Source organism: Leuciscus leuciscus (assembly GCF_965113295.1).
Source record: "Leuciscus leuciscus genome assembly, chromosome: 4".
NCBI classification, from domain to species: domain Eukaryota; kingdom Metazoa; phylum Chordata; class Actinopteri; order Cypriniformes; family Leuciscidae; genus Leuciscus; species Leuciscus leuciscus.
Window position 1 is genome coordinate 33,261,899 of NC_138728.1, and position 215,827 is coordinate 33,477,725.

Sequence of the window (215,827 nt, forward strand, 5' to 3'; positions counted from 1 at the left end):
TCACAGACATGGCTTAGCATAAGCCAGGAGTAGGCCTTAATGTGTACTAGTTAAACTGGGGCATTTAAGTACCTTTCATGAACGTGGCTTAAAATAAGCTTAGTTAGTCTGAGACTACAGAGTCCTGGGCCCGGTTTTTCAAAAGTAATCCTCTAGGATTTTGGATAACGGATTGGATCAAATCTTGAAAATGGGTTTTTCAAAACAAAAAACGGATTACATAATCGGATTAGATCACGTAATCCAATCTTGGTTTTGATCTGGATCAAACCTTTAGTTTGGGTTTTTCAGAACTTTTTTGTAGGATTTGGATCACTTTGATCCAAAAAATCTGGATTAAACTGATCCCATCAGAAGGGGGGATTCAGCGTGGATTTCATGCCCAAAATGTAATGAAAACTTTAAAAATGTATCAAATAATACTATATTTGGATCATGCAGTATCTTACAAGATATCCTATTTATTCATAAGGTTTTAATTTTATTTGTTCATCCGTCAGGCTACAGTGATTAGGTAGGCTTTAACGTATTCAGCCTTTCAGTATAGGCCTACAGCAAAGTAGAAAGAGTTTGGCCTCATAAAATAATCCCCCAAACAGCTGTCAAAATTTATCAAAAACAATACATTTTATTCTGACACTAATTGATATATATATTCATCACAATCGAAAATATTTTTGTTTTTAGAATATTTATTAGTGATGCATGCAATGATTACAGAATAACCCAAAAAATGCAAAGAATGGCAATCACTGATTTTTGAAATCCAAAACAAATCCAAATCAGAAATAGTGTCTAACTATTGCGTCCCTTGTTGCACGTCCTGTTTGCTCGTTCTGGCAGAATGCAGGAGGTTGGTTAGGGTCTCCAAGGGGCTCAGGTGCATCATTGTCAGCACAGAGAGGGACATTGCGCTTAGTAGCGATGTTGTGCAGGACAATACAGGCAAGGGTTATGTTGCATGCTTTCTGTGGTTCCGCTCTCAGGTAGTTAAGGCATGCAAAGCGCCTCTTAAGAACTCCATTTAAACGCTCAATTGCACATCTTGCTCTGCAATGAGCAGTGTTGAAGCGTGCCTGCGCCGGTGTATTTGCTGTTAGAAAAGGAGTCATCAGCCATGGTAGGAGTGGGTAGGCACTGTCTCCTAATATTATGCCATCCGGTCGGTTGGTTTGGAGGTCTCTATATAGAGCGCTCTCCCTCAGGATGCGTGCATCATGGACAGACCCAGGCCATTTGACAACACAGTTGGTGATGATGAGGTCAGCATCACACACAAGTTGGACATTGATGCTGTGCCTCCCCTTTCTGTTTATAAACTCCCATTCATTCTCACGAGGTGCTTGTATATGCACATGTGTGCAGTCGATTGCGCCAATAGTATTGGGCATATTCCCCAAAAGAAAAAAGCTGCGCTTGGCCTGGGCAATCTGGTTGTCCTTTGGAAAAGAAACAAATTCATTGACCAGGCTGGCCAGTACGATTGACACATCTCTCACCACATCACACACAGCTGATTTCACCACTCCCATATAGTCACCAACAACTTGATAGAAAGTCCCACATGCATCAAATCGGAGAGCAATGAGGATCTGGTCTTCCACAGACAGACCGTGACTCCTTTGGGTTCTGTGTTGAAGTTTTGGCCTGAGATGGTTCACAAGGTACTCTATATCAGCCTTCCCAAAGCGAAACCGGACATACAGCTCCTCAGTGGTGTATTGCTCCAGTGGCTTGGTACGTTCAACATACACCCTTTGACGGTATCCTCTCCTGGCAAAGTGGTGGTGGCGGTGGACAACACCTGCCATTTCACTGTCTCTCTGTGAATCCTCTGAGAAAGGCTGATTTATATGGCTGTGTAGTTGGTCTTTTCAAACACACCTATTACAACTGATTAGTTTTGGCTTGTGTTCAATTGAGGCAATTGGACCCAAGGCCTATAATTGATGAACAATGTTCACTATTCGGTTGTTAAGTCGTGACGTAACCACTCTCCGATAATACTCTTTCCGGGTCCAAAGTCCAGGTCCTCTCTACCTACCTACCGCTTTCGCTAGTGTTTTGGTTATTATTGAGTGTTTTTACAATGCCGCAGTGCTGTGTCCCGTGTCCCGAGCTAACTCACTTCAACCTCGTAAATCTTCTTTTTCATTGATGCCTGGACTCTACCCTTAATTATGCCACCTGAGTGATGAGCTACACTAACCACTCTGTTGGTGTTAAAGGAATTTAAACCCTTTTTGACCGCCAAGGGTGCCTCACTAAGAAGGACGTGATCGTAAATAAATGTACAGGTTCCACCATTGTTATTTCTGGACGAGAGGAGCGCTTGGACCCGGAAAAGGCTAAACGGGTCTTTTCTGTGGAAGTCTGTGACGTCAGACTTAACAATCGGATAGTAAAGCAACGGAACCATGGACTCAAGAAGCTGTAACTTCACTGCTGCTGAAACCAATGCACTACTAGAGGGTGTTCGGTGCCATTATGGAACAATAGTGGGAAGTTTTAATTCTGCTAAGGATACCAACAAAAAGAAAAATGATGTTTGGATTTTAATCACAGAAAATGTGAATGCCATAGGGTCTGGCCAGAGGAGGACCACAGACCAAATCAAATTGCGGTGGAAGAAACTTAAGGCCAGGGCAACAAAGAACCATGCTGAAGCCAAAAACCCACAAACAGGCAACAAGCCATTTAAGAGGGGAGATTACACAGATGTGGTCCTCGACATCATTGGAGGTGAGAAGTCGCAAGCTCTCCATGGTATTCAAGGTGTTGTAGGGGATGGCGAGCCTTGGATTGAGGAGGAGGAGGAGGAGAATCTGCCAGTTCCTCCTGAGGCTGATCCAGAGAGTGTATTTATATTGAATCTCAGCTCTGTTCCTGAGGAAGAAGCTGGATTCTCATTGGTTGAGCCAGTGGTAGTTGCCACAGGATCTCAGAGGAAAGGCTTGAAGCGCCCTTCATCAAACAAAGATGATGATTACAAGGCACTTCTGCAAAAAGAGACTGAAAGGGCAGAAGCACAGCTTCGTCTGGCAGAGGAACAACTGACTCTGACCAAACTGCAGCAAACCAAGACTTGAGATCCACCTCCTCAAGGCTACGCTCAGACAAGCTGGTCTCTCCACATCAGATGAGGAAGTCTGAAATTATTGTGGAGTATTTGACATTAGTCTTTTTTTTTAAAATTTTTTTTATATATCTATATTTGAAACTTGTTATAAATATCCTCAATGTACAGTGTTTGTGTTGTAGGTCTCAGATAAGCGGACTGCTGGAAGAGGATGGGGTGGGGTTTTTCTTGTTTTTAGTTTTTTTTAAATGTGTGTGTTTTCATTTCAAATAAAAATAAACTTATATTGACCCCACACTGGCTATTCTACTTGTTGCTCTTTACATATCTATAGTTCTACATTGTGATTTCCTATCCTGTTTGAGCACTGGTTATCCAGATTTGGTGATCCTGAAAAGTTCCTATCCAGATCAGATTGATCCAATCCGATGTTGCTTTGAAAAACTGGCTCAAAAGTAAGCTGGATTACGTGATCACGGATCGCAAAAAAAAGGATTACTAAATCCGGATCAATTTTATCCGGATTAAACCTTTTGAAAAACCGGGCCCTGGAGTAAATTAAGTAAGCTTAAATGAAAACACCTGGGATAGGCCTGATTAAGTTGAGTTTAAGCACATGCCGTTGGGCTGATGGTGCTCATAAAAACCTGGAATGGACCAGAAAACATTATTATCGGTTGTAACGGGGTTCAGATGTTATGGGAAGAAGGAGGCGGGAACCGGCGGACATTCAAACATATTTAATAAATAAATACACAAATACAAAAATGAAAGTAAAAGCCAGCAGCCCCTCACGGACGACTGCTGGCAACACAAACAGAAACAAAACATGAACTAAAAATCAGGCCTGTCCTCTCTCGCTCTTCACTGTCGTCGCTCCTCCTTTATGCTTCCGCTCCTCCGTGAGAGATGCGAGACCGGTGCGTCGCGCAGGTGTCACTCATTTGCAATCACGCCACCGGCCTCGTGCCGTTCTCCCACGGCCCTCGACCTCGTCCTGCTCGCCACATACCCCCATCGCCCCTCGCAGGCCGGGGGGTACCACCGAGGCTGCGCCTACTCCCCCCCCCCTCCCCGGGAGGACCGATCACGGCGGCTGCGGTACCTGGGGGTATGGACAGACGAGGCGAGAGTAAAGGAGACGGAAGCATGAGGAGCGACAGAGACGAGAGAGGGGAGAGAGAAAAAAAATAAATAAATCTTTGATCCGGTTCCCGGACACACTGCCACTCGGCCCTCAACCAGCTGAGAGACTCACTCGCGGTGCCATGCGATGGTACTGGACATCCGTTGGGGGACGGCTCGACGCTCCTCCGCCTCCTGGCGGACGGCGATGGCTCCTCCTGTCGAGGGCAGCCGGCAGCGAGCCTCCCGTCCCCTGCTCCGCCCCCATCATGGCCGACGGCAACAGGCTCCGGCCCACGGCGAACGGGAGCGACTCCTCCGCTCCCTCGCGGATGGCAGCCATCCCTCCTCGACCCAGGAGGACGGCAGCGAGCTCTCCGTCCCACCAGATCTTCTTTCGATCCAGCACCATCGCCTCGGGCAGCAATCGGCGGCCGACGCTCCCTCGTGCTGCCCGACCTCCTCAGCACCGCGATTCCTCCCAGCAGCGAGGGCTCTCCGACAGCGTGTCCCTCCTTCTTCCCGGGTTTCGGCACCAATGTAACGGGGTTCAGATGTTATGGGAAGAAGGAGGCGGGAACCGGCGGACATTCAAACATATTTAATAAATAAATACACAAATACAAAAATGAAAGTAAAAGCCAGCAGCCCCTCACGGACGACTGCTGGCAACACAAACAGAAACAAAACATGAACTAAAAATCAGGCCTGTCCTCTCTCGCTCTTCACTGTCGTCGCTCCTCCTTTATGCTTCCGCTCCTCCGTGAGAGATGCGAGACCGGTGCGTCGCGCAGGTGTCACTCATTTGCAATCACGCCACCGGCCTCGTGCCGTTCTCCCACGGCCCTCGACCTCGTCCTGCTCGCCACATACCCCCATCGCCCCTCGCAGGCCGGGGGGTACCACCGAGGCTGCGCCTACTCCCCCCCCCCTCCCCGGGAGGACCGATCACGGCGGCTGCGGTACCTGGGGGTATGGACAGACGAGGCGAGAGTAAAGGAGACGGAAGCATGAGGAGCGACAGAGACGAGAGAGGGGAGAGAGAAAAAAAATAAATAAATCTTTGATCCGGTTCCCGGACACACTGCCACTCGGCCCTCAACCAGCTGAGAGACTCACTCGCGGTGCCATGCGATGGTACTGGACATCCGTTGGGGGACGGCTCGACGCTCCTCCGCCTCCTGGCGGACGGCGATGGCTCCTCCTGTCGAGGGCAGCCGGCAGCGAGCCTCCCGTCCCCTGCTCCGCCCCCATCATGGCCGACGGCAACAGGCTCCGGCCCACGGCGAACGGGAGCGACTCCTCCGCTCCCTCGCGGATGGCAGCCATCCCTCCTCGACCCAGGAGGACGGCAGCGAGCTCTCCGTCCCACCAGATCTTCTTTCGATCCAGCACCATCGCCTCGGGCAGCAATCGGCGGCCGACGCTCCCTCGTGCTGCCCGACCTCCTCAGCACCGCGATTCCTCCCAGCAGCGAGGGCTCTCCGACAGCGTGTCCCTCCTTCTTCCCGGGTTTCGGCACCAATGTAACGGGGTTCAGATGTTATGGGAAGAAGGAGGCGGGAACCGGCGGACATTCAAACATATTTAATAAATAAATACACAAATACAAAAATGAAAGTAAAAGCCAGCAGCCCCTCACGGACGACTGCTGGCAACACAAACAGAAACAAAACATGAACTAAAAATCAGGCCTGTCCTCTCTCGCTCTTCACTGTCGTCGCTCCTCCTTTATGCTTCCGCTCCTCCGTGAGAGATGCGAGACCGGTGCGTCGCGCAGGTGTCACTCATTTGCAATCACGCCACCGGCCTCGTGCCGTTCTCCCACGGCCCTCGACCTCGTCCTGCTCGCCACATCGGTGTACATTTTGACACAAAGCAATGGCAGATGCAAAAAGAATTCGTTCCAAAAACTTCAGTGAGTATGAAAAAACACTACTGAAACAAATTTTGACCAACCATCCAGTTATTGAAAGTAAAATCCACACTACTGCTAGTGAGCAAAAGAAAAGGAGTGCTTGGAATGCAATTTGCAATAATAATAATAATAATAATAATAATTCATTACATTTATATAGCGCTTTTCTCGGCACTCAAAGCGCTTTTACATAGAAGGGGGGAATCTCCTCAACCACCACCAATGTGCAGCATCCACTTGGATGATGCGACGGCAGCCATATTGCGCCAGAACGCCCACCACACACCAGCTTACTGGTGGAGAGGAGACAGTGATGAAGCCAATCAGAATATGAGGATGATTAGGAGGCCATGATAGACAGAGGCCAATGGGTAAATTTGGCCAGGATGCCGGGGTTACACCCCTACTCTTTCGAAATACATCCTGGGATTTTTAATGACCACAGAGAGTCAGGACCTCGGTTTAACGCCTCATCCGAAGGACGGTGCTCTTTGACAGTATAGTGTCCCCGTCACTATACTGGGGCGTTAGGACCCACACAGACCACAGGGTGAGCACCCCCTACTGGCCTCACTAACACCTCTTCCAGCAGCAACCTGGTTTTCTCAGGAGGTCTCCCATCCAGGTACTGACCAGACTCAGCCCTGCTTAGCTTCAGTGGGCAACCGGTCTTGGGCTACAGGGTGACATGGCTGCTGACAATGAATTTAATGCAAATGAAAATGCAACCACAAGAACAATACAACAACTTCAGGTGAGATTTCTTCATTATTATCATTGCTCATTTCTCATATTCATATTTTTGGGACAATTTATAATGAATGATTTTTGCCTGTATAGACTCTGTGGAAGAACCTTAAACTGGCTTTAAAACGACAGAATGCAGAGATCAGAAGACAGCGATTTACTACTGGTGGTGGACCACCAAATAAAGACAAAACTGATGAATTGAGTGACTTGCTGTCTGGAATAATACAGCACCAGCAACCTCTGGATGGTATACCAGATGATGATCACTTGAACAGTTCAGATGAAGATCTGAGCACAAATGGTATGTTAGAAAGAAATTGATTTCTTCCTTTGGTACATATATTCCACTCTGTCAATTTTTATTCTTCTTTCATTGTAAGGATCATGTGAATTTATTTGTGCCTCTGTTTTTCCCCACAGAAGAAAGGAATCTGAACGGGTTGGAAAAGCCAGAGCACAGTGAGTGTGTGCCTTCCACATCTGCTCCTGCATCCCTGAGAAAAGATGCTGCCACCACCTTTCAGCAGAGAACAAGCAAGATGACCATCCATGAAAAGTTAGCCAGAGAATTTCATGAGGAAAAAATGAAATATCTGAAGGAAGAACATGAAATGAAAATGAGAATTCTACAGGTTGAATTGGATATGAAGTTGGAAGAAAGAGGTATGATCCAAAAACGATACAGTAAGGAGGCAATTGTGATTACCAGCCATGGTGAACAATATGATGTATAAACAATAAAAACAAAAATAAACCTTTTGTCATTTAGATATTCATGACTGAGTGTATTTAAACAACCACAAACTACATTTTCAACCAGTATTGGTTTAGTAATTTTTTTTAATTTTGCTGCACACTATTTTAATTTTGTACAGAACAAAAATTATCAAGGCAAAATAAGGCATAATGAATACATTCCATATTGAAATACATCTCATCTAGCTGAAGTGCTGCAATGTGAAAGCAACTCTGTGTGCAAGTCCTCGTTGGTCACTGGCTGCCTCAGTCATGGGCACATCTGCTTCATCGTCATCTTCCATTGGAGGATCAGGACAGCAGCGCTGCTTCAGGTAGTTGTGCAGCACCGCTGTAGCAATGATGACCTTGCAGCATCTCCTTGGCCTGAAGCGAAGTGTATTACGTAAACACTGGAATCGATTTTTCCATATTCCAAACATGCGTTCAACCATGCCTCTTGTTCGGATATGAGCTCTGTTGTATCTTTGCTGCTCAGCTGTTGTGGGATTTATGTATGGAGTGAATAAAAAGTTACTCTGACCATATCCACTGTCACCAAGTAGAAGTCCACTCTGAAACTGAGCACATAATGAAGAGTTGACAAAAATCCTTGAATCGTGAGTTGAACCTTTCCAGCGCGCAACAATGTTTGAAAACTCTAAATTAGGTGTGCATACACCCTGAACGTTGATAGAAAACCAGTTCTTACGGTTCCTGTACTCCTCAGCATCAGGGGTTGATGGACACTTGACAGGAACATGACATCCATCTATACAGCCAATGACACCTGGGAAGTGCCCATATTCATAGAATTGCACTTTATATTTGGCTTGGTCAGCAGCATCAGGAAACTTTATGTAAAGACTCCTCAGTTCACAAATGGCTCTGCTGACTTTGTGAACTATTCTACACACAGTTGCTTCACTGGCACCACACAAATCACCAGTTTCACGGTGAAAGGTCCCGGGCGCAAAAAACCTCAGTGTGAGCAGAACTTGGAGAGAAATGGGTAAAGGCCTTCCTCTCAGAGACAGACAGGAAAGTCTAGGCTCAAGCAAAGATATTATCTCCACTGCATTTTCCTTGGACATACGAAAGCGGTCTTGAAAAGCTGTGTCATCAAAGTAATGTAATGGATCACTCCTATCCACAAGTACTCTGGCTGGCCTCTGTTGTGCATGTTGGTTTTCATTTAGATATTCCAAATATTCCATGCTCCCTCACAAACAGTACTAAGCAGGAGTTAAACCTGCCTCTTTGAAGGATTAATTTAAGATTCAATTTAGTCATAGACTAGCTATAATCCTTCCTCTTGCAATCGGCTTTGTTTAATCCAGAACAGGCTAAATCTTTGACTATTTTAATATATATCTGTGCAAGTCGCTTTGAGTTAAGACAGCTCAAGTGGGCAGTTTAGTCTGGGACTAGGCTTAAGCCATGTCTGTGAAACCGGGCCTTAAAGTCTTGATTACCACATGACAAAATCGTAGACACCCCAATATGACATGGTCATAACAAAAGGCACCTCAGAAATATATCAACATTTTGGTAATGTCCTATGGGAAAATCTGTGGGTCTGTGTGTGGTGTGTTTGGGACGTGACTGCTGGGAATGTCTGCTTTCCTGGGTCGTAAAGTTTTATGGTCTGAGGTAGGGTTACAAAACCACTATTGAGGAACCTTCTTTAAAAATACCTTTCAAAGCCAAACACTCGAAGATCATAACTATATGATCAAAACAACATTAATCCCACATGCATACAGGAAGTTCAGATACAAGTCTGAGTTACATACATTAAAGGATGTTGGTGTGTGTGTGTGTGTGTGTGTGTGTGTGTGTGTGTGTGTGTGTGTGTGTGTGTGTGTGTGTGTGTGTGTGTGTATCTGGAATGTCACGAGTCTATAAAAGTCACAGGGAGTCCATGCTGAAGTGGGGGTTTTAGAGGGGATTCTCCAAAACAGGGTTTCCTTATGTGACTCAAATGTCCCTCGGGGGAGCCACAAAGATGCAATTTTGACCGTTCAAGCAGACTTAGAGGCGCCATGAACAAAACTCGTTGTCTAAGGAGACAACGAAGGATGTGTTTGGAGATCAGGATTTACCAATTTGAACAGCATGTGACCGCATGTCATAGTCATTGTCGTTACACACTCAAACACCATTTCATATATGTTCTGGACTGAATGAAAACGTAATTTATCCAAAATATTACAGTTTTTAATCATTTTTTAATTAGATAAAATTTGCAGTTAGATTAATGTGCACAACACTTTACTTAAAATGTATCTATAGTTATTTTTTATACATATTAGTACCTATACCCCCTGGTTTCACAAACAATTTTAAAGCCTAGTCCTAGACTAAAATGTAAGTCTGAGCTGTTCCAACTGAAATAAACTTGCACTGACTGATCTTAAAATATATCAGTGCCTTTGTTTTGTCTCAAGATGAACACCAGTAATGTTTTTTTTCTAAGCATGTTTATAAAATTATTTAAATGTCCTAATTGAACTATGGACTAATCCTGGTTTAGGCTGAACCCTGTTTGTGAAACCGGGCCATAATGTCCTGGGGACATAAATGGCACCTATTCGGTGGAATAGCCCATTAACATTCGTATACAACTATTGTTTTCTAGTCTGACAAGCTAACTATTTTTTTTTATATTAGAATACGCCGACAGGAAAAAATTAAGCAAACTACCACTTATCAACACTAATGTAACAAACTTATGCACCAAAAAGTTAGCGAATGTTTGCTAATAATGGTTAGCGATAGATTGTAAGTGGCAGACCTCTTGGAGCTTTTTCTGTCTAATCATGTTGCAAGCAAATTTACACAAACTAATTAAAACGTTAACTTAGACAAAATGAGAATTTACAAAAATCCACTTACATCCATATGCAGGACAGGTGATCTCTCTCCTCATTTCACCTCTTTCTCGCTTTATCACTCATATCTGATGGGAAAAGCGTATTCAAGTATTAGGAATCGCCCACTCAAGTTTTAGCAAACCAGGCACAGAGGTTGTAAAACGCCTACCCAGTTGGAAAACGCCCCAAAATTGAGGCACGCCTTTTGTTGCTCTGCAGAGACCTCATTCTCAGCAGATCGCGCGCGTGGTTATGATGAATTTTTAAAAGTGAAAGTAGCCTAGGTAACGTTATAGATCCTGGGAGGGCATGGTGCGTGGGCACAAATAAACTGATGTGGATTTTAAATTATTTTATCAACTTGAAATACAGGCATATTTGTGTAGATGTGTTCCTAAAAATATGCATATATTTTTATGTTTGCATGTGATTGTTTTAAACCCGTGTTTAGACCCGTGTTTTCCCCGTGTCCGACCCGACCCGCACCTGTATCCGACACAGTTGGATATTTTTCACCCCTTTGAGCCAAAGGACTCTGCTCGCAGGCCCTCTTTCTCTCTCTCGCCCTCACCCTCATGCTCTCTGCGCATAACGGGTTAAATGAACAACAACAATAAACAAATGTTGAGTGCTGATTAAAAGTTTTGTGCAAGCAATTTAAGGTCGCGACTCTTGTCCCAAATATAGCAGGCTTCATTCAGTGATTGAAACAAATAGTATTAACATTAATCGAAGTTTTACAGTATATAGAACCGACATTGAACGCTCGCAAAGCAGACACCCAGATAGCAAAATTGTTCCGGGCCTTTTATGGCCCAAACACTTTTCTTAGTTTTGGCAATCATACCGCCAGGAATGCAGGGCCAAAACCGGCCCAAACAGTTTTGCCAAAAGCACGCCAGAAAGCTGCCAGAAAAATGCCAATGCCTTACCTGGCGAGAGCCAGAAGACCCTAAATTGGCCCATATTCATGCCATAATATCGCCATTGAAAAGCCAGATGTCTCCCGAGCACAGGCCACAATTCTGCCAGATTATATTAAAACAACTAATTTGGCCCATATTCAACATCTGCGCCCAACAGCAACCATGCAATTCAATGAGAAATCAAACCAGGAAACCATAACTGCTGAAAATTAGTGTTTATTTTCGATCAACATAAACATATGACCTAAATAGGTAAACATTTACAATTATATATTTTTTTTATACAAATAAAATGTAAGAAAATAAAATGTTAAAACATTTATGATACAAAGCTTGGTTTTAGAAATCACACAGTTGTGTAAACCATGAAAGACCACAAACTTATGAACGGTAGTGGAATGTATATGTGTGTGTGTGCCTGACTTTGTGTTGGTGGGTGGCTGACTTTATGTGTTGGTGTGTGCCTGACGTTATGTGTTGATGTATGCCTGACTTTATGTGTTGGTGGGTGGCTGGTGCTGGTGGTGGAGGACTGTGCTTCTCCTCCTCCTACCCCCCTCTCGATCGCCAGCCAAATACAACCATCGCCTCAACCATTGCTCCACCTCCTGGTTTGTGGATTCTCTGCATCCAGGATTTCTCTGAATGGCTTCTAGAAACATAAACAATTAAAGATATCATGGCAGGTTTCAGAGTTTAAATATAAGACTTTTTAAAGACAAAGTAAAGACAGGCAATGCCATTTAAACTTAAATTTCATTTAGGCCTTTTAAGTTAAGTCCCATTCTTCTGTTGACTTTGTGTGACAGACTTAAGGGAAAGGGACAGCATAATTTGTTCATACAGTTTCTTTACCACTATGGAGTTAAACAGGCACAGACCTTACAAAAGAGATGTATACATAGCCTGACAAGCCAGACTATATCATAATGTGTAGTCTGACCATGAACGATAGACTAACACCCCTTTCACACGTACATGGTTATTTTGAAATGACTAACACCCCTTTCACACGTACATGGTTATGTTGAAAAACAAAGACATTTCTCTGCGTTTATGCCCTTTGTCTACATACAAACAAAGAATTTGCCTCTAAAAACGGTGGCCACTACACTGGAGGCGGCCAAGAGCCTTTATTCACCCTGTATTGAGGGGTGGCAGCTCATCGAAGTGACTACGAAGCTGGTAAATGAACCTAAAAATTTTGCCTGGTACATCTAATCAACACTTTTACCTGTAACAACATTCTTGACTTCTAGGCCCTGGAATGATGTTTTGCCATGGAGGCCTGTCCAATTCATTTTGCAGGCCAAGTCGTTCTGAAGAAGCATCTTCATGACCCTCCACACAGTGTCCTTGAGGGTCACGCCCCCAGCAAGGCCCAGTGTCAGCACCTGGAAAAATAAACAAATAAAAGTTTTGAAAATATGAATGTTCATTGCGGAGACACAAATGCAAAGAAAAAAACAGTTCAGAAAAAAATCTGGTCCAAATACTAATGATAAAAGTAATTATTACCAAGTCCTTTCTCTTCTCTGGCTTTGTCTTAATGTCGCGGTTCAGCGCCAAAAGAGCCTCAGCATCCCTCAACGGCAGGAAACTTCCGTCCATGTGGTGTCCATGTGGTGTAGGTGTAGAAGAGAGATCCTGAACAATCCGCAGCAGATTTCTTTGCATATCACACATCACCTCCTGCTTGGCAATGATCTCTCGTAGTAATGCTGAAACCAGAACATTTTAAAAACTGTTCAGTTCAACTTTACATTACAAAAAACAAATAAATACACTTAATGACACCAGTCATAAACATAAAAGTGTCATTAATGTTCATGATGTGCGTCATGCTAATAAGGCTCACTCTTATGTAGACACCTTCAAATAAAGTGTTACCGTTACATTTCAATTTTAAGAAATACATAAAAAAGGTGGCTTGATTTAGTCTTGAACCATGAACAATGGATTAAAGTGAACACTCACTTGCTTTGTAAAGAACCCTGATGTCATAACTTGTCCAGGTCTCCTTAGGCATCTCACAGTTCTTGATGGCCTTCAACATGGCATCGAGTTTGTAGTTAGGCCATTTACAAACCTCTCCTTCTACCCACACACCTGGCACCACCTCCACTTCATTTGTCTTAATGAAGCTCACTATGAAATACACTGACGGTTGGGGTTGGGGTTGGGGTTGGGGTTGGGGTTGGGGGGGGGAATTTAAAGTTATTTTAGATGTAAAAGGGGAAAGAAAACAAAACTGCCCTGTTCCCCAAATGGCATCCTGAAATATTTTAATACGTCATTCAGCCTTGTACATTTTAAATCTGAAGACAAATTTGACACTACAAAAACTCCTACTTCTTGAGAATCAACTGGGTAATGAAAGAATGTCTCCATCTTTGCAAATTCATGGTAGATGATGTACTCCTGGTCTTTATAGACAATAATATTTTCCACCAAAGCAACAATCTGATTGATTCTAACACAATTGTCTCCTTCTGTAATTCTGACGTGCACATCATTCACTACCAGTTCTCTGAATTGTAGAACATCCCCTTCAAACAAGTCTGGTACAGGCCCGTTTCTATGCTTTATATTTACTTGCATTTTTGGCCACTTAACTTCAACGCTATGTTTTTGGTTGTGAACTTCAGACACTCTACGGATCACCTGAGTTAGAGGGCTGTGTGGTTTCCTGATCATTTTTTTTAATGTACACAGGTAATTTTCAAATGGAAACCCAGAGATCACATCTAAATGACCATGAATCTTTACATCATCACTAAGATGAATCAACCCATGTATATTGTAGACAATAAACTCAGGACCATACAATTTACTTAAGTGCTCCACAAATGACACAAGTAACCTTTTCGCAAAACCATTCAGAGCTGAACAAAGGCGGGGATTGGCTAAAATCGAGATGGCAACTGACAGCAGCATGAAGTTGTTATATATTTCCTCAGGTAACACACCCCTAAGAACAAGAGGACCGGTGTACAGAAGGAACTGCCTGAGTTCAGTTGCCTTCCACCTTAGTCTTTCTGCCAGACTCCTTGGCTTCCTAGCAAATTCAACTGGGACGAATGCCTTCAAACTTACCGGCTTTTCTGAGATCTCCTGCATGTCACGACCCGAACGACGACACCGAAGAGGGCCAGAACTGCCAAACCACAAATCTAAGAGCCTCCTTATTACTCCCAAACAAACCAAATGCATATAATCGTGAGGAAACTGACTGACCATACCGATACCTGTTTCAAGTAGAGGGGAAACTGCTATGTGATGTTCCTCATCTGTGCCCCTCGCAAATGACTCATCAGTCCTATCAGCAGCACTTACCTCTGGGAATGTCATGCTGTGACGAGGAGAAACACCTGGCTGTAAACACTTATCACATCCTGCATAACCTGAATGGCCTTTCACCTGTTTGATAAAGGCTCTAGCAGGAGCATCACAAATGACCGAACTTACCTTCAGAAACAAGGTTTTTGAGCCTATGACAAATCCCTCTCTCAGCATTGTCAATTCTTGAACAAGGGCACCAAGATACTCTTGCAATGAAGTTGCAAGAGTATCTTGCATACTCTTGGGTTTAGTCTCACCACAGAACAAAGCAATTAACAGTGGCCTGCTGGAAACATAATCTTTGTGACGCAACATGCCTAACACTGGCCAGAACTGAGTCGACGAGCTCTTAAACAGCGGCAATCCATCAAAATTAAGCTGCAACAAACACATTTCTATCTGGAAATTTGGACGACAAATACTCAAATGTTTTGTGAAACATGTTCAAAATACCAAAATAGAAAAACACCCCACCAGCCAACCTTTCCAGTGTACTTGGTTGCTGTTTTTAAAAGGGTTCTCCCATCCTTTGGAAGAAAGGGGCGATGCAGTCTAAGGATGCACAGAAGAGCAGACAATGCCACTAATGATACACCATACTGTAAGATTAATAAGGGAATTAAGGATCAATATAACTCAAAGGGGATTGAATTACAGTGAATAAGAGCCGAATTAATATGCAAATTATTCAGAATTAATATTTAACACTTTATCAACTATTCGTCCACCGATAAGTTGAGATTAGGGTATTTTATAAATTCTGGACAGAATATTATCCCGTGGCCTACGGTAATAATATCATAAAATTATGATCACTGATTATGAGCAAGGTAACAAAATCTACAGTTTAAGGCAGTAACTTGTAAGCACACAGCACAAGACGCTTGTATGTAAAATCAACCAAGACTTTATTGAACTACTCTAAAGGCCCTTTCACACCGGATGCGTAACGAAAAAGCGAAACGAAAAAGCGAATAGTTCGTGTGCGAATAGTTCGCATCAAAACCATTCACATCAGCCGCGACGCGAATTTGCGACGTCTGTGACGTTCAGAGAGCTTCAACATTCCCAAACTTTCGCGCGAATCGCGCCGACAGCTGAGAAAACATGGACACTTCATCATCATCATCATCATCATCCAGTCATAGTCATAGCATCCAGTGAAGACGAGCTTTTCATTTTATTTAAAAGACAGAAAAGAAGGTTTTGGGTGCACCCAATCTTACAGAACAGAGAGTCTGAAGGGGGAGTATGCTTATGTGCAGTTTTTTTTTTTTTTTTTGCGTCTTCAACTAAACACAGTGCGTTTTGTAATGTAACTACACATTACATGTAACACACGAAGTAAGTAAGTTAAAAATCATTCGACTAGAAACTGTAGATATCACACAAAGAATGTATAGTATACTAAAAGCAGCCCTAAATAGTCTCACTACATTTTGTTACGTGTTCAAAGTAAACACGGTCTCTGTCTCTATCTTTGACGATAATAGTGTTAGTTTTCTATCCCAAATGTAGTTTGGCCTGCTAGCCTACACAGCACAGGACTATATGACTAAAACTATCACACAACAAAATCACAGTCAAGATAACCGAGTTGGTTGGCAATGCTACGCCACACATTGTCTTTCAAATCGTTGTCCTTGTAGTATGTGATTGGCTGAAGCCTATTATGTCGCCGCAAAAGTAAAAAAAAAATCGACATCGAAGCGAATAAAATAAAAGTCGTTTTTTCGCCGCTGCGCATTCGCGTTCAGTGTGGAAGCACTCATTACACAAACAGCTGATCGAAAAATAAAACCATCGCGCGAATGATTCGTGCGTCAAAATCGCGTCCAGTGTGAAAGGGCCTTAATACACACAAACTAAACTAACGAAAACACACAAACATGTATTCAAACAGTGACAGAGAAAAGTTATGTTATTAACGGAGGGTGAGTGGAGTCCCAAATGTCTAGCGTTAGACACTATTTATTGACCGCAACCTGAGAGAATCAATCTACTAGCACTTTAATCTTAGTTCGTTTTCTTAATAAGATTTGCACCAGTTCAGCCAGAATTAGGAGTGCAACGGAGTTTCCTCTGAGTCTGGAGCGACTCTGAGAGGGTTTTCTTTGACGAAGTTCAACGAAGGATCTTACGGAAGAGTTGATGAGTTTTGAGTGAGCTCTTGGTGGTTTGAAGAGTATGCAAGCATACACGCTGGATGATGGAAAGGTCAGCACAAACATAAGCAAGAGCAAAAGTCACTGCAAAAGCAAGGCAAAAAGCAACGCATAGCTGCTTGTCATTGGGTTATAAGCGTGTCCATCTGACCCGTCCTTCCGAGTGCGACAGCCAATCAGATATTGTCTTGGGCGGGACCTACGCCCCGTTCTCCGGTTCTTGCATGTAATTAGCGTAATGTCCACGTGATCGCATGTGCCCAAACTCCTGAGAGTTTAGTTAAACGCTTTAATAAGCAAACTTAATAGTTTAAATATGGTGCATCCTACACACATCTACTTTATATCAAAATTCTAGAAATCATTTACCCATCAAGTAGGTACCAAAATACATATACTTCCCATAGTTGAGGTGGAAGTAAATAAGGATTTAGCTGTGATAAGTGTTTAACACAAAATTAACTTGAGTATACAGCATACATAATACAGAGAATACACATGTATGAGGCAACTTCTGGTGATTAGTTCCTATAACTGAGGTAGAAAACCCTACAAATAGGCTGTAATGAAAGTTAAACACACAGAAAGAACTCCACAGGTTATATAAGGTCTGGTACAACTATTCAAAAACAGGACAGTTTAATGCTTCTCATATCATATAATGCCAGTTTACACGGAACTTACCACCTACAATATACAACAGAAAATATAATTAGGTAACTGGCTATTTGCACGATAGTTAATGGAATTACTAAAAATAAAGCATAGTTCAGCTTATGCAACACACTTTACCTCAGCGCGGTTCAGGTACTGAGGATGAGAATTGTCCGACTTCGTTTAAAATGGCGTGGCAGCAAGGTCAAAGGGTAAATCACAAATGTTTTAATAAGTTAGTTTTTTCATACTTAAATATCATGTATCAGTTTTTATTTTATTATGTCAAGTTAATTATGGTCAGACCCTACCTTTACATACATTTTAAATACGATTTCAGTAAAATTAATTTATTATTAAATTAAATTGTGTAACTTCGTGTAATTTCATAAAGTTATGACAAAGACAACCTTGTCCATTAGAGGCTATATATATATATCTTATGATAAAACTGGAGAGGAAATACTTGTTTAAGTCATTTCACAATCACTCCCACAACAGCAACTGAAAAATACCTTAAATATGGCATGTTTCATATTTGCCAGAAGAGAGCCATAAAATAATGCCCCTCCCTCCACCACCTCCAGCTGCGCCACCACCGATTCCGGAACTCTTCAGGGTTGCCATCCATTTGCCAACATCGTACACAAACCAAACAAATGCCAGAAGAATCCAGAAAAGGCCCGGAAGATTTTGCTATCTGGTTCTGCTACCGCGGGCGTGTTTTTCCACATTCGAAATTCACATTCGAATATTAATTTTCACCTTGGAAATTCTGTTTTTTAAAACTATTCGAATATATATTCGAATTTAGAATATTCGTTGACAGCCCTACCTCACTCCCCTATTGCTTGATTATATAGGTTTAAAAAACAGCACTAGAAATTTTGAAATTAACTAAATTAATCAGGAAATACAGAAATAAATGTCTATGGGCGATAAAGGCAAAAATAAAACATGTAAGAGAAACATGACTATGACATTTTTTCATTTAAGTTATGTTTAACGTTTCATAAATAAAACCACCAGTGTTGTCGGCAGGGTTCTTCCAGTTTTTTCTGCTCAAATGGCACTGCAGATAAGTAGCGGTAGCTGTCTATTGACTGTTCAGTACAAGATCTCACACAGTTGAGTTTGGCAGAATGTCCCGTCGTGATCTCACAAATGGTTCAGTGTGTTGTGTAGTAGGGACTGACTCAGTCATTAGGTTTGTGCTCCTCTCTGACTGTCAAAGACTAAAATCAGCTCCAGTCGACGGAAACAGTCTTTAAGTTAGTGATGTCCGGTTCGTGAACGAATCGTTCTTTTGAACCGGTTCTTTTTAGTGAACTGGTCGAACCAGTACACTAAATCGGACTGAATCGTTCGAAACAGTTTGCGTCTTGCGTCAGCACTGATCCACAACAAGTTAGTAAAGTTACTCACTTCGGACATGCCTGAGTCCTGACAGTCACCTCTACTCAAAATAATCCAATATCCCGGAGTAGGCATATATGTTACTCCAGTAAATCCAACAGTTCACTGAACTGAGACGTGCTGAGAGAAGTGATGAGCACGAGCAGTTGATACTGAGCATGCGCACACTACCGAACGTACAGGTACAGCCAGGGCCGGCGCGTGCACTTCTGCCGCTCTAGGCGAAAAACATTTGTGCCGCCCCTAGGGCTGGTCCGAATACCATTTTTTGAGCATCGAAGCTGCGGTAGTAGTAATGAACATCGAATATTCAAAGCTTCGAGAGGGTGCTGAACGTATTCTTCTCTCTAATAAAGGCAGAATCTCTATGTGTCTATATGTCCGTTTGCATTTTGATTATTTCGAGAACCGTTCATCCAATCGACTTCACAAGGGAGTGCAGTGTAGCATTTGGTGGTGCAATATAGATGGACACGCGAGACACGACACGTTCAGAATTAATAAACTTTTAGTAAACTACAGAACACCGCGAGCGGGAAGCAGCGCACCTCAAGCGGGCAGGGCTTATATACTTGACGCACGCTGCACTAGCAATATAAAACGCACACACACATGTCTGTTAAATTAAGAAATACTTTAAGGTAGTCTATATTTTTCTGACTAACAAATTACTGACACAGTAAAGGGTAGATTTAAATTAAGAAAAACAAAATTTCAATAAAGAAAAACAAATTTTAAATAAAGAAAAAAACTAAATGTAAAATTTAAATAAAGAAAAAAACGAAATTTAAATAAAGAAAAAACAAAATTTAAAATTTAAATAAAGAAAAAACAAAATTTAAATAAAGTAAAACGAAATTTAAATAAAGAAAAAACGAAATTTAAATAAAGAAAAAAACATTTAAATAAAGAAAAAACAAAATTTAAAATTTCAATAAAGAAAAAACAAAATTTCAATAAAGAAAAACAAAATTTCAATAAAGAAAAAAACTAAATGTAAAATTTAAATAAAGAAAAAAACGAAATTTAAATAAAGAAAAAACATTTAAATAAAGAAAAAACAAAATTTAAAATTTAAATAAAGAAAAAACGAAATTTAAATAAAGTAAAACGAAATTTAAATAAAGAAAAACGAAATTTACATAAAGAAAAACGAAATTAAGTTAAATTAAAATCGAGATTAATTTAGATTGATAACAATGGGTAAAAAGGCTAATAGCCTATATTTTGTTTCTATTGTTATATTTTCCACAATGTCAAAGCAACGCAGCTTAACCCAAAACACAAGCTCAGGCATGCACTTCTGTCCATACAAACTCCGCTGTTCTGCGCTCTAGCCAGAGAACACTCCCGTTGCAGGAACACTTTAGGCCAAGAGGAAGCAAATATATACATATACTATATGCGTAGGTGGATGTGATCGGGGATTTTGGCTGTGTAACATTTAAAGCCACTTAAATTAACGAAATGACTCAAATAAAGATTCGTTCATTTTTATGAACGAGATCGAACAAGAGAGTCAGTAAAATTATCCGAACTTCCCATCACTCAGTCATGAGTCATGACTCGTGAGAGCAGGGGGCGGGGCGGGGCGGCGCAGGGCGGCGCAGCGGCAGCTCAGCAAATCATATAGCCTATTTTGTGAATTGTTCATTCCCGATTGGCACACATTTTGCCGCCCTTACAAAAGTGCCGCTCTAGGCAATTGCCTAGTTCGCCTATATGGACGCGCCGGCCCTGGGTACAGCGGTTCTCGGACCACCAGTACAGAACCGAGAACTGTTTCTTTCGGACACGTTCGATACGGAGAACCGATGAGCTGATGAGCTGAGCATGCGTGCAATTTTTTCAGAGGGACGAAATGCATGCAAATCTGAAGTATTTTACTGAACATCAATAAGTCTAACAAAATAAAACATGTTAGAAACATTTTTATCACATAGGCTACTGCCTTTTCACTGTATTATTTTAAAGATTGGAAACACAATGAATGGATTGTAAAACTAAACATTTATTATTATACTAAAACATTATTTTCTGGAACAGATCATTTAATTTCTAAGTAAGTTGATATACATTTTTGACGTAAACTCTTGCCAAGGTTCTAAAGGGTGCAAAGTAAATGTTTATAATGTATTAATCAAAACATAACGTATTAAACATAGATATGCATCAAGTTTTTTGTTTTGTCGACTGAATAAGGCTATAGCCTAGTAAGGTTTCAGTAGTTCTCAGCTCACACACAGGCGGTTCTCGAGTCAAGAACTGGTTGTTGCAGCAGTTCTCGGATCACCAGCACAGAACCGAGAACTGTTTCTTTCGGACACGTTCGATACGGAGAACCGACGAGCTGGAGAGACTGCGCATGCGTGATAACAACACCGTCTCTGAACCGAACTTTCTTTTGGCCAACTGATGCTGTGTTACTGTCTATGCGCTGTGCTGATACATGAGCACGGGTGAACCAAGGACTTGAATGAGGGGCCGAATTCGGCGAAATGTAAGTTTATTTAATTACAAATAAAATAAAAATGATGAAGTTTATTCACTTTAAGACATGTAAAACATCCGCGTTTGCGCATCGCCTTAGGCCTACTACAGGGTTAATTTTCAAAACGTAAATGTAAGAAACCTATCCAAGATGATTATGACGATGAGCACTATTATTTAACTGAAGTTATGATTACAAATGCCTTTATTTGAATGTATATTTATCCGCCGGGATGATAGAATTGATGTCATTACGTGATGACGTAAAAGAACTGGTGAACGGTTTTTTTGAACCGGTTCATTGAAACGAACTGTCCGAAAGAACCGGTTTGCGGAAAAGAACCGGACTTCCCATCACTACTTTAAGTGTGTTGCTTATTTTTACTTTCACGTTTACCTACAATTGGGAAGTTGTAATTTTGTAACTGTACAAAAGAAATTGTACAACAGCTGCAAATAGTGAAACTTTGAGTACATTAAAAAGAATTTAAGTACATACTCTTTGGAAAAACTTTTTCAATCTTCAGGACATTGCACAGTGGAAGTATTTGGTCAGTAATGCTCTTGGTGGCATTGTAGGTGTAGTCGAGCTCATCGACAGGTCATTTTAGACTTGAGTTGAAAAGGAGTTCTTGCGATTCCTCAGTTGGTGACTGTTGTACAAATACGTCAAGTAAGTTCACTGCGTTCTGTTTTAGAAGGGGGGAGGAAGATAAAGTTAAGTGCATTTCAACAAGAATTTTAGTAAAAATTAGCCTTTGTGTATTTACAGATTGGAATTGAGATTGTATCTCTGGTTTGAATACTACTACTATTTTTTTCTGCCTAAAAATATTATTAATAATACATTATTATACATTTTTTGGTCATCCATATCTGTAAAGGAACAAAAATATATGTTAAAAAGGATCAATTCTGTCAAGTTTTAAATTTAATTGTAAGTATTGGAACCATGAAGACACTGCCTTTCATATACTGGTGATGGTTTAAGCTGTGGTTACTGTGTTTTACCTTTTGAAGTGAAGTCTAGCTGCTTGGCTCATTGAGATCTAGAATTTCTCTGTGAGGATTAGTTATTCAGAACAGTGCAACGAGACAAATAGCATAGTTTTGCACTCATAACAACATGTGAACATCTTTGATCTTAGTGTGTTAGTGATTATTCTTATTACTTGTTAATTTTTTATATATTATTATTCTTTTAACACTGTTGATTTGGTACGAGAGCCAGAAATTAATTGTTTATGTGTGGTGATGTGCTTGTTATGTGTTGAAGCTGCCATGTAATTTCCTGTAAAGGATCAATAAAGTATCTACAGCAACAATAACAACAGGAAGATGTTTAAAGGGGTGGTTGAATATGACTTAACTTTAACTTTAGCTAGTGTAATGTTGCCGTTTGAGCATAAACAACATCTGCAAAGTTACGACGCTCAAAGTTCAATATTTACTTTTAAATACTGTGAGAAAGGTAGATTTGAGATTTGGCTTGTATACATCGAGATTGATATCACTTATATGTGGAGTGCCACAAGGCTCTATCCTGGCCCCAACACTCTTTTCGCTTTATATGCTCCCGTTGGGAGACATTTTCAAGAAGTATGACATCACATTTCATTGCTATGCAGATGGCTTGCAAATATTACCGTTAATAAACGGAAATAACTTGGAACCTCTACTGTCTGATCTTAAATCATGGCTGGGTTCTAACTTTTTATATCTCAATGAAAATAAGACAGGTTGTAGTGTTCGGCCCCAGAGGAACCAGGGGCGCAGCAGAGTTACATTTCGGCCCACTGTCATTATATGTTGAAGAATGTGTTAAAAACTCGAGTGTTTATATTGATAGCTCCCTGAAGTTGAATGCACAGTTAAATCATGTGGTAAAGTCAAGGTCAAGTTTTTTTCATCTGAGAAATCTGGCTAAGATGAAATCATGTCTGACATATAAGAGCCTTGAAATTGCAATTCGTGCTCTTCTATCATCAAAACTTGATTATTGTAATTATTTATATAAGGGTATTAGTCAAGCATCTATTCTACGGCTTCAAAACGCTGCAGCGAGATTATTAACGAATATTAAAAAATGTGAACACATCACTCCGTCCTTGGTCTCTTTACATTGGCCCCCTGCACAATATAGGATTGATTTTAAACTTCTTTTATTGGTGTACAAAATCTTCATGGCCTTGCACCGACTTATTTATCAGATCTGTTAATGTAGTATCAGACAGGAAGAACTTTGAGATCATAAAATCGTGCATTTGGGGTAGTAGCGCCAAGACTTTGGAATAGCTTACCATTACATGTTAGGGACACTGACTCTGTACATGTCTTTAAAGTACAACTTAAGACACATTTGTTTGCCATGACCTATTCATCCTTTTGATGATAATTTTTATTCTTTTTATTCTATTACTATTGTTCTATTTTGTCTATCTTACTGAGATGATGTAAAGCACATTGGTCAACTTGTGTTGTTTTAATAGTGCTATACAAATAAAAGTGACATTGACCAGTGTGAAGAGAGGGGAAGTGTGTGTGTCTGTTAGCTGTTAAGATGTTTAAACCAAGCCTTCTGAGGAGACACTACCTCTTTACATTATGACCAGATTTTAATATAGGATTTTATTCAATATAAACACTGATCAATACAGAACAGTAGCGTATACATGGACCTTTATAATCCGATTGTAATCAGACTACTAGCACAAACGGTATAAAAAAAGTCATATGTAACCACATCGATCTGAATGAACTGGCCAAATCTGATTAAAATTTAATCCTGATTTTAAGGGGTGCACTGTTAATTATTTCCCGTTAAATAACAGGAATTTACTGGTAGCAGGGTTACCATTATTTTCCTGTTATTTTACCAGTTAACACCTGTGCACTGTTAATTATTTCCTGTTAAATAACAGGAAACAACTGGCAGCAGTGTTACCATTATTCCGACATGGATCTCCGTGTTCGTTGCAGGTTCAAATGCCGCCTTCTACGCTCCTTCCCAGAATGCAAAAAAAATACTGTATGAACATGTTATTTCAGATAGTGGCGCCTGCCAGCGTGCTGCGTGTCATACGGATATTTACACCGTGTTCAAAAAGAACAGGGGAGACACACACACACATTGGGAGAGCAGTTCCTCAACTAAATGTATAGGCCGTCTCGTGTAAAATCCGGAGTGTAGGGTATTAATAGGGTAATAAAAGGCTATTACACCCACGATAACAAACACATTTGCGCATGCACAGAAAACACCGCAAACTTTCTTATTTCTGTCTGTGGAATAGGCTATGCAAGATTATTCTTGATAACATTTGCAGTAGAGAAAAATTGTCTAATCTTCATTCAGTAAATGCATACTATATTTAGTTTGTTAGTAATGGATTGCACCGTCGACTATTGATTGAATCAGTCATTGTTTAGCAACCTAGAAAAAACGAAATGAAATTGCTAACTTCTCCACTGATAAATAATAACTTAAGCATAAAATTGCATATCGGCATTTATCTCCAAACATACCAGACCATCTTAAGCCTGGTTCACACGGCAGGATAATTAGGCCGATTTTAGCCCCGATTCACCCCTTCCAACAATCTTAAGGATGCTCCGATTATCGTAAAATAATCTGATCAGATATACCTGCCGTGTGTGGTGTGTTAAGGCTGCTCTCGTCTGCTCGGAAGGACGTCGGGACCGCTCCGATCTCAAATCGGGGATATCCAACATGTTGGATTTATTTGGCCCGATTTCTTCTCGTGTGTGGTGTCCCCCGAGCACGCAGCCTGTGGACTGTGGAGTGTAGCCAATCAGAAAGCGAGGTGACGAAACGGCGAGGAAGCACCGGGATACATAATCAAAACAGCCGGCGGCATGGCGCACCAGAAAGTCCGGTGGACGTCAGAGATCATCGCCTTTCTTTTGATAACGGTTTTTTTCCGGTTAAAAACAAACTACAAACTATCGCCACTGCATCCTCTTCGTCCGCCATGATTGTTTACTCTGAAGTCACGTTTGATCTCGAGGGATTTTGCGAGATTTCCCGTCTGACCTGGGAATGCTCGGGAGTCAAATCGGTTCGTGTGTGATGTGTTGATTTTGCCGTGTGGCTGCGCACCACACACTGTACGACTAAAACTGTTAGACCCGTGATTTTTTATCCCCGTGTGTGAGGTCTCTCAGGTTTGGAAAATCGGCCGACAATTTTAAAATCGTCCCGTGTGAACCAGGCTTTACTCTATCCGACATCTTTGCTTGAATTTTCGATTTTGCGGTTAAATAACAAAAATGAGGTGTTATTTAACATATATTTCCAAAAATTAACAATAAGGCGCAGTTATTAAAAATAACAGGTTAATCATGTTGAAATTTGGGTGTAAATTAACAGAAACATTTAACAGTGTGGTTTAAACCTTTTGTGATTCGTTCGGCAGGATGTAAACACTTGATTGGATTGAAAACCAAAACTGGAAACTGCTGCGCATGTGCAATGACGTTGAAATGGCATAATGAAGTATGACACATGAAACGAGCTGTTGTTGAATAAAGTGTCATGTCATTCTAAAATGTTCCTTTCACTCATTGTCTGTGAATTGGAGCAGGATTTTGGTTGAATTAATTTTCTTTCAGCAATTGTAGTAGATGCTCAGCGCCTCGTTATGCTCCTGGTGTTTTAAAAAATGCGGAACTCCCATTGAAAACTATTGGGAAAAAAATGCTTTGGTGGACACAGCCTAAATGATTAATTGATGGAATTCAATAAATCATGGTCTAGTTTCACAGACAGGGTTTAGATTAAGCCATTAGGAATTATGCCATAGTTCAATAAGGACATACAAATAGCTTTTATAAATGAGTCTTAGAAAAAACTGGTGTGCATCTTAAAACAAAACAATGGCACTGGCATATTTTAATATATTACAGTGAAAGACCTGTAGAGGGAGCACAACACACGGCAAAAGAGTAACAAAGAGTAGCGTCCGTGACAGAACACACATGGAAATGAAAAACTTGGCAGGAATGAGGCTCTCATCAGAAGAGAGGCTCTCTTCAGGATCAGGAATGAGGAAGCTGCTTTACAGACACGCCTGTTTTGCACACGTCACTCAAACACAGAACCAGGAAACAGGAATCACATGAGTTCAGGGAAAGTGAAACTGAAGTGTAGTTGAGCTGTTGTGTGTTTGTGTCTCTGTATTCATGCAGTAAAATGGCAGAAGCCAGATTTTCTCAGGATGAGTTCATGTGTTCAGTGTGTCTGGATCTCCTGAAGGATCCAGTGGCCATTCCCTGTGGACACAGTTACTGTAAGATCTGTATTACAGACTGCTGGGATCAGGAGGATGAGAAGAGAGTCTACAGCTGTCCTCAGTGCAGACAGACCTTCAGGCCAAGACCTGCTTTAGCTAAAAACACCATTCTGGCTGAAATGGTGGAGAAACTGAAGAAGACTAAACTTGCTGCTGACTGTTACGCTGGAGCTGGAGATGTGCAGTGTGACGTCTGTACTGGAAGAAAACACAAAGCTGTCAAGTCCTGTCTGGTGTGTCTGAACTCTTACTGTCAGAATCACCTTGAACAACATGAGAGTTGGTTTAAAGGAAAGAGACACAATCTGACTGATGCCACTGGACGACTGCAGGAGATGATCTGCCAGAAACACGACAAGCTCCTCGAGGTTTTCTGCCGCACTGATCAGAAGTGTATATGTTTGCTGTGTGTGATGGATGAACATAAAAACCACGACACTGTATCAGCGGCAGCACAGAGGACAGAGAAACAGGTATGAACTTACAGAGATCCCATTATGATCATTTACAGGCTCATAGTTTTGTTTATGGGGTCTACTAGAACACATTTACATAATTTTATGTCTGTTTTCACCTTCTGTCTGAACACTGTTTTAGGGTACGTTTACATGACAACGATATGCTTAAAACTGAGAAGTTTTACAACACACAACTAACACGACTCAACCAGGCCTTGGCCCCTTTATTTAGCGTATGTCTTGGGCTGGAATCAATTAATTGAGGGATATTGTGCCGTGTTCATTCTGGAAGAAAAACTCAAGGCTACGATTTCAGGGAGTTCAGAAACTGTAACACTGATATAGAGCAGTGGTTCCCAACCTTTTTCCTTGGGGCCCCCCCTATGTACATATTTAACAATCCGTGACCCCTCTACTATTGGGAAAAACATTTTTTTTTATTCTTTTTTATATTAAAACTAACATCATAAAGTATGATTTATTTTTTTTTTACTTTGAGCAATTCTATAGCTATAATTCACTCTTCTTATGAGCATATAAAACAAAACAGCTCCTTGGAAAAAATGAAATGTAATATTGTAGTAGTTATAATCAAAGGTTTATTTTATTTCAGATTAACATTTGAGGGCAGCAATTGTATTCATAATGTCGAAATAAAACCGACGTAATGTTACTTGAAGGCATTATGCCTACTATTCCTGCAAAACTTCCATTGCAGTTAGTGTTACTACAGTAAATCCATGGTGAATGTTGCTGATCTGTGGACACATGGCACAATGTTTCTTCCTGGTTTCCACGTCAGCGCTGTTTGATCCGTTAATAACGGAGAAATGTGAATGTTTCTCACCAGATCTCGCAGCGATGTTATTACTTATGTGGCGAATTCAAATGCTTTCTTTACTGGATCTCTTATTAGCGCTGTGTAGTAACAGTGTCGCATGATCACGATCGGCTCGCGCTGCACTGGTCCAAACTGATAAACGGTCCTTCAACCACACAATAACGAGCAGTTTCGTTCCGCTTGCATTACGTTTGTCAGTTGATGTTGGGCAATGTTGTGGTCGCGCCGGCGTCTCTTACATTATGAGCGCGCTTGCCACGCGCCTACATTTGAAATAACGAAATTGTAATTGAAATCGGCATTGTAAGCATATGATTTTTTTTTTAACTTTGAAAAAATATTTTTATATAAAATTATTAGTGGAAAATTTTATGCATCTTTATTCACCTCAAAGCATGGGAACCAATGATATAGAGAATAACTCTCTCTGGAGGCACTTTTTCATGCTCAAACAGCAACGTTATTTCACCCAAAAAATGAACATTCATAATTTACTCATGTTATTCCAAACTGGTAAGACTCTCTTTTTCTGAGTAAATCAAAATAAGGAATTTTAAGGAATTTCTCATTTGTCTGTATTTTGAAAGTAGAATCAAATAAATCCATACAACTCCAATGGGGGTGATCTAAGGCCTCGTTTACACTGTCAGTGAAATGTGACCCAATTCCAATTTGAATCTCATCTGTGATCTGAGTGAAAATATTAGAAAATGTGTAACTGCAGTTAAGTTACAGATCAAAAGTACAGGTCTGCATCATGAGTATTTACAATTCAGGTCAATGTTTTTAGTATATCGAAGCACATTAGCAACAAAATTCTATTATGATATCTATTGCATATGAATATCATGATTCTAAATCCTAATAGCAGAAATGTGAAATGTCATATAAAAATCCTAATAATACTCACATTGGTCAAGAGTTTCTGCCTTGTCATAAATGTCAGAGTTCCGAGGGCTCTGGAGTCATGTACACTTCCAGGCCATCCAACATTGATGTTTGTGAAACTATTGAGATAAAGTCTGTATCATTTCGAGCCTTTTAGTAACTCTTAATGTAATAACTACACATAATGTAAAAACTGCACATATAATGTATGTTTAAACTGGATTTAGATTTTTAAAAATGTACTGTAAGAAAATTCTAATATTTCTAATACTTTTCAAAGCTATTACAATGATGAAAATATGAAATGTTTTTTTTTGTGAGTTTATAATGTAATGAATTTATCATAATGTAAAAAAATATATATTATGAGCTCAATATTTTATTAAATTATTACTACTGTAACGGCTGTGGGCGGTTGTTGAATGCACAAGACCATGTTGAAAGTAATAATAAGATTTATTTAACAGATACATGTAGAACAAACACAACCACATAAACGCATACGAGAACCGACAAAGGACTGAACAGAACAGGGAGTATAAATACACAGAAGGAATTAGACAGGTGAAGAAGGTAAACTAATTAGGGACAAACGAGCACAGGTGCAGACAATCCATGATTGGTGATGACGTCGTGGTGGTGACTACATTATTAACAGTTTATTAAAATAATAATGTAATACTTATTATATTATGTACAGTTATTGCATTATGACTTGCTACTAGCCTTTTAAAGCACAGATTATATACCTGGACAGGCTATGCTAAGGATGCAATGGAATTTAGGATGCTTAACAAATAACAATATATTTCAATATATATGACAATATATTGAGCAATTATTTTTTAATTGCTGTCCTTACCAAAATCTGTGGTCCACAACAGCTTGCAAATTCATTGAATGCCATCCCTTTCAATAAAAGTAGTCAGTGTGGTCCTCAGATGGAGCGATGACCGGTATGTGGCTCCCATCGATTGAGGGAACCCCCAGCGAGTTTTGAAACCTCTTATGACGTTCTGCAGCTCTCCCAACTGTGGAAGCTGGATGTACTCACGCCACAGCTCGTCTCGGATGGCTTGACAAAATTCGTTGACTATCAGGCACACCGATGCCCTGCTTATCCCAAACAGGTGTGCCAATGTGCGATAGCCCGCTCCTGTTGCAAGCCACCAGAGAGCAACCCTGACACGCATCTGCAAAGCGCTGTGTCGTCGTAGGAGAGGAATGTGGACAAACGTTGACACAGCATATCAAAAGTTGGCTTGCTCATCCTAAAATTTCGGATCCACTGCTCCTCATTAAAGCCCGCCACAATATGCCCCCACCAATCCTGAGACCTCTCTCGCACCCAGACATTCCTCTGAATGGTCATGGAAACAATAGCTGAAACATATGCGCAAGCTGCAATTATGGCCCTTTTCCTTTTCCTCCTCCTCTGCCTCAAAATCATGGGGATGTTAGGCGAACTTCGCATATATCCTAGAGCTACCATCAAAACTGCGCGTTCGTCCATCTCGGATAGTGTATGGTGCAAGAATACATGCGCAATGTTTCAGATAGTATGGCTAGTGTAAACACATGAATAGGATATGGGTCACAATTGATAGAACGTGTAAACGGACGGTCAAAAAAATCGGATATAGGCAACAAATCAGAATTAGGCATCAAGACCTGCAGTGTAAATGAGGCCAAAGTTTTCTGAAAATATATGACATATGGTGGCATGATTAGTAATGTGACATGCATTAGCCAGTGAGGTTTGATGTTATTGACGTGTCACCATATTTAATTTGGGCTTTAGAAACAGAGACATTCTCCAGAAGATCATCTTTTCTGCAAGAGAAATCATAAAAGTTTGGAAAGACATGAGGATGAGTAAACAATGAAGAATTTACTTTTCTAGGTGAACTATCTATATAAAGCTAGGTTATAAAGCTTGATTAAATAATGCTGCCACTTATGATTGAACCTATAATCTTGATGATTGAACCTGCAACTTGATGATTTCTGTGATGTTTCTCCTGTCATTGGTTTGTCCTTTAGCACCAGCTGAAGGAGACGCAGAGGTCGTTCCAGCAGAGGATCCAGCAGAGAGAGAAAGATCTTCAGCAGCTGAGAGAGGCTGTGGCGTCTCATAAGGTGAGTCTGGAGAAGAAGAGAAGTTTGAGACGTCTCAGTCAGGACTCACTGAAGCCACTGTGTGATTGTGATGTGTGTCCTAACAGCGCTCTGCACAGACAGCAGTGGAGGACAGTGAGAGGATCTTCACTGAGCTCATCCGCTCCATTGAGAGAAGCCGCTCTGAGGCGACACAGCGGATCAGAGATCAGGAAAAGACTGCAGTGAGTCGAGCTGAAGGACGACTGGAGCGACTGGAGCAGGAGATCAATGATCTGAGGAGGAGAGACGCTGAGCTGGAGCAGCTTTCACACACACAGGATCACATCCATTTCCTGCAGGTAACAGAGATCTAGAAGAACAGGGTCATAGTGGACTTGAGCAAGAGACTCACAGAGAAACATTTCATCATCAGTCAGACTCTCATCTGATCTTCTTCTTTTGAAAGAGATGCACTTATAAATGCAGTTCAGCTCAAAACTTCACAAATATTTAAACACTTTTTTTTTATAACAATGTGAAATCCATGAACCTGATGGCACCAGTTTCACTACTAAAGATCAACAAGAGCCACTGAAATCTGATAGTAGTGCAGGTTATTGATGAAGTGTGGAGGTGATGAGCTTTGATTTCTGTTTTCTGTAGAGTTTCCAGTCTCTCTCAGATCCTCCTGAATCTACAGACGTAAATGACAATCCCTTCAGTTCTCTCTCCTCTTTTGATGGCGTGAGAGAATCTGTCCTTCAGCTGAGAGACAAACTGGAGGATTTCTGCAAAGAGGAGCTGAAGAAGATCTCTGACAGAGGTAAAGTCCTGGAGATTCATCAGCTCTCAGAAATGATCCTCCATCATCTCATATCATGTAGAAGATCATATTAGAAATGTCTTAGGAACGGATGCAGGGATCATTTTCTCTTGACATGATAATCACACTCTTCATGTCTGTTGATTTCCACAGTCACTTTCACCGACATTGATCCCAGAACCAGGAACGACTTCCTACAATGTAAGTCACTAAGAATTAAGCAGAGAAACTCACTGAGTGTCTTCATGTTCTTCCTGTAGGAGGTGAAAGAAAACATGATAGAAGAGTTTCATAGTTGATCATGTAAATTAGTGTTTCTCAACAGGGGTGTTTGGAGAACATCAGGGGGCGCTGGAAGCAATATCTTCAAAAGTGGGTGTTCAGGTGTTCTTTGGTGCGTAAATGCCAAAGATTTACTAAATGAAATTTGCAACGTTCTAACGTATTCTACACAATGCAAACATTGCAAATGCATTAATCTTGTTGTCAGCGCGAACGCGGAGCTGGTATCTGTGTATCGATAGTGCAGAAAATGAGTATTGGAACAGTGTCAGATATTTCAGCATCGATATGTTTTGAAATATCTATATTTTTGACAACACTGCCATGTAGTTTGTTTCTCCAAGCCTTCAGTCCATAAATCACTCTGAGCTCCTTTACTTTGAGGTTATGATCTGCTCTCCTGAATCTGCTGCAGCGGCCGCTTTTTATCAGAGTTTTTATTGGTCCATTTATGATCAGGCATCTTTATTGGCTTCTGAAATGCCTTTCAAAGGTTTGAATATTAATTTTAGGCGTACTCAGTATCGGATTGTGATTTTGCAAGTAGCAAAGTAAATTAATTAGCTTAATTTGTGCTTAAGTACAAGTAAAATTTCAGACTTAAAAATATAGACTCAGACTTAAAAGTACAAGTACCCAAAAACGACTTAATTACAGTAATGTGAGTAGTTGTAATTCGTTACTTCCATCCCTGTAAATAAAAATATATAATATACACCACAGATCAAAAGTTTGGGGTAGGTACGATTTTTTAATGTTTTTGAAAGAAGTCTCTCCTAATATTTTATTCCAAAATACAGGAAAAAACAGTAATATTGTAAAATATCACTACGATTTTAAAGAAACATTTTCTATTTGAATATACTGCATTTTAAAATGTAAAATAAAAATGTGGAACTTGTGGAGGTGTCTTTATCTGGAATTTTTTGATAAACAGAAAGATTGAAATAGAATATGAAATAAATATAGAAGTTTTAGTTATGTTTAATTATTTAAAATAGAACTGTGTATTAACATTTTAAATGTCTACACTGTCTATTTAAATGTTAACACACTACCATCCTACCAAGATTTCATCACATCCAAAAAAAAGCAAGATTTGAAATGGAATTGTCTCGTGACTTTAACAAAGATGTAAATCAGGACAGAAATAAACTGGGGATTTAACATATTCTTCAAAAACAGGATATATTTTAGAACTAATGAATAAATATGATTATTTTTCACTGAAAGCCAATTAAAAACATTCATCCAAGATTTAGAGGTAAAATCACAGTAGTAAAAAAGCTTCAGGAAAGTAAGAGAAACTGAAATCTCTTCTTCTTTTGAGGAAACAGAGAAATTTAAAGAAAGCTCAAGATCCATAAAGGCTACAGCACTGAAAATCACCAACAATAGGCCTAGAATACTTAAACTTGATTCAACGATGAGAGTGTAATAATAAAAATACAATTTAATCGATTTTTGCTGAATTAATTAATGCATCCTTCTTTTAAAAAAAAAGAATAGTATAGATCCCAAACATTTGAATGGTGTAAATATAATAAGTCTAATTATACACTGAATAATAACCAACATTAACATTAATATTCAGTAAATGAAACACTGATGTAAATTATGATTTTCATAGGATATCTGTTTAACAAGTTGTAACACAGACTCAGGCTGAGTAGGATACATGTGAAGTTTATTTAAATAGCGCAAGCTCAGTGTACAAACAGGCGTGGGTTGAAATACCAGGGCGAACAACAATATCAGAGAAAGGACATCAAACATGGTCAAAACAGGCAGTTGTACAGGGCAGGCAGCTAATGACAGAAGTGAGAGTCCAGGTAAACAGAGATCAAGGGCAGGTAGAGATGAGTCGTAAACAGTGCAGGGTCAAAACACAGGCAGAAAATACAATGATATAATAATGCTCAGAAATGCAGCCGGGGCAAACAAGCGAGTTAAGAAGACATGGGGAAGACTAATCAACATGAAAAACTACAAAGAACTACAAAACACAGCACAAGACAGGAAATTAAAAAAGGTCCACACAAGACAAGGGGAACACAAGACAGGAATCATGACACTAGTAAACCATATTATTGCTCTTCCTGCATTGACACCATTATATGAGAATTGAACTGAGCTGGACGATGACATCATTGCTTTCTCCAGAGCGGCTGTATAGAAAAATGATTTAGAAAAACTAAATTAACAACTTTTTTACAACAGAAATTAACCATCACTGCACCTACTTAAGCTGGACAATGACACTATTTTCTTCTAGATCTGCTGTACAGACGAAACAAACTTTGTTGCATTATTTTCCTGTTATCACTGTAAAACTGCTTTGAAACAATCTGTATTGATCTTAATAAATAAAGGTGACTTGACTACTGAGACACTGCTGATACTGTATATTGAACATGAAGAGTTCAGTTATAATAAAAGATCAGACAGATTCATAATTCCTGATTCTGATGTGTTTTCTCTCCATCAGATTCTCATCAGTTCACTCTGGATCTGAACACAGTGAATAAACGCCTCCGTCTGTCTGAGAGGAACAGAGTGATTACACACACTGACACAGATCAGCCGTATCCTGATCATCCAGACAGATTTGATGTGTGTTATCAGGTGTTGTGTAGAGAGAGTGTGTGTGGACGCTGTTACTGGGAGATTGAGTGGAGTGGAGAATATGTGCGTATATCAGTGTCATATAAGAGCATCAGCAGGAAGGGATGGGGGATTGAGTGTGGGTTTGGATATAATGATCAGTCCTGGAATTTGTTCTGCTCTTCCTCCAGTTACTCATTCTATCACAATAACATAGAGACTGAACTCCCTGTAGAGTCCATCAACAGGAGAATAGGAGTGTATGTGGATCACAGTGCAGGAACTCTGTCCTTCTACAGCGTCTCTGACACAATGAGCCTCATCCATACAGTCCAGACCACATTCACTCAACCGCTCTATCCTGGGTTTTGGGTTTATAATGGATCATCAGTGAAACTGTGTTGATGAATCAGAACAGACTGTAGAGATTCTGTCACAGTGTCTGGTGATTCCCTGGGTTAAACACTAGAGGTCCTCAGTTTTCACGGTGTCTATGCATTCTCACTACAATTCCCATGATCCTGTCTGTCACTGATTGTTCATTGCCTTACAGCTGTTTCTCGTCACCTTGTTAGCACTTGTGTATATATACCCTGTCTGTTTCAGTGTTTGTCACGGAGTCCTTGTATATTGTCCCCCCACACTTCTGTTGTTATTTCGAGCCTGTTTCTAGTGTTTATCTTTTATGTTTTGGGATTGCCTTTTGGATTATGACCTTTGCCTGGACTGGTTGTGAGTATGGATTACCCTTTAATAAAACACTGCTTTTGGATCTCTAATTCCCTGTGTGTGCGTGTCGTGACAGATTCTACCCATAATGCTTTGAGCTGCATGATAAATCAGTAACAGTGAGATGTTATAGTCTCTTATTTTCTCTTCATTACATTAATACTACAGCTGAACTTCTGTCAGTGAAATAACATGTCAGAATAAATGTGTGTAATGAATCCTCCTATAGACAGTCAGATCAGTGTGTATTTGTGAGTCATCATGAGTGACTGTGTATCTGTGCTTTTCTCAAACTCTATTTGTGTTGATGGAAATCATTCATTCAGTTCTTACTGTAATGTCACATAAATCATTTCAATATTACTGTTAAAATTACCTTTCAACTGAAATGATCACACACAGGATTCATTCAAATGTATCAAATATTATTTGTTGTAAAATTGTTAAATATCAATTTATTATGTAAAATATATAAACCCAAATCATCCAATCATACTGTAAACCTTTGTTTAGTGAAAGTATGAGCACAATTATTCTAATATTTTTAAATAAACTTTAAATAACCTCCTCCTGGTTTACTTTAAATAAACCTCCTCCTGAACAGGACTGAATTTACAGACCTGGGCACAGTTGTTTAAAAAGTTTAATTTGGATCCTAATGATCTGGATTTGGAAATCCCATGTTTTGTTATCTAGGATCAGGTAATCCATTTTACATTTGTGTTGATTTTCCAAAGCAAAATGGGATTGTATCACTGTGCTCCAGATTAACATTTTTACAGGGCCCAGTTGTCCCAAACTAATCTAAATAGATTTCGGCTTTCGGATTGGATCAAATCTTGAAAAACTTTTGTTCAAAAGATAAAAAGGATTCTGAAATTGGATTAGATCATGTAATAAAAACACATTGTAACAAGTTTCTCTCTTCTCCTTCGTAGTTAAAAGTTAGTGATTTTGATAAAAACAATAAAATTGGAGGATTACTTTGACTTGATGCTTAGAGTGTACTTGAACATTTTCTTAAAACCATCACCAAGATTTCACATCACTGACAATATAGTTCAAATGATTTGACTGACTTTGTTTGAGATCCCTGTAAACAAACCATTGTAGTGAATATGTTTCTGATGTCTTGCTGGAAACAGCTTGTAACATCTGAAGTAAACACCAGGATTTAGCAGCTTATTAGCAGCTTTGAGCCAAGAATTTTTTTTACTCTGAAGTCAATTCTTAACAGTGTTCTTGTGAGTAATTCTCAGAGGCTTGATAAATACGGGCCCTGGACCCAGTTGTTGAAAAGTTTTATCTGGATCCAAATTTTTGTTTTGCCATCCAGGATCCAGTAATCCATTTTACATTTGTGCCAATTTTTCAAAGCAAAATTGTATCACTGTGATCCAGATTCATTTTTTTCTTCTTTTCAGGGCCAGTTGTTCAAAACTAATCTAATCAGATTCAATAATTGATTCAAATAATTTGACTGACTTTTTTTGGAGATTCCAGCTGTAAACAAACCATTGTAGTAAATATATTCCTGATGTCTTGCTGGAAACAGCTGGTAACATCTATCATGAGTAACATCTGCTGTAAAAACCAGGATTTATTTTGATTGTCACCAAGCATGGCATTAAACATTTTGCATCAATGTTTCCAAAAGCTTACTTGCATTTCATCAAAACTTTATTTACATTTACATTGTAAATGTTCTGACAGGTAAATTTAGCTCAAAAGGAATTATTAATTAATTTATAGGGAATTCTAAAGAATTTTGGTTACTCCGTCATGGCTTCTCCATGATCGTTTTTGAATCTACTCTTTTCTTCCCCCAAAGCTTTGTTCGGGTCTAGTATTTTAAACTCAAATGTTTGTCCAGCCTCCTGGATGAGTTCTGACCAATTAGGCACTGTCTTTATTTGAGAGGTGGCATTTTCTTCACTTCTCATCGTAAATCATGCGTTATCTGTGATCTCCTTACTCTCCAAGCACTAGCAGAGAGTACAGAGGCCACAGTTTAGACATCATTACTATTATAAGAATACGAAACATTTTACACAGATTTCAATCAAGCCATCTTTTGAATTAAGAACATATGATCATACTGATAGGAAACAAGACACACTTTCATTCAAACATCTAATAGTTATAACAATTACATAACTTATATGTGATCTAAGCAGATTAGACACACATATAGGTTGTAGACACAATATAGAATTATGGAGTTGAACGATGTTTGATTATAAGTCCATCAAGAATTGTTTTGGGATGATTTTATGTATTTTTATAGGTAAAGTCTCAGTCTCTGTGGTTTTAAGAGATTTCAAACCCTGGGGTCATTCAGAGTTCCTTGAGAAGAAAGATGTCTGTTTTGTATATCTGTCGTGGGATCAAGCAACCTCTGCCGTTATCTTGGTCGGGCCCTGAGCTTTGCCATCTCTGAACCAATCATTCTTTTCCAAACTATCTAACATTGACAATGTTCTTCCTTTAGTTGGACTCATCTCTTTGAAGCTTGCATGGCTATAAAGTTCTTAGCTGGGGGTTTTCGTTGGTTAGCGTAGACTGGCTGGAGCCTGGATTTTATGGTTCTGGATTGGTGATTTGGGGTCTGAAGTGTTGAGTTCTGTGTGGAATTATGTTTGAACGAATCAACTGGAAGATTCATTTGTGTTTGGTTCGCCCTCAAACCCTACAACATTTACATTCATTCATTTAGCAGACGCTTTTATCCAAAGTGACTTAAAGGTGCATTAAGCAACTTTTCATGTTAAAAATACCCGTTTTCTAACCCATACATGCTTAAACAATTGCCTGATGGGCTGAATGAGCCCTTCTCTGATCACTGAGATTGTCTCTATAATCCTGTAAAGTAAAATAAATAAGAGGGATTCGGGCCGGAATTTTAGACTGGGCGTGACGTCATGCGCGTTCACGGCACGCTCACATAGCTATGTCTGGCAGGTTTGTGTATTCGCCGGCATTCTCCGTAGAAGATGGATTGTAAGAGACCTGGGACCTGTTTCAGAAAGGAGGTTCAACCAACTCTGAGTTAAAACTTGAACTCTGAGTTGACTTACCCTGAGATGGGAAACTCTGAGTTTTCGGTTTCAGAACAGCTGAAATGAGTTAGTTCATTCAACTCTGAGTTGACCTACTCTGAGTTAAGCGCGTGCACCACAACTATAAAAAGCCATTATCAATGGAGCACAGATATTATGAGTCACCATGGCAACAGCGCCAGACAAAAAGAGGTCTTCATATTTCTCACCAGTACGAACATTATTACTGTAATTTTACAGTATTAGAACATTAATACTGTAATTTAATTAAAGGGATTACTCTTAATTCTTCAGTAATTTAAAGTAAAATCTGATGTAATTATATTAGACTATAGAGCAATTCTGTATATTTAACATACATTTTTAAAAGGTATATTTTTAATGTAACATTCTCCCTCTACACACTTTGGTCAATTCAAGAATAATTCATGCAATTGTATATTGTTTATTTGAAAGCATTAAAAGTGCAGTTTCTTGTCTCTCCTTGTATTGTTCAAATGGTTGAGGTTGATATGGGATTTAGTAATAAGTAGACCAATACTTTCTAAAGATAGTCATTATTACATTAATCTAATTACACTGTTGAAGATGTCATTTGTAGTTAGTAATACAAGTAACTTACCCAACTGTTATAATATCAGAGGTGAAACTGGAAGAACAGTATGTTATTCAACCTAATTTTAATGTTCATGTAGGGGCAATCCTGCAGGTATTAAAAGAACATGACAGCAGCTGAAAATTAAATATAAAAACATAATTCAATCAAGTAAGGCTTGAGTGTACATGGGTGTAGGCTACCTGACTTTACAAACATTTGAGATATTGAATAACTAAAGCATCCAGTGTCTAGCAGTGCAGCAGCATTTTTGGCTGAGGGACTTCAGAGCCAGTCACTCCCCAAGATCCAAGGGCCTCATAAAATGTAGAGGTTTACATACGTGTTATTTTTGATATTTCCATTTATTTTACTTTGGGTTGGGTTTTTCGTTGGTCCCAACAGATTCTGATGGTAATATCTGTCTTTTGGAGCCTCCTGTCCCAACAGAACCCCAGGCAGTTGTAAGTAGCCTACTCAATACACCAGAAATTATGACAAATAGGCTAGTGTTATAAAGTGCACTCAACCAAATGCTCATCTTCACAGGACGATGGGGATAAAGAGTTTCTGCTGCCACAGAGAGGCCTACAGAGGTAATGTTAATATTATGTGTCTACACATCAAACAATCTACACATTCTGATTATTTCACATTTTTATGTGGAGTAGCCTATAGAATCTAGGTTTAAATCTAAGTATAAACGGGTATTCTTATCTCTCCCCCCGCCCCCAGAGTGTGGAAGAACAGCAGGAGGACGGTCCATCAACTTCTGGTGCACAGATGAACACAGTTCAGTGATTTCCAGTAAATGCCACAGTTTAATTCTGTAGAATTTGTTTAGAACTACATTATGTAACTCTAATCTACTACTGTATTTTCAGTTGCCAGTTAAGGAGTTATATAGACTTCATCTTATTATTATTTTTTTTAAACTGCAGTAAAAATAGCAACATTTTATTTATTAATAAAATATTAATTTTATTAATAAAAATGTACTGAAAGAATGAATGAGGTGTTTAAACACCACTTCCTCTTTAAAAAAGGGGAGGAGACCGATAGAAACTCTGGGTTTACTGAAGAAAACCTGCTCCTGACCAGGTTAGGTTCACAGAGTAAGTTACCATGGTAACTGACTCTGAGTATAAGTTACCTCTCTTTCAGAAACGGGCTTGACTTACTCTGCTTTCTCAGGTTTAACATACCTCCCATTCTGAAACAGAAAACCCAGAGTTTCCCTCATTTCAGGGTTAACATACTCAGAGTTTTCACTTAACCTCCTTTCTGAAACAGGCCCCTGCTTGTAGTTCATTTCAAACACCAACGCAAACTCCACGCAAGATAAAAAAAAGAAAACTTGTCTCTAGTGCAACCAAAAGGGCAAAATTGGACTCAGACAGGCGTCGGAATAAGACGAGAGTAAACATAGGGAAGGCTTTCAATAAATGGAGAGATCTCCGGTCTGCTCTAGGGCTCAAACGGGATGCTCAGTTGGCTTTTTTCAAAATATCTACTAAATAAATCTGCACTACTTGTAGTTTAATGATTTGCTATTCGATTAAAACAGTTCAAATATCTTGAGTGTGATATAAAATGCTGATATATAAGTTAGATAATTAGACACAAATTTTCAGAATCAGAATCAGAATCAGAAAGAGCTTTATTGCCAAGTGTGCTTGCACCCACAAGGAATTTTTCTTGGTACTGAAGCTTCCAGTGCACATATACAAATACAAATACAACAAGAAACATAGTAATACAAATTCTAAGAATAAAATATATAAAAAAAATAATAAAAAAAAATAGTATAAAAAGTAAAAAAAGGGGTCACAGTTGGGTTTAGTCTGAATAAACATTTACAGATTATGAACATATTTACAGTATGTTGAGTAGTATGAATTATAATATAAATATAAATATCACCTGAGTTAGAGAATATTACACTAGACAGTGGGAGTCTAGTGCATGTTACAGATTATGAACATATTTACAGTATTTTGAGTAGTATGAATAATATAAATATAAATATCACCTGACTTAGAGAATATTGCACTAGACAGTGGGAGTATTGCACTTACAGGCATATGCCTTAGGGGGCATGTTAAGTGTTCAGAAGGGAAATGGCCTGTGGAAAGAAACTGTTCCTGTGCCTGGATGTTCTTGTGGCCAGTGATCTGTGTCGCCGTCCTGACGGTAACAGTTCAAACAGGGGGTGTCCAGGGTGAGTGGAGTCTGTGATGATTTTACCTGCTCTCTTCCTCACTCTGGAAGAGTACAGGTCCTGGAGGGCTGGCAAGGGGGCACCAATAATCCTCTCTGCAGTCCGGACTGTCCGTTGTAGTCTCCTGATGTCCGATTTGGTAGCTGAACCAAACCAGACAGTGATGGAAGTGCTTAAAACAGACTCAATGACGGCTGAGTAGAACTGGATCAGCAGCTCCTGTGGCAGATTGAACTTCTTCAGCTGGCGAAGGAAGTACAGTCTCTGCTGGGCCTTTTTCACAATGGAGTCAATGTGATTTGCCCACTTCAGGTCCTGAGAGATGGTAGAGCCCAGGAACCTGAATGACTCCACTGCTTCCACAGTGCTGTTCATGATGGTGAGAGGGGGGAGTGCTGGGGATTTTCTCCTGAAGTCCACAATCATCTCCACTGTTTTGAGCGTGTTCAGCTCAAGGTTGTTATAGCTGCACCAGACAGCCAGCTGTTCAACCCCCAGTCTGTAAGCAGACTCGTCACCATTTTGGATGAGACCGATGACGGTGGTGTCGTCTGCAAATTTCAGGAGCTTGACAGAGGGGTCTTTAGAAGTGCAGTCATTAGTGTACAGGGAGAAGAGCAGTGGGGAGAGAACGCACCCTTGGGGGGCGCCAGTGCTGATGGTGAGGGTCCTGGATGAGAGCTTCCCCAGTCTCACTCGCTGCTGCCGGTCCGTCAGGAAGCTGGAGATCCACTGACAGATTGAGGATGGCATGGAGAGCTGAGTCAGTTTGGCTGTGAGAAGATCAGGGATGATGGTATTGAAGGCCGAACTGAAGTCCACAAATAAGATCCGTGCATAAGTCCCAGGTCTGTCAAGATGTTGCAGGATATAGTGCAGTCCCATGTTGACTGCATCATCCACAGACCTGTTTGCTCTGTAAGCAAACTGAAAGGGATCCAGCAGGGGTCCAGTGATGTCCTTCAGATAGGCCAACACCAGTCTTTCAAACGACTTCATGACCACAGACGTGAGAGCGACAGGTCTGTAGTCATTAAGTCCAGTGATTTTAGGTTTTTTGGGAACCGGAATGATAGTGGAGCGTTTGAAGCAGCAGGGAACTTCACACTGCTCCAATGATCTGTTGAAGATCTGCGTGAAGACTGGGGCCAGTTGGTCAGCGCAGGCTTTTAGACAAGCAGATGAGATGCCGTCTGGGCCTGAAGCTTTCCTAGTCTTCTGTTTTTTGAAGACTCTGCTCACGTCCTCCACACAGACCTTAAGCTCAGGTTGGATGGCAGAAGGGGGGAGGAGAGGGGTTGCAGGAGGTGATGGTGGATGTGTGAAGTGCACATCAGAGCGGGTGTGAGGTGTGAGTCTGGGCTTCTCAAACCTGCAATAGAATGCATTGAGAGTGTCAGCCAGTTGTTGATTCTCCACAGATGGGGGGGATGGTGATTTGTAGTTGGTGATGTTCCTCAGGCCTCTCCAGACTGATGCCGGGTCGTTGGCTGAAAACTGGGTTTTCAGCTTTTCAGAGTAGCTTCTTTTAGCAACTCTGATCTCCTTTGTCAGTCTGTTTCTGGCCTGGTTATACAAGATTTTATCCCCACTTCTGTAAGCATCCTCTTTGGCATGACGAAGCTGTTTGAGTTTCCCAGTAAACCATGGTTTATCATTAGTGAATGATAAGAATGTCCTGGTAGGAATGCATGTATCCTCACAGAAACTGATATATGATGTTACAGTATCTGTGAGCTCATCCAGATCGGTGGCTGCAGCTTCAAAAACAGTCCAATCAGTGCAATCGAAGCAGGCCTGTAGATCCTGCTCTGCTTCGTTGGTCCATCTTTTTACAGTCCTTATTACAGGTTTAGCTGATTTCAGTTTCTGCCTGTAGGTCGGTATAAGATGAACCAAACAGTGATCAGAGAGCCCCAAAGCTGCCCGTGGGACGGAGTGATACGCATTCTTTATCGTGGTGTAACAGTGGTCCAATATATTACTGTCTCTGGTAGGACATGTAACATGCTGTCTGTATTTTGGCAGTTCACGGGAGAGATTTGCTTTGTTAAAATCCCCAAGAATGATTAAAAGAGAGTCTGGGTACCTTTGTTCCATTTCAGCTATATGTTCAGCCAGCTGTTGTATCGCCGCGCTCACACACGCGTCTGGAGGAATGTAAACATTCGCGAGAATGAATGAGGAAAACTCCCGTGGCGAGTAGAAAGGTTTACAGTTTATGAAATGCACCTCTAAGTTAGGAGAGCACATCTTCTTCAGTGTTGTTACATCTGAACACCAACTTTCGTTAATGTAGAAACACAATCCACCACCTCTCGTTTTCCCCGTTAGTTCCGCGATGCGATCCGCTCGGAACAGCTGAAAGCCCGGCAGATGTAGTGCGTTGTCCGGTATGGCTTCACTCAGCCAGGTTTCAGTGAAGCACAGAGCAGCGGAGTTTAAAAAATCCTTGTTAGTGCGGGTGAGGAGAAGAAGTTCGTCCATTTTGTTAGGAAGAGATCGGAGATTTGCAAGATGAATACTGGGGAGTGCAGTGCGGAGGCCGCGCTCGCGGAGTTTCACCAGCGCGCCAGCGCGTTTCCCGCGTTTGCGTCTGACCGCGCGTTTGAACAACACCGCTGCCCCTCCGACGAGAATGTCCAGTAAAACGTCTGAGTAATCAAAATCTGTAAAAAAGTTGTCTGGTGTGTGTTTCCTAATGTCCAGTAGTTCGTCTTTGGTGAAACTGATAGGAAAAGAATGACTAAACGCAGAACAAACCAACAAAAACAAAACAATAACTGGAGAGCTCCACACCGAGGCAGCCATCCGCGGCGCCATCTTGTGATAGAGCAAATTCTTGTGATTTGAGCAAATTACTGCTTAATTAGGATGTATTGCTATTGGAATATGCTACTTAGCCGATCAATAACACAGGCTAAACCCCCGCAAATCTTCGGCGGATTAGCCTGTTTGGCTTTTATGGTAACGTCATAGTGCCATTTAATTGTTTATTACCTTGAGACAATTGAGTGTACTTTTTTGACCGACTGTGCTTTGAGCTTTTACAAAGTAACAACTTATATTGTTCATGAACGTGTTTCCATAATAATACAATCATAAGTGGATACAGTAAACACATAACACAGTTCAACATGGAGATAGATGGAAATAAAAAACGAAGTTTTCTACTACCCCCGTTTTTCCCTCACACATAAGTGTGCAATTTACTCAATTGCCTTTCCTTTCACATATTTAAAATGACTTGCAGATTTATAACTTTATTACCTCTGAAGACATTATGATTGTAAACAAAAGATTTGCGGCTGATGCTCCTTTGGTTATGAACAGCTCGTGCTCGTGCAAGCGTGCGTGTGCGTGTGGTCCATGAGCGTGCACATCTCTGGCTGCAGTTTCACTTGCCGCCAGAGGTGGCATAGTTCTGCAAAAACTCAGAATCTTGCTTAATGCACCTTTAAAATTATGATAGGAACTGAAAAAAAAATTCATTAAATCCAATCATTTTCACCCATGGATCATTTTGATGCTCTCACATGTTTGAAACGAACAATGATGGATTGTGATGAAATTTGTTTTGAATTGGGACTGGCGAATCCCCGTCCATACTGTCAATGACCATTCGCAAAGACCCGCCCACTTTAGTTACTGTTGCTATGTCTGACAAGCGACTCCACTCTCACACCACACCAAGTTCTCATGCAGTGAAAAATACATTGCGGATCAGAGAGGAGACTGCGCGCTACAAGTACTTTTGATATGAAACAAATGGTGCTTTTCCACTACACAGTGTAACACAGTGTAGAGTTCTCAACGGGCCTGAAAATTACAACCCGACCCAACCCGGCCCGTGGCTTTTAAAGCCCGGACCCGATGTAACCCGACACATCAACATGAATTATCTGCCCGAACCCGGCCCGCGGCCCGACGGAATTTTTTTTTTCTCATACACGTATTATCATGACCAGCAGACGCGAATTCAAATCAACCTTTAATGTTCACACCTTTTAACAATACAAACAACTGAAACAATAAACTTTAAATATATAAATAGGCTGTAGTAGCGACGGTGAATTCACCTGCGGCAAGTTTACTTTTCACCAACTCCATCTTCTTCTCCAGGCGAAAGGCGTGCACGCAGCGGCGTCTGCCCCTGCCCCTCTCCATGATGCACGTTGCACCAGGCAGCCAGACTTTCTTTACGGTGAACAGCAGCGATGATTAATAAATGGGTTTTTTTTGGTTTTTTTACTGAGCGGAAAAGATTAAGCCCGAGGTCCGACCCGACCCGAGTCATTTGCTTATATTTTCGACCCAAACCCGTTGAGAACTCTAACACAGTGTACTTTTTCCACTGTGTAAAAGTTGTACCTGTACCTGCTTCCAGGTACTTTTTTTCGTACCACCTCCGGCGAGGTTCTAAGCAAGCTGAGGCTATACTAAAATGTGACGTGAAAACACGGCAGACTGCTGACTGGTCAGAGAGAATCGTCACTATTCACTGCGTCATCATTGCATGCACCAGACGGAGTATCCTGAATAAAAAACAGCAAAAACAAAAACATCCAAAAACAGCATACACTCGATTTCCTCCATTGTCCTGTGTGTGTGGCAGCGGATGTATCTCGCGTAAAAGATTAAGTCACAGCAGTTTCCTACGGCGTCGCTATGACGACCAGGTACTATTGTGGAGGTACTATCTGCAATGGAAAACGGAGCGAAAAGCGAGCCGAGTCGAGTCGAGTTGAGCTGGTACTGGTAATGGAAAAGCGCCAAAAGTCTCACCTTTCAAATGTAGTCATTTTTTAGAGACATTTAAACAATAAATACTGTTTTGTGACTTTTTAATGTGTCTGACAGATCGCTGTAGACTCGAGGCTCAGTTAAAGCTGCTCGTGAACCAATCATCTCTTCCTTCTAGTTAATTTATAGCATTAAAATAAACATGAATGAACATAAAAGGAATGTTGTTTTGAAGTGCTATGATGTCAGTACACTTTGTTTTTCAAATTTAAATCCTCCAATGTTAATCTACTAACTCTCCTGACTGCTTTGTGGGACAAAATAATAATAATAATAATAATAATTCATTACATTTATATAGCGCTTTTCTCGGCACTCAAAGCGCTTTACATAGAAGGGGGGAATCTCCTCAACCACCACCAATGTGCAGCATCCACTTGGATGATGCGACGGCAGCCATATTGCGCCAGAACGCCCACCACACACCAGCTTACTGGTGGAGAGGAGACAGTGATGAAGCCAATCAGTATATGGGGATGTTTAGGAGGCCATGATGGACAGAGGCCACTGGGCAAATTTGGCCAGGATGCCGGGGTTACACCCCTACTCTTTCGAAAGACATCCTGGGATTTTTAATGACCACAGAGAGTCAGGACCTCGGTTTTACGTCTCATCCGAAGGACGGTGCTCTTTGACAGTATAGTGTCCCCATCACTATACTGGGGCGTTAGGACCCACACAGACCACAGGGTGAGCACCCCCTGCTGGCCTCACTAACACCTCTTCCAGCAGCAACCTGGTTTTCTCAGGAGGTCTCCCATCCAGGTACTAACCAGGCTCAGCCCTGCTTAGCTTCAGTGGGCAACCGGTCTTGGGCTACAGGGTGACATGGCTGCTGAGGAATGGCGGATTAGGATTAGTCAGATCGCCTGTCAATCAAACTCCCTGCAAAGGGTCAATTGAGAATGCCCGTACGCACACTCCTGATCTAATCGACAACTTTGCAGTTGCACATAGGAAAGCCCGGAAAATCCCGCTATAATGTAAGAGAGCATCTTTTTTATGTATTTGGACCTTGGCCTAACAATGTGTTATGGTGCGCTGTCACCAGTGTTTTTTTGTTTTGTTTTTTTTTGGTGAGCGTAGGCTCCTCCTGATTTTGTTAGTCATCTCATTTCTTTATATGCTGTGTATGATCATATCCTGCCCTATTCATGGTAGCCTACTCGCGGACATTGCGTCATCAATGTCATCAATTGCGTCATCAAGGGGCCCGCCTTGATAATCCTACTTAAGGGCCCGGTGTTGGCTCGTTACGCCACTGAATATAATTGTCTAAACTCCTTATCAAAATTACATATTTACAACAAATTTGACACATATATATGGGCACACTTTGAGTACAACTAATAAAAGTGGTGGAGATCAGGCAAGACTGTAAGAAGACTCGTCTTTTCCATCATATATGTCAGTGGTTAAATGCTTGCTAAATAAAACTTAATAACTTTTGATGCTTTTGTTCTTAAAAGCCTTAACTGCTTGAACCCCGATAAATGCTGCTTGCAGCTTTAATTCAAATTGTATTCTAATATAAAACTATATACACGTTTACAGATTGTGAGCCCTACAACCTACTGCCACCTGAATGCTGCTGTGCCAATTCTTCGGCTGTATTTTGAAGATGGAGCTGACCTCTGCCTCAACCTCCGACTTTCACGGCAGTCCATCCAGTCCTTGATTGCTGCAGTGAAGCCTGAATGCGACCATGGGTGGGAAAAGGACGTTGAGGTGCTGGTTTTCCTCTACTGGCTGGCCCATGCAGCATCATACCGGGTAGTGTCACTCGCCTTTGACATCCCGAAGTCTACTGTGCATGACATTGTGCACAGAATGAGCAAGGCAGTCATCGGCATTTTGAGGCAGCTCATCGCTTTGCCCAGCGCAGATGACCTGGAGGTGGTGGGAGCAGGTTTTGCTCAGCTGGCAGGGTCTCCAGCTTTCAGGGTAGTAGCTGGGGCAATAGATGGCTGTCACATCCGCATCAAACCACCAGCAAGTGACGTGCAGTGCTACTTCAACCGGAAGCTGTTTAATTCTGTACAGCTGCAGGCCATCACTGACCACCAGGGGAAGTTCCTTGACATTTTTGTCGGGTATCCTGGGTCGGTGCACGATGCCAGGGTGCTGAAGAACAGCCCTGTGTACACTGGCCGCCTGTTTCCACCTAAAGGAAAATGCATCCTTGGAGATGGTGGGTATCCTTGCCTGAGTGCGCCCATCTGCCTCATGACGCCATACAGAGAGCCTGTACAGAATGCTGTACAGGCTCGCTACAATAGGAAGCATTCTCGTGCACCGAACATCGTCGAGAGGGCCTTCGGGATGCTGAAAACGCGCTGGCGTTCCATTTTTTTCAAGGCACTGGAAGTCAGCCCTGCTTTTGTGCCAGATGTTGTTGCATGCTGCACGGTGCTCCACAACCTGTCTTCTAAATGGGGACATAGTTGATCCAGAAGGTGCGGAGGATGACGATGGCCCACCTGAACCCCGCAACACAGAAGCCAGCGCAGGAGAGCACGTGCGGGACAATTTAGCTGCAGCGGTGTCTGCACCAGGCAACTGTGTGCCTGCTCTTCATGAGCATGATTACCTGTAGGACACTTAACACAGGTTAAAATCCGTTCTTAGATTGACAGTGTTCCAGCTTGTCTGTTAGTTATTATGTAAATAGTTAGGTGTGTGTGTGTGGGCACAGCCCACAGGGTGCTGTGATGCGTACAGTGCAGTAGTAGTAGTTAGAGAGGTGCATGGCTATCTGTGTGCATCCCTCTGTCTTACAGCTCACTGCCGCTGGACAAAGCCTCTCCATCACCAAGACTCCTGTCGGGCCTCCTCGCGGCTGCACATGGTAACTGGGGATATTGCAGACCCAGGCTAATCGACAGGAGATCTCGGAGCTACAGTGGTCCCTAGAGGTGACACCCACCAACCACTGGCACACTGCCTTAGGCTGTGTGAATTTGTATACCAAATCTTTAAAATTCTAACTACATATCACATATTTGAGCTTAATTACAAATTATTTACTTCAAGAGGAAATCCAAATCCAAAATTACCCAAGACATGAAGTCCTCATCTTGTACACATGCTTTGAAAGAAACATATATTGAATTATTTTAAAGTGATGCCCTACAAATGAGATTGCTAGTATCAAGGTCCCTTTAGATCTTTAAGAAACCTGTGAAAATTACCTTACTGAAGCTGAAGTAAATTTTCTTTCCTCATCATGACACTATAATAAAAATGTTTTAATACTTTTCCTTTTGGTGGTGCTTTAAGCCCAAAGTTACGTGATTTTGTTTTAAGCTTTGTATTCTGTATCCATTTAAAAGTTATATACACAAAAATAAAACAAATACATTTTACCGGTGTCTGGAGTGTGTGGGTATTTCTCTACAGTGCGACACTTGTTTCAAAAACCATCTGTAATCTGCTACAAAATAAACACACAAAACACTTAAAAAATATGAATTACTCAATGCCACATATTAAGCACTTTACAACTGACAATCTAGCTACTGTAAATCCCTGAGAATTAAGTGTTTTGTAATAAAACTTGCAAAAACAGCATGACACAGTGAACTTACTTACAAATAAATGAAAATTGAGTGTGTATCATTTGATTCCTTTATTATTTTTTTGCAATTATTTCTAACAGCTGAAGAAATCTTCCTCTCTCTCTTTTGTCTCCCTTTCTCTCTCTCTCACTTCTCGGTCTCTTCGTTCATCTCTTTCTCTGGCCTTCTGTTCTAGTCTCTTCTCATGCTCTCGTCGCTCTCTTTCTTTTCTTTCCTCCTTTTCCTCAATCTCTCTCCATCGCCTCTCCTCCCTTTCAATGGCATCTCTTTCTCTTTCAGCTTCCCTCTCCTCCTCCTCTCGGATCAGCTCCTCAAAATCTTTTGTTTTCCTCCCTACTCTTTCACGTTCTGACCTCACTGAGGATGGAGAGGTAACAGCAACATCCGGGCCAGATGAGGCAATAAGGGTGGGTGGTGTGATGGAGGGTCTGCCCCCTATTGCCTCATCCATGGCAGAATACCATTTCCAGGATGCTGCTGTAACCTCTCCATCCTCAGTGCTCACCCCAGTCTGTGGACATTTCAGATCCTACACATATTTGAAAACAGAATATCAAGACAGTCAATTACATTGTAAAACATATGATTCGTTAAATGATCGCATTAAAGGCCCAACATGAGCATGATTCAATCATGACAGAATTATCATTTTAGAGTGAACTACAATAATAATAAAAAAAATCTCACTTTATATTTCTGTTTAAGGTTCTCCCATTTTTTTTTTATCTGAAGAGCAGACATTTTGCCCTCCAGCCTCTGCTCTGTGATAAAAACTCTGCAATAAATGCACAGAAATCAAGCATAAAAGGAATGCAGTAAGAGCTTGAGTAGAAATGTTTACATCTACAACTAACTTACCATTGAATCTACACTTGAATAAATTAACATATTACATTTGTCTTATATACTTACTCAAAACCTTTAATAGCAGCATTTCTTTTTCCAGTGAAGAGGGCTTCATTAGCCACTCTCCACTCAATGAGAACACGTGTGTGTTCATCAGCCCCTGCAAAATCGAAACAGATTTTAATGTGATGAACCATGGTCAATCTATTAATGTTACATGGACAAGCTGAGGTACACTTGTTAACAGTAGCTTGCTAACCAACAAATATTTCATAATATCAACACTGGTAAAGGAGAAATAAAATCGTTTTAGTTTACTGTAGTTTTGGAACCATCTCATTAAACTGCTAAACAACGAACGTCTTTGTTTAAAGAAAACAGTGTTAGCTAGCTGATTTACATTAGCTCGGACTATTCCGTAATAATAATGATAAAACTATATTTTTTTCTGAATTGGCTGGAAAAGGACACCCTCAATTTACATTATTTAAACTTTTAACAAGTCAATCGTTTACTTATATGATGTTAAACAAATACAATTTAACCACCAAGAAACAAAATTTGTTTTATAAAGTACTTACACTTTAATACAGCCGCGTCTCCGCTTTCCGCCATTTTCAAATATAACGACGACAACTCTTCCCCCGTGGCATCATGGGATAGTAAAGTGTCCATCGTATGCGCACTTCGGAATCTCGCCGGAAGTAGTAGGTCATCCGGGTACTTCTCGCCTACTGTTTTTCGAATTCTATGATTTCGGACATACTACTCTGCTCGCGTACTGTTTTTCGCATACTATATAGTAGGGAAGTATTCGATTTTGGACGCAGCCTCAGTCTTTGGAACTATCGGCTGCTCCACGACACGCGTTACTTCCGCATTCCAAAGTTTCCATGGCAGTCTATGGGAGTGTCGTAACTCTGTTTTTCAACGGCTCTGGTCTTGGTCTCGTCTCGGAATCGACTGCATTTTTACTCTGTCTCGTCTCGGTCTCAGACGAAGAGGACTCTGGATTTTATTTCAAGACCGGTCAAGACCACAACTGAGGCATATCACGAAATTATTTGTTAACATCATTACTGTGATTAGACGTTAAACTTCCGACCAAGAGCTTGACTCATGTCTAATTTTAAATGTTTTTCTTTTTTACGGATTGTTTTATGGTGGCAATCCCCGCCCACCCCGCACACACACTCCACGGGTGAATGCGGGAGACAGGAGAGCAAGCTGTGCCGTCACCGTGGCTGTCGTCGGGGAGATGTCAGCCAAATCCAGGGCTGCCAACTCTCAAGCATTCAGCGTGAGACTCACGCAATTTACACTTTTCACACGCTCTCACGCCACACATCCATTTTCTCACGCACAGAAAATTTGCGAGGCAAAGAGGACATGGACACTGACAGACTAGACAGAGCAGGTTACTTATGATATAAAAAACAAATCAGCTCTCATTTTCTGTCTATTCTATTACGAAATTCAAACATTAAATACCGTTTTGGCGCTTGTAAATGTGACAGTGCCTCAATTCAAGCGGCACGTGAACCGATCATCTCTACTAGCTAATAATAAATAAACACGAATAAACAATGTTGAAAGATACAGTATAACTTACTGAAATGTATATTCCTCATACATAATATCGATCAATCAGTGTTTTTCAACCGTGGAAAGAGGTAAAACAGCTGGAGAACAATTGTCACAACATTTACCTCAGGAAAGCCATTAAAGGAACACTTCGACTTTTGGGGACTTTAGCTTATTCACCGTATCCCCCAGAGTTAGATAAGTCCATACATACCTTTTTCATCTCCGTGCCTGTTTGTAAGTCTGTTTGACGCACCCACCGCTAGCCTAGCTTAGCACAAAGACTGGTTGTAAATGGCTACATCTAGCATACTAATCCCAATAAGTGACAAAATAACGCCAACATTTTGCTATTGACATGTTGTGATTTGTATAGTCACAGTGTGTACAAATAACAAGGTCATATGAGATGCGTAACTCTGTGGCACCGCATAACTATAGATGTGTTAAAAAATAATGAGAATATATATACATATATATCCGAGTCCTGATCGGGAGGTAACGTCCGTAAGAGTTAGGAGTGCAGTTCCTAAAAGCACATTACTGGCTTTGCAAACACTGTGGCACTTTTATATTTTATTTGTTTACATGCCTGCCGGGTATTTTAAGTTGAGGTGCTATTTGTTTATATATTAGACTTTTTTTATATTTACTGTTGCACTAAAGTCCAAAAGTGAAGAATTTATGTTATGTATTACTTGATTGTTCAAGCTACCTCACAGAAGTGCTCTGTTTGTTAACAGAGTTGTTGAATGTTAAAATAAGGTGAATTAAATAAAAAATAAGGAACATCCTGGATCTGTTTTTTCGCTCTTCTTTATTCTTTTTTTATGTATTATAGAAGTATCGGATCGGGACTCGGTATCGGTAGATACTCAAAATCAAATGACTCGGACTTGGGGGCAAAAAAACCTGATCGGGACATCCCTAGTTATATGTAGAATTTTGTATTCATTCATTTTTTTTTTTTTTTGTAAAACCATTGCAGTGGCTGCTGCCTATGCCCCAGACAGGGTGGTCGGAGGTGGCAGAAAAAAAAAAGATTCTACGATGTAGAGCCCAGAAGGGCTGAACTGTGTTTAGGCTATAACATGAACCGCTTAATTTAGAGACTGACACCAAAGACAAGAAATTGAATAACATATTTTTTTTTTTTTTTTTTGTAGAACCCAGAAGCCCAACACTGTGGTTACAACACGATCTGACACAGACAAGAAGAAATTCTTCAATAAAGTCGTTATTTATGTTTCTTTTTTTGTGCACACAAAGTATTCAAGTCACTTCATAACATTAAGTTTGAACCACTGTAGTTACATGGACTATTTTAAAGATTTCTTTTCTACCTTTCTGGGCCTTGAAAGTTGCAATTACGTTACTGTCAATGGAGGAGTCAGAAAGCTCTCGGATTTCATCAAAAATATCTTTATTTGTGTTCTGGAGATGAACGGGTTTGAAACGACATGAGGGTGAGTAATTAATGACTGAAATTTTATTTTGGAGTGAACTATCCCAGATAGCACACGCACGTCGCGTCGTTTTCATCTGGAAGACGTTTATATTAGGGCGTTTGCTCATATGCTTTACGTCAAGACGTCCTTGCCAGCTGTTGGGGTATGTAAATAAGACGTAAATAATTTAGAACGTCGGCAATCCGCTCTTTTAAAGATGTTCATCAGATGTTGTATTTATGTAGCCCAGACATCGTTTAAATTTATAATTCCTTCCATTAACAAAATTAATTCCCATAAAACGTAGCCACTTCAAATCTTCACGCTGTAGGAGAACAAACGCAACTTCAGCAGGCGTGTACCACGTTAAACACTGCAAACAAAACAATGTTTCCTAGCAACGGCAAACCGCGCTAAATTCTAATGAGAAAACAAAAGAAAACACTTACAATCTGCTGTCCTCTTTTGTTGCTCGACTGCTTCTTCTAAAAAGTACTTGGTAAATATGTACTTTTACCTGGCTTTGGACAATACTCTTCCTGCCTGAGTCTACATTAAACCATGTGCTGCTGATGCTGCGTGGAGAAGACGTGCTGACGAGTTGTGAGGAAAATTTAGTTTGAGGTAGGTTATGTATAAAACAAATATATTTTTAATATTAATTGTGTGACGTTTGTGATCGGTTATATAATAACTTTAAAATTACGTTATGTTGATTGGGTAGGTTAGATATGATAATCACCTGTTAGTTATAGCAAGTTGTTCTGTGCACGTGAAGTAACCACCTGAACCTAGAATAAAACACGCATTTGCTGTCGTTTTTAGTAATACATTTATTACTAATAGGCAACATATTTATAATTAATCATTTATATTCATTACCGCTTTTAATTAATTATAAAAGGCCACATTAACAGAACGCCATATTAACATATAGGCTATTCAAATAAAACAATATACCTTATATTTATAAGATACACAAATATGAATAACATAAATTACACCCTCCCTGGGGCCAAGCGTAGGAAATCTTTGATGAATTTCTCTGCCTCTGCTTCCGTTGGAGACAACAGGACGGGATTCCTCATGGCTGAAGCTGCATAAAAAAGAAAAAAGAAACGTAATTTTTTTTTTTTACCGAATAAATCGGTCAAAGATATCAAACGTGCAGAGAGTTCAGATGCGTCAAGCTCTTCCTGAGTGAGTCTACGTAAAACCATGTGCTGCTGCATGGAGAATGTGTCCTGACGAGTTGTGAGGAAAGATTCCCACTTAACAATTTTTGGTTCCCAGAACATTATTTTCAGGTTCCCAGAACAAACATTCTAACGTTTCCTGTTGGTTAGCTAGGAAAGTTTTCTTTACATTAATAGAACGTTCCCGGAAGGTTCCCGGAACGTTGCCGAAAGGTTATCAGAAGGTTCCCGGAACGTTCCTCGAATATGCAATATTGCTCTGAGCTTGTGCGTGTGACAGTGATTCATGCGCATACATGTCAGTCAGCGCCAATAGTATATTCCTGCACAATCGGAGGCTGCAGTTATAGGACCCGGCTATAGGACCCCGGTTATAGGACCCTAAGTTTTTGTGACACCGCCACCTACCGAACTGGAGTATATAACAACGGTTGCAGTTTCAGGACCACAGTTATAAGACCCAGGTGGTTAATTTGTACATATAGTTCGAAAGACATTTAATCTCAGGAGTATTTTTATTATTATTTTATAAAATGTGTTTTTATTCAAAATGCATCAGAGGTTAAATTTAAATAAATGAATTTACACAAAACAAATTAAAATGTTTATCATTCTTTAAACAACTGAAAAAGTGGAGTAAGTCTTAGTTTCTAGAATTATACTGTATATTGAACAGTACAATGAGGGAATCAGCATATGCAGTAACTAAATGATATGGCCAGATATCAGAAGACAAAACTCCAGAATGATTCAAGAATACATTTATTTATATATAAATGTATTTATTTATATTATATGAAAGAACAAAATTAGTTGTGCAAGAACAAAATACTGTGCTAGAACAAAAGCACCAAAAAGACCCCCTCTTCCACCAGTTGGCTGTAGTAGGCTTCAACTCTGAGAGAGAGAGAGAGAGAGAGAGAGAGGGAGAGAGAGAGAGAGAGAGAGAGAAATAAGAAACATTTAACACTTAAGAAATTTTGGAGTTGTAGACAGATAAAGTCAAATAGAATATTCAATGTTACTGACGTCTAATTCAAATGTGTAAACATAAGAACAATACCCACCAATTGAATGGTCTCCCTTCTTTCCTCAGTTGTTTGTCAATATGTCTATTGAATTCTTCCACTTCACTGAAATAGTTATCAGAGAACAATCACTGTTGTGTTAACAGAAATATTAATAACAAAAGGGTGCACTCGTCATTGTGAAAAAAATAATAATCTACTCTGACCTGTAATGATAAGCTGGACCAGAAAGGAAGACCTGCTCAGCCTCCTGCATGGAGACATCCCGGAGGACAGCCAGGGCATTTATGATAGCCTATGAAAAGCGTTAATATAAATATACTATAATACCACTACTGAACAGCAAGCCATTATACAGTAGTGCTAGCATGCAGTTTATACAGTACATTTTGTAAGTGCAGGAGCAGGACACACAACCACATTACATGGTTCGGCATACCTCTGGAAAAAGAACACCACAGATAAACTGCACTTCATCTGTGATGCTTAACTGTGTTGGTATCCTATCCAGCACTCCTCTCAGATAAGAAAACAAGATGTCCTGTTGTTCCTCACTGTCGAGGTAGACAGGCACCCGGGAAGAGGTTAATTTTTGTAACCACTTAGAGGGCTTCCCGTTGAGTACACCCTATGGGCAAACCATGGTACAAAAACAATTATTTAAGGAATTGATACATTTAAGATAAAGATACAATAATTGTATTTAAAGATGAATAAGCGTGAACATTGTTAAAGTACCACCAAATGTTCCTCAGATCCCTGAGACTTCACTATAAAGTCCACTAGTTTCTTTTCTTCAGCTGTGCGGACATTGACAGCTTCAATGTGGGCTGGGACTTTTTTGGAGACAGCTTTCTGTCTTGGCACTCTGTAGACAGGCTGAAGACTCTTGAACCAAGCTTCTGGCCTCATCAGTCCAGAAGGCAAACCGCTGACCATGCCTTTCAAACATTAAGAAGATTAATCCAAAGCACTGCATAGGCAAAAGCATACACAAATGTCTAATTGAGTGGAAGGTGTGGTTTAAAACTGTTTAAAGCACAGATAGTTCCAGTCGGTTTGTTCACCAAAATTAATGCAATACCTACAGTATAAACAATTGTGACCATGGTACCACATAGTTGCAGTTGCATACAGAGTGAGGAAACTATTGTAAACATTACCTATTTACCTTACTTACATGTAGCTAAATGGATGATAGTCATTATGCATATCTAGTGAAGATGGCGATTTTAATAAATAAGCCAAGGCACAAAATGAACAATAGACTGTAGATGAAAACATAACAAATGTAATAAAAAAAACAGCACAAGGTATTAAAACCAGCAAAAGCTACAGAAATGAATATATACATTGTTTAGTGGTGTCATACCCTTCTATTTTGAAGCGCTCCATCAGAAGGAGACACCACCACTTTCGAATGGAAGGCATGTCCATCTGAAAGATGTGTGACAGTGATGGGGAGAATCTTCAGTTCATAATGTATCTATTTTCTTCATGATGAAGAGTGTGCACTCAGACAAAAAGTAAAGTGAGTCATTTTCTTTTACATTTTTTTTTTAAATCAACTAACCTCCTTGAAATCAAACCCCACACCTGTCACAATGCAAAGGGTATACTGAAATATAAAAGACAGAAAACATTTTATTCACAATGGTCACAGAAACTTGTATACACTTGCCAAAAAAACGGACCTTACCATAAGCATGAAAATCCCACAGTCATTTCCACAGATCTGGCGTGGCAATAAAAGGTAACATACATGTCAAATAGTTGAAAGCCATTACCATCTCGGTTACATTATGACATCTATGATGAGCAGAATATGGGATATAATAATATTTGTTTGGAGTAGCTAAATATGCATTTATTAATCACCGCAATATCATGTCCAGTCTTTTCAGTCCAGCTCCCCAGGATACATTTTTTGTGCAAGATTTCTACACAAAAAATAGAAAATAAAAGGATAAGAACGTAGCCGAAATATATCAGTACAGGCTATAAGAACGTAGCCAAAGTATAAATTGCTATATGAACATGTCAAACAGTATGCCTCATTTGTGAACCTAAAAATGGCTCTGTAATCAGCATCACCAAATCCAGACTCATGCATTGTGTAAATTGAGTCTAAAAAGAACATCTCTCTCATGAGTGGCTTCATGACCTATAATGTGGTATTTGGTAAAAGATACACAACATTTAACAAGTCGTTAGAAAAAAAAAGTATGTAATTCCCAATTTGAATTTACATGATTTAACAATAACCACACTACATGTACAATCTAGCATCTTGGAACAGTACCAATCCCTTACACAGAGAACGAAGTGTTCTGGCCCAATTGAGTCTGTCCATGCCGGAAACACCAACAAGTCTTTCATGTCAACATCCTCCTAACATTAATCAAAGTCTTGTCATTATGCAGATCTAACATTTTGGAACCACATATTGTAATTTTTGCATACTTACTGGAAAGTTGACAACCATGTTATTTGGTGTATGCTTCCATGTAGGAACTACATACATGTTCTTTATATATATGTCTTTTCCCTAAAGTAAAAAAAAAAAATATATATATAATAAAATATTAATAATATATATATTAAAGTTTATAACTACTTTGAAAGTAGACAATAATATGAAAGAATATAGTAACAGATAAATTATGTTTAATTTAGGCTTTGGTCTTGTGTACAGTATATATAATATATATAAATATATAGAAGTTACATACGTGTTGCTGAGCTGCATAATAGTAATAATGACTATTATTAGTACAAGAGCAAAATACATGGCATTCTTTTTGAAAAGCTTCTAAAGTTATTCAGTCAAGAGCATTTTTTTCTTTTTTAACATCAATTACAGAGTTGGTGACATGAACAATGTGGGGTGTAACCTGTACAGATCATAGATTATATCTGTTACACCCATAACTGTCAGATCAGATCCCTGAGACTTGCCAAACATATCACATTTTAATAATTAGCTTACCAATTTGTCCTGGATAGGATTCAATTCTTTTTCCCAGGGTTTACTCAGTCCTGAGAAGCGAAGGGACGCTGGACTGGGTGCAGCGAGGGACGCTGGACTGGGCGCAGCGAGGGACGCTGGACTGGGCGCAGCGGGTGCAGCGAGGGACGCTGGACTGGGCGCAGCGAGGGACGCTGGACTGGGCGCAGCGAGGGACGCTGGACTGGGCGCAGTGGGTGCAGCGAGGGACGCTGGACTGGGCGCAGCGAGGGACGCTGGACTGGGCGCAGCGAGGGACGCTGGACTGGGCGCAGCGGGTGCAGCGAGGGACGCTGGACTGGGCGCAGCGAGGGACGCTGGACTGGGCGCAGCGAGGGACGCTGGACTGGGCGCAGCGGGTGCAGCGAGGGACGCTGGACTGGGCGCAGCGAGGGACGCTGGACTGGGCGCAGCGGGTGCAGCGAGGGACGCTGGACTGGGCGCAGCGAGGGACGCTGGACTGGGCGCAGCGAGGGACGCTGGACTGGGCGCAGCGGGTGCAGCGAGGGATGCTGGCTTGGGCACTGACTCTCCTGAAACTAAAACAGAAAATGACTAAGTGTTCCTATAAACCCATAAAATGAAAGAAGTTCTCAGCACTGACAATCCATAAGCATTCTGTCATACAGAAAAACAAAATGAAGAACTTGACAATAGAAGAGCAGAATGAGTCCCTCATTACTCACCAGTTGGTACATCAATGTCCATTGGAACAGTGGAGACTATATCTGGGGATTCTGTTTTTCCTAAAAAAAAATTTTTTTTAATTAATTCAACATTGATCAATAAATGTGCTGCATTTAAAACAGAATGGAATTAAAAAATAAATAAATTACCCAACACTGCCTGGCTGTGCATGTTCATTGTGACATTTCCAAAAGCCCTTTTTATGTTGCCTAGCCGTTGTTCATTTCTGTACATGTTATGATGGTGTATAATATTCCTCATAAGGAACAGATGTGTTGACGGTAAAGCCATGTTTAAAAAGTAATTATTTTTCTTCATTCTGGAAAATAGCTGTTCTGCAACTTGACTGTTTACTTTTCCAGCCAGTTGTGGGACAATGTGAAGCTTTCGCAGGACATCACGGGGATCTTTCGTATTGATCTCGTGGAACCGGTCATACAGAGCATAATGCTCCGCCGAACCAGTAATTGGATGGCCTTCAGGGTCTGGAATCATTTTTTTACAATTCAGCCAAGGTAGTGAGACCTTCAGTTTCCCATCTTTGGCTTTGGCTATATTGTCTGGAGTTGGGGGGCTTAAACGTCCTTCAAAGGGATTGAAAGGCAACCTTTCTGGCTCTCTGAGGTTCATGTGGGTTGCTAACCCACGTGCAAAGTCATATATGATAACGTTTGGCATGTGCTTCCAGGAAAGCAACATGTCTGCAAAGTCACGTGGGCTTTCTGCTCGAATCTGACACTTTATGCTGTACACAATGCCACACGGGCACATAATCACAGCCCAGCCACCTGAAATGAAAAAAATATATATAGTTGTTTAACCAACTAAAAGGGTTTCATCCTTACAGAGTACACTGAAAATAAAATGCCAGATAATTAAAGGGAAGCACCTTTGGAAGGGGGGTTATGTATGGGCGGTTTGGACGACGACACACATGCGTTATATAATTGCATTGCATATAATGTGTGCTGGTCAACTAGTCTAAAATTAAGAAACCCCTAGAACACAGTAAAAATAAATTAAAAAAAAGATTTAAAAAAAGATAAAACATAGGAACATTGTGTACAATTAAGATAGGCTAATTTATTTATTTTCCAATATCCAAATATGATATTAAATACCACAGGGAAAAGGGCTTCTATTTGTGACGTGCTGTCTTTGCATTTGAACATTGCACATTTTAAACAGGACACGCATTAGCTGAATAAATGTTAGCCAATACAAACATATTTATATAAAACAGTTGACAATGAATAGACAGGAGTCCAATAATAGCATAACGAATCACTTATTCTAAAAATAATATAAAGTAACGTAATAAGTTCCGAATCAGACATATAATGAGGGCTGTGTTAACAGTAAACGTCCGTCATTTAACGAATTTTAAAAGCAGGGATGGATAATACAAAATGCTTTTTGACAGAAAAAACAAACAAGCAAGAACAAAATTAAAATTTAGCTCGTCAATTTTTATTTTACACTGATCTTCTCTCTCTGTGTGCGCGCGCGCGTCCGTGTTTGAGAGAGAGAGAGCTCGCGCAGCACTGATACAACGGTACTTTTTAATCCATAAGTAACTAACGCGCTAGTTTTCATACAAAATAAATATGTAACATAATTAGGTAGGCTACTTTAGATATAATTAAGACAATAACGTAACACATACGTTTCTCTACACTGAGAATGAATGAATAAATAAACGCCTGTTTCTCTAGACTCGTGCTTATCAGTAGGCTAATCCACAAATCACAGCACTTTCATAATCACTAAGCCATAGCGATTTCAAGATTTATAGTTCAGCATTACTTGAGCATTTTATTATTTGCATGACTGAATGATGTCTTCCTCTTTTCTGAGTGACCATGAATAACCTAACGGAGTATTTTAAGATAATCCATGCGATCTGTGTGATCATCGAATCCATAAGATTAAGTTAACTCAACAATCATCTTTCCACATCGACCACAGGCCGTTTACCTTCAGGAGTCAGAAGTACCGTACTGTCCTCGCTAAAGACATCAGTCAGACGGCGGCCGCGGGAGTGGAAGGGGGATCGAGCGGGAATCTTTATTGGTGTCGATTTTCAGTCTCTTTTTAATGATAGGCCTTACGCATCTGTCAATCATCCCCGCTTGCTATTTGGGGAATGAACCCAGCGCTATGATTGGTCGAACTTTTCTTCTTTTGCTGTAGCTTGATTTGAGGACAGCGCGTGCACAGAGGCGTCACCAGGTTTTTGCGTAGTTTAGAGTGACAAATCGTACCAGCGTACTTTGAAGTCAAAATGCGTATCCGCTACGCAAAATGCGTACAGGTTGGCAGGTCTGCAGTATGGACCTAAGAGAGAATCAAAATAATGAAAATCTAAATATACTGTACATTTTAAAGGAATGAATTAAAGACTTTAATTCAATTAAGATTGAAAACTACCTGTAGCATATTTCTTATGGTTATGCATAGAGGAAGGTCAAGGAGTATTCGATCATTAAAATTGTGTATGCCGTCTTTCCACTCTTGGTACCGGAAGTAGGTTCCACATTGATGACAAGACTTACAGTAGGTAGAAACATCTGGAAATATAAAGATTTAACAAAATCACAGTACAGTTTCTAAAACATTGAATGATTTTTAAAAGTATAGACCAAATCTCCCATAGTAGATTTTAACTTTAAAAATAATAATAATGAATCTGCATCATTGACCTACCATGAACAATGCGTGAGCTGGTGAGGATTTTTGCCTTTTGTGTAATAAGGATTGGGTCACTGAGGGGTACATTGCCAGGGCAGTGCTGGCACATCATCTCTTCTGGAATTAGATGCCTTGGGTATTGCTTTTCCACCGATGGAAGGCGCAAATGTTCAGGAAGTACAACAGGTAACTTTTTGTTGTTCAGAATATACTGGACCATGACTTTTAACTTCTGTTCAACTTTTGGTGGATATGGTATGTCACCCAGATCAGCCTCATCATGTCTGTTTTCATCCCCTGCTGATGTTAGGACTTCCATTTCCTCTGTGCTCCGCACTTTTCTGAACAGTTCACGTTGTGTTTGAAATAAGTGCCATTTTGCTATATATTTGTGTATGCATGATCTCGTTGTAGTATGACAAGGACAGTGCCATGAATTTGTTTTGGTGTCATACGACACAATGACTCGTCCCAATCGACTATAATACGAAACTGTAGGCTCATAAATGGAGATGTATTTCACTGACTGAGGGGTTCCAATTTTGCAGTACACAGACAGAGGTGCATGGTTGCTGTTGGCAAGGTTTTTCAGACCAAGGCAAACCTTCTTTTTATCCTCACCAAACCACTTGTTGTTCACCATCTCAGTTAGTGTATCTTCACCAAGTACAGGAGAGCAAGCATAAGATGAACAGTATGTTATTGATTTAAGGTGTATGCACTGATATGCTTTCAATCCACTCCTCCATGCCAACTCCATGTTCACCTGGCACTCAGTGGATTCACAGCAAACTTGTTGATTTTCCCCCCATATTTTATTTTGGACATGGAGAGGTATACTGGTACCATGGAATGATTTGTGGACTGTATAAATTCCATTCTCCAGATCAATACATTCACTCTGAAGGTGGGAAGATGCTGTGATGTCCTTCTGTTTGCTTGTGTGCTTTCTTTCTATGTGCCTCTTTAAATTTGTCTTGTTCATGAGAAGGTGGCATATAGGACACTTTTTCTTTAGTACTGCCTTCACACGGACCCTTCGCATCTGTTCACTTGGGGTGGTTGGCAGAGTGGGGGAGGTTGCTGTTGATAGAGATGGAATAGTGGTGTTTTTTGTAGTTGGATCTTGGATTGTGGTGGTTGCTGTTGATAGAGATGGGATAGTGGTGGTTGTTGTAGTTGGATCTTGGAAGGTGGTGGTTGCTGTTCTTAGAGATGGGATGGAGGTGTTTTTTGTAGTTTGATCTGGGAGTGTGCTGGTCAGGGCCGTGCAGAGACCTCTGGAGGGGCAGGTGCTCAAAGTATAAAAGGGGGCACATGGAACAAGGCTTTAAATAGGGCTGTGCTCAAAATATCAATACAGCAATATATCAATATGGATGATTCTGTATCGATACGGCAGCAAATGCATTGATGCAGTTTTGAAAAAGAAACAGGAAAGACAAATTTTAAGTTTAAAAGTTAAAACATTTAAATAATTATGTGTACATATTAATAACTCTGGGATTAGAAACTGAAGTATCTTAAGTTGCCCTAACCTGATGGCTTTTCCTTCTCTGTTATAGCCTACAGAATAATAAAGAACAGCTGTTATAGTAAACTGTGTAGGACTAAATCAACGTGGCCCATGTTTCGTACAGTACAGTATAGTATAGTTTTATTTAATGCCATGTCAGCATCTGTGGCTATTTTCATGGCATAAACAGATTTACAAAAATACAAGAGTTACATTTATACAATGAAAATAAAAACAAAGCAAACAGAAAAAAAATATTTTAATACTTTACAATATTTTTAACATTAATGTGATACCTGTTTCTGGTAAATTCTTACTAAAGTCCTTAAGTGAGTTTGCTGCCTTTGCTGTTGCTGCTGCTGCTGCTGCTGCTGATGATGATGATGATGATGATACTGCTGGAGTTGATCTGAGACTGTAGACATTAAAACAAACATATAGGAGATATATTAGCTGATTAAACAATTTTTATGTGACCATGACAAGATGTAAAGATATCTGACAGTGTTTGGAACTGGCTCACTAGCTCACTGACCTGCTGTAAAGCTGCAGATTCTGCCCAGGCTGCTAGGGGAGATGTTCACAGAGGCTGCTGCACACAAAACATAAGATACTGGTAAGTCTTACCAGTGTTGTGATAATTTTTAAGGCACTCTACGTTTTTTAAATAAATATTGTAATAATAATAATAGTTTAAAGTATAAATAACATAAAAAGACCAGACCCCTCGACACCCGTGAAACTTTTCTCCCTAAACAGCAAGCTAACGTAACTTCTACAGCCTACACACAGACAGCAATGTAAACAACATTTCTGCATGCTCTCTTCACGTCGTTCTTGTAAAATAATAATAATAAGTAAACAAACATCATAAGCACTTCGCTGAGAATGAAACACCACTTACCAGCAGCCGCAGAGTTGAAGATATCGTCTGGTAGTGCGCGTAGCCGCGCGAATTTTAAAAATGCGCGTGCAGCGTGAGGAATCGTCCCGGACGGTTGAGTTCGTCAGGTGAAAGGTCATCATGTGGGTCATTTTATTTACGGCTAAATTATTATTCATTAATTTTACTAATAGTTAGATTGGGCAGGCATCCACAAAAGGGCCTTTAATTACAAAAAAGGAGAGGAAATTTTGCCTTGAAAAAAAAGGGCACTTTGGGCACCAAGGGGCAAAAGGGCAGGTGCTCGAGCACCCAACGCCCCCCCCTCTGCACGTGCCTGGTGCTGGTTATGGCAGAGTGATCCTCCTTGCACAAAGACAGGTGTTTAATGAAATCCGATTTACGAAACAGCATTGACTGGCAGTGAATGCAGTGATAATGCAACTGTGGTCGGCAATGTAACCCACATCTGTGAATGGTATACCCTAACAAGAACATAGAACTATTGATTATTTATTTAAATGTGTAAATGTAAACCCAAAATCTGAATTAGGTGTTTGGTTTCCAAAAACAAATCAGAAAGACAGTTGTTTGGATTCATTGCTCAAATGGAACTAATCCTAAAATTCTTGCTGGTTTTAATGCACATGTTAACTCCAATTGCATTTCCTGAGGGGATGTTTGAAAACGTACCTTCATGGAGAACCGCCCGATTGAAATGGCTTTCTAAATGGGTTCTGACCTTGCTCAGCTTTGTTGACTGGAACACAGCTGAACTGCAGAATGGGCAGTGATAGTCAATACAGCACATCTCCTTAATGCTGGCAAGGATCTCCCTTTTTGGATTGTTATATGCATCTTGAAAAAGAGAGAGCCTATTATATATAGAATATTTTGAGATCATCTCAATTAAAATATCCCTAGTGCATTTTTTATGATCATCTGTCCTACAATGATCCTAACCACATCCATAAAATTAATATTGGCAATGCAGAACATCACAGAAACTAACACGTGATAACCGTGTGTCATCATAGGCCTGCAGATTAGGCCAAATTGTTACAGAATATTAAAACTGCCAAATGTCTCATTCATTATTGCAAAATAAACGCCAAAACGACAGGCTAATTTGTAGTGCAACCAGGCAGTTGATTTATGAAAGGTATTTTATACTTAACTAATTAGGTAAAACAATGATTAACCAAGTTTTCAGGTAAGAGAGTAAGCTACAGGTAAATCTTACACATTTAACATCAGCATGCTTTCATGCTCATTTTTTTTACGTTAAATGTATGTGCTGGCTAGATTTACTTATTATAAAACTAAACAAGGATTTATTAAATCATGGCCACAATTAAGAACGTCGTAGTAATTAATACAACTAGAACACGAATTCCAAATTCGTGGGAATTAGTTATTCATTGATAGTTAGCTCTCACTGGCTTTGTAAACTTTGCTTCGTTTAAACGTAATAAAAGTTAATTGAATATCGGTACTCACAGTCTGATCGTCCATGTCGTCCATCTCAAATGACTGTTTCTGGTGATCATCCAGTTCGGTAGGTGGCGGTGTCACAAAAAATTAGGGTCCTATAACCGGGGTCCTATAGCCGGGTCCTATAACTGCAGCCTCAGATTGTGCAGGAATACCCTACTCGTCAGCGCGGCATCGCACGTCAAGTTCGTAGAGAGCTTTATTCATTCAGTCCACTCAAATGGGTTAAATCACAGATATTACCTAAGAAGTTCAAGTAAATGCACTAGAAATCCGCACTCATTCAAGGGTGTGCATCTATTGCATGGACGGAGAGAAAGCACTGACACCTGCAGGATTTCGTCAGACGGTACTTTTTATTTAACACTAAAAAGTTAAATAAGCATATACAGTCTATCTATTCCATGAGAGCAACAGTCCGCAGAACGAGTGTAGTCTCTATATCTATAAACGTTTAATTCACTTCTGTGTAGCTTTCAAGCAGTGGCGGCTCCAGGATTCCAAGGGGCTTAACAGTTTAAAGGGGTGCTAAGAGTAAATAATCGCTAATGAAAAAAAGTATACTTTATTGTATTTAAAATATATTCCCTTTTTTAATAGTACATTGCAAATATACTAACAAAAAATATATATTAAAAGCATATTGCATCATGCTTTTACCTATTTTCACATTACATATTTTAACACACTTTAAAATAATTGTACCTTAGTATATTTTCTAAATATATTTTAGAAAAATATACTTGAAGTGAAAATTCAGTTTATTTGCACTTTACTTAAAATATATATTTTAGGTATGTTTTTAACTGTGTGATGAAAATGATCATTGTAACAATGCATTGAAGTATACTTTCAAAATACATTATAGTATACAATAGTATATTGTACAAAGTATAGCTAAGTAATATTTTTTTTATTAATCTGCATTTGTTATTGAAGACAAAGTGTGCAATTTGTAGTATTTGGAATTTAAGCCAAAGGTATTACTGAGCATAGCCTATACTTTTTACTCAAATATAATACACTTATTGTATAGGCTATGGCTTGTATGTTTCGAAGACACTCGTAATGAATTTGTAATGTACTTGTAACAACAAATAAAGTACACTTTAATTTCACTAATCAAGCATGTAATTTGTCCCTACACAGGCATATACTATAACTTGTCGACTTGCGGTCCCATAGACATAGACATAGTGTCACTTGATAATCAGGAAACATAAACGAGGACTCAATTGCAGGAAAACAAAGATAAGATTTTAATTAACCAACCAAACAAACAAAATACAAAGTATAAACAAAACTCCCACGTGGGGGAAAAACCAGAACAAATACTAACAAGGCAAAAACACTAGGAACAAGAAACAGGAACTTAGACAAACGAACCAGCACTGGACTGAAAACACAAAGGAGGCTATAAAGGAAACACACACGAGGGTAACGAGACAACAGGTGAGGAATGTTAATTACTAAACAGAAAACGAGAAGGGAGGAGCTAACAATTAGACAGAAAGCACATGGCACAGGAATAATCAGGAGCCATGTGCTCACATGAAACTAGACTAACAAAACATGAGACAGACAGGAAATGTCATAGCTCTGTCACCACACAGAACTAGTAACAAAAGCAAAAGTGACAGAACCATGACATTACCTCCCCTCAAAGGGACATCAAACAAAACAAAAAACACACAAGAAAACAAACAGACCAGACAACCACATCAGAAACATTAAAACAGGGAGGGAACCCAAACCAGTCCATAATCGCATAGTGGCAAAAAGTCCTAGAAGGCCAGGGAGGGATGGGAGGGTTAAACCAGGTAGTGCAGGCCTACAGGGCGGAACAGGTCGTGCAGGCGGCCGGGGCGGAACAGGTCGTGCAAGCGGCCGGGGCGGAACAGGTCGTGCAAGCGGCCGGGGCGGAACCGACTGCATAGACGACCCGGGCGACCCTGGTGAAGAAACCCCCTCGGACGGCCCAAGAACAGTCTCTGGATCGGCAGACATAGCATGAACGGTCTCTCTATCAGCAGAAGTGACAGGAACAGTCTCTAGATCGGCAGCCGTGACCTGAATAGTCTCTGTATCAGCAAACCTGACATGAACAGTCTCTGGATCATCCGATGTGACATGAACAGTCTCTGGATCCTCAGACGTGACCTGAACGATCTCTGGATCATCAGATGTGACGGGAACAGTCTCTGAATCCTCAGACGTGACCTGAACGATCTCTGGATCCTCAGACGTGACGGGAACATTCTCTGACTCATCAGACGTGACCTGAACAGTCTCTGGATCATCAGATGGGACAGAAGCATTCTTTGAATCATCAGGCGTGACCTGAACAGTCTCTGGATCATCAGACGGGACGGAAGCATTCTCTGACTCATCAGACGTGACCTGAACTCTCTTCTTCCTCCGCTTTCGTGAGCGGGTAGTCTTTACCAGCTGCTCTACAACCCCTGGGGTTTTAGCAGGGAGAGTAAAGCCCTCTGGAACCCTCAAAGTAGGATCATCCAGGACCATCGGGGTTGGGACCGCTGAAGTCGAAACCTCCAGAACCACCGGGGTTTTCTTCCTCCTGCGATGATCAGTACGAGACGGTGCAGGCAACCCTGCCTCTGGGAATACAATGGCTGGCCACTCTGGAAGTTTCCTCTCAGGATCCAGAGCATTGATGAAACCCCAGAAGTCGAACTCCTTCAGTACCCCCATCTCCACTGCACTGAGTGGTTTGTCAAGTGCAAAATTAAACAGGTCCTTAAGGGCCGTCTTCCCCAGGCTCAGTCCCTCAGCCGCTGAGCTGAATCTTAGGGCAAAGTCTCGGATATTCATACCCTCCAGATGGAGAGAAACCAACACGTTGAATTTCATAACCCGTTCATATTGAGGACAGGTAATCGAAGGGCCTGGTGACTGGTATGACGTTTTCCGCTGAGTCCTCATTCTAGGCTGGTTCGTTCTGTCACGTGATAATCAGGAAACATAAACGAGGACTCAATTGCAGGAAAACAAAGATAAGATTTTAATTAACCAACCAAACAAACAAAATACAAAGTATAAACAAAACTCCCACGTGGGGGAAAAACCAGAACAAATACTAACAAGGCAAAAACACTAGGAACAAGAAACAGGAACTTAGACAAACGAACCAGCACTGGACTGAAAACACAAAGGAGGCTATAAAGGAAACACACACGAGGGTAACGAGACAACAGGTGAGGAATGTTAATTACTAAACAGAAAACGAGAAGGGAGGAGCTAACAATTAGACAGAAAGCACATGGCACAGGAATAATCAGGAGCCATGTGCTCACATGAAACTAGACTAACAAAACATGAGACAGACAGGAAATGTCATAGCTCTGTCACCACACAGAACTAGTAACAAAAGCAAAAGTGACAGAACCATGACACATAGCCTATAGGCGTAGCAACGTATTGTGTCCATGTATATATTATAAGCCGACACACACACACACACACACACACACACGAGAGGAACGGAGAGCGCAGTGCACATATTATTTGGCGTTTAGCCTATAACGTGAGTGAATCTTCAAAAAGATCAGGGTAACGTTAGCCTACGTTAGATACTCACCAATAGCAGATTACAAGAGGACAATTTGTCTGTTATCTTCTTAACTATTCCGAGATGTTTTAAAAGTCTGCATTCTTTTTCTTCATATTTAATAGCTCTCCAATATGATCGTTTTTGATGAGGAGCTTGTGATCACCATTCGCTAATGCGCGCGCCACACCTGCGTGCAGTTAACTCTTCCCCCACAAAAACCATTGTAGGCACAGTCATTTATTACCCCCCTTTCTTTATTTTTATTTTTTTTGGGAACATCGTTGAATAAACATGAACATGCACGTTTCAAAGTCAAAACGCGGCATGTTTTTTATATGAATGTATGTATCTTTGAAGAGAACTGACTGTCTTTAGAAAAGTTTCATGTTATTTTCATTGAATCTTTCTTTATCGTTCCTGATAAAGCAGCGTTTATGAGCGTTGCGCTGCTTTGTGTACAGCCGTTACCGTGGAAACCGCTGTTTCTGCCGCTCCTAAAGCTAAACCATAGACTGTAAAAAAATATGGACGTAGTGTCCGTGACGTCACCCGTAGGTTTCTGAAGAGCATTTTTGAAGCCTAAAGTGGGCGGAGTCGGCCGTCGCCATATTGGCCTCCCGTCACCTTGCGTCACTCTCGAAAATGGGCAAAGAGGCGGGGTGTGGGTGAAGCTGGAGGAGCCTGACTATGAAACCACGCTCGCGGCTCGACGTGATCGAGTTAGCTCAGGCTTGGGAGGTAATGCTATATGCTACTGAAAGTAACCTATGGAAAGTACTAAGTCTGCGACTGCACAGGGCCTCGCGCTAAAGTGACAGTTGATGATGTAAAGCCAATGAAAAGTTCCTGTTTTTGCCCTTCGAAATATTATTAAAAGACATGGCTACAAGTGAGACTGTGTATCGTGATTCTGTACTATTCTGCTAGTTGAAAATGTATTATGCAGTAACTTAACTATTATTCTGAGAGAGTGTGTGTGACAGTGATTTATGTGCATAACAGTTACATGTCAGTCATTCTTTTTTTATAGTCTATGGTCCGTCAGCGCGGAATCGCTCATCAAGTTCGTAGAGAGCTTATTCAGTCCATTTTAAATTCTGATTTTGGCCGCCTCTCAAATGGGTTAAACCATAGATATATTACCTATGAAGTTCAAGTAAATGCGCTAGAAAATCCGCGCTCATTCAAGGATGTGCATTTATAGCATGGACGGAGAAAGCGCCGACACCTGCAGGATTTCATCTGACGGTACATAAGCATATTATAATCGATCTGTTCCGTGAGAGCAGAACAAACAAGCCTTTATATCTATAGACGTTTTTAAATCTGAAAACTCCAAAAACCAACGAAATTGTCAGACATCCATTAGTGCATGTTCACAGAGGAAAACAACTGAAATACAGCGCTGGTTGTTCTCTCGAACGATACTCGACGACAACGACGGAATCCAAAGCCGTGGGCGAAGTAATGGGTGTATTAAATTGTATGAAATAATTCAGAAAAAAGCACAAACACTGCAGAGATGGCAAGTTCAGCAGCTAAAATTTGCTGAGGTGAAGTGAGTAGTGACACGGCTAACAGCAAACAAACGGCTAGCATTGACATCAGCGGGAATCCACCTGTCACTCAAAAGTGGACACACCCTTAATTATGCAGAACTTTAAATATTAATCAACTAAACGGATGAGTTATAAAAAAAATCACCCCCCTCACAGTTGTTATGAAGGGCAAAATTAGCTGTATAGACCAAAGCCACATAGAGAACCAGGCTGTAAACATGTTTTTTTCTGCTGTAAAGTTGGTAATTTTAACATGGGGGAGATACAGATTTGACTCACTTCTGCAGCCAGCCTCAAGCGGCCAGTCGATGAATTGCAGTTTAACTCACTTCCGTTGGTTTCAAGAGAGAGACGGGGAGGTTGCCGCTTGAGCTAAACTTAGGCTAAAAATGTACACATTAAAATGTTATTTAACAACATAAACTTGTTTAAACACATTGTTCATGATTTAAAATAGGCCTATGCATTATATCAGTTTTAAAAATATTTTTTTAAAACACCTTTTTAAAGCTTTATTTGTCAATGACCCTCATATTTGTTTGATTGCACTGTTAATTCAAAAATAATTCTGCTATTTTTCAATGTCAAGATCACCCTTTTATAATTATACAACATAAACCAGAAGTTAAAGGATTTTGATGAAGTGTATCACCTTTTAAAGCTGGGCTCGCCCAGAACAAAGCATCTTTCTCCTCATCAAGAACGGCTTTAAGGCCTAGCCCTAGAGCAGCAAATAACACAAAACAAAACATTTCAATTGTGCACTCGTCAAAACACAGTTGATGGAGATCATTTACTGCATAAATGATCATTTACTTGATTTACTTGAATATATGCTCAGATGGAGATGGTACATTTGACAATGCGCTTACCTTGACATTTTGTGAAATGCCATTCTAGTTGTCCCTTCGTTGTCTTTGCCATCAGTTTTTTCTTCTTGGTGAAGTAATGCACCAGCAGCAGACTCACAGTGATCAGCATGGCTTAATGTTTTTTGAGAGCCAGCTCAATCTTCCAGACAACAATTCAAACTTGGTCTTGTACAGTAGATTGAATATATCGACTGAATTGTATGCAACCGAGCAGAATGAAACTTGCAGAATAAATATTTTTTTCAAGCAGAATAAATCTTTCAATAAAGCAAACAAACTATTGTAGTAAAGTAAGCAGTAGAGTATTGCAGATAGTCAATCGCTATAGCAACTTTCAACATTCAAATTTTTCTCAACTGTGATGTCACTAGTGATCTCACCTAGGCCAGTATTTCTCCAATAATCACTCTGATCTCCTTTATAAACTGCCCTCTCTTATTGCCAGTCTGATCTGCTTTTGAATCAGTATACAAACTAATATATCTATAAAATAAAGGATCGTAAAACTCTAAATCAGACATTTTAAGAGACTGCTGATGTATGTTTGCACATGATGGGACACTAGTGAAGCATTTGTGCTTAGGGCACCCAAATGGCTAGCGCCGGCCCTGCATGATTTGGACTGTGTTGAGTTGCGGATGCCATTTTGATTGTTCTCCAATACTCCTTTCAGCCAGTGACCTCCGGGCATATTTCCACTGCCTTGTGTAGCGTTGCCTCCTGGATCTTGAGTCCATTCTAAATCCAAAATTTTAGATTTCATGTAAAATGTTGTTTGGAAATATTTATACATATTTTTATACAATATTTATAGGACAATACATTATAAGGCCAAAATATTGTGGCCACATGATGCTTTTTAATGTTTAATCCAATTAATTGAGCTGGTCCCTCTGCTGCTTGCCGGTTTGGGCAGGATCTTCCACTCAGTAAACCATTTCTAGATCTTTTCAAGATTTGAGGAACCTTGTTTTAGGATATCAAGTATCTAATATCTAAATGATGGACCAAATGTATGAAAACTAGTAAATGCAATTATTGGGATTAGTGGATGTAAAATATAGGATACAGGGATTACGTGAGAAATAGAGTTCATTCTCTTCATACACAGTAGGTGGCGGTATGCGCCTATGAAGTTGATTCGAAACCCGCAATATAGCTAAAAGAAGAAGAAGAAGATGACGACGACGACACCTGTCAGCTCGTAGAATGCAGCGGTTATTGGACTTTGTTTATATTTTAAAGGTGCAGTGTGTGATTTTTAGCGGCATCTAGTGGTGAGATTTGCGAATTGCAACCGGTCAATAACTCGCGGCCTTTCCTTCAAATTGCAAACTCGAATGAGAAGCTACGGTGGCCGACGTAGGATCGGAAGATGTCGTCGTCTGAGTCAGCAGAGAGTAGCAAGTCAAGCAATGACAGGGCTCTACACTTACTTTTTGAACAAGGAGCACTGGTGCGCCTAAATAAAAAAATTTAGGAGCACAGACAAATATTTGGGGGCACAGTCATTTTTGTTGTATAAGTTTATCATTATAGAGCATGTGAGCGGAGTGGAGCGGGAGCGAGCGGGGAGCGCGAGCGGGCGGATCTTGGACAGAGCACAGAGCGGCAATTTCAAAAGGACAGAGCGTCGCCCTATTTCCCGCTCCAATTCCGCTCCGCTCACGCCACGCATCAGTCAAAAAAATGCGCCATGAAGAAGAAAAAACACCTATAGGCATAGCCTAAGTCGCACTGGACTATAAGTCGCATTTATTTAGAAATTTATTTCACAAAAAAACCCAAAAAACAGTGTTTCAGATGGGACAGTTCTCCGTTACGGACGTGAGCGCTCTGACAGCGGCACTAAAAGACTGCTTTAAAACTTTCACTGAGACCTCAAACAGAAAGCACAAAGCCTGTCTTTAAATTTAATTTTGTTTTGTATTAATTGTATCTTAATTTTGATCAGTGTTCCATCAACCAATTGTCTGGATTTAATAAATAAGTAAATATATTCGAAAATAGATAATCACGACACGAAGGCGCCGGCGGGTGAACCTGGAGTTTGTCTCATAAATGAACCGAAACTCAGCGTATAGCCTACTTGCCTGACAGACCTGAGACATATATATAAAGCTTGAAATGTCTACTTTTAAACAGAACAATTCAAAACTAAAGAAAACAGACTGCTCTCTTATGTAATCCGTATGTGCATTTCTCTCTGGGGCGTTCAATAGGCTACTGCGAAGATCGCGAGTCAGCATCTTTCCAGCCGACACAGACATAAAAAAAATGGTTTATTAGTAAACAATTAAAATGTCTCCTGCTATATTTTACATATTCATAATCATTAATTTTGCCGGTTCGTTGTGACAGCTTTTAGGTGCGTTATTGGCAGTGCCACCCTTAGGCCTACATGTTACATGAACGCATCAGCACCGAAAACATGGAGATTTTTTTCTTTTGGGGGCATTTTGTTTGTGTTCAGACTTTCTCAGTTGTCTTTAGGCGCGATGTTAGAGGACGCTGCTAATAAAGTTGCTAGTATGGCCTACACATATTGGATTCACGTTTATTATTATAGGCTATTTAAAAAAAATACCCCATTTTTTATGCCGTTCGTATCATTTTATTTTGTTGTATTTATCCGCCACACCTTGGCCGGTCCGTGAAAATATTGTCTGATATTAAACCGGTCCGTGACGCAAAAAAGGTTGGGGACCGCTACAAGTGATATACATGTAGATTTTTTTCCTTTTTTGGAGCGAGCGGGGGGCGATTCGAGTGGAGCGCGAAGCAAACTGCGTTGAGCGCTGAGCGAAAATGAGCGGTGCGGCCTGATGTAGCTTTGAGCGGGGGAGCGGAGGGGTGAACAGTTCCGTGAGCGATGAGCAGAGATTCTCACCGCTCCACTCCGCTCATATGCTACTGAAGATTTAGGCCTAAATAACTGATCTCCCGGTAATATAGTGTCCTACTCTGCCCCTCCTCATGATGATGTATTTGCAGCTGTTTCTATAGAAAAATGCTGTGTCACTCGCACAAGTGCGCCGAAATATTTTTTCACATTCGCACGCCGAAATATTTACTCGCATGTGCGAGTGAAATGGGCGCACTGTAGAGCCCTGAATGAGGTTTCTCTATATTATATTTTATATTAAATTATATTTACTTAATTATTCAGTAAAACCACATGTTATTGCGATTGTTATTTTTACTTGTTTATCATTGTGTTAGTCTTTTATTCACTGACTTTACCATAGCTTGTTTCCATGCTAGTTAGTATAAGATAAGAGCATCAAAGCAGCTAACTTAGGTAAGGGCAAATAGCTAACGTTACGATGTCCGAGGCGTCGTTCAGACAGCATGTTTTTCTCCACGTTTGCCGCGTCAGGGACAACCTGAGTATTCTGCTGCGTCTTTTTCTGCTGCTTCTCATTCAAGTTAGTGACGAAACGCGCTCTGTAGCGCTTTGTTCGCTGTCGGCTATGGTAGAAACATGACGTCACAGTATGTCGACCTTCATAGAAGGGGGTGGCCGCGGTTATGTAGATATAAATGACTCATTCTAAGGTAATAACATAACGGTTCATTAAGTGAGGTCTTTATACACCACTGAAAACATAGTTATGGATCTTATATTGCATTTCTGTCAATAGATCCTCAGAAATATCACACATTGCACCTTTAATGTGCTAAAGGAACGAGACAGGTAAGCATTTTACTACGTTCTTATTGCGTTCTAATGTATTGAAAATGCTTTACCATTTCTAGTGTTTACCATTAGTTAGTCTTCGGTGTGTGTGTTGAGGGTATAATTTCAATGCATCTATCAGTGCAAGATCTATGAAGCAATGGCTCGCGTGGTTACACTAATTAAAGCTACATTTGTAGATTGCTAAATCTTCCATAATAAAAGGGCGTTTTTGCTTTGATTAAAAAAGATGGAATGATAAGTTAGCGCTTTTAAATGCTACTTGCTATCGGTGAAACGTCCACTTAGCTGTGAAGTCTGTGACTAGTCATGGGGAGTTAGCCTACTCCAGAACATCATAGCGAGAAGTGTGAATGATTACACTTACAGATATCAAGTACCACACAAGTTTCAAGTAGCTCAATAGGGCTTGGGTGCCGCGTTGCATTCTGGGACGTGGCGGCCATGTTGATGGCCTCGCGAATGTAAACATACAGCAAGTCGAACGAGGAGAAGAAGCAGAGTTGGCAGAAAGAAAAGAAAGAAAAAAGATGTTAAAATCCCGAAAAGGATGTGGAATTTACCGGGATATGTTAAATAGGGAAGCCAGGGACCGGTATGTGGACAAAATCGGCACTTTTAACGGTTTGGATCCATATGAAATTCCCAACAAAGAGTGGAGCACCGACGACGACTTGCTGCCGCAGTTTTTGCATAACGGACATCTTCGGCTACCTTGTTTGTGGTGTGAGCGCCTACACTATTATATATACATATATTATATCGTCGCTGTCGGGCGGAAACCTCGTATCTCCAAAACCATTATTTTTCAGGAAATTTAAAAAACTGCATATTTTTTGAGTTATTAAACATTGTATCGTTAAAGTTGGTATTATACCTTATATTGCTATCATATACTGTTGTATACCAACATTAACACATCATTTCCCTAAAATCATGTTTAATCGGAGATACGAGATTTATGACTTGGGAGCGGGGAGATACGAGGTTACGCTGTCATTGATTAGAATGGAACGGACACAGACGTCGCTGCTGCCAGCAGTGTTTATCACAGTCTGCGGTCGTGTTCAGCCTTTTGATAAGAGATAAGGCTTTAAGAGCTATTCAAATCTAATGATTGTGGTTACATACATCTTCCTAAACTCCATTTTAAACGTTTAAGAGATATGAGTGATGCAATACCAAAATATTAGGCTGTCTAAAATAGGCGGAAATTAATCTGCACGCAAACAAAATCGGCGGTCGCGTTGAGCCTTTTGACAAGAGAAAAGGCTTCAATAGTTAATCAAAGCTAACGACCGTGGTTACATACATCTTCCTAAACTCCATTTTAAAGGTTTAAGGCGACATCTAGTGTATATATCTATGCACCAGTCTGCGCACACGTCAGATTAGATCACTCGGACATGGCTGTGTACAAGAGGTAAAAACGATGTAAATACTGTTCGTTTTCTCACACAAACCGCTGGTTTTGTGTCTTAGGCCATCAATGTGTACTTACGATGGGGAATTGTTTAATTTGGACGACGGGGAATTGTTTTAATTTGGACTCTGTGCTTGTGTTTTGAGATAATGACCATAGACCTGCATTATATGACTGACAGACAAGAACGGTTTGACCTAAAAATATCAAAATTGAAACTACTGCGGAAAAAAAGACACCTACATCTTGGATGCCCTTGAGGTAAGCTAAAACATACCAAAAATGTATTTCAAAGTGAACTATCCCTTTAATATAAAATATGTTTGCTCTTTTAAATTGCTGTTTGGCAGAGCAGTGGTAAATATATGTTCTTATATATGGTAGCCTATATATATTATTTATGTTATTTATTATTATTATTGATATGTTATTGTAAGTTTAATTTTTAATCATGCACTGCAATGAAGACACCATTTAACCATTTGATTAAATATAACAGCCAGCTTACAAATACAACTAAATAAATAGCACATGTAAATTTTTTCATATTCTTTCTTTTAAAACATGCCATCTTTTCCTGTAATTGCAATGTTACCACATTATTGGCTGTCTCTTCGAGTTGTTTTGAGCATGATTGGTTATTCAGACTGTCATCCAGGAATCTGGCCAATGACAACTATGCGCGCCTTTTACTGGCCAAGTTTGAATATTCGTCTGTTGGAGTGAGTGTGTGTGTGCTGCTCGGGATCTTCAGTACTAGCCTCCTTCGGTTCTGTGGCTTTTACATTGTTTAAAACATGGATTATTTTGCATCGTAGGCTACTGTTACATTTTTATTTTGAGCAAGTTGCGGGATTTAAATGGACTACGAATTTTAACAACATAGCCTACGTGTAACGGACATATTGCAATCTGCGGAAGGTAAATAACTTTATTTTATATAATAATAAATTCTGCTACATCAAAATATAGTGTGTTAAATTGAGAATCTAATGTTAAATGCGATTAGAGCAATATCGATATGTCAATGTATTAGGCTAAGCATGTGTAAATAGTGTCAGCTAACTTAGTTTTTGATAAAAAATAAAATAAAACTCAGCATAGGAGCTTTACAATGAGTGAACTGAGAACATTGTATCTTTACAGAGAGGAACTCGAACCACACTATGCAAACTAGGCTTTTGAATATTGTTGACTGCAGGATATCAGCCTACCGATCCATCAAAATTATGAGTCATGTCATCATAATATGTTTTTGAGCAGGTGAGTAAAATTTTGCAAGCTTTTGCAAATGTCTCTTTTAGTAATTAAATACAAATAGCTAATAATATTGCTGTATGTGTGTGTTTCCCTCATTATCCAGGAATTTTGGGAATAAATATTATCCAGCCACACGATCTTCAGTTGCGGTGAGTATTGTCATAGTAAAGTACACGTGAAATAGAGGCAGAACATGTAAACTCTGCTCAAAGGCACACTGGTCCAACCCTCCAGACAATAATTTACCTGTCTTCTTGATATGAGTTTACGGGCCTAGCTGACCCAAACATAAATGTCCTTTCAAAATGAAATTATTTTCAAACCTGTATGAATTACTTCTGTGAAACACAAGAATGTTGGCAATAAAACAACACTGGAACCCATAACATTGGAACCCATTTTATGGAAAAAAACAAAACAGTGAAGGCATTTCTCAAGATATCTTAATTAAGGTTATACAAAATAAATTCATACAGTTTTGGAACAACATGGAGTAAATAACGAGAGAACTCTATTTTTTGGATGAGCTGTTCTTTTTAGGACATGTTCCCAGGGTCCTTTGCTAAATTATCCATTTTTATTATAGTAAAAGTGTAGAAACCATGTTTTTATGGTGGATTGATTACAATAATTTATTACCATTTACAGTGCTATGCATACATTTAGACACCCATGCTAAAGTTGACTAAAAAGGAATAAAAAATCATCTTTTGCTAATTGAACTTAATGCTTTAATTAAAAAAAAAATAGGAAAAATCCAACCTTTAAGGACACCAATTTTCTTTGTGAATGAATAATGTATCGTAAATAAATAAATGTTCTTCCTTAAAATACAGGGTGCATAAGTCTGGACACCCCTATGTTAAATTCCTATAGAGGCAGGCAGATTTTTATTTTTAAAGGCCAGTTATTTCATGGATCCAGGATACTATGCATCCTGATAAAGTTTCCTTGGCCTTTGGAATTAAAATAGCCCCACATCATCACATAGCCTTCACCATACCTTGGCATGGTTTTATTTCAGTTAGCCTAATAGCTGGTTTGATTTGCATTGAGAGATGATCTTATAGAAAGTACTCCATGCCAGTCTCTAGGTATGGTGAAGGCTATGTGATGATGTGGGGCTATTTTAATGGAACAATGTTTACGGAGCAGAACAGGCACCAACAGAGAAACAAGTCCATCACTAGTAAGTATCCACTGCAGTTTATAAAACCATAGTCAATTTTAAAGGCACAATGCAGTCCAAAATAAAAAATATCTCTTTTTTTCTCCCTCGTGCCATCCCAGATGTATATCTGACTTTATTTCCACAGAGATTTTTAGAAAAATTATCTATTATTGTAAGTCAATATAATGCAAGTGCATGCTCCATAAACTATATACAGCCTACAAACAGCCTCCTGTGTTGTTAATAAAGGCCTTCTGAAGTGAAGCGATGCATTTGTGTAAGAAATATATACATATTTAAAACTTTAGCGAGTAAAATAACTAGCTTCCGACAGACGGCCGTACGCATCGATTTACAACGAAAGAGTAAGTGAGAAACTGACCTGACGCACAACGTATTGAAGAACGCGGAAGCGCAGAGGATGGAGAAAAACTAAACACCAGGCATGAATTAGAAGTCTAAAACGAGAATTTTTAAAGAGAAATGTGGGAGAAGCTTGAATTTATTGCCTAGCCCTGTTTGTTTGAACCGCGAGAGCCGTCAAAGCTTACAATACTCCTATGCCGTACATCGACAAGAGTTACTCTTTGGGCGTAATTTGACTTGTATATGGCTGTCTGCCGGAAGCTAGTTATTTAAGTCAATAAAATTATAAATATTAGGGGTGTAACGGTTCTCAAAATTCACGGTTCGGTTCGATACGATACACTTGTGTCACGGTTCGGTACGGTTCGGTTCGGTATGTTTTCCATAGGCTACAGCAAAAATAAATAAATGCCAGAGAAATTTCCTTGAATAATTTTTTTTTATTATTATTATTTTATTTAATGAAACTAACATCATAAAGTATGATTTTTCAATTTTTTATTTTTTTGTTGCTTTTTTTACTGAGCAATAATGGAGCTATACTTGACTCTTCTTATGAGCATATAAAACAAAACAGTTCCTTGGACAAAATGAAATGTAATATTGTAGTAGTAGGCTAGTTATAAACAAAGGTTTATTTTAGTTTAGATTAACATTTGAGGGCAGCAATGTATTCATAATGTCAAAATAAAACAGACGTAATGTTACTTGGAAGCATTATATCCCACTATTCCTGACAAACTTCCATACCTTGCAGTTAGTGTTACTACAGCAAATCCATTCCACGGTGAATGTTGCTGATCTGTGGACACTGGATAGTTCATTCATGGCACGATGTTTATTCCTGGTTTCCACGTCAGCGCTGTTTGACCCGTTAATAACAGAGAAATGTGCATGTTTCTCACTAGATCTCGCAGCGATGTTATTACTTCAGTGGCGAATTCAAAAAGCATTTGAAATTCAAATGCTTTCTTTACTGGTCTGGATCCCTTAGCGCTGTGTGGTGTTGCTTGATCAGGCTCGCGCATAGTCCCGCTTCACAGGTCAAAACTGATAAACGGTCCACACAAACACAATAAGAGTAGCTCAGTTTAGTTCTTACATTGCATTTGCCAGTTGATGTTGTGGTCGCGCCAGCCTCTATGAGCGCGCTTGCCACCCGCGACGCGCCTTCATTTGAAATAACGAAATTTTGGACGACAGAAAAAATGGTCCAACGAACCGTTCGGTACGTAATGCGTACCGAAAACCGAACCGAAAGCCTCGTACCGAACGGTTCGATACGAATACGCGTATCGTTACACCCCTAATAAATATGGATATGTTTCTTACACGAACGCATCACTTCGCTTCACCTTTCGCCTTTATTAACCTCCCAGAGCCGTGTGGAGTACTTTTATCATGGATGGATGCATTTTTATGGACTTATCAAAAAAAATCCCACAGGGAGCTACAGAATGAGAAATCTTTGAAGTCCACTTTTTTACTGTCTGTTTCCATCAGTAAAATGACCGTTTTTTTTTATTTATTTTTTTTATTGTGAGGCCATTGATGGACCATTTGCAGGTGCTGAACCAGCTGCTCGAGCGGACCAGGGAGTACAAGATGCCGCTGGTCCTGGCTTTCGTCGACTATGAGAAGGCCTTCGACTCGGTCGAGATTAACGCCGTGTTGCTCGCCCTCCAACAACAAGGCATCGGTGACGAGTACGTGGCCCTGCTGCAGGAGCTGAATAGCAACTGCGCTACCACCATCACCCTGTTCGACCGGCCGCTTAATATCAAGGTCGGCCGCGGGGTCAAGCAGGGAGACACCATCTCGCCCAAGCTTTTCACCGCCTGTCTCGAGCAAATTTTCCGGCAGCTCAACTGGGACGAGGTCGGCATCAAGATCAACGGCCGCTGGCTCAATCACCTGCGCTTTGCCGATGACATCGTGCTGATAGGCTGTTCGGCGGTCGATGTACAGCAGCGGCTTGACCAGCTCAACCAGGCTGGTGCCCGGTTCGGCCTCAAAATCAATCTGGCCAAAACTAAGTGGATGCGCAACGATCAGGTGGCCGACACCACCCTCCATGTCGACCAGCGTCAGCTCCAGCAAGTAGATAGTTATATCTACTTGGGCCAGGAGCTGACCACCGACCATAAGATTGGCCGAGAACTGGCACGACGACGCCGAGCAGCCTGGGTCAGCTTCGGCTCAATTGCCGAGACGGCCAACAACAGAGCCATTGACCCGGACATCAGGGCTGCCCTATTCAACAGCACCGTCCTGCCGGCCATGCTCTATGGGGCCGAGACCTGGACAATGACGGCGGCCGACCGGCTAAAGCTGGCCGTGACTGAACGCGCAATCGAGCGCCGCATGATCGGGGTCCAACAGACCGACCACGTCCGCAACGAGCAGTTGCGGGCCATGACCAGGGTGGACGACGCGGTGGACCTGGCCAACAAGGCCAAGAAGCGCTGGGCCGGGCACCTGATGCGGCGGACGGACGAAAGATGGACGCGCGAAGTTACCGTCTGGTTGCCGATCGATATCAAGCGGCCACGCGGACGCCCTGCAACACGATGGCGCGACTCGCTACGACAAGATCTGGGACACAATTGGATGAGGCTCGCCCAGGACCGACAGACCTGGGCAGATCGTTGTGGTCTGCGCTGACCACTTTTGGCCGGCGAAGACAGACCGATTCTGGATTCTGGATTCTGGATTGTGAGGCAGGAACACACAATTGCAAGAAAATATCAGAATTGTGAGCTGACTTTTTTACTCACCTCAGAATTCACCCTTCGAGGGAGTTTGATTGACAGGTATTTCTTTTTTACATTTCTATTTTACAAAAATTTCTTTTTTTACAAAAATTACACAAATTAAACGTTGAGACTTTGTTTCATATCAAAAGTAACCTGCTCTGTCTTGTCTCGGCGTTTAGACCGTTTTTTTCTTTGATCCGCAATGTATTTTTCATTGCGTGACAACATGATGTGGGGCGTGAGAGCGCCATGACTTGTTGGACATAGCAACAGTAACTAAAGGGGGCGGGTCTTTGCAAATTGCATTAACCATGGCTGCCTGTTAATTATCACTGACCTACTTCGCTCTCGCATCTCCCAAAAGTAATTTTTTTTTTGTTGTCTTGATTCCATTTGAATGGTTTAATTAAATTGCTATAACCAATTACGGTATTTAAAATGTAATGATTTAAGCAAAACTTTCTGCAAAGGTTAAACCAAACTTTTATTTTGACGGATTGCCGTGTAGACCTTTGAGTCTCTCTGTGTTTTATGATATGATAGTTTTTCTCAAATGAAGCTAAAATGCTGCTGAAGTGACTCTCAGAGCGGCTGTATTGATGAAGTGCATTAATGTCCTCATATAGGCTGAAAACATCGCGAGCATCATGCGTGCCTTAGTGTGTGTGGTAAATGAAACAGCGCGTCTGTGCCATTCATTCACAGAGACACACAGAATATGCACGATTCCTATTTAAATGGTCTTTATGTGGTTTAATATTGACAGACACTGGTCTATATCGCGCTTTTATTGACCTACCGAAGTTTACTGACCTACTTTTCATCTAAAGGTGTAACTAAGTAACCACCGGAAGTGCGAGTACACTGCTTGGCGATCTTGAACGTTCCGAAACCAGGAAATGAGATAAGGGCCTATTGGACTTGATAACTTGCAATTGTAACTTTATATCTCACAATTCTGAGAAAAGACAGAAAAAAAAAAAAAAAAAAAAAAAAAAAGCCAGAATTGCTTTTTTTTTTCTCAGATTTTCTAATTTATCCTGTGATTCTGACTTTCAAACAGCCAATTGCGAGTTTATATCTCGCACTTCTGAGAAAAAAAAGTTTGAATTGTGAGTCATAATTAAAAAGTTTTTTAAATTGTATTCCATGGCGGAAACAAGCTTTCATATGCACAGACAGTAGCTCACATTTAACGTGCAGATTGTGCGCAGACTGCGCACACAGAAACCTACTGGAACACAAAAAGTTAGTGTCAACACTGTCCTGTGATTTCTCAATAAGAAACTGCTTAGAAACAGAACTTATAGCATATATTTCTTTCTGCTTTTGAAGTAACTAAAACTTACAGCTTAGCTAATAGCAAAGAGACGATACACAGGTATGATTAAATCACACTAGAAATTGTTCTATCGCCAGTGCATTCAAATGCAGTGCTACTTTAGCTGTATCTGATTTAAAACAAGCAGAAATCTGTAAGAAATTTAACAATCCATAGACAATACAACTGATGAAAATGAGCTGTTACGTCTGAGCAAAAGCATTGTGGGCAGTGCTGTGACATGCTGCAGCTGTGCTCAAGGAGACCTGAGTTCAAGGTTCACACTTCTCAAGCCAAGTTTGTAGTTTTTCACATAATTTAGCCTCTAGTTGTGTTATTAACATGTTGGATTAAGTATATGATTTAAATTACAGAAACAAAATAGATACTCATAAGGTATCATATTTATACTTTTAAATAAATGAATCTTTACATAATTTCTGATTAATAATTAGGCTGGCTAATTTTGAAAGTTTTCAAAGTCAATATTGCTTGTGATCTTAATATGTATTCGTATTCTTTCTGTTTACACTGTTGCATGATCTTCTTTTATAGGCTATGAGGAAAAACCATGCACACAGAGAATGGAGCTCAATTCTGCTAACTGGGAGAGCAGCTGAAAAACTAGAAGAGAAGAACAGTAGAACACCTATTAATGCAGATGACTATTATTTTTCTGCAAGAACCAAGACAAGCAAAGACTGACGATGAGCGCTCTGAGCAAACAGCAGTCGAGACGTGTGATTGCACATTGGACTTTACTGAGTTCTTCATGTAATGTTGGGCATACTGTACGCATAACTTCTAATAATTTATGTGGATGCCATTAATAAGTTAGATTTTTATGTTTTATTTTTGAGATTAATAAAATTGTATGTTTTAACAATGTTATAGCTAATAATTTTTTTTATGTTTAAGAGAACATTTTGGGAACAAAAATAAAACTTCCCACTAAAAACTTTATAAGAATGTAAAGGGATAATGTTCTAAAAATGTTATGATTAAACCTTTATAGAAGGTCATCACAAAACATTTTTAGAGTGTTCTTAGAGAATGTTATCCTACCTTTTACGAGAACATTCTGGGTAAATGTTCCCAGACTAAACTAAAATAAAACTAACCGCTGAAAACATTATTAGAACACTTTAAGATAATGTTCTCAGAACATTTTTAGAACAAAAAAATTCTAGCTGGGCTATCATAATTTTTTATGAAGATCATGCAATCATGACCATGCCGATTACAGATATGTCACTCAGGCTTCACTAACGTGATTGGTACCATATATAGCTAGACCATAGGCTGCCATCAAGGCCTCAATGAAGGGGATTATGTGAACAGAAAGGGGGTTCACAATGTAAATGTGCAGCCCACTTACTATTGGGATTCTTAATATTCCAGATTAATAATATTATATCTAATAAAAAAAAGGCAGTTGACTTAAATCTTCCATATCACAAATGTGAAAGCAAAATGGCCAGGATCTGTGCATGACTTAAGAATTTTCAGAGATTCACATTTATGCACATTATTTGAAAGTGGTAAGGAAAGTTCCACAATTAAATATCAAGCTCACTGTATTACATACACTTATGCTGATCCTAACAGAACTGCATTTTTTTCATAGGTGATTATGACATGTTCCTGTCTGCAGACAGGTGTTTTATGACCCCATTCCCTGACCCAAACCAGTTACAATGCAGCTCTAGCCAGGACAAGGGCACACAATGAAATGAACTTTGGCTAACTAAAGGGAAGATTTCAGTGTCTGAAAAGTCTGAGGGTTGCACACTTGACAGGGCCTGTGACACTGTTGCATGTGCCATATTACACAACATTGCCAAACAAAAAACACTTTTCATTAAATGTTTAATAAAAGACAAATATGCTTAGTTCCTTGAGTTTTATTTCAATTGTTCTTAAAGAAAAGCCAGTGGTCAAGTGCCTGCAACAAGAGATATTAGACACATGCCTCATGCAACAAATAAAAAGAAAAGTTGTCTATACACTGCCCACCTGTAGGCCTATGTCTCCTCTGTCTGTGCAGACTCTTCTGTAGACCTTTCTGTAGATGTGGAATCCTGCAACTTATATTGCAGCCATAAAGTATACAAGTATAAATTAAGTAATTTATGTAAAAGTTATTTATGCACTTGCAGGTAGGCTAGTTCCTCCATATGACAGTTATCTGAGAGGGTTTATTCGCTGCCCAGTGCTATGGAAACAAATGGACATTACAAAGTCTTATACCTACTTTCTTTCCTTTGGAAAGTTAGAAAATGTCCACTTACTGCACATATTTCAGCCAACACTTTCTTGGGAACAGATACAAGTGTTGGTGTATTATGTAAAAGTGCACAAAAGAGGAAAACACAATGTCATTACAATGAACTACACAAAGTTTTCACTTTCACAAGTCAAAGCAATTCATCATTACTCAAGATTTAACAGTTGAAATGACTATACAGCCTTAATTTAATGCAGCAAAAATGATTTTACGGTGTAGGCTACTAAGATCTTTTTTCTTGGTTGCTTTTATAATCAGACAACCATTTATTTAATAGTGCCTTTTATAAAAGAGACTTTAATATAACTAAAAATTACCATTATGTAAAATATTTTTGTACTTCACTTTTATTTGTTCCCATGTGTGGTGACTCTGACATTACAATGAACAAAGTAATTATGCAATTATTAAAATACAAAAATATAGGCTAATAAGTGATAAAAACATCTAACATGGCCACTTCTTACAGATTTAAATTGTCTGCTACTTTTTACCAGCCCTCTCTCCTGGCTTTTGCAGACTTTGAGGTGTTCCCTGGCGTTTTGATTAAACATAAAAATTCTGAATAAACTTCGACTATTAGTTCTTGCTCTGCTGAGGAGAAAAACTGAGCCCGCCCTTTGACCACGCTGAGCAGCCAATAGCAGCGTTGCTGATCAATGTTTCTACTATCGATACATATCCCCTTTTAAACCAGCGCATGAACGCGCAACTATCTCACTAACTCAATCCAGCTATACTAATCATATCCAGCAGGTGTGTTCGAAGAACCTAATTAGCCAGATCATGATTAGGATGATGATATCATCTTGGATGTCTCATTTGATCTCGGATGTTTTAAGCAACGTACGAAGAACGGGCCCCACAATGCAGTCACGTGACAACATCCACATCACTCGTTGGCCAGATGTGTCTTGAACGCATTTCCATAACGGCACTTCAATTGGTCAGAATTAACGTGCGGGAAAATTCCAACAGAACTCCCGGAAGTAAACAAAGAGGTGGAAAATCGGGCAGACAACACGCCGCTGTTTACTATGGCGAGACGACTGCGTGGACTGATTGTATCCTTGGTCATATTTTATTAAATAGTTTGTCTACAGCACTTTAGACAAACAATAATATTTGAGAATGAAGCGAGGATGTGGCTCGATAATTATGTTAATAATAATTTCTATCAGGCTCCGCACCTCCTCACAACTCCAAGTTTGTCCGCGAGCTGCCATGCTTAAAGTGCAAACTGTCCACAAACATTTCTCCTCATCCCATAATGCACAGTGCAGCTGTCTACGGCAACTGGTTTAGTCCAAAAATGCTCAGTTCTTTGGCAGTTGGTTCTGTTCGAGGTCGGATCACGTTCTCACTACAAACAAACTGCTCCAGAGTTTGTTTGTAGACCTAGTTTGAAGTTCGTTTGTAGACGCTTGTTTGGTCCGCTTTTGGTGCGCACCCGAGTGTGATTGCCGCATTCACACCAGCCCAAACGAACTGCACCAATGGGGAAAACGAACTCTAATGCGATTTAACCGAACTAAATGAGGCAGGTGTGAAAGCACCCGTATATGGAGTCAATATAGGGCCATATATATCTGCAAAATAAAACAATGTTTTGCAAACAAAAAAAATGTTTTGCAAAAAAAAAATGTTTTGCAAATAAAAATAAGAGTATTGAGAATTTTTTTTGCTTTTTTGCAAGTAAAAAAAAAATTATTGCAAAAGAAAAGTTAACCACTGAGAGAAAAAATAAAGTTTAGCAAAGTAAAACTTCAGCAGCATTGACTTTGCAACACATATTTCCCTTTGCGCCGCTCCTTTAAATCCGCGTTTCAGTCATCCGTGCCTCTGCGGCGCAAGCTTTCCTTTGCGCTTCATTTTTCTTTGCGCCTCGCTTTGTGTCCCTGATTTGACGTGGGGGGAGGGGTCAAGAGGTTGGGGTGTGTACAAGGGACGAAGGCGCGTCCCTCTCGTAACGTCATCAGCGCGAGCCCCAGACTATTATTGTCAATAATACATACCTGTGATCCATCACCCGGGCTGCGTTCCAGTCCAAAATTGTCATGCCCTTCACTCGCTAACTTCCCTCCGTCTCGTTCACTCGGATGTACGTCATTGCGAGTGCTCACTACTGGCGGAAACTGCAATGGGCTGAAATGGAACGTCCTAAGCCCTTGATCACTTGGAATCAGCTGTGGAGTTGATTTATTATTTACATTTTGTTTCCCTTTAAGAATTTGTTTAATGCAGCATCCAAATGTTTATAGGTGTGTTTGGGTTGTTTTAAATAAAAAATATATATTATTAATATATCATAGAGTTGTCTGTTGTGGTGGTGATTAGATGAGATATGTGGTGACGTCACAATCGTACTGCATTGTGGGACATATAGGTGCCTGAAGTGTACATTGAAGCAGACTCGCTCCCTCGGTCAAAATCGAGGGAACGAGGGTCTGTCCATATAAACTTCCCTCGTCCACTTCACGAAGTGGAACGCACTTCAAAATGGCGGCAGGGATTCCCCCAAGGGGAAGTGCTTAGGGAAGTTCGCAAGTGCGTGTCTAAGAGTGGACTGGAACGCAGCCTCACATGTCTCTGCTCCGCCATTTCGATCGATCCAGTCGGTCTGGGGCTCGCGCTGATGACGTTACGAGAGGGACGCGCCTTCGTCCCTTGTACACACCCCAACCTCTTGACCCCTCCCCCCACGTCAAATCAGGGACACAAAGCGAGGCGCAAAGAAAAATGAAGCGCAAAGGAAAGCTTGCGCCGCAGAGGCACTTGGTAACTTTTTTAACTTAATAAAACTGTCTAGAAATCATTTGGATGGTTAAACAACCTGTTCTGGTGATATTGGTGACTTTCCCCGCTCCCCCCAGCGTTCCCAGGCGGAAAACCAACCTTGCAACTTGCGCACTGCCGTCCCGGCAAAGTGAAATTGGAAGTCTCGTGAGAACCGAGAACGAGAAGAGAACGAGCGCGAAACACAAATTGCTTTACGGCAATTCGACATAAACACACACGCATGTATGATGTATTACCAGATGACCCACCTCGGTAGACATAGCTCCACACGATACAGTTGGCTTGCTCCGATCAAAACAAACGCACATGAGCAGCGGTAGAGAGGGGGAGGAGGCCGCCGCAAGTGAGTTTTTTACGACTGTGTTGTGAAATATACGCCCCCCCACAGCTGTAGGGGGAGCTCGTGGGGAAAACATGCGACAACAAAAGGGAAAATCAGCGAAGAAGTGACTAGAGTTCGCTAGAGTTACAGAGTTCTCCTTTAAAGGGAAAGGGAAATATGTGTTGCAAAGTCAATGCTGCTGAAGTTTTACTTTGCTAAACATTTTTTTTTTTGCAAAACATTTTTTTTGTTTGCAAAACATTGTTTTATTTTGCAGATATATATGGCCCTATATTGACTCCATACTCGTAGCCTCTGATTTAGTGATGGGCGGATCGATCCTGAAGTATCGATACTTCGATACTGACGTGGTATCGAAAAGGATCGATCCTGTGTTTTTTTACCAGTAATTTTTTATTAATTTAGCACGCAATTCAGTGCGTAAAATAAGCTTCTAAGTGGAAAAAGAAGCGAATGTTATAGCGGATAATTGTGTAGGATAGAACTTTTTCTCCTAGTCATCTGGATACAAGACGAAACCAATCAATCACAGGCTCTCTGTTAGTTCGATGCTGGTGCTTCGCTGAGCTCACAGGCCCAGTGCGTTTGGGAAACGAAGCCTTGCTTAGATGACAGAGAAACAATCGGGAATTATTTCGCAATAAACAAACCAAAAGTGTACATAACGGTTCAAAATGTTGACGTCAGTAAGATTTTTTTAATGAAATTAATATTTTTATTCAACAAGGATCGATGCATTAAATTGATCAAAAGTGACAGTCAAGGGTTTTACACTGTTAAAAAAAAATCTTCTTCATATAAATGCTGTTCTTTCAACTTTGTTCATCAAATAATTCTGCATAAAATGTATCATGGTTTCCAGAAAAATATGAAACTGTTTTCAACATTGATAATAATAAGAAATGTTTCCTGAGCAGCAAATCAGCATATTAAAATTAAATATCATCATGACTGGAGTAATGATGCCGAAAATTCAGCTTTGATCACATGAATAAATTACAGTTTACTATGGCATAGAAAACAGATAGCCTATGTTAAATTGTAATATTACAGTTTTTACTGTATTTTTGATCAAATAAATGCAGAAGAGAATTTAAAATCTTACAGACCCCAAACTTTTGAACAGTAGGCTAGTAGTAGGCTAGTACTATAATTAGGGTAGTTTTGTAAAAGTCACTGACTAATTACAGGCGAGTTGAGAGCACAAATCACAAAATATTTAGGCCTAGTAGTCATGAAAACGTATTCAGATTTAGCATATTAATGATGCATTCACCTCATAAATCATAACACACTGCTCTAGCACAGGAAAGTGCATACAAGTTCAAGTGCATGCTTTTAAAATGAAAAAGTATTGGTATCGGTATCGATATCGGCGATACTGGCCCTGTATTTACTTGGTATCGGATCGATACCGAAATTTGAAGTATCGCCCATCACTACTCTGATTTTAACGCTCTGTGTGAAAGGGCGTGACTGTGTGAGACTATAGTGTAAACACCCACTGCTCTGATTGGCTGACATGTTTGCAAATGAAATAGCTAGCATTACATGTGTAAATCTCTATGTTTCTTTACTTTAAAAAATCTTTACTATGTTTTTACTATTACAGCTATCAAGATTAACGAATCGTATTTAAAGCATTATATCTAAACATTCCATCACAAGAAAGGTTGCAGTGATGAGCATTGAGCAGATGAAAGACAGTCTGTTGATAGCTTTAGAATTAGAATAAACATGGTTACTTACATGTTTGTGGTGTTGCTGGCAGATCCATATCGTAAAAGTCTGTTGGCAAAGCCTGCGTCGAAATTGCAACTGAATTACCAAATAATCCACAGTGAACCTAATACTAACAAATAATGCACTGCTGAGACATTCACATTATAAAAAAAAAAATCCTAGCAATAGGATCCTTTGGAAGGTAATGGTATTGATCCTGTTTCGATCTTTTCTCGTTCTCATGTCACTACCCAGCAAACACATTTACGTTGTGGCAACGTCTGTGGCACGTTGCATTTCTGCTATGGCAACGTCGCTATACGTGCTCGCAACATTGTAACAACGCAGAATTGTAAGATGCGACAGGCCTGTAGCCATAGATATATACACTAGATGTCGCCTTGGCTACGGCAGTTCATTGGAACGAATGCGTCAATAGAGCCACCATCTTGGAACAGGGGAGCCCCCACAGACAGTATATAAACTGGACACAGCGACCCCATAGGTTTCAACGGAGAAAAGTGAAGCAAATTAGAAGCACTCACTTCCTGATGGCTGAGCGTACTTCCGCAGACTCAAACTGAGCTTGACGACGTAGATGTGACGTGAGCAACCCGTCTGACAGTTGTAAGTCTTCTAGTAGTTGTGCCAAGCGAAATCTGAATCATTCCCTTCCGAAACTTGCAGAGACGGAGAGCGTGAGTAGGAGCTGTCCATGAGCTAGGAGCAGGAGCAACTTTATGACTCTCTATGGGCTTCTCCCTTGACTTTATCGGACTTTATGCCTCAACGTCCCCCCGATTGACTGCGAGCTTCTCCTCCTGTCTATACGGTAATTTCCAGAGAGTCGCGTGGTTATGACGCAATCGTTAGTCTATTTTTACAAAAACTGCTTCTACGGGGCCATAACGCCTTTTATACATTGTCGTGTTTCTTTAGAAAAAAACAATGGACAAATGGAGTCTTTAAACGCCTCAGATGTAGAGTTATTCGCTGTCAAAGTGACGTCAAAATGAATGGGAGTCAATGGAATGGTAACAGGTGATGGCTTGTTAGCCAATGGCGGCCCCCGGGGGTGGTATGGAATTCGAGAGCTCAATTACCCCCCTGGGAGCCCCTCCTCTTTAATGCATCAGCGTCAATGGAGGCAAAGGTCTAACGGAAATAAAATCACCATAAATCGTCATGAATGCGATTTTCTAGTTTTTTTGGTTCGTTCCAACAGTCAGACATGTATTTACTGTATCATTGAGTCCAGAGAAAATTTTAGGTTTTGATATTAAGATAATCGACTTCTTTTTCAAAATATAATGCATAGTGCTAAGTCTTAGTCACATTCTTCCACTTGAGTAAACTTAGAATGAACTATCGCTACTTACCTTAGCCTACTGCATGCAAAATGGCTACAATGGTGTGACTATAAATGTTAATTTAAACATTTAAATTGTATTGGTTTATTAGATATGATACACAAAGCAATTTGCAGATGGAAACAAATACAACATTTGAGTGGAACATAATGTGAAAGTTAGATAGTTGAGGTGCCAAAGACCGTTTCATATTTTCTTTATTCCTGTCCTGCAATACTTTTGCCACATTAAATAAGTATGTAGGCTACTAAAGTAGTAAATACATCTTAAATAGCTAAACAGTTGACATTTTCACAAATTCCAGTGACCTTCCACACCTCCATCCCCAGTTTGCAAGGAAGAAACAAGCCATTGAGCCCACTGTATCCTTGTGCACAACTCACACATACATAAGATTTGTGGAATTCTATGTATAATAATCATGGATGTACGGGCGGCGCTAGATCATTGACGGGGAGCTGCGCAATTATAGGCTATATATATAGGCATGCTGCTTTCGAATGCTGCTTTCGAAGGATGAAGCCTTTGAATTGGGACACAGCACAAATATAGGGCTGAATAGGAAAAAAATAAAAATCTATCCAGTTACTGATGATTTTTATAAGACAAACCGCACAGTTTGCCAAAAAGCATTTTCAGTTGCTCATTGGCTGTGCTGCTAAAGGTTATTAAATACTGCTCTATAACTGTGATACATCCCACAGTCTCTGTTTCTGTCATCCTCCCTGTCCCTGAACGCCACAAATGCAAATGCGAATTATTCACCCCCTTTCCAGTTAATTGTAATAGATTCAAAGGTCCAGTCAGGCCTATTTTAGGCTGTTTGTGTCCATTTGGGTCATGACGGAATTTTTTTTTTTTTTGCCATTCTAGTTATCATCACAATCATGGTAAAATCTACATGAGTCTAGGAAGTCTAGGGCCACTTTACACTTCACTTTTACAAATTCACACACAAAAACTTCCCTATAAACACTTCCCCTTGGGAGAATCCCAATTGCTATTGCCAAAGTTTATGGGCAGACCCTCGACTCCTTGATTTTGATCAAGGGAGCAAGTCTGCCCATATGTAGACCATGTCCCAAATGGTACACTTCACGTGCTCTTGCGGTCTTGTGGACTTACAATGGCCGTGTATGCGTGTCAAGACTGCTGGGTGTCGATTTTTAATTCTAGGTTTCAGAAGAGTGCTGGCAAACACCCCTTAGCAGCCAATATGTGCCCTCGATGCACACTTTTACAGAGCCCACGAGCTCTACAGCAGACAGTCAAAGCGTAATCAAGTAATCAAGGTCTTAAGACGTTGTTTCATTTAAACCTTTTGCACAGGTTCTGCAAAAATGGGCAGGTATAAATGAACAGTGCTCATTCTAAAGACCACAGCTCATCTGTGAACACATACTGTAACTGTAAGTAAGTGCAAAAAATGGAATCTAACATCTATTTTGTAAAATGTGATGATTCGAAATTCGATTATTTCAGGATCAGTTCTTTCCGCTCTTTCCCTGGGAATGATGTCACATGCACGATCCTTAAAGGGATGGTTCGGAGTAATTTCAACCTAGGGTCCTTTGCACCATGACCTCGAGCCAAACACTATTTAAATAACAGTTGCCTGATGGCTTATGCTACCGCTAACCCGGACGTCGAGGTCACTTCCTTGATTTGGGAAAAGCCCGTAAAAGTCCTGTCAGAAAGTGATTGGCACCAGCCAATAGGGGGGCACCAAATGATTAAGACAATGGCTAAACCTTTAAAATAGTTTTCATGTTTTGTATATATATTATTTTGCTGGAAGAGATGCAGATGCAAAATGAACAGTAAGAGGCCGTGAACATATCGCGTCTTTTGTGCGCTCAAGTTCGTTATTTCAAATGCAGGCGTGCGGCATGCGCGCTCATAATGGAAGCAACACGGTGCGACACGCTCGTTTTTTCTAGGCGCAGCGAGATGAAAAAATCTAAACTTTTCAGAATGCCGCAAGCGCAGGTCATGTGACAAGAACCGACCAATCAGCTTCACCCTTTCCGTAACAACATTGAAAGCTCAGTCAACAGTGTGTGGAGTGCGCAGTTCATGGTTTCATAGCAATGATAGACGCCATGGGAGCGCAAGCGATTTGGAAAGAAGGAGACAGCGGCACAGCCGCGCTTTCCACGCGTTTTTAGACGCGATATGTGTACGGCCCCTTAATGATACAAAATATTCTGAGAGAATATAAAATATATGCATATAAAGAATTGCGATTGGGTCGGGTCACAGTGTATTTGCCCCCTCCCCCCAGTCAGAGTCGAGCCCGCCAATGAAAATATCACGACACATAGCCACCCTTCAAAAAGTTCCAACAATATCAAATTTTTTCTTCGAAATTAAGAAAAGACAGAGACATCGATCGGCATCACCAGCAGAAGGCACTAGCAGCGAAACTAATACCTCAACCGATACGACTCAAGCAGCAGCTAATGTTGTGAGCAAAGGCGGTAGCACAAAGTCTAGAAAAAGTTGTTCTGCACTTAAAATGTGGTCTCCCTAGGGCACTACACTGTATTAATCTGGGCCTGTCGTCAGTAGATCACGAGCAGAGCATTTTCACTCCCATCGGCGCTGTTTTGGAATTGCTCTCTCATGCTAATTTGCCCTGTTTAGTAAATCTGCCCCCTAAAATATTTATAAGTTCATCAGATATCACTTGTCTGATTTTTTATCTTATGCCTCAACTGAAGACAAAATATGGTGACGCAATCAGCCTTTGATTGCTGCCTTCGAAGGCCTTTGAATTGGGACACAGCACAAATATAACTGAATAGAAAAATAGAATAGAATTTTTTTTTTTTATCTATCCAGTAACTGATGATTTTTATAAGACAAACTGCACAGTTTGCCGAAAAGCATTTTCAGTTGCTCATTGGCCGTGCTGCTAAAGGTCATTAAATACTGCTCTACAAACCCTGTGATACATCTTTTCACACTGAGGACAATTGAGGGACTCAAACACAACTATTACAAAAGCTGCAAACATTCACTATAGGTTCAAGATGGCAACACATGATGCATTTAGAGCTGGAGACTTTTGAACAGGATGATTGGTGCAAGTTGTACTTATATGTAAATATCTTATGTAGGTCTAAAGGTCATCTATAGGTCAATACTAAATGCAAAAATAATATATTTGAACAAAATAATAACGATTTAATCCGATCATGTTGTTCAGATTTTTTTCATCCCTCTGACACTGAGAAAATGGCACAGATTTTTGGACAGATTTTAGGAAGTCTAGGGCCACTTTACACTTCACTTTAAATTTACACACAAAAACTTCCCTATAAACACTTCCCCTCGGGAGAATCCCCATTGCTTTTGCCAAAGTTTATATGGGCAGACCCTCGAATCCCTGATTTTGATCAAGGGAGGAAGTCTGCCTATATGTAGACCATGTCCCAAATAGTACACTTCACGTGGTCTTGTGGACTTACAATGGCTGTTGTGCATGTGTGTCTGTTAAGTCCACAAGACTGCTGGGTGTCGATTTTTAATTCTAGGTTTCAGAAGAGTGCTGGCAAACGCCCCCTTAGCAGCCAATATGTGCCCTCGATACGCACTTTTACAGAGCCCACAAGCTCTACAGCAGACAGTCAAAGCGGCATTACGTCACGAAAGTGTGAACTCGGAAGAAGACCATGAGGGCTTAAGGGTTCAATTTGGGACAGGGTACAGACAGTCAGCCGTACCGTACACTTCAGTCAGCACCAGCTCTCAAAATGCAACATGACATCACAGCAGATCGTGCTTAATTTACTACCACAACACACAACTGTAGTGTATGATATATAATATTATTATTAGCTATAGATCAGAAAAAAAAAAATCTAATTAAACAGCATCATAGCAGATTCCAAGTAATCAAGGTCTTAAAGGGACACTTCACCCATTATCATTTAGCTTTGTATTGTTAGAAACCCAGTCATATATTATAATGATCATGGATTTTTCCTTTATTTTTGCCTGAGATGGGAGAAATAAGGATTTTAGTGTTTTACTTCCTGCTTATTATGACGTAAAAATCGTCATTTTGCGTCACAATAAGCAGGAAGTCAAAATTCATTGAAAAGTGTATAGACTACAAACACTAGCTTATTATTATTCCAGGGGGTGGGACCCACTCACCCTACAGGCCTATTATAGATCAGTGGGTGGGACTAAACTTACAGAAACGAAAATGAAAATCCGCCATCTTTTTTGGAAGCTATGTAGCTAAGCTAACAAGCGCTTATGGAGTCAGATTTACGAGAATGGCTGGAGGAACAACTCATGATATGGAAGAAGAGGATTTTCAAAGTCTGTTGCTCGAAACAGATGTTCGTGGCTATCTATACGAGCCGCAATATAGCGCAGAGCAGCTGAGGCTGATGGAGGAACAGGAGGCGGCGGCTGCAGCCGAGGCCGGAGACCTGCCTGTCGCGTCCGAGGAGCCCGGGCGTGCTCGAGCTGCTGCGGACTGGTGGTGCCTGTGCTCTCGTTGTGCGCCTACGGACACAGAGCTAGAGTCCGTCTGCTGCCAAGAATTTCAAAGATGCCAATTTCTCCTCGAAGAAATGTCTGAGGCAGACAAGGACACGGATGTTTGCGTTGTGAACCATCCTAGTTTCGCCCCGCATATGGACAGAGGCGTCCTGGAGACATATTTCAGAATTCCGAAGATAAACTGGAAACGCCAGCCGAAGCCTGCAGGGACAAATGGACGTCTAACTGTAAAGTAAGTGTTTCAATTTTATTTATTATTCATTTCGTGAAATGTACACAATTTCTTCAAGCATTATTATCACGAAGTGATTCCCGGTTAATACGTAACGTCAACTGTAAACTGTTTGTGCAGTACATTTTTTAATGCACAAAAAGCTTACTGTTGCATTGTTTACTACTGTGGCACGTAAATACCATACATCGCTAACTGTGTCCTCAATGTCTTGTAGACAATATCGCCTAACAGCCTACCGACACTTTCTCGAATGGGTCCTGCAAGGCGAGAGATTGGGTAGAGGACGTCGTGTCGTTCTACCCGCTTGTGTCGTGCAGGCAATTCGACTAAAATATCCAGCTCCAGATGGCCAGTACTGCGGGCACCAAGAAGTTGAGGACGCTCAGGAGGAATTATAACTTTTGTTCATATTTATATTTTTTGTTGTTATAAATATTACAATAAATTTTTTACATTCACTTTTCTGTTGTCCTAATAGTGTTTCTCCAAATTTATGTTTGATAATAATTTGGACTATTAAATGATAAACATAAGTGGAACACTGGAACTATTAACCACCTGTTGTCTTATAACAATATATTGAAAAAAAATTTAAGCGTAACCACTGTTTTGCTGTCATATTGTGCAAGACTAAATGGCAAAGTTTATTTCTAAATCAATTTACTCTCAAGTTTGTAACGAAGAACTGTAGTGTAGACATAAAGAATTGAATAAGTATTTTTTTATTCACAAATGTAAGAATTTTGTCATGAGTAGACAAGAAATTTAAACAAGACTAACTAAACAAGTCACTGTTTGCATCGCTCCACATCTCTCGGTAGGGCATGAAAACTTACTTTTTGCCCTTTCCTTGATTTGGCTGAACATCCCGGTACCATGCAATAGTTCACCATTTCCAAATAAATAGTAACAAGGAATATTTCAAAAATGAGATCGCCAATGAATTTCAAACTCAAGCGGTAACGTTAGCTAGCCTAGTGCTTTCTCTGATAGGCGGGTTTCGCATAGGCGGTGTTCTGGATTAGTGGGAGTGGCTTGTGGAGCTGTGCAAATGTGTTGCATTGTGGGAGTTGTGGTTTACCATACAAATGAGCCTTAAAGTTACTTTCTGTAATAACTCGGTCAAAAAGGCACCAATTTAGAAAATTTCAAAACATTTCAACTACATATATGACCCACTTTCAATGAAGATCAATGTTCCCACGGGTGAAGTGTCCCTTTAAGGCGTGTTTCATTTAAATCTTTTGCACAGGTTACGCAAAAATGGGCAGGTCAGCACTATATAAATGAACGGTGCTTATTCTAAAGACCACAGCTCATCTGTGAACACATACTGTAAGTGCAAAAAATGGAAACCAACATCAATTTTGTAAAATTTGAAAACAGCGATACTAAAGGCAAACCTGAAGGTCACCATCAGGATGAAGGAAAAACACGAAAGTGCAGTAAGTAAAGTTTATTCTGAAGCAGAGATGGTGTCATTAATGTTTGAGAAACTGAGAAATCTTACATAAAATTTCAATTATTGTGCTCTAAGAACAATGTTTAAATATGAAATGGATTAACAAAATTATTTTTTCTCTTTGCAGCATATGTTCTTGTTTGCATTTTTTACCATGTATTAATTTCAGATGATCGTCATTATAAAAGAGCATTCAAAAGAACACTCTTTGAAAAACCTTTTCAGTACTTAAAAAGGTTGATTTTAGGAGTTATATTTTATTGTTTGGAGTGAATTGTTCTCAATTGATATTTGTGTGTTTTCTCTCTCTGTTTGTCAGGAGGAAGTTGGTGTTTGGTGCTGATGACAGTGTGTCTTGGGCTCATTTGTGCTCTTCTACTGGCCTACATCTTACTGCAGAACATCAACATCACAGCAGAGAGAGACCTGTTAAAGAGTTACACGAACACAGTTGAAGAGTTCAATCAGACTATCAACAGCTTAAAGGGCAATAACACTAATCTAATGATTGAAAAAGCCCAACTGCAGAACAACTTCAACTCTTCAAGTCAGAAGAACCTGCAGCTGGAGACCAGAGTCAATAACCTCACTGCTGAGAAAAGCCAGTTACAGAACAGTTTGAACTCTTCGAGTCAGAAGAACCTGCAGCTGGAAACCAGAGTCAATAACCTCACTGCTGAGAAAAGCCAGTTACAGAACAGTTTGAACTCTTCGAGTCAGAAGAACCTGGAGCTGGAGACCAGAGTCAATAACCTCACTGCTGAGAAAAGCCAGTTACAGAGAAGCGTTGACTCTTTGAGTCAGAAGAAACTGGAGCTGGAGACCAGAGTCAATAACCTCACTGCTGAGAAAAACCAGTTACAGAACAGTTTGAACTCTTCGAATCAGAAGAAACTGGAGCTGGAGACCAGAGTCAATAACCTCACTGCTGAGAAAAGCCAGTTACAGAACAGTTTGAACTCTTCGAGTCAGAAGAACCTGGAGTTAGAAAGCAAAGTCACATCTCTGACTGATGAACTAAATAAAACTTATGTAAAAGGTTAGTACAGTTCTGTTTTTGTGTAAGTACCTACTTTCCTTCTTTTATGAATACCGTTTTTAAAAAGTGTATTCCTGTTAGGAGCTCAGTGTGGTTGGTTTTTCATAACCCCTCAGTTGAGCTGGTCTAGCAGCAGGCAGTACTGCAAGGATCGTGGTGGTGATCTGATCATTCTCAACACTGAAGTGAAGCAGGTGAGTTTGTTTTAATGGTTTGTTAATGAATGAGAGGAATCACACTTATTCCTGTTTTTATTAACTTACAGAGGTACCTACCTTCTATTTTCCTGAAAACAAACCTGGGGTTAAACACGGGGGAGAGTGTGTGGATCGGTCTGAATGGCGCACAGCAGGAGGGCAGTATGAAATGGGTGGATAATTCACCACTCAGTCAATGGTAAGTGCTAAAAAGCACTGAATATTTATTAGTTTAGTATTTTTATTCTTGTTTTAAAAATCCATCACAACCATCAGGAAGTGTCTGAAAACACACCTCTTCCATGACCTCAACAATCACAAGCAAATCAACTTCCTATAAATAAATTATATTATTCTTCTCTATTTTACTTTTCTGCACTTTCATTTCTACTCCAGCTTATTTTGCTACTTTATTGTTACTTTATTGTTGATTCGTGAATTTTGGGGTTCTGAATAATTAACAAAACTGATACATGTTATTCAGGTTTTGGTACCCAGGTGAGCCGAATAATGCAGGTGGAAATGAGGATTGTGTTGAACTGTATCCTTCAGTTCCTCTCCAGAACTGGAATGATCTCTCATGCGCCTACAGCAGAAAAGGGATTTGTGAGAAATAGGGTTCATCCTGGCTTGTGCTTTTATTTGTATTCTTTTATTTACTTTCATTTGATATGAACCACTTTCATGATATCAGTTTTGTTTTATGATTTTTCTGTAATGTACAAAATCAAGAATGTAAAATTGTCATTTATTTTCTCATTGCTTTATTAAACTCACAAAATTATGTTTCTCATGGGGTGAATTATTAATTACTTATTAATTAACTTATTAATTATTGAATATTATTAAAACCTCATAGTTGGAGTCGATGAAATGATGAAATAAAAAACGAAGGAAATGTGTTTAATAGCTTGTTTGGAGTCACGTGATTCTGATGACATGCGAAATTCAGATGGAGGGCAGGAAGTGAAAAGCATAATGGACAGGATGGAAAATGGACGAGGAAAGTCCGTACTGTGCTGGTTTAGAACTGTATAAACAGAAAACCACAGCATATGTTGGACGTGATCCTTATGTTATGAATAGGAGGGATTTTTCTACTGAATTGAAATACTTGCCTGCCACTGAGGCGGTAGATATACAGAAAGTGAAGCTGACTTCAGACCTGACTTGTTCAAAAGAGATGGTATTATTAACCAACCGTCTGCTAGCTGTCTCGCGTCACAGAAGTCAGATAAATCCCAACACATAGAGACTATTTCACCCAGATATCATCATATAGAGACTGTGTCTGTTCCCCAAATTACTAAATTACCCATTTAAGGGTAAAAATTGTATTGATGTTCAACAAATAAATACAAATATATATATAATACAGATGAACAAATGATAAAACTTGGGTTGCTGAATATTCGATCCCTTTCTTCAAAAGCACTTATTGTAAATTATATGATTACAGATCATAACCTAGATTTGCTGTGTTTGACAGAAACCTGGCTAAAACCAGACATTTACATTGTTTTAAATTAGTCCACCCCCCAAGATTACCGTTATAAACATGAGCCTCATGTGAAAGGCAAAGGGGGAGGTGTTGCTTCAGTTTTACTCAAGTCTAGATCCAAATAATACTTTTGAAGTGATGGTGCTTTATGTAACGTTATCTAGTGTAAGTGATAAATCCCGCTTTACATTTGTGCTGGCTACAGTATACAGGCCACCAGGGCACCATACAGATTTTATCAAAGAATTTGCTGATTTTCTAGTTCTAATATTTGGTGATTTTAATATCCATGTAGATAATGAAAAAGATGCATTGGGATTGGCATTAAAAGACATTATAAACTCTATTGGAGTTAGACAACACGTGTCAGGACCTACTCATTGTCCTAATCATTTAGATCTAATATTGTCACATGGAATAGATGTTGATGGCGTTGAAATTCTGAAGCAGAGCAATGACATCTCAGATCATTATCTAGTCTCATGTATACTCCATTTAGCCAAGGCCGCAAAGCCGATTTCTTGTTACAAATAGGGTAGAACTATCACTTCTACCACTAAAGATTGCTTTATAAATAATCTTCCTGATCATGTTTCTACTCCTCGGCATACCAGATAGCTTAGAAGAACTTGATGTTGCAACATAAACTATTGACTCTATTTTTTACAGCACTTTAGACACAGTTGCTCCTTTGCGCTTAAAGAAGTTTAAGGAAATTAGTCCAACGTCGTGGTACAACGAGCAAACTCGGGCCCTCAATAGAGCAGCCAGAAAAATGGAGCGCAGCTGGAAGAAAACAAAAGTTTTTCACATTTCATGGAAAGAAAGCCTTATTGCGTACAGAAAGGCCTTAAAGGCCTTGCGTACTGGGGCGGCAGTGGCTCAGTGGTTCATGTAGATTGTCTACAAACCGGAAGGTTGGTGGTTCAATCCCCGGTTCCACCTGACCAAGTGTTGAGGTGTCCTTGAGCAAGACACCTAACCCCAGCTGCTCCCGACGAGCTGGATCGCCTTGCATGGCTGACACCGCCGTCGGTGTATGAATGAGTGAGTGAATGGGTGAATGTGAGGCAATATTGTAAAGCGCTTTGGTGGCCATTGGGTCTGTGAAAGCGCTATATAAATGCAGTCCATTTACCATTTACCATTTAAAAACTGCTAGATCTGCTTATTTTTCGACTCTCTTAGAAGAAAACAAACACAACCCTAGGTATTTATTTGATACAGTGACTAAATTACCGTAAAATAAAGCTCTGACTAAAGAAGTTTCCAAACAGCACAGCAGTAATGACTTTATGAACTTCTTTACTTGCTAGATTGATCATATTAGAGAGATTATACATTATAACCATGCAGCCGTCTACTGCAGTATCGCATCAGACAGTGCATTGTAGTGTCCCTGAGGAAAAATTAATTAATTAATTAATTAATTAATTAATTAATTCATTCATTCTTTCATGTCTTGGAAGAATTGTCTAAACTAGTTATCATCAAAATCAATGTAACAAAGTTAGTTGTAGTGGGAAACTTTAATTCCAAAATGAACAAACACAAAAGGAAAGTCAAGGCCCGGAGCCCCTCACGGACGACTTCTGCATACACATAAACAAAACATAACATAAATAGTCCAGGCCTGGTCCTCTCTTGTCTTTCACTGTCGTCGCTCCTCTTTTTATGCTTCCGAGGCTCCTCCGTGAGAGATATCATATGACATTGGTGCAGCACACAGGTGGCGCTCATCAATCACACCACTGGCCTCGCACTGTTCTCTAACAGCCCTCGGCCTCACCTTGCTTGCCACAATCAACAACATGTTAGACCCTGTACGCCTAAGCTATTGAAAGAGATTATTCCAGAGGTCATAGATCCTCTTCTTAATATCATTTATTCATCTTTGTCATTAGGAGACGTACCGAAAACTTTTAAGCTGGCTATTATTAAACCTCTTATTAAAACCTTCCAACTTGATCGTACAGAATTAGTCAATTACAGGCCGATCTCGAATCTACCTTTTCTGACAAAGATACTAGAAAAGGCAGTTTCCTGACAACTATGCTCCTCTTTAGAAATAAATGATATCTGCAAGGACTTCCGGTCAGGATTTAGGACGTATCATTGCACTGAGACAGCTCTAATTAAAGTTACAAATGAGTTGCTCTTATCCTCCGATCGTGGTTGTATCTCTCTATTAGTGTTACTGGATCTTAGTGATACCATCGACTAACACATTCTTTTGAATAGACTCAAAAATTATGTTTGCATTAATGGAATTGCATTGGCAGGGTTCAAATCATACTTATCTGACCGTTATCAGTTTGTAGCAGTAAATGAAGAGATGTCATTTCGATCACAAGTTCAGTATGGAGTACCACAAGGCTCAATACTAGGACCATTGCTTTTCACCCTGCACAGGCTAACATTAGACCGTCAGAATGGGAGGACTGTATAGTGATAAGCCACCCCTAGAATGTGAATCTCAAGAACGTTTTGTGATGAGAGGCTATTTGGATATGAAAGTAAGCATCTTTCAGATCCACCGGTAAGAACCAGTCCCCTGGACAAATTTGTGCAAGGATCTGCTTCAAAGTCAACATCCTGAATGGCCTCTTCATTAATGTGCGATTCAGGAGCCTGAGGTCGAGGATGGGCTTGAGCCTACCATCTCTCTTTGGAACGAGGAAATAGCGGCTGTAAAAGCCTGACTCGCTACTCTCTGGTGGGACAGTCTTGGCGGCGCCCTTCACCAGCAGACACTACACTTCGGACTGGAGAACGGGAGTGCCGTTGTCCTGAACTGAAGTTTGAACCACACCCCTGACACGGGGAGGCCTGCGAGCGAATTGAAGCGTCTGACATGCCCAGGATGGCTTCCCACGCCTGAAGCCGGACGGCAAGGGGTCTGAGTCTTTCAGGTTGCAGTTTGCTGCACAGGGGCAACCACATTGACGACCACATTGTCCACAAAGATGAGACGTGCTCTTTATAGCTAGTGGGTCCGCTTCTCCCCACTGTATATGTGCTGGAATCCAACAAAATAAAACCAGCCAAAATTTAGCAATGTTGTATATTTAAATTAAAATGTCTTCTCTAGATGGGTTGGCGTTTTACCAGTATTAACACTCTGTAATGCTGCTGTTGAGTCTGATAAAATCACCGCTCTGTCTGTTTTGATTTCCTACACCCATTGTAAACCTAAATATATTGCAACTAGTTCTGCTGTGTATATAGCTACATTATTGGAAATGATTACTTTGTTTTCTTCAGCTGCATTGATGATCATTGAACTGACTTTATAAGCAAATTACATCCACATTTCTATTCATTTGCATATGTTGAGCTTCCCTCTTGCATTGTTGCTTAAATTCTTTCCATTTTGCTTTATAAAAGCACCATCTGTACACATAATTATCTTGTTGTCTATGCACTTCAACATTCATTTTACTTACAGATGGAAAGTGATCACTTTCCTAGATTTTCTTCACTTACTTTCCATTCACTTAAACTCGCAAGATGTGGTGAAACCAATGTAATATCAATGTTAGACATTTTATTTCTTCTAAAACAATTCTGGTACCCATTCCATCATTGAGACAGACTAAATTTCATGATTCCCTAATTCCTTCTTACACTGTTCCATTGCTATCTCTATGATTACTACCCCATAAACTATTATGGGCATTAAAATCACCAAACCAAATTTCTCTATTTTTTTTTAACGATTTCATTAAAATCAGCTACCACAATTTCTTTACATGGGTTATAAAAATTTGTGATAAGACATATTTCTAGACTATACATTCAAACCTAGTATCCTAAATGCTAATCATTCCTTAACAAAAGTAGCACATGCTCCTCCTATTTTATATACCCTGTCTTGTCCAATATGACGACATTTAAATGTGTCCTTAACCAAGTCTCTTGGATACAAATTACATCTGGTTTTCTTTTTAGAGAGCTTTTTAAAAACCTTTGACCTTTTTACTTTCCCTGCTTTTACAGGTTTATTTCCAAGATTCTGTTTACTTCTGACACTTTCTTTAAAGCTTCGGCAAATGTGATTTTATATACGTAATTTTGACTTTCTTAGCTTCTTTGGCCTGTATTTGTTTCACACATCCTTTGTATGCTGCACTGTGTTGTTCTCCGCAATTACAGCATTTAACTGGGACACTTCCCATATTCATGCTGTCCTCCACACTTTGCACACCTTTCTATACCCTTACATTGGTTGGCAATGTGTCCCAAACGTTGGCATTCAAAACATCTTATCACTGGAGAAACACATTCCTTTACTAGATAGCTGAAAAATCCTAGGGGAACACCCGATATATCACTCCTCTTAGCCTTGCTGCTGCTCCAGGAATGTGTGCCTACATCTTTAGAATCTTCTCTTGTTGTGCTTTGTTGTGTCACAACTTAAAAGGACGGGCCTGACGGGCATTAAGACGTTTCGCAGAGCGGATGTACTCTAAATTCCTTCCTGGTGAAGGTGAAGTAAACGGACAGATAAATCTGTAACCTGATCAGACAGGCTCCGAACAGCTTGATGGGCAGCGGCCAGCTCCTCCTCATGCCTGCCAAGCATCGCACCCTGGATCTCGACCGCTGATCGGACAGGAATCTCCTCTGTTGGATCCATAATGTGGTCGGATTATTCTGTCACAACTTAAAAGGAATAAGGATCCAAAATCAGAGTTCACAGGCTTTAACAGTCTTTAATGAAAAAAGGGAAACAAGGCAGTCTGTCGTTGAAGCACACAGAGCTGGAGTAAAGCAAACAGTCAAAAACTTCTGTCTCAATGAGGACTCTTATCTGGTCACCCGAAGAGCTGGAGAACACAGGCTAGTCGGTATCTCAGCCAGGGAATGCAGAGAAACTCAAGCGGCAGAAACAGGGCTCAGAGAGCACGTTGATGCAGGCTGTACTAGACAGGACAGGTTGACACAGACGTACCGGACAGACAGGACAAGGTGAGTATTTCCAAATATCTTGCAAACGAGAAGAGTACTGTTTAAACACATGACAGGGAACAATAATCCGACAAGTGACTGCTTGAACCAACACTAGATAAAGGGAGAGCATTAGGGAGAAAGTGAGAACAGGTGTCATCGCAAAGCAGCGCGAGCGCTGATTGCGATGACTAACAGGTGCGGGAGAGAGAGAGAGAGAGAGAGAGAGAGAGAGAGAGAGAGAGAGAGAGATGCGCGCGTGTTTGTGTGTGTGTGCGTGTGTGTGCGTGTGCGTGTGCGTGAGAGTGAAAGGATAGAGAACGGGAGAAGGTAACCTGACTCATGACAGTAGCCCCCCACTCAAGGAGCGCCACCAGGCGCTCCCGAGGAAGGGGCCTGGCGAGACCGGTAGAAGTCATCAATCAACGAGCGATCCAGGACGTCCCGGGCCGGAATCCACCGCCTCTCCTCAGGACCGTACCCCTCCCAGTCCACCAAAAACTGGTGGCCACGCCCCCGAGGACGGACGTCGAGGAGCTTACGGACTCTGTAAATAGAGGTCTCCTCATCAATAGGAGGAGGAGGGGAGGGACGGGTGGGCGCACGAATGACGGGTTTAATGCAGGATACATGAAAAACCGGATGGACACGGCGCATCTGACGGGACAGTTTAAGTCTTACAGCGGCAGGACTGATAACCTTAACAATGGGAAAAGGTCCGATAAAACGAGACATGAGTTTGCGTGACATCTCTTGAATAGGCAAATTGCAGGTGGACAGCCACACCTTCTGTCCACAGACATATCTGGGAGATCTAACTCGGTGGCGATTGGCGGCCCGACGTGTACGTTCCCTAGACTGACATAAAGCAGATCTCACTCTCCTCCAGGTACGCTTACACCTCTGAATGAAAACTTTGACAGACGGAACCGAAATCTGTGACTCTTGCGTGGAAAATATAGGAGGTTGGTAACCAAGACAAGCTTCAAAGGGAGATGACCCAGTGGCAGACGATGGAAGGGAATTGTGGGCATATTCGGCCCAGGGAAGCTGATCGCACCATGACGCGGGATTCTGTGAGGTAAGACTGCGTAACATGCGGCCAAGAATTTGGTTGGTCCTTTCGGCTTGCCCATTGGTCTGAGGATGGAATCCTGACGACAGACTGGGGGAGGCCCCTATCTGTCGACAGAATTCCCTCCAGCACTGAGAGGTAAATTGGGGACCTCTGTCAGACACAATGTCCGAAGGAAGACCATCGATTTTGAACACGTGATTCTCTGCGCGGTCTCGAGAGCAGACGGTAACTTAGGGAGAGGAATAAAATGTGCAGCTTTAGAAAAACGGTCAACGACGGTGAGAAAAACCGTATTCCCAGACGAAGAAGGTAACCCAGTCACAAAATCCAAAGCGATATGCGACCAGGGGCGTGAAGGAATAGGAAGAGGTCTAAGAAGACCTGCCGGAGGGTTATTACTAGATTTGGTCTGGGCGCAGACAGAACAGGCTGCAACAAAACGACGAACGTCGCGTTCTCGAGTGGGCCACCAAAATCTCTGACGGATAGTCGCTAGTGTTCCTCTTACCCCGGGATGTGCAACTAATTTGGAAGAATGACCCCAGCGAAGAACCGTCGAACGAGCGGTAACGGGAACGAATAAGGTTCCCTCAGGTGAACGGGGAGGTCTAATGGTGTGCGCGAGTGCTCGTTTAACAGCTTGTTCCACCCCCCAGATGGCGGCCCCGACCACACAGTGCTGAGGTAAGATTGTCTCATCGGTCGAGGCACCTTCTGAGGAGTCGAACTGCCGAGACAGAGCGTCGGGATTGAGGTTCTTGGAACCGGGTCTAAACAAAATAGAGAAGTCAAAGCAATCAAAAAACAAGGTCCAGCGGGCCTGACGGGCATTAAGACGTTTCGCAGAGCGGATGTACTCTAAATTCCTTCCTGGTGAAGGTGAAGTAAACGGACAGATAAATCTGTAACCTGATCAGACAGGCTCCGAACAGCTTGATGGGCAGCGGCCAGCTCCTCCTCATGCCTGCCAAGCATCGCACCCTGGATCTCGACCGCTGATCGGACAGGAATCTCCTCTGTTGGATCCATAATGTGGTCGGATTATTCTGTCACAACTTAAAAGGAATAAGGATCCAAAATCAGAGTTCACAGGCTTTAACAGTCTTTAATGAAAAAAGGGAAACAAGGCAGTCTGTCGTTGAAGCACACAGAGCTGGAGTAAAGCAAACAGTCAAAAACTTCTGTCTCAATGAAGACTCTTATCTGGTCACCCGAAGAGCTGGAGAACACAGGCTAGTCGGTATCTCAGCCAGGGAATGCAGAGAAACTCAAGCGGCAGAAACAGGGCTCAGAGAGCACGTTGATGCAGGCTGTACTAGACAGGACAGGTTGACACAGACGTACCGGACAGACAGGACAAGGTGAGTATTTCCAAATATCTTGCAAACGATAAGAGTACCATTTAAACACATGACAGGGAACAATAATCCGACAAGTGACTGCTTGAACCAACACTAGATAAAGGGAGAGCATTAGGGAGAAAGTGAGAACAGGTGTCATCACAAAGCAGCGCGAGCGCTGATTGCGATGACTAACAGGTGCGGGAGAGAGAGAGAGAGAGAGAGAGAGAGAGAGAGAGAGAGAGAGAGATGCGCGCGTGCGTGTGCGTGTGCGTGAGCGTGTGTGTGAGAGTGAAAGGATAGAGAACGGGAGAAGGTAACCTGACTCATGACATGTTGATGGCATGAATCAAGATTCGTTTGTTATTTAAATATTTAGCCAACTTGACCGTTCTAACTTCCTCTTCTATCACATTAGTAATCGAGATCAGGTGGAAATGATCCTCAAATGTCACAATAACTTTGAATTGTTGCTCACTGACAGATGTTGCTTTATCAAGACCTCTTACTTTTTTAACTGTATCATCAGTTTCTGATCCTGAATCACTACTCTAAGTCTTAGTATGTGTATTAGACAAAAAATCTGGCAAAATGTTTTTCCATCCTTCATAGATTCAACACTACAATTACAATTAATTAAGTCATCCACTTACCACTCATCTTGACATTAAGTGGCCCAATTTGTCCTCTTTTTTTAATATTTAACATTATTATTGATCTGCCTGCATTGACACCATTATATGAGAACTGAACTGAGTTGGACGACGACATCACTGTTTTCTCCAGAGCGGCTGTATAGATAAATTAACTTTTTAAAAACAGAAATAAATCAACATTTTATTTACTTAAGCTGGATTATGACACAATTTTTTGGGCCTGTACAGCAGATCTAAAAGAAAATAAACTTTGTTGCATTATTTTCCTATTATCACGCTGCTTTGAAACAATCTGTATAGTAATAAGTGTATAATACACTTACAAATATAAACAGCACTAAATATAAATATAAATATAAATAAAGGTGACTTAACTTGACTTTCTTGGTATAATGTGTTTTTGCAAAGACAGGAAGATAATTTAATATTAAACAAAGTCCAAGCACCCAACCAAATGGAACTAATACATAATGGTGACTTCAAAATGTTCAAAGAAACAACATCAGCAACACTAGAAGTAAAACTTCACTAATGATATAAAAAAAATATTAAGAGTTTTAATAAGTTATATATAAATATGTCTTTTCTTTGCAATTGAATTATATCTAAATCCGTGTGGCTGTACGTTTGTTTCAGTCTTGTTCTCTTTTTTCAGTTCTTGTTCTTCCTCTTTCCTTCAGAAGACTCTGTTTATTAACATCAGATGTCATCGATAATTGTCAATTATCACTTTTAAAGTCAACATAATGGATTAATTTACTGCACACACAATTCAATTTTTAACACTACAGAGTAGATCCTACACTACTTCAGTGCTAGTTTTTAACACCTGTGGATGAGACTTATATATACAAACCTAACAGTGAACATTTAATACCGGTGAAGTTGCTGTGTTCTCAAACCTTTATGCTGAGGAAATCCAACGTGACTTTGAAGAGAAGCATGATTATGTATTTCTGCCCAGCTAGCAACATTGGGCATCAACCACATGGCAAACAATATAATACTTTTTGTATACCGTTTACTCTATGGATAACAGTTCTATCTAATAACGTACAGATGTGTAAAGTCCAGGGGTCAGAAAGTAAAAGTCCTGCCATATGTTTATTCCAGCCATGAACTCAGTCAGCTGATTTCACTAATTAGTTCTCCTGGCTTTACACATCTGATAACGTATTATACAGGATTGTTAAATAGATTGTAAACTAATGAAGACGGAGAATGGAAGCGCTGTGAGCTCAGGCTCTGGCTAAGCCGTTCTCAGCGCCGACAAAATAAAGTCCCGCACAACAATCAAATGGCATGCATCACTTCACTTCAAAGTTCCTACTAGTGGTGCGAATGCAAGTATAGAAAATGGCCCTATGGGGAACATTTAGTTTTCGGGGGACTGCCCAGGTGGCTGCCCCTAAAAGTTAGTTCCTATAACCAGGGCAGTCATGGGTAGTTAGGGCAGTTAGGGCAGTCATGGCCTAGTGGTTAGGGAGTTGGACTGGTAACCCAAAGGTTGCTGGTTCGATTCCAGAACCGGTGGGAAATGACTGAGGTGCCCTTGAGCAAGGCACCTAACCCCTAATCGCTCCCCGGGCGCCACACAAAGGCTGCCCGCTGCTCTGGGTGTGTGTATCCACGTTTGCAGTGTGTGTGTGTGTTAACTACTCACTACTCTGCTCCTAATGTGTGTGCATTAACTTGGATGGGTTAAATGCAGAGGTCAAATTCCAAGTATGGGTTACCATACTTGGCCGTCACGTGTCACTTTCACTTTCACTTTCACCAGGTGTGAAAGTCTCTTTTGTTTTGTGTGTTCGGGGCCTAAATATTCTGAATGTTCTGATTCATTCTGACTTCTGACCTGTAATGCTGCCTGAATCATAATCAAACAATTCGTTGGCCAGAGGAGAACTGAGTGACTGAGCCTGGTTTCTCCCAAGGTTTTTTTTTTCTCTATTCTGTCACCTGATGGAGTTTGGGTTCTTTGCCACTATCGCCTTTGTTTTTTGGCTTGGTTAGTTGGGGACGCTTAATATTTAACAACATCATTGAGCTGCCTGAGTGCCTGCTTTGACACCATTATATGGGAACTGAACTGAGCTTAACAATGACATCACGGTTTTCTCCTAACTAACTAAATTAATAAAAATTTTACAACAAAAATGAACCATCACTGAACTTACTTAAAGGGATAGTTCAGCCAAAAATGAAAATTCTGTCAGTAATCAATCACCCTCATGTTGTTCCAACCCCATAAGACTTTCGTTCATCTTCGGAACACAAATTAAGATATTTCTGATTAAATCTGAGAGCTGGATCACTCCTCCATAGGCTTCTATGGGATCGAAACTTGCCGGCCCAGAAAAGTTAGTAAAGACATCGTTAAAATAGTCCAAGTGACTCCAGTGGCTCAAGTTTATCAAGCGATGAGAATACTTTTTGTGTGCAAAAACAAACAAAAATAAATGTATTCAACTATTCATGTTCTTCTGGTCGCTTGATAAACTTAAGGTTGAGCCACTGTAGTCACTTGGACTATTTTAACTGTCTTTACTAACTTTTCTGGGCCGGCAAGTTTCGATCCCTTAGAAGCCTATGAAGGAGTGAGACAGCTCTCAGATTTAACCAGAAATATCTTAATTTTACGAAAGTCTTACGGAGTTGGAACAACATGAGGGTGAGTAATTACTGACAGAATTTTCATTTTTGGCTGAACTATCCCTTTAAGCTGGACTATGACGCTATTTTCTTCTTGATCTGCTGTACAGCCGAAACAAACTTTGTTGCATTATTTTCCTGTTATCACTGTAAAGCTACTTTGAAAAAATCTGTATTGTAAAAAGCTCTATAGAAATAAAGGTGAATTGACTCAACAGACTGGAGCAGCAGCACACGGCTAACCTTAATTTGTCAAGTTTTAAATTTTCCTTTAAATTTTATCGACTGCACACCTCTTTTCTGTGTGGAAGCTCTGTGTTTCATTTTTGAGGGTGGATTATCCCGGTCGTGACAGTTAAAAAAAAAAAAGAATTCCCTTATAAAGGCAAGTGTTAATAGGATAGAATCCCAGATGGCAGACCAACATTGAATTAACATTGAAAGTTAACATTGTTTTTTTTTATCAGGTTTGCACCCTGAAATAACATTATTTTAATAATGAAAAATAGATCAAGATGGAAATAAAATCGATTATTGTTCAACTTTAATTAAAGTTTTTAATTGAACTGATTAATTAGTTATTTTACATCGAAATCAACATTGAAACAATATCAAAACAATCTTGCATTATTTACAGCAGGATTCTATGCCAGTATTCTATTTTATTTTATTTTATTTAGAGTTGTATCTCTTTTATTGATTGTAACCATTGTTGAGATTCATGTGCTGATTTTTGATGTCTAAGTTATCCTGTAGTGAAAATCTTTTTTTTATGCATGATCTGTTTAATAATCGTTCATAACTGATTGCTGCTGGATTTTTTGCTGTAGTTTCACATGGCGGTAATCTAAAATGTGTATTAATAATATTACACACATTTAATATAGAATTAAACACTGCATGAGATCAGTGATCAATTATAAATGCTTACTATATAATTATGGAAACTTAGGCAAAGGAATTTATATCCTGACCTAAATTGATAGTGTTTTGTTTGTTTATATTGTGAAAATGATGGTAATGTACTTTGTATGATGGTCATCTTTCTGTATTATGTTTGTTTTATGTCAATAGTGTCTTTTAAGCCTATTTGGGCTGGGCATGTAAGTGCAAGACACTTTAATAAAAAATTCAATTCAATTCAATATGGTCAACTTTAATGTACTACACTGAAAACAATTTGGAGTAGGATTTACTTGAAAAAAGCTAGGAAACTTTTTTCACTCAGAAAATGCTAGTAAATTTACAAAGATTTGCCAAGTAAAAACCTAAACATATTTATCAGTAGCTTTAATTAGAAATCTTTAAGTTAAATTTACTTGGAATATGGAATTAAGTAAACTTTACTTAACCTAGTTAAGTGAAAGTAACAAAGAAAATAAGTCATTTAAACTTGGCTAGTAAAAGGTTGATTATTATCGATTTAGTAGAAATTTCCGTTGCATTACATTTCACTCAAACAATAATATTGAATTATACCAGTCATTTACAATGGCGATTCTAGGGGGTGGCCTGGGGTGGCCGGGGCCACCCCTGAAAGCTCATTGGCCACCCCTGCGGCCACCCCAGATCTGATAGGTAGGTCAAGTTCGTCAACACAAGAAACGAGAAATGTTGTCAATCAGTGATGACAGCTGATCAACTGATTTAGGGCCAGTTTCACATTTTTAACTAACACAGTAACGGTCGTACTGAGACTGTGAGAGCTGATTTCTGCTCAGCGGACGTTTGGCCATGCAGGTCAGATGACCCATGAGATAAGAGCACGCGCGCTGCACGGTGCATCTGCTGCTGCTGGTCCGTGAAACAAGAGGACGGTCACACAGTTGCAACAATACAACAACGATAAAAACGCTGGAATCAGTCGATTGAGCGGGATGGTCGGGACCCAACGCAACAGAGTGCGGCACGGGAATATAGCTCTGATGGCCGAGTGCGGGCGCGGGCGGTAATGCACTCGTGTGTCGATTCGCGGGAGTCGGGACTCCCGCAAAATAGAATTATCTATAAATTGAACAAATAAAAACGAATAAATTGTCATTCATCTGTTGCACAAAAGCAACAAGAACAACTAAAACAAAATAGAAACGATTTACAGGCCAGAGTCTCTATTTATAACATGTTTGCAGCGTTGAACAATGTAACCAATCACAGACATATGTGTTGATTTCTTGAACGCAATGGCCAATCAGATGCATTTAAGAGCTATAAGTGAAGCAGAACAAAAAATTATGAGCTGACTAACGTTGTCTAATAGGTGGAAATTTGCCTAATCTGCACGCAAACTTACCTCCGTGGCTCACGGGCTTCCTTCTGCACCGAAGCATTACAGCTATCGATTTTGAACAAAACAAGCCAACTCAAATGTATGTAACCTAACTATTTTCACTCGTTATTGTCTAAAAAACAGACAGAGTTATGCAAAAATAGGCTTAACTTACTGGCACCAGTAGACAGACCCTTTTTCTCCCATAAATAAAACCTGCTACTTGGGGTATTTTACATGCACAGTGCCAACTTCGAGTCAGTAAAATAATAATAAAAACAATCATTTAAAGCTGGTATCCAAAACATTTAATTCAATTCAAGTATTAGGCTATATTAGATACATTTTAAAACTTCAATGCACAAGTATAATAAGCCTAATAATAAGCCTAGTAATACGTAGACATTTAAAATGCATCAATAACTGATATCATAGTTTAACACAGATAAAATCAGAGTTAAGGCTTGCTTTACGTGTTGCTCGACGAGGGTTTCTTAATCGTTGCGAGTTTCAATCCTGAGGAGACAAAATGCCGCGAGGCTCCCGCCCGCCGTGGAGTGAAGAAGAGGTGGAGTTACGAGGATTCTCAGACAGTTGAAGTGTCCAATGGAGTTACGAGATTTGCTCTCAAGCTATTTTCAACACTTTAGATTGGTTAATAATTTGTAAAAATAACAGAACCACGTGGGGACTGACCAATAGCATCGATTTGTGAAAAAATATGAAATTGACCAAATTTGGACATACGAGGTTTCCGACCGACAGCGACGATATATTGTATAGATACCTATTTATTTATAGCATGGAAAGAAATTATAAGAAACGTATATTTATTATTATTATTACATAAGAAATTGCACTACCTCCATTTTTATTTGTATCCGTTATTGCATTGTTATTGTTTAATATATTTATAATTTGCACTACCTCCATTTTCTGTTCATTGTTTTTATTTTATAGATACCTTTTTATTTATAGTATTGAAAGAATTTATAAAAAAATTTGTATTTATTATTGTTATATAAGAAATTGCACTCCATTTTCTGTGTCCATTTTTTATTTGTAACCTTTTACCTTGAAGCATTGCAACTCCACTGCACCGTTCTGTGTTCTCAGGTTGCACTACTTGCAAATAAACACTGAAAAACATCTGATTGTGTGACACTTATTGCTTTTGCACATCATACTGTTATTGCTTCTTGTTTATAAGACACATGCATTTAGGTATGTTTATTGTGAAGATTGTGGGTATGGATGCAACAGACACTTATGGCTGTATTTAATGCACATTTATTTCAGCACAACACTAGGGCTCATGTTTGTCAGAGCACAACATACAGACACAATCTTATCGAGGAATGTCATGTCTTCATCCTTGCATGGCAACACCATGTGAATCGGTACTTTATCTGACAAAATAGTGTACTTGTTGCGGACGGTTCCAATCACCCTTTCCACATGAATTCGGAGGTGGGCAATTTGTCTTGTGCTCTCCACATCTCTTGCATCCAGCTGCCAGCGTCCTTTTGTGAAAGCAGGGATCTTTACCTCGGCACACATAAGTCCCACACTGTCCTGTATGTCAAAGCCGCGATCAGCCAACACCAAATCCCCAGGTAACAGTTTGTCCAGAATCCCACAGTTATCAGTTATGTGCTTATCACTGAAAAAAACAGGATAACTGTTTCCTCAGAAATATGAAGCAGCAAAAACTATTTTAACATTGATAATAATAAGAACCATTATCAATAATTGAGCACCAATATTAATTGCTATTAACCAATCAGAAAAACAGAATATTAGAATATAATGTGAAACTGAAGACTGAAGTAATGATGCTGAAAATTTAGTTTTGACCAGAAAAAAAATACATTTGACAATATATTAAAATGTAAAGGTTTAATCATATTTAACTGTTACTGTTTTCACTGTATTTCTGATCAAATAAATGCAGCCTTGCTGAGCAGAAGCAACTTCTTTATTTTTTTTTTATTTTTTTTTAATCTTGATAATTTCAGACTTTTGACAAGCGTGTAAACATGCACAGTACATTTCATGAGTAGTTGTAGGTTGAAAATTCAGTTGATTCTTACCATTTTCTGCATAACCCCTCTGTCAACTAAACTTTGTTCCAGCCGGTCTAGGTCTTCAATAGATGCGAGTGGAAAGACGTCATCCTCTTCGTCATTCTGCATCTGCAGTAGAAAGCGCCTGTTTCCCACTATAAACTCGACGAGTGAAGTCAGGTGGTTGATCTTCAAGTCCATTTTTTTGTAGTGTTTCCAGAATTGCCCTTGCTGCAATACAGAAGATCATTTAAATTGATAAATGACTTACGTGGTACAATACTCAAGACTGGATTTTGGTAAGTAAAAACTTAAATGCTGCTGATGATTTTCATGACAGCATAAAACAATATATGTAAAAATAAAATTTGTAGGAAACATACTCTCCTCTCCTTGTCCCTTAAGGTCTCAGGACAGAAAATGTTTGCACTATTGATTGAACAGATAATGTAATTATATGTATATATTAGTGCTGTCAGTAAAACGCATTATGAACGGCGTTAACGCAAACCCATTTTAACGGCGTAAATTTTTTATCACGAGATTAACGTTCTTTTTGGCCTAGCAAACTTTGTCGTTTTTTTTCACATGCTGTTGCAACAACTAGTAACGTTACAAAAACTACAGCACCACACCGGATCTAGCTAGACCGGAAACAAAACAACAGGCACGCCACACACACTTGTTTGGGCTTGCGAGCCGGTGTGGTGAACAAATGAGTCCGATTGAAGAGATGAGTCCGAGCTTAGGACCCAAGCAATCCGATTGGTTCAAAGCACGTTTTATTGGTGATCGCTTTAGTGCCTGGTTACAAATCATACAAAATCACTTTATTATAGAAGACGTTTGTATTACGTTATAACGAGTCATTAATGTATTTGAACTAAATACGTTTCATGTACTAGTATTTAACCGAAGCTATAGATTGTGAAATTAAACATTTCTCGTTGTTAGTGTGTTTTTTTAGTTAGCTTAGATAGTAGCATAGCATACAGATAACGTTATCCGATGATCGTGCTATGAGCTTTACCTGAGCTTATACTGCCCTGATACTGCCTTACCGTATTCACAGCAATTCGTAATTGTCATTATTTTTTATCGTAATAATCAGAGCAAGTAAACTTTTTTTTTTTATTAAAAGAACCATAAAATAATGTTTATTTGTGTATATTACTATTTTTCTTATTAACAGTTTAGACATTTAAATAAATGACAGAATGCTAAGCTATGTTTTGTGGGTACTTAGTATAAATATTAATTGGTTGTCTAGCCTTGACTAAAGAACAGTATAATAAAATTACGGAATCACAAATCTTAAAGGGATAGTTCACTTTGAAATTAATTTTTGGTATGTTTTAGCTTACCTCAAGGGCATCCAAGATGTAGGTGTCTTTTTTTAGATATATACACACTAGAAGTCGCCGTGTCTACAGCAGTTAATTGGAACGAATGTCTTTAAGGCGACATCTAGTGTATATATATCTATACACCAGTCTGCGTACACGTCAGATCAGATCACTCGGACATGGCTGTGTTCAAGAGGTAAAAACGATATAAATACTGTTCGTTTTCTCACACAAACCGCTCGTTTCGTGTCTTAGGCCATCAATGTGTACTTACGATGGGGAATTGTTTAATTTAGACGACGGGGAATTGTTTTAATTTGGACTCTGTGCATGCTCTTTGAGACAGTGACCATAGACCTGCATTATATGACTGACAGACAAGAACGGTTTGACCTAAAAATATCAAAATTGAAACTACTGCGGAAAAAAAGACACCTACATCTTAGATACCCTTGAGGTAAGCTAAAACATACCAAAAATTAATTTCAAAGTGAACTATCCCTTTAATGTAATCCATCAAACCCCTTAATTCATATAATAATCTTTTATTTTAAAGAAATAACATTTTTAGGTATGTTTTGTGACAAAGTTATTTGTTATTAAGCAATAGGGCATAATATACTTTTTTTATTACAAGCATGTCATTTGTGTACTAATGCATATGATTTATGTCATAATTAATTCTTAAAACAGAACATCATACAATACAATAACATTTAATGTAATAAAATTAGTGAACCAAAACTTAATACATTTTTTATTAAATTACACAATACAAAACATAATGAATTCAACTGAATTATGAGATGTAATATATACAAATTTTATTAACACAAAACTACAAGCAAAATGCACATCGTTTTAGGACATTTATAGAGCTTTTTACAATACACAACAATACAAAACAGCTTTAAACAGACATACTCTAGTATGTCTTTACTTTCCTAAATACGTTTGTGATAGTCCTCTGGCTATACATTGTGAAGATTAAAAAACAATTAATGTTGAGTTAGCTGTGTTAAAATATTTAATGACCTGTAAGGTTAAAGTTTTTTGAGAGCTAATGAGACACAAATAGATGCAGTGTCTTTTGCTGTATGTAAAGTCAAATCTTTAGTTTGAAGTACATTCATGTTGTATGTGCAGTCAATTCTTTGTGGAACCATCCTAAGGCCTAGATCAGTGGTTCCCAAACCTGTCCTGAAGGACCCCCAACACTGCACGTTTTCTTTGTCTCCCTAATCAAACACACCTGATTCAACTCATCAGCTCATTATCACATGGGTTAATGAGCTGATGAGTTGAATCAGGTGTGTTTGATTGGTGAAACAAAGAAAACGTGCAGTGTTGGGGGTCCTTCAGGACAGGTTTGGGAACCACTGGCCTAGATGATGCAGTCAATTTCCCCTTTGCATGGTGGGGTCGTGACCTAGTAGGCGAGGAGGCTGGACTAGGTGTCATGGACTGGCTTGAGGGAACTCTGCAAAAACACACAAACATGCTACAACACGTCACGTGCAACTGTACACTCGCAAAGTCTTTAGTGCTATGGAACATCACTCACTGTTTTTACTTTGATGGGCAAGCTAGAAGGCGCAACGCAGCAGACGTAGTTAGCTCGTTGAACCTTAGATGTTGTGACATTAAAAGGCTATTTTAATGACACACTCCACAAGATATATCGGCCCAAAAGTGACTGAAACCTTCCGTTCGTCTCAGTATTTTAAGGCTGATCTGAACAACAAAAGATAAAAAAAAGTAATTACTTAATGAGTTAGTTTAATGAGTTAGTTCACCAAAACATATAAAAATCAGCCATCAATTTCTCCCAACATATTATCAAATGATACCAGGGTGAGAAAATGATGTGTTTTTTTGTGATATAAAAAATTCCAGAACATATTTGTACCAACATGATCCCATAAAATGCGCACCTCAGGAATCAGTTCACACATTAAAAGGTCGATATGTTCAAGGTTTTTGTCCTACTTTTGCTCAAACACAATGTTGTCGATGTGTCCTAGACGTTCCTCAACATGTGCTGACAAGGCAGGATGAAAGCTCTTAGGTTTTGTCATTTTCCCAGTCTTCATTTGCCACCATTTGTTCCACGTGGGTTTCAGTGAGCCTTTCACAATTCCTTGGAACAACTCCTGAAAAAAATATTTACTATAGCAAACAATATCTAGACATTTTAAATTTCATAAAATCTTATATGTAGCTGAATTTCAGTGTCACTGACAAGAGAACAAATTCATTTTTTTCCACCACCTCGACTGTCCTATATTTAAAAAAATCATCGATCTACTTGAATTATTACATTTTTAAGTTGGTTTATATGAATGAGGACACACATTTTACACATACCTTTTATACGTCATATGCTGTGAACAGCATATGCTGCCATTGATGATGTGTCCCCTGCCCCTGAAATTTATTTCATAGATTTTCATTTGCCTTCAGACAAGAAATGTGACTGTCATCTACATGTTTCTTGATAGTGAAGGATCGCCACCAGAGAACGAACGTGTGCACCTGTAAAGCAGTTCCACCTTGTGCATTACAGAGCTGTGCAATCCTTGTGTCAAGAATCTAAAAGAAATAGTAGATTTCTATAAAATGTTGTTGAATAATATAAGAAGTACATATAGGAGATTCGTGTGAAACGCCCATACAAATAAGCTGCCATTGGACGCATATGGAGGGCTCGCCTGAGTCCGTAGCACTAAGTTTCATCCAAAAATTTCTCCAATCATGTCAATGTGTCAGCACCCTCTAACAGAATCCAAGGTTTCGAGAATATCGAAGAAACTTTTTTTTTTCGACCCAAAAATCCTCTATAAGGATTATTGTCAGGGTTTCACCAGATCTGCACACTCCGCCCAGTCGTTCACTCTCCCCTGATTACTGATTCACCTCACCTGCACCTCATCATCATCAGCTCCCTATATAACACCACTTCACCACCAGTTCATTGTCTAGTCTTGTCTTTACCAAGACATGGAAGATTCACTTCCAAGACTTACCTGATCTACTTACTTGAGATACTCCTCTTCAGTCTGTGTTCCTGTTTACCATCTGCCATCACCGCTGATCTCCTTCATCTTCTGTTCTCCAGCCTGGTCTATCTCCATCTGCAAAAGACATTCAGTTATTTCTCCAACTAAGTTCAATATTCATTTCCACATTGCCATTATCAATTCAACTATACATCTGATGGTTCTGTGCTTCTGTTCTAAATAAAACTACTGTTTATTCTACTCACCTGTCTGATTAATCTCTAAACCTGACAATTATAGATATTTTGGGTTGAAAAATTGTTTCTTGGATATTCTTGAAACCTTGGATTCTGTTAGAGGTTGCTGAGACATAGACATGATTGCAGGCTCTAGAGCCTTCCAGAGCTGAGATATGGAGATCCCACAAAGCATTTATTCCATTGTGGCAAATAGAGACTCTCAGACAGTGAAATTTTGGGGATGAAACTTGGCGCTTTTGCAGCTTTTTGTTTGGACGTTTTCTGGAAACCGGGACTAACTACGGTAATGTCTTTGACTAGAAAAGGGCCTGTCCAGTTTCCCTCTAAACGTCCACCTTTGCATCCCTCTTTTCTTTTGTTTGCTTTGAGTACCTCCTCTCCTTCGTGGATGTGAAATTATTTCAAATTTTTTCTTTTCCGGGACTCGTACTCCACCTTTTGCTTCCCCTGTGCTTTTTCAATGTGATCCCGAACCTTATGAAAATAATGTATAATTAAAAGACTGAATAGAATACCTTAAATAATGTGAATTATTACTTAATTATAGTTCATACTACAAACAATCACCTCTGCCTGTGCTGCTGTCACCTCTACTATCCGTGTGTCCATTACAACATTCAGATTCTCTGCTATAAGCAATCTGTCTTAGATTCTACCTTTGTGTTTAGAACCTCTAGCGTGTTTGGGTGCCGGTGAAACATCAAAAAGAATGGTGTATACTTTGTAGAGCCCTATAAAAAAGTGTTTCAACAAATTACATTTACATAATCAATTGCATATAATCATTTATTTTTTTAAGCTGTTCCAATCACCTGCTTTGAGGTGTTGATGGCATGCACCACATCCTCCAGGTTTTCGTCCCAGTCATTCTGCATGCCATTGCAGTACTTTGACAATGCCCTCTTTATAGTCTGATTAGTCCTCTCATCCTGTCCATTTGACTGAGGGTGGTAAACTGATGTGACACACTGCTTCACACCCAATACCTTAAATATGTCCTCATTTAGCTGTTATCAAAAAGGTATGCAAGACATGGTATATTCTTATAACGTATAGCCAAAAAATGTAATAAAATCTTAACTAAATAATAATAACCTGGTTCACAAACTCCCTCCCTTGGTCTGTGATTATTCTTTCAACCAGTCCATATGCATTAAATGCTTGTAAGACCCTTTTAGCCACCTCAACTGTGGTCTTACACGTCAGGGATTTGGCGAAAACCCATTTGGTGAAGAGGTCAGTCATTGTAAGGACATAAATGTTCCCCTGAGGACTGGTTGGAAATGGTCCCATCAAATCCATTCCTATACACTGGAGCCTCTGTTTTAATAGTATCATTACGCTGACACTGTGGACAATGCGCAATCAAAAAAAAAAAAAACATTGCAAAACAATATTTGTAACATTGCAAACAACAGAAACACATTACTTTGTACAACTACATCAGGGGTCTCAAACTCAACATAGGATCTTGAGGACACGACTTAACACCATTAAGTATTTAATAGAATATATGATCTTGTGGCCTCAATATAATATGTCGTGGCCTCTACATAACGTACCCATGAGTTAATTATTTACACTTGAGGGGCTGTATGAAACCATCTTGTGGGTCGGGAATTTGAGTCTACAATTATCTTACCCACTTCGTGACTTTCCGAAAAGATGCCTTGCCAGTAGAATGCGCTTGCAATCTTATTAAATGTCCTTGTTCTCCACTGATGCCCACCTGTAGCGGGGTTTCCCATGGCAGTTTCTCATCCATGACAACTAGACGGTTTGATCCGTTTTCAGTCTTGTAATAAAGATGTCCATCTGTATTAGAGACATAAAGGTAATGTTGAGGGAATGCAACACACAGTATTTAAATCATGTTATTTATTGAAAAAAATATTATGTAAAATTATTTGTTTCATCATAAGCAAAACGTAGCGGATACTGTAAATTACAGAATACATAACACATTAAAAGGCAATGATATTTTTTCTACTTCCCCTGCACAATGAACTTCTTAGAAGAACGCCTGACAATTCTCTTGCGTCCGTTGTCAGCGTTCTCTCGGTAAACTCCACGCTCCATGTACTCCCTCACCTCAGCATACAATGAAAACTGTAACATAACTTTAATGCAAAACAAAAGTAATGATATTAGGTTCATTAAACGTATTAATTGTGCAGTCAGTCGATCCAAAAAATTAACTCGATTAATTACACTTGATTTTTTTCAAGTTTATAATAGTTTTTAATATATTTTATCATTTAATAATTTCACATTTAATCTCCAGATTAATGTAGAAACAACATAACTAAATAATGACATTATATTTTAAATACTTGTTTAATGACATATTTTTAATATAAATGAAGGCCAGTATCACTGATACTAATACAGCTACTGATGTCTTGATAAATATGGGAAATACAAAGAAATTGAATAAAGCGATCAAACTGCACTGCATAATTTATAAATTAGATATAAATGAATCCTTATTAAAGCTACAAAAATTATTTAGTTAGGAGCAGTGAGTAATTTTCTCTGTTCCCTTTGTTATTTGATTGACCTCGAGTGAGACAGCTACAGTATATTGGGTGCTGTCCCTTTAAGACCTGCCGTTGCCGACTGCGGGACTTTAAGCAACAGCTGCGAATGGAACGGCTACGGCAACCGGAAGTATGCTGTCACACCCATAGACATGTATAGAAAGGCTAGATGGCTCAAGGCGGAGTCAGCTGTGTCGTCACTTGGCGGCCATCTTAGGTCAGGAGACTGCGCTGCTGCTCCCTGCTGCTGTGGACGGAAGGTGAGTGACATACGCCAACTAAAATGCTCGTAACTTGCTGAATTCTTGACGGATTTACAAACGGTTTGGTTTATTACAAACCTTATTAACGTGGCTATGATTTGTGCTGATGCCGTTTGTGGCTATAATTTTTCACAAGTATGCAGTTAAATAGCCGCATCCCTGACGTTTATGACACACCAAGCCGTTTGAAAATCGGTTGAAAATTGAGCAAAATATAGTTATTTCAGCACTACATGCACAATAGACTTTAATGTTATAACTGGACGAGCGGTCCTGTCCTAAGATGGCTGCCGTGTGACGTCGTCGGGTCCCATTGGCTCTCAGCGCCGGTAAGCTATCTAGCCTTTCTATACATGTCTATGGTCACACCGCCGTAGCCAAGAACGTAAAAATCACTAAGCAACCGTAAACAGGACAGCGCAACGCGGCATTAATTAATTTATTGAGATACAAAAAAATGTCATTTAAAAAAGCAAGAGAAGGATTACTTTTGGCATTACATGACAATCTTTTATCAGAAGAGTTTTTACTATTGTATGATGTAAATAAGTCAAACTATTAAAAAATATATATATAATAAATTAGCTTAAGTTTAAAACATTTTAACACATATTATATAAAAGACTAGTGGTACAATCATAAACTGATGCAATTACAATGTCATATATGCCATAAAACATAAAATTTATTTGCCTAATCTCTCACGTTGTAGCGACTCCGGCAAATCAGCTGTTCTCCCGTAGTAGACCGTTACAGTAGAACGTCGCAAAGTAGCAGTTAAATTCGCGCATGCGCAATACAACGCCAGAATGCCGTTGCCGTTCCACCAGAGGCTGTTGCTTAAAGTCTCTACTTACTACTGCGCAGTGGGCACCATATGGTGCACGTCTGTCAGGACATGTGCGTGTCTTTTCACGCTCGAATGTTTTAAAACCATTTGCTTTAATAAGAGCATGATCAATGTAACGCTAGCTAAAGGATGACAGAAAAAAACGAATGCTGCGTTATTTTTAACGCGTTAAACTGGACAAAAATAATCACGTGTTAACTTTGACAGCACGAGTTATTAATATATTTAATACAACTGTGCCCAGGTGCTCAAACTCGCTTTGATGTATTTATGCAAGTGCCTACACGAGCTGAGGCCATTCATTTTTAATTCTTCATTCAGCAACAACGGCAGAGATTTCAAAGACTTTCGTTCAAATTGTATTAGGCCTATAACATTGCAAATAGTTTTTCCGAAAGAAAAGCATGCTCATGCAAGAGTTATGAACTTTGTCTTAAGTATCTATAACAAAAAAAATTATTACAGGCTGATAATTTCGTTTATATTAAAATATAACTACAATTAAACATTATTAAAATACACCGGGTGATGGATATACTTACTGAGATGTTGGATGATGAGAAAAAAACAATAATTAATGTTAAGTTAAATTGATAATTAAATTGTATTTTTGAATTAAGTAAGGTATATGTATTGGTCGCAGAGATGAAATTGTCCAGAGATGTTTGGTCACAGAGATGAAACTGTGTTTTGTTAACAGACACTAAAATATAAAACCGAAAAGCATAAAACAGATTTTTGTTCACTTCTTATAATAACAGTATGGTTAATTTATTCATTATTACACTGGCATTACCAACAATCTCCAGTCAGTACATCAGTGCTCTTTTGAGTACAGTTAGGACTCTAATATTTCCAAATTTGAGTGTGACTAGTGGCACCCCCTGCAGCATTGGTCTGGTCACTTGATTCTGTCAAATCCGGCAAACTTAAGCCTTGTTTATACTTTTGCCTGGCTCCTCACTGCTGACTGCGCACGCACCTCCCAAAATGGATGCAAAATCCCAAAATGGATGAGGCGTTTCTACTTGACATGCTCTCTATTGTACAAATCTTTGAAATGACAGGGGGTGACTAGGAGTAGTTGCTCTCCAAAATAGAGATACATTCAGTGGCGTAACTTTGTTTTAAAAAGTGGGTGGGACTAACACAATGCTAAATCATAAATCAGATGTATGTACAATAACATTACGATGTCCAGCAATCGATTTAAATAGTACATTGGGTTTAATTTGTCGTTTAATGAGGTCTAATATATGTTGTTAGTGGTGAGAATTTTCACGTGAATAAATTCAAAGATCTGATAGTGTAAGCGTGTATTTGGTCCAGTGGCAGAACTTTTGCCAAGCTTGTCAGAGGTTCTGGGTTCTAATCCGCACTCGTATAGGTTTTTTATTTTATTTTATCAAAACCGATTATGTTTATCAGTGGTTGTATATCAGGCAGGGACACGTTTGTGTGCATTTTGATTTGTAATTTCACCGGAACGAATAGAGAGTCTCCACAACGGATTGAAGCGCAGAACTCCGAGTGAAGACTGTGCGCGAGCCACAAGAGTTGATATTTCACAGTATTGACATTTCTCTCTAGTTGCCCTCTGTCTCGCTGCCTTCGTGCTGGTGCTGCTGCTGCCCCTGGCTCCTCCTCACCGTAGGCACCCACTGCTGAACTTGGCCCTGGTGTGTCCTCAGGGATTGAGACAATGAGGACGGGGGGTTGGTGCAATGCCTCTGTCCTAACACCTCATCCATGAGTACAAACCAGGGCCAAGTTTCAGCAGTGGGTTTCCCACTCACACCCTCACCTGTCCCAGGACACTTGCAATCCTAAGGGCAGAGTAAATGAACCATGGCTTGTTAACAACAACAGCACAATACATTTCAGCAAAGATGTGTGTATTCATTTTCTTACTTTGTATTTATTAAAATTTTTTGAAGCGGCCCCTTTTTTTTTCTTCTTTTTTTTTTTTTAGGCCCATTTTCTCCTGAATTGCTCTAAAAAAGCAGAAAGGGGTACTTAACACAGTGGTGCAATCTTAAGTGCATTGTTAACATGGCAAAATATGAAACATCAGGACATAAATACAAAATACTTCAGAAATCATATTTCTGGATACTCAAATTTAGTTAAAACCTTTGTAGACATAGCTTTCATGACAACACTACAAAAACACATAAGATTGAAACCCCATTGCCTTATCTACTGCTTTTCTTATTGTTGTGGGCTTTATAGGGTGAGTGATATTTCTTATAATACACAAGTGAGATAGACTAGTGCAAATATTACAAATCGGTCGTTAAACTAATATTAGCACAAGTTTTGCCTCAAACTACCTGACAAATGAAGCCACGCAATGGTGACGAAGGAGTTAAGATGAAGTTTATAAGTAACTTTAACTGTGGTTTCGCTAGCTATTTGAGTAAATGAAAACATAATACTTACATTTAAATGTAAATTTGCTGTCCACCACCGAACTCTAGTCTTGGCCGCCTTTAACCCTTTCGCACGTACGATCACACCGGTGTGATCAGTCTAGGCTGGTCCCTGGAGCGTACGATCGCACCGGTGTGATTAGAACGGTCAGTGCATGACGTGATCAACTGCTAAATTCAAATGTGCTTTCGCGCGTTGGCTGGCGCTGAGCCAGAGACAGGCGCGCTCAGAGCTGTCATAAATCACAACTTTTCAGTGTTTTCAACCACATAATGTTTATTTTAGGTTCCAGACATATAAGTACTAAAAAAACAATACATTAGAGTTTGTAAAATACACACTGATGTCAAAGGAAGAGGCAATAATAATAATTTCCATTATAATTAGTTTTATTCATATCAGATACACATTGTGTAAGTAACTTTAAAGTTTACTCTATTCTTCTCCCAGTTCACCTGCCACTTACTTGTATGTATTTCGGGAGAAGTGGATGAATTAACGTGTTGTAAATCCAACAGATCCGATTCTCTGAACTGCGTCTGCGGCACAAACTAAGATGGCGGCGCCCATCGCGCATACAGCTGAACTAACGCGATCGTTATAAATGTGTTTAAACAACAAAACACTTCCACTTGCATATATTTGACAATCAGAATATCAGATATTTCATGCCATATCTAACAAATTTGTGAATATTTTGAATAAAAAAGGAAAAATGACATAAAAGCAGATCATCATTCATTCAGCTCTGTTGTTGCTGCGGTGTGTCACGTGACAATCAATGACGCGTCACCATGGAAACCATAAAGTGACACATTCTAAATAACGGTCGCCTTGAAAAACTCACGCTGGGGGGTCAGCCAGAATATTTTAAACTTACGTGTGAAAGGGTTAAAAAAAATAAAAAATAAATGCTGTCGTCACCGGCGCGCAATGACTTATGGGGTAGGATAGGCCGCTTAGGATCCTTTTATGTATCCTTCCTTTCACGGGGAAACGAAGGGTGCATTTGGCGTCGCTTTTGAATCAGGGTAGCCTTTGTCGCGTCGCGATGACGCAACCAGCCTTCGAATTGGGCCTTCGAAGGATGCAGAATTGAATTGGGACAGCCTTCATCGCGCCGCGGTGACGCAATCGGCCTTCAAATGTGACCTTCAAGGATGCAGCCTTTGAATTGGGACGTCCTTCGTCCGCGCCGCTGTGACGCAATCGGCCTTCAAATACAGCCTTCGGAGGATGCAGCCTTCACATTGGGACACAGCTAATGTGAAGCAGAGTTATGATACAGCACTAGCCTTGAGTACCTTACTGCTTTTATAAAACAGTTACCATACAATACAAATATTAAAGCCGAAAAATATGTATCTACACTGAAAAAAATGATACTTTGGATTAACTTAAAAAAATGTATGTAATTTGTTACAACAATTTTTTTTTGATTTTCTCAAATTGTATTTATTATTTAGTTAAAACCGTAAATTAAATTTTTACTTTGGAAAAAACTAATAAAATTGATGTAATTTTGTTACAAGTTATTAGATTAGGTTTTCTCAAGTTGAATTTTTTACTTGGAACAAACTATCAATTTTAATTATAACAAAGTCAATATATTTAGGTCAATATTATAATGCGTCAATAAAAAAGCCAAAGTTGCTCTCGTATTCAAGTTTTGTTGTACTTCAGATAAAACTGAAAATACCTTGTTTCGGTCTGTAGCTCACTTTCCTTAAATAAAGCAACAAAAAGTTACTTCAAAAGGACTGAAATTTAATTCTGTAAGCATTACATATCTTTTAAAACATGTTTGCAGACCATGTCACATCCACAGCTTTGACAGTAAATATGGTTTGACCTTTTTTTGTAACAGCAATTAAGTGCAATACAGTTTCTCTCAGTTTCTACACTGTACAAACTTGGCTAGATTAACAAAAAAATTAAATAAAATAAAAGTGCTTAAGAGTCCCACATCAATATTGAGCACATTACCAATCAATGAAGCAGTAAAATATGTAAAACTTGAGAAATGTAATGCAATAGCCTTTAATAACTGTAAAACTGTTTAAACGTTTTAATATGTTAACGATGTGCCCAAATATCTATACCACAAAACAACTTCACAATAAATTGAGTTTAACATCAGTTTAAAGTGTTTTTCATTGAACCTTTGAATTCATTGAATTCATTAACCTGCAATGTATTTGAGTACAAGCTCTAAAACAGAACCAAATACAACGTATCCAAATGTATTTCTCTTGGCAACTTTACTTTCACAGCTTAACACTGAGGCTAAGAACTTTGCGCGTCATTTTCTTTGGTTCAATCTCCATAAATAACTTTTATAGTGCATCAAAGGTGTGTTCCAGCTCACCTGGATAGCTCAAGTTCAGCACATAAATTAGGCCAAATAACATGGTACATGCATGTGCGACTGATGGCAACCTGTTCAGGACTTTCACACCTTCAATGACTATACCAATGTCATGTGGTGGTTGGAGAGAATCACCCTCTTCCCTGATGACGAACACAGCCATTGTGGAACTTGCAAGCTCTGTTTCAGCTTCATCCCGCTGGACAACCTGATAAAAGTCGAGCTACAAGTTATTCTGATGAAACCAGTTTCCAATGTATCGACATAAAGGACACAGACAGTTCCCAAAATCAAATAAAAAAATGTTGATGATGAGATGAAGCTGGTTTATATTATATACACAAGACTCAGGATTCACAGTCGTCTGATTGCCAGAGACAAGCAAGTTTTCGAGTAGGATGATTATAAATTGTAAGTAAAACGCCCTGCTGACGACTTGGTTTTGGTCTCTAGCGAATTCGAAATGTAATGAACTGATGCAAAAAAAAAAGAAGCTTTTTCTCATCAAAATATGACCAAATTAGCACTTTCCCAGCAACATTTTCTTTTGCTTCCACATGGGCAAGGTGGCAATTTGAATTGTCAGAATTGTCCATGAGTTTCTGTGGGCTAGCCAAGTAAGTGATTTAACAATTGGAATAAAACACTGCTAAGCATCTATCCCGCTGCCATGTGGCAGAAAAAGAGCAGCAGCACGTGGCAAGCAAATTTAAAGTTTATCTGTGCGTATGTGCTTTATCATTATAAAAGCGTATGGATTCATGCAAAACTACTCACCAGATACTCCTTAATGAGTTGGTCCAGGTCTTCTCCGAAGTAGAGAATTAGACACTTCAGCAGACACTCTTTTTATATTGACTTCAAGGCTCTAGATGAGTACACACACATACAAATATATATTTGTACATTTTAAAACGGAAACATGGACAATATTATAAACATTTTTTAAAATTTAAAAAAATGGAAACAACACAAGACTAAGATGAGGACAGAGTTACAGTAATTGTGATCACATTTAGGTCTTTACCTGAGGTCTTAAAGTATAAAGGTAGCATGAAAAGACATAACTGTGATGTTTTGCAGGAACAATATAAAAGGAGCTTTATCCTGCTTTTTTAAGTCTTTCACAGTCAACTATAGGTACATATGATAAAATGTTACCTTTGGCACAACATAGTTCACATTTGCACTGAAATATTACTTAATTTCTGGCGCTATGGCTTCATGGAAGTGCTGCCCATTTCAGGAAGTTTGTATCAAGCAAACTTGACATTAAACATTTTATTAATAGCCTTGCATTTTGACCCAGCGTCAAATCATAAATGTAACCTCTTAAGACCCACCTAAACCGAGCACATTTTCTCCAGTCTGGCATCACCCAAATCTAAAAGCTTTCAAAAAAGCATCAAAATGGCGACAATAACAAGGATGAAAACGCAACAAAAATGTGACAAAAAAGTGAGTAAAACGTGACAAAAAAAAGTGAGTAAAACGTGACAAAAAAAAGTGATAAAAACATACCGGAAAAGTGACAAAAAAAGTGACAAAAAAGCAACAAAAACAGGTCGGAAAAGCGACCAAAATGCAACAAAAATACGACAAAAAAGTGACAAAAATGTGATGAAAACATGAAAAAAAAAAAAAAAACGCAGTGACGACGTGACAAAAAAGTTATGATCACTTTTGTAGATCTTAGCTTTCAAATGAGGCATTTTAGCTTTTCGATTTGGGTAAAGCTGAATTGGAGAAAATGCCCTTGGTTCAGGTGGGGGGTAAGAGGTTAGAGTGCAAAGTGTAAATTATAAATATAATAAAAGCTTATTTTTTAGAAAGGATGAACAGTGTCACAGCAAAGTGACAAAGCCATTACTTATAGTTCAAAATATTACATGCCTCATCCTCTGTGAACAATGCAGGCCATCTTTCTATCAACTCTTCAACTCCCAATTCCTTTTCCTTCGCAGTGAAAAGGTTTTGGCCATTGTGTCCTTTACCACTGCACGATTGTCTTGTTTCTTTACTTCTGTTAAAAGTGAGTGTCTCTCATTTTCCAGTTTTTCTCCAGTCTCTCCAATTGGAATGTCAGGTATGTGGTTAGCTTCTCCGCTGTTTGGTCTCTTTAGTTTTTTTGCTGGCAAGGCATCCTCTGGGGCTTTGGACTTCAATGAATTTACAAGTAACTCAGAACACCCAGTGCCCTTTAGCTGAGTTCGGTAGTTACCCATTTTTGTCTTAAACCGCTGCTTCCAACCATAGCAGCCATTGTATGAACCAGGTTCGGAAAGGCATGGATGCTTCTTGATTAGAGCTTCTGCAACTTCACTGAAGTCAGCATCTGATGGGTAAGCTTTGAACTTGAATATTTCTTCAGCTACCTTTTCCAGACTTTGGGACTTTGTTTTTGTACTGTGCTTAAACCTTGTCTTGTTTGACCTATACTCTGCATTTCCTTTTTCTAACTGCAGTTCAGTGTCATTCGAAAATTGGAAACTCTCTAGGCCACATTTCACGTCTTGTAGACACTGAGCTTGATGGTGAGGAAAGGATCTCCATGTCATCTGAATGGAAGCTTGAAGATTGAGCATCCTCCAAGACAGTGACATTGAATCTTTGGCTGCAATCATCAGTTATTGGGATGACCTTGATAGTTGTCAAATCCTCTAGTTCAGCTGTAGATGTCAAATTTACAAGTGCATCTCCAAAGTCTTTGTATTGGTACTGTAGTCTGAATTCCCCATTCAAGCCACACACTTTCCTGACTTCATCCGTGAGTTGCTCCATTGTTTTTGGTATTCCATCTGGCAGAATTAGCTTCCTGGTGTCATCGGGCTTCAGAATAATTCGCAACTTGACTGGCATCTTCACTGCTGTGTCACCCATTACAGAACAATCTAAAAACAACAAGAACAAAAGGCGAATATTATTACAAATAATGGATTACACTCAAGTTAAGCTTTACAAGCCAGTGTGTCAGGTTTAAGTGCTACACTGACATCATTTTTATTTCACATGGTAAGCTACTATTCTGGCCACATCTGCCCTGGGGTAGACTAACAGATGCAAGGCTGCCAATCTGCACCATAAACCCCTCCGACCAACATTTCACCCACACACACTATATTCACACAGGCTGTAAGTGTCTTGCTCAAGGACATCTTATACTGCTCAGCATTAAACTAATATATTTATATATTTTTAAAAGATAATCAGTAAAAATATATATTCCATTCACACACCTATATACTCTATACAACCTTATGCATGGATGTATCTCTTCAGTGAGATGAGGCACCATCCACCAACCATGTAGTAATTTAGAGGGTAGTGATCTGTCAGTTCATGCAGGCCAACAAGCTTTAGCACTCTAGTAGTAGACATGACCAAGTCATAAGCTCGATAATGTTCCAGGTACCAGGCATCCAAGTTTTTTACAATAAAAAGCAGGGTCTCTTGTTCAACAATCATTCGAACAATTTCACAAAACTCTGGAAGTCCAGCCAGCGATCCATGGGATAACGCCATTCCAATCCTGTAGTTTAAACCATTGTAGAAAACGTTTTTTGCAAGGTTCACAGTCTCCATTTGTGGGTACTTCTGTTTCACTGCCCATGTTATATCTTCATTAATAACATCAATGGGTAGTGTTGATACCTCACTGACCTCTAAGGATGGTTTAGGAAATCTACAGATGTGCAGATTATGTGCAGACTGAAATTGGTGTCTTTGTGCTAATGAATACAAAACATTTTTGTAACAATTTGTATGACGTATTACTCTTTTGAAGAAACTATGTTTAGCTTCAAATCTCATAGTCCATAGTGCAACGAGCGGGCCAAACTGACGGATCAGTCGTGGATAATGCTCCAAGTAATGATGTTTAGGTAGAATTCTTTCATGAGGGAATACTTCTTGAAATACTGTCCTGTGTTCTGATATCTTAAAGTCTAGATAACAAATTGAGTCCTCAGTGTGAAAAGGTGCAACAGCAAGTTCTACAATGTCCTTCAATTCACAGAGTACTTGTCACGCTGGTTCATTGGCAGGAACTTTGTGTCCGATTAAGAGAGGGAGAAATCTTAAAAGGTTCCAATTCTCGTGCGCGTTTCCTCCTATTGTTCTCTCTGTTGTGTAGGTTTGGGGCACAAGATGGGGACGGTTTGTCTTGTCAGTCCATTTAAATTGAAACGATGTTATTGCTTCATTCAAATTGGATAATGCTAAATATTTTTTGGAAATTAATACATTAAGACAAAGAGCAATCTCAACCGGTATAATCCCTTCAAACAAATCATGAACAATATCAGGGGGGAAAGCTTTGTGTTAAATTGAAATATGACAGATTTTCTGACAAGCACACACTTCCTTTTTACACCAAAATAATTAGCCAATATTTTTTCTTCAATTGCTTTAAGATTGCTCCCGAGTTCACTTCTTTTGTTTGAATATCCAATCTTTCTGCAGTACAAAATCTGCAAGAGTATCTGCCAGAAACGTTTTCCACAAATCCTGCAATACTGTGTGCTCCAAGATTGTCTGCTAAAACACAATGAACAAAGCCTTTCACATTTTTCCCCAATTTGGCATTAAACAGTCCTTCTTGTTCTATAATGCGATTAGCAAAAATTCGAGATGACAATTTTAACCAGTTCATATTTCTTAAACTCCATCACAGAACACCCCGACGTCTGCAAAGTAGTTCCCGGTTCTTTGACTTAATGTTAATTTCCTCAAAAACAGATATGTTGTCACCAAGCAAAACGCATTCGAGCTCTTACCTTGTTTAATTGAGTTTTCTCACAGACTCGCACATGGAGATGGTCCTTTGCTTGCGAAGCGAGGTAATGGCGGACAGCAGAAATTTTCAACGACTGAGATGTACCGAGACGTAATGATGTCGCATGATCACATGACACACTTTGGAACTTTAGTTTAACCTTAAAGGGATACTCCACCGAAAAATGAAAATTCTGCCATCATATACTTGTCACCGGGTGACGAAGGCGGAACCAAGCAAACAGTGTGTGTTTCCCTTGGGGAGCACTTCCGGGCGAACACCAGACCGGTTCCGGTTCGCCCGTCATGGCCGACCGGGAAAGTAAACAAGGGAAATTAGCGGCAGCTGCATCGAATCAGAGTGGATGATGGTGGCGATGAGGACGGTAATTTTAGAGGGGATAAAAACAGAGATTTGAGGATCTGAAAGGGAGTGTGGGGGAGAAATAGGACGCGAAGGACAAGGCAGAAGAAAGAGCGCGAGTGAGTGCGAACCTCCGAGCTGGCTGGGAAGAAGATTTTCATTGTGAGTGTGAAGACCATTATCTGGGAAGAAGATAAGTACATGGTTTCTAATTGGTACAGAAGTACCGCGTCTGTGTTCATGGAGGCATTGGGATGTACTGGAGGGCTTGTATCTGTTTTTCTGCTTCTCTCTCTTGTGTATTTGAAGTTGGTGATCTGAAGGCACGTTCATTTTCCTGGATGACTTTCATGCAGTCAGAATAACGTCGCAAATTCCCCCTCGTCCTGTTTGAATACAAGCTGCTGACGGAGTGACCCAGGCTGAATGGAGTGAAGGCTTAAATCCACTGTGAGGTATTTGTGGAATTGCAGTGTTTACGAAGTGAAGTGTTCACGTGTGGAATTGTGGAGTGATTAATGTATGCACAAGTGTGAGGAAGTTTGATATACCCTGCCGCTCCAAATCCTTCCTGGGGACGTCCAGCCCACTGGGCTTGGGAAACGTTCTAAAATTTGACTGTGTATAGATGTGTGCAGGTGCCCATTCACCCCCACCCTGGAGAAGCAGAGAAAACCAGTCTCCCACGCCGCCTCGAGTTATTTGACCTAAAAGACCGCTACCTCCTGAGCTCTACTGCTGTCCTGAGGGAATAAAGGAAGCCAGTCATCCACGCTGTTCTGGGTTACTCACCTGAAGAGTCCTTGTATCCTGAGTATTCTGAGCTCCACTGCCGTCCTGAGGAAACAGATAAAGCCAGTCACTCACGCTGCTCTGAGTTATTGACTTGAAGACCCTCTTAGTTCGAGTATCCTGAGCTCTACTGCTGTCCTGAGGTAATAAAGGAAGCCAGTCGTCCACGCTGTTCTGGGTACTCACCTGAAGACCCTCCTAGTCCGAGTGTCCTGAGCTCTACTGCTGTCCTGAGGTAATAAAGGAAGCCAGTCGTCCACGCTGTTCAGAGTATTCTGTGTCTTACCGCTGTTCTGCAGAAACAGAGCAAGCCAGCTCCCCCCCCGCCTTTCTGGGTACTCACCTGAAGAGTCCTTGTATCCTGAGTATTCTGAGCCCCACTGCCGTCCTGAGGAAACCGATAAAGCCAGTCACTCATGCTGCTCTGAGTTATCGACTTGAAGACCCTCTTAGTCCGAGTATCCGGAGCTCTACTGCTGTCCTGAGGTAATAAAGGAAGCCAGTCGTCCACGCTGTTCTGGGTTACTCACCTGAAGAGTCCTTGTATCCTGAGTATTCTGAGCTCCACTACCGTCCTGAGGAAACGGATAAAGCCAGTCACTCATGCTGCTCTGAGTTATCGACTTGAAGACCCTCTTAGTCCGAGTATCCGGAGCTCTACTGCTGTCCTGAGGTAATAAAGGAAGCCAGTCGTCCACGCTGTTCTGGGTACCCACCTGAAGACCCTCCTAGTCCGAGTGTCCTGAGCTCTACTGCTGTCCTGAGGTAATAAAGGAAGCCAGTCGTCCACGCTGTTCAGAGTATTCTGTGTCTTACTGCTGTTCTGCAGAAACAGAGCAAGCCAGCTCCTCCCGCCTTTCTGGGTACTCACCTGAAGAGTCCTTGTATCCTGAGTATTCTGAGCTCCACTGCCGTCCTGAGGAAACGGATAAAGCCAGTCACTCACGCTGCTCTGGGTTATCGACTTGAAGATCTTCATGTTCAGAGTATTCTGTGTCTTACCGCTGTTCTGAAGAAACAGAGCAAGCCAGCTCCTCTCGCTGTTCTGGGTACTCACAGGAAGACCCTCCTAGTCTGAGTATCCTGAGCTCTACTGTTGTCCTGAGGGAATAGAGAAAGCCCGTCGTCCACGCCATTTTGGGTACTCACCTGAAGACCCTCCTAGTCCGAGTATCCTGAGCTCTACTGCTGTCCTGAGGTAATAAAGGAAGCCAGTCGTCCACGCTGTTCTGGGTTACTCACCTGAAGAGTCCTTGTATCCTGAGTATTCTGAGTTCCACCGCCGACCTGAGGAAGCGGATAAAGCCAGTCACTCACGCTGCTCTGGGTATTCGACTCGAAGATCCTCATGTTCAGAGTATTCTGCGTCTTATCACTGTTCTGAAGAAACAGAGCAAGCCAGCCCCTCCCGCTGTTCTGGGTACTCACCTGAAGACTGCTACCTCCTGAGCTCTACTGCTGTCCTGAGGGAACAGAGAAAGCCAGTCCCTCACGCTGCTTTGAGTTATCGACTTGAAGTTCCTCATGTTCAGAGTACTCTGTGTCTTATCGCTGTTCTGAAGAAATAGAGCAAGCCTGCTCCTCCTGCTGTTCGGGGTTGCTCGTCTGAGGACCCTTGGGCGCCGAGTATCCTGAGTCCCCTGGTCGCTCTGAAGAAAAGAGAGTTTTAGTTCTCCATTCAGTTTTTCATGCTGATGCCATTTTAAGTATGTTTTAATATCCAATAAAGTCTCTTGAGTTATCTCATCGATTGTCCTGTCTCGTGGTGTCCCCGTGGTGTAGCTCCTCAGAGTGGTAGTGGTGCGGGTGGTGGACCACCGGGCTCTGTCCCCACCCCGGCTTGTGACATACTCACCCTCATGTTGTTTCAAACCTGTATGAATTTCTTTCTTCTGCTGAACAGAAAGGAAGATATCTAGAAGAATGTGAGTAACCAGACAGTTTTATGGCGCGTTTCCACCGAGCGGTACGGTACGGTACGGGTCGGTACCCTTTTATTTGCGTTTCCACTGCCAAAAGTTGAGAATGGTACCAAAAAGCCGAACCGTACCGTACCACTTTTTGGGTACCCTTCCGTTGGGGTACCTAGCACAGTGGTACGGTACTAAAAGGTGGAGCTAGACTCACTGCAGGACGTTGATTGGTTGACAGAGAATCGTCACTTGCGCGTGCTACGAGGGGAATGACAACATAAGAAGCGCCATTTTTTTAATATACAGTTTAATATAATACTACTGTTACTGTGTCACGAAATGTAATTTTAAGAGTTTTTCAGGCGAGAATGTAGTTGTTTAAAGCTCAAATCTGTGGTTTATTTATAAAGATGATTTGTTTTTCCCCGGTTGTGAGATCCATGCGATCAGCGGGCGCTCGGCGCTCATGTTTCCCGGCTGGATGAGCCTTTCCTCGGCTAAGTTAACGTTAGTTCTTCTGACGTTCGCCGATGACTCCGACGGTAGTGGTTAAACATGAGATATAATTCGTCTTGTGCAGACCTAACGGGCGATCTTTGGTCTCGTGAATATATAATTCGTTCCCTGTCAATCGTTTTGGCTGAGGGCTAAGTTTAGTTTCATATTATAGGCTATTTGTATTTAACTTTACTGTTGTAATGTTAGACTAGAGCGCAGCATTTGGGCATTTGACTGAATTGTTTGCTTTATTTCTATTGTATAGCTTCTTGTACCTTTTACTTAAACTTTTATATTGGCTATTATTGATAAAACTGAAATTCTACAAAAAGAAATATGGTTTCTTGTCATTTTCTTATTACAAGATTATCACTGATGTTTATTGCAACATTTGTACAAATGCATATATTGCCTGTAATATGTGTAATTTTTTATTATTATTTAAACGAAAAGAGGTAACAGTTAACGTTAGGGTTGTGTTTTAAATTTCGTTTTGTTATAAATAGAATAACGTATAACGTGCAGTGAATAATCAATATGCGTTGCGCATGAACCACATTTGTGTCCCTATAATGTTTAATTTATTTAAATGAAAACGAAAAGAGGCAGAGTAGTGTTTTATAACATATTTCGTTTTATTGTTGCTTAAAATGTACATACAGAGTAACAGAGATAACCGGAGTAGCAGAGCGAGCTGAGTGACGCTTTTAAGAACGCGCTGTACCATGTGCATGTAGGAGTGAGTCGCACATGGCAAGTACAAACTTTGCGTACTTAATATTGAGAAAAGCCTAATGTCGGCGCTTGTCTTCTTGTGACAAACATGTCGAGGAGCAAGAACAAGATCTGCTGTATATGTCATCCATTGTAGTTTACTAAGTTCTTCTTCGCGCGAAAATGACGTCGATCGAAACACCACGCCTATCAAGTAAGGGTACTGTTGGCAGTGGAAACGCTAGCCAGACCATGGTTAACAGACCCGAACCGTACCGTACTGTACCGTACCGTACTGTACTGCTCAGTGGAAACGAGCCATTAGATACCATTGACTTCCATAGTAGGAAAAAAATATACTATGGAAGTCAATGGTATCTAAAGCTGTCTGGTTACTGACATTCTTCTAGATATCTTCCTTTCTGTTCAGCAGAAGAAAGAAATTCATACAGGTTTGAAACAACATGAGGGTGAGTATATGATGACAGAATTTTCATTTTTCGGTGGAGTATCCCTTTAAAGGAGAACTCCGGTCAATTTTAACATTGAGCTCATTTTTTTGTAAATTTGGAGTGCTGTCAATACAGAGAACAACGACAAAAATCAGTGTTGCCTACACCGTGTTATCCTCTTTTTAAAATTTGCACTCTGTTGACTTCAATGGGGCATATTTTAAACCTGCTTTTACCCTCTTAACATCCTTGATGTGTCATTACAAGTGCCCAGCCAATGTGAGTGATTCCTTTAGAGTTAACACGGGTGAATCTGACTGCAGTAGATGTTGAAGATATGAAGAAAAATGAAGTTAATTCGGCCAGCGCTCATACCTGTATTTACATCCTGTTTTCGGTTGAAGTCCAAAGTAGTCGATTGTCGAGTTCACGCGCGTGATCATAGGTAACTAAACATATGCACGTGAACTCGACAATCGACTACTTTGGACTTCAACCGAAAACAGGATGTAAATACAGGTATGAGCGCTGGCCGAATTAACTTATGTATAAAAGCAGGTTTAAAATATGCCCCATTGAAGTCAACAGGGTGCAAATTTTAAAAAGAGGATAACACGGTGTAGGCAACACCGATTTTTGTTGTTGTTCTCTGTATTGACAGCATTCAAAATTAGCTCAAAAATTAGCTCAATGTTAAAATTGACCGGAGTTCTCCTTTAAACTACCATTCAAGTAAAAGTAATGTTTTAAAGTTTGTCTAGAGGGCGCAACACTTACTTTGAGGCAAAGTGAAAACAGAAGGTATAAACTGAAAATCACAATTTTCCATTGGACCAATGTAAATATATATTTTGAATGAATTGTACTGATGTTTCACTTTTTTCAGTGTATGCAACTTTCATGAAGTAAAATCACTAAAAGCCTTCCTTCCGCTGGAAAAAATTGTCCCTGACCACAAACAGCAACAGAAGTTACATACATTATTTCAGCAAAAAACGATCTTTTATGAGTGAGTCAGTCAGTAAAGAAAACTTGTACATTGAAAGTATAAGACTCAAACTTGTGAACACGGAAAAGCAAGATGCAACAAATGACTAGGGCACGGGAAAACCCCTTTACTGTTAAAATTACAAGATATCGTAGCGGACATTCAAATGGATTTTTTATTATGAATATGACTGACCTGAAGAAAAATGCTATATCTACTGTAAATGCAGGTACACTCGCTTTCTCGATCCCTACTCTAGGTTCAATGAACAATATCAATGAGATCAAACATGTGTTACGTTGCTAAGACTGGTTGCTAGGGGTGTTGTTTAGTGATACATAGAACCGTTGGGTGAAGCGGTCATGGCCGTGTTTTATCGTAAATAAAACACAGCTATTGATCAATCAGAATCAAGGATTGGAACTAACTGTTTTATAAATTGCAGGCCAAACCTTGGGTGAGGACCTTCCTACACTTTCAACATCATTTATAACCAAGTTGTAAAGCAGAAGCCAGTTTAACCCAATAATTATTCAAAAAAGTAAGAAAAAACTGTTATGACTCATAGGTAGGCACTGTTTTACAATAGCATTTTGAATGTTGTCTGGATGAACAAGTAAGCAAAGTCAAGCATGTATTCTATTTGTGACCATCACCTATAATTATAGCGACGGTGAGTAAGGTATCAAAGATGGTGACATCCATACAACAAAAAAAATGTCGTATCACAATTGATGCGACAAGAGTCCAATCAAAGCGTGACTTCATCTGTCAAATCTGAACTAGCAGCAGCTTTTATGACTGGAGAAGATAAGATTATTTGAGTCAGGCACAGACCACAAAACTGACAGTAGCAGAGAAAGTGCTTCAAATAACCAAGCATGTAGTTTATCATGGTTTGCCCTGTCATACTTTGACAGATGCGTGTGGACTTGAGACGTGTTTCTCCAGTGTATAACTTGCATTTGATGGTTGGGTGTTGATGGGAGTGCAGTAATTCTGACTAAAACATAGGCCTAAGTTTTGCTAAAATATTTATTTGAAATGTAGGTTTAATATTCTACACGTATTTATGAGCCGTAAACATGTAATTACCACGATTGTTACATGTAATACAATGGCTATGTTCATTTACTTCTTTCAGATGAGTGAATATGTGTAACACCGTGTCCTAACCAGACTATTACTGCGACGTCGCCGCTGGAACAACAGAAAGTATGATCATTTCAGGTATAGTAGGCTACTGTATATGTGCTTTATTTAATGTTAAAATCTGTGCGAGTTTGAAAATCATTTTGTTTGTCTTTTATAGCCGTACTGAAAGCAACTCCCCTCAGATCTTAAAAGTGAACAAGAACGTTCAAACTGTTTGTTAACAGACAAGTGTATTCTGACATCAATTGTTTCAGTAACTCTATGTATTTTTAATAATGTTTAAAAAATTGTGTAATATTCATGAATTTGTGTAATTATCCATTTCGTTTATCCAATTATCCAAGAATGAGCAAAACAAAGTGTTTTTTTTAAAGGTGCTCCAAGTGAAGTTGGGTGACGTCACTTCTTGTTGACGTTGAAAGTATTGTCATACAAAACGGAGGCTAGCTCGACCCTCCCTCCTCCTCATCCGCACACTAACTTAAATTGTGTCCTTAATTTTTTTTAAATATATTTAAAGATGGTTTTAAAGTTGAATCAATTCTCTGGAAAGTAAATGGCATTAAATCTGTGAGGTAATATGAATCAAATTAACATTTGTATATTGCTTCCTCCTAAGGCTTCTTCCTCATTCATCTACAAGGGTTTTCTTTACCATTGCCACCTTTGCCTTGCTCATTGGGAGTTTGTAAGCATCATTATTTGGAACAAAATATGAAAATGGCTTGGTGTGTGTTAAACTATTTCCGTGCATGGCATAGTCAAATAACCATCTGACACAAAGCCATGGATCATGGAATAAATTAAATTACTCAAATTATCAAGCTTGTTATGCTACACTTTACATTCTAAGCAGCAGCCAGGCATGGTAGTCTTAAGGGTCTAATTTATGCTTTCTGCAAGATACAAGAAATGATGTGAACCACACCTGTGAAGATGGTGGTCTAATGGGTTAAACCACTGAACTGGTAAATCGAAGGTTGCTGGTTTGATCCCAGCAGTCACCACCAGTGTGTCCTTGAGCAAGACATTTTACTCCACGTTGCTCCAAGGGGATTGTCCCTGTAATAAGTGCACTGTAAGTCGCTTTGGATAAAAGCGTCTGCCAAATGCATAAATGTAAATGTAAATGTAAACACCTATAATCAGCAGGTAGACTTCCAGTTGACTTGCAAGGAGGTTTACCTCAAATGTACAACTTGGCAGGCATTTTTTGCATGTATTTTTTTTCTACTGAGGGATCAAGCAAACAAACAAATTTAAAGGCTGTTGTGCATGATGGGTTCTAGAACGTGTTCCTGTGTTTTTGTTTATTCAGATTTGTAGCCAGTAAGAGGATAAAGTTGCCCAATAAATCCTTGTGTGTCATGCTTATATTTTATTATTCTGTACTGAAAGCAAAAAAAAAAAAAGAAAAAAAAAAAAAAGAAAAGCTAAGTGTCCCTTGTAAATATATGTAGTGAGACAAAATGGATCAGTGAAACTGCATTAGCCAACACAAAATCTCTTAATAAAGGTAACTGTCAGATTTGTTTTCACATTTGGTAAGGGAAAAATGCAACAATGTTTTTAATGCTTGTCAAATTGTTTGCTGTTCAACTTCGAACAATGAGCCATCAATGTATGTATTTGATATAATTCTTTGGTTTCCCAAACGCTTAAATAAATTGTTTCTGCACACAAACATTAGTGTTTAGCAATTTAAACATAATCTCACATTAGACGTGGATCATTGTTTTCACAACATGCATTTAAATGTGTATTTCAACAAGAATTCAACTCTGAACGCCGCTGATATGTTGTATTACTTGTATGTGTCTATGCACATTTATGATTTTAGCGTCTGAAAAAACAAAAAACTTTTATTTTGGAGTGGCGATATGACGTCATAAGGCTGCGCTGCGCTCCTGCCTCTGTTGTGATTCGGTTGAAGAAATGTTTGTGTTCAAAGCAATCTTGGACGGTCATACCACTCCGAGTTGCTTAGCAGCAGAAGAAACAGGATGCCAGAGCACTGTGCAGCTTATAACTGCTCAAATCGGCGGACCATCGCAAACAGGGCTCGGGGGATTACTTTTCACAAGTAAGATTTAACATTACCGTACTAACGTTATTGGTTGTATTTGTGAATAGAATATTACCAGAGAGTTGAGAAAGAGCAAGGATCTTTGATATTACTGTAACAGTTACTGAAACATAGCTAGCTAGGCTATGTTTATTGGCCGGTGTTCACCCGGCTATGAACTGAGACTTGATAAGAGGGGACTTTATAATAAGACAAATATTACTGGTATAACATTGGCCAGTGAATTTTACACGAGTGCACAGACTGTATTATCAGTGTTGGGCAGTCGCGACTTGTAGCTTAGCTAACGTTAGTGACTTTGGTGGTAAGTTAGCTTCACTAGTTCCTGAATTAAGTAACTTTTCAGTAGCTTAACTCCTTTATGTATCAAGTAGCTTGGCCACACAAGCTACACTTTTCTTGTCATGTGAAATTAGCACAACTTAAAAGTAGCTTCCTATGTAGTACACTAGCCTTCTGCTGTGTTTGTGTTACTTAGCTTGCTACTTTTGACTGGGTGGGAGCTTTTGTGTAGTGAAGCTTTATTCACGGCAGAGTAACTGATAGCTTAGCTCACTACAGTTTCCAAGTAGCTTACCCAACACTGTGTATTATTCACATGTAATTCATCCAAACAAAAGTAAGATACCTCTCATGTCTCATACCCACCCCACTTACTTAAAATAAAGGCAACAGAACATCATCTGACTGTAGAATGGTTTGCAAACAAGCTTATTCACAATTGCAGCAACTTTGGTTCATTATTAACAGATATGCATCAAAATAGGAGTTTTGTTGAAGAAAAGGTTCTAAGAAATGTGAAGGAAGAAAATAAGCTTGACCTCCTTTGTGAAATGTTTTTGTGTAGACTCTCCCAGATCTTCCGTTTTCATTTTGAAGGTTTCCCAAGGACAAAGATGTGAGGAAGAAGTGGGAAGTGGCTTTGAGGAGAGAAGCATTCACTGCAAGTGATTCATCAGTGCTTTGCTCTCAACATTTTAAGCAGGGTGATTTTGATAGGACGGGTCAGATTGTCCGACTCCGAGATGGTGTTATTCCCTCCGTCTTCAGCTTCCCGGTTCACCTCCAAAGAGTAGGTGTATCCTCATTAGGCTATTAGCTTTCATAAATGTAAATATTCTATTTTCAATCACAGGGCAGGGTGAGATACGTATCCCTTTAACTATATTATATTATGTATTAAATAATTAAATTACGCCGAACCATGTGTCCTGTATCATAGCTACATGAATGACCTTTGCAGCAAAAAAAAAAGTGTGAAAATCAGTTTGGTATTTAGTTCGGTATGATTAATTAAATGCGCAGACAGATCATTGCACCTGCCAAACAGATTACACTGAGTGGAGCGGGTGTCCGGTCCAAGATGGCGGCCCCGCGGCTCGTCGGTAGGCAGTAGCGGTCGATGCGGCGTCTACTCTCTATTATGTCTATTTTCCTGCATCTGTTGTGATGCGGTTGGAGAAAGATTTGTGTTCAAAGCATTTAAAGTGTATTAATCAAAGCAAACCGCTCAGGTAATTGTATAGTTTTATCAAAAACTGTTAAATGAATATTTTATCATTGAATGTAACATTTTAATGCTTTATAATACATTTATGAACGTGGTTCTACCGCGAGTCAATCGCAACCATTCGTGAGAAAAGGTGCGTCTTATTTCTCTCCCTATATCGTGAATCCGTTCATCTTAAAAAGAAATTTGGTCTCTTGGCAAGTAGTGATGAAAGAAACTGAGCTTTTTTTAACTCAAAAGTCGACTGAATCAATTGCTAGTCAAAACGATTCACTGATGCGAATCAACGCGCACTGACGTCACCAGCTGGTCAAAAAAGTGGAAATGGAACAAAAAAAACAATGCTAACTTTTACTTAACAGTAGCAAAATGTTTTTGTGAAAGTGTAATATATTACGTTTAATCCATTTAGTATTCTAAATCATAACAAAATATGTATAAATTGTGCTCTTTTAATCATTTGAAGTGTATGTTTTGAGGTGAAATACTGAACTAGAGCTGATTGAGAAACAGAGATTTAGTGTGGATTTTATTTTACTTTCTGTTAATTATTGTCATCTTAAACAGAACAAACACACAGAAAAACTCCTGGTGAAGCGACTGAGAACCACGCCACTTACTGTTATGAAGATGGCGTTTATTAAAGAAGAGAGTGAAGACGTGAAGATTGAAGAAACATTCAGAGTGAAACAAGAAGATACTGAAGAACAAACAGGTTGGTTTCATTCTCAAGTTTGTACGCATAGCCTACTTTTTTTTTAGGATCACTTGTGCACAGTCACTTATTCAGCACTTACTCGGTTGACTGAATGCATAAAAAAGCAGTGTAACTCTTGTCTCAGTAAAATGCATTTTGGGAGATTTTACCTGCCGTGAAACTGTAGTTGTAGACACCAGGGGCCTCATTTATAACTGTTGCGTACGCACAAAACAGGGCCTGAAAGAGGCATAGGCATACGCCACTTCCGACGCAAAAACAAGGCATGGATAGGCTACTAAATGATTTATCAATGTAATGTGACGACACATCCGTATTTCATATTTTATTAATGTCTTCTACCGGTAAACATGTTATCATGTGGATGACCAATATGCAAATGATATGCATAGTAAAACTAGGAATTGTAAGCTCCATATGTTTATTTCGGGGAGGAGACGCATGTGCGCACAATCTTCCACTTACTGGGATTTATAAAGTGAATTCTGCGCAGGTTCCGGCGTACAAACGTTTTTACAAGTCTGAATATTTTTTGCCGTACGCCATTTATGACTTTCGGGCGCACGTACACTTTTAGTAAGGTTTATTCACAGCCCAGTTCCAAAGGGGCGTCACCAACGGACGTCGCTCAAATGCCTCTCGGCGCAATTGGATAGACCTTAAACCAATCAGAGCAATCGTCATCGTGTAAAGCCCGCCTCAACGTTTGTGATTGGTGCCTCGATTTGGAAAAATTGGAAATGGGCTTGAATGGGCTCTTGGCCAGACGGACTTGCAGAGCAAATCTCAAATTTGCCGGAAGTTTGTCAGGGTTTTCCAAGGCTACTGTAGTTGCATTATTAATACAATTGTTGTTTTTTTACGAGCACCAGCAGGGTTTTTCTTGGCTCAAAATGAGGCAGAGGTGATACCATCCTGATCATGTACACATGCACGTGTACCGTGCCTTAAAAAAAGTTTTCACAAGCAACATATTTTAGGTGCTCTAACAAGATTTTTCACAAAATGACAATTGTGAAGTTAAAGGATATTTTATACAAAAGCTACTCTGTTCAACATCAAATTAAATACAACATTATTAGCTAACATGTATAGTAAGATTATATGCTAAGCTGAAAACATTACAATATTGGGATGTAACGTTAATTTAGGCTTAACAACACCTGAACCTCGTCGTCGGTCCATCGGTTGTATTTTTTTTAACTCAACTGTTGATTGAAATAGCAAACAACTCTTACTGTGCACGCACAGCAACAGAATGTTAAAAATGGTGGTTGAAATAAAATGCTGCGTGGAGTCAACCAATCAAAGTGCTGCGTAAACAACCAATCAGAATGTTCAGCGCCCAAGTCCCGCCCCCGAAAGTTTCTGAACTTTGAAAAAGTACTAACTTGCGAGCAGGGACTTTCAGAGGGGGACATTTTTTTTTTTTACCTGTAACTTCCTTTAGACCCTGGTTCCTGCAGTCGAAACACACCAGTGAAAGTTCCTATGGTGGTAATGCGGCTTAATAAAATAAAGTATTGATTTGATCTTTTAAAATATTTTTTTTTATCATCATCATCATCATTATATTTACTACAGCTGTTTTGTTACTAAATGGAGAACAAAGGCTAAGGGTGCTTTCACACTGGTAGTTTAGTTTGGAATTGGGGCACAGTTCGCATGAAAAATCACTAATGTGAACGTTGTCATGTGGACCCGGGTGCACACTGGGGTACCGAACCCGAGACTACCTGGAGGAGGTGCTCTGAGTTCGGTTGCACTAGAACTAAGCTGCGATTCGTGTGAATGTGAAAGCAACAGATTTGGGTGCGCATGCATTTTAGCTGATTACGATGTATTTAGATAAAACGCATGTAAGGGATGATAGTGTTGATGATTTACCTTGTATACGAGCGAGAGTGAGTCTGCAGTGTATTCGCATATAGCACGTGGAATCAGGGCAACAAATTAAAGGAAACCTACTGTCTCCTCAAAAGTCTGTTTGCAAGCAGCAGAAAGCCGCCTAATGCGACACACACACACACACACACACAGTAAACCTGTGTTGTTCACTCAGTTTTCTGTTTCCGTTCTGTTTTCTATCATGCGCCGTGCACGTTTGCGATGACGTAAGATGCACGCAAATGCACCAGGGTTCGATAGAATCAAGTTGAGTGTGAAACCAAACCAACACTGCGTGGGGCGCCAGGAACAATCGGGCTCGGGCTCGGACCGCAGCAAACGAGCCCAGTGTGAAAGCACCCTTAAACTTATCAATAGCCAAGTGTAGTCGATATCCAAAACACTGAAGTTTGTTGAGTGAAGTGGCTTTTACCATGTTTGTACCACTATCAGTTGTGATAAATACTTGTCTGTCTTCACTCAGCCCCAGGAGGCGAGTGCTTCAATCGTTCCTTTGGAAATAACTTCACCTGTGTGGTCTTCAGGAAAGTAAGCCGTTTGGAGGCATTTGCTCTGAACATTCCAGCCTTGAATAGTGAGGATCGGATGTGAAGTAGAGACGAAGAGTTGTACATTTTGCAGCTGTCGCTTTACCTTCTCCCTGGGAATCGCTGTCTGCGGAAAATGTTTTCGGCCAGGTAGCTTGTATCTGGAGTCAAGGTCGGCTTCTTAGCGCCAATGGAAAGCATGTCTTTTGCCATGAAGTATACAACTGCTTTTGTGATGTCTTCATGTCTTTTTTTTTTGGCATGGGAAAATGGCGATATAATACTTTGCTGGTTAGTTGCATTAGAGCTTGTAGATTGTTCACATCCACTAACACTCATTTGGGACTGTAATTTCATAGCTTCTTCGTGTTCTAAAGGATGACATTGTTTTAAATGATAAAACAGGTTTGTGGTGCTGCCTGTCTTTGATGGCAGGAGTCGTCTACACAGTTTGCAGTGCACGTCGCTCTGTTTTATATCAGATTGCAAATAGCCAAAATATCTCCACTGAAATTACAGGCCCCCTGAAATCAAAATTTAAGTTTAACTTTTAGTATGAATATGTTAGCCTTAAGGTTATGGATAAGCTGGTGTGTTCCAAAACAATGACAAAATTCGCATTTAGGAGATATAAGCTTTCAAAACTGGATTTTTATGACATCACTGTGGAGTTTAGCTTCTAATCACATCTTCTGTCCAATCAAATGCTATCTAGAATCTAAAGTGTCCCAACCCCTAACGTTACTTGTCTCAAACTGTTATGGTCTGACTCCAAAGACGGTTGGTTCATTTTCGTCCTCGGTAGACGATTCTGCCAAGTCCGTTGGTGCAGGAGAATGTGGCTGAGAAAAATCCTCTATTATTGAATCCAACGTATCATCAGCGCTCGGATTTGCTTCCATGGTGCCTTATGACTTGCAGTCTGTGATGTAAACTAAGTGGGAGGAGCCATTCAATATGTCCCGCCTTAGCTTCCTGTGGAAATTACGTCAGCGCATCATACAAAGCTGTACATTCCAAGGCACTTCAGTGGGACTTTAAATGACCTTTCTTGTCAACGGTGTCCTTCGAGCTAGTCGTGGGCACTGCACTTTCTTCACTATCGCTCATTTTTCTTACTCCAGTGGAGCAAGAAAAATAAACTATAACAGTTTCATTATCCTGAAAAGGGAATGTTTCTTTTTTTGCGGAGTCAAGTTAGCCTAATCAAATTTAAAAATAAAATCCAAACAAACTAAAATCAAACGTTGCAATAAATTATTGATTGTTTCAGACAGAAAAGACAATGTGCAGGAAACCTTCAGCCACATCATTGCATACCGTCGTTGGGCCAGTGGGTGACGCTTGTAATACAAAACTTAACAAGCAGTCGGTGTAGAGATTGTAAAAGTTGTTAATGTCATCATATTTCTTTTATCTAGTGTGCACTCTAGCCACTACATTTTGAATCAACTAGAGCTTAATTATTAAACACAGGAAACGTGATAATCAAAGAGCCACTTGATTTCAGCAAAACCTTGGTCACTCACAACCAGTTCTTAACTGTAGAAAGTGATATAACAGTATATCCATTGAGATCTAGCATCTTATGTGCAAATGTTTTTAATTCGATAATTAATAGCCTTGTCTTGTCAGAATTGAATAGAAGAAAATGACTAGTTATCCCATCTTTGATATCATTAATACACTCTGCTAACTTGGAGAGTTGTGCAGTTTTTTCAGGTTGTAGAGAAATATAAACCTGAGTATCACTGTTATGATATATTAAAATCTAATTATGTCTCTCAGGGGAAACATACATAGAGAAAAGTAGAGGGCCTAATACTGAGCCCTGTGGCACTCCATACATATAGGTAGCGGTTGGGTAGATGGTACATAATCCATGCTAATTCTTGTCCACTCATTAAGAGAATATGTTGTCAAAAGATCTAATAGCACTTCAAGAGAGATGTAGCTGGCTGCGATCAGATACCATAAGCATGTAATTTGTAACTTAAATAAGCACAGATTCTGTGCTTATGTTAAATGTCAACTGAAATTATCCACAATTATCCATACTGTTTCTCTGCAAATCTGAACATAGGTGAGAAGACACTGTTTTTCTAATATTTTGCAAATAAATGGGAGAATTTAAATTGTTTAAAGGTGCATTGCGCAACTTTTCATGTTAAAAATACCCTTTTTCTAACCTATACATGCTTAAACAATTGCCTGATGGGCTGAATGAGCCCTTCTCTGATCACTGCGATTGCCTCTATAATCCTGTACAGTAAAATAAAGAGGGATTCGGGTCGGAAATGCGCGTTCACGGCACGCTCACCTGGCTATGTCTGGCAGGTTTGTGTATTCGGCGCCATTCTCCGTAGAAGATGGATTCTAAGAGACCGGCTTGTAGTTCATTTCAAACACCAACGCAAACTCCACGTAAGATAAAAAAAAGAAAACTTTTGTCTAGTGCAAAAGACAACCTCTGGTTGCAGTTTCGCTTGCCGCCAGAGGGGGCATAGTTCTGCAAAAACTCAGAGACTTGCGCAATGCACCTTTAACTAACCAGTTCTCTTGGGTATAGTTATATAATTTTGATAAGGGGTTTTAAAACTGCTAGTTAGACACTTTTGGGGATGTTTCCTAAAAGCGAAGAGCTGACAATATTCAGAAGTACATGCTGTTTGTTTTGATGCTTTGTTTTGATGTCTGTTGCTTTGTGCCATTTAACCGTGGTTCATTTGTTTTTTGTTTTTTGTCTTTTTTCAACTTAGATCTGACAGAGCTTAAAGAAGAGAGTCAAGAATTGAATGAAAAGGAAGAGGAAGATCAGGATGAGAGTAATGATTTTATATTTGGTGAAAAATCTTTTAGTTGCTCACAGACTGAAAAGACTTCCTCACAAAAAATGGGTGAGAAGACGGCAACTATAAGTTATTTCTCTTGCACTCAATGTGGAAAGGGTTTCAATCAACTTGGAAACCTGAAAGTCCACATGAGAATTCACACTGGCGAGAAGCCTTTCACCTGCCAACATTGTGGGAAAAGTTTCAGTGAAAAAGGAAACCTCAAAAAACACATGAGGATTCACACTGGAGAGAGCCCTTTCACCTGCCAACAATGTGGGAAAAGTTTCACTCAAAACAACAGCCTTAAAGCCCACATGAGAATTCACATTGGAGAAAAGCCTTTCGCCTGCCAACAATGTGGAAACAGGTTCACTCAAAAAGACAGTCTTAAAGTCCACATGAGAATTCACAATGGAGAGAACCTTTTCACCTGCCAACAGTGTGGAAAATGTTTCATTCGAAAAGCATGCCTTATGAGCCACATGCGAATTCACACTGGAGAAAAGCCTTTCACTTGCCCTCAATGTGGAAAAAGTTTTAAACATAGAGCAACAATTAATTCCCACATGAAAATTCACACTGGAGAGAAGCCGTTCACATGTGATCAGTGTGGAAATACATTCAGACATAAAGTAAACCTTAATACCCACATGAGGATTCACTCAAGAGAGACCAGTTTTACATGCCATCAGTGTGAAATGATTTTCACAGACAGTGATCACCTTAAGAATCATGTAATAACTCACATTGGAGAGAAGCCTTTCATGTGTCATCACTGTGGAAAGACTTTCTCAAACAAAACAAACCTTAATGTTCACATGAGAGTTCACACTGGAGAGAAGCCTTTCACCTGTCCTCAGTGTGGAAAGAGTTTCACACTTAAAGAAAGCCTTAGGGCTCACATAAGATCTCATACTGGAGAGAAGCCTTACACGTGTATTCAGTGTGAAAAGAGTTTCGCATATCGAGCGGACCTGAAACGCCACTTGCAAACTCATTCTGGAGAAAAATTGCAGAAAAAGGAGCAATTTCAAAAATCACCTACGAAGACCATTTAATTGTGGTCTAATAGAAAGATTCTTTTGCCATTAGAGATAGACCTGAAAGGTCAGATGTGAGACTTTATTTTAGTTTTTTGTGTGGAAAATATTTTAATTCCCTGGAAATTTAAAGTGTCAATAGAAAAATATGAATCTGTGTGAATCTATCTATCCATCTATATATTCATCTATCTTCAGTGAACATAATAAGTTTGTGAAATACTGAATGTATCTGGATTTCTGCATTGATTACTCATAAAATGTGGTCTTATCTTAATTTAACTCAATTACAGACAAACGCACATGACTACATGTTTTGATTGAATACATTTGGTAATGCTTCACAATACAAGGTGGAGAAAGTGAATTTATTAAAAGGGGTCATACATTGAGAAATCAAAATTTCCTTGTTCTTTTATCATGTAAGAGGTCATTGTATTATATAAACATACTGTAAGTTTCAGAACTTCAAAACTTCCTTGTTAGTCCAAAAACAGATTTACATTTATTCATTTAGCTGACGCTTTTATCCAAAGCGACTTACAATTGCTATATATGTCAGAGGTCGCACGCCTCTGGAGCAACTAGGGGTTAAGTGTCTTGCTCAGGGACACATTGGTGTCTCACAGTGGATTCGAACCCGGGTCTCTCACACCAAAGGCATGTGTCTTATCCATTGCGCCACCACCACCCCTATGAATCCAAGATTTATTGAATCCAAGCTCAGAAAACGACTTGTTTGGAATTTCGTCACATGATGACGTATGTGCTTATTTCTGTTACTTGTAACATTATCATGGTAAAGTCTGATTACACTGTATTCAGCACAAACTCTGCTATAATAATATGTGAGCAGCGTGTATGTAAAGTTTGTAGTTTTAAGAGTTTATGCATGATTAAGTCACTGATTTAAGACACTGAAATAAGGCCATAAAACACATACCGAATATTTGTTCACATTTGAACATACCTGTCATTTCCAAGGTGTTTGCTTTTTCTTTTGCCATGCACTGAAGAAAAAACTGCACTGCCATCAGTATTCAGTGATGGAGCTTATTTTATCATGTTCATGGAGAAGCTTGCTAATGTTGGTACAGTGCTCTCAGAGGAAAAACAGTTTGAAGAGACTCGTGTGAAAGTTTGAGTTGGAAGAATTAAGCAGGATTCTTAAATGCAATATTTAAGAATATAACAATATAGTAATTAAGATCATTTTACTTTATAGGAAACTTTTATTTTATAGGGAAAATGCAACATATAAATATTAATCATCAGAAAGTAACACTACAATAGAGAAAAACATGGATTATTATATGTTTACTTCAAATTTCATATTTTTACCCAAAATAGGTTGGTTTGAGCATTATTGAGCGCTATAAACACATTGTCTGTTTCATTCATACTGGAAGCCGGAGGGCGCCCTTGCACAGAAAGTCAGAATATGCCTCACAGAAGTACAATAACTTATGACATTCCAGGAATCCCTAATACAGCTGAATAAAAAGATCGAATCGCTTTGACTCATTAAATCTGAAGACAATAAACACACGACTGCAACAATATATGGTTTATCTCTGTTCCTCAAGCAAGTTCAACAAGCATGCAGAGAACTGAGTTACTACCATCCATCTTAAATAACTACTTCAGAACTAGATAACGGCTCTGTAGCAAGTGATATTTGAATTAATTTCAATAAATAATAGCCTTCCTGTAGCTCAGACAGTGGAGCGTTGGTGCTTGCAACGCCAAGGTCATGGGGTTTGATTCCCAGGGAAAGCAGGAACTCATAAGAATGTAAATGTGTACCTTGAAATACAATGTAAGTCGCTTTGGATAAAAGCGTTTGCCAAATGCGTAAATGTAATCGCTAAACCCCCACCACGATCAACTTACCGCGTAACGTAACAGAAAAAAGTTACAATCTTTTGGACAAACTTCGGAGAGTGGCCCTAATTCGCCGGCATTCTGCCATTTCTCAGGCGCTGTTTACACGACATCGTTTTCAACTAAAAATGTAAAACTTTGTATGCGTTTCGGCCGTTTATTTACACAGCGTTTTGGAAAACGCAAACTTTTGAAAATGTTTTTTGCAATTAATACTGGCCCACAGACTATATAGGAAGAGACAACTAAATAATTATGATTTTAGAGTGACTATTCAGGGCTCTACACTTACTTCTTGAACAAAGAGCACTGGTGCGCCTAAATAAAAAAATTTAGGAGCACAGACAAATATTTGGGGGCACAGTCATTTTTGCTGTATAAGTTTATCATTATAGTTTTATTATTAGAATTATTCAACAATTTACAATGCTCATTGTAAGGTTAAGAACATCAGACCAAAACTTTCAAACAAAAGATTTTCATTTAATTCTATTTTATTGTCATGTAGATTTCATTTATCATTGTATGTAGGCCCTATGTATGTTTCACATTTGATCTGAAATGAAGATCATGTCTGAGTCACTTGGCCAAGCTTTGTAGCCTGGTCGCCTTGACCTCTTTCCAGCAGACAGCCAATTTTCAGCACATTTTGTAGGATCAAACAGTTCCAGGGAGGGCCCCTCTGTGCTGATCCGAATTAGGTCCTCAGTGGTAGATACATGCAAACTACTTCTTAAGGAGCTCTTGATGCGCTTTTGCGCTGAGAAACCACGTTCACACTGCGCAGCGGAAATAGGCAGAATCAGCAGGATCTCAACTAGGTGCAGGAGGTTCTGTAAAACAAGTAAGTCATTTAAATAAGATTTTATACTGATTGATTAAATACATTTTACACCACATTACAATTTATATAAAAGGTGGCAATTAAGTGTTTTTGGTGCTGTTGAACTTTGTGTCTATTACCTTGTAGTCTGTTTTATATGGCTCTTTAGTTAAAAGCATTTGCCATAAGCTGCAGTAGGACTTGTCTTTAAATGTGTGGCTTATGAGTGCCTTAACACTCTGCCATTCCCCTTGTATGGCTTCAAGCTGGCATCCAAAGCTAAAGAGAGAATAAAGTTACTGATCTATCTGATACAATTATAAACCATCCAAATTGTATATGATTGCAACTTGCCTAGTAAGCACATCACTAAAGTGTTCCATGAGGGCCTCCACCTTATCAGATCCATAGTCAAGGAGCTCATCACTGTTTTCAGGCCATGTGTCATGGTTGAAAATGGTGAAACAATTCACCGCCGTGTAGTCTTCGGTTTCCGCATTGATCAGACTACCAAAGCGAGAATTCAGGGCTTCCACAGTGATGCCAATCACAGCATTCATGTTTTTTTTTAGCTTCTGATTGAAGTTACCTGTCACATCACCAGAGAGTGGCACACCCTGTTAGGAGCATAGAATGAAGAGAGATAATGTAAGAGAAATTGCTTGTGTGCTGTACTGTGGCGCTGTAGAATACAACTTTATGGTTGTACATTAAATCACTGGTTAGCAAAATGCAGTCTCAGCTATGCTATTGTATTTAGATGTATGCTATCCTCTGTACCCCTAACACACCTGAAATGTGACCTCTTCCATTTGCTGTCCTGGAAGAGAAGCCAAAAACTGGCATAGCATGCCACCTCTCTTAGGGGTTCCTTAGCCTGCAGTACCAGTCTTCCTAATTTCCGAAACTGCTTGAGGTAGAATGAGATCATTCCTCTGAAGGATGCAGCTGAGTGAGGCCAGCTCTTGAAAAACATCAGCCAGGAAATGGCTAAATGCACAGAAGTTAACTTCATGCATTTCCTTCCTAATCTAAAAAAGGACAGGAGTAAAAAAAAAAAAGAAAAAAAGTTCATTCATATCAAGTCACCCTCAAAGCAGTGTGCACTGAACAGTTTTACAAAACTCACCTTTTTAGCACGACCTTGTATGTCTGCATTGGGTGCAGATGAGGCAAGGTGTTCCATGTGGTGGTGAATGGCAGCATACTGACCAGTTGCCAGATTCCCACCTCTTCCAGCACGAAGGAGCACATTAAGTGCTCTGTGGACATGGGGAATCCACCTTGTTCCTTTTACATTTGAAGGAGTGCAGATCCCCACTCCAAGCTCCTCCCCAATTGTATTCAGCTCACGCCTGGATTTAGGGCTGAAGTGGTAGGTCTTCCACACAAGATGGAGAAGATCATATACTTTTGTGACCATTGCATCCTTGCGCTGCAAATTCAGAATGGCCAACTCCAACCTATCCATTAAAAACAAAAACAAAAAAGCTCAAATGTGCTAATGTCAGACATACACTCATGAACCCATATCAAATTATTAAAGATATTGAGGATAATGACCGGTGTGGCATGCAGTGGATAGGGATAACATGGTTTCCCATATCCCTCTTGAGTAAGGCAATTACTCCCCTATGGACACCCATGTTAACTGCTGCACCATCTGCCCCAAATGCAACACACTTGGTTTTCCAGTCAACTGTGCCAAGTGCATCAAAAGCAGTACTGGTTCCATCCAGAATACCTAAAATGACATTTAAGTTAAGTTTCACAATGAACAATATTAACACAGAGAGGCAGTACATTATTGCATGATTGAATCCAATATAACTTAAATAACTTAATGTTTTCCAATTGTGTTTAAGCTTTCATTATGCATGACCTACTCTTTCTTATAGCAGACGTGCCTTTCCTAACAGACACTGAGCTTTCCTGTAGCTCAGTGGTAAGAGCATTGCGTTAACAACGCAAGGTTGTGGGTTCGATCCCAGGGGATTGCACATACCTATGTAAAAATGTATAGGATAATGCAATGTAAGTTGCTTTAGATAAAAGCGTCTGCCAAATGCATAAATGTAAATGTGCCTTAGCCCTGTTTCCTTTTATTTATTTTTATTCCATCTTGACCATTGAAAATTTGTAATATATTTGTATTATTATTACTACTGATTTGTAGTAATGATTTGTAATATGCTGAAGACATGGCCTTTAGATAGATTGCTAAACTTTGCAATATACCAAGTATTACTGGGTAGAATTAAAACGGCAAAACACTTACCTTGTGCATGGGCATGTTCTATACTCTGTTGGCCAACGAGGCGGGTCACGGGTCTCCCATCCTCCAGGAAACGCGCATAGACAATCTCACATTCGGTGTTTGAGATGTCAGTGTCGCCGTCAACCAGGACTGACAGGTAACGGCCCGCTTGCATCTGATTAGCCAGAGTGTCCCTTATATCTTTAGCTATTTGGCCAATCATTTCCGCACACCTCACATCGTTATCATATGTAGGATTGATGTCAACTCCGTTTTTGTGGTGAAGTGTGATCATTGGTCCGAATTTGGTAATTAGATAGGCGATGTTGAATTAAATTTTTAGCTGACGAATTGCTTCTTCGTTACTTAATGCTACCTGCCTGCTAACAGCGGCTTGAACCGTGCGTGGGTTGCTGGGCTGTGATTTGTTGATGAATGCATCCCTGCAGCGAGAGTGCCGAGTGGATGCCGAGTGTTTCACCACAGCATTCCTCCTCAGATTCGGATTACCGGAGATAAAAAGTGAGGAGCCTGCGAGTGACAGAGGGGCTTCTTTGCAAAACTTGCAAAACATTAGCTTCGTCGATGCCTGGTACTCTAGCCACTCGAAATCCTTTAGCCAATCCGGGTTGAATTTGTAGACTTTTTCATCCGTTTTAGTCTTCTTTTTGACACTTTCTTCCTCGCTCGTGTTTTTGTGTTTTTCCTGTCCATTGGCTGGTTTAAAAAAAGCGCTTATGCTCTGCATTTTGTCGCAGTTTTCCAAGCTAGACTAGCCTACTAACGTTAACGTTTACTTAAGCCTACTTGTTTATATCAGAGGATGTTTTAAAAGCGAATGAATTCGCGCTGTTTTGAAATAGTTCGTGTGTGGGCACTGTAGTTTTTTTTTTTATGAGGCTACAGACTAGCTACTGAAGATGTATTTGCAGCTGTTTCTATAGAAAAATGCTGTGTCACTCGCAATAGTGCGCCCAAATATTTTTTCACGTTCGCACGCCGAAATATTTACTCGCATGTGCGAGTGAAATGGACGCACTGTAGAGCCCTGCTATTCCTTAGTCCATCCACACATGAAAATTGGACAACTATTCTCTCACCTTGCAAGTAGTCTGCGGCAGTAGTTTCTTTTGTGAACTATCTATTAGAACAGCTGATTTGCAACAGATAGTGTAAACTTATAATGGTGGCACACTCTGGCCTACACTATCTGTTGCAAATCAGCTGTTCTAATAGATAGTTCACAAAAGAAACTACTGGCGCAGACTACTTGCAAGGTGAGAGAATAGTTTGTAATTTGGTCACACACATACTCAGCATCAAGCTGATTCAATTCAATGAGGCCGATTAGGTGTTCCTCTGGAATCGAGTTGCGGACAAATCTAATGATGACTGTCAAATTCTCAATGTTACACCGATCCCTGGTACCATCACTTTTAATACAAAGGCCAGGAGAGTTGGCCTCCTCATATGTGTTTAGTGAAATTAGAAAATATGTAAGATATTGTTAATTTAGTTATATTGTATACACATTCTCATATCCATATATTTTGTTTTATTGTCACTAGTAATAATCTCAGGGTTTACTGGGTTTTACACAATTCTTTTTGTAGTGTGGTATTGGTGGTGGTGTACTAAAATAAACATTGTCACGTGTGTATAGCTTCTTCTTCTCACCACTGCGTATAAACAAAGTATAAACAAGGCTTAAGAGTAGGGTTGGGTATTGGTTGGGTTTTATCCGATACCAGTACCTACTCTGTATTTTTCAAACGGTTCCGGTGCTTAAACGGTTCTTAAACCGTTACTTAAGAAAACGAAACTGCACACACTTTATCAAAAAAATTATATCTGTGTGTGTTTTCTGAAAAAGATTTTCTGATTTCTGATTAAATTAAAAATTGTGCTGATGTAGCCGAAAACACTTAAGTTAAGATAAAAATGTTGTCTTCTAATATTATTTATATGTATTATATATCAATTATATTACATATTATATATTATAGACTTTTACAAAACAGAGAAATATCTGACACTGAGCAGAAATATTTAACACACAAAGTATAGCCTCATATAAATATACTTGATATACTTAATACTTGATATGCAAGATTTGCAGTTGGCATTAAAATACTAGACTTACCCGAAGAGGAACACTGCAGCTGAACTTGAACTTTAGTCAAGAATGTCAGAGGTTTTGGGTTCTAATCCGCATGCGTAGTTTTTTCTTTAAACCGATAATGCTCATCAGTGGTTGTATATCAAGCAGGGACACTTTGTGTGCATTATATGTTGTGATTTCACCAGAACGAATAGATATGAGGTGCCATCTAGGGCTTAAATCGAACTTCATTCACGCACACATAAAACGCTTGCATACACATATACTAAGTAGTCACATATACATGTATACTGCTGAATGCTCCAACTATATGAAATGCACAACGTCACATCTAAAGTCGCTCACGCACACACACACACACAAACTCGCGCACATACTCATCTGAGACGCGAGCACGAACACACAAACTCTCGATCTCTGCAACGTATCCGAGTGCGGTGTGCGCGAGCCACAAGAGAAAAGAATTTTCAGCGCTAGATCGTCTATTTAACAAACGAACGAAATGAATGCTCTGCTGGTTAACTGGAGATGTTTTGTTATTGGATCATTCGTGCCGCGAGATGTTTTATAGGGGGCGGTGAAAAAAGTCAGGCACCGAAATCAGGCACCGAATGTTTCGTTCTTATTCGGTCTGGTTACTACCGTTTACGTCGGAACCGGTTCCCTATTGGAACCGGGTTTCGGTACCCAACCCTACTTAAGAGTAATAAAGAGAAGGGCTTTAAATGATATATTTCAAGGTACATCGACAACTTTGAGGGTGAGTATTCTCTCATATCATGCGAAATCCGACTAGCGAATCGGTTTCTAAAATCGTTGTCTCCGTTTCTGAGAAAATGAATTTTAAGAAAGTTTTGCTGCTAGTACACTTTGCTATAGAACGCGCTATGCGGAAGTTAAGACGCTGGCTGAGATTCTACCGGAAATACGTCAGCAGAGTTCACGCATACATTTTTTTTACTGAATGTTCTGGTTATGAACCTTGATCTGAAGGAGAACACAAGACATCACCTTAGGTCAGAATTAGCAAAAAAAAAAATATATATTTTCTAATTTATCATCAGATGGACAGATCATTTCTCAGGGGAGGCAGGGCTTATGCCCCCTGCAACATGTGCTTAACGGTGTTAGTACATTTAAGAAAATCACTGTCTGGTCAGTGTTTTACACTAACGTTTAAGGAAAGCCATTTTATGTGGCGTCGTCGTCAGGTTCAAAATGCTTTGTGCACGTCCGCGTGCAGTGAAGCAGGGAAAATTTAAAAAAAGTGTCGGTGATGATGGCCTGCACAAGGCTTTTGGCGTCTTCACAATGGCCATTTTCGCTTCGTGCCATTAGCGTCCTTCATGTTTAATCGCGCTAACGTTACTCGCATCAGTGTAGATTTGTACGCCCCAACTTCATTTCTTTCCGCCATCAATATGGCAGAAATACCGACTGTTGCTGCTTTGTTTCTGTTGTGGAAGTCCCAGATACGTTCAGTAGCGCGGGAAGGGGGCTGCTGCAGTCCCCTTCATCATAGCATCAGCACCCCCTGGTGGGGGGCTGTGGACTAACATAATATTGTACTTAAAAACTAGATTTTTTTTTATTTTATTAAAATAGACATAACATACTGTGTTTGATATGGGTTTAAAATGATGGGCAGTGTATAAGATATAAACTAATGATTAATTATTTTAATATTTCGTTGATAAAAGACTAGCCTACTCCTCAGGAAGTGCTTCCGTCACCTCACATTCGTTTGGTCATGGCTAGCAATAAGCAGCAGAAATGGTTAAGAAAAGTAAAATAGTCATGGGAATTCTTCTCAAACAAAGGATGTCAACAACAACGACGATGAAACGGCGACTGAACCCACGCCAAAGACTGACACTGACACAAACTTGGTTCAGACTAGCGTCGTTAGTAGGCCTTTGTCAGCATCCGCGAGCAGCAAGGTTTGTGAGCTGGACGTTAGCAAGGTTTGTGAGCTGGACGTTAGCATGGACTCTGCTGAGGTCGGGACACATGATCGGATGGCTGCCAGGGAAGATGACAAGCCCTACCAACCCAGGATGAAATTTCCAGGCAGGAGATTTGGTGGGGAAACGTTCGAGCGTTCATTTCAATGTGGATGGTTTGACAAATGGAAATGGCTGCATTACATTAGAGAATTTGACTCTGTGATTTGTTTAAATGTGCTAAAGCCACGGATAAAGGATTACTGCGCCTCACCAACGACAATCAAAGCTCCTTTGTAAAGGTTGGTGGATATAGTAATACAGGATAATGAGCGTATACGTAATATAGCCGCACTCAAGCGCACGACCGCACGCATAAAGCTTGCGTTTCAGCGCTTGCTGCTCCACACCGAGGTACGCTGGCTATCCAAGGGCAACTGTCTGGCTAGGCTGTGTGAGTTGTTCACAAGTGTCCTGGAGTTTCTTGCTGGTGCCGACGCAGCTCTAAGGGACACGCTGAGTCCTGTCGTGGTGACATCTTTTACCTGGCAGATTTCTTCGGGAAGATGAATGAAGTGTCACTCAAGCTCCAGGGAGATGCCTTGACACTGGTCCATTCAAAGGCCACCATCTGCAGTTTCCTCGCCAAGCTGGAGCTGTACAAACAGGCGTCAATTCAATAATTTCCCTCAGCTGGCCAAGGTAGCGTATTATTATTAGTAGTAGTATTATTAGGTATATTTTTACAAAGACAGCATAAAAATAATCTCAATAACGTTAACTGCCTTTCTGTACTTACATTCAGGTGGTTGATGAGCTGACCGATAACCACCTGCTGCGTTACACCGATCACTTAAGGGCAGTGGATGTCCCTGAATGGGTGATGGAGCCATTTCAAGTGGATGTGTCCAGGAGTGAGGCCGAAATTCAAGAAACTCTCATCGACCTCCAAAATGATGAGGAGGACAAGGCAACCTTTCGGGCTTGTGGCTAGCATGTCATGTGGGCCACGCATGGTCGTCTTCTGCTCCTTGCTTTTCCGACGTCATACCTTGTTGAGCAGGGGTTCAGTCAAGCTTTGCACATGCAGACAAAGTACCGCAGCCGTCTCAATTTGGTTACCTCAGGCGCACTCCGGCTCAAGCTGACATTCTTGTGTCCTGATGTTAAAAAGTTGTCTGCCAGTCACCAAGCTCAGGGCTCACACTAATGACCGTAATTAAATACGGTGGCTGTACTTGACGCCTTTGTCGTTTTTTCTTCGGTTTAGTTCAGGTGGCCGAGCTGTTGTCTTCTTTGTTCGTCATTTGAAATCAAATGACCGTTTGTAGGCTATTCAAATTTGAAGACACTTTATTGGTTAATCTTTAAAAAATGTGTGTGTGAGCCTGAATTTGTTTGAATTTGAAATAAATACATTTGCAATACCTTTCAAACAATCCATGTGTTTTTGCTTTTTTTCCAAACACAATACTTCTCAACTTGAGGCTTTTACATGTAGGTTAAATCAAATAAGCAACTTCTGTTTCAGTTTCAGTTTTTTTGCGTTAAGAGGATCATGAAGAGGTCAGGGGGGCGTTTGTTCAAAAAAGGTTGAGAACCACTGCTTTAGGGTTACTTAAAAGGTTTATACTAAAATTGGATAAAGCCACAAAAAGTTAAGTTAATCAAATTCTCTCTTTTTAAAGAGTTTTCTCCTTTAGATAACTCAACACCATCTTCCCTCACGGATACCATATCACTTTTTTCAAGTCACAGTGACCTTAGAGAACTGGGTATTCCCCCACAGGCAGAAATAGATCCAGCAAAGAAGACATGAGCAGTTCTGCAACAAAGGCTCCCGTGTCAGAGGCGGCAAAGGAGGTAATTGAGAGCTGAAAACGTCTTATTATTTTGATTTACCATCAATTATAAGGTGTCACGCTAAATTGAGATTATCACCTATCGAAGCATTTGGTTCCAAACTCACTTTTTATCAAATAAAATGTTATTAATTTCCCCTTCCTAGATTTTTACCTTTCACAACACTGCTGTTTTTTGACATTCCTCTGAACTTTCACCCTTAGTCTATACAGACATGTTGTGGTATGTTTTTTCTAATGATTTTATCTAATAGAAAGAATTGAACACTAAAACTTATTTTTCCTTTTCCTGTTATGCGAGTAGATGGCAGAAAAGGCCTTGCTTAAGAAGCCTGGAGGAGAGGATATTCTTGAAGAGTACAAGTCAGAAAATTCACTAATGCACCGCACTCGGAGACAGCTGGTCAACATATTGGCGAGTGATATGACTGAGAGACATGGGTAAGATTTAAAAAAGGTTTTTATTACAAAGGAATGTAAAAAAAAAAAGCCTGTAATCTTGTAATGATATATAACTTATGTTTCTTGTACTATATAAAGAAAAATTATTAAAGATGGACTTTCTTCACTCTATAGCAGGATTCCTTCCCGTCAGCAGGAGAAGTATGCCCTGGGAATTACTACTCTCTTTCCCTCACTGAAGGATCCTTTTTCTTCAAAGGGCTATGTCAGTTTTACAACCTTATGAAGAAAACACAGCTCAGAAACCTCAGAGTCATTTCAGGCTGATTTTCACAGTTTACAAAATAGTACAGAAGTTGCAGGAACACGTGTCGTGCAGAGCTCTGACGCTGGGTATTTTGACAACAATGGATCAGGTCAAAGTATCACAGAAAACACAAAAGATATCTGTGCTACAATTATTGTGGCCAAACTCCATGGTAGTGCTATGGCAAATAGTATAGTTTCATCAATTGTTAGTGATTTGGAAGAACTTGCTAGTAGACTGCACTCCCAAGTTAAGCATGAAATACTGTCCGTTGTGCCAAAAGATAGTCCTGTAAGATCTACATTGGAAAAAGGTTTTGAGTTTGAGTTTTAATACTGAAACTAATAGAATGATGTATTTCCACAAGAAATGGGGGATTGTGGAGCCAGTGTAAATAAATGTAGGAGTTCGATTTGATACAAGGCGAAATAAAAATACTGGTACTTATGATCAGGTCCCAGTGAAAGACACTTTTGTTTACATTCCAATTTTGGAAACTATTAAATTTATCTGTCGCAATTCTTATATTTGTGAACTACTTGCAAAACCATGTGTATCAAAAGACAGATATGAAGACTTTTGTGATGGAAGTTATTTTAAGTATCATCCATTGTTCTCAAAAACACAAGACTTCTTTACAAATTCAGCTTTACTATGATGACTTTGAGACTGCTAACCCACTGGGTTCAAAACGTGGTGTTCACACAAAGTTGGTGCTCTCTATTTTGTCCTCCGAAATCTGCCTCCATTGTTAAACTCTGTATTGATGAACATCCATTTGGTTGCATTGTTTCATGCAGAAGATGTCCTAAAATCCTAATGATCCTATTTTACAGCCTCTGATTAATGACATCAAAATATTGGAGAGTCATGGCATGGATTTGCCTTTCTCATCTGAAAAGGTCTATGGCACTATATGTCAGATAACTGGGGACAACTTTCAGAGTCTTTCAGTGGACGTACACTTCTGTCGTTTGTGTTTGATTGAAAAAGATGATGCTCAGAATGTTTACAAAGAGGATGACCCAAAGATAATCTTGCGTGGAAAAGAGCTTTTTGAAATGCACTGCAGTGAGTTGCAATCAGATCCACAAAAGCTGTGTGTGTTTGGTCTAAAGAAGAATTCAACTCTTAACAGCCTACAGTACTTTCATGTTTGCTACAACTTTTCTTTGGACATAATGCATGACATACTTGAAGAGGTGGCTCAGTATGAGATAAAGTTACTGTTTGAATATCTCTCTGAAAATGTTTTGTCAAATCCTGGTCTTTTGTCACGAATCTATGCTTTTGACAATGGCTACTTGGAGCGCAAAAATCATCCGACAAGGGTCAACTTGGACATTATAGGCAATAATATAGGACTCGACTCTATTCAGACTCTTTTGTCTGGTAAGAAACATTCCTTTGATTTTTGGTGACATTGTGCCAGAACAGGAAACCAGAACTGGACTTACTGCAGATAATTAACATCATATTCTCTCCATCTGTTACACTAGGCATGACTCTGCATTTGAAGCATTTAATAATGGAACATCATGACTTGTTCAAACACTTGTATCCAGGTAGAAACCTGATTCCTAAACATCATTTTACGTTACATTACCCGTCTTGTATTCGAAAAATTGGACCGTTAATACATATGTGGAGTATGAGATTTGAGGCAAAACACAGGGTTTTCAAAAGCACACTTAAAAACTTAAAGAACATCACAGGATCACTTGCCAAAAAATATCAAATGTCCATAGCATCCAATTGGGAAACATCTCCTTTGAACGATGTTGAGTACAGACCTTTGATAACATTTAATGTCGACAGTGAGGAAAATGGTGAAATGTTTGCCCAAGCCATGCCCGCTGTAGCAAAAGACATCTTCTCTACTAACTGTGTAAAGATCAGTGGGGTAGAGTACAGAACCGGGTTAGTCATTTGCAGTGGCACAGAACAGGAAATGCCTGTGTTTTGCAGAATAAAAAAAATGCTTTTAGTCACCAGTGTGATCTACTTCATAGTGAACAAGCTTATGGTTGACTATTTCAGTGAGCACTCTGCCTTTTGACTTTTGAAGTGCTTATGGTGAAGATGATAGCCTTTATATTGTACCATTATTTTCTCTGTAAATGTTCATAGAGTTCAGTTGTATGGTGCTTGGATATTTTTGTGTTTATTAAAAAGTTGAATTCTTCGTGTTTATTTTTTTCCTTTAATGAAAAAGCATTTTCAGAACATTGAATGTAACACAACTGTCATGAATACACTTAAAATCGTGTTACTCTAAATCATCACTTTAGAGTTAAAAATACTATTTAAAGTGTCATAAAATAACACTCTGAATGCTAGGAATTAACAACCCCAGTGAAAAGGAATAACACAAGTTTGGTGTAAAAATGTGTTAAGAAACAACACTCTGAGAATGACATTTTTAACACTATTATGGAGTTAAAATATTAACACTATCCAAAGTGTTAATTTAACTCTGAACTGGTGAGAATTATATAAACTCTGGGAAATTGATGTATTTAACACTATGGGAGTTGAAATAACACTGACGTTTTTGCTGTGCACTTTGCTTCTTGATGATCCCAATGGAGTTCAGACTGCTACAGACCAGGCACCCTGTGAAGCATAAACAATGTAACTACTGTATTCATATTTGTGTGTGTAGTGTCCATTTCTCCCACATACATACAAGCACACAAACCGTATATGTAAGGGTTAATGCCCAACGAGGTGTCCATTGTCAGGTATTAATGGATGACGGCGTTGCCTCCGCAGTCCATCGATACCTGACAATGGACACCTCGAAGGGCATTAACCTGCTTATACCATGGTCACTTGCCAAATAACAAATTTTTGAAACATTAGTTTATATTTTAATTAGTTTTACAATTGAAATCTAAAGTTTTTACAAACAATAACTTGGTTTCCCTGGTTACGCCTGACGGTTTATTTAGCAACCGGAGATATTTATAGTCCGCTCAGCTCGTAGAACCCTTCAGTTTAGCTAACTTGCGAGCCAGAAAGTTAACGTATTTTTTTTCATGTAAGTTAGGCTTGTCTAGTCATGGGCGTTACACTTTCGTTTTTTTTAACCTATAATTAAAACACACAGGTAGGCATAGTTATTTTATTTTTTATTACCCATAAAACAATTAATCAAACAACAAACAAACAAAAAACAATTAGTAGAAAGCCTTTGCGTCAGATGGACATTTGGACACATAGGACTTGAAACTTTTTACCGGACACAGCGGATCCCCGGGTCTGGCAAACATAAAACCTCTTTAGTTTTCCTTATCTGGGTCATTCGGATCTTTGTGGATTTTGGTGTGCGGATTGTAAGCCAGGGTGACAAACTCAACCCCGTCCTCGTCTCTCCTCGTCTGTCCACTGTTTTAAAAGCTGCCAAAACTAACAATCTACCTAAACTTACCTAATTTTTGGTTTTTGTATCCTAACCAAGGGTACTTGGATTTAAAATCTTAATTTTGTCTGGCTGTCCACTGGTCTGGGCAGTCATAATTGGTATCTACATAAAAAATGAAAAAAAAAACACAACAACATGAGTGATTGAATGATTATGGGCTATAAATGTAACTATAAGGGCTGGGAGAAAAAAATCGATTCACCTAGGTATCGCAATTTAAAATTTTTTTTTTTACGATTTTAAAATCTATTTTTTTATTACAGAATCGATATTAATTCAAATTAAACTGCTTTATTTGTGCCCTTGCTTATTCACCTTATTCCGCCTCGCCCACTTTTAATACTTCGCGCTTCCACATTTTGTCATCTGACTTCCGCTAAACTGACACGGCACATCCGGTAGCTAGTTTAGTAGTTAGGAGATTGTTTATAGTTAGCCAAAACTTTAGCGAAATGACAAATAACGTTAATACCGTAAATGTTTTAAATTGGGAGCACGGAGAAAACTTCGTACAACGATCAGTTGGTCTCACATTGTCTCATCCATCGTCATTGTTAATGTGGCAAGAGGTAATATTTAACTACGTCCTGTCAGAAGGAGTTGATGGAGCAGCAATGAAAAATTATTTGTAAATAAGAAGGAATGAGAATAATTAGAGTTAAAGATAGGATTAGGTAATTGGGGTGGGATGTATTTTAAATTGGTTGTGTTAAACGAGATACATTTGTGATTTTGTGTTTTAGAAAATATAAATGATTAAATAAGTTGTATAAAATCAGTTGTAAGAAGTGTTTGATGTTTTCAGGAAGCTAGAGACACCTTCTACTGACCTTCATGTTGATATATTTCACCATTTAATTTTCATAAGTAATAAACCAAGATGGTATTAATTTGCAAACTTGACATGACTTATTCCTTCTAACCAGAAGACTTAAAGGAGCTGTATGTAAGAAATGTATTTCAATTAATCATAAAATGGCCCTGATATGTCACTAGACATTAAGAAATCATGTTCATTTCAAATCACTGACAACAGTAGTCCGGCCAGGATATTGTCATTTAGAAAGTGAAGTTGCAGCCCTCAACTGATGTTGATGTTGTCATCTTGTGTTTTGGCCTGAAGCGCCACCCTCCACCTATCTACCAATCACGAAGTCAGTAGTGTTTCGGCATCGGGGTTGCCAGCTCTGCTCTAGTTACCACAGCTACGTAGCAGCCTACGTTCCTGCTGGATCCTGCAGCCTATCTGGCAACCTCGAATCAGGGGGGAGGGGGAGGGGATACACCGCTCTACAGTAATTTGAAAGTGATTGCAGTACCAGTTTTGGCCATAATCTTACATACGGCTCCTTTAATTCCTTTAAGTTTTAAGGAGAATCTACAGAGCTCACATTATATGGTTTTATAATAAATTACTGACAGGTAACATCTGCTCACACTGTAAAGGTTTATAAAAATAACTTCATAATAGGTAACATCTGGTCACATTGTAAAGGTTTATAAAAATAACTTCACAAAGGTAACATCTGGTCACATTGTAAAGGTTAATAAAAATAACTACTTACACTATTTACACTGATTAGTTAAAACAAAACCAAAGCAAAAAGTATCGACAGACGTGGAACACACCTACAAATAAAAATTTATTCATCCTCTATATCAGAAATGATGTCGCTTCGAATGTTGCACAGGGATGCACAAATTCTTTTATCTATTTTAGGGGTGAGGTTAATTGGAACGGTTTGAGAGAGGACTTTGAAGTTTTTTAAGTTGGCATATGACCCGCTCAACGTGGTCAATGCTGGAAGGACAAGTTTCACCTTCCTTTCATAGAGGAGATCGGTAATGGTGAAGCCTCTGTCTGCCATTACGTCATCGCCTGGACGAAGGTATTCCAGGAACCCTGAATTTGCATTTATGAATTTATCACTGCACCTTCCTCCATACGCTGGTGAAATGAACATGATCAGTCCACATGGTGCAATGGAGACCAGGTATTTGATGATGTTCTGGCCGTAGTAATGACTGTAGGACTCACCTCTCGAGTCAAGGTTGCGTGGTTTTTGAAGGGGTGTCCCTGAACAGTCGATCACACATGTTGTTAGGGCTGCACGATATTGAAGAAAAATGCGATATGCGATAACTCATTAAACAATGCGATATTCGATATGCGATACGATAATGCTTAAAGTGTATAAAATTAACTTAAATTAGATTTTAAATGATATAACCTACATACGTGTTTCACATTCTTTTAGTGACAAGAAAACATCCCTTCAACTTGTGAAAGTGAACAGCAGTGTTTTACTGTAGCATAAGAAGTGTTATTTTAAAGGGATACTTCAGGATTTAGCATTAAGCTACTTTGTATTAGTAGAAAACCTGTAGTATTTTCGAATTACCGTGCTTTCCACCCTCATATCCCCCTGAGACAAGAGATTTATGTATTTTTTGTCTGGAAAAAATCCTCAGATGACGCAAAAATAGTCATTTTGCGTCATCGGAGGATTTTCTGGCCAGAGGCTAAAGACTACAGCCAGTAGTAGGGGCTGTCCCGCATGTTTTCAACCCGCCCATAGGAGGTGGGATCTCACCATAGACAGTATAAGAAATGTACAGAGTCATCTCATTGGAACTCAATTGAGGCAAGTGAAGCCCATTTTCAGCGATTTTTAAGGACTTCCGTTCCTGACGCGCAGACTCAAACTGAGCTTGACGACGTAGATGTGACGTGAGCAACCCGTCTGTCTTCTAGTGGCTGTGGCATGAGAAATCTGAATCATTCCCCTCCGAATCTTGCAGAGACGGAGATCGTGAGTAGGAGGTGTCCATGAGCTGGGAGCAGGAGAAACTTTTGCTAGGTATTCTGATTAATTATTTTGTCATTTTGCCTCCACGTCTCCCCGATTGCCCGCGAGCTTCTCCTCCTGTCCATACGGTAATCTCTCTACTGTGCGACAGAGAGTCGTGTGGTTATGACGCAATCGTTAGCCTACTTTTTCAAAAACTGTTTTTACGGGGCCATAACGTAAGCTACAAGGTAATGGATCATTTTATACATTGTCGTGTTTCTTTAGAAATAAATAATGGACAAATGGAGTCTTCAAACGCCTCAGATGTAAAGTTATTCTCTGTCAAAGTGACGCCAAAATGAATGGGAGTCAATGGGATGCTAACAGCAGGTGAAGTTCTGCTACAAGATGGTGGCACGCGGCCGGCTTCAACTTCCGGTCGACTTCCTTCCCGCTTGGATCTCACTCACAGAATGTACACACAGTGTCAGCCGTTTTTCTTTGGAAGCTAAGCTAGAGGCTCTTGTTCTGTGAAGAAAGCTGAGTAGTAGGAGAAAGCTGAGTAGTAGGGGTTACCATCCTCTTTTTCCCGGACTTGTCCGGCGGGCGAGATCGTTCAAAATGTCCGGGATTCGGCTTTTGCTTTCTGCAGTCGCCATTCATTGTTTACATGCACACCTTTTGTTTCAATCTAACTGAATTCATTCCGATTGATGAATCTGAATGTAGTGTTTACATGAACGCTAAACAAGTGATCGGTTGATGTGCGTTTTACCATTGCTAAGAAAATTCCCGCTCCTCCGTGAGAGATGCGAGACCGGTGCATCTCAGTAATGACGCCACCGGCGTCGCGCCGTTCTCCTGCGCCCCTCAGCCTCGTCCTGCTCGCCACAGTAAACATGATGAATGGCGACTGTAGAACGTAAAAGCCGAATCCCGGACATGTTGGGTGATCTCGAAATCCCTGGCAAACTCATCACAGAGTCTCAATAGTAGCCAAGCCTTGTTGTTTTCAACTGCGCTCTCTTACCGGTAGGCGTGGCTTGGGAGTGGCCTCCTAGGGCAGCAAAGCAAGAGCATTCTGGGAGTTGTTGTCTTTCATCCACATAAGCCAAAAATACATTTTCTGGCTTTTCTCAGTCTAGAAAGCTCCAAATTCAAAAATTTCTTCACATTTCTTCTACATACATGACCTATTTTAAATACACATTCATCTTTCCAGAGGTGAAGTATCCCTTTAACATCAGTGTAAACCACGGGGTTTAGGGTTTCAGGTTATCCTACATTAGGGTTATTTAACAACAGAAACTGAATAATCAAATGTAAAAATAAAACACTGCTTAGTTTTCACTGTATGAATTGAATATATATACTGATTCTTATTAAAGCTAAAAAAGTTATGCATATTGCGATATATACATTGAAAAGCCCTTGCAAGGCTCGCGCAGCGCTACTCATATGCTGAGAGAGAAATAAGACAGTAGAGCTGCACAATTCATCTTTAAAAGACTGTGATCTCGATTCCCATTTCGTCTGTCTATTAAACCTTTGACAAAATCATATCGCAACATTCAAATCTGTGTTGGCGCTGCCGCTGACCCTAAGAGAGTATTCATGAAACAGCAGTCTTTTCCTCATAGTATCATTATTTCTGTGATACAATAGTTATAGTGATACAAATTATCACAGAAGTACTGGGATAAAGGTTTAAAGTTCAAATATGTATTTATCGATTACATTGTTTCGCCACAAGGTGGCGACAAGTGACTGTTAAAAAATGAATTTGTTATTGAAGCATTTATTAAAGAGAATGTAGTACTGTATGATGCTTCTAAAATAAGAAAAATGTGATGAATTGTGTTTGTAAATATGACTCATCTTATACATCATGTACAGTCTGTATAAGTGTATTATTTAACTTTTCCCCATGGTCTAGTGTTCGGGAGATAGGTGTATCGTCCCAGCCCTAAAAGTTGAAAGTTAAAAATGTCAAAAGTCGTAGTTAATAGTGAGAATTGGACCCTAATTTAAAGTGTGACCAAATTTTGCAATACATATGCAAATTAGTGTAACTATTTGTTAGACATGGATTAATAGAGAAAACGGTACACATTACTGTCTGTGTATAGCCTGGTTAAAACCAGACCATTCTCAGTAGTAACTGAGTTATGGTCTGGCAAAGCTTCATTAATAACTCATTTTCAAAGGGGCGTCACCAACGGACGTCGCTCAAATGCCTCTGGGCGCAATTGGATAGACCTAAAACCAGTCAGAGCGATCGTCATCGTGTAAAGCCATATGCTGCGTCCCAATTCGCCTAAGTTACACTACGCCATAAATGTATGTACTCTTTTTGTGAAGAAAAGGTATTTACTTTTGAATGTGTAGCAAAAAAGTAGACAAGCTTTGGGACATACTACTTCGTCATCTTTATCGGACGGATCTGTCGCGTGCATCCTGTCACTTAAACTGACCTGTCAATCATCTTGTCACAGTTAAAATTCTCTATTAAATTTATTTAATTTCCTACCGTTTCGGAGAGAAATGTAGTAGCACGTTCATCTGCCAGTGGGTCTTTCATGGACACTGTCCTCATGTGTTTGCAATTTTAATATAATAATGCATTTAAAAGTTGCTGCTTCATCAACGGACGTCGCTCAAATGCCTCTGGACGCAATTGGATAGACCTAAAACCAATCAGAGCGATCATCATCGTGTAAAGCCCGCCCCAAAGTTTCTGATTGGTGCCGCGATTTCGACGGATTAGAAATGGGCTTGAATGAGCTCTTTGCCAGACTACTTGCAGAGCAAATCTAAATTTGCCGGAAGTTGTCTGGGTTTTCCCAGGCTAGTCTGTGTATGGATTTGTTTCAGAACCAGCCAGCTCTACAAGCAAACATTCTAAAAGTGTGACAAAGATTACATACCAGTCTCCACAAACTGCCAAAGGTACCCAGCAATTCTGCATTTGGTGGAAAACCGGGGTTCATCAAAATCCTCCTCCTCCTCTTTCTAATCCACGGGCCAGATGATGTTGCTTAAGACAACCTAATTATAATACTAGTATTTAACAATGGTGCACTGTACATATCCTTGTCTGAGCTGTTTTATTTGTTGCAAGGTTCGTGTGAGCACCTGAATGTGGCCGATATGAAGATTTGATTAATCCAATTTGACGGTTTAATACTAGTAGGAAATACTGATTGCGTTAAAGTAGTATTGTATTCGTGTGGGTTATTCTGATTCCTATTTTTACAGCTTTTTGCCCATTTATTTTTAAAGTCAAATTTTATGGTCCACTGCTGATCAAATTTGCATAACTTTTAATTGCTTCTAAATGAAAATGTCAATTTAAAGCTTACTGCATGCTGTAGAAGATTGATTGTGTAACAGCCAAGTGCGGTTGGTTGCTGTCAACACTGGAAGGTCCCAAGATAATGCCAGCTGGTTAATGGCTGCCTTTTGATCCTCAGAAAGCACATCTCCTTTCTCATTCTTTGAATCATCATCTATGGCAAGCTTTATAAATAGTAAGAGAACACAAGTAAATATAGAAACACATTTACCTGTAACAATATGGCACATACGAACCTACCATTTGTATTGTCACCCTGAAGTCGATGTCAGCCACATCTTCAAGCACGATGGTTGCTGTCTGTGGGGATCCATCTGCTAATACATGTATTATGGCTGGGCTTAAAGGATTAGTTCACCTCAAAATGAAAATTTCCTGATAATTTACTCACACCAATGCCATCCAATATGTCCATGTCTTTCTTTCTTCAGTGGAAAAGAAATTAAGTTTTTTGAGGAAAACATTTCAGGATTTTTCTCCACACAATGGACTTCAACGGTAACTAAATTGTTGAAGTCCAAATCAATGCAGTTTCAAAGGGCTTTGAAGTGCTTCAAAGGGCTCTGCACGATCCCAGCTGAGGAATGGGGTCTTATCTAGCGAAACGATCGGTCATTTTCAAAATAAAATAAAAATGTATATACTTTTTAACCACACTTGTTCGTCTTGTGCTGGTCTGCGACGCGCCAGGCATTACGTAATCACGTTGGAAAGGTCACGCTGGACCTAGCGGTCTCCTCCATCTCCTCCTCCTAAGGTCTTCATCTGTGTACTCCGGTTCAAAAAGGTAGGGTAGGGCAAAAAACTCCATCTCATTTTCTCCTCCAACTTCAAAATCGTCCAACATCATTGTTTTACCTTTTTTGTTAAAGGGCTTTCGTATTAGTCTTCGCACGTTTGCGTTGTAAACAATGGGGCGGTACTTCCACCTAAGTCCAGCATGACCTTTCCAACATGATTATGTAATGCCTGGCGCGTCGCAGACCAGCACAAGATGAACAAATGTGGTTAAAAAGTATATACATTTTTATGCCCACCGTAAAGGAATGAATGACCAATCATCCTGCCTGCCATCAAGAACAAGTCACTCTGTAAAAGGACTTGGGATGTGGATGGAATGAGGTGCTCTGCTTGGCCTTCAAATAAAACAGTGCCACTTCCATTTCCTTTTTGTACTGCATAAAAAACCAAAGCATCGATAAGAAAAGTAGACATCCCTCTATTAAAGAGTCCACTGCCTCATGTTGTTCTAACGCTGTATAGCTGTATTTTCGCTCTGGAATACGAAAGATCTTTGCAAGAATCTTAGCTGCCATTTCCATACAATGGCATGCCGTTGTTCTAGTCTTAAAAAAAGCATGCAAAATCATCAACTAGTGAATTCTTGAAACAACTAACCAATATTAATGAGGAATCCATTCTGCAGCTTGTGCATCACCAATACTTTAATATATAAACAATTTGTCAACAATGTTAGCATAAAAATATAACTAATGAAATTAATATAGTGTATGAAATAATAACAGGACAGTAAGTAGTCAATATCTTCCATATATACTAAAACAAAGCAATTTTTAATGTTACATTATTTGTGAAATAATGTTACAGTACCTTCCAGTCGGCAGTGAAGAGGTCTACTCTCCCCTCCTGGTCCTCCATGTCTTCTCTAATATCAATTTTAACTTTCAGTGAGGGCTCATCTTCTTTTAGCTGAAGCATATACCTTCTGTACAATATTGCTGCCCTTTCTGGAATCTCAATCCTCTTCCAGTCTGGGGGTCAAAAAAGAAAACAAATACATTGTCAGTTACATTTCTTCATACTATGGTACTCATGGAGAAAAAAAATGTATACATGGAGAAAAAAAATTATACATGAACTTTGAGAGAATAAAAAAAAAAAATCCCTACCTTCACGCATTAATGGTGCATTTTTAGATTAAAACTGATGTCCCAGGTGTTTCATGGTCAGGACCAAGTGGGACAGTAGTGTTCAGGGCCCGGTTCCCCAAAACGTTCTTATCGCTAAGTAGTTCTTAACCTATTCCTTAACCTCTCTCTTAACATTATGGCACGATTCCCGACACGTTCGTACGCTAAGTATATCTTCTGTAAGTTACACTTTCGTAAGGTTGGTCTGGACCACTCTTAGCTTTACCTTATCACTGTTGCAGGTCTATATGAAAATAATTCTGAAGTTTTAATACACACAGACAGTTCATTTAGGCTAATTCAAGTGTTTTCATGCAAAGAATAAAACTGTCAATCACACTGATTGTTGTTAGAATTTTTATTATATTATTATTATATATTATATGATCAATTTAATTAAAGAGTGCTTTTAAAGGCCAGTGAAAGCATAGGCTACTGTCAGTTAAGTCCTATTCGGACGCTAATATTGTTTCTCATGGGCTCGTCCGGTATTTTAAACATTTACAGGGGCAAGTCTGTGATTTTAGTGCCGTCCGAATCCATAATATCAGTGTTTTTTCTCACCCAACCCGCGTAAAAATCCCTGGCCAAATTAGTACCTACTGTTTTTTGACAAACAGGTCGTGTGGTGATTTAATTGCCGTCTGAATCCACATCTCTGAGTTTACAAGAAGAGATTCAAAATTCACTGTTTAAATAATTTTTGATCACTGCCGAGCACCGTACGCAAGATGTAAACTTTTATTACTGAAATGCTGGAAAGTATTTTCAAGAACAATATTTCATCGCAGCTCCACCTCAGAGAACAAAAATGGGAAAGAGATGAAAGCACGTACAATATTTGAAATGGTTATTATGGCAGCAATATATGTTACAATTTTAAAATATGTAGGCTATGCTATTATAGGCTATTATAGTTTGGATGACTTTTTATAATGTCCAATAGTCCTAATAAATGTAATTTCAACTATTTCTGAAGTGCTTCTTTTATAAAGAACACCGCTTTCTAGCATATAACAGTGAAACAGCCCCTGCACGAGAGAATAATTGATTCTCGAGTCATCGATATCAACAGATTCAGCACCATCACCACGGACAGCACTGGGTAACGTCGCACGTAAGAAGGGATATCTTAAGCAGCTTTCTAAGGTATAGTTCGGGGAACACGCCTAGAAATGGTATACCTTTAGTTAAGTTATACCTTACGAGTCTTCATAGCGCGCTAAGAGACAACGTTATCGGGAAACCGGGCCCTGTACTCTTGTACTGGTCTGGGAAACCTCTAGTAATGAGGCACTTCCTTCAGAGGTACTTTCATGCATAATTGAGGTGAAGATTTCAGGGAAGCTGCAGTAAAATACATAAACATTCACAATCAACACTGATTGAGTAATATGGATTTCAGTAAGTTTGATTGTTTTCAACATATTTTCTGATGTTCATTTATGTTTATTTTGTCCTGTAATGTTGTAAAGAGGAAGGGATGATCGAGTTCACTCACAACTGTCCAAGTACTGTTCGTAATATAAATATATGCATAGCCTACATGCTTTTCCTGTAAGAACATGAATACAAATTAAAATGTGAACGGAAAACATAAGCTAATAAATGTCTTATCATTAAAATATGAAAATTAAAATCAATCAATCAATAAAAAAAAATAAAAAAATCTAATCAAAATGACGGACAGTGCGAAAGTCTAACGTGACCTCTGGCCTAACATGAACCGAAGTGTTGACAGTCTGACATGTTCCCAAGTGCTCATTTGTGCTTCAAATCCTTCAAACCAGAAATTTCATTCACACATCATTCTTTTCTATTTCAGACCTAACAGTGACTTCAGTACTTTGTTGTAGAGGGAAAAGAAATCTCACTAATGTTCACACCTCTGACATGTATACTATACCTTTCTCCACATGTACTCACATGGTAAGCCATCACTTCTGCAGAAAAGTTTTCACCACATATGGAGCAGTAATCCTGAGGAGCGAGAGAGGCTCAATATTACATCTAATAGGCCTACATCAGAGTTGTCTAAAATCATTCCTGGTGGGCCGATGTCCAGCAGAGTTTAGCTCCAACTTGCCTCAACACACCTGTCTGGAGGTTTCTAGTATGCCCAGTGAGACCTTGATTAGCTGGTTCAGGTGTGTTTAACTGGGGTTGGCGCTGAACTCAGCAGGACAGCCCTCCAGGAGCAAGATTGGACACCCCTGAAATACATCCATGTAATTCTTTGCAACTCTTTGCTTGTGGCTTATGTTGTGGCTGGACAAAATCAGGTTTTAGCTAAAAAATTTATATGCTGTTTTTTCAAGAGAACCAGAAACAAATACAGACTAGAAGTGACAGTGAAGTCAGTTTTAAACAAATTTAAGTGTTCTGCTAAGAAGTTTGCAAAGAATTTATAACAAGTGGTCAATCATTTACATTTAAAAAAAAAAAAGATCATTTGATACATATTTATAACCTCTGTTCGCTATATTCTCAGGCCATATTATGTTTATCCATGATTTCACTCAACTTAAGTTTTGTCTTGAACTTTGATAATTTTATAAATTTATAACTTTCAACCTGGATAACCACTTACCAGACAAATGACATCTGACTCATGGCTCAAGGTCTTGATCCACCTCCTTTTCTTTTGCCAGATTCAGAGTTCTTCAATAGAAAGAGAGGGAACATTATAAGTCTATGGGCCCTATCATACACCCAGTGCAATACAGCGCCAAGCACGACGCAAGTGTTTTTTGCATTAGTTTTAGCCCAACGTTTTCATTTTCAATACAACCTGGGGTTAAGTGCCTTGCTCAGGGATGTATTGATGACAGTTTATGGATGGTTCCTTGTGGGGTCAAGAACATGCAATCTTCCTGAGGGAATAATATGATATTGTGATTTGCTGCTCAGGAAACATTTCTGATTATTATTAATGTTTAAAACAGTTTTTTCCAGGATTCTTTGATGAATAGAAATTTAAAAAGAGGTTTATCTGAAACAGAAACCTTTAACATTTTAAATGTATTTACTGTCACTTTTGATTAATTTAATGCATCCTTGCTGAACAAAAGTAGGCAATTACTTTCTTTCCAAAAAACTGATGAATGAATGAATATGAAACATAGTTTGTCTTAAAGCATATTAAAACACTTCATACTGTAGACATATTCGAACTTTTAATGAAAACTTTTAATGAACATATTAAAACTTAATGGGACTTTAGAATGTAACTGTAACAGGGCGAACAAGACATGAGACGTGCGGATCCAAATGCAAGGCTTTATTCCAAAACATGGTCATCCTACAGGCAGGGTCAATAAACAGCAAACAGGTATGGCAGAGGCATGACACAGAATAAACCTTAGGGCAAGCGTGGGTAGACGATCGGCGAACAATATCCAACAGGGGCAAGGCAAGATAATCCAGGTAAACAGCAATGATCCAAACGAGGTGCAAACAGTAGTGATGTTACGTATGACACTGAAGCTTCGATGCGCGTATCACACAAGCGACACAATTTCTAGTGAAGCCCCGTATCGGGGTGTGTATTGGTTTACTAGAGGCACGTGATCGATGACAAACGACGCGTTTCGCTTTGGGTCTCAGAAGGCTCGAACTCCAGATCGTATTTAACGAGTCATTGTTGCCTCAGTCTGGTTGATGGGTTTGTGAGGAGAGTGCTGTACTTTGAAAGTTAATCAATATATTACATTTAAATAAGCAACATTTATTTTTCACTACTTAGGCTATTATTTGTTGTTGTTGTTGTGTCTTTTTGTTTTTGTAAAATCTTTGCACTTTTTGGTGATTTTAGGTAATTTGGTGTTGGTATTTGGGTTTAGGGTGGGATTAGGGGAGAGGGGTGTTGGTGTTTGGTGAAGGGTTTGTATTTAGAGCAATGGCAACAGCCAAAAAAAGGAAGACTTCCCCTATCAGGGAATATTTTGAGCTTATAGCTTCCAATGTATGCATATATTATTTAAATATAAATTTAAATGAAATTATTTTACTACTTTTATTATTGTATGTTATTTCTTACTTTATAACTTTTTTTAGAAGGTGAGATGCTTGGTGTGTGACAAAGAGCTTGTCTATGGAAACAACACATCATCCATGCTAAGGCATTTCAGAGCTTTACATGAGACTGCACAGTCCAATCCAAGCACACACAAAGTAGGACTGTTGCTTCATGATTTTTATTCATAATTGTGAATGCATTATCATGATTTCAATTAATATATCGTCGCTGTCGGGCGGAAACCTCGTATGTCCAAATTTGGTCAATTTCATATTTTTTCACAAATCGATGCTATTGGTCAGTCCCCACGTGGTTCTGTTATTTTTACAAATTATTAACCAATCTAAAGTGTTGAAAATAGCTTGAGAGCAAATCTCGTAACTCCATTGGACACTTCAACTGTCTGAGAATCCTCGTAACTCCACCTCTTCTTCACTCCGCGGCGGGCGGGAGCCTCGCGGCATTTTGTCTCCTCAGGATTGAAACTCGCAACGATTAAGAGACCCTCGTCGAGCAACACGTAAAGCAAGCCTTAACTCTGATTTTATCTGTGTTAAACTATGATATCAGTTATTGATGCATTTTAAATGTCTACGTATTACTAGGCTTATTATTAGGCTTATTATACTTGTGCATTGAAGTTTTAAAATGTATCTAATATAGCCTAATACTTTAATTGAATTAAATGTTTTGGATACCAGCTTTAAATGATTGTTTTTATTATTATTTTACTGACTCGAAGTTGGCACTGTGCATGTAAAATACCCCAAGTAGCAGGTTTTATTTATGGGAGAAAAAGGGTCTGTCTACTGGTGCCAGTAAGTTAAGCCTATTTTTGCATAACTCTGTCTGTTTTTTAGACAATAACGAGTGAAAATAGTTAGGTTACATACATTTGAGTTGGCTTGTTTTGTTCAAAATCGATAGCTGTAATGCTTCGGTGCAGAAGGAAGCCCGTGAGCCACAAAGGTAAGTTTGCGTGCAGATTAGGCAAATTTCCACCTATTAGACAACGTTAGTCAGCTCATCATTTTTTGTTCTGCTTCACTTATAGCTCTTAAACCTTTAAAATGGAGTTTAGGAAGATGTATGTAACCACAGTCGTTAGCTTTGATTAACTATTGAAGCCTTTTCTCTTGTCAAAAGGCTCAACGCGACCGCCGATTTTGTTTGCGTGCAGATTAATTTCCGCCTATTTTAGACAGCCTAATATTTTGGTATTGCATCACTCATATCGCTTAAACGTTTAAAATGGAGTTTAGGAAGATGTATGTAACCACAATCATTAGATTTGAATAGCTCTTAAAGCCTTATCTCTTATCAAAAGGCTGAACACGACCGCAGACTGTGATAAACACTGCTGGCAGCAGCGACGTCTGTGTCCGTTCCATTCTAATCAATGACAGCGTAACCTCGTATCTCCCCGCTCCCAAGTCATAAATCTCGTATCTCCGATTAAACATGATTTTAGGGAAATGTTGTGTTAATGTTGGTATACACCAGTATATGATAGCAATATAAGGTATAATACCAACTTTAACGATACAATGTTTAATAACTCCAAAAATATGCAGTTTTTTTAATTTCCTGAAAAATAATGGTTTTGGAGATACGAGGATTCCGCCCGACAGCGACGATATGTATAATATATATTACTTCTTTCATTATAGCATCTCTCAAGCAAATGGTTGATGAGGCATTGGTCAACATGGTCATAAAAGACTCGCAGCCATTTACAGTGGTTGAGGATGAGGGTTTCAAGGGCCTCATCCATGGCCTCATCCATGCCCTTGATCCTTCCTATATAATCCCAACCAGACATGTGAGTAGCAGAGGTTGATGTATAATCTATATAATAAATCTGTATCTATAATAATATAATTGTACTATAAATGTTTTGTGAACTCTAAAAGGCTTTAAAGAAAATGGTGGCTTCAAAATATGAAGAAGCAAAGAGGAAGGCCAAGGCAAACATGGAAAAAGCAACTGCTGTGTCCATAACATCGGATATGTGGACTTCTGTCACGGGGTGACGAAGGCCGGAACTACAAGTCGGGAAGTTGTTGTAGCGGGGACCCTCTGTTGTAACACAAGGCCGGTTCCGGGGATACACGGAAGCTGGAAAAACGCCGCGAATGAGGGTAATCGCTGGCAGCTGTGCGGGGGAAAATGTCAACAGGTGATTGGGACATGTAGCAGGAAGGTGGCTCATAAAAGCACACTTTGGGGGAGGAGGCGGAAGAGCACAGTTCGAGATGTGAGGCACGCGGATGCGGAGGGAGGCCGCGGGAGAGAGAGAGAGAAAGAGAGACAGAGACAGAGACAGAGAAAACTTCGGCTGGATTGCGGGTGTAAGCCTTGGTTGCACCGTGAGTCTGTTGAATTGCAGTTTTATTGTGGAAATGAGCACGAGTGAAACCTTACAGTGTGTGGTGGATATGCGAGTGTGGGAATTATTTCTGCTGTTCACTCGCAGTCACAGCTGTCCATTCCTCTCTCTGCCTGAGTCCAGTGAAGAACCTGCTAATGCTGTGAGTTACACGTATCCATTCCTCTCTCTGCCTGAGTTCAGTGAAGAACCTGCTAATGCTGTGAGTTACACGTATCCACTCCTCTCTCTGCCTGAGTTCAGTGAAGAACCTGCTAATGCTGTGAGTTACACGTATCCACTTCTCTCTCTGCCTGAGGCTAGTGAAGAGCCGGTTAATGCTGGAAGGGCCTGCTAATGCTAGTGAAGAGCCTACTAATGCTGGAAGAGCCTGCTAATGCTGTGAGTTACCTGTATCCACTTCTCTCTCTGCCTGAGGCTAGTGAAGAGCCGGCTAATGCTGGAAGGGCCTGCTAATGCTAGTGAAGAGCCTACTAATGCTGGAAGAGCCTGCTAATGCTGTGAGTTACCTGTATCCACTTCTCTCTCTGCCTGAGGCTAGTGAAGAGCCGGCTAATGCTGGAAGGGCCTGCTAATGCTAGTGAAGAGCCTGCTGGTGCTGAAGAGCCTGCTAATGCTGGAAGAGCCTGCTAATGCTGGACGAGCCTGTTAATGCTGTGAGTTGCACGTGTCTTCCAATCTCTGCCTGAGGCTAGTGAAGAGCCGGCTAATGCTGGAAGGGCCTGCTAATGCTAGTGAAGAGCCTGCTAATGCTGGAGGAGCCTGCAAATGCTGGAGGAGCCTGCAAATGCTGGAAGAGCCTGCAAATGCTGGAAGAGCCTGTTAATGCTGGAAGAGCCTACTAATGCTGAAGAGAAACTATTTTATTTATTTAATAAAGAACATTTATTTTTAATTCTGTGTCCGTCTCCTTCGTGTCCACGGTCAGCTCCTCAGGGGCGGCACGCAAGCGGAGGGGTGGGCGGCCCGCTGGCGCTCCACCCCGACCTGTGACACTTCTATCAACACGGATGCATATCTTGCAATAACCTGCCACTACATTGATGACAGTTATAAGCTGAATATAGTGTTGTTGGATGCTGAGAAGTTCCCAAACAGGCACAGGGCAAAATATGGCCCTGGTGAAATCGAATGTCATGATGGAGTGGGCAATCAAGGAGAAAGTGAAGTGTCTTGTCACAGATGCAGCAGCAAACATGATTGCTTGTGCAAGAATTCTGCAAGTGAGACATTCAGTTTGCATTGCACATGCACTTAACAGCATGGTTAAAAAGTCTTTTGATCGGGTACCAGCTCTGTGTGACATTCGGAACAAAGCAAAAAAAGTAGTCACCTATTTTCGAAGCAGCACCTCTGCCAAAGAAATGTTGACCCAGGTGCAGCAAGAGATGAACAGGCCAGTTCTGAAACTAGTGAATGAAGTGGAAACACGCTGGAACAGCACTTTTCACACATGCTTCAACGGCTGCAAGGCAAACTGTGGGAGCATCCCTTGCCTCACTTAAAACTGATATAGCTACACTTCATGCACAGGATTATGAAGCCATACAGCAAATTCTGTGTGTTCTCGCCCCATTCCACCAGGCCACAGTAGAGCTGTCTGAGGAAAAGTGTCTGGCTCCAAAGTAATTCCTTTGCTAAAAATGATTCACCATTCATTACAGGTTGAACAACTAAGGTATTTATTTTTATTTATGTAGAATACTCGTTAGCAAATTTTGATGTCTTTTTTATCTTTTTTTTATTTTTGCATGGAGTAAATCATTTTGTATTTCATAGGTTAACCATGCCAATCACAAAGGAATTAACTGAGAACCTCATCAGGCATCTGAGGGAACATATCTGGAATATGGAGTCGCTCAGCATAATGACCATGGCAACTCTGCTGGAGCCAAGGTTTAAAAAGTTGGGTTTCCTTCACCAAACTAAAATGACAGAGGCTGTCAAATGGCTAAAAGCAGAATGTGGTGATGTCATCAGGGCCGAAGATGAAAGACCGTCCACATCATCAAGCACTCAGTCAACAGAAGCACCATCATCAACCCAACGGCCCACACCAAGCTCAAGTATTTATTTATTATTATTTTATTTTTTATTATTGTATTTTATAATTGTTGACCGTTGATGTGTGTTATATATACAATTTCTCCTCACACTTCTAAGCTGGAAACCTTTGGCTTCTGTTGGATAGTGCTGTGGAGCAAAGCTCAAATGCCACTTCTGATGCGATCGTAGAAGTGGATAAATACCTTTCAGAGACAAACATACAAAGATCCACTTGAATACTGGAGAATGCAGAAACAAGTCTACCCTCACCTATATACACTGGCATTACAGTTTCTTTGTACCCCGGCCTCCTCTGTACCATGTGAAAGAGTGTTCTCTAAGGCTGGGGAAGTATTGTCTAAGAGGAGAAATAGACTCAGCCCCAACACTGTGAAACAACTTTTATTTCTTAATAAAAAAAATAAAAAACTTTATCACCTTTCTGTCATTCCTACAGTTACATAAGCACTATCACTAACAAGTGTCAAAAGCATATTTAATAACAGATGATCCTATCAAACAATGTCCTTATTCATTATGTGTGTGTGTGTGCGTGTGCGTGTACGTGTAGAGTAATAATTTCGTAAGCCAAATTGAGCCGCCATCTGATAAAGTTTGGCTGAGCCGGCTAGAATTATTTGCATCAAATAATAATTCTATCACATAGAGACATACACACACGAAATATATAAACAATACACAAGATCTATTTTCCCACTGGATTCATAACAGCACAGTCTTGTGCTCGTTGCTACGATACTGAGACTCACAGTGAATTGACGACCAATTAAAATTGCTCGTTTTCCGTACAGAAGAAGCGATGCATTTTTTTCTCGCACTGAGGTGAAATGGCGGAAAGAAGCAAGCAAGGTAATTTTGATCTCACTTCTCACATACTTTCCTAATTCCTACTTACTTTTTTTTTCTTTTTTTTTTGACTTAGGCCTACCCAGACTTTTGTTAAATCTTCAGGGCACGGTTGCACAAACACCTGAATCAAAGATTGATGTTATGAACCAAATATTCTGGAACGGAGAGAGTTATAGCACTGAACGTGATATTACTGCAGTAACAAACCACCGTTTCCACATTGCTAATTCACGACGCATGCTTCAGTGTACATTGAAGTGAAATGTGCAAAACTTTGTCCAAAATAATACTGATAACAGTGTGTGTTTATATTAAGGCGAGACATGGCAGGCAAAAACATCGTTTTTTTTTTTAACTGGTCAATTTTGAGATTTTTGGATATTTGTCTTCAATAACATGTCTTCTTTCAGACTTGTGGTGAAAAAAAGTCAGAAATACACATTTAGGTCTTTATTTTACTACACTTCATCTGTTTGCGTCTGTAGATTTCTCATAAATTCAACAAAAGTTTGCGTTCTTAATCAACATACTTCTCCGCGATCTCTGCCGTCGCTATTTGAAAATGTTTAGTAGCAAACAGACTACAAAATAAATATGTACATACGTTGTGAAAGTAAAATCTGGTGTTTTCTTTATTACATTGTATTGCATTTTGTAGAAATATAGTGTAAGCCATGCATTGCTTGGAAATATTGAGATCTAGTAAATCAGTATAACATAGACATCTGTAGACATGAAGTGGCAGCTTCAGCCATTTGCAGCTATGAAAAGTTTGGCGGCTGCAGCAGCCATTTAGGTTTTGGCTGAGCCGGCTAGCCAGCCAATAACTTCATCAGCCAGCCATTATTCTCAAAACAAATGGCTTCGGGCTCTAGTGTAGAAAGAGAGAGAGTAGGCCTACATTAAATCTTATTGAATCATATAAGCTTATATTATATTTTATTGTCACTTTAATGGGAAAATGAATTTATTTAATGAACAAATCAAGCACAAACATGTAAGGCTTTTATTTGTACACATAACATTGAAACTATGGAGTGTGTTGTGGTTGCTTCATCTACCAGAGCTTTTAACACAGGCTTCTGGCTGCTTTATTTTAAATAAGCACCAGATGGCGCTGTTCTCGACACTCTCGAAGCTTTGAATCTTTTCCTGGAATAGTCAGGGGAAAGCCTCAGGGATTCATGAGGCTTCATTTCCCCATCCTTAGCAAACAGAGTGCAAAGACCTAGGCTAAAGGTTAATCCAGGAAACACGGGCAAGAATCAGAACACAGGAAAACACAAAGGACAAGGCAAGACTAAGATCACTGGATGGGCTCTGTAGAGTAGCTAACACTAGGAGAGTGCTAAACGCAATACAATACTCGGCCACAGGTAGTGATGTGACATTTGAAGCGAGGCGTCGGAGCTTGTGTCGAGAAAAAATGGGCGTGCCAGATGAAGCCGCGATTCGAGGCTTGTGTTGTTAACGTGAAAATCACGTGACTAATGAAAAACGAGGCCTCGGTTTGTGTGGATACGTCATCGGTTCGGTCTAAGTGTCGCTTTTGGAAAAAAGGCGGTTCGAAACTCACGTCACCTTGTGGGTGTTGTCAGGAGTAGTAGAAACTGTTGTAGTAGTGTCAGAGAGTCAGAGAGTTAGATAACTATCATGGTCATTGTCGTTATTGTGTCATATACTGTATGTGTTAGGGCTGTATATTATTACATTATCAGGTTAGAATAGTTATAGTATATTGTTATCATTAATTATAGTATCTATATTATAGTCTTGTTATATTAATTAGATAAGATTATTTGGATTGCTTTGGATTTTTGGATCTGGACTGGATTGCCCTTTTGGATTTGTTTGCTTTTTGTGACCTCTTCCTTTTTCCTGGTAATGGACCAGCAAGAAAGAGGAGATTCTCCCCTGTCTGGGCTCAACAGAGCATCAGTGTCCTCATTTGTACCAGCTGGCCCCTGGCATTTTGATGTTCCCCTGCATCCTCGATTCCTTGTGAAAGGATCTTTTCCAAGGCTGGAGATATTTGGTCCGAGAAAAGGAATTGTCTAAACCCCAACACACTTGAAATAATTCTGTTTCTCAATAAAATTCTGTTTCTCACCCACCCCAAACTGCAGTACTGTGTTGCAGTTTGCACCTCTATATCCCCAGTCCAATAAGCACAACACTGCACCAAAACTAGTCACAGTTCACAGCACAAAAACCCCCAGGGGGGCACACACTGGTTCAGAATGAAGGAATTTGTCTGCTATTTCTTTGCACAGTAGCTAGGTGTCACTAGTGAGCAATGTTGAATGAAGCTTCGAGTAATGAACCTTTGGCTGAAGCAATGGGCTGCGAGGTCTCAGTGGTTCAGGAAGCCTCATTTTGCCATCACTAGTCACAGGGACAGAAAGTCCATTTAGGTGAGCCGATTATCAAAAACATTGCTAAACGAGTTTTGGGAAAAGTACTGTTCCATATGAAGAAGTAAAATTCAGGGTTCGTACACCTTTTCCAAGGTCAAATTCAAGCACTTTACAAGCACTTTCAAGGTCCATTTTAAAGCTTTTTCCAGCACCTTATTATACCACCGTAAATGACATACCAATACATTGTCAAAATTATTATTTAGTTATCACATTAAAAGAGATAATGCTATAAAGAGCTCAAATTGTGTTTCGTAATAGCAGAAAGAACAGATATTTAAGCAATTCACAAGTTGTATTTTTCTAAATGTATCAGTATCATAATGCCTATGAATAATACTTTTCATTATATTAATGTCCAAATATTGCTTCCCAGAAAATGTGATTTTCAGGCTGTAAAACTGAAGTATTTTCAAGGGCTGAAAATATGAAGACACAGGATTTGAACAGAAATATTTTACAGGCCTTGGTTTTGGGACACATTCTTGATATAGACAAGGTTTGAACAAAATCTGAGACAGTGCAACAACAACAACCTGTAATTCCATTTTAACCCAGAATACTCTGGGTATGTAAGACAGTATAATACAAATACAATAATACAGGCACCAGCCCGATAAATAGCCTATATTAATAGAAAAAACAATGTATTTCATTGCCAAGACATATACATTTATCTACTGGAATAGAGCAGTGTAAATATTGCATAAGGCCATCCTCAAGCTTACAGTAGGCTACTTGTATGACACTCCATCGGACACGATTTCTGTTCATCAATCAACGATTGTTGTTATACACTGGGCTAACGTTTGCAGGTTTTAAGTTGCGGGTAGTTAACGTTACAGTTACTGTGCTGTAACTTAAAGGCTATTTTCACTGCATATTCCACAAATGAACATGCCATAACGGACATGCAATACTAACATTACATTATCACACTAAGTACTCTCAGTTTCTAATGGCCCTTGCAGACAGGACGCAGAATGCGCTGCGCTATGAAACCCATTTATTTCAATGGCTTGCGCCGCGCAAGGACGTTTTGTTGCTGCGTCGACTAAAGCGGAGTGCAGCATTGGCGAGCTTGCGCGCACGCCGCGGTCAAAGTTAAAAATAGTTCAACTTTTGCTGCTGCGCTCTGTGACGATTACAAGCACGGCATCCAAACAAGCCCGGAAATCAAAATGAAAACTCTGCCTACTTTTGCTCTAGCCAGCATAGCGCAAATCGCTCCGTATCTGAAGGGCTACATTTTATTTCTCCATTGAAAGGTGAACTATGCAGGTTTTTTTTAGCTTAATTGACCTTAACTGAACAGCTTCGGAGTCATTGGAATGGTTATATGACTTTTTTCAGGTTGAATGGTGGGTGGACTTCTCGCACCCTAGTGCCTGTGAGTGGAAAAACCACCCTTGCAACTTTGGGCCGGCGGGCAGCCTCAGTGTCAGGAAGTATTGCGTGGTATCAGGTCTCGCGATGTAACGAATTGCTTTACGGTATGCACACATAAATGATCTAAACATTTATATGCTAGCCTTCTGTGTATCATACATACCTCAGTGGACATGGCTCCGTGCGTTCACCGGGTTCTTTGAAAACAAAAGCACATGACTAGAGGGAGAAGATGGGAGGGGGGCGAGTCGCCAATGAGTTTTTAACGACAGTGTTGTCAAATATCTATTCCTAAGCTGTAGAGGGAGCCCTATAGAGAAACCCACGAGCAAAAAGCGAAGAAATTGCCAAAACTGCATAGCGCTGCTTTAATAACCGAACTATTCAGTCAGATAGGTATTTGTTGTGAAATAAATAGTTACAATTTCAAGCGTTTAAGCATTTTATCCAAAATTTAAGCTCTTTTCAAACCTTGAAAACACAACATCAAAATTCAAGCATTTTCAAGGATTTCAAGCACCCGTACAAACCCTGAAAGTTATAAACAAGTTATGGTACTATTTCAACAAAAGTGTCATTCAACAAAAAAGTGCTTCAGATTCTCCCATTAAAAACACATGAATTCCATTAAACAATTCTTTCTCCATTGAAAAATAAAGCAGTACAATGAATACGTCTTGAAAATAAAGAACTGAAGAACAGAGGTGTGATTCAGCTGTGAAACAGATGAAGATTAAAGACTTGTCCGTGTCCTGCTGGCAGGTTGGTCATTCCACAATTGACTAGCATGAAGCTGAGTTTGTCCGTGAAAGCCTTCAGCCCTTTACCAGAATTGAACTTCCAGTATTCAAGAATCAAATCCATACAATGCAACTTAGCTGTAAGTTGCTTAGCTGTCCAAACCAACTGTGAAGCTAAGAATCAAGGAATCAGACGCCAAGGTAAAAAAAAAAGATTATATAGGTCCCACTACTGGTTGTTGGACAGCACATTTACATTGGTATAACAACACACTAGATTGATGAATCTACACTGGAAAGAAGGTCTGTTTCCATTACCTTCAGATGCCTGAAAGGTTCACATATGTTTGATTTGCTTACAGGAACCTTGGATGACATACATTCAGAATTTGACATAACAGAAAATATGCCTGCATGTGGTTGGTTAGTCTACTCATTGAGTTTCATCCTACCAGGGGGCTGCAGTAGAGTGTATATAAACTGGCTAGAGTGTATGGTGTCACGAGTGACCCGCCCCTTTCTTCTCGTGTCGAAATTTAGTCGCCATCCAGGTATGTTTGGTGATGTTGGCAGGGTTGTCAATGGCTGGGTTGTCAATGGCATACTGTAGCTAACGTTACACTGTTAAAAAATTGCAACAGGGTCGCCAGCCAGTTACGGTATTTTTTACAGTAATGTTTCTTTAATTTAATTTACAGAATTTTACTGTATTCTCTGATTACAGTAAATAACTATTTTTAAATTATTGTATTTTTTTTACAGTAAGCTACATGAATCTCTGTATGTGCTATATCTAGAGGAAGTATGTAAAATGCAGTATATACAATATATTTTCCTGAATATTAATGACTGGCAGCTGGCAGTAAATTATTTATCAACTGCATATTATGCCATAAGCTTTAAACAATTGTTTTTAAATACATAAAGTGTTGTATAATGCACAACTTAATTCCCCTATTACTTCACAAAACAAACAAAAATAATTAAACATCCTAATCTTGAAAAACAGGTCAAAATTTATTTAGTTTATAACTTTAAAATCTGCATGAAAAAAAGTTATAAAGATTTTTTTTAAAAAGTAGTAGTATTATTTTGATTTCATTTTTATTAACAAAATTGTCTTTTTTTCTAAAAGGACACGAAAATAATAATAATAATAATAATAATTACTTGAAACAAATTAGCCATCATGGCCCTTCACACAAAGAAGAAATACATGAACGACATACATTTAAAACCACAAGTTGACCAACATGATCATAATAAAATAGTTAAACACAAAGACACGGATGAATTTCCACCACTTCATTACCAGACAAACATGTCCAAACAACAAGACCCCAAGTGAGTCCAACAAACTTCTGATCAAAAATGGAGAACAATTCATCTCCAGATGCTGTTCCATCACAGGATGCAAAGAGTGGCTAGAAATATTGAAAAGAACAAAGAGGACAATATATTAGATATTGTAACGTTGCTGAGGAAGGCAGACAAAGGCGAGGATCTAGACGCAGGGTTATTTAATAAAGGAACAAAACCAGGGGAATCACAGAGGCAACCATTACACATACAACAACTGACAAAGTAACAAGTGAAACACAAGGGCTATAAATACACAGGGACAAACAAGCTAAACAAGCTAACAAGGGGGTGTGGCTAATTATAAACACCTGGGAAGACTAATAAACAAGAAAAAACTACAAAGGACTACAAAACATGGCACAGAACAGGAAATAACAAGTCCACACAAGACAAGGGGAACACAAGACAGGAATCATGACAGATATATTACAAAACATAATGATACAGTCAGAGACAGATAGAGGGATGACAGATACAGCTAGAGACAGATAGAAAATATTAAAAGTTTACAATTAAGGAAAAAAATAGATCTGAGTGTGTGTGTGTGTGTGTGTGTGTGTGTGTGTGTGTGTGTGTGTGTGTGTGTGTGTGTGTGTGTGTGTGTGTGTACTACTTACGTTTCAGAAATTCCACTGATAATCCATCACTTTGTTCGGAAGAGTGGCAACATGTGGGTTCACAGCAACCTGTTTCTCACCATTTGCCCTGTCGGCTTCTTTGTTCCTCTTTCCGAATTAATACATACAAAGTGCCTAAAGGGTCAGGAAACAGACAATATGTAATTAAGATTGGTTTTAAGTTTTTGAGACTTGTAATCATGTTTTTGAAATTGGACCATATAGAGCATATGTATGTCCACTAATTAAGGGCGCTTTCACACTGGCAGTTTAGTGCGGACCGGGGCACGGTTCGCATGAAAAATCGCTAATGTGAACGCTGTCATCGGACCCGGGTGCGCACTAGAGTACCGAACCCGAGACTACCTGGAGGAGGTGGTCTGAGCTCGGTTGCTCCCGAACCGTGGCGCGGTTCGCGTTAATGTGCAAGACACACGGACTCGGGTGCGCGCCTGTTCAGGAAGTATAGTATCCCGCGCATGCGTATCACTGTCGATATCATTGTTTCCTCACACACGACAACCATGAGTGGCAGGGGAACGTTGTGGGACACTGAAGAGGTGAGGTGCCTCATTCAAATTTGGGGAGAACAAACCATACAGGAGCAGTTAAATAAAACACACAAGAATGCAGACGTTTATGCATTACTCAGCGCCAAATTAAAACAGTTGGGTTTTCATAGAACTACCGAGCAATGCCGTATTAAAGTGAAAAAGCTCCGGCAGCAATACCTGAAAGTACGCGACGAGTTGCGTAAGACAGGCAGCTCAATGGAAGCAAAAAAAAAATTCATTTGGTTTGACGAAGTGGACGCAATTCTGGCTACAAAACCCACAAGTGACCCTCCTCATACAGTACAATCCTATCGGGAAAGCACACCTGTCTCCCTGCAACACGCCACCCATTCTGCTGAAGGCATGGATGACGAAAATTGCAGCACCAGTCAGTCCTGCACATCTGTGTCTGATTTGGAGCGACCAGATAAAGGTAACGTTACAGTCTTTTCTTTACAGTAGAATTGTACTCCTTAATTAACCTGAATAGTAAACTGTATGTGTGTGAGAGAGTGTTTTATAGCATTAAGATGACATTCTGTAGAGAGAGAGAGAGTGTGTGTGTGTGTGTGTGTGTGGGTAGGGAGGGAGGGATGTCTAGATAATGTCCTATTCATGTCAAATGCGAGGTTAAAGTGCCCTTACAATTATTAGGGTTACATATTGTTACGGTTACATAAATGTGAAACATAGCATTACATTACTGTGAATCAGCTGTCTTTCCCGTCAGTTTGGATCAATTTAATGCATCCATTCTTAATACATTTATATATCCCCCCCATCCCGCACACACACAAAATGGTACTCGGCCAAAACTTCCTTTAATAATGTTGCAAAACTTTTCTATTTCATATGCTGCTCTTTTTAACTTTCTATGCAACAAACAGGCTTGGAAAAAAATGTTTATACACAAGTCTTTGCAACATTGATAACACTCATACATGTTTCTTCAGCAGCAAATCACAATCTATTGCAATGATTTCTGAAGGATCATGTGACACTGAAGACTGGAGTAATGGTGCTGAAAAATCGGCTTTGTGTCTTTTGAAAATTACATTTTAAAAGAAATTGAAATAGAAAACATTTATTATACATTTTAATAATATTTCACAATATTACTTTCATTTTTAATGACATTAATGCAGTGTTGGTGAGCAGAAGACACTTATTGTAAAAATGTTACCCATTAAAAAAATAAAAATTAAGTCAGTGTACTTTCGGTCAATCGTAATACATGCAGTTGCACCAGCTGAGTTTTGTTTTGTTTTGTTTGGTAGATGAGGCGACAGGCCACAGCACCAGTGGTATCACCAGCCAGCATGACACAGGACACCAGGCTACAGGACACCCACACCTGGCTCCAAACCTGGACACCCCAATTTCCAGAGGAAATAAAAGAAAGAGGAAAGGAGAGAACATGATGGATGCTCTAAATGCCTTTATGGATCTTCAAAAAGTCCAGCATGAGGAGTTTTGTCGGGCAGAGCAGGCACGTGGCCAGCAGGAATCTGCAATATTAGCACAATATATGCAAGCACAACAGGAGGCAGATGAGCGCCGGTACAAAGCACTGCAGGAACAACAGGCAGCTACCACTCAAATGTTTGTCACACTCATGAACAACATCTGTACGGAGCGTCGTGCTGCCCATCCCACATCAGCCATAGGTGTCAACATGTCTCAGCTACAATCCCATCCAACACCAATAGGCTCTTTTGTGAGTAACCAACAATACCTTCCAGGTACATCTGCCATCAGACCTCACATGAGTCAGCTACAATCTCCTTCATCCACATCAGGAGTGGGCTCCTACATGACAAACCACCACCGCCCTCCATCTATGTCAGCCATGGGCCCCTACATGTGTAATGTACAGCCCCCTCCACCTGCCTCAGGCCACTATATGAGTGGGCGACACCGTCCTCTAATGACAACACCAAGAGGCCCCTATATGAATGAGCTTCTGTCTGCTACACCAGCAGTGGAATGTGTTGTGAAAAAGGGGAATACACCATTGAATGAAAAAAAAAATGCAGGTCAAGAAAATACTTTTCAGGACCTTTAAATAATATTATTTCAAAAAGAAAATCTGTCTCTTTTTGACCAGCAGTGTACCAGATTTTGTTTGCTCTTGTAATACTTTGTTTTCGATATTTTGACAATGTGTAATTTAAAAACGGTTTCAGTTAAAGTACTTACAGAATTTGAGTTACACTTTTCAGTTCTTTAATAACACTTTGGTAAGTGTATGTTTGCTGCAAAATGAACACTGAAACAAACAGTAAACATTGTTACAATATGTCTCTGACTTGGTTTCTTTTATTAATACACAGGAATTTATATTATTACTTTGATAACAGAAAATACAACTGAAAACAATATTGCATGTTACAACAGTATCACATATTTACATTCAGTTAAATAAAACTGTGGCAAGTACAACTAAAAGACAATTACTGAAATACACCTAGCACAGCTGTGTTTGAAAAAAAAATGCATATTTGACAAAGAAAATTAAATCACTACTGGAATTCTTTAGTGTGCTGCTGTTCAACAAGTCTTTGACTAATGCCTTGACAAATAAGATGCCAGTGCATCTCGAATGCCATTGCTACTGTGGTCCATTTCGATCGGATTGTGCATTCCATGCTCCTCATTTTGTTCTTCCATATCCTGGTAATCTTCCCCATGTACCTCACAAAAATTGTGAAGCACACAACATGCTGATACAATTGTGCTTACATACGAAATGTTGTTATCACACCTCTTAAGAAGACACCGCCACCTTCCCTTAAGGTGCCCAAAAGCTCGCTCTACAACCATTCGTGCCCTGCTTAGCCTGTAATTGAAATTTTGGTGAATGTCAGGTAATCCAGCTCTTTCTGGGTAGGGCTTCATTAGCCAAGGCAGCAAAGGATATGCTGAATCTCCCAGGATCACAAGTGGAACATCTACCCCCTCCATTGTCTCTGTAAAGGTGGGAAAGAGCATGCCATCCTGACCCCTCTGGTAAAGGGAGGAATTACCAAAAACACGGGCATCATGCACTCTCCCTGGCCAGCCTACATTTATGTCCCAGAATTTTAGCTTGTCATCAACTACAGCCTGGAGGATGATCGAGTATGACCCCTTTCGGTTGTAGTATTCTGCAGGGTTTTCAGGTGGGGCAATAATGTCTATGTGTGTGCCATCTATGGCACCCACACATTGTGGAAATCCCCAGCGTTCCCTGAAGCCTTTTACAATGTTCCGAAACTCACTCTCATTAGGTGTTTTAAGCCAGGTAGGTAGCATATGGGTGGAAATAATACCGGTGACTTCATGTGTGATTTTACAAACGGTGGACAAACCAATTCCAAACAAATGTGATATGGAGCGGTACTCAAGGTTAGTAGCAAGCCGCCACAGGCAAATAGCTACACGATGTTCCACCTTGATTGGTGCTCTGAGTCTTGTGACATGTCGAGTGAGAAAGGGCCTAAGTATATTACATAAATGATGGAATGTGGACTTTTTCATCCTGAAGTTCAGGAGCCATTCTGTGTCTCTCCAATGGGCACTTATTTGCTCCCACCAAACAGACAGCCGAGGTTGAATCCACACACTCCTAAAAGACAAAATAAAAAAATAGTAGAAAAGAGTACAATAAACAACAGTTTTTGTGTGTGTGCATATGAAGAATTCAGATGCAAAAGCCTCTAAATGCCATCTGAGATTTTCTTCTAAAATGAGCCTTTTTATCAAGCTTGTATATTTTGGATCAGTAATTTCAATTTAATGACAATGAATAGGTCATTTTCATTGACATTAAAGTGAAATAACTGCACATAAACATACAAGCTTGATAAAAAGGCTCATTTTAGAAGAAAATCTCAGATGGCATTTAGAGGCTTTTGCATCTTAAGTCTTCATATATAGATATATACATACATACATACGTGTGTACATATATATATATGTATATGTGTATGTGTGTATATATATGTGTATATATAATATACAGACACACACACACATATATATATTTTTATATATATATATATATATATATATATATATATATAAATATATATATATGTGTGTGTGTGTGTGTGTGTGTGTGTGTGTGTGTGTGTGTGTGGGAGATGACACTTTACCTTGGGTTACTTCGTGAGTAAGCATGCAGTGTAAGCAAAGATACAAATGCATTTCTTGCACTCAGCTGTCTTCTTAAAAAAAATCTTCTGCGAGCAGCAGAAACACTGCGTCCCCTGGATATGTGCTGAATTACACCATTTAATGAACATAAACGTAGTTGTCTCTCACTATGTTGTGCATAATAGCACCAAAAAAACAGACAAATTACAGCTATGCTCAGTCGAGTTGTATTCTCCATGCGTTTTCCGTGTGCGTTTGCGATGACGTAAGATCACTGCAAACGCACCTGGGTTCGATACAACTAATTGAGTGTGAAACCAGACCAACGCTGCGGGGGGCGCCGGGAACTAGCGCACTCGGGTTCGGACCGCAGCAAACGAACCCAGTGGAAAAACGCCCTAAAACACCTGATGTTAAAGAGGGAGACATCTAAATCTTATTCACCCTAAAACTTATCTCTTCTCGAGTTGAGAAACATTGTATCAAAGGCCTCAACAGATAATATATCTATAAAAGGCAAGTTCTGATATTGGATACATGTGTAAAATGCAGGCTAGGTTGTTAAGATTTCAATCATTACCTTTGAATGAACTCCAAGGTACAGACTGCTTCCTCCTGATTGAATATGTAATATGCTGTGAACAGTATGGCAAGGCCAGACAGGAAGCTGGGCTGAATGCCCTCCTCACACACAACTTGGCCTTCCAGTGTCCTCTTGTCAAAGTGTCTCCTAAAACAACATGTGGCAATAGTTATTTTTAACTACACCATTTTTATTTTTCAGCTTTTTACATTTAAACTATATTTTAGTATTCAGAGTGCAGGAACTCTGTTAACTTTATTTAAAAGAAAAAGTCATTACAAACAAACAATAAGTTTGTATAAAGTCTGTATATTAAAATTTTTGCAAAGGTGACAATTTTAACATGCTATATAAAAATATTTGTGAGGTATTTTGAGCTAAAACTTCACATACACACCCTGGGGACATCAAAGACTTATTTTACATCTTGTGAAAAGGGCATTATACCACCCCTATAATTTGTAACCATAAGGCCGTATGTCCACCTAAGTGTTTTTAGCCAGCTAAAAACGCTAGGTGCTCTACTGAAAACACCTAGCTATGGGCGCTTGAGAGCGTTTTGGCAGCGCACGAGCGCAGTATTATTTTCAGTTGAGAGACTTTGCTTATTATGATACGGAATATCCGTGAAAGTGTTACTAGTGTTACCATTTCACACATATTTTGTTTCTGTGTTGATTCTATATTACTATATCGATACAATGTAACATATTTTCTCTTGTTTTATAAAACGGTTAGTTCCAATCCTTGATTCTGATTGGTCAATAGCTGTGCTTTATTCACGATAAAACACGGCTATGACCGCTTCACCCAATGGTTCTATGTATCACTACAACACCCCTAGCAACCACTCTTAGCAACTTAAACACATGTGTGATCTCATTGATATTGTCCATTGAAGCTATAGTGGAGTATTGTGAGAGATTGAGAAAGCGAGTGTAAAGTTACCTGCATTCACAGTAAACTAGGGGTGGCACGGTACATGAAAAAACATCCGAACCGTTCGGTTCGCTTGTCTCGGTTCGGTGCGTGTGTGCGTCGCGCGGTTCGCACGGTTCGACGCATGCGCAATGTAGCCTTGTGCCCGTGCTACTGCTAATACAATGCTAAATCATAAATCAGACAAATGTAGAATAACATTACAATGTCCAGCAATCGATTTAAATAGTACACTGGGTTTACTTAGACATTTAATGAGATCAACTCCACTAGGCTATATGTTGTTTTTTTCACGTGAATAAATAGGCTACATAGATCGACTGTTCCACGTACCGGTATGTACTTTAATGGTCCAGTGGCAGAACTTGCCAAGCGTGTCAAAGGTTCTGAGTTCTAATCTGCACTCGTATATATTTTTCTTTTTCATCAAAACCGATTATGTTTATCAGCGGTTGTATATCAAGCAGGGACAGATTTGTATGAATTTTGTTTTGTGATTTCATCGGAACGAATAGAGTAGCCTAGAGTCTCCTCAACGGACTGAAGCGCGCGTCTGAGTGAAGAATGTGCGGCCGCTGCGGTGTGTGCGCGAGCCACGAGAACACTGTATCAGCGCCACTGATCGCAACGGCAACGAGCACTTTGATCACTTGATTAAAAAAAACACATTTCAGCGCTAGATTGCTTCTTATTTAACAAACGAACGAAACGAATACTTTGCTAGTTAACTGGAAATGTTTTATTTATTTGTATTGGTACATCCGTGCTGGGACATAATATCAACCCTGGCAAAAAGTGGTGACAAATAACTGTCCGACACAGCCCACGGGAAATGAGAAGCTGCGTTTTGCAAACACACCCCATTTATGAAATAAATTAATTAATAATTAGATAATTCAGCTATATATCATATGCTGAAGTAAATTTTTGGAGTGTTAAAGATTAAAAGAAAAAACAACAACAAGAACCATACAGAACCGAAAACCGTGACCCTAAAACCGTGATACTAACCGAACCGTGGGTTTTGTGAACCGTGCCACCCCTACAGTAAACATTGCATTTTCATTCAGGTCAGTCCTATATTCATAATAAAATATTCCGTTTGAATGTCCGCTGCGATATCTTGTCTTTTTAACAGTTAAGTTAACCGTTAAGGGGTTTTCACGTTAGTCATCTGTCAGTTGCGTCTTCCTTCTCAGTGAAAACAAGTTTGAGTCTTTTCAATATAAAAGTCTTCTCTACCGACTGACTCATTCATAAGACAGTGTTTGCCGCCATCTATTGGCGAAATAATGTATGTAACTTCTGTTGCTGTTTACGGTCAGGGACTATTTTTTCCAGCGGAAGGGATGCTTTTAGTGATTTTACTTCATGAAAGTTGCATAGATAAATATTTTTCGGCTTTAATATTTGTATTGTGTGGCAACCGTTTTATAAAAGCAATAAGGTACTCGAGGCAAGTGCTGTATCGTGAATAAGTCACGGCTGACTTCGCTTCGCGTCGTGCCTAACAACGCCCTTCAGACGTTACTTATTCACGATACAGCACAGCCTCTCGTACCTTATTGCTTACGTAATCTGTTGACGTTGTACAAGCAGAATGTGGCGGTTGGTCGGTGTGGTATTAGTCCCGCCCCTCCAATTTGATTGGACGGTTGGGAAAAAAGTGACAGTGATGAGCGCTGCGTTTTACCCAAAGTTGAACATTCTTCATCTCTCGGCGATAAACAATTCTTCTCTCACGCTCAGCGCCTCGCTACGCTCATGGCGTTTTAAAAACGTGGCGCTCCCATTGAAAACAATTTAAAAAAACACACCAGCCGCATGAAAAAAACGCTTTGATGGACACACGGCCTAAGCGTAAAAGATTACTATGGAGTGTGGGTGTCACCCGATATCATCAAAACAAAATTTCATAGGATCCTCATTTTTTGTCATATCAACCTGTGATTTGGAAAACGACTTGGTCAGACTTTTGGTTTTCTTGCAAGGAAAGCACAGATACACACTGTAAATCATCATGACTCACAAACACACACTGATCTTACTGTCTATATGAGGATTCATTAAACACATATTCTGACGTGTTATTTCACTGACAGAAGTTCAGCTGTAGTATTAATGTAATTGTTATACAATACACAGACACGAAGAGTGGAGATCCAAGCGCAGCTTTATTTGACAGTAGTCCAGAATCAGTCAATACAGCAGGCAAAGGGTCAAAACACATAAACCATCCGAAAACAAACACAAAGCAGGTACTGCAGGAAAACAGGGAAATGCAGGAAACTGAGGGTCCAGAAATGCAGTGGTAACATATAAAAAATTAAAACCTAGCAATGAATGACAGAGTGAAGTAAATTTGTGATGATGAAACAGGGCAGAGGATTATGGGTAGTGTAGTCCATCACAGAGTAACATGTCTATGATGGAGAGCCCACTGGTGGACAATCAGCACTTCAGCTGATGACTGGGACAGTAATGAAGAGAAAATAAGAGACTATAACAGAAGTCAACGACCTATGGCACAATCGCTGGCACGTGACGTCAGTAAAAGTGAGAGAGGTGTATGTGTTTCATTCAGATAAAGTTCCTCGTACCTGCATCCAGATCTACATCTTGAGGTAATCATTCCTCATAGTAACTCAGCTTGTTTTATTAAGTTAGGAATTATAAATACTATTAAAGTGCGCAGCCCTGATAAAACATTAGCGTGACCACTGCGCATCACACTCAACTCGTCAAGTTACTGACTGACAGTTTGTTCCGCTGTACATAATTAATGCTATAAATCTCAGAGATATTCAACCAAATATATAGAGTAATTATTAAACATCCCACACACATCAAAATGACTGATACATGTGGAAACTGTTCATGGATACGAAAGAGGGCATTTTTTCACATTCTAGATGAAACTGGACAAAATGCATCTGGTTGTTAAAGACACAAATGTAAATTATACTCTTCCTAAAATGGTAAAAAAAATAAATAAATAAACATGTGAGAGTGTGTTATAACAGCTCCTGATACACAGATATAACAGCGCTATTACAGTAGTTTCTGCGCTACGCATCGCGGAGAGAAGTTGAGCATCTCGTCAGCGACGTGAAAACTGAAAAGCAAATGAAACTGAAAGTTCAGCGTCACATGCTGAAGCTCAACACACAGTCGTCTTCATTAAAAGTAGTGACACTAAATTATCTTTCCAGTGCTGATGCCGCTTCTATGATCTTGAAATTGTCTGATGATAAATAAAATTAAGCTCATATCTTGCTTTCTTTAACGTGAACTCAGTGATGTGAAGTTCAGTGTAAATGGAAGTTTTAACGGATAGCGATCCAATCAGAGTGATTAACTCAGAAACTTAAAAATGGCCACTTCATGACAACAAAGTTGCCAACCCCTTCTCTATAACATCTCACTGTTACTGATTTATCATACAGCTCAAAGCATTATGGGTAGAATCTCTCTACAGTCTGTTCTGATTCGTCAACACAGTTTCACTGATCCATTATAAACACTAAACCCAGGATAGAGCGGTTGAGTGAATGTGGTCTGGACTGTGTGGATGAGGCTCATTGTGTCAGAGACGCTGTAGAAGGACAGAGTTCCTGCACTGTGATCCACATACACTCCTATTCTCCTGTTGATGGACTTAACAGGGAGTTCAGTCCCTATCTTATTGTGATAGAATGAGTATCTGGAGGAAGAGCAGTACAAACTCCAGGACTGATCATTATATCCAAACAAACACTCATGACCCGATCCCTTCCTGCTGATGCTCTTATATGACACTGATATACGCACATATTCTCCACTCCACTCAATCTCCCAGTAACAGCGTCCACACACACTCTCTCTACACAACACCTGAGGACGCATATCAAATCTGTCTGGATGATCAGGATACGGCTGATCTGTGTCAGTGTAAGTAATCACTCTGTTCCTCTCAGACAGACGGATGTATTTATTCACTGTGTTCAGATCCAGAGTGAACTGATGGGAATCTGATGGAGAGAAAAACATCAGAATCAGGAATTATGAATCTGTCTGATCTTTTATTATAACTGAACTCTTCATGTTCAATATATCAGCAGTGTCTCAGTAGTCACCTTTATTTATTTAGCGCTTTGATCAATACAGATTGTTTCAAAGCAGTTTTACAGTGATAACAGGAAAATAATGCAACAAAGTTTGTTTCGTCTGTACAGCAGATCTAGAGGAAAATATTGTCATTGTCCAGCTTAAGTAAGTTCAGTGTTGATTCATTTCTGATGTAATAAAGTTATTAATTTAGTTCATTTATCTATACAGCCGCTCTGGAGAAAGCAGTGATGTCATCGTCCAGCTCAGTTCAGTTCTCATATAATGGTGTCAATGCAAGAAGAGCAATAATATGGTTTACTAGTTTACCAGATATCCTGTGCAAATCATCATTTACATCAGTGTATCATTAACTGTATATTAATGGTTATTATTCTGTGTTTATTATAATTATGCCTAATATATACACCATTCAAATATTTGGGGTCAGTATGATTTTTTTGTAATAATTTGATCTACAATGTTTAGGTATTCTAGGCCTATTGTTGGTGATTTTCAGTGCTGTAGCCTTTGGCAATCTTGAGCTTTCTTTAAAGGGGTGGTTGAGTGTGATTTCACTTTTCTAACTTTAGTTAGTGTGTAATGTTGATGTTTGAGCATAAACAACATCTGCAAAGTTACAACGCTCAAAGTTCAAAGCAAAGGGAGATATTTGCTTTTAAAGAAAAGGACTACAACAAACGGCTGGTAGGGACTACACAACATTCCTCTCGGGTTAGTGACATCACTAACCCTAGAATTTACATAAACCCCGCCCCCGGGAACATGCAGTCCATGTTGAGAAGAGGAAAAGTTGTTGTATAAGAGTGCATTTGTGAGTCAGCTCAAACTTTAGCATCCATCTTTTCACATGCAATAGAAAGTCACTCTGTGTGCATCTCACAACAGTTCATATATGAGCAATTTATAGATTTATCATGACAGAATATCCTAATTGAAGATAGTTAACTCCACATCAGCAACATAAATTCATCAACTAACCATTCAGAGACGTCCTGTTGCATTCTACATGTTGCCACTTCTTCTTGAGTCTCTCCATCCTTATCTGACTCCGTGTAACATTAAATGCAGAACAGTTTCTGTCATTTTAGTGTGTCTGCGTGAGGTAATAGCAGCTGCTAACAGACACGAGCTCTTGAAATCCCGCCCTCTGCAGCAGCTCATTTGCATTTAAAGGGCCAGGCACAAAACGGTGCGTTTTTGCAAACCCTCAAAAAGTGACAACTTTAACTTGCTATATAAAAATATCTGTGGGGTATTTTGCGCTAAAACTTCACACACACACTCTGGGGACATCATAGATATATTTTACATCTTGTGAAAAGGGCATTATACCACCCCTTTAAATTTCTATCCGTTTCCTCAAACGTTAAAGAGATTTGTTAAAAAAAATCATGTTTAGGATAAATCCATAGAGGAATTTTTACAGAAGAGATTTCAGTTTCTCTTACTTTCCTGAAGCTTTTTTACTACTGTGATTTTACCTCTAAATCTTGGATGAATGTTTTTAATTGGTTTTCAGTGAAAAATAATTATAGTTATTCATTAGTTTTAGAGGACATCCTGTTTTTGAAGAATATGTTGAATCCCCCGATTTACATCTTTGTTAAAGTCACGAGTCAATTTGCTTTTGCTTCCAGCGCCCCTCGATGTTGAGAAACACTAATTTACATGATCAACTCTAAAACTCTTCTGTCATGTTTTCTTTCACCTTCTACAGGAAGAACATGAAGACACTCAGTGAGTTTCTCTGCTGGTTTTCTTAGTGACTTACATTGTAGGAAGTCGTTCCTGGTTCTGGGAACAATGTTGGTGAAAGTGACTGTGGAAATCAACAGACATGAAGAGTGTGATTATCATGTCGAGAGAAAATGATCCCTGCATCCGTTCCTAAGACATTTCTAATATGATCTTCTACATGATATGAGATGATGGAGGATCATTTCTGAGAGCTGATGAATCTCCAGGACTTTACCTCTGTCAGAGATCTTCTTCAGCTCCTCTTGGCAGAAATCCTCCAGTTTGTCTCTCAGCTGACGGACAGATTCTCTCACGCCATCAAAAGAGGAGAGAGAACTGAAGGGATTGTCATTTACGTCTGTAGATTCAGGAGGAGCTGAGAGAGACTGGAAACTCTACAGAAAACAGAAACCAAAGCTCATCACCTCCACACTTCATCAATAACCTGCACTACTGTCAGATTTCAGCGGCTCTTGTTGATCTTTAGCAGTGAAACTGGTGCCATCAAGTTCATGGATTTCACATTGTTATAAAAAAAAAGTGTTTAAATATTAATGAAGTTTTGAGCTGTTGCTGTCTGGAATCTCTATATCTTTCAGAAAATAAGTTTTCCTAAGAGATTTTCAGAGCTGAACTGCATTTATAAGTGCATCTCTTTCAAATGAAGAAGATCAGATGAGAGTCTGACTGATGATGATATAATAACCGAACACACAGATCAACACTTCAGTCAACGGCTCATTCTGCTCGCATGAAATGTTTCTCTGTGAGTCTCTTGCTCAAGTCCACTATGACCCTGTTCTTCTAGATCTCTGTTACCTGCAGGAAATGGATGTGATCCTGTGTGTGTGAAAGCTGCTCCAGCTCAGCGTCTCTCCTCCTCAGATCATTGATCTCCTGCTCCAGTCGCTCCAGTCGTCCTTCAGCTCGACTCACTGCAGTCTTTTCCTGATCTCTGATCCGCTGTGTCGCCTCAGAGCGGCTTCTCTCAATGGAGCGGATGAGCTCAGTGAAGATCCTCTCACTGTCCTCCACTGCTGTCTGTGCAGAGCGCTGTTAGGACACACATCACAATCACACAGTGGCTTCAGTGAGTCCTGACTGAGACGTCTCAAACTTCTCTTCTTCTCCAGACTCACCTTATGAGACGCCACAGCCTCTCTCAGCTGCTGAAGATCTTTCTCTCTCTGCTGGATCCTCTGCTGGAACGACCTCTGCGTCTCCTTCAGCTGGTGCTAAAGGACAAACCAATGACAGGAGAAACATTACATTAATCATCAACTAAACAGATATGAATCCAGTATCAGAGAAGTGGTGAGACTGAGGGGTTAAAGATCAAGATTATAGGTTAATTCATAAGTGCCAGTATAATTTCTTCAATGCCTAGTTTTATATGGATAGTTCACCTAGAAATATAAATTATTTATTTGTTTACTCATCCTCATGTCTTTCCAAACTTTCTGAAGACTGTCTCTGTTTCTAAAGCCCAAATCAAATATAGTGATGCATCAATAACCTCAAATCTCATGCATGTGACATCATGACTAATCATGAAGACTATGGCTCCAAATTTTTATGCCCTTCACTCACTATCTTCCCTCTGTCTTGTTCACTCAGTCATTGCTTACGTTGCACGAGTGCCCACTACTGGTTTAAATAGAATGCACTTGATCAATTAATTCACTATTGAGCTGGTGTCACAGTTCATGGATTCATTGACTCTCTCTCCCTGTGTGTGTGTGTGTGTGTGTGTGTGTGTGTGTGTGTGTGTGTGTGTGTGTGTGTGTGTGTGTGTGTGTGTGTGTGTGTGTGTGTGTGTGTGTGTGTGTGCGCTTGTGTTGATTTTGGCTGATCAGCTCATTAGCACCAGCTGTGGCTCTTCATTCTCGGCTGTCCCGTCTGTGTTCCTTGAACTACTCTTCGTTCCTCTACTGGTTCTCGGTTCCTGGCTTCCTGATCATTCCTGTGGTGACTACAGAAGATCTGGTGTTTGCCCACAATAAACAGTCGATCATTCGCTACTGAATCTGCCTCTATACTTCCTGACAGCTGGTTTATTATTAAACCCCCTTTTTACTTTTGAAGTTGTTTTATGCACCGTTCTATATGCATATGAGCTGTTGGAGAAAATATATAAAATATATAAAATATAAGTTGGGGAAAAATAGAATTACACAAACAAAAGTAAAGTCATTTTTATTTATATAGCGCTTTTAACAATGTAGATTGTTTCAAAGCATTTTTACAGAGATAAACGTATAATTTATGGTAACAGAGATTGTTTTGGCTTTATAGCGTTTCTTTAATAAAGTAATTTTTCAGCTAAAGTTATTTTTGATTGATTCGCTTCCGTCGCAACGATCATTTGTTATTGAATTAGGGGCCGCTAAGACGACACCATTCTCTCTACACAGACTTTAAACACGTGATAAACGCTGATGGCGTTCACATGCGCATTAAGAATTGGTTCTATAGTTATGTGCGTTTGAATATATGTGCGCAGGTTTGTTATTCCCTACAAATCAAGCCTAAACAAAGTACTGGTCTTTCCTTATAAATTTTGATACAGAATTTTATTTTATTTTGTCACTTCGGGGTATGTACGCGAAACGAATTTCCCGAAAACACTCTATCTGTAGAGTGGTAAAGGGATCCTCCATAGGGAGAGACTAGTTGGCACTTCAGCACTGCGTTGTCATCGGGTCCAGGCGAAGGTCCTTCATCAGATCTGGATACGGCCTGGATCCGGCAGGCTGCGGGAAAACCTCGGGATAAACAATGACACTAAAATTAGCGTAGATGCCATTCTTCTTATGATGTAACGAGTACATCAGGATTTATGGGAAGTGTTCCCGGTTCCGGCTGACCTGATCTATGCAGCCTAACATTGAATTATAGAAGTCTATAATGTATTATGTGTATGCTAGGTCAAAGAGATGTGTCTTTAATCTAGCTTTGAACTGACAGAGTGTGTCTGCTTCCCGGACAATGGTAGGTAGACTGTTTCAAAGTTTTGGTGCTAAATAGGAAAAGGATCTACCGCCAGCGGTCGATTTTGATATTCTAGGTATTATCAACTGGCCGGAATTTTGAGATCGCAATAGACGTGAAGGACTATAATGTGTTAAGAGCTCGCTCAAGTACTGCGGAGCTAAACCATTTAGTGCTTTGTAAGTAATCAGCAATATTTTAAAATGTATGCAATGTTTAATAGGGAGCCAGTGCATTGTTGACAGAACTGGGCTAAAATGATCATACTTCCTGGTTCTGGTAAGAACTCGAGCTGCTGCGTTTTGGACCAGCTGTAGTTTGTTTATTAAACGTGCAGGGCAACCACCCATAAGAGCATTACAATAATCTAGCCTTGAGGTCATGAACGCATGAACTAATTGTTCTGCATTTGTCAATGAGAGCATATGGCGTAATTTAGATATATTTTTAAGATGGAAAAATGCAGTTTTACAGATACTAGACACGTGACTTTCAAATGAAAGATTGGTATCAAATAGCACACCCAGGTTCCTAACGGACGACGAAGACTTAACAGAGCAGCCATCAAGTGTTAGACAGTATTCTAGGTTATTACGTGAGGACGTTTTTTGTCCAAAAATTTGAATCTCTGTTTTTTCAGAGTTAAGAAGTAGGAAATGACTAATCATCCCATTTTTTATATCAGCTATGCATTCCGTTAATTTTGTGAATTGGTAAGTTTCGTCGGGGCGTGAAGAAATATAGAGCTGAGTATCATCGGCATAACAGTGAAAACTAATGCCATGCTTCCTAATGATATCTCCTAAGGGTAGTATGTACAGAGTGAACAGCAACAAAAAACAAAAATATCAATAGCTACAAGTGTTATAATAATTAATATATTATACACTATTTATGTGATTAATTCTCAAAATAATTAATATATCATACACTTCAGTTAAGCGGGATCTGCTGTGACGTCACAATCAAGTTGAATTGTGGGATATAGAGGAGCTTGAAGTACATTAGAGTAGACTCACTCCCTCTGTCAAAATCGAGGGGTCAAGGGTCTGTCCATATAAACTTCCCTCGTCCACAAAGTGTAACGCACTTCAAAATGGCGACAGGGATTCCCAGAGAAGGAAGTTTGCGAGTGCGTATCTAAAAGTGGAGTGTAACACAGCCTAGTTTACCCCCCTTGAGTTGTTATGGATTTATTTTATGCTACCTTAATGTCCTTTTTGAAGACTGAAACTTTTGGACCCTATTGACTTTCAATATATGGACAGATGAGATATTCCTTAAAATACCTTCTTTTGTCTTCGTCAGAAAAAAGAAAGTCATACCAGTTTGAAATTACTTGAGTGAGAATTGAACTTGAAAACGATAAATGTTTGTTGGGTGAACTACTGGTGTAAAGGGTCCTATTATGCTTTTTTCCATGTTCATCTTTCTTTAGCGTGTAATGTTGCTGTTTAAGCATGAAAATGTCCCTCCAGAGGGAGTTATTCTCTATATCAGTGTCACTGTTTCTGAAATTCCGGAAACATTATCGTCTTGAATTTTCTTCCGGGAACAAACTGTCACAATATTTCTCAATAAATAAATGAATGCCCTGAATTACGTTAAATAAAGGAGTGAGGTCTGGTTGAGTCGTGTTAGTAGTGTGTTGAATGAGCCTGTAAATAATAATAATGGGATCTCTGTAAGTTCATACCTGTTTCTCTGTCCTCTGTGCTGCCGCTGATACAGTGTCGTGGTTTTTATGTTCATCCATCACACACAGCACACATATACACTTCTGATCAGTGCGGCAGAAAACCTCGAGGATCTTGTCGTGTTTCTGGCAGATCATCTCCTGCAGTCGTCCAGTGGCATCAGTCAGATTGTGTCTCTTTCCTTTAAACAAACTCTCATGTTGTTCAAGGTGATTCTGACAGTAAGAGTTCAGACACACCAGACAGGACTTGACGGCTTTGTGTTTTCTTCCAGTACAGACGTCACACTGCACATCTCCAGCTCCAGCGTAACAGTCAGCAGCAAGTTTAGTCTTCTTCAGTTTCTCCACCATTTCAGCCAGAATGGTGTTTTTAGCTAAAGCAGGTCTTGGCCTGAAGGTCTGTCTGCACTGAGGACAGCTGTAGACTCTCTTCTCATCCTCCTGATCCCAGTGGCATGTAATACAGATCTTACAGTAACTGTGTCCACAGGGAATGGCCACAGGATCCTTCAGGAGATCCAGACACACTGAACACATGAACTCATCCTGAGAAAATCTGGCTTCTGCCATTTTACTGCATGAATACAGAGACACAAACACACAACAGCTCAACGACACTTCAGTTTCTCTTTCCCTGAACTCTCGTGATTCCTGTTTCCTGGTTCTGTGTTTGAGTGCCGTGTGCAAAACAGGCGTGTCTGTAAAGCAGTGTGAGTGTTTATTAACAGACTTTTGTCATATATATATATATATATATATATATATGTATATATATATCTGTCAATAAACACTATTGTGAGTTTGTATGTGTGTGTGTGTGTGTGTGTGTGTGTGTGTGTGTGTGTGTGTATATATACAGTGCTTGGCTGAAATCTTCCTTCCACTCACAAAGAAAACACTTTTTAAACCACTCTCAGCAACACCACATTTGTACTCGCTTCTACTTGACCCACCCTGAATGTTGTTGCACTTTCAGCTTATAAAGTGGAAGCTCCACTCACATGGATTAAGCCGTGTTAACTCAACAAGTACAGATAGTTCTCAACCAGAATAACACCTCTGCCTTTCCCGTGGCGACAACATTAGGGACGTGTATTTGCTGCCGTTTACCGCTAAGTGGCGCTATAATCACAGACTTTGAAAAGTTAGAAAGTGAACAGTTCATTCTCAACCAGCAGATACATTCAAGTGAAACCATTTTAGTAAAATGAGTTCATAATCACAGTACTGAAATGACTTTATAATTTGCATAATTTGAATTTAAGTAACGTAAACGTTAACACTATGAGCTCTTATTTTTTTCTACACTAGAGGTGTTAATGTTTAACAGTTGCACAATTATGTAGCTATTCAACAAGAAGCAAGCGTGATTGTAACCATTTAAATAACAACCAAACTTCTGCTAATGATCAGTTAATATCCCAGTTATGTGCTCTATGAAATAATGGTTCTTATATGGCTCTTTGTCTGGGTAGAAAAGCACTATAAAATGTTACATGTAAAACATGTAGGTAAATTTGTATGCATTATTTAATTGTTTAAATGTTTGTATCATGAGCTATTAATTGTAGAGACAAATTTTTCTTTTTTCTTTTAAATGTAATCCTAGGCATAATTTGCGGGTGGGACGTGTGGAACATGTGCACAACACTTTTGGAAACCCTTTGAGGCACTGATCTACCTAAAACAAAGTAAACATCTCCAGTTGACTAGCAAATTATTATTTTCATTGGTTTGTGTTAAGAGGCGATATGGCCCTGGATGTGTTTTTGAAATCATGAAAAGTGTTCATTGCTCCTGTTATTAGTATAAATGGCTCATCTTCACACAGACGAGCGCTTCACAGACGGGTGAAATCACAAAACCAAATCCACACTAACAATGAAGCATGCTTTGATAGGCTTTGATAGGCTTGGGAGCTCAGTTGTGAGCGGGATAGAGTGGATAAAAGTAAATATAGTGTGCTTCGTCTCAGGAGCTGACTTGAGTTAGCTTAAAGTGAGGGAGGGTGCATTGTTTGCATTTGAATGTTGTGTAACGTTTTAAAACACTTAAAATGACACACAGTTACACTAAAACAACAACTGAGAAACACATTTTTCTCATCATAAACACTGACTAGTTCTAAAAACCTATACCCTAAATTAGGGAAAGACAACATTTTTACTTCAAGCATTTGGATAAAAAAAAGTAACCCAGCGTAGAAAAACATACAGACAAAACAAAATGAATACCTGTGGCCTCTGATGATACATTGGGATCTTATGAAGCGAAACGATTGGTCTGTGCAAAGTAATCTAATGTTGTAAACTGCTCCATTTTAAATGGATTTCTGTTACAATGAGTCTTGTGCTTTATGAAGCTTGAAAATAATGATTGCCTTGATAAAATGGATAAAAAAAAAAATTTGATATTAAAATATCTATATGGCAGTTTTCCCTGTGGTATTAAAAATGATACTGAATATTGATATTTTCCAGGTATCATATTGAAGTTAGTAATTCTAGTATCGTGACCACTAATTCATGCACTTCGTCAGTAAGGTAGAAGTGTTTTGTTGGAAGTAGCTATTTTCTACATAGATCTATGATTTGATAGATTGAATATATTTTAGCATTTCATGAAATATCACCGGCTAAAAAGTATCTAGTATCTAGTACTTTAAAAGTAGTAGTTTTTACTTTTACTTGCATACTTTTTGGACACCAGTACTTTTACTTGTAATTGAGTTATATCAGCAATGTAACACTATTGTACTTAAGTGTAACTTTCCAGTACTGCTTATTAGCCATTGTTCATTCATGGAAAGGCTCATTTTGATTTTTGTAGATATTTACTTCAATAGCAGTTATTGTTTGCATGTATCTGCACTGTATAGTGTCATGACAAAAACATTCGAAAAAATCCCTTGCCAACCGGCCAAAGCGACCGAGCATCACTACTTGTGACGTCACAACCCGAGTCGCCCATATATAAGGCTGTGGAAGTCTGCTCAGGTTGTGCACAGTTCACCTGTGGAGAACAAAATTGCTCAAATTGTATTCAATCTCTGCTATTAAAAGTGCAGTCGACTTGTGATAAAAGTTTGTGACAGAACTAGGGCTGGACGATATGGCCAAAATTTATATCACAATATATTTTTTAATTTCGGTCGGTCGATACAATATAATTCCGATATCGATATGAACAATATAAAAGCCTCAGGAAAAAATGGCAAGAACATACACAATGAATGTCTGTACCTACAAACTTCTGAAAAATTTATTTACCAAGTCTCTGAAACCTCCTCCTATAAAACTATATCATATTTTAGAAATAAAAATGGTACAAATAAATTAGGCCTATTGTTAATATTTTATTTGTATTTAGCCTTCATACAAACAAGAAATGTGAAATCACCATCAAATAAACATAAGACTCAACTTATTAATATTAATATCTTTAACTTTAAACTATAGGCTAACATAGGTTGATTATATTATTCTTATAGATTGAAAAAAGTGCTTCAGCCAGGATAAAGAATATGAAAAGTGCTCAGAGTTGCTAAAAAAAAAAAAAAAAAGTGAGCAAAAACAAAAACATGTTGTTGAGGGACATTTTGAATGTTGATGACACCCTGAAATTCATTTTGATTGATGTATCTGAATGTAGTGTTTACATGAACGCTAAACAAGTGATTGGGTTGATGTGCGCGTTTATGTCACAGTTAAGCTTCAAATCGGAATTGATTTTTTGACATGCGCACACTGCACAAATAGAGTTTCCAGCTGTTTGCACATAACTATTCTCCTACATTGATTCTTTATTTGTTTTAAACAGCAGACTTAATATTTATCCATTTCTGGTTGACGCCATTTGTGTCCGACAAAGCAGTCAGGAGAGAGTTAGTAACGTTAGATCAACGTTGGAGGATTTGAACTTGAAAAAGGGTGTGTGTACTGATGTCTCTCCGCGGTTAAAACAACATTCCTTCTTCTGTTCATTCATGTTTATTTGATGCTATAAATTAACTAGAAGGAAGAGATGATTGGTTCACGAGCAGGTCCGGTGACATGCCCCCACGGAAGATTTTTTTTTTAAATTAATAACCCCTGAAATTATGACTTCTGGTGAATATTGTGGAAACTAATTGATACATTTAGATAAATATATTTCATACATTATAGCATATTATAATACAACTTCTAAGGCCTATATATTTATAGAATAGCAAAGTAGGCCCAATCAATATACAAGACTGAACCACATAGATGTGAAATATAAAGGCTATCATGATCATTTTGCCAACAATGAACCATGGATTTGTTTAGTTTATAATACGTTTTATTTTTAACTTAAACAAATACAACATATAACATTCAAAGCTCATCGGTTTAGACTGCATTTGAAGAAAAATAAACACAACAGTTTTCTGTAGCCTTGTGCGAACTTATTCAATAGAATTAGACTTCTAGAATGTTCTTTCCAATATATATTTTTAATTTAATTAGACAACAATTTAAGGAAGTGTAGTGCAAATATCTTTATATAATTATACTTCCATTATAGTTAACTTTCTTTCCAGTGCAAAACAATAATACATTAAAAAAAAACAGCTAATAAAGAAAATATAAAATATTGCACTCAAATACTGCATTCAAGCAATACAACACCTGTATGTATGCACATGGAAAATCTCACAGAAACAAATAAACCTCCAGACTAAGCACATTGTGCAGCAATTTTTTCCATGTGTACTTTTTTTTTTATTTCTTGCAGCAGCGAGTAGTTGTTTGTCCTGTAGAGCTGCACTGTAGAACTCTGTACAAGACATCTCATAATTCAGAGTGATGATCAGCTCACTTTTTATTAGTCCAACTGAACATTTGTTTCGTACATCAGACCATTTATTTTTCATTGTCGAGAACACCCTCTCCACATACCCAGTGGAAGATGGGATGCTGAGGACAAAGAACACCACCGCAAGGATGTTCGGGAGATCAGCTGCCTGTAGAACTGCCATCCACTTCTCTGCTGTTCCCTTGGACACCCAGTCATCATGCTCTGTGAGATGCTTTAGAATGTTGTTGGCAGTAACACACTCATCATGAAGCATATCCATGGAGATGTTTTGCCTGCTAAGCAGGTGAAGCTGCTCAATGATCTTCTCCATGCCATCATAAGAGATCCTCCCAGATGTCAGAGAGAGGGGCTGTAGATGGAAAAGCCAGTTGTCTTCTGAAAATTTTTACCATTTTTGTATGTACATAATGGCAGTGTTTAAGAAGGCTGTAAACTCCTGTCTGGCAACATCAGCATCAGATGGAGAAAGACGCTGAAGCTTTTGTTTAGTTAGGTAGCCATAGAACCCATCATCTCTTCTCTGAGATAGTTTTGTCAGAAAAGAGTGCATGATGGCATAGAGGTCAGCTGATGTGGTGTCATTCCTCTCCAGCTTTTTGACCACTTCTTCAAAGAGGGTCAGGACGTTGTTACAAAAGAGGAGATACACCTCCACAAGATCAGGCTCGTCGTCCTCAACACCAGCAGCATTGCTTGTTAATTTCAGCAATGTTTGCAGGTGCCTTGGACAGTCAACACCCATGCTAATGAAACAGGACTTGAGAGCAGTCCTTTTCTGGAGCAGGCGACTGATTGCAGGGTTGAGTGACAGCCATCTGGTCACCACATGGCGCATGACTTCATGGAACTCGACATCACAAAAGGCACAAAACTCCTTCAGGGACTCTCCTTTTTGCAGAGATGGAAAAGAAACTGTAGACCTTAGGAACTACATTTTCTATGTCGACTGAGAGCTGATCCAGGGCATACTTTATGGTGTTATGGACAATATGCGCATGGCAGTTGCCTCTGAGGAGATCACTGTTGGAACTTTTTAATTTTGAGAATACTGAATTGTGGATTCCATAATTGACATTTGTATTGTCTGCGCTGAATGCAGACACATGATCCAAAGTCAGGCCCAGGTGTCCAAGAGAGCTCCGAATTGTAGTGACTATTCCCTCAGCAGATTCATCTGGATTTTCAACAAAATCTATCAACTTGTTCATGACCCCGCTCTCTGCAGTGAAAAACTGTACAGCCAAGGGAAACATATTGCGATTGCCCTTGTTAGATGCATCAGTTTGAATAGAGAATGGACGTGCATTCTCAGCACTTTTTAATTTGTTGATCACCTCCTGTACTGCCTTTGGGGCAAGGACTTCTGTGACTAGTGCCTCTGCTTTTGTTCTCCCACAGGACATCTTCTTGACAATATTAGAATCGCTCAGTGTTCGGTGACAGAGCTTAAGCCCACAGTCAGAACGGTTGTAGCTCAAATTGTGTTTCACTGTATGATATACATGTGCTAGCTCAGATTTGTAAGCCTATGCTTTGTGAGTAGGCTTAGTTACATGAACTATTTGGTGGTTGGACTGAATGTCTGTAAAAGTCTATCTCTGTGTGTGTGGTTTATACATAGGCCTATTTTAGGTTAGGCCTACCTAAGTATTAGCCTAAGCCATACAGAAAAAAATAGATAGCCTATATTGAAATATAGCCTTTTAAAGTGTCAAAAATAAATTTAAAGTGTCATTTGAATAAACTTTGCTAATCTTCGAACCCCCTTCAAAGACCCCACCCTTTTTTAAACCTTGAGCTATCTAAATGTAACGGGGTATTTAGCCCGTCGTGTAGGGGAAATGGATTATGGCTGCCCTGGAAGTTTGGACAACGAAAGGATCTTTGTCCCCGGTCCCCAAACTTTTTAGTCTCGTTACGCACTAATGTGTGTATGTTGTTTCTTACCTTATTGTGTTAGAACACTAAAGATTGACAAGGGTAGGCTTCAGGTATGGTAATGTAACACGGTGGCTTCCTGAAGTGAAATTGCATATGTGAGTACACAGTGTGATATACTCCTCCCTCCCCAGATCTAATAAGGTAAGTGAGACTCCCCCACTCCCTAGCAGCTCTCAACAAAAAGATACACTGTAATGAGTGTGAAAAGCAATTAAAATTAAACAATTTATTCTTTTAGATTTATTTTTCTTATGATTAGTTATTTCTTCTGTCTAAGTAAAGGATTAAATAAAATACTATAAAATTTACAGTCTTTGTGTGGTCTTTTGAATTCACACCAACACTTTCAACACAGAACGGTGGAGACAATGAACATATGAACCGTTGTGCCGTTCTTCTTATATTTATCACGCAGTAAAAATGAAAACGTAAACGTAGCCAACATTCTGTGTTTGCTGGGTCTACAAGCTCACAGTCTGCTTGGCCTGCTGTCTTAAGTTCTCGGATGATGCTGAGTTGAAACTTCAGCAGCCTTAATTAAAACCTGCAGCCTTTGGAGTCAAAAAAGCAAAAAGAGCTGAGGTGAATATTTGCCCAGAATAGCCATCAGCAGAAACTGAGGAGAGTCTGGAGGCCATGCAGAAAGCTCTGCTCTTAGATGTCTTTTTTTTTTTTTTTATGATCTAGCATAAACAAGTGCATTACATGGTGACGGTGCGTGCACACTGGCATAAAGTGAGCGTGTTCAGTTCAGTTTTCATGCATGAATGTAAAGCTCAGCGTCCATAGGAATTAATTGAAAACGCTCGCTTCACACCATGGTGCACGCATCATGTTAGCGCCGGTTAATGCAAATGTATTTGGAGGTTATGTGCCGTCATTGTTTAGTGACGTCATTGTATGTTCCCGGAAAAATGAAGTTGTATGGTCTGTGTCGGTCACAGCGCCTTTTAATTTCTGTTTTTGATCCGGCAATTTACATTTACATTTACATTTATTCATTTAGCTGACGCTTATATCCGAAGCGACTTACAATTGCTATATATGTCAGAGGTCGCACGCCTCTGGAGCAACTAGGGGTTAAGTGCCTTGCTCAGGGACACATTGGTGTCTCACAGTGGATTCGAACCCGGGTCTCTCACACCAAAGGCATGTGTCTTATCCATTGCGCCACCACCACCCAATTATTTATTTTCAAATTTAGCACCGGGTGTAACGGAAGTTAAATTAAAACAGTCAGGAACAGTCTCAGTCAAAAGACAAATGTTTATGATATTCACTAAGTCTGGGCAAATAGTGTCAAAAATGTTGTTTAACAAATCTTGAAGGCAAAAACGTCATAATGGAGAAAAGGTTGGTTTTAATTTTAGGGTGA

The 215,827-nt window shown here is 39.6% G+C and overlaps 8 protein-coding genes and 4 long non-coding RNA genes across 14 annotated transcripts; 7 read left to right on the forward strand and 5 right to left on the reverse strand.

Annotated features, from left to right (window-relative positions):
* Positions 1-239: 239 nt before the first annotated feature.
* On the reverse strand, positions 240-1,914 carry LOC309497613 (putative nuclease HARBI1). Its single transcript, XM_082167891.1, has one exon. It carries the CDS (start codon positions 1,809-1,811, stop codon positions 783-785), a length of 1,029 nt encoding a protein of 342 aa, XP_082024017.1. The 5' UTR covers positions 1,812-1,914; the 3' UTR covers positions 240-782.
* A 4,926-nt stretch (positions 1,915-6,840) lies between these two features.
* LOC309497297 (putative nuclease HARBI1) lies at positions 6,841-9,068 on the reverse strand. Its single transcript, XM_082167517.1, has one exon. It carries the CDS (start codon positions 8,822-8,824, stop codon positions 7,811-7,813), a length of 1,014 nt encoding a protein of 337 aa, XP_082023643.1. The 5' UTR covers positions 8,825-9,068; the 3' UTR covers positions 6,841-7,810.
* Positions 9,069-11,816: 2,748 nt separating this feature from the next.
* Positions 11,817-13,465, reverse strand: LOC309497254 (uncharacterized protein; the record flags this gene model as incomplete). Its single annotated transcript, XM_082167484.1, has 4 exons — positions 11,817-12,061; positions 12,644-12,803; positions 12,928-13,130; positions 13,387-13,465. The coding sequence occupies 4 exons, from the start codon at positions 13,463-13,465 to the stop codon at positions 11,904-11,906; spliced, it is 600 nt and encodes a 199-aa protein (XP_082023610.1). The 3' UTR covers positions 11,817-11,903.
* Positions 13,466-26,588: 13,123 nt separating this feature from the next.
* LOC309497355 (tripartite motif-containing protein 16-like) lies at positions 26,589-35,563 on the forward strand. 2 transcript variants are annotated; one of them, XM_082167587.1, is made up of 6 exons: positions 26,589-27,261; positions 31,019-31,114; positions 31,201-31,434; positions 31,739-31,898; positions 32,052-32,099; positions 34,669-35,563. In XM_082167587.1, exons 1-6 carry the CDS (start codon positions 26,689-26,691, stop codon positions 35,187-35,189), a joined length of 1,632 nt encoding a protein of 543 aa, XP_082023713.1. In that variant the 5' UTR covers positions 26,589-26,688; the 3' UTR covers positions 35,190-35,563. The 2 variants fall into 2 exon arrangements, with proteins under 2 accessions (XP_082023713.1, XP_082023714.1); XM_082167588.1 differs by lacking the exon at positions 34,669-35,563 and adding an exon at positions 32,234-34,603 and having other exon boundaries at positions 32,052-32,110.
* Positions 35,564-38,518: 2,955 nt separating this feature from the next.
* On the forward strand, positions 38,519-152,949 carry LOC309497516. Its single transcript, XR_014205592.1, has 2 exons — positions 38,519-39,676; positions 152,464-152,949. It is a non-coding gene; the product is annotated as an uncharacterized lncRNA (long non-coding RNA).
* Positions 48,848-56,810, reverse strand: LOC309496375 (uncharacterized protein; the record flags this gene model as incomplete). Its single annotated transcript, XM_082166369.1, has 6 exons — positions 48,848-50,298; positions 50,457-50,544; positions 50,682-50,775; positions 54,813-54,891; positions 56,311-56,499; positions 56,610-56,810. 6 exons carry the CDS (start codon positions 56,808-56,810, stop codon positions 49,843-49,845), a joined length of 1,107 nt encoding a protein of 368 aa, XP_082022495.1. The 3' UTR covers positions 48,848-49,842.
* Positions 79,680-84,978, forward strand: LOC309497519. The gene is made up of 3 exons (XR_014205595.1): positions 79,680-79,726; positions 82,857-82,887; positions 84,707-84,978. It is a non-coding gene; the product is annotated as an uncharacterized lncRNA (long non-coding RNA).
* On the forward strand, positions 94,067-100,914 carry LOC309497382 (uncharacterized protein). The gene is made up of 6 exons (XM_082167631.1): positions 94,067-94,085; positions 98,764-98,873; positions 99,210-99,929; positions 100,011-100,123; positions 100,195-100,325; positions 100,611-100,914. Exons 2-6 carry the CDS (start codon positions 98,777-98,779, stop codon positions 100,741-100,743), a joined length of 1,194 nt encoding a protein of 397 aa, XP_082023757.1. The 5' UTR covers positions 94,067-94,085; positions 98,764-98,776; the 3' UTR covers positions 100,744-100,914.
* Positions 134,709-137,346, forward strand: LOC309497480. Its single transcript, XR_014205553.1, has 3 exons — positions 134,709-134,993; positions 135,141-135,286; positions 135,460-137,346. It is a non-coding gene; the product is annotated as an uncharacterized lncRNA (long non-coding RNA).
* LOC309497365 (uncharacterized protein) lies at positions 143,273-152,243 on the forward strand. The gene is made up of 4 exons (XM_082167604.1): positions 143,273-143,426; positions 144,309-144,501; positions 145,507-145,654; positions 150,852-152,243. The coding sequence occupies exons 1-4, from the start codon at positions 143,347-143,349 to the stop codon at positions 151,982-151,984; spliced, it is 1,554 nt and encodes a 517-aa protein (XP_082023730.1). The 5' UTR covers positions 143,273-143,346; the 3' UTR covers positions 151,985-152,243.
* A 30,072-nt stretch (positions 152,950-183,021) lies between the features above and the next one.
* Positions 183,022-184,051, forward strand: LOC309497515. Its single transcript, XR_014205591.1, has 3 exons — positions 183,022-183,156; positions 183,258-183,544; positions 183,642-184,051. It is a non-coding gene; the product is annotated as an uncharacterized lncRNA (long non-coding RNA).
* Positions 184,052-199,287: 15,236 nt separating this feature from the next.
* LOC309497356 (tripartite motif-containing protein 16-like) lies at positions 199,288-208,323 on the reverse strand. 2 transcript variants are annotated; one of them, XM_082167590.1, is made up of 6 exons: positions 207,667-208,323; positions 204,119-204,208; positions 203,799-204,032; positions 203,215-203,374; positions 203,014-203,061; positions 199,288-201,142 (listed from the first exon to the last, which is right to left on the reverse strand). In XM_082167590.1, the coding sequence occupies exons 1-6, from the start codon at positions 208,237-208,239 to the stop codon at positions 200,625-200,627; spliced, it is 1,623 nt and encodes a 540-aa protein (XP_082023716.1). In that variant the 5' UTR covers positions 208,240-208,323; the 3' UTR covers positions 199,288-200,624. The 2 variants fall into 2 exon arrangements, with proteins under 2 accessions (XP_082023716.1, XP_082023715.1); XM_082167589.1 differs by having other exon boundaries at positions 204,119-204,214; positions 207,667-208,322.
* Between the last annotated feature and the right edge of the window lie 7,504 nt (positions 208,324-215,827).

Bases quoted from the DNA above. Each gene is read 5' to 3' on its own strand.
- LOC309497365 (XM_082167604.1), top strand. From the start codon at position 143,347: ATGCCAGAGCACTGTGCAGCTTATAACTGCTCAAATCGGCGGACCATC. The intron at 143,427-144,308 runs GTAAGATTTAAC...TTCATTTTGAAG, and splicing joins CGGGGGATTACTTTTCACAA to GTTTCCCAAGGACAAAGATG. The intron at 144,502-145,506 runs GTAGGTGTATCC...CATCTTAAACAG, and splicing joins TCCCGGTTCACCTCCAAAGA to AACAAACACACAGAAAAACT.
- LOC309497613 (XM_082167891.1), bottom strand. From the start codon at position 1,811: ATGGCAGGTGTTGTCCACCGCCACCACCACTTTGCCAGGAGAGGATAC.
- LOC309497382 (XM_082167631.1), top strand. From the start codon at position 98,777: ATGGAAACCAACATCAATTTTGTAAAATTTGAAAACAGCGATACTAAA. The intron at 99,930-100,010 runs GTTAGTACAGTT...TATTCCTGTTAG, and splicing joins AAATAAAACTTATGTAAAAG to GAGCTCAGTGTGGTTGGTTT. The intron at 100,124-100,194 runs GTGAGTTTGTTT...ATTAACTTACAG, and splicing joins TCAACACTGAAGTGAAGCAG to AGGTACCTACCTTCTATTTT.
- LOC309497356 (XM_082167589.1), bottom strand. From the start codon at position 208,239: ATGGCAGAAGCCAGATTTTCTCAGGATGAGTTCATGTGTTCAGTGTGT. The intron at 203,375-203,798 runs GTAACAGAGATC...TGTTTTCTGTAG, and splicing joins ATCACATCCATTTCCTGCAG to AGTTTCCAGTCTCTCTCAGC. The intron at 201,143-203,013 runs GTAAGTCACTAA...TCTCTCCATCAG, and splicing joins CAGGAACGACTTCCTACAAT to ATTCCCATCAGTTCACTCTG.
- LOC309497297 (XM_082167517.1), bottom strand. From the start codon at position 8,824: ATGGAATATTTGGAATATCTAAATGAAAACCAACATGCACAACAGAGG.
- LOC309497355 (XM_082167587.1), top strand. From the start codon at position 26,689: ATGGCAGAAGCCAGATTTTCTCAGGATGAGTTCATGTGTTCAGTGTGT. The intron at 27,262-31,018 runs GTATGAACTTAC...TTTGTCCTTTAG, and splicing joins CACAGAGGACAGAGAAACAG to CACCAGCTGAAGGAGACGCA. The intron at 32,100-34,668 runs GTAAGTCACTAA...TCTCTCCATCAG, and splicing joins CAGGAACGACTTCCTACAAT to ATTCTCATCAGTTCACTCTG.